Source organism: Pan paniscus, chromosome 2 (genome assembly GCF_029289425.2).
Source record: "Pan paniscus chromosome 2, NHGRI_mPanPan1-v2.0_pri, whole genome shotgun sequence".
NCBI lineage: Eukaryota > Metazoa > Chordata > Mammalia > Primates > Hominidae > Pan > Pan paniscus.
The window spans coordinates 106,510,261-106,790,225 of NC_085926.1; the positions used below are offsets into that span (position 1 = coordinate 106,510,261).

The 279,965-nt window shown below is 36.9% G+C and overlaps 3 protein-coding genes and 1 non-coding gene across 14 annotated transcripts; 2 read left to right on the forward strand and 2 right to left on the reverse strand.

Moving 5' to 3' along the window:
• Nucleotides 1-239: 239 nt before the first annotated feature.
• On the reverse strand, nt 240-55,013 carry CIP2A (cellular inhibitor of PP2A). 5 transcript variants are annotated; one of them, XR_004670659.2, is made up of 24 exons: nt 54,564-55,013; nt 50,357-50,504; nt 48,268-48,374; nt 47,402-47,496; nt 46,707-46,803; nt 44,865-44,987; nt 44,580-44,725; nt 41,571-41,646; nt 34,932-35,150; nt 33,682-33,841; nt 32,092-32,233; nt 30,955-31,054; nt 28,711-28,829; nt 26,242-26,437; nt 25,553-25,627; nt 25,356-25,466; nt 22,837-23,033; nt 19,996-20,109; nt 19,274-19,356; nt 17,900-18,039; nt 16,814-17,006; nt 16,079-16,103; nt 15,102-15,131; nt 4,874-9,850 (listed from the first exon to the last, which is right to left on the reverse strand). XR_004670659.2 is itself a non-coding variant. In XM_063602888.1 (23 exons), the coding sequence occupies exons 1-21, from the start codon at nt 55,011-55,013 to the stop codon at nt 16,836-16,838; spliced, it is 3,069 nt and encodes a 1,022-aa protein (XP_063458958.1). In that variant the 3' UTR covers nt 4,874-15,131; nt 16,079-16,103; nt 16,814-16,835. The 5 variants fall into 5 exon arrangements, 2 of the variants coding, with proteins under 2 accessions (XP_063458958.1, XP_003825110.2); XR_010111636.1 differs by lacking the exon at nt 4,874-9,850 and adding an exon at nt 240-430 and having other exon boundaries at nt 16,079-17,006; XR_008624817.1 differs by having other exon boundaries at nt 16,079-17,006.
• LOC112439449 (small nucleolar RNA SNORA70) lies at nt 40,099-40,232 on the forward strand. Its single transcript, XR_003027726.1, has one exon. It is a non-coding gene; the product is annotated as a small nucleolar RNA SNORA70 (small nucleolar RNA).
• On the forward strand, nt 54,575-159,629 carry DZIP3 (DAZ interacting zinc finger protein 3). Of its 7 annotated transcripts, none has more exons than XM_003825061.7 (33): nt 54,575-55,129; nt 70,648-70,751; nt 73,399-73,468; nt 76,483-76,638; nt 81,835-81,951; nt 89,774-89,854; nt 91,171-91,295; nt 94,406-94,520; nt 98,282-98,401; nt 100,481-100,582; nt 102,198-102,290; nt 103,080-103,132; nt 108,028-108,104; nt 109,751-110,368; nt 112,198-112,230; nt 113,517-113,686; nt 114,492-114,533; nt 116,713-116,738; nt 119,713-119,878; nt 127,443-127,538; nt 127,696-127,823; nt 135,265-135,333; nt 138,145-138,241; nt 139,670-139,773; nt 141,393-141,480; nt 143,104-143,205; nt 149,827-149,952; nt 152,043-152,182; nt 153,570-153,690; nt 154,187-154,330; nt 154,417-154,518; nt 156,381-156,497; nt 158,956-159,629. In XM_003825061.7, the coding sequence occupies exons 2-32, from the start codon at nt 70,720-70,722 to the stop codon at nt 156,489-156,491; spliced, it is 3,624 nt and encodes a 1,207-aa protein (XP_003825109.1). In that variant the 5' UTR covers nt 54,575-55,129; nt 70,648-70,719; the 3' UTR covers nt 156,492-156,497; nt 158,956-159,629. The 7 variants fall into 7 exon arrangements, 5 of the variants coding, with proteins under 5 accessions (XP_003825109.1, XP_034812949.1, XP_008977019.1 ...); XM_034957058.3 differs by having other exon boundaries at nt 54,807-55,346; XM_008978771.4 differs by having other exon boundaries at nt 54,807-55,129; nt 154,247-154,330.
• A 62,489-nt stretch (nt 159,630-222,118) lies between these two features.
• Nucleotides 222,119-223,877, reverse strand: RETNLB (resistin like beta). Its single transcript, XM_003825063.5, has 3 exons — nt 223,526-223,877; nt 222,983-223,063; nt 222,119-222,386 (listed from the first exon to the last, which is right to left on the reverse strand). The coding sequence occupies exons 1-3, from the start codon at nt 223,650-223,652 to the stop codon at nt 222,259-222,261; spliced, it is 336 nt and encodes a 111-aa protein (XP_003825111.3). The 5' UTR covers nt 223,653-223,877; the 3' UTR covers nt 222,119-222,258.
• Nucleotides 223,878-279,965: the final 56,088 nt, after the last annotated feature.

Sequence of the window (279,965 nt, forward strand, 5' to 3'; positions counted from 1 at the left end):
TGTCAGCCATATTATTTATCTTGAAAATAGAAAATTAGACCAGCCTATTTGATAGTATATTTTCTTCTAATATTTTTATCCCTAGAAGGATGTCTCACGAATGCTCTATCAAACCAATGACATTTAAAGCTAAATTAAAACTATTTGGTCTTTCATAAGTCAAAAAAGTGAAGTATTCAATTATCATTAAGCCAGAAACTGGTTTAATTTTGTCTCAATTTTTTATCATAAAGTAATATGGTAAAAATAGTCTCATAATTGTCTTCTTTACAAGTTGTTTCTGAAGCTTAAGAAAAATGATACAAGAAATCATTAGGTCAGATTCAGTGGTTTATGCCTGTAATCTCAGCACTTTCGGAGATCAAGGCAGGAGGAGCACTTGAGGCCAGGAGTTCAAGACCAGTCTGGGTAACATAGCGGGATCACATCTCTAAAAAAAAAAAAAAAATTTTTTTTTTTTAGATTCGCTGGGCGTGGTGGGATGCACCTGTAGTCCTAGCTACTTGCAAGGCTGAGGCAGGAGGATCACTTGAGCCCAGGAGGTTGAGGCTGCAGTGAGCCATGATCAAACCATTGCATTCTAGCCAGGGTGAGAGTGAAACATTGTCTCTTAAAAAAATCATTAAACCAACATGAAAATAAAACTTCACTGTTTCTTTCTGAGAAGGCAACTTTTGATGATGTGCTTGGTATTTCAGTTCTTCTGTATTCCCACCTGGTGGAAATTTAACATAACACACAGCTCCTCACAACATCCAACACCAACTGGGGTCTATTATCTCAAAATAGGTGTAGAAGACAACGCAGCATTGGTATTGTAGGACAGCAAATTTCAAAACATGGTTCCCAGATCAGTGCCATTAACATTGCCTGGGAACTTGTTAGAAATGCAAATTCTTGAGCTGTCCCAGACCTACTAAATTAGAAACTCTGAGTATGGGTGTCTTAGTTCCATCTGGGCTGCTATAGTAAAATACCATGAACTGGGTGGCTCACAAACAGCAGAAATTTATTTCTCACAGCTTTGGATGCTGAGAAGTCCAAGATCAAGGCACCAGCAGATTTGGTGTCTGATGAGGGCTTGCTTTCTGCTGCATAGATGGCATTTTCTCACTGTGTCCTCATGTGGTGGGGGGGGCATAGGTCTCTCTTGAGCCTCTTTTGTAAGGGCACTAATCCCATTTACGAGGGCTCCATTCTCATGACCTAGTTACCTCCCAAAGGCCCGACATCCAAATATCATCATATTGGGAGTTAGGATTCAACATATGAATCTTATGGGAATGCAAACATTCAGTCTATAGCAGTGTGTCTGGTGGGTCCCAGTAATCTGTAGTTTAACAAGACCTCCAAGATTTTAATATACACCCAAATTTGAGAACCACTAAGGAGATTCTAACAATGTGAGAGCCTAGTAAAAGCTATAGAGTGTTTTTTGGGGGTTTTGTACACTAAGGTAAGTGTATTGAGAAATAATATTAACTGTTTCGACTTATTATTTGATCTTCTTATAGTTAATATAACAGGCCACCTCCCAAAAAACAAAACAAACAAAAACCACACACACATCCAACTCTGGCATGAGTATTCGCTAACCAAGATGTCCCCTAACTTGCAACTCAGAATAGTTGGTAAGGGTTATTTATATGCATATTGACATTCCCTTTGTTGTTTTTGTTGCTGAACAAATTGCATTAGAAAAACAGTTGCATGTTTAGGCAGGGCGAGGTGGCTCATGTCTGTAATCCCAGCACTTTGGGAGGCCGAGGTGGGCGGATCTTCTGAGGCCAGAAGTTCGAGACCAACCTGGCCAACATGGCAAAACCCCATTTCTAAAAATGCAAAAACTAGCTGGGGGTGGTGGCACACACCTGTCATCCCAGCTATTTGTGAGGCTGAGGCAGCAGAATCACTTGAACCTGGGAAGCGGAGGTTGCAGCCAGCCAAGATTGTGCTACTGAACTCCATCCTAGGTGACAGAGTGAGACTTTACCTCAAAAAAAAAAGAAAAATCAAAACAAAACAATTGCATGTTTAAGACAGAAAGGAGGAGGAAAAGGGGGTTGATGACATTTGTATCTATTTTCTTTTATTAGAAAAACAGTTGTTCAAGAACGTCACTCCACTCAGCAGATTTCTACAGCTCATTGGCCAAAACCATGTCTTGGGACAATGCCTAGCATCAAGGGATGTTGGAAAAGCAAATGCAGAATCTTATTTCTCACACTGTAAAGTTTATAGTTCTTTAAGAAAGAACTCATACAGGTAAGGAGGGGAGAAAGGTGCTAACACTGATAATGGGTCAATCTACAGAATTACAAATAGGGGATGCCACTCAGGGTTCTACCAAGGGGGAATGGCCCAGGTGGCCATAATGAAAGTAAGTATACAAGCAGCATCTTTGAGCTTCAGTGACAAAAGAGTAAGTGGGGTATGCCAAGTAGAATCTAAGCCCCCAAGTTTCCAGTAAGGGGCCTTCCCATACACCTTCAAAGAACCATATTAGAATGTACACTTACGGGATACCTCAGCATTTATCACTTGCCCCTCCTGGAAGTAATAACTTATTGGCCTGGCAAAACTTGGGAGACTCTCCTATCAAAGAACACAGCATCCTGGTGACAAGGTTACTGTTTGAAAACAGATAGTGCAGATCTCTCTTTTGAAGCTATTTCTAAGTGAAACATATTCTCCTTCCTCAGCTACTTCTCCCACGTGGCAAATACACTGGATAGTTCTCTTCAGAGTAGGAATGTATTTAGTGCTCTCTCCCTGCAATTGGATGGGGAAATTCAAATTGAGTCAGGAGAGAGGCAGGCTTGCCAATTTGAGAAATCCACCCTATTATAAAGCTAAATCTATATTTTGACTTTTGTTTTTTTAATTGATTATAACTCACAGAGATGGGAGCATGTGTGATCATTCCTCTAAATCTCTAACAAAGAAAGAGTAAAGTCATAGGGAGGCCTGTACAACCAAAACAGCCACACACTCTCCTGAGAGGACACACAGTCCCATATATCACCTCATTCAAGGGTGATGTCTATTCCTCTTTAGGCTGAATCATTCTACCCCTCAGAAATCTTGTGCTATGGTCTAAATATGTCCCCCAAAATTCATCTGCTGAAATTTAATTGCCAATGTATTAATAATAGTATTAAGAGGGAGGGCCTTCAGGGTGATGATTAAGACATGAGAGCAAAGTCCTCACAAATGGGATACATGAAATATTTTATCCATATAAGAGGCTAGAGGGAACTAGCTAGATCTTTTGCCCTTCCACTTTCTGCCATGTGAGGACACAGCAACAAGGCAGCATCCTAGAAGAGAGCAGCCCTCATCAGACACTGAACCTGTTGGCACTTTGATCATGGACTTCCCAGATTCCAGAACATAGTTTACAAATTACCTAGTCTGTTTTGCTGTAGCAGCACACGTGGACTAAGATATTCTGTAACCTAAATACTGGGCTACAAAGTTAACCACTATTAATATAGCTTACCTTAGACAGCAGATAAATGGGAGACAGGGAAAAACAAAGAAAATAATTAAAATGGGAAGAAAATAATACATAGCCCACTTCAAGGTTGGGATAAAATACGCATAATTACTACAGTCTTGTTTCTCAAAGTGGGCATGTGATCATCGCTGATATTTCTGTCTTCTTGTACTATTCATTCTGTCCCTTTCCCCTTGGCAAACACTTCAGTTGGTCAGTTTGTTCCTTGTGGGATGATCCAAACTGTCATTTCTGAAAGGCCTGGGTCCATTAGCAGTTAATGTAGTTTTCCACTGATTTTTATCCCAGATCTAGGAATACTAAGAGGTGCTCCAGATGTTCTCCTGTGTTTCAGGCATTCTTCTTACTGCTTCCGTTGTGTATTGTGTGGGATCATTCATCCTAGCTAGTTGACAAACTCCTCCTTTCCTGATGGTTTAATATCAGAAGCTCCAAGTTATTAGATGCCAGACTGAGCTTCCAGTTTAAGGAAATCTTTATTGTATCTCTTGGCAAAAGAATTTCCTACTTGGGTAACCGGAAACTCTAATCCAGCAGAACCTAACGTCAAGAACAGGAAGCTGAAATCCTGCCTGATCAATGAGACTAGAGGAGCTCATCCTCCTTGCAGATAAAGCATTTGATAAATATTTTAAATTCTTTCAAACTAAGAAGAAAACCTCTTTAATTTCATAAGGCACTTCTAGGAAAAACTTACATCAATTATACTTAATTGTGAAATGTTAACAGCATACACTTCAAGATTGGGAAGAAGATAAAAAATGTCTATTCAAAGCAAAATTTTATTGCAGGTCCTAGCTGCTGTAATGAAGTGACAGAGAGCAATGAAAGTCATAGAAATTTGAAATAAAGAAATAAAACTATCACTGTTTTGTGGACAATGAGATGTGTATATAAAAGTTCCCTTTAATTTCATAATTTATGAGATTGAGTTTATCAAGTTGGCTGGTTGAGGTGTCTTAGTCTGTTTTGTGTTGCTATAACAGAATACCAGGGACTGGGTAATTTATAAAGAAAAGACATTTCTTACAGTTCTAGAGACTAGGAAATCCAAGGTCAAGGAAACCACATCTGGTGAGGGTCTTCTTGCTGCACATCACCCCATGGCAGAGAGTGGAAGGGCAATGGAAGGTGAGAGAAAGAAGGCAAGAGGGAACTGTTCTCACTTTTGTAACAAGCCCACTCTTGCAATACTTGCAAGCCCACTTTCTTGGTAACACTAATCCATTCATGAAGGCAGAGCCCTTATGTCCTAGTCACTTTTTATTAGGCCCCACCTCCCAACACTGTTGCATTGTGTAGTAAGTTTCCTACACATGAACTTTGGGGAAACATTCAAACCATAACACAAAGTTAATATACAAAAGTCAACTGTGTTTCGATTTAATAAATTTAGAAAATAAAAATTTAAAACAGCTCTCATATTATTGAGCGAAAGAAGACACAAATACATACTAATGAGTTCATACATATAAAGCTCAAAAGCAGGTGAAACAATACCGTAGTGTTAACACTACCATACTTAAGTTTGAGGAGGAGGGAATGATAGAGGTTTAGCAGGGACATGAGGTGGACTTTTGACTTGGGTAGCTGTTCAATGTTATATATATGGGAAAACATGTGTTGTGCACTTTTCTACATGTGTATATTCTTCACAATATTTTAAATAAATAAAGCAAGCAACTATGTATTAGCAGATAGAAAAATGATAAAGTAATAGATCTAATACCTGGTTATTTAAAATAAATAAATAGATAAACTTCTGGCTGATTTAAAGCAGAATAAAAAGTGAAAAAGTCAATTATATAAAATAGGAAAATATAATTTATGGGTAACTAAAGAACCAAGGACAGTAAAAGCTTATCAGTATACTTATTTGTTCAAATATATGCAAAACAAATACCTGGAATTAAATAAAATTCTAAAAATATAAATGAACACAATTTAGAGTAGAGATAATATTATCTGAACAAACCAATTAGCACAGAAGAAATATAGACAGTTTCCTGGCTGTACCCTTTCCTACCCCCAGAAAGCCCATTCCTAGATTGTTTCACAGGTCAGTTCTACTGAATCTTTAAAGAACATAAGCCTCCAACTCTGCTTACATTTTATACAGGAGCATAAAAAGTAAGTTAAATACTCTTCTTTTTAAAGCTAGAATAATACCAAGCCCTGACAAAGACTGCCCACATGAGCACACACAAAATAAAATGTATCTCACTTATATCCATGTGAAATTCCTAAATATTGCCAAACAGAACCTAAAAGCACACTAAAAAAAATCCATGATACATTCATTTCAGAAATTTAAGATTCATTCAAATCAAGAAATGTATTAATATATTTAGTTATATATTGACCAAACACTTCCACTTCTTTTCCAGGTTACATGGTAGAATTATTTGACCTCTTCGGTTCCCTGTGGCCATGTGATTTGCACTGGTGAATAAAATGTTAGCTAAAGTCATGTGTATTATTTCCAAGTGGAAAGTTTAAAAGTCAGTGGCTGACCTACCATGTTCCCTTTCTCTCCACCACAGACAGCATCTCTCAAAATGCCAGATGATGGCTGCTCTATGAGCGTGGCTCTGGGAGGAAGGAAAGTATGGAATTCCACTGACATGGAGTATGAGCCAGAAATAAACCATGTTGTTTAAAGCTACTGAGATTTTAAGGTTATTAGTTACTGAAGCACAAACTAGCCTATAACGACTGATATGATACTAAAAAAAAGAGAAAAAAGTGACATTATATTTATAGATATCAAAAAGATCTGATAAAATTCCATTTCCATTTTGGTACAATCATTCCCAGTCTTAATAAAAATTTTTAGTAAAATAGAAATAGATGCATACTTAACATGTTAAAACATATATATCTTAATCCAAAAGTGAGCATTGTGCTTAATGGGAAAACACTAAAATTGCTTCCATTAACACCAAGAGCAAATTCCTTTTTCATCATATTAAAAAAATGATCTGGATAAGAGAAATGTTATTTAAAACTTGGATATGAAAATGTAAATTTTTTTACAGATGACAGAACGGGTTTATTATTTATAGTAGTTTTAGTGATTCTCTTGGATTCTTCAGGTAAATTCACTATTGGTTTGGGTACAAAATATGTATATTCATATATTTTATGAATACCATGAACATAATGAACATAATGAACAATGACAAAAAGCTAAAACTTAACAAGGTATAAAAACTATATTCAAATAAAGCATTATTGAGGGTCATAAAGTACTACTGAAGATCATGAACACATGAAAAGATACACTATGTTTTAGAAAAGATAATTTAACATCATAGAGATGTCAATTCTTCCTAATCTAAAAACCTATAAACCTAACATTATTCAAACAAGTATCAACACTATTTTTTAACTAGACAAGATGAGTCTAAAATAAATAATATAGAAAAATAAATGAGCAAGTGTACAGGAAAATTCTCAAATAAATATGAGAGATTGCTCCTATAAAATACTAAAACATTATCAAGTCACAATAATAAAAATGATGAAAAAATTACAAATAAAAATTCTTCACAGAAAAGCTAAACCATAAACAAAGTCAAATGACAGCTAATTGAAAAAAAATTTGCAATTTTTATCAAGGACAAGTGAAAAATTTACTTACTGAAGATCATCAGGAACCCAGTTAAAAAAAAAAGATGAATAACCCACAGGAGAAATTGGAAAGGGATTAAACACTTTACAGAAAAAGAAACAAATAGTTTTTACATATATGGTAGCCATGAAAAAGTTTGTTAACACCATAATGGTTGAAAAACTTGGATTACAATGGAATGAGGATGTGGGGAAACAAATATTGCTAGTGGGTTATTTGTAAATGTACATACACTTCAACTAAGTAATATTTTGAATGACATCTGTATAATAACTGCAATGTCTTCATTATAGCCAAAGATGAAAAACAATGTGTTCATTAATATGACTTAAACTATATTGATCAATGAAATATTATGAAACTGTCAAAAATGATCAAGAAGCCCTATACATATTGATATCATGAAATGATTTCCTAAACATCACATAGTGAAAAAGGTACAAAACAATATGTATAAAATACTTGCATTTCTGTAGCCCACCAATATATAAATATAGGTATACACATTTATGTATTGCATTATCTCTTTAAGAATACATAAGAAATCTGGTCAAAAAAATCAGTGATTCTGTGGAGGGTAACTAGATTGCTGAGAGAGGGATGAAAGGGAAATAACTGTCATGTATCATCCTTTTTCTGTATTAAAAATTAAGACTTACAAATTTTAGTAAAGTTTTAGATTTTGAGAATTGGGAAGATAGTTCCGTGTGTCCATTGAGTCCCCTGGCACCCCTATTATTTACATCTTGGATTACTGACAAATTTATTATAATTAACGAACCAGTATTAATACATTAACCATAGTCTACAGTGTAAAGTTCATTTTGTATTACACAGTTCTATATGAATTTTGACAAAATGAATGTCATGTACCCACCATTATAGCATTATACAGAATAGTTTCACTGCCCTAAAATGCTCCATTTATTTTTTGCTCCGCTCTTTCATTCTTTCAAGGGTTCTATAGTTTTGACTTTTCCAGAATGTCATATAGTTGTAATAATGTGTGCAGCCTTTTCAGACTGGCTTTTCATTTAGCAATATGCATTTAAGTTTCCTCCATGTCTTCATAGCTCATTTATTTTTAGCATTGAATATTCTTTTCTCCTAAAGTTCCGGATACATGTGCAGGTTTCTTACAAAGGTAAGCATGTCACATGGTGGTGTGCTGCACAGATCAACCCATCACATTGGTATTAGGCCCAGCACCTATTAGCTATTCTTCCTGATGCTCTCTTGCCCCCCACTCCTCCCCACAACAGGCTCCAGTGTGTGTTGTTCCCCACATGTCCATGTGTTATAATTCAGCTCCCACTTATAACTGAGAACATGCAGCGTTTGGTTTTCTATTCCCGTTAGCTTGCTGAGAATAATGGCTTCCAACTCTATCTATGTCCCTGCAAATGACATGATCTCGTTCCTTTTTTTTTTTTTTTGAGATGGAGTCTTGCTCTGTTGCCCAGGCTGGAGTGCAGTGGCACGATCTCAGCTCACTGTAACCTCTGCCTCACGGGCTCAAGTGATTCTCCTGCCTCAGCCTCCTGAGTAGCTGGGACTACAGGCAAACACCATCATGTCCGGCTAATTTTTGTATTTTTAGTAGAGATGAGGTTTCACCATGTTGTCCAGGATGGTCTCGATCTCCTGACCTTGTGATCCGCCCGCCTTGGCCTCCCAAAGTGCTGGGATTACAGGCGTGAGCCACCGCACCAGGTCAATCTCATTCCTTTTTATGGCTGAATAGTATTCCATGGTGTATATGTACCACATTTTGTTTATCCAGTCTATTATTGATGAGCATTTGAGTTGATTCCATGTCTTTGCTACTGTGAATAGTGCTGCAATGAACATACATGTGCATGTATTTTTTATAACAGAATGATTTATATTCCTTTGGTACATACTAAAGAGCTTCTCCTTGGTGATGACTCTGGCTTTCTCCTTGAAGACACTGATATGCACATTACTGGTCCTGTCAGCTGGGTTGCCAATTTGAGTTCAGCAGAGCTGTCTTCCTTCGTGGGGTCCAAGGGCTTCCTGGGGAAGTGGATGAGCTTGTAGCAGTACTCCTTCAACTGGAGTTGCTGGCATTTCAGGACTCACTCGACTTGTTCTAATGTCTCCTTGGATCCACAGATACCAAAGGTCTGGGTCACCGTGTGGATGCTGGCCACCTTAACTCTTCTAAGCTGAAGCTTCTGCTAGCTTATACTTTGGTGTGATATCTCCCTGTGGGACATCCTCCTATGGGCTAGATGGGTCCAGATGCAGGATGATAGGCAATGGTGGTGTGCTTTTGCCTGCTGGGTCTTGCATCTGTGGATCTTTTGGGTCAGCTGGCTGAACCAAACTGCTACTGCCACTCCTTGTGGAAGTGAGGCATCAGGAGCATGCCATTCTGGCAGGGTGCCATAGCTGCATATGGTTCTCCTCCGAAGGAGAACGGTTGGCTGGAAAGGCTCTCAACAGGTTTAAATTCCCAAGCTAGTTCACACAGCATCTAGTAATTCGACAAAATTACAATTTAAGTGTTCCTACCAGAGCTTCAGATAAGTTGATCCATACTTCAACTGTATTCTCTACAGTTTTCAGAACGATGATTTGTCCTGTGACCTCAATTCTCTGGTGGATCTAAAAGAAGCCACTGATTTTTCAGTTTGTTCAGCTTTTTTTCTTGAGAGAGTGAGAGACAAGTTCTTTGCATGTTAAAACAGAAAGTGCATGTATCTTTTAATTTTTGAATTTTGTACCACGTGCTCATATTCTATCTCTTACTCTCCTCTGGCCCCCTACTTTCCTAAATAGAGAATCACACTTACAGTTGGTAAAATTAAGGTGATACTATCGTTTGTAGAATGGGAAAGATTTAAAAGAGGCATAAAGAAATAAATTTGATTAGTATGTAATGACCACAGAACTAACCTTACAAAGAAACATAGCCTCTGAAAATATTAGCAGTATGATCATAAGTTGGGTGGATCATATCCACCCAGGCAACATGGCAAACAAAATATGCTCCTTGGATCGACCTACAACATCAATAATCCAAGTCTCTTATTCAGTAGCTCAGGGATAGCAGCAATTCAAGTCATGGCTTCAGTCAGTCTAATCTGAAGGGTATTTGCATGAAATGTCATTCAGACTAAATGGCTCAGGGTGACCTTGCTTATTGTTCTCTCAAAGTGTTTTTACACAGCCAGCTTCAAACATTTATTATTGAGTTCTCTCTCCTCTGGATTCTGTACAAATTCCCAAGATTCTTGTAACCCTTCCTTGATATTATAATTAAAGGTTTGTATTTTCATTATCTCTGTAAACACAACACATACATCTCTACTTTAAGGTAGATAACACTAAATGTCTTTGGACTTTTAAAAAAGAGCTTACTACAAAAATAGTATTTCTAAATATAAATACTAACATAGATTAGGAAAACTTTTAAATCTGTCAGAAGAGCTGGGAACATAATGGGATCCAAGTCCTAGACATATTGTTTTACCACTAAAATTTGGCAAACTTTTCTCAACTACATCTTTTCCTCATAATCTCCTCCAGGAAATTAAAGAAGTAACAATGTACAACCTCACAATGAATTTTGTAGGTACAGTCATTAATTAGAAAATACTATGATACCTAAGGCTAATCTGAAGTATGAAAAATGCTTCTTTCAAAAAGAGATGTTAATTTACCACTGCTTATAATTTATATCTAATATAAATAAGTTAGTCTGAGCAACCCAGACTAGTCTAGTCAATAAAAGTGTTACTCCTGGGGTGTAGACAATAATTTAAAGATTTAACCCCTAATCTCTCCATCCTCTACTACTCTCGAAAATAACAGAGAATCTTTACTGTTCATTTTACTTTCTCAATTGGCCAAAGGTTTGATGAAGAGAAAGAGGAAACCAAGGACAAAGGACATAAAACTTTTTACTTCGTTCCGTCTCCAAAAGGGAGATAAACCATTATTGAAAATCTACTAAAAGCCATGAGCTTTATTTGTATTTTTTCTAACAAGTATGTGTTATTCTCATTTTACAGAAGAATAAAACATTAAATAAAAACTTTCCTTAGGTAGAGCCAGAACTCAAATCTAGATGTGGTTACCAAACCAATGTTTTAAAACATGGTTTTAAAAAGTTAAAGTAACATTGTACTTCTAGAAACCAAAAAAGTCAATTATAATTTCATTATGCGGAGGTTACCACTGTTCACTGTTTCTAATATACATATACATACACACACACAAACAAATCTTAAAGATATTCAGGTATCTGAATCATTGTTTACAAATAGTTTGGTTTACTTTTTTTCACTTAACACACCAAAAATCTCTTCCCAATACCTATTATATATTTCAGTAAATTTTCAAAAAGGATGCATGATATTTTACTCCATGACTGTACCTTATACTGATTAACCAATCTCCTATTACTGTATAAATTGTTTCCAATTTTGTGTCATAATATTACTGTACATAAATCTTAGTGCACAACCTTATTTCTTTCAGATAAATTGCTAGAAGTGAAGCTTCTGTGTGTTCCATAACAACACATACTAATTTAAAAGTCATATCAGTTTGTGTTTGAATCATGGGACTTCTTTTCTGAGAATGCATCTTTTTTCACATCGTTTTTACACACAAAGGGGTTGGGATCACTGTTCTTTCAGAATTCTCTCAGCTCTAAAATGCTGATTAACTGTGGGTATTACACAAATTAGTATGGAGTAGTTGATAGTAGCCTTTACTTTCAGTTAAAATGAAAACCCTGCCTAATTGAAGATGAACAGTGTTGTCTTTTGCTAGGGCTAATCATAAGCCTTTTTATTTGAAGTTTGAGAAAAGCATAACACTACTCTAATACATTATATCTTTTGGCTCTTTGAGATAAGTGAGATGAAATATGATACTTAGAATAACAGTGAAGATAATGTAATGGAGAGGCAAAATCATGTTCATTACTAAATCCCTGCCAAATGCTCAGCTACTTACTGGAAAATTAGTTTTTAATAACATAATGAAAGTGAAAGCCAATCCACTCTGTTGACTTTGAAAATGTCACTCTCTAATGTAGTAGTGGAAAGAATGTAAAAAGTTCTTTGCTATGTATCCTGGGATTATCCATCATATTTTGAGATATCGAGAGAATATAGATACTGGGTCCTTAGGAAATAGACAACTAAAATGTTATATTTAGTTGGAAGGAAAGAAGCTTACTCCTTCTTGCATTTATGAAGGGATACTTGTAGCTCAATGTGCAAAAAAAGGTGAGTTTTAAGAGTTATACCTCTTATTCATGGTTATATGATAATAAAGTTTTTTCTGGGGTAGTTTTGAAATATTTAAATGAACACAAGCATAAACCAAACGGGACTCACAGAGGTCTTTGATGACAGGAAGAAAGTCAGTTCGCTGCAAAATGCTTAACTCAGTGAGACTGTATAAGGTTTCAAAGTGATTTGCATGTTGAAAATAAACCATGATTTTTTGAGTTCACAATGTTCCCTCTCAATTTATGGAGTACAGAGGCATATAATTTCAAGGACTTATCATGCTCATTATTCACAATATAAAAAATCAATGAAACATCTGCCTTTAAAAAAATAGGCCATATATATATATATATATATATATATAAAAGTCTGGGGTGTAGCGGTGCAATCACAGCTCACTACACTGCAGCCCGAGGGACATGTCACCACACCTAACTAATTTTTTTTTATTTTTTGTGGAGACGTGTGTCACTTTGTTGCCCAGGCTGGTCTGGAACCCCTGCCTCAAATGATCTGCCTGCCTAGGCTTCCAAAATTATGGGACTACAGGCATGAGCAGTGACCAAGTTTTAATTTTTAAAAGTTAATTATCTAGAATGTAAACTTAGTGAAGGCTGGAAATGTACAATTATTTTCTTAATCCAAAATACTTTATTATGGGTGATACTCATTTAATATTTATTGGTAATCACTGAGAGCCAAGGTAAAGTGATGACCCAAATGAATTGAATGTCATGATTTAAATAGGCAATTCTCAAATTAGGGGGTTTGGGTAGAAAAATAATATCAAAAAGTTCTTGTAGTTAAAAAAAAATCAATATGCTTAACATGCCTATTTTCTTAAACTACAGAAAGCAAATCTCACATGCTTTGCTTGTAAGAATATGGAAAAAAAGTAAATGCTGTATTAACTGAAAAACTCTAAGTACTATATTTTAATTTCGTGAATGATATGGGTGATGTCATATAGACTGCTATTTTCAGTACATTATAAAATTACCAAAATGTTCAATTTTCTACCTTTAAAAAGTAGGAAAATATCCACTTGGCAACCAACCATCAAATTAATAACTGATTCAAGTAAGAATTATCAACAATACTAAAAGTAGCAGATGCAAGTTGGAAGAGAAACAGCCTATATGCAGTATCTGCCCACAAATTACTTATTATTTCCAAAAGGAAAAACAGGAGTGTTACACTGAAGAAACTACTTTGTATTGATGCATGCAAAGAGGTGAACATACTGATGTTGACAGCCAGAGTCTTTCCATGTAATTGCTTAAAGCAAAAATTATCACATGGTTCTGAAGGTTAGCTACATAAGCAGAGGTAATGCACATGTCAACTATAGCATGAAGGATGAGAAGAGGACAGATGGACCTATATAGTTGCAAGGTTTCTATATTTTATGTTAAGTGGTACAATATTAACTCTAAGTGGATTGTTAAAGGACTTATTTTGTCAAAATTGATAAAAAAGCAAGACCCAATTCTATTTGTTTACAAGTCATGAATTTTACATATAAACATAACAGGTTAAAAGTAAACTGATAGAAAAAGATATATCAGGCCAACAGAAAACATAATAAGGACTAAGTGGCTATGTTATTATCAAATAAAATAGACCTCAAGATAAAGATTACCAAACATAAAAAGACATTTCTTAATAAGTAAATGTAACATCTAATAGCAAAGTTTTGACTAGTTTTGTTACTAAAGTTTGAATGGAACACAGCCATGACTAATCATTTATGTATTGTCTATGGCTGCTTCTGTGCTGCAATAGCAGGGTTGAGTTGTTGTGACAGAAACTATGTTCCAGAAAGCCTAAAATATTTACTATCTGCCCCTTTACAGAAAATGTTTGCTAAATCTTGCAAAGGATTAAGTCACAAACAGGACACATGGCTGGTACGATGGTATATATGCCAAAAGCAAAGTTGTAAATATAGTTCATAACTATTCGAAGGGAGGAAAAGAATCAAATTACAGTAAGACTTTGAGTTTTAGGAAATATAACTTGGTAAGTACCTGTAACATATGAATGAATGACCGAAGGTAGAAGTAGAAATTCAAACATATTTTCATTTAACTGACAGTGCTAACTCATGACAGAATCTCTTTTTATTCTTAAGTGACTAGTCCTTATAATATATAAGTAAATAGACCCAAATGAACACTGACCTGATAATTTCCTAAGACACAGCATACAGTTTCATTCTTTTTTTCCTGACATTAAATTAATGAACAATTTAATATAAACTTTAACCAACCAAATTTTATGAGATGTGTCTATTTGTTCAAGTGGCAAGTGTAAATAGTAAAGGAACTGTGTTAATGTATACTTTGGAGACAAACTCTCCCCAGCAAAATTTTAAGAGGATGCGAGTAATCCTAATATAATGATGCACTTCCTAAGTTTTGTTTTTTCCATTAGGAAATGGACATGCATACACACATACAAAACCCTGACTATGGTGGTGGTTCAAATTTGATTAAATTTTTTTTTTAGAAAAAAAATATTTACACACACTTTTGCTTTTTTAATGAGGTACACAGTCCAACAAGAAAAAAAAAGTAACTGATATAGTAAAGGCACTCAGAAAAACAACAGAAACAATATGAAAGGTGTTACAAGAGACAGAAAGAGATGAAGGATGATGATTAGTACTCACCTTCTTCAATGCTGCAGTACGGACTTTCCTCTTTAGGGAGAGAAGATTAGAAATAAACAGGTTAAAATTACATTAAAAAAGGGCTACTACATATATATAATGGGGTAATTATTTATATAGATATTTAAGAAAAGGCAAATTGAGTTCTTTAAACACATACTTGTGAGAATGGGATAGATCTGCATTATCTAATAGGATGGTTATCAAAATTAAATTTAATAAAATCAAAAATTTAGTTTTTTCAGTTGCAAAGGCCAAATTTCAAGTGCTCAATGGCCACTTTTAGCCACTGGCTATGGGACTGGACATCATAGAACACTGTCATTATCACAGAAAACTGTATAGGGTAGCACTAGGCTAGGCTGTCTCAAGATGTCTAAATTGGAAAGATAAATTGATTTTCCCTAGAGTTTTTGGTTCATTCATTCATTTCTTTAACGTTTTGTCTCTTTTATTTTATAGACCCTTTTATTCTTCAGTCTTATCTATCCACTTAAACTTTTTCATATTTGGTTGAAAATGCATGCAATTTCAAAAGAGAAACAGAATGTATCTCCTCTATAGAATAAATAGTAATTTAAAATGTTTTACTCTGCATAATATTTTTTAAAAAATTTCCAGAACTGTACAAATCTAAATTCACTTAAATCAAAGAGACATATGGTGAAGAAAACACCAAGTAAAATTAATGACTGTATTGGTATAGCAATAAAATCAATCAAAATATTGATGTAAAAACGCTTCTTACAGAGTAGTTAGAGGATATGATTCAAATGAAAAGTACAGAAGGACCCTTGTATTTTAAAAAACCATAAAGATATTTAACCTATGCTTTAAAATTAAATGAACCAATTAAAAACTATTAGGACAACACATTAAATACAATTCATATCAGAATTAACAGTAAATAATATTTTTCTGAATATGCAGCAAGAGTAGAATCCAAATTATCCTTACGTAAATCATAAGAAACTTACAATTAATTATAGATGATCTGGACCACTATGCAACATTTGAAAAAAGAGAAAAAAACACTAAATATACCTTACAAATAATTCTACAAGTTCTTAGATTTTTTATGAGACAGCTATTGTGTTAAATGTAATCATTTAAATGTAATAGTTTAACACAATAACAGTTTTCTAATTTTTATACATTTTATTACCATTGCATTTTTTCAAATTTAGAAATTATGCTACAGCAGTATAAAAATTATTTTAAATTCACTAATATTTTCTTTTGTGCTTCTTCAGAGACAAACTTCTCTAGCAGTAAAATCATACCTTCTCTCTTTTTACTTTACTTTTTACTTTTACTCTCTCTATATTTTTATTTTGTAATCTTTAGGACTGTTATACCAAGAAAGTTTGGTCTTAAGATCTAAATAATCACGAATGAGAATAAATAAGACAGGCAAAACAGAATAGAAAGCAACTAAGAAAAAGGAAAGAACCTTAGAAAAATGATAATGGAGGTTAAAAATGACTTTCTAATGTAAGAACCAAAGAAAGCCTTAAGCAATAAAAGCCAGAAACAAAAAGTAAAACTTAGAAAATTAAATTTCTATTCAAACTATCAAATAAAAAACATGCATCAGATCAGGGTCTTTACTAAATTAGATAATAACTTCTTATTGTTACGAAGTCACAAATTAACTCCCCTACCCACCCCCCCTCCAATAGATAAATACATCAAAAATATCATGAGATTACAAATTCCAAAATGCCATAATGTCTATATACTGAGATTCACAGTTTCTGGATTTATTTTTCCACCACTTAAACTGTGGATCATTGCTATCATGTGGGAGTGTTTGTTCAATTCCTCTTGCTGAAGTTTCACCAAGGACTCTTTCTCTTCCAAACGACCTTCTAATTGTGCCTTTTGAACCTCTAGGGAGGAAGCCTAAGGAATTGGGGTTGGGGGAGGAGGAAGAATTGAGAAGAAAAATAACTTTAATGTTTTCTCTATACATATATTTTAAGATGCTTTTATTTTTTATTGTACAACAACCATTATACTTCAGTTAATTCAATTACATGGTAAGTTTAAAATGAATAATCATTAAACAATATAATACAAATTGAGAATACACTTTCAACTTGTCTTAAGTTAATGCCAGCAGCTGAAATTTTGCAGAAAATACTACACACTACATATTAAAATTACTAATAAGATAATCACATTAAAGCAGAACCAGAAAAACTGTAAATGTGGTACTAAATTTTATGCCTCTTCTGTTACTCAGTAGTAGTAGTAGATCAGTCTTTAATCCTAGTCTGTTCTCATCTTCCTGGTAGTAAACGGGCCAGAAAGTACAATTCATAGCTACCACTCAAGCTATGCAACCATGGTAATATAGAAAGAACCCTGGACTCAGATTCAGAATATATATCTATTGATTCACTTATTAGCTGTGTGACTTTAGTAAGTAACCTCAGACTCAGTTTCTTCAGTTGTAAGTTGAAAATATTTATTAACACATTATATAATATTTGTTAAAGTGAAAATTATACAGCTACCTATATATGACATCAAGTACTGGTAACCCCTTTCTGTATTCTTTGCACACTTGAAAATACCAGGTGCTGACACAAAGTATCTGTTTAATAACTGCTTAACTATTTTAGAAAATACATTATGAAAACCTCATAACAAATGATACTCAAGCTGCTTTGAGATCCTAATATCTTCTAAAAAATTTGCTGAAGAAACAGTACATTCCTTTATCCATATTCACCCTTTTCACAACAGACTTTTTTATTTTACTGCAAATGAGAAATGGAACAGATTCTTACCTTAATGCTCAACTCTTTTCTTATCTGTTCTGTTCTGCTTAATTCTTTTCTAAGGATATCAATGGTTTCTTCCTTATCTTCTCTTTCCTTTTGTAAGGTTTTAATCTTTTCTTCTTGTACTTTTGTTTTTTGATGCAAATCTTAAAAGAAAAAAAGTCAAGTATATACTCAGAGGTCTTACACTGACTACTCTGAAATGGTCTAGTAGCTACTGCAAGAGCAAAAGAGAAATAACTAGAACAAGGAAGAGAAACTTCTCTTATGACAGTATTCTACAGAAAATACCAAATCTCCATGTCTTTCTTCCATCCTGTGTTCTAAATATAATATGCTATATAGGTAAAGGACAATTCTCAAAGTGTAAGGGTTAGAAAAGTGAGAGCTACAACTATGAAAAATTATATAGGTAGGTGCCTGCGCTCTAAGGCAAGTGAGAACAAAAATGTTTTTCAGGATCATTTCAAATATACCATTAAGAAGCTAGTAACTAAAAGTTACCTAATACTGCCACCTGCTGTTACGTTCCTTAAACATTTTTTTATTTTGAAAAGGGCAATCCATAATCCTATGTGATTTAACGAAGGAACAGAAAACCAAATACTCCAAGTTTTCACTTCTAAGTGGGAACTAAACATTGAGTACACATAGACTTAAAGATGGAACCAATAGACACTGCAGACTAGAGTTGGCAGGAGGTTGAAAATTACCTATTGCTACCTATTTGGTACTATGCTTACTACCTGGGTGATGAGATCCATACCCCAAACATCCGTGTCATGCAGTATACCCAGTGTAACAGACCTGCACACATGCCCCCTGATTCTAAAAGTTGAAATTATAAAAAAATTAAATTAAATTAAATGGTCAATCATCTCTTTCCTTTTGTTTTTTGTTTTTTTTTTTTGAGACAGTCTTGCTTTGTCACCCAGGTTGGAGTGCAGTGGCGTGAACATAGCTCACTGCAGCCTTGACATCCAGGTTCAAGAGATTCTCCCACTTTAGCCTCCTGAGTAGCTGGAACTACAGGTGCACACTAACACACCTGGCTAAATTTTTGTATTTTTTGTAGAGATGGGGTTTCACCATGTTGCTCAGGCTGGTCTCAAACTCCTGAGCTCAAGCAATCTACCCATCTCCAACTCCCAAAGTGCCTGGCCAATTTCTTATAGCTCCTAAATTTAAAAAAAGTACCACTTTTTCAACTTGATTAAACCGAACTGCTTTTGTGAAACATGTCAAGAAAAGGGAAGCCATTTCAAATATGATTTAAAGTTTAAAACAATAAGTAGAAAATAAAAAAGCAAACAAAACCACTCATGCTTCCAAAATAAATACATTAAAAATAGAAAATGTATTAAATAAGAAGCCACTTACTTGCTAGCTTATGTTCTCTGTCTACTAGGTGATTCTGTACTTCTTTTCTCTGTTCTTCTTTCTCTATTAATTGGGCAATACTTCTGAAGTTATAAAAAAAAATAGAAGAAAACATTAATGAACCATATACCATTTGTAACTTTTTCTCCCTACCAAGCACTTTGGGAGGCCAAGGCGGGCAGATCACAAGGTCAGGAGATCGAGACCATCCTGGCTAACATGGTGAAACCCCGTCTCTACTAAAAATACAAAAAAAAAAAAAAGAAGGTCTCGTTCTGTCACCCAGGCTGGAGTGCAGTGGCATGATCTTGTGCTCACTGCAACCTCTGCCTCCCGGGCTCAAGTGATTCTCCTGCCTCAGCCTTCTGGGTAGCGGAGATTACAGGCACCCGCCACAACACCCAGCTAATTTTTGTATTTTCAGTATTTACAGAGTTTCGCCATGTTGGCCACGCTGGTCTCAAACTCCTGACCTCATGTGCTCCACCCACCTCAGCCTCCCAAAGTGCTGGGATTACAGGCGTGAGCTACCATGCCCAGCCTTTAAAACAAAATTTCTAAGAACAGCAATTGCCTGTAACTTCCACCAAATACATATCTTATATCTAAAATAAGTGACAATTCTATTAATTTTATCAATAAAAAACAATGTTCTATATAAAGGGAATCATTTTGTTTTTGAAAAATCCCACATATTCAGAATACAGAACTAGAGATTTTACTTTTCATTTTGTTCCTTGAGTGACTCATTCAACTTTTTCACTGTCTCAATTTGTTTATTCAGAGAATCACATGTGATCTGTAAATCTTTATTCTTCTTTTCAGTACTTTCATTTCTGAAAAGACAAGAAAATGAGTTGGCATCATTATGGAGGAAAACATATGAAGGAGAAAAGAAGCTCACAGTGTTTTCTTTACTATCTCTTCTAACCAAATTGCATATGCTGGAAGAGAAGGAATGTTATGAACAAGCAGGACATAAACAGAATTTCATCTACTCTAAAAGGCAGTAAATACATGTTTTGGTTGACTGATGTGGTAAAAATTACTATGAAATAGAAATGTGTGGGGCATTAATCTCATATTTATGGATATAAAGCCTTATTTTACAGATGATATTGCATTACATAATTTGCTATAAATAAGTTTAGGGTTCTACATTTGTCTCTTTAAAACTGTGCATCTAATAGTCCTAAGTATTTTACCTGCAAAGTAAACACAGAAAAAAATCCTTTCTAAAGTAATACTTTGATACTCAACTACCATAAGCATAAAATGTCTTTTTTATTTCACTAAGCACAAAGATTTTTAAAAAGCAACCCAAAAACCAAACCAAAACAAACAAAAAAAACCAGTAGCCAAACTTGGCCAGCAGTTTTTGTATCTAATCCATACAGGAATTTTAACAATCTGAGTTTGAGTACCTTTAGACAGTCCTGACCATTACAAATGACCTTTTCCCCAGCCAGCTTCATTTACATGTTATCCACTTGTCCATTCAAGGAATTTCACCTTCTAGCCCCTAAATCACTAGCTGGAACATAAGCAGGTCTTAGAAACCATGTATTTTTCTTGGACCCTGCCTATCTCTTAGGTTCTCTATGTGAGACAAAGCAGGGATCCCCTTTTTAGGAGGTCTGAGGACCTCAAGCTGGAAAATAAAGGAAAATCCTGAGTTCACTCAAGGGAAATTCCAGGGACCTAGATAGCCCTAGAAGTAAATAAGTAACTTGTTAAACAGGAAGGTAATAGTAGCCTAAATCAAAGTTAACAAACTTAAGAGTACCAGTGATACTTGATTCTTTATAGAACTTAAAGAAAACAACTTAACACATGTCCCTGAGTTGTATTTCAGAGACCCGGACCCTCATTGAGGAAGCCCACTGACCAGATCCATTGACAAGTAGAGCTCAGGTAAGGGGAAAATGAAGGCTGAATTTTAACCACTGTTCTTTGTTCTAAGTTTCTTTCTCAGGGTCTTGAACAAAGTCACTCTCTCTAGCTAGTTAATATTTTTCTACTGACCCCAAATGTTTAAACAAAGCTGCTCTTCCTTAACCAACTGCAAATCGAAAAATCTTTGGGTCTACCCATGACCTGTAAGCCCCTGCTTCACAATATCCTGTCCTTTAAACTTAAACCAATGTATAACCTTTAACTATTTATTTATGATTTTTGTCTGTAACTTCCACTTTCCTGAAATTTACCCGCCTTTAAAAATCCTTGCTTGCAAGCTATTGGGGAGGTCAGTATTTGAGCATTTGGCTGCCTGCTCCTCCTTACTTGGCACCCTGCAGTAAAAGCCTTTTTTTTCTATCACTGCAAACCTTGGTGCAGATACCTGGTTTTACTGTATTGAGCAAATGGACCCCATTTCAGTTCTATAACGTATTTTCTTCACTGCTGACGTTCTCAACTTGGCTTATCACTAATACCACACTTTATCAGTGGTGCCTCAAACAATCAGACTTTGTAAAAAGTTGCTGGGGTAAATATCCTGTTAAAAAATCACTTTGTCATCATTTTCTAGATACTATTCATTTCTCACCCTTCATTATTATTGATGGGAAATACGCATATGTACCATGCCAAGCTAAAAATTTCTATATCTCTGTATTAACAACATAGAACAATCTTAAAATATAAAGCAATAAACAAGTTCCCCCAGAGTGTATTTACTTTTATGGGTTGGTAGAAAATACATAATTGTTCCTGGTCTTCCCTGTAATTCAAAAGTTTTACAACTGGCCTAAAAAGATAAAAGAGTTTATAAGGGAGGAAAAACCAATCAAACTTTGCTAGTAGGCACACAAATTGGTACAGGTTGAGCAACACTAATTTGAAAATCCAAAATCAGTCTAAAATCAAAAGTGCTCCAAAATATTAAACTTTTTGAGTGCTACCATTGTGTTCAAAAAGGATACTCAATCTGTATCACATTTTGGAGGAAAATTTAGAAATATCTATCAAAATATTAAATATACATACCCTTTAACTTAGCAATTCACCTATGTGAACTTATTCTACAGATGTAATCACACATGTAAGTAAACTATAATCAAGGATATTAAGAGATGAGTTAAACACTTACACCTAAATTTCCATTCTATTAGGCGGAATGATATGAAATTGCCAATATTCAACTACTTTTGATCTGCAGAAATGACCATTCAACCTAATACTAATTTGACAACTAAGTTTATTTAAAAATTATTAATGAAGTGCCTAACTACGCAGCAAGCACTCCTACAGGCCCTAGGGATCTGTCAGTGATCAAAACAGACAAACTTGTCCTTGTGGAGCTTATCTCCCAAATGACTGCTGACTGTTATGAATACATAAAAGAAGTCAACTGGAAAGACCTGTATTTTGTTTCCAATATTGATACTGAGTTTGAGGAAGCAACACTTCATTTCACAATGACTTAAGTTTCTTGCTAATTACTTACCTCGTGTTATCAGAATATATGAAATGCTTACAAAAGGATTTTCGGGTCTCAGAAAAGAAATGCTGCATGTTCATTCTAGGTTCTAACCTTACACAGAAGATGTTACTTTATTTACCTCTGAAGAAGTTCCATGTAGGATTTTGTCAGTATTTCATGTTCTTCAGCCACAGACTCTAACTTCCTATTATGTTGAAAGAGATGCTCAATATCACTCTGCGCTCTTTCTGATTCAACTTGCTGCGCCTTCAGCAACACACTAAGCTCTTCATTTTTTCTCTCAACTTCTCTCAACATACTAGCAAGTGTCCGTGCCTCAAAAAAAAAAAAGAAGATAGACTTTACCACTATCATCTATATCATATGCTCAACACATACCTACAATTTAAAAGTTTACTAAGTATCTAATAAGCGGGTAACTGTTGGGTCATGCAAAGCTGTATTAGTCACATATACTTAGGACTTTACTTCTAATAAGTTGGATACTGTTATATTTTTTTAATTTAATACATTATCTGATAAAAACAATCTCACTATGATCAAATTAATGGAAATGGATACAACTGCAGCAACATGAAGGTAGCGCTACATACAGTATTCAATTAAAAAGGTATGGTCCTCAGAGGTAGCCATTAACACTAAACTGCTAAGTGTGCACACCATCAGCATTCTCATTTCAGGTGAGAATTAAGAACAAAATCTTAACGACATCACAGATGCTTAATCAAACACTTAAAATTAAGCTAGTATAATCAAATAATGTAACCTATACCATAACCTGCATGTATTTATTATGTGATATGAAACACTAAAAAAGCAGAAAAGTCGCTAGAATAAAAAGTTGGTTCCCCCCAGCCCTTTGGATTTTATTTTACAATGCTAGACAAAACCCTAAGCCTTTCTCTGTTTTTACGACTTTGTGAAGAACCTGTATCCAGTTATTTAGTGCTATTTTTATAAGAACTTTTCCAGTAACATGAATAAAATATTAAACTCTCTAATAAAATACAAGACATGTCCAACAGACAGAAAATATAAGAATGTGCTATGGGGAGAGGGAAAAATTATTTTAATATCACTAATGTTCTTTCTTGTAATTTGTGACAAATTCAACATACCAGTTAAGACAAATGAAACCATGTTAAAATAAGCAAAAAAGAAAGAAATATGGAGGAAAAAAAAGAATACCATTATTCTGAAGAGACTTAAGAGGCATTTTACTAGTCACTTATTTTGATGCATCTTTCAAAAGCCAGGAACACTTTATTATAATTCATTCATTATAAATAATATCAAGTTGTATAGATTCCATTTTATCTGCTGGGAATTTCATATTACTGCAGTAAGTTCACTCTTAAGGTATACATTATATATGTACATAATACAATGCTAAATTTACTGAGCACCTATTATGTGCCAAGTGCTATGCTAGGGCCTGGAGCTATAGAAGCAGTCTTTGATACCATGAGTGAGGGAAAAAAGAATTTCCACGTGGTTTGAAAAATGTTATTAAGAGATAAGCGTAGGTTTGATACACAGAGGAAGGATCGTCAAACACATGTGTGGGAAGGAGACCAGAGTAGGCTTCTGGGTAATGGGGGTATTTTAACTGAAATCTGAAGGATTATGAGTTAGGCAGAAGAGAGGAAATGGTGTTCCAGACATGGAAAGTCAAGTGCCATGACAAGGAAATACGAGAATATGTCAAGTTTCAGAAAAAGCAAAGTGGCCTAACATGGTTGACTGCAAAGAATGCGCAGAAATGAAAGATGTGGATTGAGGCCTATGTAGTTAGAATCCTTATATGCCAAACTAAAGAATTTTAATGATATTTGAAAGCAATAGCAGCTACTGTGAAAGATACTCAGCACGAGAGGGACAGGATCATTTTACTGCCTTAGAGATCCCTGGGGGAGGGGCTAGGTGAAGGGGGTAGAACCAAGGAAAGATGACTGGCTGTAGAGTATCTGAGAAGAGGGTAGAAGACTACAGGTAGGAAGACAAAAAATGAAAAGGATCCAGCCTATAACAAATAGTGGTAGAAGCAGAGATAGGGCAGAAAAGAGTAATATTTAGAAGGTAGAATCAACTGGACTTGGTGAATAATTATAGGAGGTAAAAACTGTGATTTCCAGGGTTCTTATTTGTAGAACACTAAAAACAGAAGAGGGAATACATAAGGATAATTTTAAAAAGGGAAGGGTGATTAGTTCATTATTGGTTATGCTGAGTTTGTGGTATTTGCTGTATATTTAAATGGAGCAACATAGGCACCTAGTGCTCAGGAAAATGATCTGTGCTTGACATATAAAATTAGGAACATTACTATTTTGGTAACCATTGAAACCACAGAACACATAACTAAAGGAAAAAGGTTTAGAATATAAGCCCCAGAGTCCCCAACACTTAAAGGTACAAAATAAATAACACAGGAAAATAATACTAGGTAGCAAAAAAAAAATCAGGTAACGATGTAACCAAAATTAAAGAGGACAGAATTTCAGGAAGAAGGAAGGAGGCATGTCAAATGCTAAGGAGAATTTACTTCAATTAGAGTAACAAATACATAACTAATATTTTGCATGTTTTACTTATTAATTTTTCTACAAATCAGATGTGTCTTTATATTCTACACACCTCTGTTTCAGCTTGAGTTCTTTGACAGCGATGCTGAGCAATCAGTCTATCAGCCTGTGCAAGGGCTAGAGCTTTTGTTTCCAAAAGATCTTGTAGCCTGCTTTCTTTGGACTACAAGAAAACATATCATTAATTTTCATTTTAGGAATACATCTATTAAAGCTTATTACACATTGTTAAAATAAGCTTATACTCACAGCTAATGTGGATAGTTTCATTTCATATACATCCATTATGTCAGATATTCTCACATCACAAATCTGATCCTTTACCTACATTTTAAGAGTAAAAAAAATTAAAATTTTAATAAAATATTTTGACACAATGACAAAATAAATGCCTACTTCAAAACTAAATCATTAAAACTTAATGATAACAAAATAAAAACAAATGCTACATCAGATAAGTCACAAATATTTCTTTTTTTTTTGAGATGGGTCTCACTGTCACCCAGGTTGGAGTGAAGTGGTATGATCTTGGCTCACTGCAACCTCTGCCTCCTGGGTTCAAGCAATTCTCCTGCCTCAGCCTTCAGAGTAGCTGAGACAACAGGCATGAGCCAACACGTCCAGCTAATTTTTTGTATTTTTAATAGAGACAGGGTTTCGCCATATTGCCCAAGCTGGTCTTGAACTCCTCAGCTCTGGCAATCTACCCTCCTTGGCCTCCCAAAATGCTGGGATTACAGGCGTAAGCCACCGCACCCGGCAAAATGTTGAAATTTTGACTGATTTTTCTTATTTCCAAATTTTCCAGAATATTGTTATTTCTTATATTAAGGTTTCAATAGTGAAATCTGTACCTGACAGTGTTTAGATACACGTTATAATCGGGACTGACATATAGCTAATATGTACCAGGTTATAATTGCTATTTTTTCACTCACCACCATTCCAGACTGAAGTTTCTCTATTAATTCTTCAATATTCAATCCAGGAACACCATCTTTCAAATGAGGAGGAGTTAAACACTTTATTGATGTTGGAAAACTGTGATTTGATGATTGCCAGGGCATTTTTCTGGGTATATGTTCTGTTTCCTGTTGTCTATAGGCATTGTTTGCTGCTATACTTTCTCCAAGTCTGAATGGGAGTCAAAGAAAGGAAAAAAAAATTATACGAAAATAGAAGAAAAGGCAGACTTAGGGAATTTTTAAGAATGGGTCATTTTTTTGAATAGAAGTCTTCAAATAATCTTGGAGACCATGATGAAATGAAGTCTTGGGAAATATTCTGAATTTTCCAGAGCACCCACTTTTCTGTTTCTAACCTTTTATAATGACAGCTTCACCTCTGGTTTGGAGGCATTGTAAGACTAGTTTATGAGTGTGGATTATCTGTAATAAGTACAAAGTTATTGGTACTGGTCAGAATAATGTTCTTATCAGGGATGATATCACCTGGCCTTTACGTCCTTAGTCCTTTTCCTTTCTCACTCAGTACATACTTTTCACCAACCTGACTTCCATTCTAACCCTTTAAAATCCTCTCTTTCTCCTACCTCAGGCCTTCATATGAGCTGTTCCTTTATCTGGAACACGCTTTCTACCACAAAACAAAATATTTTTTTCACTTATCTCTTAACTAAAGTGCAAACTGCAAGATGGCAGGCACTCAGCCTAATTTATTATAGGCTGGGCATGGTGGCTCACACCTGTAACCGCAGCACTTTGGGAGGATCACTTGAGTCCAAGAGTTCGAGACAAGCCTGGGCAACCTGGTGAGACCCCTCTATAAAAAAATAAATTAATTAAGCAGGTGTGGTGGCACAAGCCTGTGGTCCCCGCTACTCAGGGGGTTGAGTTGGGAATATCACTTGAGCCCCAGAGGTCGAAGCTGCAGTGAGTCATGATCACACCACTGCACCCCAGTCTGGGTGATAGAGTGAGACCCTGTCTCGAAAACAAACAAGTAAATACACACACACAAAAACCCTACCTACCAATGCATCCATAATATACATTCAGTTTATTAAACGCCCAAGATAATGTCAAATAAGGGCATTAAATAGTAAGCATAAAATGGACATCTGAGATAATGCCCAAAGAGAAAATTATTTACAACACAAATAAGACAGGGAATGCCAAGACACAGTCAAAATGGTGGGAAGGCCTCACACACAGAGGCAGAGGATAAGACTCCCATGTTCAGTGAGGCTGCAGATTCCCCTTTGAAGCTTTTAAGGTTTTGTTTCATGTCAGATTACCAGTTTATGCAAGCAGGCCACCACAAAATAGAGCAGCTTTACAGACCACTTTTAACTTGTAACTTGAAAAGCTTCCTGTGTATTTTTGTTGTTGCTGTTAAAAAAATATTTATTATAAAATTAAGGGAATTTTGGTTATATGTTCTCTAGGTCTTACATCCCATACTTTAACTCTTAAGGTATGATGACCTAAATTGCTAATTCTGAAAAGTGGAATTGCTAAATCAGTGAATAGCATATAGCATGGACCAGCACTTCTTCTTATAGGTCAAGATAGTAAGTATTTTAGACTCAAGGGCCTATCTGGTCTGTGTCACAATTACTCAATTCTGCTTTTATAGAGTGAAAGCAACATAGACAGAGTATAAAAATGAGTGGGTGTGGCCATATTCCAATAAAACTATTTACAAAAACAGATGCCTGTCCACTGGCCAGTTTGCTGATCCCGGTATACAGGGAATATCTTACCTGTTTATCAACTACTACAAATTATTCAAACCATTTTTACAAATTCATACATATAAATGACTTAAAAAAATTTTAAACCAGACTCCTAATAGACATTTAGTTCAGAGAGCCCTGAAATCTGAATTTTTTTTCAAACATAATTGCAAATATTCTTATTGCTTGAAAGTAACGAGTATAGTAGAAAATTTTGCCTGGTTGTCATTTTTCCACTTTCTGATAAAAGTTCAGATTTTTTTCTTTAGGAACTCTCCGATTCTCCTATCCCAACTAACTTTTAGTCCACATCGTTCTCATGGATAACCCAGGCCTGGTCAATGACTAATGCTTAGACCTTTTCCTTAAACAGTCAGGAAGGAAAAGCTCTTTCTATGGAGGAACTCAACTGGGAGGATGTAAGCTTAAGAGTGTCCAGAAGTTATCATTAAAAAGAAATGGCTAGAGACATAGAGGGATAGTACCTGAAGAACATTTAACTGCCTGGATCTAGCTTTTCCCTGAGTGAGTATACATCTGAACTTTTCATTTATAAGAATCAAACATTTTTAGAAATCACTTGAAAAATTACTATTACAATGAAGTCTTCAATTCACTAATTTGCTTGTGTATCTATACTGAGGACTAAAGAGACATAGCAGGGTATTCCAACACCACAAGAGATACACTGCAAATGATTACAACTCACACTAAAGCAGGAAAATCTGGCAGTGGAGCAGCCTCCAATAATATTCTCAGTCCAGACTGTACTTGTTCTCTATTATCTGACGTTAAAGCAAAAGCCAAAGGAGTAATCAAACGTGGGTCCTAAATAAATCAGAAACCAAAAAAGAAGAAGCAGAAAGAATAAACAATGTCAGCTCTTTTAGATAGGAGGTGAGTAAATATATGTAAATCTTAATTCTAGGCAAATTCTAAAATGTTTCTAATGTTTGAATATATTATAGTCTATATAGTTTGAATATATTATACCTTGTTATAGCTGTTTACACTGCCATGCAATCAATGTGAACAGGAGTTTAAAAAAAATCTGGCAAAGGTTTTGAATGCTTTCAAATGTGCCTATAAAAATTATGCCTTATATATTTTCGTGGATTAAAAAACCCACAACTGACTGATGTGGAGAATTAATGTTTTTTTCCAAGCTATCATTTAAAAGAAAAAAATGGCCAATCACTTCCAAATTAAGGCTATAAAATAAAAAGTAAAATTCAAATTAAATTAGAACATTTAAATTTAAAGATCGAAAAAATACAGTTACTTCAATCATTCATGTCAGTAAATATTTTACATTAGTATTGTAAGCCCCAAGTCATCAACATATATCTAAAATGTCTGGGACCAGAAGTGTTTCAAATTTCTGATTTTTTTCAGATTTTAGAATATTTACATGTACTTACTGGTTGGGCATCCCTAATCCAAAAACCCAAAATGCTTCAGTGAGCACTTCCTTTGAGTATCACCTTTGAGCCTCATTTTGGTACTTAAAACGTTTTGTTTTTTGGAGCGTTTCAGATTTCAGATTTTCAAATTAGGGATGCTCAACCTGTATTATGAAAAACATCTTAAATAATGGACATAACATCAGTTTGACTCCTTTAAAAATACATTGAGATATTAGTGAAGAAAATATTAAAATATAAATCCCTTATAATTAAAATATTGAGTACCTTGTAGGTACTTGAGTATAATCCAATGTCACAGAACTGTGATAAGAGCAGAGCTTTATCTCCAAAACCCTCAATGGTAAGCCTCATTATTTCCAGTTTGTAGTCGAGGAAATTGAAGTCGAGAGAGGTGAAATAACTTACTCAAGCCTGTACTAAGAACCAGTAGAGTCAACATTTGAACTCAGTCCCTTAAACATGCTCTCAAAACATACCAGTGGTCCCTGCCTAAGGTTTCAGTTTTGGCTTCTACACTGTCTATACAGTCACTAGAGATGTCTCTGTTAAGCTACTGCAGTAATTTAATTCACTCATTTTTGTTAAACATCTGTTGTAAAGGTAGGTGTTGTAGATATTATTACACAAAGTTTTTAAGAGGCTAATATTTTGGAGTAGTCTCCTCCACTATGCTTTAGCAGACCAGATCAAACCAGAAAGGAGTCACTTGGATGAGTGCCATGTAATCAAACTGCACTTTGAAATGGGCCAGTTTTCCAAAAAACCAGGAGATTTCAGTCAACCTGAGTTAGTATAATAAGGAAGCCCCCTTTATTATAATTCTATAAGAAAAGTAACTTTGAAATGACCAATCTGCTTTTAGTTCCCTATTTGTGCTTTCTTCAGCCCTTTTCTGGTCTATAAAGTCAACCTTCTCTGCTTAGCCCAGGGGAATGATTCATTCTATTTTATAGAATGAGGCTGCCAAATTCTAGAATCATAAATAAAAGCCAGTTAGAACTTTGAACTAAATTTGTTGTACTTTGCCTTTTGATAACAGCTAGAGATCATATTCAGCTACTATTATCATTGAAATTTGTGAGTTAGCTATTTTCTGCACAGCCCTTCTAATTATCACAGTCCTTTTCTTCCAGCTGTCTCCCTATCCCCTTAATACCCTACATCAACCCTAACCAAAAACAAAAACCCTAAAACAAATATCACTCTTCCTCAGAAACAGAAACAGCCAACAGAAACAAATGAATATACAAATACAACACAAGAAAGGAAAAGGCTGAGGAAGCAGCACTATTGTGAACATTCTCTACATTAGTGTCATGAGCACTTATGTTCAATTCCTGTGAAAGTATATAAAATAACTGTGCAGTGAGACTATTATAACTGCTTAAGACAACAACTTTAAACTTTCTTCTCATTGCCAATTCTGAGAGAATTATCTTCTAAAGATTAAGAATATTAAAACAGAAACTTATATTAGGACCATTTATGTATGAATAAACTTCAATGTTTGAAGAGTTTAAACTCACCTGAAGTATTTTGTAGAAGCTTACTTCCATACCAGGAACCAATGGTTTAAGTTTGTTAATCAAATCAAGAGTTTTCAAAATTACATCAGCAGCAAGTTTGCTTTAAAGATAAATCACATTTAAATTAGATAACTGAAAAATTTCTTAGAGCTTGTTTCTGTCCAAAATTCTAAAGAAAATGAAAAAAACCAACACTTGTGTTTTTAAAATTCAAGATGATAAAGTCCTGTTTTTATTGAGAAGTAAAAATCTCAATCAACATTCTTATAACTCAAGATCCAAAGAGAACAAACTGGCATTAATAGCCTTAGTTTAGACAGTGTTTCTTTTACTACCAACCTGCTTCAACTTTCTGTTTCAAGTAAGTAGTAGTTTCGAAACACAGTTCATTTAATTCTTAGCTTTGTCACTAGAATATCAACAACAGATGGTAACCTTAGGCAATATAGAATATCTAATACGTAATGAATGAATTACACTAGGTCATGTTCTGAGTTTTGTACCTGAAAGTAGTATACAAATATAAAAACAGATAATTCTTACTCTAAAGGTGCACAATTACTGACAATTGTGACATTTGTGGAAACAGAAACAAATCATACTGTCTACCACTCAGCAGGTCCTCAGTAAAGATTAGATGGACTTAATTCATGAGGAGGGAAGGGGTATAAAGTAATATCTTATTACCATCAGTGAAAATCCACCTTTAACCATAATTCCTGACCTGCCAAGGAGAGTTGTCTGTTATTAAAAAGCCTTTAGCAGTGACTGATTTCCTTGTAATAAAACTACTCTTCTGTTTTTTCATGCTTTTCATTTAAAAAAGTAAAATTAATTACTGAGGCAATGTCAAAAAGGAGCACCAGAAATGTTCAGAACCCTTAGATAATTATAGTAAGTTAAAACAAGACAAAACAAACCTAAACAATAAAAAACAACAAATGTTAATACCTTTCTTCAAAAAGCACACAATCTACAAATTGAATGAATTTACAAAAAATTCATTATGAAAATATGTTTGTTAATCTGTTATATCTTAAGTTATAACCAAAGGATGGTCCTCCAAAAGGATGAGAATCACCACATCTTTTATTTTTCACTGCCTTGCCATTTTGTCATTAGAGTTTATATACTCACCATAATTCAGAATCTGCAACCTTTGTTCCAAATCCCAGGTCAATCTTGCCATATGTAAATTGTTGTTCTATAAGAGTGGTACACTTGACAGTTGTCAAGATTTTTGCAATATGCATTTTTAGTGTATCATCTCCACAGAGAGGTTAAGTTTTGTTAAGATATACAACAAAAAAATTCTCACTTTATGTGTAAAAGATAACATTCAGGATGATTTCATACAAATTATATCATCACTGTCATCCAGTATAATTATTGTTAAATTACCTCAATGACAGACAAGGAAACTGAAACTCACACAATTTAAATGACTAGCAAGTGGTAAGAGATGGACTGGCACCAAAGGTTTCTGACTCAATGGTTAAAACAGCGAGGATATCTCTCCATTGGATGTCTGTTTTTTGTTAGCAAGAATCTCAATGGTTCAATAAATATTTATTGAATAAGGGTAAGTTGTTTTGTCATATTTGTATATTATAAATTAATGTAAATAGCTATTATTTTAAAAGTTGTTGTCCAATTCAATGAGAAGGCCCCACTTTATTAATTATAAATATCTCCAAGGTCAAGCAATCATGTATCCCTACTGCAGTGGTTCTCAACTTTAGCTGCATGTTAGATTCAACCGGGTAGTTTAAACAATCACAAACAAAAAAGCCAACATGCAAACACACACCACCTAATGATTTCAGGGTTTCACATCACTCCAATTAAATTAGAAACTCTTGAAGTAAGGTTCTAGCATCGATTTTTTTTTTTTTTTTACATGTTCTCCAGGTGATTTTAGGTAGGAAATCAGGGTTGAGAGTCACTGCTTTAAAGGAAGAAAATTAAGGAGCAGTACCTTAGAAGAGGATATTAAACAGGGGTGGAGTTTGCTCTAGGACAGAGTAGAACGTATTCTTGTTGCTCTGAGATACAAGGAAACCTGACTAGATTTAAAATTGGGACTTCCAGCAACTCAGAATTAGTTGGTCTATGAAAAAGTAAACACAAGGAAGACCTAGAAAATCAGTATATAGAAGTTAAGCAGTGAAACTAAAAGGTTTCTTTTTAAATGAATGAATTTGTGTTGATATACTTGTCTTTTCTTATAACCATTATTAAAGCAATTATGAAAGCTTTATTTTTAAAACATAAGGTAAAACAACTGAGCTAAAATCATGACAACTCTATCAGCATTTCTTTATCCACGAATACACATCACCAAAAAATGGCACTACTGATCGTCCGTCCAGGGGAAATAATTAGCATCAAGCAGAAAACAGTAACATGGAGTAACAGAATAGTCATTTTAGAATTTACCACCAAATGTCAAATTGTGATACAAGTGTTAAAATCAAGCTTAAACAGCATTTTTAAAAATGTACCTTAACTTAAAAGTTTCACACAGAAAAATAAGGAAAAAAAATCATGGATCTTTTTCACTCATTGAGAATTTTTTCTACAGTTCAAATTTTAGTTCAATAATTCTAGATAAATATGAGCATAAAGTGACAAATTACAAATAAAGACAAAATGCAGTGAATGCAATACTAGAAAAAAAAGAATGGTTAGTTATACAGTTTTCACGTTAATGACAGTAAAGGATATTTAACAAAACTTCAATGGCCTTGGCAATCCTTTCACATTTTTTTCTTATTAAAGCCTCATCTAGATTTTGTTCTGTGAACTGAAGTTGATCAAGGATTGTAGGCAGCAGAAGGGTCACAAAACGATCAGCCAAGGAACAGTTAGCAGCATCTATGACATCCTGGAGAATTATCCATCACAAATGATTAAAAGCAAAGATGGAATATACAATACAGAAAAAGTCATCACTGAATTGTAACACTCTCTTTAAATTTTTTATATTTCCTTCAATATGCCATTGACCTAAGTCTCCTGTGAATATTTAAATTTTTATTTAAAATTTATGCTTCTATCCAGTTTTGAGGGCTATGGCTTTTTTCTCAAATTAGACAGTAAGGTTTTACAAATAAGACTTTTTTAAACAGACTTTGTGATTTAAAAATTATTCTAAACTAAAAGTATTTACTGAAAACAAATAACCTGAATCTGCTAAAAGTAATAACAATAATTAAATAATAGACATTGGTCTTAATAGTTTATGACCACAAATAATTTCCCTCAAGACCCTCAAAGGGCTTTTTAAATGTTAAAACTGATTGTTAAATAATCAAGACCAAGATAAAATAGAAAATTTTTTGCATAACTCTTAATGAACATATTTAATCACTTCATACACATATTTGTTTGTGTGTAAGACCCAGTTATGTGAAGGGAAATACTTTCAGGAGATATTGGGTTAGACAGAATGGATTTATAAACAGGGAGAATAGTAGAGAATATTAAATTGCCCAGATAGTAAGATCTACCAGAATGTGGAGTTTTGTCTGTATCTTAAGTGCCTAGCACATTATCTGGCATGCTCTACTCCATTTTACTGACTGAATCCAATATGCCTCTATTGTCCATTCAATGGCCTACTAAACTTGGTAGATGGCATCTATTGCAATGGAGAGACAATGTAACTATCCCCAGTAGTCAGGCAACAAATTATATAAATCTTTTTAATATCTTTACTTATTACACTGAAATGAGCACTATATATATATATATATATATATATATATATATACACACTACTCAGTGAAAAAAAAAGGAAAACACTAATATATATGACTGGCAGAAAAAACCTAGCGAGTCTAGTATGACTGTTAGTAATTGAGATGTTTTCCTCAAGTGTATGAACTGGAAGTTTACAAAGAATGTTTTTGAAGACAAATTGTTAACTGAGAGTCACAAAAGTAGAAAAGTCAATCTGTCAGTCATCCTATTACCTCAAATATTTCCTTGAACAACTCCAATGCTAAAACAGAACAGTTTTCTGATCCGTCCAAAGGTTGGCTTAACCAGCGCAGTAGAGCCACAGTAGGTTCTAAACATTTAGTATGGCTTCCCAGAGTGGCGCTGCCAGGTGGAGACTGTTCAAACATCATCTGAGTGAGCATATGGCGCAGCTGAGTCACTGAACAGAAGGCAAGAAGTAATTCTAAAACCTGTGCAATATAAAGTGTTCATTAAACATCAATTTCACAGAACTTTAATATACAAAGCAAGTGAATGATGAAGCTGAAAATGTTACATATTTTAAAGAAAATATTCTAAAACAAAACTTAAGTTTTTTCTTTCAATATTATTTTTCAAATGTGTGAATAGGTTCTAGAAGATTATAAAATAAACTTATTAATGGTGGTTACTCCTGATAAGCAGGACTGTGAGAACCTCAGAGGGAAGGTCAACTTCAGCTAACGTTAAACTCCTCCCACTCCTTCCATAGTACTTAAATTATTTTTAAACAGAAACCTGTTTTGTTTATAAATGACCAAAAAAACCCTAAAAAATAAAATTAGAATTAGTAATACTTGTTATAATCCTAAAATTCAATAACCGCTATAAAGGATACTGTAGCATAGAATATAAAACCTTCAGGATGGTTATTTCCACACTGTTTGCATACGGTTGGCATTATGACCCTTAGCTCTCCTACTGTACCCCATTTTTCCTCTACTTTATAAACTGGGCCTTATACCATAACATCCCCCACCAACCAGTTTATTAGATGTTAAGATAAACTCCACCTCATTTCACATACTACCAACTTATCACTAAAAAAAAAAAAATTTTCTTAAGATCTCATCTATTTCCAACTTTTTAAAAGTCTGTTTCTTACAAATGATATATAATTGGGATTTGTGTTTTAATCAACTTGATAGTATCTGAATTTAAAAGAATCCAGTCCATTAGCATTTACTATAACAAATGATAATCTTTAATAAACTGTAGTACAGTCATGTGTCACTTAGTGATGCATATGTTGCTTAATGCATCATTAATTCTGTTGTGTGAACATCGTAAGAGTGTACTTACACAAACCTAGATGGTAGAGCCTACTACGTCCCTTTATTGCCCGTGGGCTACAAAAGTGTACAGAATATTACTGTACTAAATACTGTAGGCAACTATAACACAATTGTAAGTACTTGTGTATCTAAACATAGAAAAATACAGTATAAAAGATCAAAAACGGTACACCCGTATAGGACACTTACCATAAACAAAACATGCAGGACTGGAAGTTGCTCTGGGTGAGTTAATGACTGAGTAGTGAGTGAATGTAAAGGCCTAGGACATTACTGTATATTGCTGTATATTTCATAAAGACTGTATGCTTAAGCTACACTATTTTTTAAAATTTCTCTAATAAATTAACCTTAGCTTAGCAGAACTTTTTAACTTTATAAACCTGTCCATTTTTAAAGTTTTTGACTCTTTTGTAGTAAGAGAAACACACTGTACAGCTATACAAAAATACTTTATTTACATCTGTAGTCTATCAGTTTTTTCTATTTTTAAAATGTGGGCTTTTTCTTTTTAAACTTTTTTTGTTAAAAACAAAGACACAAACACAGACATTAGCCCAGGTCTACACAGGGCCAGGTTAATCAACACCACTTCCACCTCCACATGTTGTCCCACTGGAAGGTTTTCAGGGGCAGTAACACACAGGGAGCTGTCATCTCTAATAACAACAATACCTTCTTCTGGAATACCTCCTGAAAGACCTGCCTGGCTGTTTTACAGTTAACTTTTTTATAAGTAGAAGTACACTCAAAATAACAAAGAATAAGTGGTAACACGTTTATCAAAATACTATGTACTGTATACAATCTTAATATGTGTTATAGTTTTATACAGCTGGCAGCTCAGTAGGTTTGTTTACACCAGCATCACCACAAACACATGTGATGCATTGCACCACCATGTTAGAATGGCCATAATGTCATAGGCAATAAGAAGTCTGTGTCTGTCATTGACTAAAATGTCATTATGTAATGCATGACTATATTTATTTTTGAATAGGTAATACATTCACATGGTTCAAAAGACAAACCCTGTAGGCAAGCAACGTTACCAATTGTTTGTGTATCTTACCATATGTCCGTTATAAACATAGAAGCAGATAGCTTTCCATGTACATTAGTTTTCTTTTAATGTACACATATAAAAGTAAAAAAACTAATTACTAGTGCAGAGCTAGATGACTTTCCCAAAATGAACATATTCCACTGTTAATGGCATTTGGGTTATCATTGTTAGCTATTAGGAGCAGTACTACATTTTGTACACATGTAAACAATTCTTTGGGATAAATACCTATAAGTGAGATTTCTGGGTCGTAGTTTATACATATGCCCAGTATTAATAGATACCAGTTTTCATAATTGGTTGTTCTGTAAGTACTAAATGAGAGTTAAAGTATGTTTGCTATTTTCCTTATTTTTCACTTTAATCAACTGGTGGGTGTCAGATGGTATGATACTACCATTTAAATCTGCATTTCCCTTAAGATTGATAAAGTGGTAAATCACTTCATGTTTATTGACCAATTCAACTTTTTTGCTCAAGTATCTGTTCGGCTCTGTGTTTTTTCTGATATATACATACAATGTAGAAAAACAATATATTTTGGATAAGAGTCCTTTGTTAGATATATGCATTGTAAATATCTATTCCCATTCTTTGACTTTTCATTCTTTTATTAGTGGTCTTTTCATAAATAGAAACTTAATTTTAATGTAGCCCAACTTATCGACTTTCTTACTGTATAGTTAGTGCTTTTGTTTCCTGTTTAAGAAAATCATTGTCTACCCCAAGGCCATGAAGATACTCTTTAGGTGTTTTTTCTAAAACGTTCCTTATTTTTACTCTTCACATTTAAATCTACAACCTGTCTTATACTGATTTTTGCATTTGGTATGAGGAAGGGGGTCAAATTTCAGTTTTTCCCCATATGTATATTCAATTGACCCAGTGTCATTTATTGAAATGACCATACTTTTAAGACTCTACTGTTGTCAATCTGGAGACCATATGCTGTGGGTTTGTTTCTGCTCCATTCTGTTCCACTGGGCTGTCTATCATTATGACAAAATACTGCACTGTCTTTAGACTAATCCCCTAAGCACCTGACATTTTAAAAAATCAGTTAATAGCATCGTTTAAAAACTTCATGTTCTATTTGTCACGAGAATATAAATAAAATATATATTTACTGATCTTGTATCCAGCCAACTTGTTAAATAGATTCACTTAATTTTAATAATAGATTTTAGATTTTCTATACTCTCATGTCATCTGAATAGTGAGTTTTATTTCTTCCTTTCCAATCTCTATACCTTTTTAATTTATCTTGCCTTATTAGGTTGGTTGGGACCACCAATACTAAGCTGAACATCACTGGTGATAATGAACATTCTTTTCTTATTCCTAATCTTGAGGAAAGCTTTCAACAATTTGCCATTTAAAAAGATAATGCAGTAGATTTTTGGTAATTACTCTATCAGGGAAAGGAAGTTACTGTTTATTCCTAGTGTGCTAATCTTTATCTTGAATAGGTATTAAATTTTATCAAATGCTATTCCACCTTTAATGAGATAATGTAATTTTTCTGCTTTTTGGTTAATGTGGGAAATTATATTAATTTCTAAATGTTAAACCATCTTTGCATTCCTGGAATAAACCTCATTTGGTAATAAGACATGATCCTTTTTATGTGTCACTGATTTTGATTTGCTAATGTTTTTAGAATTTTTGCAATATGTTCATGAAAGATATTGAGCTATAATTTTCATTTGTTGTAGTATCCTTGTCAGGTTTTGCTATCAAGGTTATACTGGTCTTATAATCAAAGACACTATACACTATTACATATTTAAAAAAAGACACTCAGCTATATCTTCCCCACCAAGATGTATTTTGCTTTCACTTCTCCCCACTTCTATCATAACGCGAATTATTTTTTACTTTAAAAAATTAAGTTTTAAATTTTTATTTATTTTTATTTTTTTACTTTTCCATTCTCTTTCAGGTTTTGATACCCATAGAATGCTTCTACTCCCCTATGCTACCTGACCTCCTAAATTCCCTGAGACGGTTTAATACCTTTAGATTCGAATACTAGATTTTTCCCTTGCTGTGTGTTTCTATTCCAAGAATCCTTATTTAGCACTTATATTACAGATTCCTAGTCACTTTATTAAGATCCATTTAGATACTAATTAGAAATAGTTCTCATATTGCACATGAGAAAGGAATTTAGAAATTCTAGGGTTCGAAATAAAAAACAAAATATTGTTAAGTAACAAACTTTGTACTGTTTCAACCTTTCTACCATCTTTTAGATCATTGTTGCAAATGATTAGTTCAAAGTCATTCTAATTTTTTTCTTCTGTAAAAACTTGTAAGGTAAAGGCTGACCTGGAAAAGTCGTACTTCACAACAGACACAAAAGTCACTTGTAGGAAGATTACAGATCTATATGTGAAAGTTAAAAAAAACTAGGAAGCTTTTAGAAAAGAAACAATGGAGTCCATCTTTGTGACTTTGTAATAGGCCAAGAGTTCCTAAATGGAACACAATAAACACTAAATTGATCTATGTTAAAATCAAGGCACCATTAGGTGAGTAAAAAGGCAACTCACAGAATGGAAGAAAATATTTGCATGTTATATACCCATCAAAAGACTCCAGAATAACTCCTCCTACTTATAAGAGAAAGACAACGCATTAAACAAATGAGCAAGAGACATAAACAGACACGTCAAAGAACATACAAATGGCCAATGAATATGTAAAATGATATTTTTACTAATAAAATATTAATTTAAATTATAATGCAATACTACTGTATAGACATTAGAATTGCTAAAATGAAAAAGTGAAAAATATCAACTGCTGGCAAGAATGCAGACTGACCAAATATTCATAAACTGGTCCAACTGACTTTTTTTGTAAACTGTTTCATAGTGACTACTGAACTTACGTATATCCTATGACACAGTGATTCCACTCCTAGATATAAAGCTAAAACAAGCATGTCCATAAGCTCACCAAAAGACATGCAGAAAATGGTAAATGCAGGTTTCTTTATAATAGCTGATGTTCATAAACAAAAGAACACCAATTGTGCTCCTTTCCTCCTGGGGCCCAGTGTGCAATGGCTGCAAACAGCTGCCTCCTTGGTAGTATACACGGCCTGTTGCTTGTATGGGTTGGCCTAAGAAACCTTAGAGACAGCCCTTTCCAATGTACATTCATGTCTCTGACCTCCTGCTGTCCCCCATCTAGGCTTCTGAAAGCTATTATGCAAGGTGTCTTTGGAAAGCCCCCAGGGCACAGTGACCAGGGTTCACAGTGGCCAAGTCATCATGTCCATCCACACAAATCTGCAAAATAAGGAGCATGCAACTAAGGCCCCATGCAGCGCCAAGTTCAAGGTCCCTGGCTGCCCAAAGACCCACATCTCAAAGTGGGGCTTTACCAAATTTAATGTGGATAAATCTGAAGACATGGCGGCTGAGAAGTGGCTCATCCCAGATGGTTGTGAGGTCAAAAACATCCACAAATGTGGCCCCCGGACAAGTGGTGAGCACTACATTCGTGAGGGTGTTCACTGTAATGTCCCCTTATTCATGCTCACCAATAAATCATACTCCCTTGTCCAAAAAAAGAATCAATCTAACAATCTACAACTATATGAAATATGAGTGAATCTCATCACATTATGTTGAACCAAAGAAAGTCTAGATAGAAAACGTATTATATGCTTTTATTTATATAAAGTTCCAAAATATATATGTACATGTGTATATATACACATATATACACACGCATGTACACACACGTACACACACACGTACACACACGTGTATATACACACACATATACACACGTGTATATATACACATATACACATACACATATATACACATATACATGTATACGTTTATATATGTTCACATGTGTATGTATACATATACATGTATACATACACACACATATATACATATACACATGTGAGTATATATACACATATATGCACACATATATGTATATATGTATATATACTCATACATATGTGTATATACGTATATATACTCATACATATGCGTATATACGTATATATACGCATACATATGTGTATATACGTATATATACGCATATACATATATGCGTATATATACGTATATATACGCATATATGCGTATATATACGTATATATACATATATATGCGTATATATACGTATATATACATATATGTGTATATATATGTGTACATATATATGTATGCTGTTAGAAGTCAGTATAGTGGTTATAGCAGTTTACCAAGCAGTCACCCTTGGTAAAGGTAAGGAATAGGAAGGGGTAGGTACTGACTAAAAGGGAGCACAAGAAGAGTTCTAGAATACTGGTAACATTCTACATCCTGATCTAGACACTGGCTACATAATTGTGTCCCTATTATAAAAATACAGAGAGCTGTGCATTTGGATTTTTCTGTATTTTGCAGTTTTTTAAAAGTTTCGGCATTTTGCAGTTTTTAAAAGTTTAAATGAAAAGTCATGTTTTTACATACCTTTGAAGAGGAATCAGGATCTTTTCCATTAAGAAGACCTAATACTTGGTGAAGACATGAAGAAAAGTGCTCATATCTAGGTTTAGAATAAAAATATACATCAAATGATAAATATAAAATTGATACATCAAAAGGGATTTATCTACAAGATAAATATAAAATTTATGTGTATTTTCTTTCATCTATTTATTTGGGCTTCTAATATAGAACACACTCCTGTAAAGTTTATACTTAAAACATATGTCTTACAATTATGATATACATAAATTGGCTGTGTCATTTATTAAAACATAGTGATTCATGTGGCAATAAATAAATCATTAAATTTCTTTATCCACGAATACACATCACTATTAAAATTTTCAGTCTCAATTGCTCTATTTTTTTTAAGATTGTGTTCACTTTGTAAAAATTCAAAGGACAGAAGAATATCCTAATAAATTATACAGCTGCTTATTTATAAAGCACCTAAAATTACCAGGCATTAAATTTGTCTCTGCAAATAAAGAAGTAAGGGGCAGCAACCCGCGTTACACAACTCCAAGAGGTATTGTGGGACCCCTAGCATTATATTCTATGTGACTGATGTATCCTAGATTTGGGAGATGGTGCCCTGACAGGGAGTTCACAGTCTGAAGATGACAGAAAGAGATAATACAAGGTAATATAAAATACAATGCTATAATGGAGGAATGTAGGAGACACTATGGAACAAAGAATATTGTCTCAGTATTAAACCCAGACTCGAGTCTTAAAAACAAAAACAGAAGTTAGGCATATAAGAGAGAAAGTATTCTAGTCTTCCAGAGGGAACACTCTAGAGGAAATAGCACATGGATACATAAAAGGGCATTTCTAGTGAGCTGGAAGTTCTATTTATTGTCTGATATGATTAGACAAAAAAACAAAATGTGTGAAGAAATAAGGTTGAGAGGTTGTTAGGGATCAGATTTTGAAGGGCTATACTGAGAATCTGGATATTCACCTTGAATGCAATGGTAGGTCAAAGATTTTAAAAGGGATATCTGGTTGAAGAAAAAGTTTTGAGCATATTTATAAGTTAAAGGGGAAGGGTCAACTGAATAGGAGGCCCCGAAGAGAGAGGAGCAACTGCTTCAGAAAAGACAAAATGAGGCAATACATAGAGTAATGGTACATATTTATGAGTGAAACTGGATGAAACTAAGTAAGAATTTGGTATAAACATAGGTAAGTTTGTCCAGGGGCAAGGATTTCAGGGAGCTCCAATCAAATGGGGCTCCATTTAGATATTTATTTTCTGTGAAACAAAGATAAGGTCATCTTCTGCATAAAAGGTAGCAAGAGAAAAACAAAAAATTTCAAAGACCGGCCAGGCCAGCAGCTCATGCCTGTAATCCCAGCACTTTGGGAGGCTGAAGCGGGTGGATCGCTTGAGGTCAGGAGTTCAAGACCAGCCTGGCCAACACGGTGAAACCCCTTTTCTACTAAAAATACAAAAATTAGCTGGGCGTGGTGACGTGTGCCTGTAATCCCAGCTACTTGGGAGGCTGAGGCATGAGAATCACTTGAACCCAGGAGGCGGAGGTTGCAGTGAGCCAGGATCGCACCACTGCACTCCAGCCTGGGCAACAGAGCGAGACTCTGTCTCTAAATAAATAAATAAATAAATATGAAAGATCCACTGTAGGAAATGAGAAAGCTAACAAGTAAATATAAGAGGTCTGGCCCAGGTAAAGTTGTGTGATTTTCTAAAGCTGTAATTAGTAACCATGCAGTTAAGTTAGACTTTGGAAGAGATTCAGGATTGGGTTATTGTTCAATGGCATACCAGAAAAACAAGAGGAATTGCCAGAGGTGATTCTGGGATTGTACGATAGAGTATAAAATAGATAATAGAACTGAGAGATTTACAGAATGATTAAGCTACCTCTTATTAATGCTAAACTGGATTATCTTTTAGTCTTCCAGACGAGGTTTATTCAAAGGAATTTTTCTGTTTACTATGAAGATGCTGAATAAGCACTATCTGGTGGGTAGAATAGATATACATGGATATTGGGAGAATCTCACAACAGATGAAGAGAAGGCAGGTCATGGGAAGGCACTCTGGAAGAAAAAGCTCACCTATCTAGAGATTCTTAAGAGAAGAAAAAGTGAAATGCTAAAGTGAATACTTCTTGGTTTTGCAAAGTATCAGCTGAGCCATATGAACAATGGTCAAGTTTGCCCTAGTGCTTAGCTTTCATTAAAATAAAACTTATAGATTCTATGTTTCTTAAACATCAGGGACTGTGTCTTCAAATCCTATTGCTGCTAAGTGCCTGATCATAGGTGGGGTTCAGTAAATGTTTTCTTGTGTGTGAAACTCTTTGAAACAATTTCAATTATTTCCTAATTAAGGATGACAAAGCAGCATAGGCCCCAGCAAAATTTAAGTTAGAATGCACAAAGGCCACAAGCTTGTTGGAAAACAATTACTACCTGATCTCAAAACATAAATGATCATATGAAATACACTGAGATAGAAAGGACATATGTTCCTATTTTACCTATGAAAAGAGGCACACACCAAAGGAAACATTATCCATTTTTATACAAAAAATAAAGACACAAACATAATGACATCAATGTTTCAACACTGTTTCATTTATTTATAATTTATGTAGAAATATTTATTTTTATTGTTCCTATAATAAAAATACTCTTTCAAATAATCGTAATGCTACTTACGTTTTAAAACTGGTTTTAAAATAAATTAGCCAAGATGTCTATATTTTGGAGAATGGCACAACCCTATTGATCTAAAGCAAAGACTGAAATACACACATAGACAATGACCTTGTTATACTTTCCATTTCAGTTCAGGAAAGAAAAAAGAGTGTGAGTAAAGCACATCAAAACATTTTAGTCTACTGTGAATCAGTAGAATCCAAGTTTATTATATTTTAAGAAGACAATTCTGTTTATAACCAACACATCTTGGTTTAAAAATAAAAAAGTTCTAAAATTGACTGAAGTGAGTCATACCTGGTGAGATAATCAGCAATTTTAGGATTCTTAAGGAGATCCATCAGTAGGTCAACTGAATACTTTCTAGTTAGAGTGCCATCACCGTTTATGAGAATATTAAATATTAGTTGAAAAGTCTGATGAATGTTTCGAGCATGGAATAGCTTAAGGACAAATTAGAAAAAGCATATTAGACAAAAAATTAAGTTGACACCATCCTAAAAGGTAAAAATAAAAAAGTCTCAATGACTTTTAAAATATCAGACTATAAACTTCAGAATAAATTTGAAAAATTGTATTTACCTTTTCCCCCACCTCTTCATTTAATGTCAAACTGGATAATATTGAAAGTGCAAACACAACCACAGTTAAACTACTATGGGCCAACAAGGTGATAAGAGTTCGATAAAAAGATTTCACATTACTCTGAGGAAAAAAAAGTTAAAAAATAAATTAGAATTATAAATTTTATGTTTTGGTTTAAAAAGTATATCTTGCACAGAGTGGGCAAACTTTTATTAAACATCATTATCAACTCTATTAAATGATTGTTGCATTTAAAAGATAAATGTTCTACAGGAGAAATTTAGATCAGAGATAAATTTAAATTCAAAAATTGTTATAAAGAGAGTACCTACGGAAAAAAATAATTTGGTAAATGCGTGCAAACGAGTTGGAGATAAATATTTCCAAAGTTTTGTCACCTTAGAATAAATAATTCAATGATGGTAAATCAGGGTGTCAATTCTAATAAAGGGACACATGCAGAGTGGAAACAAAAGAGCTACCTTAAATACTGCAGGATTTGTGTTAACAAAAGAACTGTAGCATTTGTTAGCATTTGTGTTAACAAAAGAACTGTAATGAGGAACTCTCATAATTGTGGTGGAAGCAAAAAAAATTCAGCAAATTTAAGAATTTGTTTTACGTTACACACCATGGAGCAGCAATTAACTTTGCCATATTTGCTGATTAGCATTTAGATTTAAGAGATCACTGCAGGTGTGAGCAAGATGGGTAGTTTCGTATATTGCTGACAGTCATATAGATAGCCACAATCTTGGTGAAGAGCAGTTTCTACACATGAAACTATGAGCAAATGTTTATTCTTCCTTATATTTGTTTCCTAAATATGAACATATGAACTTTTTTTTCAATTCAGAAATTGAAACACACACACACACACACACACACACACACACACAGTTACTCCACCTCCAAAGTAAGACCAGGGCAGAAAAATGTAGCACTTGAACAAGTGAGATATTAAATTTAAAATCGAACGGGTAATGCTGAATAGCACAGCAGGGAAATTGTTCACCAAGCACCTTAAAGAATCAGTGACTTGCTTGATTTAATATACTTTTTTTTTTTTTTTAGGATGGAGTCTTACTCTGTTGCCAGGCTGGAGGGCAGTGGCGCGATCTCAGCTCACTCCAACCTCCACCTCCCGGGTTCAAGCAATTCCCCTGCCTCAGCTTCCCAAGTAGCTGGGACTACAGGCGTGTGCCACCACGCCTGGCTAATTTTTTGTATTTTGGTAGAGACAGGGTTCACCATGTTGGCCGAGATGGTCTCCATCTCCTGACCTTGTGATCTGCCTGCCTTGGCCTCCAAAGTGCTGGGATTACAGGTGTGAGCCACCATGCCCGGCTGATTTAATATACTTCTAAAAGTGATTCAATTAAATTCATTTGTGTGTCTTCATTTATCACAAGTACTGTTGGTTCATACTGAGCACTTAACTCATGAATCTTTCTGGTGGGGTTGCCATTGATTTTGTGGAAACACAAGACTGAGATAAATGGGACTGCCAGTGATGTGCCTCCCTTCTAAGAGCACAAAATAATTTAGTAATTCTTGTACTACTCAATGTAATAAATAATGGGATGCCATGCTAAGGAAAACTTTTAGAAATAAGTGTTTGCATTAACCCTTAACACACAGTCTTCAATACAACATACACGAAGGCTGAAGTGCTTCAAGTTATTTGTATGTCAATCTGACTCTTAATTTTGATGGGTCATCCGATAAGACACAGAATCCTTGTTCAAATTTGTTTTAAAGAAAAAGATAAATACAATTTTCTTTAAGCAGAGAATCTACCATAAAACAAGAAACATTAAAAAGAAATAAACTTCTTACCAATGTCTTTATGTGTGTTTGAACAGAAAGATTGTGCCGACAAAGATTTGCCAATAATCCTAGACAAGGCATTTTTAATTCATCTTCAGAAGATTGACTGTTGTTTTACATTGGTGTTTTGTTTAAAGAAAAAATAGTAAAAGAAAATAAGCATTAACATTATTCTAAGTCAAAATGATATAGTTAAGTTTATACATTTCAATTCCCTTTTACACGCAAAAAAAAAAAAAAAACTAATTAACATAAGAAGCCAGGGAAGCTTTGAATAGTATTGATCATTTATCTCGTTTTAAAACCAAATTACCCTATTCAATTCCATCATGAAAACATGGAAGCTAACTGTCAGCGTGGACCATGTGCTGTTTCATCAGTATATTTTTCTACAAGAATAACTACACAATTTTCAGTTTCAGTAATTTTTTTCTGGCCAAATCAATTCAGTCCATAAATTTTTCTTATGAAAATTAAAGTTGCTTTACAATTTTTTTTTCCTTTTTACATTTTTTCACCAATGAGGTCACATACTTTTACAACTTTTGATCCTTAAAATCATCTGGGCAGAACAAATAAGAATCGGAGTCTCACTCAGTTTATATGTTAGAAAATGTTATCTAAGAAAAATTAATCTACCACATGGTTGTAATTTAAAAATAAACAAATAGACTATTTGGTTTTATGTTTGATTGCATACTCACATGTGATCTATCAGGAACGTAATTAATTCATCTATATTGGCACCAGAATAGAAAATTTTGACATTATATGTTAACTTCTGTAGAAGTTGAATGCACTGAGAATAAGAAAATAGTTATAAATATAAAGATATAAAAACATTGCCTGCTTAAAATAATGGACTATCAGGCACATTCTGAGCATGTCCTTTTCCATTTCCTAAAACAATTTTTTTAAAAAACACATGTAAAGTAATGTAAGAACCTTAGGGCTCTTCTCTCAATTCACACATTTCTACGTATTCTGTCTCAGAGCATGGTTATCAACCTTGTTCACTTAGTCATCTTAAACTTGAATGCAGGTTGAAACACATATGTAGTCCATCAATTAGAAGATACCCTTCTTCACATTTTATCATCTCTAAAACTGCATGTCATTTGTGATGTTTTTCTTTCTTACAACTGATGACATTTTAGAGTCAATGAAATATGAAGAGCTTTGAATCTATATTAAATAGACTCTATCTACAGCTTTAATTTTTGTAGAACGTTTCCTCCACAGATTGAGACTAGATGCCAACTCACATTACAATTTTAATATAAATAGCTTATGTCTCAAAACACAGACATCTGTGTTTATAAGTCAAAGCAGTTATAATGTAGATTTGTTTTTCTTCAATAATGGTGATAGAAATGGATAAGCTTCTCTTCTCTAGAAACATTTAAATTGTAGTATGTGTGCAACCAGCTTTTAATGAGATGAACTGTGCCTAATCATGTAGTATTTATTATATAGCATATATACACTGTAAGTCAGCAGTTTATGACAGAAACTATCAATTTTGATCTGACAGTAAGGAAAGGGGAATACACTGTGTGGGTCTGTATACCTGCAAAAACACCGAATCAGTGTGGCTGCTCCGACAAACCACTCCCGCCAGCACACTATTCAGATTATATGTATTCTGAAGACAATCTCTGGTTTCAATGTCTACTGCTATAAGTTAAAATAAAAGCACAAAATGTATCATTTTCTTACAAGGTTTTCGCAGATAATTCATACAGAATTTATTTCATATGAATTTATTATTAAAAAAGGTATGATATGGCTATTTTCTTATTTTCTTTATGATAACCCTCCAATTCAGAAATTCAAATGATTTCTCTATGTAAAATAAACTAGTATCAAAGAAAAAACTTGTTTACACATTTGTAGCAAGCTTTTTCTTTGATACTAATTATTTTAGTATCAAATTAAAATCATTTACTTTGAATATTAAAAGATTATCACTTTATGGTATATTTACACAATGGAATACTATTTGGCCATATAAAAGAATGCATGCCATTTGCAGCAACATGGATGGAACTGAAGGCCATTAGGTTAAGTGAAATAAGCCAGACACAGAAAGAAAAATATTGCATGTATTCATTCATGTATAGGAGCTAAAAAAGTTGATCTCATGGAAGTGGAGAATGACAGTTACCAGAGGCTGGGAAGAATATGGGTGAGTGCGTGGTGATGGGAGGTGTGAGGGGGAGCCGTTAGTGGGGGAGATGAAGACAGATTGATTAATGGATATAAACACACAATCAGATGGAATAAGTTCTAATGTTTGATAGTAGAGTAAGGTGCCTATAGTTAACAATGTATTGTATATTTCAAAATATGACTTGAAATGTTCTAAATACATAGAAATGATAAATCCTCATTTGTGATGGATATCCTAAATACCCTCAATTGATCATCACATACTTTATGCAGGTAACAAAATATCATATGTACCCCATAAGTTTGTATAAATATTATGTATCTGTGAAAAAATTAATTTAAAAAGATTATCATTTCAATTTTTCTGGAAACCTCAAATGCTTCTAAAGTATAAACATTAGAAGTGACTGGCATATTCATTCAAACTGTTGGTGGATGTTAGAAGTGGAAGAATCTTTTCAGAAAGCAATTTACTAACGGTTATCAAATTTTAGAATGATCTAGAAATTCTAATGGAATTTATCTAATAGAAACACACTAATATTTGAGCAAAATTACATAGAATGTTCACTGCACTATTGATTCCAATAGCAAAAACTTAAAGAAAGTTGACTGTCCACTATTAGGGGAATAGTTGAATAAATTACAGTACCCTGTAATTAAGGCACTAGGCAGCTATTAAAGATACTGATATGGAAAGAAACATCTGGTGCTCCACAACACCATTTGTGCTGAAAACAACCAATTAAAGATCCAAAAGTATTGTTTTGTTACAGCACAGAAAAATATCTGCAAAGAAACATATCAAACCATTAAATGAGATTATATCCCCAAAGCTGAAAAGATGAGGGCTGGTGGTAATGGGTACAGGCTCACCCCATTTTACTCTATGTCTGGGCTGTCTAATTTGGTAGCCACTAGCCTTCATGTGGCTATTTAAATTTAGATTAATTAAAATTAAAGATTCAGTTCCTTAGTCTATTACCCACACTTCGAATGCTTAATAGCTCCATGTGGCTAGTGGCTGCTACATTGGATAACACAGTTTTAAAACCATTCTGTCACTGAAGAAAGTTTTATTGGACAATGCTGCTCTGTGTTAATACTTCTGGATCACTAGAATTTTTTAAACTATGCATATATTACTATTATACTCACACAAAGAAATATCCCCACCGCCCTGCCCCAAATGGGAGTAGTGACCACTAAATGAACATTTAAAAACTAAAGAAATGGGGGAAAAGATAGAAAAAGCAACATCAGTACTTTTACCCTTTAGTTCTAAATTCAGTGTAATCTATTACAGAAGGATCATTCTTTGATCGGTAGCTATGACTTCCTCAGTGTCAAAAGATTCACAATGCACATTAGACTGAGAAGTCTTTGAAGGTGAATCATTCTTTAAGAGATTCTATAACTAAGCCTGCGCTTTAAAATATTGTTCATACATCTTCCAAAAACTAAAAAGGAGAAATTAAATGCATTACCTAGTTGAGACAGCAAACTGATAATACTTAAGATCAGTGAAGCACTTATGTTGGGGTCTTCAAGTAGCTCTACAAGGCAACTCAAGCATTCACTTGTTAATATCTGATTTGATGTAAATAATCGTGTGAGTTTCTGTCCAGAAATTACCTATAAAATAGTAATCAAAATGTGTTGGTTAAGCGATGGCAATTTTCATCTCTTCTCCATTTCAAATAAAAAACTCAGTTCCCTCAAAGTGCCACTGCTACCTTCCCAATTTAAAAAATTCACACATGCTGTGAAAAATTCACCCCTGCCTAGATTACCCATCAATTACCTAATCCCTCCCTCCCTAGCTAAAGTAATCATTTGGATCTCAGTTTAAAATAATTTCCACCAGGAAGCTTTTCTTAGTTTCTTATACCATCTCAGTTCGGTCGGCCTATTATGCTATCCTATAGTACATTATATTTCTATTTCCTAAGTTAGCAAACTTTTGAGTTCCTAGCAATATTTCTCCTTCACACTACATTGAACATGCAATGAAGGCATAGCCTACAAATCTGCACTCTAGTACCAATATATTTACTATGCAAATAAATTCTAATACATTCTACTTACTTTGAGGGAGGAGAATGAAAAATGAAGCCCAGAGGGTAGCTATGGGATTATTCCTTCTGCTTCTTCCCAAAGACAATAGGTGAGCTCAGAAGTTAAGGGATTAAAGAAGGAAGTGAAAAGTGAATCTTTTTTTAAGTAGCCAGGCAAGGCATTGAAAAATTTTATTTCTGATTATTCCACTGTTTTTTTTTACTTTCTTGTAATCTATAAGCCACATACACGCATGCACAGACACATACACACACACACACACAGAGTGAGAGAGAGAAGAGAGGAGGTAAAGCTGGAACTAAAGGCCAAAAGCAGTTGTCTCAAAGCATGAATTTTCAACATACTTTATAGATGTATTTATTACAAAGCATATCTTTTCTACAAAGATGGCAAAACCATTAGTTACCTTAGAATAAGACTAACTCTGTCCTGAATACTTATTTTAATAAGATCAAGCCTAAGCAGGCTGCTTTAGCATCCCTCTAATCTTTCCTTTCTGTATCCTCCCTTTATTCTCTCACTCACATCAGTTTTTCTTCTAAGGCTTTGCTGATAAGAGTTTCACATTGTCTGTTCCCAAGGAGTGTTTTAACATTACTAAAGTAAAAGTCTATACGAGAAAAAATAAGTCTAAATATGAAAGTGCAGACACCAGTAACAGATATTCTGGGGTAGGAAATACTGTGGGCATTACCCTGTTGCTTATTTATAAATCTAGCTCTCCAGAATAAGACACTTGCTGTTTTAAAAATGATTCTCTATAGGATTGGTCCTGTATCTCAATAACATAAATTGTCTAACATGTAATAATTATATGCACTAGGTAAAATAAAAATTGCTTTACAAGTTTTCCCTTTACTTATACTGAATGTCTTAATACAAAGATAATTTATTTTAATAATAACTAATACTTATATAGCACTTACTCTGGCCTAGGCATCGATCTAGGCACTTTACATATGTGAACTCTTTTCATCTTCATAATAACTCTATAAGGTAGGTACCACTATTTTGTTTTGCAGATGAGTAAACTGAGGTACACACTGATAGTAAAGAAGCACAACTGGAATTCATATCTAGGCAGCTTGGTTCCTGAATTCATGCTTTTAATCACTACACAAAATTAGTGTTATGAAACTGCATCATTAAAAATCAGATTAGCTCAGCTGTGCCAGTCATCAAACATTCAAAGCCTACACTCTGCATGGGGCTATAAAAGTGTGGGAGAAGTACAGAAGAATGAATAATCTCCTTTCACATGATACCTATCTCTCTTTGCATACTCAGATCTCGCTCTCATGAAGTCTGCACAAAGACATTCACCATTAAAAATACAAATACTGTCAACCAAAATGGTTAAAATTAAGAAATATGAAAACATCAAGGGTTGGTGTGGATGAGTGATGGCAAATTTCACATATTGCTAGTGGGAAGATAAAATGGCATATTTCAGAAAATTGTTTGGCAGTTTCAACTAAAACGGAACATATGCCTACCCAATGCTCTAACAATTCTACTCCTAAGTATATAAATGTGTGCATATATCCACAAAAAATGTATGTCTACAACAGCTTTATTCTTAATTCCACCCAGAAATGTAAACAACCCAAATGCCTATCAACAGGAAAGTGTATGTAAACTGTGGTACACTTATACAATAGAATTCTACACATCAATAATAAAAAAAAAAAATGAAGTAGCGGTACATGTGCAACATGAATTTCACAGATTATATTGAGTGGAAAAGGCCAGACACAAGAGTACGTATTGTATGAGTCTACTTACCCAAACCTTATGTGAAGGGGCAATGAAGAAACCCTATGGGGCTAGAAATGTTCTGTATCATGATACAGGTGGTAGCTACTCTACCTATATGTTAGCTACCAATATGGTAGCTACGGTACCTATATATTAAAAACTATCAAACTCTTCACTTAAGATTAATGTACTTTATACTCTGTATGTATTTTATCTCTTAATTACAAAAAGTCCTTTGTAGTAGTAACCTGAAGCCAGTGCTCTTCATACCTTTGCAACAACGGTAGAAGAGTTTTCTGTAAACCCCTTGAAAGTTTAGGAATACAGTAAAGGCCCCATCCCATATTTTGTTTAAGTCTCTCTTTTTTTTTTGTTTTGTTTTTGAGACGGAGTCTCACTCTGTCACCCATGTTGGAGTGCAGTGGTGCGATCTCTACTTATGCAACCTCAGCCTCCCGAGTTCAAGCGATTCTCCAGCCTCAGCCTCCCGAGTAGCTGGGACAACAGAGAGACGCCACGCCCAGGTAATTTTTGTATTTTTAGTAGAGACGGGGTTTCGCCATGTTGGTCAGGCTGGTCTCAAACTCCCGACCTCAGGTGATCCGCTCGCCTCGGCCTCCCAAAGTGCTGGGATTACAGGTGTAAGCCACTGTGCCTTAAATCTCTTTCAGTGCACAACCTACCTGTTTATTCAAAGAAAGGTAATGCTTCAGAATAGCATACAAAATGCTTAACTCCCGATTTTTAAATTAAACTGACTGCCCTGCTTATTCTGCGGCTTCTGGAGCCTATGCTAATTCAGAAGCAAAGCCTTAAGCATTTAACAGCTAACACCTTAATTATTAGGTTTGCAGGCACTTCTTAAAATAAAGAATGAAAAAGAGAAAACAAATGTACTTAGGAGATGGGCACTTGAAGTAGGGAAAAGAGGAGCACCAGTGAAGCTCAAGATAAGACAGACACATTTAATACAACAGCAGCTTCACTAACAGCTGCTGTTGCTCTACTACTGGAAATCATTTTTTTCCTGTAATATTTTACAAATTTTTGGCACATTAGTCTTTTATCATAGGGTTAATATAATACAATATATTTTAAAATTATGTTCAATTCTACCTTAACAGAGGAAAGCTGTGACACAGAGAGTTAAAATAAGCCTTAATTGAGCTTTAAAAAAGTTAAACTGAGGTCAATGTTAGTTTGAATTCCGTAAATGCAAAACAAATGAAAGCAGAAGATTAAGATCCTAAAACAAACGGAATCGTCTGGACACATATCACTAGAATAGAAAAAAAGGCAATTCAGCATTCTAAGATTAAAAAACTGTAAGCAATGTATTTTGGTAAAGAAAAAGGATTAGGCTTACTAGGAAGGGGAAGTGCTTCTTAATGTTGAAATAATGTTTTTCAAGTTTGAGTTCAACCCGAGTTCAAGTAAGAGCAGTAAGCAACAAATTCAATTATAGATTACCGAAGGGCAAAACCAAGTTTTAATCATGACTTTCCGTCACTGAGAATAGTTGTGTATTGAGGGCTTGGTTTCGTAGAAAAACCAAAACTAGAAGCAAAGGAAAAGATAAAGTTCCGAGCTTTTTCCGTTACCTACTCGAAACAACCTGAACTTCCCAACCTTTTGCCCCACTCCCGCTTTTCCTAGAGCCTTCAGTGAGCGCTCTTGCCTCTCGCTGCGGCCAGCGGAACCCCGACACTCACTCGCCTTTACCAGTACGAAAAGACAACAGAGGGATCGAAGGACTGTCCTTTCTTTCCCAGGCTGGGGCCGCCACTCCTCGGCCTCACTGTGAAATAAGAATTGCTAGGGGGAGCCCCATCTGTCCTCTACCCCAGAGCCTCTCACCTCCAAGTGCCGCAAAAGCTGAGTGGCGTTCGCCTCTGACTTCACGGCTTTGTACTGACTGACAGTCAGGAGCAAGGACTTCAAGCAGGCAGTGGAGTCCATCGCACCGGCCGCGGCCCGGCTTAGGGACCACCACCGCCCAGCGTGCGCCGGCCTTAGCTTTCGCCGCGCTTTTTTTGATTTTTCGGCCCCACCCCCTCGCTCCCAGAAGCTTCCGGATCCGGTCGGGCTCCGGAAGTCCCTAGGCACCCTAGGGGACCGTTCTCGGTGACGGCCGGGGTGGGCCAGGGGTCGAGGTGTTTTGTGGGTCCGGGACGGGGGTTGGGAGCTGCCCCTGCTAACCCACCCTCGTCTGAGAGGCCGCGAGGTTTCGGCTTGAGATCCCGTGAAGGCGAGAAATCTCGCGATTTCTCGGGAGAGGAATCGGTTAGGAGAAGGGGGATTCCTCATTCAGCTGTGCGCTCTGATTTCGTGCGCTTCCTCGTCCTTCATGTTGGATGGCCAGTTTTTCGTTTGTGCGTCATCCTCTACCTGAGAAATGGTCGCTTGCCCCTAGTCTAGACACGGTGAGGAGCTCTGAGGAGAAGAATCTTGGGCCCTAGATTCTGAGGCGGCCTGGGAGGGGCCTCGTTTTTAAATCTCTCCTACACCCGCCCCTTCTGCCCGGGGATGGTAGTTTCTCAGAGTCAACCTATTGGCATTATGTGGCAAATTAGTCATGCCCTGACCAAAGTATTTGTCACATTTATTCGAGAAGACTACCTCCTGCTGACCCTGGGCCAGGTATTGCTCCGGAGGGTGTTACTCGTTAGCGTCAGTTTTTGTAAGTGAAGGTGTCTGTTTCTCTCTGGCATGATTGATTGTTTTATAATTCTCGATGTCTACGAAAATGGCACTATTATTTGCGTTTTTTAAATCGGAGATAGCTTAATATTATTGCATGTGTATGTAATGAAGCTAGTCAGTTACTGGTTTTGGAGCTTTTTGCTTAATATTTCCTAACGTCGAATAAAGCTTTAAAAACCAGGATGTAGAAATTGTAAGAATAGGGTACATTTCCATTTAATTAAATCGTTTATCAGAAATCATGTTTTTTCACTTCAAAAAAATTTTTTGAATTACTAGATTTTTGAAGACAGGTTTGGTGTTTTGGTTTTGTTTTTTATAAAAGTTTAAAACTAAATCTGAAAGATAAAAATGATTTAGCCAGTTGGGACATTCATGTAAAAATCTTTGGGTAGCTTGTGTGTTCATTTATGCTTTCGTTCATTCCGTAAACAATTATAGAGCGTGTAACATGGGTTAGAAACTGCCAGTCAGGGAACAGAGATGAAGATAGTATCCCCTGCTGCGAGGGAACTGTCTAGTAAGGGAAACATACAAAATAGTACTTTTGAAATTCACCACATAAATAAGAGGCACCATGCAGTAACATGCAGCAGTGGTAAAGAGTAGAGAGCCAGGTTGCTTACAGATTCTAGCTCCACCTTTGACGATGTGACTCTAGGCAAGTTCTCACTGCTGCAGAATCTTCATTAGGTAAAATCTGGCCAAGGGAGATACCTGGTTCATAGGACTGTTCATTCATTAAGTAATTCATTGAGAATCTACCATGTGCTAAGCACTTTTCTAGACGCAATAGACTCAGTGAAAAAAACAAAAATACTACTGGCATGCAACTTACATTTTGGTAGGGAACCAAATAATAAACACAATAAATAAGTAAGGAAAATGATATAAAGAGAAAAATAGACGTTATTACTCTAGAATAATGTTGGTAATTGATAAGGGAAATGGGAAGGTGACCTCATTAAGAAAGCAACATTTGGGGAAATGCTTCAAGGAGTTGAGAAAGGGAGCCATATTCTATGGGAAAAGGTTTTTAGATAGAGGAAATGGCAAAGAAAGACCCTAAAGTGGGATACTGTATGCCAGAAACAAGGATGCCATGTGGCTAGTGTAGAAAGAACGAGGAGGAGAGGAGTAGAGATGAGGTCCTATACGGTCTTGGAGATGGTTAAAAAATGAATTAATGTAAAGTGTCAGCTGTCATCTGGCATAATTAAGTTCTCAGTGTTACAGTCAGTGCTTCATTGGCAAATGAAGTGATCAGAGTTTGATAGTGTTGGACTTTTCATCTGTGATGATGTGTCAGCATCGTCCCCATTCAGAGGCCCAGGGTAATGCGCAAAGCTGCGTGCTATCAGTGCCATCTTTGTTGGATTTTTACTTAAGCAGTCATACAAATTTTGTATTCTCTTCTGTAATTAATATCAAATGTCTTTCTCAAAAAATCTTCACCAAAATTGATGTTGTAAGTTTAGTAAGATGGATCATTTCTAGCTGTGATAAGTCTTGACATTTTTAATCAGAGATACTTGCATATCCTAATTTGAGAAACACCAATCCATACTTTTAGGCCTCAAAAAGGGAAGAAAAGGAGCAGGAGGCCAGGAGCAGTGGCTCACGCCTTTAATTTCCAGTTTTTTGGGAGACTAAGGCAGGAGGACCTTGAACCCAGGAGTTGGAGCCAGCCTAGGCAACATAGTGAAACGCCATCTCTACAAAAAATGAAAAAATTAGCCGGGCATGGGTGTGCTCACTTGTAGTCCTAGCTACTCTGGAGGCTGAGTTGGGGGGATCACTTGAGGCTGCAGTGAGTGTGATTGTGCCACTGCACTGTAGCCTGGGTGGCAGAGTGAGACCCTGTCAAAAAAAAAAAAAAAAAAAAAAAAAGATGAGTCTGGGTTCCAATGACCAAAGGCCTTATTAGCCTTAAACTTGGACTCCATCTTGAAGTCCGTGGCAATCTCTGGTTTTAAACTGGCACCTGGTCTACTCAGGTTTGTTTTTAGATTGATTACTCTGGTAGCTGAATGAACTATGATTTTGGGGAGGATAAGACTGGAAAGAGGGACACTAATTTTCTGGAACCTTCTAAAGGATAACCAGGATAATTGAGGTGGAGATAGAAAAGAGGTGACAAATTCGAGAAGTATAAATGAAGTAAAATAGGTAGGATTTGGTGACTGATAGTGGATGTGAGGCGTGAAGAGAGGGATGAGTCTAGCAGATACTAAGTTTTTAGGTTGGATGAATGAGAAGATACAGATACTGCTGAGTTAATTAATAGAAAGTATTAAGGGTGTGCCAGGCGTAGTGGCTCATGCCTTTTATTCCAGCACTTTGGGAGCCTGAGGCAGGAGGACCTCTTGAGCCCAGGAGTTCAAGACCAGCTTGGGCAATATGGTGAAACCCCACCTCTACTAAAAATACAGAAAATTAGATGGGTGTGGGTGGTGCATGCCTGTAGTCCCAGCTACTCAGGAGGCTGTCATGGGAGGAACACCTGAACCTGGGAAGTCAAGGCTGCAGTAAGCCATGTTTGCCCCACTGCACTCCAGCCTGGGCAATGTGGGCAACAGGAGGGAGACCCTGTCTCAAAAAAAAAAAAAAAAAAGTATTCAGGTTATGTTTTATATTCAGTGAGATTTTATATAGTTTGTCATACTGTCTTGTTCCATTCTTATTATGTTTATTTATCATTACGTTTATTCTAATAGAGATTGGTTTACTTAGACTTTCTACCTATATATCATCTGCAAATAATTACCTCACCTCTTCCAGTATTTGTTGTCTTACATTATTGCATTAGTGTAAGCTCCAAAATATGGAAAATCATGTTAACTTTGAACAGCTTTTTTACATTACTTAATTTAATGAGAATGAACAGTGTTTTAACACTTAGTATAATTTGTGCTATTGGCTTTTGATACTCATCATGTTTAAGAGATTGGCTTTTATATCCGTTTCATTCTAAAAAATGTCTGCCAAAAATTATCCAGTTTTCACATTTATATATTTTATTTTTCACTTTAAAATTATAACACAGTGGATTATGTTGCCTTTTTGTTCTTGGGATAATAATAGTTTACACTTATTGAGCATTTGCCATGTGCCAAGCACTGTCCTAAGGACTTTCTACTTAACTATCTAATCTTTATAACAACCCCATGCTGTAGGAACTATTATGATTTCCATTCTAGAGATGAAAAAACTAAGATAGGAAGGGGAAGTAATTTGCCCAAGGTCACGTAGACAGTAGTAACAATCCTATGTTTTTCTTTGCTTCAGGTTTTGATTTGCTGGTATTTTATTCAGGATTTTATTATATACCTGTTCATAAGTGAGCATTTTCAGTAATATTTTTCTTTATTCTCACATCAAATTTGAATTATATGTTAACCATTGAAAAAGAAATTGGAAGTGTTTCATCTTTTTTTATGCTATGGGATAATAAGAATCATAGAAATTATCTGATCCTTGTAGACTGTACACAGCTGTCCTGTAAAATCATTAAGCTTGATAGCTTATTTAGTGGTAGATGATAGAAATTTAGCAAATATTTGAATTTCTTTCTTTTTTTCTTTCTTTTTTTTTTTTTAATATGGTTTCACTCTGTTGCCCAGGCTGGAGTGCAGTGGCATGATCACGGCTCATTGCAGCCTTGACCTCCCTGGGCTTATCTTCCCACCTCATCCTCCCTGGGAACACAGGCATGCCCCGCTATGCCAGGATAATTTTTCTATTTTTTGTAGAGATGGGGTTTCACCATGTTGCGCACGCTGGTCTCGAACTCCTGGTCTCAAGTGATCCGCTCACCTCAGCTTCCTAAAGTCCTGGGATTATAGGCATGAGCTAACATGCCTCACCTTGAATTTCTAGTATAGTTACGGATCTGATCATTTATTCTGCCTTTCCTTAATTGTAGATATAGAGCTTTTTAGCATAATAATTGTTTCTCTATATTAAAAATTTACCGATAAAAAGTTGCATTCAGTATTCCAGTAATTCTCTTAATCTCTTAGTAGTTTTAAATTTCCATTTTCATTCTAATGTTATCTATATTTTTTTCTTAGTTGGGCTTTCCAAGGGTTTGTCCATTTTATTCAGCTTTTCAAGAACCAACTTTCATTTTATTCTCATTTTTCTTTGATTTCAGAATCACCACTGTTGTCTTTATTAATTTCATCCATATACATTCATCTTTTATTTACTTTGTTGTTTTTCTAGGTTTTTAAAAGTTGAAGTCTTGGTACACCTAGGTTTTTAAAAGTTGAAGTCTTAGGACATCTCTCTCTCTCTCTCTCCCCCCTCCCCTCCCCCCTCCCTCCCTGCCCCCCCCATATATATATAACTTTTAAGTTTGGGGTACATGTGCAGGTTTGTTACATAGGTAAACTTGTGTCATGGGAGTTTGTTGTACAGATGACTTCATCACCCAGGTTTTAAGCCTAGTACCCGTTAGTTATTTTTCCTAATCCTCTTCCTCCTCCCACCGTCTGCCCTCCGATAGTGCCCAATGTGTGTTGTTCCCCTGTATGTGTCTATGTGTTCTTTCCATTTAGCTCCCATTTATGAGTAAGAATATGCGGTATTTGATTTTCTTGCATTAATTTGCTAAGGATAATGGCCTTCAGATCCATGCATGTTCCTGAAAAGGACATGATCTCGTTCTTTTTTATGGCTGCATTCCTTAGTATATTTTTAAATAAAAATCATTTATTTTATGCCATGTATTTTATATTTTGGTTTTGTTTTGTGTTTTTTTCTTCACAGCAGAAAGTAAAGGCTAATAGACCAAAAACTTTTAAAAAGACAGTAGCTAAAGTAAACATCTCCATTTCACTTAAAAAATGTATAATAGTTTTAACCAGTCAGGTAAATACATTTTTAAATGCTAATAGTCATTTATTCATCAAATGTTTATTGAATGCCAGTTCTTTTTCAAAGAGGTTAGATTTTGTTGGTGAAATAGACAAACCAGAATAAGTACTGTTAAGAGAAATAGACTACTGTGGAAACACATGGTATTTTTTAGGGTAAAATATTAAGTATCCACTTCCTTCATTCTTCAAAGATTAGCATAAAATTTCTCTTCGTGATTTTGTTGTTGTTGTTGTTGTTGTTTTGTAGGGGAGGCAGCATCTCACTTGGTTGCCCAGACTGGAGTGCAGTGGCATGATTAATAGCTTATTGCAGCCTCTAGCTCCTGGGCTCAAGTAATCCTCCTACTTTAGCCTCTGAGTAGCTGGGACTACAGGCATGCACCACCACACCTGCCTAATTTTTAAATTTTTTTTAGAGACAGGGTCTTGCTATGTTGCCTAGGCTGGACTCAATCTGCTGGCCTCAAGCAATCCTGCCTCAGCCTTCCAAAGTGCTGGGATTACAGACATGAGCCACCACACCCACCTGTAAAGTTTTATTACTGTCTGTACTTTAGATTTTGCATAGATATTTTCCGTAATTTATAGTTTCAGAAATACACCTGATGGAAGTAAATAACACTTGCTCGGCATCTTGTAACTCAAATTTAGGGCTGTCTAGCTCCTTTATTTCTTCTGGAAAAATCTAGAAAGAACATACTGCCTTCTATCCTGAATATATAATCTCTAGTAACCAGGGTTTAAGTAATAGTAGATGAATTAGACTGAATGAAGACTTGAATTATAGTTTTGACAGAACTGCAGAGTTTGCAGAATACTAAGTTTTGTAATATGGGAATTATACCGGGGTGTGAACACAGGGCTAATTGTTCATTCATTCATCTCCTGTATATTTAATGAACACTTGATGCTAGGTCCATTTCTAGGTTCTGGGGATACAGCAATGAATCAAATAGACAAAAATTTCTGCCCAAGTTGTTTTCTTATAATGGAGGATATAGACAATAAGGCATATAAGTAAAATTACATGAATGATAGCGGTAAGTATTAGGGAGTGAAAAAAGGGAGGAGGAATAGGAAGTATCAAAGTCAGGATAAGGTGTTACAATTTTAGATAGGATGGAGTGCTAACTGATGTATGCCAAATAACAAATCACCTCAAAACACAGTGGTTGAGACCATGAGCGTTTATTTCTTGCGCACAGATTTGTGGTTGACTGCAGTTTGTCTGCTCCAGGCCTGATTTGACTGGGTGGCTGTGCTTCAGCCTTTTCGTGGAGAGGGGCAGATACCTGGATTTCTATTTAGGTTATGTTGTGATGTTAGACATCCAGGAGAGATTGAGTAGGCTATCAAATTACTGGTAGTTAAAGGAGCGGTCAGGGTTGGAGATAGAAATTGAAAGCCTTGAGACTAAATGATATAGGACCAAGTATGGATAGAAAAGACATTTTAGGACTGAACTCCCAGATATTTAAGTATTTAGAGGTTGGAGAAGTGTGGAGGAACTGGCAAAGGAGACAGAAGTTAACTGCAAGAAGACACAGGTTCTGTCTTGACGCCATGGTTGTCTACAGGTACCAGTTTTATTTGTAGCATATGAGCTGCCTCTTGACTTCTAAAGGAGAATTTTAGGTTGGCCAAGAAGGCTGTTACAATCTACACACGGGCTCCCTCTTTACATCTGCCTTCAGAGGCCTTGAGGTGTGCAGAAGGGTGGGTGAGTTCATTTTTTAAAGCAATATTGAGTGCTTAACGTGTGCCAGGTGCTATTCTAGGCACCAAGGAATGAAAACAAAGTTTTCCTAACTTCATGGGGCTTATATTCTAGTGGGGACATGAAGCCAAATCTAAAACTGAGGGATTATTCAGTAGACATAAACGGCTGGTAGAACAAAAGTTTCACTGGCCCAGTTTGTAAAGCATGAAATCAGAAATCCTGTAGTAGAAAATTGGCAGAGGTCTAGGCATGGGGTCATTTAGATAACCATGTGCCCAATATAGCTAAAATAATTCAAATGCTAATATTAATCTGATTCTACCCCTTATGCAGAGTCAGGAAACTAAGTGTATGATTAGTGTCAACTCATATTTTTCAGAAATGTTACCTTTGTCACAAAGCCAGAAAATCTAAAAAAAATTAATTCTCCTTTTACAATTATTTTTCCTGTTTTCTTTCACAAGTATCAAGTATTACAGTTCAGCTAAACTCTAAATGATTTGCCCAACCATGAAGTTAACTTTCACTTTTCAAACAGTTTCTGCTTTTTCTTTTTATACATTTCACAGCATTCAACTTTAGGTTAAGAGTACAAGGTTTGAATATTTTGGATATATATTCCCCCATTTTCATATCTTATACCACATCTCAAATCTAATCACATCTATCCCAGAATAAGAATGTTACCTTGCCTTTTTTTTTTAATGCAAGTACTATCCATTGTTTCTGAATCCAGTGTTAAGTATAAGTAGAGTGTAAGTAAAGATGAAAATGATATACTTTTAAGTTAAGGAACAGTAATCCTGGTAATTACTATTTCTTGAAGACCTATCTTCAAGATAGGTGCAGAGCATGGGTCTTTGCTTATCTCACTTTTAAATTTCTGGTCTTTCAGAAAATAAATACTATCAGGCTTATGAAATGAGTGGATATCTATTTCCTGAATTAAAATGTGAAGCTGTTTTCGAAGACAGTAGTGTCCAAAGTACAGTATGCACACCTCAGGGGATATGTGAAACTGTCTATTGAGGTGTGGGAACAAATACTAAAACGTTTTTTACTTGCTTTTATCTTATTCTTTTTTTATGTTATAATAATTATGCCTGCATATAATTTATAAGTGAATTGATATTCTTATATTTTCAGCATATTCTCAGATCTTTTACTGTTTTAGGGGGCTATGTGATCAAAAAAGTTTGGAGATTTCATTTTAAAAAATTTTTAACTTTGAGAGATCATTTATCCAGGTGTGAACTATTGTCCATTTCATTGTTTATTTCAGTACCATGTATAGTATCTGAATTGTTTTGTTGAATAGAAAAACTCTTAGCAAAAACTAGTGTGACTAGTGACTATGAAATATTAGGCTGGCATGATTAATAACTTTTATAGTATTACTAAGAATGTGTAAATAGTTTCATTTCTGAGTATGCATATGTGCATATTATCTAGTCCAGCTCATAATTATACACTAAGCTTATATAAAATTAAATATGTTACTAGAAGTAATGGGACATGGAAGAAAATAGAATTGCAGTTGGTAAAATTTGGGCATGAATTTCTGCTCTTACGGATTTATTAGCTATGAGACTCTATAAGCCTCAGTTTCTTAATTTTTAAAACTTATTACAATAATGTTTATCTTCCATAGTTGTGTAAAGATCAGATGTTTATTCAAGGTGCATAGCTTAGAGCGTGGCACATAGGAGCTGATGAAAATTAAGCTTATTTTCAATGCAACCCAAGGTAATACACTCAGTTAATATTATATGAAAAGAAACTCTTTATAACCAAAAGCTCGCTCTGCCTTCTTACCTACACCCTTCTTACAAATGTTTGCTTTTCTGAGATAACAATGAGCTGCCAATTTTCTTACATGGGGTGGAGCAAGCTGGAGGTGGATAGGGCAAGCTTTCATTGGTGGTGGTAGAGGCAAGTACATGAAAGAAGTATTCCCATTCCCTATTTGATTACCATCTCTGCATGCATTATGTCTCAGGATTCTCCCTTCTTTTCTCATTATTATCTAACAACTATAATGACAACATAATATTTTTAAATTGCTGAAAATATTCCACCTTTGGAGTATGTGCTTAGGGGTAGCATATGCTTCTTCCAGTGGTTTCTAGCTACGTTTCTGAAGAGTGTGGTTTTAGCAGTGCTATCTGTAAATGTTTGAAACTGATGGCTTGTTTAGTATCTGGATAGTTTTTCAGGTAAATCCTAACTTGTGCATATTCATTGTAGGCACATTCCAACTATTCAAAACAAATTAATATGTATACTATAGGTTTACCTGTGTAAGTCCAAAAGTAACTAATTGAATAGATCTGAACAGAATTTAAAACCTGCTTAAGACAAGATGTTAATTTTGCTTTAGGAAAGGATGTTTCCCATGTTGGCAGATTTGTAACAAGGGGTGATGAGTATACATTATAAGGCGCTTATTTCCTGGTTTAAGCAGATATATTGCTAACAGTGATCTTTGCAAAGTGGCAAGAGCTAATATAAACAGTGATCTTTTGGGATAGAAAATATCTTCCAGTTTCTGATAACTTTTGCAAAGATTTTTCCACCATCATCCATAAGTTCTGGAGTTTGAATAAGCAAACTGTATGTTCTTTGGGAGCAAATAATATTTTAGCTACTGGTGTCTAGGTGTATTTATTTTGTAGCTTTACCAGGAAGTTAAACAAATTAAAAAATGGAGAAATTAACAGTAAATTATAAAACCAAGTAATCAGTATATTTTGTTCATACTAATTATTTCTAATACAAAATAATGGTGCAACTTGTTAACTTGTTATTCTTTGAGTCTAACCTAATGGCCTTAGCCATTTTTGTCTACACAGAGCTCACTAACATACGAGAAATAAAGACTTTCATAGTGCTGTAACCACAGAACAATTGCACAGTGGACCAAATGTTTGTGTCCCCCCTCATTCAGTGTTGAAATCCTAACCCCCAATGTGATAGTATTAGGAGGTTGGGCCTTTGGGAGATAAATTAGGTCATGAAGGTGGAGCCTTCATGAGCAGGATTGTAAAAGGCCAGAGAGCTCTCTCACCCTCTTTCTACCATGTGAGGATACAACCAGAAGTTAGAAGTCTGCAGCCCAGAAGAGCTCCCTTATCAGAACCAACTTTGCTGACACATTGATCTCAGACTTCTAGCCTCCGGAACTGTGAGAAATAAATTTCTGTTGTTTCTATAGTACTTTACTATAGCAGCCCCAATGACTAAGACAGTCATTTCAAAAGCCACAAAGAATGGCTAGTTATTGCTGCTAATCTAGCAGATGTACTCAGATCAACAATAGTTAAAATTCTGATTCCAAGGAACTCCTACCACAAAATGTCCTGCCATGTTCTTTGAAAGTGTTTTCTTCAGTGTTTTTAAGGGTTGAAGTGACCATAGCATCTTAATGTGTCAACTTTGAGGAGTTTTTTGGAATTCTTTTGGTAAAATTTAGCAGAAATGATAACTAGCAGTGTCAGAGTCTGCTTGTTAACAGACCCATGATCTTCTGGAGTACATTTAATTCAATGTTGAGTTAGGAAATCCAGCTTTTCAAAATAGCTATCAAAATTTTAACCAAGTTGCATGTTCAAGCTGGTGGTATTGCAGCATTGTTTGTAATAGCAACTTTTTTTTAAAAGTGAAACCTAGAGACAGCTGAAGTTTTTAATCAAAGGTCTGGTAAAATGATACATGCATACATTGGTATATCATGCAGTTTAAAGACTAAAGTAGATGTATATGTGCTGGTGTGAAAAATGCAAGGTGCTGAACAGTGTGCACACATTATGTTGTCTTTTGTGTCATGTGATGTATTTGAAAAATAATTTTTTATCCCACTTCTTAAATCTCATTAACATTCCTTTCCAAACAATAGCATTTCTCCTTCACAGTAGGGAATTAGAAGAAAAGTTAATTAATTTTGCTGCAAACCTAAACAGTTAAATGATGATGATTATGATTATGAAAATGGTGATGATAGGAACACTTATATAGTGCTTACTACGTGCCAGGTACTATTCTGTCTTTTAAGCATTTAATCTTTACAACCCTATGAAGGAGGTACTGTTGTACCTCCTATGGATCCCTATGTTTTAGATAAGGAATACCCTTACAGTAGTTTAAGAGCACTGTAATCACTCTGTAAGGGTATGCTTTGACACACACGCTGCTTTGACACTCACTAGCTAGCTGTGTGATTTTATGTGAAATTAATAAACTTTCTCTGTGCTTCAGCTTCCTTATCTAACGAAGAAACTCAAATAATTTTGACATTAATGGATATCTACATACTTTATGTCATTTTGCTTTCTTGTAGACGTAAGTTTGTTTGTGTCTGTACATGTTGTATAATATCAGGATGGTCTTATTTTTCTTCCCCAGAACAATCTCTAGGTCCACTTAATTAAGCTTGTTAATCTTAACTCATTCATTTAGCTGAATGTTTCTCAATGGAGAGTAATTTTATGCCCCAAGGGATACTTGGCAATATCTGGAGATATCGTTGATTGCCACAATGGGGCGGAGGTGTGTGGATGTGTGGGTGTGGGTGTGTGTTGGTGGGGAGCTGCCTCTGGCATCTGGTGGACGGAGGCTAGGGATGCTGTGAAACATCTTAAAAATGCATAGGAAAACTTCCCGTAACAGGGTTATCCAGGCTGGAATGTCAGTAGTTCCAAAATTGAGAGACCCTGATATACTGGGCATAGGAAAAGTTCTTAAAAACTGAATTCCTTTCCTGAAAAAGACAAAATATATTACTTTGTTTTAAGCTAGTAGCGTGGAGAAAAGTATGAGCTTTATTTTTATTGTTTTCCACACTGATACTCACTTTTTCCTCCTGGCATTGTATAATCTGTAAGTGCTAGAGTTGACAAGGGAGGGAAATTCATGGGACATCCACCCACACTTTGAAATGTAAACTTGTTGGCATATTAGAGTCTCTATCTTGGCCAGGTATTTTTGAAATCAACCCAATAGTGCCATAGATAGTTGTTTTTGGATAAACATAGAGATTGACCCTTCTGGTGTTAAAGCTTGAAACTTGTATTTATTTGAGTTTCTTCCTCAGGAAACGACCTTTAGGCCTCTCAAAAAAAAAGTATCCAAGAACTGAAAATTACCAGATCACTTCACCAGATGCCTCTTTGCCCCTCCCTAGTTATTGTTTTTTTGCACATTATTACATTTCTTCCCTGCTATATAAACCCCTAGTTTTAGTCAGTCAGGGAGATAGATTTGAGATTGAGCTTCATCTCCCCAGCTGTAGCACCCAATTAAAGCCTTCTTCCTAGGCAAAACTTGTTTCAGTGATTATCTTTCCAGGCGGCCAGCAGTAGGACCTAGACTGAACCCTTGGTATTTTGGTAACATTTTAGTCAAGATGAATATTTGAGTGGATTTTTATAAAAATGTGCCTATATACAGTTTAGGAAGGTGATAGTAACACAAGTTAAATGTTTAAGTGGATTATTAAAAAATTATGCATAAGAGCTGTGCCTGCTTTGACGTGAATAAACACAGCTTTAAAAATGGAAACAAAATACCTTTACAACTAAAAAAAATTGTTAAAATTTCAGTAAGTAAGAGGGAAAGTAGGAACTGAGAGTTCAGGTAGAAGGAACAGTAAGAAAGGCATGTACACTGTTTATTAAGATATGGATGGTATTACCTTATTTTTCAACCAGTAAAACACAGCCTACAGATAAGATCATCTTGGTTAGCGGATAAAGGTGTGCTGTAAATTGACACTGAACTTTAGCTTGCCCTCAGATCAACCAACAAGGACCTAAATAGATTTCTGGAGAAGAGCAGTCTCTTAATCCCAGGAAGTCAGAGTAAATTTAGTTTACTGCCGACAGGGAAAGTCTATTGAAATGAATACGCTAGGGGAAACTAGATTTACCTTTCTTTTTTTTCCTTCATGTTAACCCTTTCTTAAAAGGTTTCCTCTTCTAGAATGGTAAAAACCTTTGGGTTATTTTAGCAGCTCAGTGGTGACATTTCAGGCTGACTACTTCCTTTTGGTTGCTAGGCACTTCGCCTTTCTCGCAACAGAGGCTGTAAAGTGCTACTGCTGTTGCTATTGCTGGTAGTGTTTGCCACACATACCTGTTTAGCTCCTGGGAAATGATGAGATTGATGATTCTTTCTCCTGGAAAACCTTTCATCACAGAGATTCATCTCAGGTTGTATTTTGAGCAAGCTGAAAAAGCCCTAGCCTTTCTTAACTCTGTTAATTCGGGATCCGAGTATCTTTTTGATTTGTTGATTAATTTTCCACCCATTTCTTTTTCAAGCTGAACACTGAACAGCTTAGCAGAGGCCTTCTGTCCTCTCTTATCTCATCACCAGAGGATTTTCCTCCCTTCTTTTCATCCTTGCTGTGATCTATGCAAACAGCTACTGGCCAAAGAAGAGCTTAGCAGAGGGGGAGGACTCCAAGTCTGAGCTTTGATAAATTCTGGAAATGAGGGGATTGTTGTCTGGAAAAGGCGTACATTTGTATTCTCTAGCTATGAAATAATGCCTTAACTGTTGTTACTTTTTATTAAAATAACACGGAGAATTATAGAAACCATAAAAGTAGTTTGATCACAGTTCTAAAATCCTCACAGTTATGTCTTTTTCTATACAGCTTTATTAAAGAGATGAAGCAGATCTGATCTAGTGTGAATGACAAGGTTTATTCAACCTCTCTGCTTCGTTATTAGCTGTAGTTTGTATCTTTCATCAGTATTTGAACAGAGAATACAAATTAAAATATGACTTGGCTTACTGAATTTTTGAAATGAGTAAAACTATAAAATAACAATTATCTAGGAAAACTGTATTCATTCTATGTAGGCAAGATGTAATACAGCAACGAAGTGTTTTTGTTGGGGATGAGCAAGAAATTAAGAGATATTAGAAGAAAGCTCTTTTAAATGAAATTTAGAAGGAAATCTCTCTCTCTGTGTATATATGTGTAATTTTGTGTTTTAAGATATCAGTAGCAAATTGTTGCAGAATTATTCTTGTCTCTTAATACTTTCTGTGTTACTTAGAGTTGGTGTGAGTCAGATGTAGAATATCGGTATGTGGTATCATAATTAGGAATACTTGTTTTACAGATGATTTCCACAGGACTTCTTTTAGTCCTTATACCAGGCCTGAGTTGCCCCCTCCCTTGATCTAAGCTTACTGAAAAGATACACAGACCTCAGGGTTTTTTAGATGGGTTCAGGTTCTGCGTTTACTTCTTCCTGTCTGTGGTAAATTGCTTTTTTTGGTGGGGAAGGGGCAGGATATCATTAAAACAATGTTTCTTTGAGTAAACACAATCTGAATTCTTAATAAGTGACTTACAGTTGATCTTGTGGAATATATTTTATTGATTTGGGAATTACCCTATGCTGAATTACCTTGCAGTAATGGGCCTAGCTAGAAAGGCTGTACCAATCTAATTTATGGAATTGTATTAAATATGCTGTTACAGAAATGGCTACCCAATTACTGGATAAATAAGCAGTTCAGAGACAACAAATGAGAAACTTCATCCAGTCTTGTGCTTGGCAGCAAGGCAGCCTACGTCCATTTTATTTATGCAGTTGCTGCCACTTTCTTTTCTATTTCTTCTTTTGCCCCAGAGCATATAACAATAGTTTTACATATAATTTAACACTTTCTGGGCTTAGGGTAGGATCAGAAAAGGAAGCCAGCCTAGCACAAAGCACTGGAGTCTAGAGGCTTGAACTTTCAGTAAGAAGATTAAATGGGACCTGTTTTAGAAGAGTTGTTCTTGGAATAAATAGCTATGTAAATAAATATATATACTTATGATACTCTAGTCTCTTTGTTTTCATTTGTGTTGCCTCAGTGTTATTTTTCTTTCAGGAAGTATCCACAACATCCATTGATATTTGAACCACAGATTGTGCGAGTGTTCTTTACATCCTGTGTCTTCTATTTTATGGAGATGTAGAATCATGATTTGGGGAAAAAGTAGCTACATGTTATTTGTAGACTAAAATAAAACAAAACAGTGCTGTCAAGATTGTATTAAGCAGGAACTCATATATACCTCATGGGAAATAAATTAGTATAAACCTTTTGGGAAGCCATTGAACAATGAAATATTTGTGTCTTTTGATCTATTAATTTTACTTTTGAGAATGTATTGTAAAGAAATAATCACAAATATGGAAAAAGCTGTATGGATAATTGAGTTTATCATGGAACTATTTATAATAGAAAAAAATGGGAAATTAAATGACCAACTATAAGGAAATGGCCAAGGAAATCCCAATCAACCAGCTGTTGTATAGCCATTAAGAATGTTTACTAGGAGGATAAAATAACATGAAAGATTCTTTTGATATAACATTCAGTGGTGAAAAATGTGGGGTAGAACATCTTTTATTTAATATGATTACAAATTGGTAAAATATACCTATGCTTGGTAAAAAATAAGCATATTAATGGATGGGTAGTGATTATGTTTGGGTGGCGAAACTATGATTCATTTTCTTCTTTTAGAGCAGTTTCAGATTTTCTTCAAATGATCACGTTCTGTTTTCATAGTGGGGAGAAAGAGTGTAACTTTCCTACCTTCATAAAAATATTATTTTCCTTACAGCATTGAAGGGCAGTATTTAAAGTCAGTTTGCAAGCAGTGGAATAAGATTTTTGTAAAGAAACCTTGTGCAGCATGGATTCTCTACCAGATGAATTTTTTGTGAGGTAAGGCCACAGTCCCCAACCTTTTTGGCACCACGGACTGGTTTCATGGAAAACAATTTTTCCACGGATGGTGGGGGTGCGGGGAATGGTTTTGGGGTGAAACTATTTGACTTCAGATCATCAGGCATTAGATTCTCACAAGGAGTGGGCAACTTAGATCCTTCACATGGGCAGATCACAATAGAGTTTGCACTCCTATGAGAATCTAATGCTGCTGCTGATCTGACAGAAGGTGGAGCTCAGGTGGTAATGCTTGCCCACTGCTCACTTCCTGCTTGCTGTGCAGCCCAGTTCTTAACAGGCCATGTACCTGTACTTGTCTGTGGCCTAGGGGCTGGGGACCCCAGAGGTAAAGGATAGGTTGACAAAAAACAGCTGCATTTGTTGTATTCCTAAAGACATAATGTTTGTTTTTTCCACGTAACCTTGGGAAGCCAGTATGAACAGGAAACCCTTATGCTTCAAGACATTTCAGCAAGTTTGGTTAGTGGGTGATGTAGACTGGGTGAAATCTAATTTTACAAAAGTTCACTAGGGATTACATCCTCACTGAGGAGCTAAGAATTGAAAAATGTGCCATACCTTATTGTTCAGTCATTCTCACCAAAATGTTTTATGATTTAACAAGTGCTTACATAGACTTACTATGTCAGCATTGTTTTTAGTGTTTTTACATTATGTTTTACTCATAAACCTCATAACAACTCTATGAAGCGAGTGCTGTTATCCCTATTTTCTAAAGGGTAATTTAAGCATGATGCAGAAGACCCTGCTGAGTGGTTCAGTGGGCCAAGGCCAAATGACATTCTCTTTTCTCCAAGCAGGGCAAGTTCAGCCCACCTCTACCTCATATAATACTAAACAGGGTTGTATTGGAGATCTCCCTCCAGGCTTGAACTGTCTCATATGATAAGCAGTGTGACTTATTAATTTATTTTACAAAAGCATTTACTGATTCCTTGGTGCTTAGGGAATAAAGACTAAGACAATATTTGTGTACCTAGAGATAGCTTATTATATAGTGGGAAGATATATAAAAAGTAATTATATCTTTAGGCAAATTGCATAACTATTAGAGATTCTGTGGCTGTCTATAGGAAGAAAAAATAATTATTCCACAAAGTAACATTTGAACTGATCTTTAAAGAATGAGAAGCATTGTGATGGGTTTACAAGCAAGGGAGGATAAAAGGTCATTTGGCTGAGCTGAGGAAATAGCAAGAAAAAATACTTAAGAAAAATTTTTGGGGTGTATTTTGACTATGTTGCTAAGAGGTTTTGGCTTTATTTGTACAGAGGAGGAGGTGAGGGTAAGTTGGAGTTACACATCAAAATTTGTAATGGAGCCTATAGAAAATATAGCAGCCCACATGGCACTTTTGATTCAGAAGACATGAAGTAGGTTTTGGGCATCTGGATGTTTCAAAAGCTTCACAGTTGATTTTAATATGTATCTGGGATTGAGAAGTATTGGGTTAAAGAGGGAATGATCATGAAATGGAGTTTGCTGGTAGAGTATACACTTGAGAACATTTTATACTCTTTCTCAAACCTTGAAAGACTTCAGAATACTGCTGCAGTATTTTTCATTCCTTGATAGCACAAAGATATAACTTGTGTTTTGCTTTATTTTTTGTAGGGCAAGTGGGGCTTGGAAGTGGAGGAAAAGACAGGTTTCTTTTTACCGTGGTACCTTAAAGAGCACTGAGAATCATATTGTGAAATGTTGGCATGTGTATATCATCTTTTTTAGAAACTTTCACTAGAAGTTTGAAAATGGATAATACCATTTTATTTATCTGTCCCAATTTACCCCAACAAAATCAATTAGCATATAGTAGATGATAAATGGTTGTCTGTCAAATGAATGCATAAATGTAAAGTCAAATAAGAGAATATTTATAAAGTACAATTCTGAATAAATCAGTCAATATAAATTTCTCACCTCAGTGTTATCTCTGCTGGTGTCCAGAATTAACATAGAATAAATCACATATGACCCTATATTATGGTGCCTTTATTATGGTTCCTATACAATGGTTCTGTATGCAGGCAAAAGCAACATTACAAATAAAATTTTCAGTTCAGTATATAATACTGCAGTATGTTCACATTTTGAGCTAAGGTTAAAAGCAAAACCTGTCAAGTGATCCCTTATTACTCAAATAGTTTCTAAATATGATACTTTTCCTCAGTTAAAAATATTTTGGAAAACTGGACAATTGTAAGTTTAGGAACCCCAAACAGAAAATAAAATGATCTATTTAAGATAGATCTCTCCCTAACCTGTAATATCTTCATAAACACACAAAACATCAACCTTTTTAAGACCTCTTTTCCCTTTACCTTGGAACAGTGCTATAAGGTTTTTTTCCCATTAGTTTGGTCTACTGCATATCTATTAAGGATGCAGTGTTTTTCATAATTGGCTTGCTGTTTTCTCTACCACCATCCAGTAAGGGCATGGCCGATTCGTCTTCTTTAACATGAGTCTCTAAAGAGATATGGCACCTACCACCATTACCAGTCTTTGATACACTTTGGTTACACTTTCAGACAATAATTCAATTGTTAGATTCTTTACTACTACAATTTGTGTTCTTTGTGAGAAGATGCTCTTAATATACCTCATTTTCATTTAAAATAGGCATCCTGCTGTGGAGGATCAGAGGAAGGAAGAAACTGAGAATAAGCTAGAAAAATCATCTGGTCAACTGGTAAGAGAAAGTTTAATTTTCATTAACTTTTAGTTAATTGATAATAACTAATTATATATGCAAATGCAGTAATACATCTAGTCAGTTTAATTACATGTTAAAATTTTTTGAGTGAGTCTACTTTCCCACCTTCATAAGTAAAATGGTCACAGTTAAATCTTGCTTTGATGATTGATACTGTATCTCAAGGTTGTCATTCTAAATACCATTCCTCACCATAACTAAAAATTAGTAAAACAAAATTGAATGGAATCATCCAGAAATAGCCCAACAATCATTTTTAAGAAATCCCTCATTTGTTTTTTGAAGGGAAAATTAAAGCAAAACAAAACCTATATACATATAAAGAAAACACACATACAGAATTTTATTTAGTAAGACATTTGAGTCATTTCTGAAGTTAAACTTATTCTTTATTTTTATTATCTTTATGGTTAGAACTTCTAGGTCTAAACGAAAGAGAATAACTCTGAATTATACATAAAAGGCTTTTATTACCAGTGATATGCTTTTATGGTAGTTAAAACTAGTTGTATGAACATCATATGTTCATATATTTTGTGAAAGACTGATGAAGAGATATTTGTTTGTTAGGTTCTCATTAGTATAATTTTACCTTCCACATAGTTTTATATAATGATTGATGTCCACTTGTTAATAAGTGTATTAGTCTGTTCTCATACTGCTGTAAAGAACTACCTGAGACTGGGTAATTTATAAAGAAAAGAGGTTTAATTGAATCACAGTTTCTTAGGATGGACAGGAGGGGGCATGGCTGGGTAGTCCTCAAGAAACTTAGAGTCATGGGGGAAGGCAAAGGGGAAGCAAGCACGCCTTCACGTGGCGGCAGGAGAGAAAGAGACCAAAGGGGAAGGTGCCACACACTTTTAAACAACCAGATCTTGTGGGAACTCTTATCATGCGACAGCACTAGGGAGATGATGCTAAACTATTAGAAACCACCCCCATGATCCAATCACCTCCTACCAGGTCCCTCCTCTAACACTAGGAATTACAATTCAGCATGAGACCTGGGTAGGCACATGTTTGCAGGAACATGGGTAGGAAAGTTTGCAGAGGTTATCCTGTAACTTAGGAGGGGAAAATATATAAACATAAAATAAGCACGGTATTCACCTGCATGAGGTTATCGCTGTAAAAAATGCTGCAGAGGAAGTACGCTATATGCACATGTATGTAGGGTTGTACAGTTGAGCAAAGGCAAGAACCAGGGGACTAGATCCAGAAAAGACATTTCTAGATGCAGAATCAGGAATACAAAAAGCAAGGAAGGTGGACACTTTGACCTGAATTTTGTTTAGATATTTAATCAATTTTGCCAAAATGGATTAAGCATCAAATATTTTTTGACAACTAACTTAAATTAAAAGTGTGGACCAGGCATGGTGGCTCATGCCTGTAATCCCAGCACTTTGGGAGGCTAATGTGGGCGGATTGATTGCTTAAGCTCAAGAGTTTGAGACCAGCCTTTACAATATGGCAAAACATTGTCTCTGCTAAAAATACCAAAATTAGCTGGGTGTGGTGGTGCATGCCTGTATTTCCAGCTACTTGAGGGGCTAAGGTGGGAGAATCACTTGTGCTTGGGAGGTCAAGGCTGCAGTGAGCCGTGTTCATGCCACTGCACTCCAGCCTAGGTGACAAAGCAAGACCCTGTAGGCATGACACTTATAATATTTCCTGTTGAAAAATTTTTATTCATGCTATAATCTTGCCCATGTATAAATTTGTTAATTAGTATCCGATGATTCTACAAGTACTTTTGAGTAGAATTGACCTTTAGTTTGAATTATATGCACTACTGATATTGGTCATTCTTTATAAGGGGTTTTCCTAGTTACTTTGTAGAATTTTGTTTTAACTTTTTGAAAAATTTCAAACCTATAGAAAGATTGCAAGATAGTAAAATGAATAGTAGTACAATGAACATCCTTCATAGAGAGTTAGTAAACTGTTAACATTTTTCTACATAAATAATCTTATGAAATGCTATAAAATCTAAGGTATATTTGTGGAATATAGATGGGGATGGAGGAATCTTAATTTAGTACTCAAACCCATTTTTTACAATGATAACCTCCTACAGGTGGATACCGAATACCATGGTTATTTTATGTTTATATATTTTCCCCTCCTAAGTTACTGGATAATCTCTGCAAACTCTTTTCCTTGTGGCAATTACCTAGGGGAGAGAAGGGCAAAACACCATAGTTGAGATTAGACAGATAGTCCTGCAATGGACTTTATTGGTTTCTACTTACTTTCCTGTGTAGCTCCAGGTCTGTTAGAGAACTGAAAGTGAGTTAGCCCATACAAGGGCATTTCAGCATCTCAAGCTCTATGGGGCTTCTGCAATAAGAAGTTCTTATTTTCAGAGATCAACAGCAACATAATCATATTCCTAGAATTCCCACAGAGTATAAGAACTCTGGTTTCTTGTTAAGGTTTGAAGGAAGGCCATCATCCATCTGTTCTAGGCCATTTATCCATCTCTGTTGTCCACTAGTTCTTCACAACTAATGTTAGTAGATATTCCAGCAGGACTTGATTTTGTAGTTATCAGTTAACAATTACTGATGCCTTATTAATTCTGTAAGAATAAATTCCTGAAGATTATTACTATTTATACAGCTCTGACTGAATTGAGATGTTGAGTCATTCTACTTTACTACTTTGTTTACAATTTGAACTATTACAACTATTCATTTTCAAGTTGCTGTGTGTTTAATAGCTGACGCATCAGTCATATAATGTAAAAAGCACATTTAGATATAATTTTCATGTTACAGAAAATAATATATGTAATATTTTAAGTTCCTAGAGAGCAGAGAACATATTATTCTTCCTTAGATTTTTTGTAGTTCTGTCATAGAAGCTAGGAGAACAAGGGAAAATGAGCTTTGTTCCTTTTTTAATGCTTTGGCTGATCTTAGAATTAAGAGTGAATGAGAATATGCAAACTGTGTAAATTTTTAATCAATAATGTCTTCTAGAACAAACAGGAAAATGACATACCTACTGATCTTGTCCCTGTTAACCTACTATTAGAAGTGAAGAAGTTATTAAATGCAATTAATACTCTACCAAAAGGTGTGGTTCCTCACATTAAGAAGTTCTTACAAGAAGATTTTTCCTTCCAAACTATGCAGGTAACATCATAAGTTGTTATTTGGGGCAGAAGTGCAGCTGTCTGTATATGACTTTTTTAATTAAAATTCTTTTTAAACCACACAGTGTAGCCAAGGTCTTGAAAAAATCTCCATCTTACTTCTTGTAAAGGGCTTTGTTGTCAACCTTGACTGTAGACTTCTAAAAAATTGAACAAATAGAGTCATTTGGTGCTAGCCTTTTAAGAATAATGGTAGGAATGTGGGTTGGTAGCTTGTAAGCTGTTGACTACAAGGTCTAGTGTTTATTCCAGTCCTACTAATAACCTGTAACATGCCAGTCTGGGACAGGGGACTGCTTTTGTTCTCCTAACTCATAAAATGTTAACACATTTGGCCAGGCACAGTGGCTCACGTCTCTAATCCTAGCACTTTGGGAGACCGAGGTGAGTGGATCACTGAGGTCAGGAGTTTGAGACCAGCCTGGCCAACATGGTGAAACTTGGTCTCTACTAAAAATACAAAAATTAGCTGGGCATGGTGGCACATGCCTGTGGTCCCAGCTACTTGGGAGGCTGAGGCAGGAGAATCGGTTGAACTCAGGAGGTGGAGGTACAGTGAGCCGAGATCATGCCACTGCACTCCTGCCTGGGAGACAGAGCAACACTCTGTCTCAAAAAAAAAAAAAAGTTAACACATTTGTCAAAAATGCATTTTTAAAAATCATATCCAAATATTTGGAATTATTTGTATAATAAATGTTCTGGAAGCTATATTGTAGATTTCCATCTTGAAAGTAGTTTTTCTGTATAATTTGTGGTAACTTTCAGCATAAGAAGGATACCATTTCTTAATGGAGTTTTCTGAAGTTAAAGAAAATTATATACTCTTTTCTTTGTGGCAATTAACTAGAGAAGAGAAGGGTAAAGCACCATAGTTGTCTTGAGAAGGCTACATTTGTCTTTCTATGAAAGAATATATGGTTATTTCCATGAAACACATTAATACTATTATGATTAAAAATTCCAACAAACTGAAGATATTCATAAGACTTTATGCACAATTATAACCTTAACCGAGATAATTTACCACAGTATAAGTGAATTCTGGCTAGAAATTGATAGAATAATGCCACCATTTCCCTCTTATCTTTTGGAAATCACTTAGAAACAACAAGACAGAAATCAATGGCCTTCAGATATGCAAAAAATAGCAACTAGAAGGTAAAAATAGAAGAATAGTACAGTCATCTTTTGGTATCTGTGGGAGGTTAATTCCAGGACACCCCCGGTACAAAAATCCAAGGATGCCCAAGTCTCTTATGTAAAATGACATAGTATTTGCATACAACCTGTACACATTCTCCCGTATGTGTTACATCATCTCTAGATTACATCTAGGTATTACATATCTAATACAATGTAAATGCTATGTAAATAGTTGTTATACTGTATTGTCTTTTCAATTTTTTTAAATTATTGTATTCTTGCTATTTATTTATTTATTTATCAAATATTTTCAATCCATGGTGGGTTGAATCCATGGAGGCAAAACCTGTGGATATGGAGGGCAAACTGTACTTATTTATAATGATAACAAAAGTAAAATACTGAGTAAAATACTTAAGAAATGTACAAGATAAACTAGTATTTCTTTAAGCTTGTTCTAAACCACTTACATGAGAATATCTGAGCCCTGTACCAGTTCTAAAGAATCAGAATCTCTGGGGATAGGTCTTTGAATTTGTGTTTTAGTAAGTACCTAAGCACTGATTGTACTCACATTAAATTTAGAAATCAATACTGCATATTAAAACAATAAGTAAAACTTTCTAAAACTCTATTAAAGGTAAGAAATGAGGACCTGAATGGAATAGTACATGTAGGAAGATGCAGTATGTTAAAGCAGTCAATTTTCTATAAATTAAAATCCACAAATATCGCATGATTCCACTAAAATAATGGGATTTTTTTGGTTAGTGTCGCTAAATGTTAAGTCTAAAGTTCACATGGGAAATAAGAGGAAAAATAGCCAAGAAAATTATTTAAGTATGAAGGAGTAGGGCTGGGAATTTGCCCACTTAAACATTAAAAGTTGTTATGAAGCTCTAATAACTAAAAGATTGTGTTACTTGTTCTTTATACCTCAGACATATCTAGAAAATAGAAGATAAGTTCCAGAAGTAGGACCAAATATATACAGAACCTTTATGAATGATAAGATGATAAAAATAGATAATACTAAAGGAAAAAGACAAATCAATCCCAGTGGGATATTTTAACATACTTCTCTTATAACTGATATAACATGGACACAGAATTAGTAGACCTACAGCAGACTTGCTCTAATTGAGACACACATGTATGAACACTGCACCCAACAGTGGCAGATTATGCATTCTTTTAAGTGCACACAGAACATTTACAAAAATTGGCCATATGCTAGGTCACAAAGCAAGCCCCATCAGATTTCAAAGTATCAAAATATACAGAGTATGTTCTCTAACTACTCTTCAGTTAATCTAGAAATCAATAAAAGAGATAATCTAGAAAACCGTATGTTCATAAGGTAAGATATATACCTCTAATCTAGGTAACCAATTGGCCAAAGAAGAAATCACAATAGAAGTTAGATACATTTTTGAACTGAATAAAAATATATATCAAATCTTGTGTTATTAGATAAAGCTGTGCTTCAAGGAGAATTTATAGCTTGAGATGTAAAAGAAAAAGAAGCAAGGTTGAACATCAGTTATCTAAGCATAACATTCAAGAAGTTAATGGAAGAACAGCAAATTAAAAGCACTTGAAAAGGAAGTAATAAGGATAGTTAAAACTAATGAAATCTATTTAAAACATAAAATAGAAAGGATCAATAAATCCAAAACTTGCTTTTTTGGAAAGACCAATCAAATTGACAAATGCGTAATAAGTATGTCCAAAAACGAAAGCAAAAATATCCAAAATCATGAATGAACATGAAAACATAAATACAAATACTGTAGTCATTGAAGATAATAGAGATAATTCTGCTACTTGGAGTAACTACCTGGTTTGTCTCATAGCAACCTGCCTCTGTGAAGAACTTGAAAAACTGGACACATTTTTTTCTAGTAATTCTTATTTTTGCTTTTCTAGTAAATTATTTAATTCAACCTGGGATAGAAATGATTCCAACCTTTACTTAGTTCTTTGAGGAAGGGTCAGTTTCTCTACCTTTTGTAGCAGATTCTGTCATTGCCCCCCCATACCAATTGGACCCTACCTATATTTTCAGTATGCTCTGGACAATTCTAGTTTTCCATGTCTATATCTCTATGCCTCAGGGCCTTTTTTTCTAGAACAGGAGAAAGCTACTTCTCATGGCAGCTCAGAAGACCCAAGGAATTAATATTCCCCCATCACCCCAGAAAGCACTCAATCAGTAGGTCTTGGGAGTTATTATATGAATATCCCAGTTGCCTCTTCCCTTGAGTCAGGTTAATACTGAGGTTTGTATTTTTGAGTTTTCCAAAATTTCCCCGTTGTGATAACCGCAGTGGCCCACCATGGGTAACTAACATAATAACACATCCTTTAATTAAAACCTACTTTTCCTTCACTTTATTACTTCTCCACTTTCCTACCATTGTCTCTGTACCTCCCAAATAAACTATTTCCATTGAAATCCTTTAATTATGGTCTGCTTCCAGTGGAACAAAAACAGGGCCTCAATGAAAAGAATGGACTGTTTACCAGGGCTGCTCCTCCTTATAGACCATACACTCCAATTTTCCCCCAAGCCTTGCAAATCTGCTGAAGGCTGTGCCACAACTGAATATGGCAATTACTTTAATGAGAAAAGTAGCTCCAAAAGTCAGTCAAAAGTCAGCTCTCCAGAGATTGCCTTTCAGAGGTTTTTATTTTCATTGTGTTAGTAGTTTTCCATTGCTTTCAGATAATTAGTTTTTATATCTTGTCCCGTTGTTTTAGTTATTCTCATTGGGAGACTGATCTGAAACCACCTAGGCTGTTTGACAGAGGTGGAACTTCAGTATTATGTTTTATATTTCTATTCAAATTCAAGAGATATTGTTTGAGCTTGGAATGTAGGTGAAGTTCTTGGCTAGAAATGTAAATTTGGAAACTCAGTATGTAGACACTATTTAAAATTATGATAGTGGGTTACTTTACCTAGAGAACATGTATTGATAGAGAAGAGGCTCATTAAATTGATTGCTAGGGAGACTGAAATAAAGTATCTAGTCAGCTAGGAAAAAAACAGGAAAATGTTATATATGGAAACCAAGTTATGGAAGTGTAGATTAAATTTTCCATGCAGATTATACATTATTAAACAGATTATGTAATATAAACCAAGCCATTGTGGGTAGAAAACATTGGGGAATGGACACAAAGACATAGTCCTACCTTTCATTTCAACCATGTAAATAAACTATAGTACATAATAAAGCATGCATTAGCTCAGTTGCAATCAGATTGCAGCATAAATCTTGTATTGGTATTAATGCCAGCATTCCTGTTTACCACAGGTTCAGGGCTGGAATATTTTAGCTATGTCACACAATAGAAGGTATGAGAATGAACTGGGATTACCATTTTCCTCTGAAGTAGGTGTGGATGTTGCCAACCCTTTGGCAGGTATAGGAATGCCTTTTTAAAAAATGTTTTAAAGAGGCTGGGCGCAGTGGCTCATGCCTGTAATCCCAGCACTTTAGGAGGCCAAGGCAGGTGGATCACGAGGTCGGGAGACCAAGACCCTCCTAGCTAAAATGGTGAAACCCCATCTCTACTAAAAATACAAAAAATTAGCCAGGTGTGGTGGTGGGCGTCTGTAGTCCCAGATACTCAGGAGGCTGAGGCAGGAGAATGGTGTGAACCCGGGAGGCGGAGCTTGCAGTGAGCTGAGATTGCGCCAGTGAACTCCAGCCAGGGCGACAGAGCGAGACTCCATCTCAAAAATAAATAAATAAATAAATAAATAAATAAATAAATAAATAAATAAATAAAATTTAAAATTGTTTTAAGGAAATAGTTACAAACGACATTCATCGGACTACTTAAAAGCAAACATATGAGAACAGTGTATCTGGTTGGTATGGATTTTTTTTTTTTTTAAACCATCTTCATCTCTATTTTTAAAATTTTCTCCAATGAGCATGAATTATTTGTATAATGTAAACATATGTAGATGTTTGTTCAGACTTATAGACATTTTTAACTGAATAATTTTCCACAGAGAGAAGTTGCAGCTAACAGCCAGAATGGTGAGGAAATTGTTCCTGCTTTGACTTTACGTTTCTTGATTACACAGCTAGAAGCAGCACTTAGGAACATTCAAGCTGGCAATTACACTGTAAGTGTTTTCTTTTTGAAAATTTGATATAATGGACTTGGTCAACATTTCTCAGTGAGAAAACAGCCAATGCATGCTTATTTTAAGGTGTGGGCCAATTTTTATTTTTTTCTTTTACCTCTAGAAAAGGGTATGTATAAATTGATTGCCTTCCTGTGTCTTGTACTTTCTTATATGACTGGTAGATGACTTATGTATGTCTTGTACTTTCTCATGTGACTGGCTCTGTAATAAGCCTATTCTAGTCTCCTTCCCTACCACAAAATTGTTCATCTTAAGAGAAACTTGAACTAATAGAAATGGGCTTTCCCAATCAGAAATGGAGAATCATAAAGTTAAAAAAAATAAGCCAAGTATAGAAGGACAAATACTGCATGATGTCATTTGAATGTGGAATCTAGGAGCTGAACTCACAGAAGCAGAGAGTACGATGGTGGCTAGGGGTAAAGGGTCAGGAGTACAGACTGAAGAGATGTTGGTCAAAAGATACAAAATTTCAGTTAGATGTGAAGAATAAGTTCAAGAGATCTATTGTACAACATAGTGACTATAGTTAATAACAATGTATTATAATCCTGAAAATTGCCTAGAGTAGATTTTAAGTATTTTCACCACAAAAATGATAAATATGTGAGGTTATACATATGTTAATTAGCTTGAGTTAGTCATTTCACAATGTATACATATTTTATAATGTCGTATATGATAAATATATACAATTTTTATTTATCAATTTAAAAAAAATATTCTGTCTTTTTAAACCATAATTAGTCAGCTTCTCTTCTGAGATTTCTATATTTGTAAAAGTTGGAATTTCTCTTATAGGTAAAATTAACAAAATGTATTTATGTGTTTAAGATCAAATGATACTTTAGAAATAAATAGGGTTATCTTCAAAAAAGAACTACCCAGACACCAAAAAAGGGAGCCTAAGACATTAAATCCCATATTATAATGATGTACAAAGAGATGGAAAAATAATACTTATTTAGGATTCTGGGGATTAGGGTTCTTACACGGTGAGTTACACCATTCAGAAGGAGATTCTAGTTGGATTCCAATGAGGAAACAAAGAAAATGGGGGATTTGCATCTTGTAATCCTGAGAACTTGGGGGATATGGCAGACCTGCTATTTCTCCCACTGACCAGATTGCCAGTCAGTGAAACAAATCAATGTGAAATCAGCCTTAACAGGTACCCATTGCTTAGCCTTCTTTACTTAGACATTACTTCAAAGATGAGTCTTAGACTAGGAAATGGAAGAGTTTCTCCCTTGGTAGCTCTAGGTAGTACTTGTGAGCAGAAGTGGCATTGTGATGATCAAAGCAGTCTATTGCTGTATCTAAATTACTCTATCTGTCCTTCAAGGCCACCAAAAAGGGAAAAGACAACCTTGTAGGAGACAACAGTGGATTATGTATTATGGGGGTGCAGTTGCGAATAGCATCTCTATATTAATTTTATTCTAGTTCTTGGAATAATCTTTGCTGATGGGGAGAAGGTAGGAGAAAAGGACAGGGGCTTTAGGTTAGAAATGTACAACTTGCATCTTTAAATTCCAGAGTTTTTCCTCCTCTAATTATAGCATTACCACAATTCTGCATCTTATCTTGTTCTTAGAAATGTTTTATTTAGAATTATATTAGCTAGTCTCTGTTGTGTTATTCATGAAGCTGTTTTCTTTTAATTACAAAATAATAGCTCACACTTATTCAGTGTTTGCTGTATGACAGCCACTATTCTAAGCGCTTTGTAAAAATTAGCCCTTTTACTGTTCATAAGTACCCCATCTTAGGGCACAGAGGTTAAATAACTTGCTAACTTGACCAGGTAGTAAGTAGTGGAGTCAGGATGAAGTCCTTGGCTCTAGATTCTATGGTCTGAACTACAACATTTTACTGCCTCTTCAGGGATGAGAATTTTAAGGTGGGAACCACTTAGATGTTATGAGGAGTTTATATTTAATAGACTCACTTAGTCCATCAAGAACAAACACACGTCTATCTCCACTGAGATCAGTTTGAAGCCAAATTTATAATCCCAGTCAGTTATCTCCTCATTGAATACTGTTGGTCATTAGAAGCATGCAAGGTGAGAGTATACAGTTAGATCAGTATAAACAGAAAGCTTATGGGCCGGGCGCGGTGGCTCACACCTGTAATCCCAGCACTTTGGGAGGCCGAGGCGGGCAGATCACGAGGTCAGGAGTTTGAGACCAGCCTGACCAACATGGTGAAACCCCGTGTCTACCAAAAATATAAAAATTAGCCAGGTGTGGTGGCATGCGCCTGTAATCCCAACTACTCAGGAGGCTGAGGCAGGAGAATCAATTGAACCCAGGAGGCAGAGGTTGCAGGGAGCCAAGATTATGCCACTGCACTCCAGCCTAGGTGACAGATTGAGACTCCATCTCAAAAAAAAAAAAAAAAAGAAAGAAAGCTTATATCCTATGGATATTTATCATTCTATGTACCTAGAAAAATCTTGTTTATGGTATGGGGAAATCTTGATGAAAAAGGGTAATGTGACAAAAGATAGGGTTATAATCTTCAGTCAATATAGAGCTTATGAGCAGAGGAGTCCAGGGTTCTCCAGAGAAACCAGACTGGTTTTTGCTGTGTGTGTGTATGTGTGTGGGTATATGTATATGTGTGTGTGTGTGTGTGTGTGTGTGTGTGTGTGTTTTGTTTTATATACATAAAACATACAAATACTTATATACACATATACATATACATGATTATAAGGAATGTATATGTGATTTATTATGAGGAATTGCCTCATGTGATTATAGAGGCTCAGCAAGTCCCATGATCTGCTCTCTGTAATCTGGAGACCCAGGAACGCTTGTGATATAACTCATCCCAGTTCTGAAGGCAAAGAACCAGGTATAAATCCAAGGATGAAGGCAGAAGTTGAGATGAGATGTCCAAGCTCCAGCAAGCAGGCAGGAAGCAAAAAGGGATGAATTCTTGCTTCCTCTACTTTTTGTTCTATGCAGGCTTTAATGGATTGGATGATGCCCACTTACATTGGAGAGGGCAACCTGTTATACCCAGTCTACCATTTCAAAGGCAAATTTCATCTGGAAACATGCTCAGAGACACACCCAGAAACAATATTTAATCTGGGCACCCTGTGACCAGTCAAGTTGACACATGAACTTAACCATCACAAATACAATGGACAGGGAGGTCTTGGTGTACCCCTCACACAGTTTCCCTAAATAGTTACATAATTACATTACTCCAGAACATATTAAAAAAAAAACAAAACAGGAAATTGATGTTGGTCCATGGGGCTTTGTGTCTGGGGTCTCCAAGACCACCCTCATGTTCAGAGATTTGCTAGAAGGACTGGACTCAGCATATGGTTATACTAACATCTAAGATTTATTATGGTGATGTGATAAGGATACATAGTAGATCATATGGGGAAAAGACACAGGTGAAGTCTGAGGAAAGCCATCTGCAGGTTCCTCCATATTTTCTCCCTTCCATGAGAAGCTACACAGCATATACGGCCACCTCCAGCAATGAAAATGTAGCAACATCCACAGTGTTTCTGCCCAGGGAAGCCTATAAGAGACTCAGTGATCAATATTTTTATTGGGCGTTGGTCATCTAGGTACCTGCTGCCTGGCATGTATCAAAATTCCACACTTCCGGAAGAAAATCCCAGGTGCTCAGCATAAATCATAGTGTTTGCACAAATAGTCTAGACATAGTAAGGCACCTTTATCAGTTAGGGAACACTGCCAAAATTCAAGTTCCCAGACATCAGCCAAAGATCAACTTTGCAAGCAGGACTTAATAAGGATAACAGCCTCAGGCCAGCTAGGTTAGCTTTTTAATGCCCAGGCTTGTATAGTTCTGTGCCATTTTATCAAATGTGTACATTTATGTAACTACTACTGCAATCAAGATAAAAGAACTATTCCACCACCACAAAAATCTCTCTTATGACTTTTATGGTCACACCCACCTCTCTCCCTCTACAATTCACTGATCCCTAATCTATCTCATCTCAGTAATTTTGCATAGACCATTTTTATACGAAGGAAAGATCCACATGGTTTAATTTTTCATTGAAGAAGTGATAAGCTTTATGTTCATACTATTTTGCAGAATCCATGTGGGAGAGTAAAGGATTTTGATTTAAAAGATCATTGTTTTTGTTTTGTTTTGTTTTGTTTTGTTTTTGTTTTGAGATGGAGTCTCACTCTGTCACCCAGGCTGGAATGCAGTGGCATGATCTCGGCTCACTGCAACCTCCACCTCCTGGGTTCAAGTGATTCTCCTGCCTCAGCCTCCCGAGTAGCTGGGACTACAGGCGCGTGCCACCACGCCTGGCTAATTTTTTGTATTTTTAGTAGAGACAGGGTTTCACCATGTTGGCCAGGATGGTCTCGATGTCCTGACCTTGTAATCTGCCTGCCTCGGCCTCCCAAAGTGCTGGGATTACAGGCATGAGCCACTGCACCCAGCCAGATCATTGTATTTTTAAAGGTGGATGGTAGATACTTCAGTGTTCGTTATATTATTATTTAATGTGTTCTTGATACCTAAAATATTACATAATAAAAGAGACAGAGTGAATGAGAGTTTTTGAAAGGTTTAATGTAACAAATTTTTATACTTCTTTTTTACCAGTTTTTAAAAATTTTTATTTTTAATTTTTGTGGGTATATAGGTGTACATTTTATGGGGTACGTGAGATACTTTGATGCAGGCATACAATACATAATAATCACATCAGGGTAAATGGGCTATCCATCACCTCAAGCATTTATCCTTTGTATTACAACAATCCATTTATACTGTTTCTTATTTTAAAATGTACAATGAATTATTGTTGACTGTATACTCATTTCAACAGATGCTGAGAAAGTAGGGTTGGTATTTTTGTAGAGATGGTGTCTCACACTATTGCCCACTTAGGTTAAAATGGCTTATGTACAAAATACAGGCAATAACAAATGCTGGTGAGGATGTGGAGAAAAGAGAACCCTCTTACACTGTTAGTGGGAATGTAAATTAGTAAAACCACTATGGCAAGCAGTTTGGAGGTTCCTCAAAAAACTGAAAATAGATCTACCATAGGATCCAGCAATCCCACTGCTGGGATATACCCAAAAGAAAGAAAATCAGTGTATCAAAGAAATATTTGCATTCTCATGTTTATTGCAGCACTATTCACAATAGCCAAGATTTGAAAGCAACCTAAATGTCCATCCAGATGAATAAATAACGAAAATATGGTACATATACACAGGGGAGTACTATTCAGCCATAAAAAAGCACAAGATTCCCCCCAGCACTTTGAGAGGCTGAGATGGGAGGATCACTTGAACTCAGGAGTTCAAGATCAGCCTGGGTAATAGTGTGAGACCCCATCTCTAAAAAAAAAAAAAATTAAAATAATGAGATCCTGTCACTTGAAACAACATGGATGGAACTGGAGGTCATTATGTGAAGTGAAATAAACCAGATAGAGAAAGACAAACTTTGCATGTTCTCACTCATTTTTGGGAGCCAAAAATTAAAACAAGTGAACTCAAAAAAATAGATAGTAGAATGATGGTTACCAGAGGCTGGGAAGGGTAGGTGGGGGTTGGGGAGACAGTGGTGAATTCTTTAGCATGTCAATTGCTTTTTTAAGCTCCAGAATTTCTACTTGATTTTTAAAAATTATTTTCAATTTCTTTGTTCAATTTATCTGATAGGATTCTGAATTCCTTCTCTGTGTTATCTTGAATTTCATTGAACTTCCTCAAAACAGCTGTTTGGAAGTCTGTGTCTGAAAGGTCACATGTTTGTCTCTCTGGGATTGGCAACTGGTGCCTTTTTCGGTTTGGTAAAGTCATGTTTTCCTGGATGGGCTTGATGCTAATGGATGTCCATCGATGTCTGGGCATTGGAGAGTTAGGTATTCATTATAGGCTTCACTGTATGGCCTTGTTTTGTACCTGTCCTTCTTGGGAAGTCTTTCCAGGTATTCAAAGGGACTTGCATATTGTGATTTAAGTCTTTGGTCACTGCTGCTATATCTGCATTAGGGGACACTCTAAGCCCAGTAACCCTGTGTCTCTTGCAGATTCATAGAGATACCATCTTGGTAGTCTTTGGTAAGATCTGGAAGAACTCCTTGGATTACCAGGCAGAGACTCTTGTTCTCTTCTTCCTTTACCCCAAACAAACAGAGTCTCTCTCTCTCTCTCTCTCTCTCTCTCTCTCTCTCTCTGTGTGTGTGTGTGTGTGTGTGTGTGTGTGTGTATGGAGCTGCCTGGAGCTGGGGGAGGGGTGACACAAGCATTCTTGTGGCCACGACCACTGAGACTCCTCTAGTTCAGATCCGAAGCCAGCCCAGTACTGGTTCTTGCTCAAACCCTATGGTGACGACTGCCTTGCTACCATCTATACTGAGTCTCTTCTTTCTGAGCAGTGCGTTTCTCTCTGGCCCAGGGCGAGTGCAGAAGTGCCAGACAGGACTTGAAGTCTGGAAGTGGGAACCCTGGAAGCCCACTTGGTGTTCTATCCCACTGTGGCTGAGCTGATACTCAAGCTGCAAGACAAAGTCCCCTTTACTTTTCCCTCTGCCTTTCTCAAGCAGAAAGGCATCTCTCACCATAGCCACCACAGCTGGGAATGTGTTGGGTCACATCTGAAGCCAGCATAGCTCTGAGTCTCACCCAAGGCCCATGGCGAGTACTGCTACTACTGTTGATTATTCAGGGCCCAAGGGCTCTTTAGTCAGCAGGTAATGAACCCTGCCAGGACTGGGTTCTTACCTTCAAGGCAGTGGATTCATTTCTGCCCCAGGATGTGTCTAGAAATATTGTCTTGGAGCTAGAGCCTCAGGATTCTACTGTGACTGAGCCGATATTCAAGTGGCAAGGCAAAATCGTCTTTATTCTTCTCTCTCCTCTGCTCAAGCAGAGGGAAGGTGTCTCTCCCAGACGTGTGAGTTGTTATCCCTGGAGTTGGAGGGGTGACATAAGCACTCCCTTGCCTGCCCCATCTGGTATCTTACTAGGTTGTATACACCACAAATCCACTGGCTCCAAGCCCAGCACAGCACCAGGACATGGCCAGGAACTGCAGTCCTTGTGGCCTAGACTGCCTTTTATTTAGGACCCCAGAGCACTTTGGCCCACACTGGCAGGGCTTGCTGGAACTCAGGCTCTGACTGCTGGGATGGACAATTTACCTATGGCTAACACTTGTCTAAATGCTACCTCCGTGATCACTGACTGAGTTCTGCTCAGTGTGGCTTTCTGATGTGACGGGGCAGCACTGAGTTCCAGTGCAAAGTCCTTCCCCCAAGCGCAGATTCTCTCTCCATGTCACATAGCTGTAGTCAGGGGATGGAGGAAGGGATGGTATAGGCAACTTAAGACTGTCTTTCCTACCCTCTTCAGTGCCTCTTTCCTTAATATGATGTTCAAACCAGGTAATGTGATCACTCACCTGATTTTTGTTTCTATGAAGGGGCTTTTCTATGGGGTATTTGTTCAGTGTGGTGTTCCTGTGTTGGTGACGATTGTTGGAGCTTCTATTTGGCCATCTTTCTTCCATATCCTTTCCTTTGATTAAATTTTAATGTTTTATTTTGAGATTATTGACTATCCTCTTTCTTCCTGGGTCAAATTATCAAATATATCTAAAATACATTATCGTTATTATTAGATGACTGATAATGTTTTGATAATTTTTACTTGTTTTAATAATTATTAATTAAGCTTAGGATATTTAATTAAGCTTGTTGTACTGAAAAGTAGCTTAGTCTAAATAACCAATTAACATATTTTTTTCTTTGTAGGCACACCAGATTAATATTGGTTATTATTTGACATTACTGTTTTTATATGGAGTAGCACTCACTGAAAGAGGAAAGAAAGAGGTATGTAACATGTTATTTGCCCTTTATAAATCTTTTTACATCTTGGAATAATCAGGCCAAAGATTATAATATGAAACTAAAAATATTAAAAAAGGAAACTTAATATTAGCTTATAACTTCATTTCTTTTATTTATCTTTTGAATGCTTACCATTCATGTAAAATAAAAAATTATTTAGCTTCTTTCACTTACATAATACATTTTAATCCATTTTCTAGTATAGCTTAATCCCTCTGGTTTTAATCGTATCCCTTTTGTAAAATATGAATTGTACCTCAAATTATTTGTCAAACAAGTGCAAATAAGTACAAATCTGGGAATTAACTAGATAATTTCTAAGGGTTCTGTTGAATTTAACATTTCCTTTTTTTTCTGATTTTTAATGATTTCTCATATTTTCTTCATAGCTTTGATATTTCTCTTATTTTTTCTTCCCAAATCTGTATTTCTGACTTCATAAATTAAATATATAAATATGACTTGTTAATTAGAATTAACAAGTGAAGTAGAATTGATAAGCAGCAAAACTGAAAACATTCTATTTTAAATACTTTAATGTAGTACTAATTGTTTAGTGTGATGTACTAGAGAATATTTTAAAGTAAGGCCAGGCAGCATTTTTCCAGCTTTTTTTTTCTAGAGAGACTGAGGCCATTATGCCTTTTTCACTGAAGCATCTATTATAACAGATCCTGATATTTACTTCCAGACCTATGTTGTTTATGATTAAGGTGGTGATTCCCCAAAAGAGTTTATATCTATGGGCAACAAATCACTTACTTTCTATCTGAAATACTGTGAAGAATTGTGCTCCCATTAGGAAGAATGATAAAGAATTGTGCTCTAACAGTTATCAGAAAAGCCCTTATTTTGGCTAGTAGTACTTGCCAGTTAGATATGTATATGTATGTATTTAAAAGATGGCGTCTCACTATGTTGCCCAAGCTGGACTTAACTCCTGGGTTCAAGCAATCCTCCTGCTTCAGCCTGCTAAGGAGCTGACACTATCAGTGTGCACCACCATGCCTAATTGCCAGTTTTAGATACACAAATTTTTGTTACCATCTTAATATTCACTTTGAAATATTGGTTAAAGAAGGTCTTAAGTTTATTTATAAATAAATATTTTAAACACTGACTACATGATCTTTGTAATCACATACAGAGATGCCAGGATTCAGAATGTGAATAAAAGACCAGATGATTGGATTATTTTTAAAGCTGCCCTAATTTCTCCAGTTTGAGAAGTAATTGTTTATTGTAAAAAAAAAAAATTCACTTTTACAGCAGCCAAACCTAGTTTTATGTTACTACAGGATTATACAGAAGCTGAGAATAAATTTCTGGTGATGAAGATGATGATCCAAGAAAATGAAATTTGTGAAAACTTTATGTCTTTAGTTTATTTTGGACGTGGTTTACTGCGATGTGCTCAAAAGAGGTAAGGATTTTAATTAACGGGTAGATGTTGCCTGTGAAGTCTCAGCATTGTGAAATGGAAGTAAGTGTGCACAGTATATCAGGCATTGTGACATTTGTGCTCTACTGTTTTATCCTTTTCTTCTTTGCCTATTTGTATAATTTCTTTAATGTAGTTGAGAATATTAAATAGCAAACTTAACAGGCCATAGCAATAAGAAGCAGTCTAGCATTAACATTAGGAGCATAGGCTTTAGAGTCTGATAGACCCGGGTTCAGCTACATTTTTTATCACTTATGCTAAGAAACTTAATGTTGTTAAGCCTCATATTTTTTTCTTATCTCTAAAATAGAACTAATAATAGTGTAGGGTTCACTTCATGAGGCTTTTGCAGGTGATTAACATTGCCTAGGACACAAAAATGCTGTACTTAATAAATAAATTATGGTTGGAGTTATTAGTATTATCACCACTAACTTGGAATAGTTTTTAAAAGTATAAAATGAGCTTATAAAGAGTTGAAAAGGGTCCAAATGCTGAGTTTTTGGAGTATTGGCTACTACTTATTTTAAGAAAGTGAAATTGTATGGAGGAAACTATACAGATTATCTGTTTACTTCCTATATGGAGATCCATAACCATTTGTAACATCATTCATTCATTTTATTTACTAAGTATCCATTATATTCCAGAAACTGTTAGGTGTTGAGGTTACAGTGGTTTACAAAATACAGTTCCTGTCTTCATGTAACTGAAAGTACAGTGAAAGATATAGATCTTAATCAACTAATCAGTCATAAAATATTTATGAGATAGGATAAAGAGCTATGAAGGAAACTAGAGTGAATAACTGAAGTGTTTCCTGGAGGCTGGTTCTGGGAATCAGAAGTCTCCCTGAGAAAACAATGTTTGACTAAGATCTGAGGGATGAATTTGGAAAAGTTTGCTTGGGCAAACTCTTATGAAGGATTACTGCTGGGCCAAACCACTGGATCCCTAAAAGTGTCACCTATGTGGTAGTTCCCTGATTCTTTGTAAGGTTGATGTCCTATTCTCTGGCTTGCCTGTTTTTTTACTAGGGTATCCACAAGACATCTCACTTCTTGTTCACTGGGTCTGAGCAGCATGTGCCATCAATATAGTGGGGCTAGTGTGATGCTTTGTAGAATGTCAAAATGATCCAAATTCCTTCAGTCTATACTGTGACAAAGTAAGAGAATTAACATAGCCTGAGACAAGAACAAAGAATATATCCTGCTGTCCTTCCTCAGATGTGAAAACTGTTTTTTATTCTCTTTACTGATGAGCATTGGAGAGAATTCATTTTCCAGATCATTGACACTAGAAAGTCCAGTTGTATGGCAGTATCATTACTTTCATCCCTGGCCTATAGAGGACAACCACCACTGAGCTCCTCAAAGACACTGGTGCCCTGCTTACTCTGTAGTTCTTATTGTATTAATGAATGGGGTGTCCTCTGAGCCTTTCTAGGAACACTGAATTAGTGGTGGGTTCTGTGTTTTTATGTAGTAAGTCAATTCTAACCTTCTCACTTCCTTGACTCCTTTAATATTCCTCAAAAAATTTTCAGCATTTCTTCTTAATTTACTATAGACCATTATTGTGTCCAAGTTTCAAGGAGTCTTCTCAGCACCATATTAGGACTGGATTCAGGTGTCCTTTCTAGGAAAGTAAATCTTGAATTACGGAAGAGTTTTTCCTTATCAGTGTACACTTCCCCATTCAGCCTTGTGTTTACCCTTGGTTCAGCACTTTAAAGATCCACTCCCACTCATGTTTCTGCCAGTACATTCTAGTAGGGTTCTGCAATTCTTATGATTAACAAGCTTTTTCGTCCTGGGCAAGGGCTCTGTTTTCTCACTTGGGCTCTCCACCTGACCTTAGATTTATTGTCTGAAGGCAATGAGGTAAGGGAAGTTTTTTTTTTTTTGAGACGGAGTCTCGCTCTGTCGCCAGGCTAGAGTGCTGTGGTGCAGTCTCGGCTCACTGCAACCTCGGCTCACTGCAACCTCCAACTCCCTGGTTCAAGGGATTCTCCTGCCTCTGCCTCCCAGGTAGCTGGGATTACAGGCATGCGCCACCATGCCTGGCTCATTTTTGTATTTTTAGTAGAGATGGAGTTTCACTGTGTTGGTCAGGATGGTCTCGATCTCCTGATCTCGTGATCCACCCACCTCAGCCTCCCAGAGTGCTGGGATTACAGGCATGAGCCACCGCACCCAGCCAGTAGGGGAAGATCTTAAGAAGGAAGGGCATCACCTTTTGAGACATACATCTCAGCTGATATTTTTGCATGGTCTCTAAATAAAGGTAGGCTGCTCTCCTGTGGCAAGGAAGAGGTCTTTGCCAGTCAAGAGGGTTCATGGGGGAAATTTAAGGATTCAATATTTCTAAGCACATTCACCTAAATACCCCCATTTTAGATCCTAGGGTCTACTCATTGCATATCAAAGCCCTAATTTTAGTGTAGTTCTGTTGAGGCTGTGTTTTGGGTCTCTTTTGCAGCTGTTCTACCCTTATGGTTAAATCCTGAGCTTCATTTTCAGCATAGTCTGCCTTATGTCTAGAGGAGGTTCTTTTGATGTTGCCATAGAGGCCTTCTAGTTTTCAGTGTCCTGAGTTGATGGTATTAGTCTTGTTGAGGCTGTGCATTCAATATCAGTTTGTTTCACTTTATGATTAAATTTGGGCCTTATTTTCAGCACAGATTATGGCCATAGGGGATGAGAGTCTCTTTCAATTGCCCCCATAGAGGCCTTCTGGCTTTCACAGTGTATCCTGAGTTAATAGTTGGCTGACCTGTGCCTGTCATTCTCTTTCTTCAAGGCCTCCAAGACAGTTTAAAGCCAACCAACTCTACAGTCCCTTTAATTACCATGGCCCCCATACTATTCAAGCTTGAGCTACTACATAATCTTGTGCCTCCCCTTCCACCTGTATTTCATGCCAATCTGCCACAGGTGAGAGTGCTAGTATTTGTATTTCTATGGCATGCCAGAGGTTATCACCACCCTATTTACCATAAAAAATGGGTTATTTGTTGTCTCATTGGTAAACCATGCATCTACACAGTCCCGTTCAAACTAACCTTATTTTAAAATGCCTTTCAGATATAATGGAGGACTGCTAGAATTTCATAAAAGCTTACAAGAAATTGGAGACAAAAATGACCATTGGTTTGACATAGATCCTACAGAAGATGAAGATTTACCTACAACTTTTAAAGTAAGAAATTATTTAAGAGTAACATTTTATTTGTAACTAATCAGAATAACCAACTATATCATATTCTTACAGCAAGCATGTTCTTTTATTGGCACATAACTTTTTATACAAGAAACAACCTTTATTGCATTACCTAGTGCAGAATGTATGATTCAACAAGGAGAGAGAAGTGAGGTGGCAGTGTTAACATTTTCAAATAATGAGAAAATTAATAATGATACTAGGCCAGTACCCTGCATGGTTAGAGTCAAATGTAGCTGTTAACTTTTTTTCCTAATTATCTTTACCATTATTTTGCTGTTGATTTAAATTACAAAGTACTAAATGCTTAGTTCAGAAAACATGGAAAATATAAAAATGCCTAAAGATAAAGATGAAATTCATCTATATTTCTTCTTCAAATGGAAAAACCATTGTTAGCATTTTTATTTATATCTGTCCAGACACACACACACACACACACATATAAACACCAATAGCTTTTATTTTGTGATTTTAAGTTGTGATGTTGTGCACACTTATTTGTACTCTGGAAATATATAGTATTTTTTATTTCTCAGTCATTAGACTATTATACAATGCGATTTTGCCATATTATACAATGCGATTTTGGCATAATGCGATTTGGCATAATATATATATATAAATATATAGTATTTTTTATTTCTCAGTCATTAGACTATTATACAATGCGATTTTGGCATAATAATGTATTATATAGCTTTGTTTTAATTTGCTCAACTAGTTCCCTGCTAAGTTTATTCTAAATATTTCCAGTTTTTCCTTCTTATATAAAGTGATCTTTGCATATTTCTCACGTCGTTTCATTAGAATAAATTTCTAAAGGTGGAATTGTGGAGCAAGTGTTCACACAATTATAAAGTTGTTATATGTCTCTGTATTTTCTCTCAGAAAATTGTACCACTTTATATTCTTCAAATAGTGTGAGACTTTTCATTTTCCCACACCTTCTGGGTGTTCTTTACCTTTTGGGTAATTTTTAACCCATCTGATAAACCATTTGCGTCTTTTTAATTTGTTTAATATGAACATAGCTAAACCAGGTTTCTCTTGGTTAATGTTTGAATGACATATCTTTTTCAAAACTTTAAAAAACTTTAAATCTTTCTTGATCTTTATGTTTTACCTGACTTTAAGGCCAAAAGCATTACTCAAAATAAAGAGAGACGTTTTATTAAAATATAAAATTCAATTATCCAGGAAGATATAATAACTCAAATTTGTATATACCTAGTAATATAGCTTCAAAATATATGGGACAAAAACTGACAGAATTGAAAGGAGAAATATTTTTAAAGCCCCAATCACAATAGAATATTTTAATATACTTCTTTCAGTAATCAATAGAACATGCAGACAGCTTTTGGCATTGTCAAGGTAATCATATGACTTTTAATTTTGACTTGCTAAAGTAATAATTTTATGCATTTTAAAAATACTAAATTTTCATCCCTACTTTACAAAGCAGTCCCTTACTTGATCTTGGTTGTTTTACTCTTTTTCTTCCTCTTTTTAAAATATTTTGCTTTCTTTATTATCTAACTTTTTTACTGAATTTTTATTTTATGCACAATAATATATATATATTCAGTTTGTCAAATAATCTTTAAAGACTTAAAGTAAGAGTTTCTGTTTTGTTATCTCTAACTGAAATTCTGCTTCCTAGAGTCATTCTTCCAACTTTCTAGACATTTTTCTTTGATGTTTACCTATTTTTCAAAAGAAATACTGCTATTTAAAACATATCTCCAGGTTTTTCTCTTTTGACTTCTCACTGTGAAAAATGAGAGTTTAGCTTGCTTATACATCCCCTACACACACACACACACACACACACACTCTCTCTCTCTCTCTCTCTCTCTCTCACTCTCTCTCTCTCTCTCTCTCTCTCCCCTATCCTACTGGTAGTTATGTTTTTGTTAAGCTGGCCTCAGGGTTTCCCTTCACTCTCATCCTGGGAATTTTCCTCACCTTTCTTGTATGTGGAATCCTCTGTTTCTCAGAACTCAAGTTTTCCTTCCTAGGGTTGCTTCCTTGTTTTGGTGGTGCAACTCCTCTATTCTCTAGCAGCTTCCCGTAAAAGAGAGCTTGCATGGGAGGTAAATTTTTTGAGACCTTTTAAGTATCAAAATAATTTATCCTTTGTATACTCTGTTCATATCTTGCCTGAGGATAGAATAATTTTTCTTTTCGGAGACAGGTTCTTGCTCTGTCACCCTGGGTGGAGTGCAGTGGCATGATCATAGTTCACTGCAGCCTCAACCTCCTGTGCTCAAGCAATTCTTTTCCTTCAGCCTCCCAAGTAGCTGGGACTACAGGCACATGCCACTGCACTTGGCTAATTTTTAAAAAAATATTATTATTATTATTATTTCCTTTTTTTTTTTTTTTTTTTTTGTAAAGACAGTCTCAGTATGTTGCCCAGGCTGCTCTCAAACTCCTGGGCTCAAGTGATCCTCCCACCTTGGCCTCCAATTTTTTAAAAGCATTTTTCTGTTATCTTTTAACTTCTAATATTACTTTTAAGAAACTTGATTTCATTCTGATTTTTAAACTTTTGTATTTGACCTGTTTTATTTTCTTCTTTCTGGGAATTGTTAAGGATATTTTCTGTATCACCAGTTTTCTGAACTTGTGTTTTTTGCTTCTGGGACATTTTCTTGTTTTATATATTTCATAATATTTTCTTAATTTTCTCTTTTTCTTTGTGAAATACTTATTATTCAGATGCCTTGTAGACTAGACTGAGTCTCTAATTTTCTTATTTCTCAAGATATTTTTTTCTACTGTCTGGGAAATTTTCTCAACTTTGTCCTCCTACATTGAGCTGATATTTGTGAAATAATTTCTAGAGGCTTATTTATCATATATACCTTCAATACATTAGCAGTAATACTATTTGAAATTTTGTAACACTATCCCTCTAAAGGATAAGTATGAAGGACCTTATCTAATCATTTTAGACCTGATTACATGATTCACTTGTATTTAATCAGCATTTCATTTATTTGTTATGTGTTTTATTCTATTTTATTTTATTTTTTAGAGATAGAGTCTCATTCTGTCACCCAGGCTGCAGTGAAATGGTGCTACCATAGCTCACTGCAGCTTTGAACTCCTGGGCTCAAGCAGTCTTCCTGCCTTGACCTCCCAAAGCACCATGATTACAGGCATGAGCCACCACTTCTGGCCATTTAATCAGTATTTTAAAATGAGAAATTATATTCTGATTTGTAACTAAAGACATTGAAAACATATTTCTCTACTGTAGTTTTGCCCATTATAGCAGTGAATAGCATATTGCACTACCACAGTGGTTCCACTGCCAATGCAGTGACCTACAGGTTGCTTCCAGCCAAGATTCTCTTGGACACCAGTGATTTATTTTCTCTCTGTGTGTATATATTAGAGCAAATAATTCTTGATAGGAATATGCCAGGTGTTATGCTATGAGTTAGATGATAAAGAGATGTATGGCTTCAAACATACACTTCTCTCCATTCTCCATGTTTATATCATTCATTAAGAAATCCAGTACTTCTAATTTAGGACCTTCCTATACATTGTTTACTTTGAATTAGGGAAATGTTTTATTACTATTAAAAAAATACATATATACAAGTACTTCGAAAAGGGGTATGATATGGACATATTACCAAGGTAAAACATGGGTAGTCTTAATTGTGGTGTTAATTTATTATTAGTAATTCATGAGAATTCTTTCTGTTTTTAAAATCTAGGATCTTCTTAATAATTTTATCAAGAAAACTGAAAGCAATATAATGAAGCAGACGATTTGTAGTTACCTAGATTGTGAACGATCTTGTGAAGCTGACATTTTGAAGAACACCAGTTATAAGGTACTGTAATTGTCAATTAACAGTATTTTTAAAAAGTAATTGAAAAATTATATATAACTATATAAAATAATAAAAATTATATTATGTATAAAATATTTTAAAAGAGCATTTAGTTTAATTACAATGGTAAAGCAGTTGAAAAGTTATTTTACTATGAGAACTTAGATTCAGAGTGATCAGGAATTATTTATATTCTGTGAGTCAATAAAAGAATAAATTGGTTTCACTAAGGTTTTTGTAACATTCACATGCATCTGAAGTTATAAGTATTATTCCTGCAGTCAGTCATACAGTGAAAATGATCTAAAAATGCTTTACTTTATAGTTAGAATTGTTAGAGGTTAAGAATGGTAGCGTTTTACTAAGGAGAAAGGCTGTCACTCTGCAGGAATGATACTACTAAATAAGTGATCGTTTTCTCTTCTATGGGCCTTGGCAGGGGGAAAAAGTAACCAGCCTTGATTTGAAGAAATTTAGCTATCAGAATACTTCTGATAGATCTCTCTCTCTGGATCTATCAGAATACTTCTGATAGATCTCTCTCTCTGGATCTATCAGAATACTTCTGATAGATCTCTCTCTCTGGATCTATCAGAATACTTCTGATAGATCTCTCTCTCTCTGGATCTATCAGAATACTTCTGATAGATCTCTCTCTCTCTGGATCTATCAGAATACTTCTGATAGATCTCTCTCTCTCTGGATCTATCAGAATACTTCTGATAGATCTCTCTCTCTCTGGATCTATCAGAATACTTCTGATAGATCTCTCTCTCTCTGGATCTATCAGAATACTTCTGATAGATCTCTCTCTCTCTGGATCTATCAGAATACTTCTGATAGATCTCTCTCTCTCTGGATCTATCAGAATACTTCTGATAGATCTCTCTCTCTCTGGATCTATCAGAATACTTCTGATAGATCTCTCTCTCTCTGGATCTATCAGAATACTTCTGATAGATCTCTCTCTCTCTGGATCTATCAGAATACTTCTGATAGATCTCTCTCTCTCTGGATCTATCAGAATACTTCTGATAGATCTCTCTCTCTCTGGATCTATCAGAATACTTCTGATAGATCTCTCTCTCTCTGGATCTATCAGAATACTTCTGATAGATCTCTCTCTCTGGATCTATCAGAATACTTCTGATAGATCTCTCTCTCTGGATCTATCAGAATACTTCTGATAGATCTCTCTCTCTGGATCTATCAGAATAAGACTTTGTGAAATCACAAGATAGGATGAGATGATGTGCAAATCAGACAATACTTCTAAAAAAATAACTGATATCTTAATTGCGAGGCATGATGTGTACAGCCAATCCGATAGGTGGGAAGAAGGAGAAGACCAAGATCTATTCAATAGAATAAGACAGAGATTGAAAAGTGAGCCTGGTGAGATGTAGTGCTCAGGGTCAGGCTTGTTCAGTATTGGTTTAGATGACATGGTGATATGGTCCTAAGGTTTCTCAAGAATGCTTTAGGGTTCTAATCAAATGAACAACAGCATGCAGCAGCAGGAATACCTGGGCACACAATTTAATTTTTGTCATCAAAGCAAAAATTTTAAAAAGCAAGGTTGTAGTTTCCAGGCAGGGTACAGTGGGAAAGACAAACAATCTATACCCTCGGATTATGCAGTAGCTCAGGAGCTGTCAGCAAGGCAGCAAATCTGAGTTCTCATGATTGGTAACAGAGGGAATTCAGGCAGTAATGGTATGGAGCTGGGGATGGAGGAAAAGAGAAATGTAAAAATGGAGATGAAGATGGGTAGGTAGCATGTTCCTCTGTAGACATCACTCACTGGGTTTCTGATATTTTGTTGTACGTAGAACATGGAAAATATATTAACTTTTTCAAATTATTGACTTTTTTTTACTGTTCTAATTTTCCTATCTTTAGTGATGTAAAAATGACTTGTAAAGTTATTTGGTGATCTCTGATTTCTGTTGATAAATTTTGAATGCCATGTAAAATCTATCTAATTATAGAATAATTTTTAAAGTGACAATATAATTTTTTTTATCTATACAAGAATCACCATGTCCTTATTGATAACTTACTTTTATCTTTTTCCAGGGATTTTTTCAGTTAATGTGCAGTAAAAGTTGCTGTGTTTATTTCCATAAAATTTGCTGGAAAAAGTTCAAGAATTTAAAGTATCCAGGTGAAAATGATCAGGTATTATATTCGTTCTTAAAACCACAACAGCATTTCTTCCTCTACCCTTTCCTCTTTTGTTGTCTTCCGCATCGTTTCTTCCTGTTCATAACTTCCCTCCTGCTTTTTACTTCCTCCTTTTTTTCTTTTACTTCCTTCTTTGTTCTTTCCCAATTCTCTCTGATGCTTATCTCCCTACCACTTTTCATTCATTATCATCATTTATTAAACAGCTCTTTGTAGGTGATACACTACTAGTTAGTTGGTTTGCTTAGTGGTTTCTATCAATTTGTTCCCTTCCTTTTAGAAATGTATACTCTTAAGAATAGAAATATTGTTGCATATATGCACATAGGATCATAGAATAGAATTTCTTAGTAAAAACACAGAAAGGATAATTATACAGTTTTAAGGATTTCCATTTTAGAGGTGAAGAACAAGGACAAATTTCATAGTCTTCAAAAATATATATGGAACTTTTAATATTTATATTTAGTTATAATAGTTACATATCATATGTAGTTATAGATAATATATAATATAACATGGTTATACATTATATATAATAGTTATAATTATATAAGTTATAATTATATATAACTATATAACTACATAATTATATATAACTATATAACATATAATTATATAATTATAATTATATAAGTTATAATTATAAATATTATATAATATATAACATAACTGTTATAATTATTAACTATTATAATATATAACATATAATAGAGTTGTTTGCCACTAATATTAAAGTGGAAATACAAAGCCCAGTTCTGAATTAATTACTCTTTAGTGAGCTGATGACTGTAAGTTGGGTCTATAATGTGTGGTTCTATAGTGTTTACATTCTACAAACAACAGAAAACCCGTTTAAAGCAATTGTGGTGTAGTAGAAAGTGTATTGAATATGGAGTTGGGAGATCTGGGTTCAAGTCCAGACTGAGCCACTTACTAGTTTTATTATATTAGACTGGTAACTTAATTGCTCAGAGACTAATTTTTTTAAGCTCTGAAGTAAGGATAAGATAAACCTATTTCATAGAGTTTTTGTAAGAATTAACAGATAAAACAGATGAACTCACATTGTAAACTGTAAAAACAATTGTATAAAGATTTACTTATTCATTTTTAAGTGGTATATACTTTACAATTTCCTTGATTGTAGGGGCAATTAATATTACTGAATTTTAGAAAGAGAAGTAAAAGAAAAATAAGTAATTTAACCAAAAGAAATAGCAAGCCAGAACTAGAGAAAGGATGTAACATTTTTATTCTTTCCTTTTCCCTAGAATCCTCACATATCTGATAGAAATTCAGTAATCCTCTTTACACATACTTAATTAGTACATTTTACTTGAAGTTGCTTTCTCTGAAGCAGCAAATGCATTTTAGTCTGTAATACAGCTACTTGAAGATTTTGAAGTAGAGTGAAATCATACATTTTAAATAGGATATCCATTGATACATGAAATGGACCATCTTTTAACAGCTACATGTCAAATATTCACATCTTCCAGTTTACTGTCTAGCAACATTTGCTTCTAACTACATTTATTTAAATATAATCAGATTTGCACATCAGTGATTTTTTCTATTTTTATTTTTTTTCTATTAATAAATTTAGAGTTTTAGTGGGAAAAAATGTTTGAAGGAAGGATGTACAGGTGACATGGTAAGGATGCTGCAATGTGATGTACCTGGAATTGTTAAAATTTTGGTGAGTATCTTGTTTTGTCCTTTTTTTTTTTTTTTTCTTGCTTTCCTTCCTTGGAAAAATATTTTTGACTTGAAACAGACCTGGGGATCATCATAATTAGATTCCAGCCATATTGCCTTTGATGGTGACTGAGCTCTTGAACCTTTTTATTACCATGATTTATACAAAGTAATGTTTAAGTGGTCCTTAAGAACAGTAAAAAATTAAGAATAAAGAGAAAGACACAAAAAGAGAAACAAAGACAAAATATGCCATAAGTATACCAATGAGGAAAATATCGTGAACTAAGGATAATTAATCCTTTGACACCTAAGGTTAAAAATAATTTTAGACTTTCTGAACCTCTTTTAGTCTGTAAATATCCTCCTATGAAGGTATCTACAGAACATCACATATAGTACCTGTTACATAAAATGCACTCACATGATATCCATTTTATGTTTTAATTAATGAAATATCTTGTTGAATTTTTGGTTCATAACTAAATAGACCAAATTATGACTAGAAATGTATCTTATTTCTTTATTGTAAAATGTGCTATTTTTGTATTTCAGATTTGGCATTTAAATCCTATAGTGATATAAAGTAGAACTGCTTTTTTAAGGTCAACTCTAGTTCGTTTTTTTGATCAGGATTATTTATTACTTACCTTGTTATTCATGTTTTGTTTGTTTTATATTCACTGTGGCTTCACTCTCATTGTATGTTTCAAATGTTAAGCTAAGAAATAACATTAAACATTTTGAAAATTGAACTACTTTAGGGCTATTTTTTCCCCATTACTTGCAGTTTGAAGTTGTGAGAAAGGATGAATATATCACCATTGAAAATTTAGGAGCAAGGTAAGCTTAAAATAAAATACTCTGTTACCTTTTTTGGAATATGCATATATTTTTTGGTTGCTTAATTCTTCTGTGTTTCTGTCACCTAATGGAGCTGCATTAAATTTTAAGGTAGTATTAAGGTATGTGAAAAAATCATATTTAATTGCCATTTGTTTCCCTATCACCACTTATTGTAGACATTTACATTCTAAAGCGGAGATGGAGAAATTATGTGAATACTTTCCCATTAAATATGAAAATAATCCTTTTCTTTAAACAAACATATTTTTCTTAAAGTTAGTTTGTTATGAAATACTTTTCTATCTTTCAAAACTTATCCAAACCACTAAGCTTGTCTTACAATTAGAATCTTCCTGTTTCTTACATGAGAAAACTGTATTGCAGAGTAATATATTTGATAAAGCTAGAATTAATAGCGGTATTATAGAGTGTTGCTACTGAAGTTAGAAGTTTCAATATAAAAGTTTTCCCAATCAATTGATTCTCTTTTTCTTCTGTTTAACGTGTAAATGCCATTTTTCAATCTAGTAGGGACATTGCATTGACATCTAAAGCATCAGTTTTCCCTTATTAGTTAATGAAGCCCAAATCTTTATATCTAGCACAAATCTCTCTCCTAAAAGCTTGACCTTATATACCTACCTGCATACTGAATATCTCCATTTTTATTTTTCAAAAATATTTATAATTCAGCATGTCCAAAACTGGACTCATGATCTTTCTTTCTAACACTGCTTTGTAACTTTTTAAAAAGTCCTATCAATTTAGGTTTTGTTTGTTTGTTTGTTTGTTTGTTTGTTTTGAGATGGAGTCTTGCTCTGTTGCCCAGGCTGGAGTGCAGTGGCACAATCTCGGCTCACTGCAAGCTCTGCCTCCCGGGTTCACACCATTCTCCTGCCTCAACCTCCCGAGTAGCTGGGACTACAGGTACCTGCCACCATGCCCGGCTAATTTTTTTTGTATTTTTAGTAGAGATAGGGTTTCACCATATTAGCCAGGATGGTCTTGATCTCCTGACCTCATTATCTGCCTGCCTCGGCCTCCCAAAGTGCTGGGATTACAGGCGTGAGCCACTGTGCCCGGCCAATTTAGTTTTTAAAATATAAATTTCTTCCTATTTCTACCCTGTCTCTACCACTTCACTAAACTAAATGAGGATATCATTATTTCTCGTTTGAAATTCTCAAACAGCTTCTTAAAACTGTCTTTAGCCTTTACTTTATCCAGTCTGTTGTTTTCTTAACCATCAATAGGACTTTTCTAACAAAAATTGGAATATATAACTTCTGTTCATGAAGATCTTTCAGAAGCTTCTCATTGCTCTTAAAGTTCAGATTCTTTAGCTTGGCTCTTCACTTAACCTTGTACACAGCTGAACTCATTCGTGCCATCTCTTGTCACTGTACTCTTAACCATATATGTACCAACTATACGGAGCTTCTTTTGATTTCTTCAGTGTGCCATCTCAAGAAACCTCCCAAGTTATCGCATTGAAGTATATCTAGTTTACTATTTGACCTTCAAGCTTTGCTTGGAATACTCTGCTCCTTTGTCTAGTTAAAGCTTTCGAAAAGCCTTACTTAAATTACAGTAGATGTTCTATCATGTATTTCCTCTATTTCTATCAAAACATTTACTAACGTTTATTACACTTTCTTGGCTGTCTTCTCCATTTGAGTGTAACCTCCATGAGGGCAAGAACTTTATCTTGTTTTCTAGTATGTTCCTAGCACATAGCATAATATCTGGCACATAGCTAGGCCACAATAAATACAAAGTAGAGATTCTGGATTCCATTATTCCCCAATGGGCAATGTTACTTTTATTTTGACAGGCCACTAATTTGGCTGGATATGAACTTTGAACACTTTCTTGGGTGGTGGATCCAGTCTCAGTCCAGATCTTTTGGCCTTAGTTGAGCTGCTTTTAGTCTGTTCTACACATGTGGTTCAGTGTTCAGTCAGAGACGTTGTGGGAAAGAATTTGGGGATCTCTTTTCTGATTACTTCCCCTTATAGGATTCCCCCATTCTCTTAGTAGTCATGGTTCCATTTCAGTTTTCTGGTTTCTTCAGCCAAAGAGACCTTTTCTCTGTAGCGATGTCACCTTTCTCATTCCTAATGTTGGCAATTTGTGTCTTTTTTTTTTGATCATTCTGGATAGAAGTCTATCAATTTTGTTGATCTTTTCAAAGAATCAGCTTTTAATTTTATTGATTTTTCTATAATATTTTTGTTTTAAATTTCATTGATGTTTATTCTTTGTAATTTCCTTACTTTTGTTTGCTTTAGGTTTAATTTGCTTTGATTTTTTTTAAGGTGAAAGTTTTGATCATTGATTCGAGACCTTTGTTCTTTGTAAACTGATTTTACATTAAGCATTGCTTTAGCTGCCCCATATGTTTTGATGTGTAGAAATTTATTATTAATATTTTCAGTGTATTTTAAATGTTTTCTAGTTTTGTGTGTGTGTGTATGTTTTAACCATGGGCTCTTTAGGAGTATTTGTTTAATTGCCAAATATTTGGGAATATTTCAGCTATCTTTCCAGATATTCACTTTTAGTTTAATTCCTTTGCAGTAATTTATTTTATGATCATACTACTGTATATCTTGGTGAATGTTCTACTTGGATTTGTAAATAATGTGTCTTCTGATCTTGAATGAAATAGTCTGTACATTAGATGAAATTAGTTTACAGCTCTGTTTCAGCATTCTATGTCATTTTTGATTATTTACTTTTTCTATCAGTTACTCAGGGAATGTTGAAGTATACTATTCATTTTTTTTTGTCTACTGTCTAATTATATATCTAGAAACTCTTATTAAATGCTACACACACATCTAGGATTGTTACTTTTTTTTTTTTTTTTTGACAATTTGACTCCTTTATTCTTATTTAACATCCTTTTTTTTTTTTGAGACGGAGTCTCGCCCTGTCACCCAGGTTGGAGTGCAGTGGCACGATCTCGGCTCACTGCAACCTCCACCTCCCAGGTTCAAGCGATTCTCCTGCCTCAGCCTCCTGAGTAGCTGAGACTACAGGTGCACACCACCACACCCAGCTAATTTTTGTATTTTTAGTAGAGACAGGGTTTCACCACATTGGCTAGGATGGTCTTCATCTTCTGACCTCGTGATCCACCCGCTTCGGCCTCCCAAAGTGCTGGGATTACAGGCATGAGCCACCATGCCCGGCCTTAACATCTCTTTTTAACCCTGATAATATTCTTGCCTTAAGTGTTTTTTGTCTGATATTAATATAGCTACTCCAGCTTTCTTTTGATTAGTGTTTGCATGGTATATCCTTTTGCATCCATTTACTTCAACCTATGTATTTCTTTGTAGGTGGCATAGGTCTTTGTTGTTTTATATATACAACATGACAATCTCTGCTTTTAAATTGTTTTTTTTTATTCCATTTGTATTTTCTTTACTAATTTATATGGTTGGAAATCTACTGTCTTCCTTGTTGTTTTTAGTTTTCCCTATCTGTCTTTATTGTTTATTTTCTGGTTTGGTTTATTAGTTTTACCCTTTTTTAGTGGTTGCTTGAGGACTTACAATACATATTTTTAACTTGTCAAAGTTTATTTTAAAATAATTATACCACAGCATGTATAGTGTAAGAACCTTGCAATAATAGATTTCCATTTCTTCCCTCTTTTGTGCTATTGTTTTCATATGTTTTACTTCTACTTACTTTATAAATTACATAATATATTGTTACTTATAAGTGTAGTTTAATTTTTTCTGTTTTGAACATTATATATGGAAACATTTGTTTTATGCATTTTAAAATCATGTTTAGTGTGATTCCATTCTTACTATTATAGTTGTAGTGTTTTCATTTTTATTGCTCTAATTTTATATTATTGCTTCACTAATTTAATTATTCTACCATTAACAGATGTTTATTTCTAGGTCCTGGCTATAACAATAGTTTTGCAGTGAACACTCTTGTACATGTCGCTAGGTCAATATGAGCAGAAAATTTTCCAGAATATATACCTAAAAGTAGAATTGCTAGGCCACCTGTGTATATCTATAACTTTACTAGCTTTTGCCAAATTGTTTTCCAGAGTGGTTTTACAAATGTACACTCCCCACCAACAGTATGGGAGATACCTTTTACTCAGTATCTTCCCCAATAACTTCATATTGTCAGAGTTTTACATTTTTTCAATGTAATGTGCAACTAACAGTGTTATAGTGGTACTGGAGATAGAATCAGTTAACAATAACAACCACCACCAAAATCCCTTTCCTCATTAAGCTTACATTGTAGCGTTGTTGTCCAATATTTTTTTGTTTTGTTTTCCGTGGTTCATTTCAAAGCCAAGCCATCTGTTTAACAGCAGCATTTACCTAGTGCTTAGTCTAGTTAATACATTTTGCTACTTTATTTTTTATTTTTCTAATTATTTGTATTGATGTTCTACTAGCATCTTTATTGTTTTTAATCAGTAGGTGTTAAATGAGTTGGGGTTTCTTGGAATAGTTATTGCCAAAAATATTATATGGTGAAGAGAGGGCCAGGGAGGACTTCCAGGTTTGCTATTTTTTTGTTTGCTTGCTTGCTTTTTTTGTCTTACAATGCAAAGCTTTCTTTCCTTTTTTTTCTGCTACCACACAGCCTTTTTGCAAGGAAGTTTGTAATGTGATAGTTTTTGTATGAAATCTGGCAATACTGCTTACTTGATAATTCCAATGAAAGTGACAGTGTAGGGTTTTCATTGTTGGTGAGCTCTATTTGTTCATTATTTTTTCTCCTTCTTGAATTATTTCTAGGAGAAGATGAAAATACTCACTTAGCCATGCTCATACTAGAAATCTTGACTGACTTTGGTATTATTTTATTTCCACTATAACTTAATTTTTTTCCTTTTGCAGTTATAAAAAGTTGATATCTCTGAAAATAACTGATACTGATATAAGACCGAAGATCAGTTTAAAATTTAATACAAAAGGTATTATTTTATTTTTATATGCCTTCTGTTGAAAAGTATGTTAAAATTTTTGACTTCTCTGTCAACTTTCATGCCATTAACAACCACGTCTTTACTGTGTTTGTCATTCACTGAGCTTGGGTTTATACCAGCAAGCAGCGCTTGGTGTAGGCTGGAAATCACAGACAGGAAGATCAGCAGATGTATGGATCTCACATTACCTTGACATCCTATAGAGAGGCATGCTAGGTCTGGTGCATAGCTGTGACTATACCGTGGGATTGTGTTCCAGCAGAGGTTTTCTACCAACTGTTCCTTCCCTTGCTGCATTCCTTCTTAATAGAGCAAGCATTAGAGTACCCTTACATGAAAGGAATGAACATTTTGAGTTTGAGGCCAAGTTTTGAGGCTAAGTAATCTAAACTAAGCTGCCAGCTTCTTAGGAGTGTGCTAGGAAATGTCCTGCCCAGAACCTGGAGGCCTTAATTAAGGGACCGTGGGCCCATAGAAGAATAGTTTGGTGGCAGTCCAGCCAACTTTTTATTTGGTAACCCAAAGAAAGCTCCCTGTGTCATTAGCTTTTTAACTTGCCTCCACAATGTATGTCAAGTATTTCAAGCAAAAACGTTAATTTAATAAATCTCTCAAAACATAGAATCTTGAAGGATAAAATAATAAGGCTGCATTTTGTGACAAACACATATTTTGATATCCATATAACACCAAATGCCATCATATACTAAATTATTAGTACTTTCTAATCCACTTCAGCCGACTTTTCTCCTTTGAAAGCACTGTTAAAACAGGAAAATACCAAATAGTTCAGTTTCATGCCTTATTCCATGTTATTGATGAAATACCTACTTATCTTTTTTTGAGGGGGTGAGAAGATGAGGTTTATTAGATCACAGTTTCTCAAGCATTATACATATATTTGAAATATCCGGCAATTTTGTTAAAAGGCAGATTTCAGTAGGTCTAGAGTGGGGCCTGAGACTGTGCTTTTCTAACAGGCTTTCAGGTGGATGCTTGATGCTCCTGGTCTCTGGGCTACCCTTTGAGTAGCAAGGAGCTAGATCTTTTGGCATTTCTTGATATAGATCTGAGCTATCTAGTATAGCAGTCCCTAGCTGTATGTGGCTACTTAAATTTAAATTAATTAAAATTAAATTTAAAATTCAGTTCCTTAGTCACCCAAACCACATTTCCAATGCTCAGTGAGTATTAGTGCAAATATAAAACATTTTATCACATGACGTTCCGTTGGGCAGTGCTGATTAGGATAAAGTATAATTGTTTAAGTAAAGTATAGTTAGACATTAACAATTAGCATTCTTGGCAAATTTCAGAATTTTTAAAGACCTAATACTGTGATGCCATGTTGTTGCTAAAGGTCATTTACTTGAGCAAAACCTTGGATGACTGAAAGACTTCTGTGGTGATTAGTCTTTGTTATTACTTTTGCTTGGGAACATGTTTTTGTTTAGGTTTTTTGACAGGCAGAAAGCAGCATGCTAATTGAGCACTGGCTGTGGCAAAGCACTGTACTATCCTTCATTCTTTTGGAATAGTTTTTATCCTACAGGAGCTTAGGATACAATGTGAGAGACCAAATAGAAAATAAGCATTAATGTGGAATGTCTTGACTTCTCAAAATTTATTTTCAGATGAAATGCCTATCTTCAAGCTTGATTATAATTATTTCTATCATCTGCTTCATATAATTATTATTTCTGGTACTGACATTGTTCGACAAATATTTGATGAGGCTATGCCACCCCCTCTTTTGAAAAAAGAGCTTCTTATACACAAGAATGTGCTGGAATCCTACTACAACCATCTTTGGACCAATCATCCTTTGGGTGGATCATGGCATCTGCTTTATCCTCCTAACAAGGAGTTACCGCAATCCAAACAGTTTGACTTATGCCTCCTGTTAGCTCTTATAAAACATTTAAATGTGTTCCCTGCACCCAAAAAAGGATGGAATATGGAACCGCCATCTTCTGACATCTCTAAATCTGCAGACATCCTGAGACTGTGCAAATACAGGGATATCCTCCTTAGTGAGATTTTGATGAATGGTCTCACTGAGTCACAGTTCAATTCAATTTGGAAAAAAGTTTCAGATATTCTTCTGCGCCTTGGGATGATGCAAGAGGATATTGACAAAGTGAAGGAGAATCCCATTGAGAATATCTCCCTTGATTACCATCAGCTATCTGTCTACCTAGGCATACCAGTACCAGAAATCATACAGAGGATGTTATCCTGCTATCAACAAGGTACTAAATGATTATTTACTTCAGCCAATAAACTTCCATTGATTGAATGTCTGCTCTGTGCCAGGCACAGTGCAAAGGGCAAGAGATTCAGTGAGCTCACGGTTTTGGGAAAATGGACTCATCAGGAAGGTAAAAGAAATTATAGTGCTAGAGATGTTTCCAGAATACCATGGGAAATCCTAGGCTAAAGAAGTCCAAAAAAGCTTTCTGGAGAGTATCATAGTTAAAGAACTATTAATGGTGTGCAGAAGTTAGCCAGGTGAAGCAGACTGAGAAGGATGTTTCAGAGGGAAACAAAAATAAAGGTATAGAAACATAAAAATATACTGCAGGCAACTAAAAAATGTTGGCTTCATTGAGATTAAAGTAGGGGAGAGTTCATAGAGTACATTCAAGAGGATTTTTTTGTCACATTAAGGAGTCCGCATTTTTCAGAAAGAAATTGTTGAAGACTTTTGAGTACAGTTTTATCACTTTAAGTGGAGTTTTATTCTCCAAAATTAATAAAGTTTAAAACCATGACATGTAAGTACTGTGTGGTTTCAAAGATGTTCGTTTAGACACAGTGTGGATGTATGTTTCTTCTACTTTCTAGCAGAACCTTGTTTAGTTTACAATTTTAGCAGCTATTCATTGGCTGTAGATAATTTTAAAAATCAGGTAACATTCATGCAAGTGTTTGTATTGGCCACTCCCAAACTTGTCTATTGATACGGAAAAGACTTCAGACCTCCTTTCCCACATCTCAGGATACCTTCTCAGCTATTCTTTTGGAAAGCAGAGTTCAAGGCATGACAACATCTCTGAAACCCTGCTGTGCTATTCAGGATGACTTCCTGGTCTCAAGTTATTTACAGCCTAATGAACAACTGATGACCACACTGATGCTATATAAACATACAACTGTAAAAGTTTCTAGTGAACTGGTCCAGATTTTCTTCAGAGATAATTGATGTGCCCAATTTCAGTCCTGGTATTTACTAAGGCTCTGGAATACCTTTGTTTTCTTGCATAATCTAAGAATGAAAGAGGAGGACACTGAGTTTGATATATAAGAAAGTCAGGCAAGAATTTTTGACTTATAAATTAGGGTTTTAAAAAATACATTTACTCTTAGGATTTTAAATAATTCATGAGAATAGAGTATTTGAGAAAGAGTTTTGAGCACCCATTCAATTCAAAGCATTTTAAGCAGTTCTTACTCAAGTAGACTGAAGAGCTTATTGGTCAAGTCCCTTTACTAGAGGCTTTCTTACCATCTTATATTTCTTTCCTCAGCTATTCTAGTTGCTTTTTATTTGGATATCTGATAATTTGATTAACATCCATCATCCCACTAAATCTCCATGAAGATTGTCTTTTTTTCTTCACCATTCAATCTCTAGAGCTTAACACAGCCTGATATACATTGTAGGTGCTCAATAAATATTAATGGGCAAGGAGAGCAAGTGATGATCGGATAAATCAGATTGCTAAAAAGGTCCCAACTTTCAGTGGAGGTTTGCTGTGTAATTAACTATTATTTCATGGCCTTAGACGGTAAAGATAAGTATTCGTTGCTTGGTTTAAAGTGCTTGTGTTCTAGGCTTTATCTGTGATACCACATTTTTGTTTACTTTTTTTTCTCTAATCATGGGTTTATAACCTTTATGTGATAATCTAAAGATTGTGCCTTGTCTAAACTGGATTGATGAACAAAGCTGGTTATTTTTCCAGTTACTTACAGAATAAATTGGTGCAATATAAAAATATTCTGCCTTAATCCTAGCCAGACATTCATTTGTTGCATTTGCAATTGTACATCTAAAATTTTTCTTTATGTATTATAGGAATTGCTCTACAGTCAATAACAGGCAGTCAGCGTAAGTATATTTAGAAATAAAATGTGTAAATGACTTTTTAACAAGGGATACCTATGAAATTTTTATTTGATCAGATAAACTAAATGATAAACTATAATTGTGAAGAACTTGGGCCAGGCGCAGTGGCTCACGCCTATAATCCCTGCACTTTGGGAGGCTGAGGCAGGTGGATCACAAGGTCAGGAGATCGAGACCATCTTGGCCAACATGGTGAAACCCCGTCTCTACTAAAAATACAAAAATTAGCCAGGTGTGGTGGCGGGTGCCTGTAGTCCCAGCTACTCAAGAGGCTGAGGCAGGAAAATTGCTTGAACACGGAAGGCAGAGGTTGCAGTGAGCCAAGATCACGCCACTGCATTCCAGCCTGGGCGACAGAGCGAGATTCAGTCTCAAAAAAAAAGAACTTGGAAAATGATGTGATCAAATCACCACTGGTCTGGCTGAATCGAGAATGAGCTTTATTCTGCCTTTGGCTTAGTGCCTGTGCTTCAGGGTTTTCCCAAGGATGATGTTCTAACGTTTTACTCACAGAAACTTCAGCAGGCAAAAATACCTTCCTGCTTTCTCTGTTTGGTGTTTAGCGTGTATAACTTTATTTAGTCCATCTATTGTTTATAGCTATATACTTTTTTGCCAGGTGATAAGTTGTAATTGTTTAATTTCCATTTTTGTGCTATTTTTTTAAGTGTAATTAATATTATTCAATTAAAATTATACTTAAAAAAACACCACCACAGATTTGTTTGGGATAAAATGCTGGACTCTCTGGAGACCAGTCAGACAAAGTCCACAAGTTTTGAGACTGAGTCTCTGGGGCAATATCAAGGAGCAAAGTCTCAAAGAAAAGGTCACATAATAGGGGGCTCACACCCCTCTTATGAAAAAGAAAACAGAAAAAATAGATCTTTTGTCTTCTTTTTCTTTATATTTCAGATATATGTGCTAAAATAATACTAGTTGCATTATTAATAGGATCAAGGTCAGGACATGCAAAAAGTATTTAGAGTCTACTTAAGTTCTAGAGTATCTAATATCTAGAGTCTACCTAAGATTCCAGTAGGTAACATAGCACTCAGGTTCACACTGATTAGTTCCAGGCTGGTGTTTGTACATATTATTTGGTAATTGATAAATGAACATCACATTTTCATCGAGTAATTGAAAAGAGTAAGATATATTTTATTTCTGTTTTGTGAATGTTGCTTTTTTGGGCAAACATTATAACATTGATAAGAAGCTGAAATTGCTTTCATCTAGATTTTGAGAATTTTGTCTTTAATGTTTAGGTATTGAAATAGAAGAGTTACAGAATGAGGAAGAAGAACTAAGTCCACCTCTCATGGAGTACAATATAAATGTGAAATCACACCCTGAGATACAGTTTGCAGAAATTAATAAAGATGGGGCCTCAATACCCAGTGAATCTTCAACAGAATCTCTTAAAGATCTCCAGGAAGTATAAGCTCTCATTAATATTTGAGTTAGAAGAACTTATTCTGGGCCTTTAATTTGTTGCATGTGCTGTACTTAAAGCATCCCAGATAATTTTAGCTTATATTTTCATAGTGTTTATACAGAGCTCGAATTGGAATGGTCCTTTCCTTCCTTGCCTCAGTACTTCCTTCCATAATCTTTCCTGCCATAACCATTTATTTTGCCACCATTTCTTAAACACTTATGTGGCAGGCATTATGCTAGATTGTAATATGTTTTTTTAATCCCAGTTGAAGTGGATGTGGGAAGGTATTAGAAAGTAGAAGAAAGTATAGTCTAAAATAGAGAGGAAAGAAAGGAAGAGAAAAGTGGGATATTTCAAAACCATTTGCGCAGAGGTAGAATGAAATTCATCCAGAATGGAATCTCCGTATTTCTTTACAAATAAGTGGTAACAGTTATTATATAGTCACTAAATTATCCTTAGATCTTTCATCTTATAGGCATGAATATGTTGCTTTTTAAAAAGTGTCTTCCTCCTTTGTTACATCCATGTGTGTAAGTGAGCATCTGTGAACTTTTATCAGTAACCTACTTATTGACATTACGTGTTGTTCCTTTATTCATCAGTGATTATTTAAGGACAGAAGACTAGGATTAAAATAAAAATAATAAAAACAAAAATAATTGTTTCCATAGAATCTAGAAAGAAATATCTATAATATTAGAAAACAAAAGATCTCAGTGGTGAGAGGAAATATATTTTGCAAAATAACCCATTGGGCAATTTGAATTGCGTATTTAATAAATAATTTTTTACCTACTAGGTTAAGAGTAAACAAAGGAAAAAGAAGACTAAGAATAAAAAGGTAAGAGACTATAATAGCATTATAATACTGATTATGAACACTTGAGTTAAATACATGAATTCATTGTTAGAACTTAAATTAGTTCAAGTAGACATATAGCACAAATGATTCAATAGCTTACTGAGTATATGATTATAGAGAAGTCTACATATGTTATATCCTGAATGATTTTGAAGTACGAAATACAATTTCATACTTCACGTCCTTAAATTGTAATTTATACATTTGCATATATAAATATAGACTGAATTAGTCACATGGAAATTTCATTAATTTCTACATACCACTTATTTTTAAAATGCGTACTCATTGTTTTAAGAACAGCTTTTTGTCATGTCTTTATTGATATGTTTAGAAGCAGCTTTCAAAACTTTAAGAAATCTTGATTTTTTTCTTTATGTCTGAGACTATGCCAAAAATGCAATAATGTGCACAAAAAGGTACAAATACAAACTTCTTGCGTTGCTGCTTCTTTGATTTTGTCAGTTGCAAAATGAACAAGTCAGTATCTAGCACAGTTTTACCAGTGAGTCTCTTAATTGCTAGGAAAACTATAAGGGAAAGCCACATGTCTTTTTTTAATCAAGCATATAGCTAACCACCATGTTATGCAACTTTGTGGTGAAAAAAATTGTTTTCTAACCTGAAAAATATATTTAAAATCTTGATATATTCTGTATATTATAAATTGAGTGAGAATATTTGCCCAACCACAATCTGGTGAGCCCATGTTGTTAGTCATTTGAAAGTGTAAACAAATTGTAATCATTAATGAAACTTAAGACAATGAAGATAAATTTGTAAAACACTTACGAAGTCAAGATTTAAAAAAGAATTCATATTCGAATCTGATAAGTAAAATATCACTATCATTGTTATATTTAACAATCATTTATTATAACATTTTACTTAAAAGTTATGAAAGTTAAATTTTATTTTTTAAAGACATGAGTATGGAGATTTTTCCTGACTTTTAGACAGTTCTTATCTGATAAAACAAACTAATTTGTTATTTTGATGATATTTTTAATTTTTGCCAAAGTATTGGTAAGTCATGGGTCTAATACTACATAAAACTGGCCAAGTAAATTCACAGCTGTCAAACCACCAAAGTAAGTTGCAAAGGCATATAGTGTGTCTTGCCTTTACTGCCATAAAATTAAAATATGGTAATGCTCAAGCTCTCAAATTTTTGGATATAAAAAAGCCTCGTATGGCTGATATATTCATTGGCATAAAGTTGTCATGGGAGGAGCCAAAAGGGAATTTGAGAAATAATCCATTATGCTAGATGTGTTTATTGTGAACAACCAAAAGTCTTTTCAACTCAGGTATTCAAGTACACTAGAGCAAAGGCAGGAGTCAAGAATTCTAAATCATAGAATCAAATTGGTACTGGATATTAAGCATAAGGACAGACACTGAAACACAAAAATCTTAGTATACAGACAAGAAAGCTAAATGAATTCGTATATACAGCATTGTATCTGTAGAGAAGGAGACCCTGAAGTTTCTTGTATGCAAGAGATGGTAGAAAGTAATACTGTAATACTCTTAGTTTAATATGTTAAATGCCATTGATACTACCTTTATTTGGTATGTTGCCTTTATAGTTTTATTTTAATGAACATAAAATTTAGGGCTTTTAAGATTTTTTTCAAATTGTGATCTTCTTAACACTTCTTTTTCTGTGAGATTCTTAATGTATCAGTCTGACTTCTCCTTATATATAGGTTTTCAAGAACGCTTGTAGTTAGTGTAGAAATAAATTGGAATTATATACATTGTGTCTAAAGGTATATTAATACGTACAGACACAGCCCCAATACTCACCTCTATCATCTGAATCAGTGATTTTCAAGTCATGTTTCAAGACTCAGTAGTAGATAATAAGACCAATTTAGTAGATCACAACTGCCGTTTTAAAAAAAGGAAATAGGAATAAAAAAAATACTAGAGTTCATCACATACAATATGAGTAAGTTTTATTTCATGGAACTTATATTTCAGTTTTATACTTAGGTATAAAAGTATATGCATAAGTGCATATGACATCATGATATTTCTTTAGTTATGATCAAAAATTTTTTGAGAAACACTGACCTAAATGTAATTATATTACTAGTATGTTGTTTTGATATAGTTGATATAGATTACTAATTCTTATGTTATTTTTCAGAATAAAGACTCAAAAGAAGACCAAGTGTAAGTATTAGTTTATTTAATTTTTAAATTTTTCTTAGTATTTTTAAGGCATACTTTCCTAATATGACACAGGCTTCCTTCCTTTGGGAAGTTTTCTCACTAAGAGAAGAAGGATAGTTCCTTGTCTTAATAATTAACAAGTTGCTGCTTTTTTATAGAAAGTAACAAAAAGTTAAATGATCGTTTAACATTTAATTATCATTTGCTTTGGAGGAATAGAACCCCGTACCATTTTTCTGTAAGGCTACTTGAGTCATTTTAAAATATAGTCTACATTGTAGTTACACTGTATTTTAGTCTAGACATTGTAGTCTAGACCAAACCTCAACTAAGACCTAATTTTAAAGGATGCATCACTCCTAGGTTTGTAGCCTAGGAGCAATAGGTTATGCCATATAGCCTAGGTGTGTAGTAGGCTATACCGTCTAGTTTTGTTATGTCCCAGTGACCCCTTTTACCAAAAAGTTTGGCTTTGTTGTTTTTAAGACTTAACCTGCATTTTTTTAATCCAGTTATTCACAGTGAATTTTGAACCTTTAATGGAAACATTTTAATGGCAAAATAATCACTGTATTTTGCATGCATTGTGCATGATTAATAACAGTGTAGTAGATGAAGGAAGGGGTGGAGACAGTCTAATGAAGAGATCATTATTCTTACCAAAAAGTTTGTTAATTGAATAGTAGTAACTTTGGAGAATTCTGAGGATATAAAGTAAGATATCTTTAAAACAGCAGTAAGAACATATTTTGTTAACTTTAAAGCTATCACTTGTAGTTGATATTTTCAATTGATGTGATCCACTTGGTATATAAAATAGTTCATCATTTAAGTTGTGTTTTCACTTTCTTTGGCAACAAGTTGAGCCACTGGAGCAATAGTTTTGTTTTGTTTTGTTTTTAGGCTGTGTCTATATGCCATAAATATAGCGTAATAAAAATGAAACAATGTCATCAATCACTTTGCTCATTTTGCTTACACAGTGGATCCAAATCTGGATGATGATCAGATCATCCAGGAAGCTTTGTCTTTAAATGAGAATTTTCAAATATACACAGAAGTAAAGAGAATAGTATATATACAATAACATATATACTTATAACTCTGATTCAACAATTATTTATGTTTTTCACATTTGTTTCATACTTCCTTTGACATTTTGTTCTTTATTGAAGTGTTTTCAATCCCAAACATCCTTGTAATTTCATCCCTTCATTCTTCAGTTTACATCTTAGAAATATGAACATCTTCCTATATTATCTCAATGCTGTTACTGTATAGTCTTGTACTGCCTAACAACATTTTGATCAAGGACAGACCTCAGATATGATGGTGGTCCCATAAAATTACAATGAAGCTAAAAAATTCCTATTGCCTAGTAGTGGTGTAGCTGTCATAACATTGTAGTGCTATTACTTTACTTTTTATAAATTTAGTGTAGCCTGAGTTTGTGGTGTTTATTATAAAGTCTACAGTAGTATACAATACTCACCTCTCATTCACTGACTCACCCAGAGCACCGTCCAGTCCTACAAGCTGCATTCATGGTAAATGCCCTATACAGGTGTACAATATGTTGTGTTTTATATTGTATTTTTACTGTAATTTTTCTATGTTTAGATACGTTTAAATACAGACATACTTACGTGTTACAACTGCCTATCATATTCAGTACAGTAATATGCTGTAACAGGTTTGTAGCCTAGGAGCAATATGTGTAGTAGGCTATACCATCTAGTTTTGTGTAGTAACACTCTATGATATGTTATGACAAAAGCGCTTAATGACACATTTCTCAGAAAGTATCCTTGTTGTTAAGCAATGCCTGAGTGTACTTTAAAAAATTTAGGAATAATCTTGGTGAGCTTTTCAAAAATACAAATTCATCTATACTTTTACAGTTGCAGGGGTGCCTAGAAACATTTAATTTTTAAAAGCTCTTCAGGTAGTGTAGAAAAGTAATTGAGTTTGAGAATCAGTGGTCTACACAAGCAATTGATTTCATCGAACTTTTCAGAATGTTTGGGTCACTCTAGAATACCTCAGTAATACCTAATTACTGCTTATATAGTGTTTTATGAATTATTCCACAAGCATTAATTTCATTTTTTTCTAGATCTCAAAGTGTTCTAAAAAAGTAATAATGTATCTTAGAGTTTCTATTCACTAGTTAAATAGAGTCATATCACACTCTAAGTAAAAATACTCCTATTCTTGTTGCCATTCAAGGAGATTAGGAAGGAAATTTAGAGCTACTAAGTAGTAGGCCAAGTGAAAGGACAGTAGCATGCAATTAAATTTTAGAAAAAAAGTGTAGAAATTGGTTAATTGCCATTGTGTGTGTGTATATATATATATATATATATATATATGTAGTATTTTCATTTTTTTAAAGTGGTCTCTGTTAGTAGTGTAGTTACTGAAATCCATGTTGTTACTGTAGTTCTTTTTAAAAGTTCTGTTACAAAAGAAACCTCCATTTTACAGTCTATTTTATGATGCTGTTTTCAACTCTCCATTTAAACGTACATTGGACCTAATCACTGAAGTTGCTTAAACCAACCTACTTGTCAAGAAAATTAAGGGGGAACAAAGAATGTTATGATGGTAAAATAATATAGCAGATGTGGAAATGCTTGCCAATATTTCTGAAAGTACTGTTTTCCAAAGCAACTGATGTAACTAGTTATAATTTGTAAAGTGAACTCTGTAGTGTCATAATTCTTGAAAACAGTGGCATGAACAGAATTAAATAGGTACCTTGATTGAGTGCTACTTTAAATATGCTAATATTCATTATGAATCTTCAAAAGAAAGACTCAGTATGAGCAATATCCAAACTTCCTTTGATCATGAACCCTTCTAATGCTGAGCATCTTATGAAACCAGTACAATACTAACTTTGGAAGCAATAGCTTAGATGAAAATTAGTGTACAATTGTAAAAGCTCACATTGATTATGTCACGACTACAGCCCATATATGGTAGAAAAGGAAGAGCAGTTGAGGAAAGAACAAGCAAATCCACACTCAGTCAGTAGACTTATAAAAGATGATGCAAGTGATGTTCAAGAGGATTCTGCAACGGAAGACAAGTTCTATAGCCTGGATGAATTGCATATTCTGGACATGATAGAGCAGGTAAGCATGATTAGAGAGGGTGCCTGCCTTCTCTTATTGTTATCTGGTTTTTCCTGTGACTCTTTAAACAGCATGACCCTTTGAAAAGCCCAGTGGTTTATACTGTTTGTGAGGAGAAAGAGAAAAGCATAAAAGGTAAGGAGGGATATATGAAGGAAAATAGAATAAGGAAAAAAAAAGAACGCCTAGGAGCTGGAAACTTCACTTTAGCCCTCAAACCATTTCCTGGCTTTAATTATAGGGCAAAGTTGATTACAAATGCATTTCTTGCAAACGTTTTTCGAATACCACAAAGGAAAAAAAAAGACTAGCATAATCCTACTAGATTACATGTCATGAGAAAAATAGTTTTGTAATATAAAGCTGCTTTCATTTTTAAAAATTAAATATGATTGTTACCATAAAATGTCTACAGAAAATATTGATGTATAATCATTTTTTTTTCTGGCTCCATTCCTGGTAGTTGTCACTGCTTGGAATGATGTACCTATATGTGAAGAGGCATGTGAACATGATTTAAGTGCTCAACAGCAAATGAAATAATTTTTTAAAAAACAATTTTTTTACCTACTAATGAGAATTCAGTGATAACCTGCTCTGCTGTTTAAATATAGTGGTATGTAATATGTAGGAATACTCATTGTCTAAGGGTACAGTTAGTGCAAATGATTCCCTGGCTGATAGTACAACATTCATATAATTGTCATACCTTTTTTCTCCTAATTAGAATATGTACATTTTAACTGAAATGACATATTCTTAGCTTTGGATGTCACACTACAGTTTAAATATGGGATCTCTGGTTTTCATTCTATAGCCATGAGACTATGGGAACTCAAAGATAGAATTAAAATGTCACATACCTTTAAAAAAAGTTTATTCATTTATTCAAAACCCATTTATCACCTGCATATTGTGTCAAGAGCTATGCTAAGACAAAGTTTCTACAATCTATGGATAATGTTTACAATCTAGTGGATAAGTTGAACATTAAACTCAGATGATACAGTGTAATTAAGTGTTTGGGCAATTAAGACTGCCTTAGAATGCAGGCTTCTCCACTTACTGTCTATGTGATTTGGGGCAAGTTACTCAATATTTTATCATCTCTAAAATGGAAATAATGACTGCCTATGTCATTTGGTTCTTACAACAATAAAAGCGTTACCCTTACAAAGAAAATGCTAAAGAAATGGTAAGTGGGGGGTGGAGCCAAGATGGCCGAATAGGAACAGCTCCAGTCTACAGCTCCCAGCGTGAGCGATGCAGAAGATGAATGATTCCTGCATTTCCAACTAAGGTACTGGGTTCATCTCACTGGGGATTGTTGGACAGTGGGTTCAGGACAGTGGGTGCGGCACACCGAGTGTGAGCCGAAGCAGGGCAAGGCATCACCTCACCTGGGAAGCGCAAGGGGTCAGGGAATTCCCTTTCCTAGCCAAGGAAAGGGTGACAGACGGCACCTGGAAAATCGGGTCACTCCCACCCTAATGCTGTGCTTTTCTGACAGTCTCAGCAAACGGCACACCAGGATATTATATCCCATGCCTGGCTTGGAGGGTCCCACGCCCACGGAGCCTCACTCATTGCTAGCACAGCAGTCTGAGCAAACTGCATGGTGGCAGCGAGGCTAGGGGAGGGGCGTCTGCCATTGCCAAGGCTTGAGTAGGTAAACAAAGCGGCCGGGAAGCTCAAACTGGGTGGAGCCCACCACAGCTCAAGGAGGCCTCCCTGCCTCTGTAGACTCCACCTCTAGGGGCAGGGCATAGGCAAACAAAAGGCAGCAGAAACCTCTGCAGACTTAAATGTCCCTGTCTGACAACTTTGAAGAGAGTAGTGGTTCTCCCAGCACATAGCTTGAGATCTGAGAATGGACAGACTGCCTCCTCAAGTGGATCCCTGAACCCTGAGTAGCCTAACTGGGTGGCATCCCCCAGTAGGGGCAGACTGACACCTCACACGGCTGGGTACCCCTCTGAGGCAAAACTTCCAGAGGAACGATCAGGCAGCAACATTTGCTGTTTACCAATATCTGCTGTTCTGCAGCCTCCACTGCTGATACCCAGGCAAACAGGGTCTGGAGTGGACCTCCAGCAAACTCCAACAGACCTGCAGCTGAGGGTCCTGACTGTTAGAAGGAAAGCTAACAAACAGAAAGGGCATCCACACCAAAACCCCATCTGTACGTCATCATCATCAAAGACCAAAGGCAGATAAAACCACAAAGATGGGGAAAAAACAGAGCAGAAAAACTGAAAATTCTAAAAATCAGAGTGCTTCTCCTCCTCCAAAGGAACACAGCTCCTCACCAGCAACAGAACAAACCTGGACGGAGAATGACTTTGACGAGTTGAGAGAAGGCTTCAGACGATCAAACTACTCCGAGCTAAAGGAGGAAGTTCGAACCCATGGCAAAGAAATTAAAAACCTTGAAAAAAATTAGATGAATGGCTAACCAGAATAACCAATACAGAGAAGTCCTTAAAGGACCTGATGGAGCTGAAAACCACAGCACAAGAACTATGTGACAAATGCACAAGCCTCAGTAGCCGATTCACTCAACTGGAAGAAAGGGTATCAGTGACGGAAGATCAAATGAATGAAATGAAGTGAGAAGTTTAGAGAAAAAAGAATAAAAAGAAACGAACAAACCTCCAAGAAATATGGGACTATGTGAAAAGACCAAATCTACGTCTGATTGGTGTACCTGAAAGTGATGGGGAGAATGCAACCAAGTTGGAAAACACTCTGCAGGATATTATCCAGGAGAACTTCCCCAATCTAGCAAGGCAGGCTAGATTGTATTCAAACTTAGGAAATACAGAGAACGCCACAAAGATACTCCTCGAGAAGAGCAACTCCAAGACACATAATTGTCAGATTCACCAAAGTTGAAATGAAGGAAAAAATGATAAGGGCAGCCAGAGAGAAAGGTCGGGTTACCCACAAAGGGAAGCCCATCAGACTAACAGCTGATCTCTTGGCAGAAACTCTACAAGCCAGAAGAGAGTGGGGGCCAATATTCAACATTCTTAAAGAAAAGAATTTTCAACCCAGAATTTCATATCCAGCCAAACTAAGCTTCATAAGTAAAGGAGAAATAAAATCCTTTACAGACAAGCAAATGCTGAGAGATTTTTGTCACCACCAGGCCTGCCCTAAAAGAGCTCCTGAAGGAAGCACTAAACGTGGAAAGGAACAACCAGTACCAGCAACTGCAAAAACATGCCAAATTGTAAAGACCATCGAGGCTAGGAAGAAACTGCATCAACTAACGAGCAAAATAACCAGCTAACATCATAATGACAGGATCAAATTCACACATAACAATATTAACCTTAAATGTAAATGGGCTAAATGCTCCAATTAAAAGACACAGACTGGCAAATTGGATAAAGAGTCAAGATCCATCAGTGTGCTGTATTCAGGAAACTCATCTCACGTGCAGAGACACACATAGGCTCAAAATAAAGAGATGGAGGAAGATCTACCAAGCAAATGGAAAACAAAAAAACACAGGGGTTGCAATCCTAGTCTCTGATAAAACAGACTTTAAACCAACAAAGATCAAAAGAGACGAAGAAGGTCTTTACATAATGGTAAAGGGATCAATTCAACAAGAAGAGCTAACTATCCTAAATATATATGCACCCAATATAGGAGCACCCAGATTCATAAAGCAAGTCGTTAAAGACCTACAAAGAGACTTAGACTCCCACACAATAATAATGGGAGACTTTAACACCCCACTTCAACATTAGATCAATGAGACAGAAAGTTAACAAGGATATCCAGGAATTGAACTCAGCTCTGCACCAAGCGGACCTAATAGACATCTATAGAACTCTCCACCCCAAATCAACAGAATATACATTTTTCTCAGCACCACACCACACCTATTCCAAAATTGACCACATAGTTAGAAGTAAAGCACTCCTCAGCAAATGTAAAAGAACAGAAATTATAATAAACTGTCTCTCAGACCACAGTGCAATCAAAGTAGAACTCAAGATTAAGAAACTCACTCAAAACCGCTCAACTACATGGAAACTGAACAACCTGCTCCTGAATGACTACTGGGTACATAACGAAATGAAGGCAGAAATAAAGATGTTCTTTGAAACCAACGAGAACAAAGACACAACATACCAGAATCTCTGGGACACATTTAAAGCAGTGTGTAGAGGGAAATTTATAGCACTAAATGCCCACAAGAGAAAGCAGGAAAGATCTAAAATTGACACCCTAACATTACAATTAAAAGAACTAGAGAAGCAAGAGCAAACACATTCAAAAGCTAGCAGAAGGCAAGAAATAGTCTAACTAAGATCAGAGCAGAACTGAAGGGGATAGAGACAAAAAACCCTTCAAAAAATCAATGAATCCAGGAGCTGGTTTTTTGAAAAGATCAACAAAATTGATAGACCGCTAGCAAGACTAATAAAGAAGAAAAGAGAGAAGAATCAAATAGACACATTAAAAAATGATAAAGGGGATATCACCACCGATCCCACAGAAATACAAACTACCATCAGAGAATACTATAAACACCTCTACGCAAATAAACTGGAAAATCTAGAAGAAATGGATAAATTCCTCGACACATACACCCTCCCAAGACTAAACCAGGAAGAAGTTGAATCTCTGAATAGACCAATAACAGGCTCTGAAATTGAGGCAGTAATTAATAGCTTACCAACCAAAAAAACGTCCAGGACCAGATGGATTCACAGCCGAATTCTACCAGAGGTACAAGGAGGAGCTGGTACCATTCCTTCTGAAACTATTCCAATCAATAGAAAAAGAGGGAATCCTCCCTAACTCGTTTTATGAGGCCAGCATCATCCTGATACCAAAACCTGGCAGAGACATAACAAAAAAAGAGAATTTTAGACCAATATCCCTGATGAACATCGATGCAAAAATCCTCAATAAAATACTGGCAAACTGAATCCAGGAGCACATCAAAAAGCTTATCCACCATGATCAAGTGGGCTTCATCACTGGGATGCAAGGCTGGTTCAACATACGCAAATCAATAAATCCAGCATATAAACAGAACCAAAGACAAAAACCACATGATATCTCAATAGATGCAGAAAAGGCCTTTGACAAAATTCAACAACACCTTCATGCTAAAAACTCTCAATAAATTAGGTATTGATGGGACGTATCTCAAAATAATAAGAGCTATCTATGACAAACCCACAGCCAATATCATACTGAATGGGCAAAAACTGGAAGCATTCCTTTTGAAAACTGGCACAAGACAGGGATGCCCTCTCTCACCACTCCTATTCATAGTGTTGGAAGTTCTGGCCAGGGCAATCAGGCAGGAGAAGGAAATAAAGGGTATTCAATTAGGAAAAGAGGAAGTCAAATTGTCCCTGTTTGCAGATGACATGATTGTATGTCTAGAAAACTCCATCGTCTCAGCCCAAAATCTCCTTAAGCTGATAAGCAACTTCAGCAAAGTCTCAGGATATAAAATCAATGTGCAAAAATCACAAGCATTCTTATACACCAATAACAGACAGACAAACAGAGAGCCAAGTCATGAGTGAACTCCCATTCACAATTGCTTCAAAGAGAATAAAATACCTAGGAATCCAACTTACAAGGGATGTGAAGGACCTCTTCAAGGAGAACTACAAACCACTGCTCAACAAAATAAAAGAGGATACAAAGAAATGGAAGAACATTCCATGCTCATGGGTAGGAAGAATCAATATTGTGAAAATGGCCATACTGCCCAAGGTAATTTATAGATTGAATTCCATCCCCATCAAGCTACCAATGACTTTTTTCACAGAATTGGAAAAAAACCACTTTAAAGTTCATATGGAGCCAAAAAAGAGCCTGCATTGCCAAGTCAATCCTAAGGCACAAGAACAAAGCTGGAGGCATCACGCTACCTGACTTCAAAGTATACTACAAGGCTACAGTAACTAAAACAGCATGGTACTGGTACCAAAACAGAGATATAGACCAATGGAACAGAACGGAGCCCTCAGAAATAATGCCACATATCTACAACTATCTGATCTTTGACAAACCTGACAAAAACAGAAATGGGGAAAGGATTCCCTATTTAATAAATGATGCTGGGAAAACTGGCTAGCCATATGTAGAAAGCTGAAACTGGATCCCTTCCTTACACCTTGTACAAAAATGAATTCAAGATGGATTAAAGACTTAAATGTTAGACCTAAAACCATAAAAACCCTAGAAGAAAACCTAGGCAATACCATTCAGGACATAGGCATGGGCAAGGACTTCATGTCTAAAACACCAAAAGCAATGGCAACAAAAGCCAAAATTGATAAATGGGATCTAATTAAACTAAAGAGCTTCTGCACAGCAAAAGAAACTACCATCAGAGTGAACAGGCAACCTACAGAATGGGAGAAAATTTTTGCAACCTACTCATCTGACAAAGGGCTAATATCCAGAATCTGCAATGAACTCAAACAAATTTACAAGAAAAAAACAACCCCATCAACAGGTGGGCAAAGGATATGAACAGACACTTCTCAAAAGAACACATATATGCAGCCAAAAGACAGATGAAAAAATACTCATCATCACTGGCCATCAGAGAAATGCAAATCCAAACCACAATGAGATACCATCTCACACCAGTTAGAATGGCAATCATTAAAAAGTCAGGAAACAACAGGTGCTGGAGAGGATGTGGAGAAATGGGAACACTTTTACACTGTTGGTGGGACTGTAAACTAGGTCAACCATTGTGGAAGTCCATGTGGCGATTCCTCAGGGATCTAGAACTAGAGATACCATTTGACCCAGCCATCCCATTACTGGGTATATACCCAAAGGATTATAAATCATGCTGCTATAAAGATACATGCACACGTATGTTTATTGCAGCACTATTCACAATAGCAAAGACTTGGAACCAACCGAAATGTCCAACAATGATAGACTGGATTAAGGAAATGTGGCACATATACACCATGGAATACTATGCAGCCATAAAAAATGATGAGTTCATGTCCTTTTTAGGGACATGGAAGAAGCTGGAAACCATCATTCTCAGCAAACTATCGCAAGGACAAAAAACGAAACACCGCACGTTCTCACTCATAGGTGGGAATTGAACAATGAGAACACATGGACACAGGAAGGGGAACATCACACATCGGGGACTGTTGTGAGGTGGGGGGAGGGGGAAGAGATAGCATTATGAGATATACCTAATGTTAAATGACGAGTTAATGGGTGCAGCACACCAACATGGCACATGTATACATATGTAACAAACCTGCACATTGTGCACAAGTACCCTAAAACTTAAAGTATAATAAAAAAAAAAGAAATGGTAAGCATGCAGGTAGTGGTATCCAGCAGTAGCAGCAACAGGCAAGTAACTGGTACTGTTTATTAAATGCTGTAATTGAGGGGAGGTGGGTTATCTAAATTGAGTGTTTGACTTGAGACAAAAAACATGAAAGGAGTTAGATGGCAACTTTAAATCCCTTTCAAATAACTAAAATTTTTTTTTTGAGGAAAATAATACATGCATATTTCCTGTGCTCAATAGGGCTCAGCTGGCAAAGTAACTACAGACTGTGGAGAAACTGAAAAGGAAAGGCTTGCTCGTCAAAGGCAGCTTTATAAATTGCACTATCAGTGTGAAGTAAGTATTTTTGCCATTAGATCTGATGGAAGTGAGAAGCATTTCAAATATTAAACTTACTGGTGCTTTCTGTTTGAAAAGAACTTAGTTTGCTTTTTTCTTTCAATTTCTGGTGACTTGAACATAATTATCTGAAATAATATTTTTTATTGATCAGGATTTCAAAAGACAGTTGAGAACAGTGACTTTTCGGTGGCAAGAAAACCAAATGCAGATTAAAAAGAAAGACAAAATTATCGCATCTCTTAATCAACAAGTTGCTTTTGGAATCAATAAGGTTTCCAAGTAAGTGTAAATCTTTTGATAAAGGGAAATTCTGCGCCGTAATAAACAGTATCTTTAATAGTTAATCCCTGCATAACCACTAGGTGGCACTGTGACTACACATTAGGAACTCCAACCACACGACTGCACTTGTTTAAAAACCAACCATATTTTTGTCTTGCCAACTGGATTGAGAAATAAGCAGCTGCTCACACTATATATCAAGCTTTTCATGTATTGGCTGAACAAGTGTGAAAATAATAGAATTACATGAGAAAGATAATTAACTTTCAGGTCATGACTCTAATTTGTAAAAATGTGACCAATGATTGGCTGTTTCTATATAGTATATGAGTACATTCCTTAAAGACACCAAGGAATCAGTTGAGTGTATTTTTATGTTGGTCTTTCATTTGTGTTCTAAGCCTGCGAGATTGAAAACAAATCTTTTTGTTTGTTTGTTTGACTGGGAGAGACTCTTTCCCCCCTTACCCCAATCTCTTTTCTCCTAAACCTGAAGTATTAAATGCCTTCAGACCAAAAATTCTGACTGACTTAGGGAAAAATTAGTAACCTTCTTTGTTCTTTTTGTACTAATCACTGCTTCCAACCTGTATTTGTTTAAATAGTAGCATAGTTTGTAGCACATTATTTTAATAAACAGTAATACCATAAGACACCAGCCATCCAAGAAGTCTAGTTTAAAATCCATTGCAGTTTCTAGAATGCTGATAGGGAGAATAGAAAAGTGCTTCGAATGTCTTTGAGTGGGGAGTCCAAGATATTTCTTATAAATTGGGGAAATATTTGCCAGAGATTTAGGTCTTAATTTTTCTCTCATATATTGTATCTACTACATGAAGGGGTTATCAGGAAGAACTAGGTACCATAGTTCTGACAACATAATTTCACTCACAAACATTGTCAGACTTACCCTGACTAGAGTTAGAGAGATCCTTCAAGTTCAGAAGGCTATGAGGACTTAAGAAAACTTAGACAAACGAAGCTGGCTGCAATCACTTAAGAAACTTTACTTTAGGCCGGATGCGGTGGCTCATGCCTGTAATCCCAGCACTTTGGGAGGTTGAGGCGGGTGGATCACTTGAGGTTGGGAGTTCGAAACCAGCCTGACCAACATGGAGAAACTCCATCTCTACTAAAAATACAAAATTAGCCAGGCATGGTGGCGCATGCCTGTAGTACCAGCTACTCGGGAGGCTGAGGCAGGAGAATCGCTTGAACCCAGGAGGCGGAGGTTGCGGTGAGCCGAGATCGTGCCATTGCACTCCAGTCTGGGGAACAAGAGCAAAACTCTGTCTCAAAAAAAAAAAAAAAAAAGAAACTGTACTTCAGCATTCAAAACTTCATCTTTTAGCCTAAAGGGGATGACCAGTCCAGAAATATGTCATATAATATCAAAGATTAGAAAAGCATTGCCATCAATGCAGATGAGCTACCTCTCTTCCATCTGAAGATATCCCTCCGCAACTCTTTACCGCTGACCCATGCACTCTTACATGCTTCAGGCTATAAGCAGTCCACTTTTGCTGATGCATATGTCTTCACAAAATGAACATTTCGTGTTGGGCATTCACCAAACATTTATCAAGGGCCTACTATACTAGAAAACTTATGGAAGGCACATGTAGAAGATACCAAGATGTGTGAGACATTCATTATGATCTAATGGAGAGTGTAGATTAACATGTAAGGATAAAATTACATAAAACAGAGACTTCCAGGTCCACCAAAATGTATAGTCCTATTCCTCACAGCTGTTTCTTCTTGAAACTTAAACACCCTGGATATAGCACAACAGACAAGCATAGGAACACTCTAGAAGACGGAATAAGAAAGCATGCTGTCTAAAGACATTGAGACTTGAGGAATGAGCTGGCAGTAAATTTTCTCTTTTGCCTCCCATATATCTCGGGACACTGCAGAAGCCTTCAACCTGGAATTGCTAATAAGCACAGGGGGAGAAAAACTCTAGAAAAGCCTGTCCCTTCTAGCCAAAGGATCAGTAAAAGGAAATTATAACAATAGAAAGGCTTTTTGACAATACCCACCCTACTGCAGCCACACACCAGTGGCCCCACACCACCCCTTGGAAGTAGGCAGTACATGCTGATTCTCCTACCTAACATAAGTAAGTAGCAGCAATCTTATTTTCCTGCTGGGGTAGTGTTGGCAGTACTAAGCAAGCAGCTGACTTCCAAGTTCCACTGGGGAGAAGGAGACAGTGCTTTAATTCCTCTGCCAGGATGTGTCAGTGTGGTCCAGCTGAAAGCTGAACCTCTGCTGCTACCCAGCACCAATGTTACTTAAGCCAGTCTGAGACAAAACTAATCAATACTAGGCTTCATCCTTACTCCCTCTCACTAGGAATTAAGTCTTCACCCATGGGGCTAGTTGGCATTCCCTTTTCCCCCCTTCCCTCAGCTGGTGCCAGAAGGGCACAACAGGGAGCTGAACTTCTGCCTCCACCCTGCAGCAACAAAGTATTGTCAGTCTTTTGCTTTCTCCTTTCCTAATGTCAGCAGGGCCCAGCAAGGAGCTGATCTTATATTCCACTTGGAGGCAAAAAGGCAGTGTGAGCTGGTGCTCCACTTTCATGGGAAGGTGTCAGTTGGACTGGGAGGGGAGCTGAACTTGTACATCTCTCGTCTGCATTGAGGCAGTGTGAGTCAGTGCCCACTTTTCCTGGGGTGCTTTTGGTAGAGCTCAGTGCAAAGCCATGCATACACACCTCCTTGGCTTTTACATTATACCTCAACAGGAGACTGCCTGCTAAAAATAGGAAGATTAAATAGAACCCAGAGTCTCATAATCAAAATATCTAGGCTACATTAGAAAACATAGATCATACCAAGAACCAGGAAATTCAGACAAGAAAGGCAAAAGACCAACAAATGACAATATTAATATTATTCAGATATTGGAATTATCTGACAAAGATTTTAAAGCAACCATCATAAAAATGCTTCAACAAAATTGAATAATCTTGAGACAAATGAAAACCTAGAATATCTCAGTAAGGAAATAAGTTATAATAAAGAATGAAAATTATATACTAGAAAATACAGTGATTGAAATTAAAACTTGCTGGATATAATCACTAGTAAAGTGGAGATGACAGAGGATTGAATCAGTGAACTTGGGGACAGATGAATAGAATGAACTCAATCTGAAGAACAAAGAGAAAATAGACTGGGAGAAAAAAATTAAAAAGAGTCTAAAGGACCTTTGAGCCAATAACAAAAGAGCTAAAGTACTTGTCACTGGAATTTCAAAAAGAGAGCAGAATGAGAGAGAGACTGAAAAAGTATTCAAAGAAATACTGAAATTTCCCCAAATTTGATGAAATGTATAAATTTACAAATTCAGAAACTAAGTGAACCCCGAATAGCAAAAACTCAGATCCATGCTAAGACACATCATAACTTAACTTCTGAAAACAAAAGACAAAGAAAAGGCTTGAAAACAGGCGGAGAAAAACATTACTTATGAGAACAGTAATTTGAATGACAACAGATTTTTCATTTGAAACCATGAAGGCCAGAATGAAGTGGCAGTTTATTCAATTACCGAAAGAAAAGAGCAGAACCATGAATCCTGTATTTAGCAAAAAATATTCTGTAGGAATAGAAGGAAATAAAGACAGTCTCAGACAATGGAAAATTATAAGAATTTATTGCTAGCAAATTCATATATCTTACCGTTAAAGTATGGCTATAGGAAGGTCTCTAAACTTTAAAAATATATATATAGTAGAAGCTTGAGACTTGAGAAAGGAAAGAAGACCATCAGAATGAGTAAAGAGTAAGATAAATAATAAGAAGTTGTCCTAATTAATTTCTTAAATCATATTTGATGGTTGAAGCAAAAATTTTAACACCATCTCGTGGAATTCAATGTATGTAGAAGAAACACAGTATATTTGAAAAGTGAGGAGGGTAAAGGCACCTAAATGAGAATAAAGCTAGGGATATATCATGCAGATGTTTATTAAAAAAAGTAAGAATGGCTATATTAAAATCAGATTAAATGGACTTCAGAAGAAAGAAGACTGTTGGACACAAAGAGGGACATTACATAATGATGAAAGGATCAATCCACAAGAACCTCAAGGTATATGTACCAAAAACAGCCTCAAAACACATGAAGTAAAACCTGATAGAGCTGAAAGGAGAAATGGAAAAGTTTACCATTATAATTGAACACTTCAAACTCCACTCTCAATTTATAGTACTACTAAACAGAAAATCAGCAAGGATATAGAAGACCTCAGTAAACACCATCAACCAGCAGGACCTAACTGATATTTATAGAACACTCCACCCGACAACAGTAGAATACACATGCTTTCAAGTGACCACAGGATGTATCTACCAAGATAGACAATATCCTGGGCCATAAAACAAACCTCAACAACAAATTTAAGAGTTGAAATCATACAAAGCATGTTCTCAGGTCACAATGGAGTCAAATTAAACATCAGTAACGGAGAGATACCAAGAAACCTCCAAAGGCCTGGAAACTACGCAACCCATGTCTAAATAATCCATGGGTCAAAGAAGAGCTCTCAAGAGAAAATACATAGAATTTACATGAAAATACAATATGTCAAATTTGTGCCACACAGCTGAGGCAGTGCTGAGATTATAACACTAAATACACCCATTAGAAAAAGAGAAAAGTCTTCAGTGGATAATCCAAGCTCTCACTTCAAGATCCCAGAAAAAGAAAACCAAAATAGACTCAAAGCAAGCAGGAGGAAATAAGTTATAAAGATTAGAAATAATGGGAGCAGGATGCAGTGGTGCACACCTGTAGTCCCAGCTACTTGAGAGGCTGAGATGGGAGGATTGCTTGAACCCAGGAGTTACAGTTCAGCATGGGCAACATAGCAAGGCTCCATTTCAAAAAAAAAAAAAAAAGAAACTGAGAAAGAATGAGTTGGAAAAAGAAAAATAGTAGAGAAAATCCATGAAACAAAAAGCTGTGTCTTTGAAAAGGTCAATAAAATTGACAAACCTCTAGCAAGACTGACAATATAAAAGACATAAATTACTACCATCTGGAATGAAACAGTGATATGTATCACTGCAAATACTACAAACACTGCAGACATCAGAAGATTATGCTGATTGAAAAAAGCCAGTTCCAAAAGCTTATATATGTTTCCATTTGCTGAACATTCTTGAAATGACAAAATTATAAAAATGGAAAACAGATTAGTGGTTCCAAGGTTATAAGAAGGGGATGAGAGTGGAAGGGAAGTGGTTGTGGCTTTAAAAGGGCAAAATGAAGGATCCCTGTGGTGATAGAACAGTTCAGTATCTTGACTGTATTACCATCAATATTCTGGTTATGGTATTATACAGTAGTTTTGCAAGATGTTACCATGGGGAGAAATTGGGGAAAGGATACATGGGTTCTTTGTGTATTATTTCTTATACATGCATATGAATTTACAATTATCTCAAAATAAAAAGTTTAACTATTTTAAAAAGTACATAATGAAAAACTGTCAAACAAGAGTATACTTAGTGGAAATTTTGTAGGGTAGAGAGAATACTTTTTTGATTGTTGTGATAAGGAACTTCCTTCAATGAAGAACTTTGTTAAAGACATAGTACTGAACCTAGGCACTGAAAGTTAGGTGGGATGAGATGGAAGAAAAGACAGGGCATCAAGGCAGAATGGACATAATGACTACTCTGTGTTCTCATATAAGCTTTTGAACATTTTCTTCGTTTAATTCATCTGGACATTGCCCAAGAGTATGTGATAAAATATAAATATTCTTTAATTGTAAATGTTGGTTTCTTTCATCTTAGAATATGGAGACTAGAAAGCAAAAATGGCGTGGTTTTTTTGGCCTAATTCAATTTGGTATGTGCAGTAAATGTTTGGCAAATATTTGTTGATGACAGTTGAAGTGTTAACAAAGAAGATTTTATGGAAGTGACTTAACTTTGGATAAACTACAATAAGCAGTTAGTAATATGTCAAGAAACTGCTGTCAACAGTCTATAATAAAACTTGATAGTCAGCTAGAGTTAACTTGAGAACTTTAGATTTTTTAGAAAGAAAATCTAGTAATTTCATTCTGTTATATTAAACATGAGAAAAAGACTGAGAAGTTAAGACTGCCTGAACATACGTAACTGGCTCTTATCTGAGCTGGATAATAAGAACTATGCCTACCTTATCCTCTGTTGTTTAAGAGTCTAGGTGTTCTGAATTCCCCACTAGTTATGTCTACTCTTATTGCCCACTCTAAACTAGAGCTGGGTAAAATATTGAAGTAATGGAAGTATACAAAGGAAAACAAGATGGCAGTCTTACAAATTTTACTGCTTTTCAACTCTGTCAACATATTCCTATATATTACAGTAATGAAGCTTGTATTTCTTAATATTTCACTTGAGAACATGACCTCTTTTGTACAGAAAGAGACCTGGTTTCTTTTCACTGTATTCTCAGACCAACAAAACATTAACTATAAGTCTCTAAGTCTTCTAAGAAGCTTAGAATAAAGGTGAATGGGTAGTCTCTGAAATCTGGTAGTGAGCAATCAATCCATCCAACATTAAAGTCGTCATTTCAAAGATGTATTATTCCAACCAAAACTCTTCCATTTATCCCAAGAGTTTCAACATATTAGAGACTTAAAGAGAAATGTGCTTTTATTATAAATCTTTTCATATTGAAGTTAATTACTAGGTTTATGTAAAAGCTTGGTTGTGAAAAGAAATACAGCAGCATAAGGGAGGAACATCAGAAATCTGGTATGTGAATATATGTCAACCAAAAAGTATATGCGTTTCTCTTAGTTTCTTACATATTAATTTTGAAGCTGATCACAGGCTATAGATTCTGATTTATACAAAATTTTTACCCATTCTTTCCATGATAAGATCATGTGAGTGACCCCCAGGTGATAATTCATAGTTTTAATTAAAATTTGCATTTGTACACAGCCTCATCACTTCAATATTTAAGGTTTGATTTCCTTTAGACCTTAAATCTTTCATAATTTGCATGACTTGATATAATACCACTTTAAGGAACTTAAAGTTCACAATCTCACAACAGGCTTAGAAAATCAGAAGATACCATCTCTGTTTTCTAGTAGGTAAGCTGAAGCATGAAGAGCTAGAGACATTTTTCCAAGTCATTGCGCGGAGGATGCAAGATAACACTTCTCTTTTGCTTTCTAATTTACTGAATTAGAACTTAGTTCCCCTTTCTTTGGGAAGTCAGTAAATCAGACATCAGAAACAAGATACATTTCAAAAGGACCAGGTATAGGAGTTCAGTTGTATTCAGGCTCAAGATTTGTGGCCCCAAATGACATACTTTATCTCCTCCACAGCTGTAGTTAGAGCTCTTCTGACTGTGTTAATGAGAAATAATTTCTAACATCTTTTGACTTTCTTGCTTCTTTGCTTAGATTACAGCGTCAAATCCATGCTAAAGATAATGAAATCAAGAACCTTAAAGAGCAACTTTCTATGAAAAGGTACAAACTTAGCTTTTTCTTTGGGTGCACTCTCTCTGGAACTGTATTTCACTCAACACTTTCTGGCTGGCATATTGATGTAATTTATCATTCAAAGTGGGGTACTTTTGAGGCTGATATTGAACAGTATTAATAATACACTGGGACAAAAGGTGTAAACTGGGAGTATCTTAGGCAAATAGGGAGGTATGGTCACTTTAGCTCTGACTCTAGAAAACTGCTAGAAGAATCTGTATCAGCAAAGTTACAGTCCCAGAGCAAACTACTGCCAGAGATTAGACCTTAAGAGTTACCCCAATCAGTACTATTAGATGTGACTGCTTTATGAAACTGGCCAAGTTTTATTCTTATTCATCTGTTTTGCCTGTGGGAAATTTTTTTAATAACACCTTTTTGAAATCCATTTCATACAGCATAAAATTATCTCTGTTAAAATATACAATTTATTGATTTAGAATATTCACAGAGGTTTACAGTCATCACCACTATCTATTTCCGGAACATTTTTATCACTCCAAAAAAGAAACCCATTAGATGTCATTCCCTATTCTCCTCTCCTCTAGCTTCTGGCAACTGGTAATTTATTTTCTGTCTGTATGGATTTGCCTCTTCTGGACATTTCATATAAATTGGATCATATAATATGTAGCCTCTTGTGAGTAACATTTTTCACTTAACATAGTTTCAAAATTCATCCATGTTGTAGCATGTATCATTACTCATACCTTTTTATGGATAAATAATATTCCATTCCTTGGCTATACCTTATTTTATTTTTCATCAGTTGATGGACATTTGGCTTGTTTCCATTGTTTGGCTATTATGAATACTGTTATCAATATTTATATACAGATTTGTGGACATGTTTTTGTATTTCTTGGGTATGTACCAAGGAGTAGAATTGCTTGGTGATCAGTCAACTTTATGTTTAACTTTTTGAGGAATTGCCAAACTGTTTTCCAAGTAGCTGCACCATTTTATAATCCTATAAACAGTGTATGAGGGTTTCAATTTCTCCACATTCTGATCAACATTTGTTACACTTGTTAGATTACGTCTTTATTTTACCCATTGTATTATGTGTGAAGTAGTATATAAATGTGGTTTTGATTTGCATTTTCCCACTGATTAATTATGTTGAGCATCTTTTCATGTGCTTATTGGCCAGTTATTTATCTTCTTGGAGAAATGTCTATTCAAATCCTTTGCCCATTTTAAAAATTAGATTGTCTTTTTATTGTTGAGTTTTAAGAGTTCTTGTCCCTTATCAGATACAAGTCCCTTATCGGATACATGATTTTCAAATACTCTCATTCTGTGGGTTGCCTTTTCATTTTCTTAATGTCATTTAAAGCACAAAACTTAATTTGATGAAGTCCGATTTGTAATTTTTTTCTTTTAGGCAAATTTTACATAATATTTAATGGTATAATAATTAATTCCTTTTGTGTTAATATATCTGCTTGAAGATTTTATTTTTTTCTCCTCAAAAAAGTCTAGCCTTAATGATATTTATAATGTACTGTTATCAAGTTTCTCATCAATGTTTGTTAGGTCCTCAAGTATCCAAGTGTTTCTGATAATAAAACATCGAGGACTGCCTTTGTGACAGTCTCTATTATAATGCTGTATTTTCAATTAATTGTTTTCATTAAATTTAGAATTTGGTTTGTATGCTTATAGAATTCTGGGACTCAAGTGTAGGAAGCTGAGATGGGATAGATTAAAAAAGGAACCTCATAGGTAACCATTTACCTAATGTCCTTCATAAACAATGTCTTTACCATCATCTTCCTCCTTCCCTCTCAAACTGTAGGGTTTGCTTTCATTCAAAAATGTTGAATGTAAGCACTGAAATAACCAGTCAAATATTTTAATGCAGTGACTTCACGTAATGACGGGGATAATAAAAACCTATGTGGTTGCTATCATTGGGATACAAAAAAGCTTATAGAAATTTTATGTAGAACTTATTAATCATGATACTAGCTAACATTTATTTATTAGTGCTTATTATGTGCCAAACACAAAGTGCTTTATATTATCTGAATTAATTTTCACAGCAGCTCTTTGAGGTAAGTAGTACCGTTTTTTCCATTTTCCTCATTTTTACATGTGAGGAAACTGAGGTATAGAGAAATTAAATAGCTTGCTGTCTTAGGTTGAACTGCTCTGTCAAAATACCATTGATTGGGTGGCTTATAAAAATAGAATTGTATCTCTCACAGTTCTGGAAGCTGGGAAGTCCAAGATCAAGGTAGCAGCCTATTTGGTATCTGGTGAGGATCCTCTTCCTCATAGACAGCCGTCTTCCCACTATAACTTCACATAGCAGAAGGCAGGCAAGGAAGCTCTCTCAGGCCTTTTTTAAATGGGCATTAATTCCAGTCATTGGAGTTCCGCCCTTATGACTGATCATCTTCCAAAGGCACCACCTCCTAATACCATCACTTTGGGGGTTAAGATTTCAACATATGAGTTTTGGGGGAACACAAACATTCAGTTCATTGCACTTGCCCAGGGGTTTTACAGTTAATAAGTTGTGGAGCTAAGATTCATCCTCAGACAACTTGATTTCACAGCCAAGTTTTAAATCATAGCCTACACCCTGATAAAACTTCTATACTCTTGATAGTAAAGGATAACAGTAGGGATTGAACAATATATCTTCTCTTGTTTCTATGTGCTCTATACTTTTCCAAGAAATAATTTCCTACTGATTGTATAACTTATCTTTCTTCCTCCTGAATTAGATGAAAAAGGCTTTGCTTGATGTAATTTTGCAGAGTCTTTAATGATCATGTATTTCAGATCTCAGTGGGAAGTGGAAAAACATAATCTGGAAAGCACAATGAAAACATACGTAAGCAAACTGAATGCAGAAACTAGCAGAGCTTTAACAGCCGAGGTAACAACAACATGGGGACAGGGGTATGGGGTGAGGGGAAAAGTTTTACTTGTATACCATCATACTAAAGAATTTGTAAAAGATTGTTTTTTGTATAAACAGAAATAAGACATCTTAGGATCAGCCAGGAAAATACAGTTGAAAGTCTTGTGCTTTTTTGACTCATTGGCAAATCACGTGTGAATACTTCAGTTTTGATGTTCTTATGTTGTTTTCTGCCAATGACTTGAAGAAATTGGTCTGTTACAGTATGTATAGCAAATACAGACATCTTGGGGAAATTCTCATGAAGCCAAGTCACTAAGCCAAACTTCTAATAATAGCATTTTACTGCTGCCACAATATCTTCTTTGTCTGCTACTTCCAATTATATCTTACAAAAATACTTACACATCATACACCTGAATGTAAATAACCAACTTTTCAGACTGCCAACTTTTTCTAAGTTAGAACACCACAGCTAGGGTCTCTCAAAAGAAATATGATTGTATGTGTGTATGTAATTTTTATTTATACATAACAAAACTTGATATACAGTAAGATTCACATTTTTGGAGAGATCACTGACATTAAAAGCACTACAAACCTTACACCTCTGTCATGGGTAAGCTCTGTTCTCTAGCAGAGTACTTGGGATCCTGGAAGTCAGCAACCAAGAAGTAGTATCTGAACCAAAAATTCGTGAAGAATACTGTTGGGGTACTAGCTTTAACAAAAGAAACAGTTCAGATTACTTTAAAAGCTCGTTTGTATAGAGTGTTTTTTATTGTTTTTAATCAGTAAATTTCTTTGTGCTTCTATTATTAATTTTAGAAAGAAAGAACTGTTTAATACTTAATGCTGTCCAACAGTGTATTTTAGTGAATACTGAGTGTTTAGTAGTAAAAAACAGAGGCTAAATTACTGCAAGTAGTGATATGGAAAGGATTCCTGCTGCGAGAGAGACACGGAACTACGTAATCTCCCAAGCCCGTTTCTGTCTTTCTGTATGGTCTTATTATTACCTCTTCATCAATGACAAAAGAATAGATAGCAGGAGTGTTCTCAAACTTTACTGCATGTTAGAATTACCAGAGAGCTTTTAAAAATGCCAATGCCCAAGCTATACTCAGTATCAATCAAATTAGAATATCTGGGACCAAGGCACCATTTTTGAAAGTTTCTGAGACGATTCCAGTATGATTGCAAATTTGAAAAGACATGAACTGGAATGTTTACCAACCTAGTAACCATTAAATAAGGAAATTAGAATTGCAGAGGTGGCATTGATTTAAAAGCTTTTGTAATGTATCTTGAATGGTCAAGGAACCTAGATGCTATTGGAAGAAATTGAGAAATAGCTTTAAATTTACTTGAGATGATTGAGAAGAGAATGTTCCTTTACAAGCACACCTTCAACTTCTTTCTCTTTCTCTCAAAAACCTGTAGGTGTATTTCTTACAGTGTCGTAGGGATTTTGGTTTGCTTCATCTAGAGCAGACTGAAAAGGAATGTCTCAATCAGCTTGCCAGGGTGACTCACATGGCAGCAAGGTAACCTTTCCCTCTTCCTTAATGCATCTTAATTTTAGAGATGTTAGCAAGTGTCTCCACGGTTGAATATAATCTGTGATGTGTTTTACATATGTGACATCAGAGTTCTTAAAGAAGCTCTTGTGGGTTTTTTGTTTTTTTTTTTTTCATTTTTTTCCCCCTGAAATTCCTTTTACCAGAAGCTCTTGTTGTTGTTGTTTTTGTTGTTGTTGTTGTTGTTGTTGTTTAAACCTCAAAAGTCATTTAGTTACTTTGATGCTTGTACTTGGCTGCTTCTGCTGAAGCACTGAGAAGTCTAATGAGTACTATATACAATAATAGCTGCTGAAAGATTTTTTCCCTTCCTCTGTAGTGAAGTAGATCAAAAGTCTCAGAGACATACGTGAACACCAGATACTTATGAAACAAGGTGGATTCTAATTGGAGGACTTTTTTTCTAATTGTTTTCCTTTGTAATGATTTTAAACACCTACGGAATATGTTGAGGGAAACATCAGTATTAACACCTAAATCGTATGTTAAAGGTAGTTTTCTGCTGTGCTTTTATAGTAATTATAGAGTAATTTTCAAATACTGAACAGGCTGCATGAAATTCTCCTTAAATTTATAATCTCATGGGGTACACCAAACTTAAAGAATTAATTAAATTAGAATCTCTGGGACCCAGGCATCATTATTTTTAAATGATTATTATTTTAATAATCAGCATTGTTCTTTCATTCTAAAGAATCAGAGTCTTTGATGTTTAGCTAGATTATCAGGATATACTGATGTGCACTCAAGTCAGGGAAGTACTGTTGTAAATGATCAGTCTATTTTTGCTTGCTAGAAGAAGAAAAAGTGCTCTATACATTAGGATATTATGGAACTTCTTTGTATGAGATTATGTTAGTGATAACTTGTTCAGCTATTATAAAATTGTTGGGCTGGGTGATACTGGTGTGGGATGTTATAATGGATAGAACCTTTTAAAAGGCCATATGAAATCTCTTTTCTAGAGATAATAGACCCTAACAACTTCAAAGTTGTTCCTACTTTTGTTAAGTCATTTGGTAGGCATGAGTTGATAAAACTATTGTTTGTGCAATTTATGTACTATATAAAGGCAGCAACCTCATTCGTACTCAAATAGAAGGTATTTCTAATTTATCCTCCTAGAGACAGTATCTTTTTCTAATTTGCAAAGGAGCCATATAGGCCAACCATGGCTTTTTGATGTCAGAGTTAATGTGAAGATAGTCCAAAACTTGCTTCCAACATGGGTCAACATTTTAGAGAACACTGCTGTATTAGATTACTAAGGCTTTCCTGCTCCATTGGAAAGATTCCTTACAAAGGTTTTATATACTAAAAATACATCATCAAGATAGAAAAAAACTTGTTCTGGAAGCATCAATTTTATTTGCTCGTGAAAAATGAATTTTTTATTACTGTTTTTGTTATTATTTTTAGTAACAAACCTGTCCATACCTCTTTATGTCCATTTGAAGTAATTGTTGGTGATGGGGGTAATTTTGTTTTTTGTTGACATATATGCTAGAAAGCATGATAGACATGTTTGGAAACCTAAGTGTTATAAAAAGAAAGAGTTTTCTTTTGTGTCTCCTTTTCTACAACAGCAACCTAGAATCACTTCAATTAAAGGCTGCGGTAGACAGTTGGAATGCCATTGTGGCAGATGTTAGAAACAAGATTGCATTCCTCAGGGTAAGTCCTGAAGTATATTTGGAGAAAATTGGCTTAATGTTATAGGTGGTGTAAAGTTAGAAGACATATTAGTAGAAAAATTTAAGGAAGAACATATTTTCCATTTTAGTTATAAAAGTTTATGCCTTCACTTTGAGATTACTTCCATGTGGTTGGTTGTAGATAACATCCTAGACTCACACGTGTAGTCTTTTATATCCTTAGTCAAGAATATAAACTCAAAAATTGTGCCCTCACACCTAGCTTTCCTAGAATTTCAAAGCTAACAGTGCCCCAATCAAAACTAAATGTTTTGGCCAGGCACAGTGGCTCATGCCTATAATCCCAGCATTTTGGGAGCCAAGGCGAGAGGATCACTTGAGCCAGGTGCTCATGGTTATGGTGAGTTATGATCATGCCACTGTACTACAGCCTGGACAATAGAGTGAGACTCTGTCTCTAAAACAAAAATTGGAATAAAAACTAAATGTTTTAATGCGGTCTGAGTAATAATGTGTTTACAGAATAAAAAAGAAAATCAAGTAGGCCTGTATTTGTTTTCAATCTAACTTTTTATGTAATTATTCCATAATGCAAAATAGTAAATTCCTAATTACTGGTGTAGGACCATGCTACAGGTAATCTAAAGACATAATCCACTGAATATTTATTAATTGATTTTGTTTTAGAATCTTTTTATATTTATATACTAAGGTTGATAGATAATGTTGATTTTTTTGTGATTTCACAACACTATCAGCAAAAAAAAAAGCATTGTCATTCAGTTGTGAAATGCCAAAAGCAACTGGATATTTGTCCAACTCCCTTGGGGGTTTTCACTGTTTCTCTCCAAACTCTTTCTTACTCAGTCTTTAGTGATGCTTAGCGTTTCTGTTGGGTTTATTCAAAATTTTTGCCTCAAAAGACCTGCCCCATGTTTTCTTCCAAGCACATGTCCTCCATGCAGAAGTTTCTAAATGTTTTGTTTTATAAGACTTTCCTTCCCAGTTCCTACGCGTTCTTTACAAAATAATATGGTAAGCAAAAGTGGGGACAATGCCAAAAAATGTTGAAAATGTGTTGTTAAACTTCCAGGTTGGAGTTTTTGTCAGAATCCAAGAGAATAAAATGTATATGGAGCTAGAACAAGCTAGAGTTACAGATTGTGAGATAAACACAATGTAGAATTTCATAAGTAATCTCTAAAATTTTTCCTTCAGTTTTTAAAATGAACATTTGCAAGTAGTTTAACTGCTTGTTACAAATATATTTTTTCCTGTTTTTTAGCCAGTATAATATTTATAGCTTCTTGAATCTTTAGTCTCTTTTTTTATTTGTATCAGTGGTTCCTATTTTAGAGCTGAAAATTTTGGAAGCACTGAGGAATTATCACAAGAATCTGTGAATTATCTGTGTCTCTGTTTCTTATTAACCAATAACGACTCCTAAAAATACAACTGTTTACATGTGGGGATGGTCTATAGAATTTTTTTTTTTTTGGTCAGAACCTGTTTTTATATTATTTCTGACAGGTTGGCAACCACTCTTTTATGTTGTATTATTCAAAACTACATCAGATATTCCCATATGCTGTCTCTTTAAAGTTGGTTGTTCTCTAAAGTATTTTTAGTCTTCTTCTACCAGACACAGTACAATGAACAAATAAACAAAGTCAAGCAAGGATTTGCCTTGAGTACCTTGCCTCCAGTCCAGCTTCCTCCTCCACCACCCAGTCCTGAGATACTGGTAAGAAATACAACATTTTGAATAATTGCCCTTTTCATTTTGACAAAATGGTAAGGGCTGTGAAACACTGAATATGCAGTATGTTTAACGTGTGTTCAAAATGGAATAGGCACATACATATTGTGAGTATCACTTGTAATTATGACCATACCTTCGAGTCACCAGATGATATAATTAGATGGGTGAGGCCTATACAATAGGTTGTATCACTGGATTTTAGTGAAGCATTTGATATACATAGAGTACCATTTTCTCATTCACCCTATTTCACCTACCTTGTGGGAGCTAAATAATGAATACTCAGACTTCCCAGTGTCCTCATGTTACCACTAGATCAGAGGTCCCCAACCTCTGGGCCACGGACCAGTGCACAGCAGGAGGTGAGCAGTGGGTGAACAAGCAAAACTTTATCTGTATGTACAGCTGCTCCCCATTGCTCACATTACCACCTGAGCTCTGCATCCTGTCAAATCAGCTGCAGCACTAGATTCTCACAGGAGTGTGAACCATATTGTGAACTGTGCATGTGAAGGATCTAGGTTATGTGCTCCTTGTGAGAATCTAATGCCTGGTGATCTGTCACTGTCTCCCATCACCCCCAGATGGGACTATCTAGTTGCAGAAAAACAAGCTTGGGGCTCCCACTAATTCTACATTATAGTGAGTTATATAATTATTTTATTATATATTACAATGTAATAATACTAGAAATAAAGTGCACAATAAATGTAATGTGCTTGAATTCTCCCAAAACCATCTCCACTCCCCAGTTCTTGAAAAAATTATCTTCCATGAAACCAGTCCCTGGTGCCGAAAAGATTGGGGACCGCTGCACGAGATGACTGAAACATCTCAATGTAATACCCTGCATGGCTGGACCTCACCTCTGCATTTCTACTTTAGACTTTCTTTTTGTGAAGTTTTATATTCTATTCTACCTCCAACAGCAAGGACAGCTTCCACTTCTGCCCCTTCTCTGCTTGTTGTTAGGGGCCAGTGGATCTTAATCAGATAAACTAATCCCTGTCCTGTATGTCTGGGAAACATAGCACCCTAACCCAGTAAATTCACACAGCTTTCCAAAAGACCTTTTAAGAGGGTGTCATTGGATGACAATTTTTATTATCTTAAGAGATCTGGCAGTAGGAAGAGAGGAAAAGTGTAAGATATGTGTGGACAGATGACTTTGATATCACCACTCCTGCTTATAATAGAAACCTGAAAATGTTATTTCTCCTCATGGTTGAGTATAACAAAGAATTTTAAAATTATATAATTTGTATGGAGTTACACTGTTTCAAAAGCAGGATCTATAGCTAAAAGAATTATGGGATATACACCATGGGCTTTAGTTTAGAATGATAGTATTGCCTTTTATATTTTTGGTCAATTCAGTTTCTATAGGAACACTGGATTATGAGCATTATTATTCTAGGCTTGGATCATCATCATACCCAACTACTCTGATAAGGAATGTGTTCCAGAGAAATTCCAAAGATTCCCTGCAGTAACACATATTTTTTTGTGGGATGTCTAAAAACACTGTACCTTCTGCCCACGTTCAAAATACTGTCCTTAGATTGTAGTTAAATTCTTCAATGGCTCTTAACTATAAAATGGGTCCAGAGACTGTGAAGCTATTGTTTGGAGTTTCCTGGAACCAGACCAGTATAAGCCTTGGCTGTCTCATACAAGTGATATTCTTTAGCTGACAAACATAGTCAAACCTTGACCTCCAGACCCTCCAGATCCTTTTATCCCTTTGGAGACTTTCTTATGTCTGACGTTTCTTACCCGGGTTTAGTTAAGTACAAAAACCTACTGGCAGTTAGGCTGTGTGGTAATTTATAAGCATCCTTTGCTGACATTCTGAGGGGTTCACCTGTATCTTTTGTGCTTCCTAATTAGGGTCACTGCTGTGCTTGATTAAGCTAACAGTTGTGTTAAAGTACAAGCATTGGTGACCACTGAGCATCAGAGGAGAGAGTTTGGGAGAAGAGCACCTAGAAACGTTACAGTGCTATTTGCTGTAAATTGAGATGGTACATACAATGGAAGTACACTAATGAGGTCTGGGTTCAGATCCTAACTTTGTGAAGAGCTATGTTGATCTTGGGAAAAATCAGCTCTTCTGGACTTTTGCTTTCCCATTAGTGAATTAGGAAATTGTACTGGATGATCTGATCACTCAAGTCCCATCTATTTCTGGGATACTAGTGTTCTAAGGAGTGGTCACCAGACTTCCATAGTAGAGAATTCTATGAAAGTGTGGATTGTTCCCAGTTTAACCCAGTAATTCTATGTGTTTCATTGTATCTTGATTTTTGTAGCTTGGCTATTTAATCCTCAGAGAAGTGTTAGTACCATTAAAAAGATCATGCAATGGTTATTTAAAATACACAAATCAGTAAATATGATACATCATATCAACAGAAAGAAGGACAAAAACCATATGATCATTTCAATAGATGCAGAAAAAGCATTTGACAAAATTCAACGTCAGTTTATGTTAAAAATTCTCAAAAAATTAGGTATAGGAGGTACATACCTCAACACAATAAAGGCCATATATGACAAACCCACAGCTAACATTATACTAAATGGGAAAAAGTTAGAAGTGTTTCCTCTGAGATCTGAAACAAGACAAGGACGCCCACTTTCACTATTTCTATTAAAAATAGTACTAGAGGTCCTAGCCAGAGCAGTTAGGCAAGAGAAGGGAATAAAAGACATCCAAATTGGAAAGAAGGGAGTCAGACTGTCCCTTTTTGTAGACAAATGATCTTATATATAGAAAATCGCAAAGACTCCACTTAAAAACTCCTAAAACTAACAAATTTGGTAAAGATTCAGGATGCAAAATCAACATACAAGAATCAATAGCATTTCTGTTTACTAATAGTGAACAGTCTGAAAAAGAAATTAAGAAAATCCCATTTACAATAGCTACAAAAAACAAAGATACCTGGGAATAAATTTAACCAAGGAGGAGAAAGATCACTACACTGAAAACTATCAAACATTGGTGAAAGAAATTGAGGACACAAAGAAATGGAAAAATACATCATATTCATGAATAAGAAGAATTCAAGGAAATGCAAACCACAATTACAAGGTATCACCTCTCTTTAGTTAGAATAGCTACTGGTACCAAAACAGATATATAGACCAATGGAACAGAACAGAAGCCTCAGAAATAACGCCACACATTTACAACCATCTGATCTTTGACAAACCTGACAACAACAAGCAATGGGGAAAAGATTCCCTATTTAATGAATGGTGTTGGGAAAACTGGCTAGCCATTTGCAGCAAAAACTGGACCCCTTCCTTACACCTTATACAAAAATCAACTCAAGATGAATTAAAGACTTAAATGTAAGACCTAAAACCCTAAAACCCCTAGAAGAAAACCTAGGCAACACCATTCAGGACATAGGCATGGGCAAAGATTTCATGACTAAAACACCAAAAGCAATGGCAACAAAAGCCAAAACTGACAAATGGGATCTACTTAAAGAGCTTCTGCACAGCATCAGAGTGAACAGGCAACCTACAGAATAGGAGAAAATTTTTGCAATCTTATCCGTCTGACAAAGGGCTTATATCTAGAATCTACAAAGAACTTAAACAAATTTACAGGAAAAAAACAACCCCATCAAAAAGTGGGCAAAGGATATGAACAGACACTTCTCAAAAGAAGACATTTATGTGGCCAACAAACATATGAAAAAAAGCTCATCATCACTGGTTATTAGAGAAATGCAAATCAGAACCACAATGAGATACCATCTCACGCCAGTTAGAATGGCAATCATTAAAAAGTCAGGAAACAACAGATACTAGAGAGGATATGGAGAAATAGGAACACTTTTACACTGTTGGTGGGAGTGTAAATTAGTTCAACCATTGTGGAAGACAGTGTGACGATTCCTCAAGGGTCTAGAACCAGAAATACCATTTGACTCAGCAATCCCATTACTAGATATATACCCAAAGGATTGTAAATCATTCTGCTCTAAAGACACATGCACACATATGTTTATTGCAGCCCTGTTCACAATAGCAAAGACTTGAAACCAACCCAAATGCCCATCAGTGATAAACTGGATAAAGAAAATGTGGCAAATATACACCATGGAATACTCTGCTGCCATAAAAAAGGATGTGTTCATATCCTTTGCAGGGACATGGATGAAGTTAGAAATCATCACTCTCAGCAAACTAACACAGGAACAGAAAACCAAACACTTCATGTTCTCACTCATAAGTGGGAGTTGAACAATGAGAACACATGGACACAGGGAGGGGAACATCACACACTGGGGCCTGTCGGGGGGTGGGGGCTGGGGAGGGATAGCATTAGGAGAAATACCTAATGTAGATGACGGGTTGATGGGTGCAGCAAACCACCCTGGCACATGTATACCTATGAAACAAACCTGTACATTCTGCACATGTATCCCAGAACTTAAAGTATAATAATTAGAAAAAAAAAGAATAGCTATCATCAAAAAACAAATGATATCAAATGTTGGCGATGATGTGGAGAAAAGGGAACCCTTACACACTGTTGGTGGGGATGTAAATTAGCACAGCTATTATGGAATACAGTATCGAGGTTCCTCAAAAAATTAAAAATACAACTACCATATGCTCCAACAATCCTACTACTGGGTATAGTGGGAAAGGACATGAAGTCAAGTATCCTGAAGAGACACCTGCACTCCCATGTTCACTGCAGTATTATTTACCATTGCTAAGATATGGCATCTACATAAGTGTCCATAAAGGTTGGATAAAGAAAATGTATATATACACAATGAAATACTACTTAGTCATAAAAAAGAATGAAATCCTGTCATTTGTGACAACATGGATGACCCTAGAGGACGTTATGTTAAGTTAAATAAGCCAGACACAGAAAGACAAATACTACCTGATCCCACGCATGTGGAATCTAAAACAGTTGGTCTCATAAAATTAATGAAAAAACAGTGGTTACCAGAGACTAGGGAGGATAGATGGAAGGCGAGCACAGGGAGAGGTTGGTTGGTCAATGGGTACAATTAGAAAGGAAGGATAAGTTCTGGCGTTCTATTAGTAAGATGATTATAGTTAACAGTAAGGTATTGTATATCTCAAAATGGCTAGAAGAGAGGATTTTGAATATTAACACCACAAAGAAATGACAAATGAAGTGATGAATATGCCAATTACCCTTCGATCGTTACACCATACATGTATACATGTATGAAAACATCACATTGTACCCCATAAAAATGTACAATTATGTGTCCATTGAAAATAAAAATAAAGTGTTAGGTAATAGTGGTTCTCAAACAGAGCAGGACTGTTGACTCAGTACCCACCATTCATTCATTTTTTTAAGACTTTACATGTAAAAAATTTGACACATATGTAAAAAATAGTATAATCAACCTCTTCAAACCCAGGAGCCAGCCTCAGCATTATCAACATATTGTCAGCCTTGTTTTATGTCATTCCCTTTTTCCTCTCCACTGGAATATTTTAAAGCAAACCCCAGATATCATCCAATTTATCCATTTATGCTTTAGGATATATCCTAAAAGATGAGGAACTCTTACTGGATATAATCATAACACCATTGTCTTACCTAAGAAAATTATAATTTTTAATATCCAGTTAGAATTTTTGTTTCCCAGTTGTTTAAAAAATCTCTTTTTCTTACCTAGCAATCACATAATGTTCTTTTAAGATGTTAAAACTCAAATGCCAGTCCAGTCTATCCATTGTAAAGTTCCCCATTAATTTTTCACATGATATTTTTAGGATCATTACTTAGAGCTATGTTGCTGTTCCTCATTTTTTAAGTTCAGTAACAAATTGTTATTGAACTCCTGCTTTATGCTTAATGCCAGTAGTAGGGCTGGCATGTACTACATATCCAATAAATCTGCCCCCTTCTCTGCTCCAGCCAGCAAGGTATCTTTTCCACAGATAGCTGCTAAGAAGGTCTAGATTTCCATAACCCCCTGGGAAGTACGGTAATACCCACAAGCATATCTGCAAATCACTATAGCAGAGTTTATCTCCCAGGCCCATCCCACTTCCTCCTCCAGCTCTCCTTGGAGCTAAACATTAAGTCAAAATTTCATCAAGTATTACCTCCAATATAAAATATTTTCTATGGATAACTTTGGGTTGTTGTGTGAAATTTCTGAGTATCAGTATTGCCCACCAACATGGATAACACTTCCTGAGAATCCCCTTTGCATAGTTCTATGTGATTACAGTTGGGAGGGAACCTTAATGATTACCTTATCCAACCCTCTCATTTTATAGATTAGGAAATTGGTTTCCAAGGTTATTCAGCTACGTAGAGAGAAATGTGACTAGAAGCTATTTCTTTTCTGTCTTTGTCAATGCTGTTTTCAATATATCTCATTGCCCTTTGTTTTTCCAATATTCATATGTTTCATTTTCTGACATACATTGTTTCTAATGTGCCTTGTATCTTGAGTTCAAATGAGTGTTCCCCCCGCCATATTGCTGTATGAATTTAGATGATTGCCTAAATAAATATATAAATATGTGGGGGGGGGTGTTGTTTATTATTGTTTATATTTTCTATTTTAGATGCAGCAGTTCTTAGGAAGACCCCTTGTGAAAGAATCTTTCTTTAGACCCATACTTACTGTTCCTCAAATGCCTGCAGTTTGCCCGGGAGTCGTCTCTGCAACTGGCCAACCTAGAGCCCCCCTGGTAAAAGCTTTCTTGGTGGAATAGATGTTAATTAGTTTTTTTATTACTCTAGTGGGCTTCCTGAATGAGTATCTTCATTTTGTTCATTCATTTGATATGATAATGATGGGGGTGGTGGTGATAATTGAATGAATACTTCCTGTGAAGCACTGTGCTCAGGGTGTTACATATATTATTTAACTGATACTAGCTTAGTTTTGGGATACAAAGATAAATATGTTTTTATACTAGAGAATCCTTAAAATTATAGTATTGCTTCTGAAATAGGCATTTTTAATAGATTTTTTTGGCATGGTTGTTGGGAAGATTGAAAAGCAAAGAAGCCAAGTCACAACAAACTATATTATGGCACAAAGCTAAAGAAAAATTTTATTTCCACACACGTACACACACATAGTAAGACAGTATTTCAAGTGTATCTATAAACAGACTATAAATAGCATCACCTTGGAACATAAACTGTAAAGTTATAAATCTTCCCAGCTACAAATAGCCAGATAAACTTTATCCAAACCTGAAGAAGGAACATATAAATTTGAAATTACCAGAATTATCAGTTGTAATCTTGGTGAAGGTAAACTTTTTTTTATTAAAGGAAAATCTTCCAAAAGAATGATGTTAGATGTAATTAATGAAAATTCTGTAATCTTGATTTTCCTGTAAGTATAATTAGGTGCAATTAATTGTTTCTTTTCTTTTCTGCTCCCCATATATTGCTAACAGTTTCCTTTTGAAATACATGGTCAGATGGACTCTGCTTATTATTGTCGAGGCTACCTGTCTATAAACAAATCTGTATATAGTCCTTAATATGTTAAATAAGTAACACATCTTTTTACTACCATGATATTACAGTGTTAACTCTTGCAATTTGCTTGCCCACCATTCTATAAGAAACTATGATAACATTTTATTAAAAACATTAAAATACCTTAATCTCCTAATAAGATTACTTTCTGATTCCTGGGGTAAAGCTTGACATAGAAGCAAATTCAGATTTCTGGGAAATATTCTGCTTCCCCTCACTTCTTAGGCTCTGTACAAATTATTACAGTGACTGTTAGTAGTTGCTAGTTTTTCATGAATAATAACCTAATATTTGAAAATAACCCATTAGAGCCTTACGTAAAAGGTGCAAGTGGTCATAATTATCTTAGTAATCAGATGAGCACTCCAAAAATACTCTGTTATTATTATTATTTAATTAGAATCTTAAGAAGGAACTACCATGAAATATGGAGAAAACTGATGGTTTCATGGCTGCATGTCACTACAACTTCTGCACCACTTTTGTCTACAACATTGATGAGACATTGGGCAGAGCAGTTCTAGTAGTATTCCCATCTTTATTTGGTTGTTTGAAAAATGTAACTTTACTTTCTCGTTATAAAGGTATATATGCTAATCACAAAATGCGAATAATATAGAAATGTAAGCACATTAGAAAACAAAGTTACTGTGCAATTGATTCCTAAGAAATAATCACTTCTCATGCATTGTAATTTACAGACCTTTCTCCGTGTATACATATGCATTTAAAATTTTTTAATGTAAAAGGAAGTCGTATCATAAATACTGTGCCACAGACTTTTTAAAAAATCATATTTCATGCATATCTCTTATGCCCAGACATACAGTTCTATTTTTTAAAACTTGATTAGATGTGCCATAATTTATTCATTTCTCTATAGATGTAAGGTTTTTTCAGTTTTCACTGTTAAAAGAGAAACAGCAGTAAACAGCTTTCATGTTTTTCTGTACATGTATGTAATTACTGAAGCAAGCATGTCCTATTTTAAAAATAAGTTTAAATATTTATAAACAGTTAGAAATATTGTTTGTATTAGTTAAGAGAAAAACCCTAAAAGGGATTGTGTATGCCAATATTCTTCTTCATTCTACCCTTTTCTTTGTCCTATTTTTAAAATAAGTTTAAAATAGTTACAAACAATTAGAAATATTAAGAGAAAAACTCTAAAAATTGAATGTGTATGCCAGTACTCTTCTTCATTGTACCCATTTTCTGAGGTATAGGAATGTCACTTCTTAATAATTAAACCTGATGGGCTATAGCTCTCTGCCTCTTACAGATGACTGGCATAGCCTGGGCTCTGCCAGCGCCTGTGGGAGACGCTGTGCCTCCCAGTGCAGGTCTGGGGAGTGATCCCTCCATCATGAATTGGGAGAGAATTACAGACAGGCTGAAAACTGCCTTTCCACAGCAAACCAGGTACCTTAGTTTTTATTTATTGGTGGGTACAGATCATATTCTCCAGTTTTCATAGCCATAATTGTGGCAATGAAACATTTCAGAGAAACATAACAAACACAAAAAAAGTACAGATGTTTCCTTACCTTGACCTTGATAAGGAAAAAGAAATTTACCAAGAAGAGACAGTGTTCAATGGTGAACCTCTTCATTAAAAAGTTACTTGTCTTAAATCATGAGAGAATAACTTTAAATTTAGGTATGCTCATTTACTGAAAGTACAACTAGATGTAAACTTACCCAATTTTAATGGCACTAACTGCCATTATTATCTTAACCTATCTCCAAAGTGAATTTTAAGTTGATTGTATGCTATATAAGCCCAAACATCTTTAGGATTTAATTTCCTAATTTCCTTAATTTTGAGGGTCCTTATAGTTTCTTTGTTGGAGAACACACTAAAAATGCAAGAAATCATAACTTTACTGTGCTTTTCACAGTCTACCTTTAGTAGAAAGATATTTAATTATATTCCTACACAAATGAAGTTTCTTTTATCTCAACTCATATCTAAGGAAATAATTCTACTTTTCACAAGTATTTTTATTTCAATACAAACATTTAATATATACACTGGCACACTTCATTATTAAATTATAATTTTATAAATTTCATAATAGTGAATAGATAATAAAATAGAACTCTAGTACAGTTGTTATAAATATGTATAAAAACATTATAAATCAAAGGTAGTTGCATAAGGCTGATGACATGACACTTCATTTGGGAAACAAAAATATTTCATTCTACTTTGTCCCATCAAAACTGTAGATACAGGCTTTGGATCAATGGATCTTGGGAATTAAAAAGGAACATATCAATTAAAATAATTGTGGGTTCTTTCATTATATAATTAATGTGATTTTTAACCCTTGCTTTCCTGTTCTGTTTAATCTTTGTTTTCTGAGTTTTACGAAAGTACAACTATTAACACTGATAAGAGAGAAACCAATAGCAACATAGTTAAAAATAAATATGTTATCCTGAGCAAGAAACCACTTGAGAGATGGTATAAAGAACCCAATGCATAAATAAGTGGATAAACTTAATTTTCACCTAGTGAGCTCTCAAAAACGAAGTCTCTTTTTGGAAAGAAAATAAGTGCTAAACTTTATCACTCATGAAAACATTAAGTATCATTAATGAACACAATTAGGAGTTTTCCTTTTGGTTTAAGATAAATGCAGATGGACCTGTGATCACTTTTTTAGATCAAAGACCTAAAGAGTCCTGTCTGTATGCTACATATCAATTATGCGATAGGACTTTATATCTCCTTTGGTGGGTACATCCTCAAAGGTACTAAGGAAAATCATTACTGCCCTTTCCTTTCCTTGATCTCTTCCAGAAAGGAGCTTACAGATTTCTTACGGAAATTGAAGGATGCTCATGGAAAATCCTTGTCTGAACTGACATTTGATGAAATTGTTTGCAAGATTTCCCAGTTTATTGACCCCAAAAAGTCTCAGGTAAAATGCAAAAACAACCAAAAAACCTGTATCTCTCTGCCCTTAACTCTAGTAGTTAACTGTTTTAAATATCTCCATAACCTGTTCAGAAAATCAGTAACTTGTAATCATATTAAATCATCTATTAACAGTAAATAACAACTTCAACTTAACAAATGATATCAGAAGTCTTTTTGAAATACCTGTTACCTAATCATTCTAGAATAAAACTGACCTCCTTGAAATTTGCTCTAGTTTCTTTGAATGAGTCTAAAGAGGGAGATATTTTCTAATTTTCTTGAAAGATTTATTTTAATTAAAAGAATGTATAGAGTTATTTTTGTTTTTACCTAGCTCTGAGTATATAAGTATTACCACCATTTTGTTCAAGATTTCTCACAAATCTGATTATTTACCCTTTTGCTAGTTCTTACTATACCCCGTTCTGTACTAATGTTTCAGCTCTTACTGTTTTAGGACAATTCTGAAAAAATAAACATTATGTTCTTATTTTCAGAGTCAAGGAAAATCAGTGTCAAATGTTAATTGTGTTTCACCTAGTCATTCTCCATCACAGCCTGATGCTGCCCAGCCCCCAAAACCAGCCTGGAGGCCACTCACTTCACAGGGTCCTGCCACATGGGAAGGAGCCAATAATCCGGTGAGACTGAAATTTTTGATTCTGAACACATTTAGATTTGGGAGAAAACAATGAGCTAAATTTAACATTTTCTGTATTTTCCCTAGGATGAGGAAGAGGAAGAAGAAGAGCCTTGTGTGATCTGTCATGAGAATCTGTCTCCAGAAAATCTTTCAGTTTTGCCTTGCGCTCACAAATTCCATGCTCAGGTAACACTTTAAATTTTCCCATTAATCAGCTAAATGAGATTCATACTGCCTTACTTATTATCATATACATGTATCATTATCCATTGTTGTCTCACAAGTTCCATTGGATATAACTCTGAACTTTTGGGTACCACACAGAAACATTTATGTTTTTCCCATACATAGCCATGGATTGCATTGTGCTCTCTCAGATCTCCATCCACCCTACAGAAGAAGGGGACAATGTTGAGAGTCAGATGGTACACAGTAGGCAGTTCCTTCGAATAGAACTGGGACAAATGTCGATTGACGTGGTAGTTTAGTGGCAGAACTAGCAACAGCACCACTTGAAATTGACATGCTATAAATACCACATAGTGTCCTTTGTCCATAATTAATGACAGCCCCCTTTCATAAAGCATAAGATTTATCAGTCTCTTCAGGCTTCTATATTTGCTTTTGAAAGATACTCAGGCTTGAGTTTTGATGTTAGAAAAATGTGAGGCATGGTGGCTCACACCTGTAATCCCAGCACTTTAGGAGGCTGAGGCGGGTGGATCATGAGGTCAGGAGATCGAGACCATCCTGGCTAACACTGTGAAACCCCATCTCTACTAAAAATACAGGAACAAAATTAGCCGGGCGTGGTGGCGGGCACCTGTAGTCCCAGCTACTCAGGAGGCTGAGGCAGGAGAATGGTGTGAACCCAGGAGGTGGTGCTTGCAGTGAGCCGAGATCGGGCCCCTGCACTCCAGCCTGGGTGATAGAGTGAGACTCCATCTCAAAAAAAGAAAAAGAAAAATGTGAGGTTGGCATGTCTTTTGTTGATTCTTGGCATTTATATAGATTAAATTCTGGTGTTACTGCCACACAGTTGCTATTGGTATATAATTAATGATCCAAGTCCTCTGTTGCAGAGATGTAATTTGACACAGGAAAAGGTAGTCATAGTAAAGAAAGGCTTTTCAGGGAAGTAAATAATAGCCAGTTCAGTCAAGCCATGTTTGTAAGACATCATTTCAAAGATATGATATGTGGTACCTGGTACAGAATTATATTTTGTATTTGCTCTAATATGAAGATACATCCACAAAATGCCTAATCCCAAAAGTTTTCTAGGAAAGATCCTTAGCCATTGACTTTCCCCTTTGAAGTTTATAAGGTTCTGACAATTTAGGAAATACATGTTTAACAAAACTTACCCTACTCTTTGCCATTGCCCACAAGTAGAAAGCATATAATTCATTCAGGTTATTTTTTATGACTATAGTTAGTGGGCCTATTATATGTAGTGCTTATTATTAATCCTCTCTCATCTGACCTGGCCCTCCATTATTTATATACATAAAAATGATTTGTTTTTGGAGAGTCAGCATTCAAGCAAGTGACTTAACAGATAGTTCATAGCCGAAAATTACTGTCATTATCGCCAAAGAAAACAATCTGAGAAGTGTATTCATGATCTAGGGATTTTAACTGCAAACACCATAAGCATTTCATACCAGGTACTAGTGACTTTTGTATCATTAGTTATGGCTTTTTCTGGATTATAAATGAGAACAGTATATAGTAAACCAAAGAATATAGCAAGTTTCTCCAATTTCCTTGTCAGGAAGGATTGCTAGTCATCTTGCAAATTGAGGTTGAAGGAAGCATTTCTAGTAGAATAAACTGGCTAAAAGGTATTGTGCAGTTACCACCTATTTTGTTCAGCAAACCACAGGGAAGGTGCCATGGTTGCAGCAATTGGTTTGACAATCCACAGGGTAAGGCTTTAAAGATCCACCAGAAGACATGTTGGTTGGTAACCCTGATGCATAGAGTGACAACTGCCTCTGCTAGGCTACATCTGAGAGACTGACATAAATCTTTTTGCTCCTTAGTGCATTAGACCATGGTTGATGCAACAGGGGACATGTCCAACGTGCAGACTCCACGTTTTGCTACCAGAAGAATTCCCTGGTCACCCCAGCCGGCAGTTGCCCAAGATCTGATACAAGGTCAGGATGTCTATGCAAAGGAAGCTCAGTTTTCTTTTATTATGAGCTGCTTGTTTGAGTGGTGTAAAACTATGTGCTCTTCAATATAGTGCTAAAGAAGCCAGCTAATTTTATCAAAGCAGCAGCCAAAGAAGTCAGGACAAATCTTCAGGACTTGTGAAATGAACTGAAAGAGCTTGAAGCAGATGGAATTTTAATAGTTACACTATATATGCTCTTATCTTAGTAGGTTTTTTTCTTGTAATGGAAACATAATGGTTAGCATATTTCTTAGGATGTTTTTTCTTGTCTTTTTAAATTCTTATTTCACTCATCCTTTACTCTCCCCTCAAGTATTCTACACTTTAATTTCCTGAAATAAATTTAAGGAAAAGGGAAATAGTAAAGAAGTAGGAATGGGTGCAGCACACCAGCATGGCACATGTATACACATGTAACTAACCTGCACATTGTGCACATGTACCCTAAAACTTAAAGTATAATAATAATAATAAAAGAAAAAAAAAGAAAGTAAAAAAAAAAAAAAGAAGTGGATATTCACGGAGAGCTATGAGGGGATAAAAGGGTATGATCTAATGGTAAGAAACTGGAAGAAACATAGCAAGTCATTTGTTCAGATTCTTCTCTGTGTCCCTCTGTCTCCAGAGATAAGGATGTCCTTTTCCTCCAGGTATACAGTGGGTACCTCTAGAATGAGGGTCTTATGACCTGCTTCCAGGGAAGGTCAGAGAATCCTTCCTAGGTTTTATGACCTGTTTCTGGGAGGAAGTGCAGGAGGAAAGTGAGTGAGACTTCCCTGCTTCTGCTGTTTTCTCAAACATCAAGATGCCATATTTTTGAGTAGCATGTCTTAAATCTCATCACCCATCTCAGGTGCAGTTTCATGGCCATGAAGAAGACAGAAAGACCACTCATACCTGCATAAGTATTATCACAAACTTTCTTATCTTCTGTTTGTTCTCCTGAAAACCCATTTGTCTTTCCTAAATGAACCAATTTGTCCTTCCCATAGATGTCTTTCTCCCCCATTCCTTTCCCCTACTAAGTTAGGTATATAAGCCCCAAATTCTAACCACACTTTTCAGTTACTCATCACGGAACACTCCCACATGTGCGAACATTGTCCGTATAAATAAGCTCTTTTCTCTTACTAATGTCTTTTTTTCAGTTTAATTTGCAGGCTCCTATTGAAATAACAAAAGTTGGTAGAGGAAAAAGTTTTTTCTCCCCTACAAAGGCCAAGAACATTTTGGCTTTATATTTATATTATAATGTGAATTGATTATAATGTGAATTGATAGAAATATATATTTATATATATTTTTTTCTGCCCCTGCTTGGCACATGAGAGAACATGGGCATAGACAGACTGGCTATTGGTAATCCAGTCCTGGGAGATGATCAGGAGGCAGTACTCAATCCTACTTTCTTCTCTACAGCTTCCCATGTGCTAAAGAATTTACATGTCTGCCCACAGCAAATGTACTCAGGCTTCTACACTAACATAAGCCCACGGAAATGAAACAGAAAGGGACAGTTCATATGTTTCTGAATAGATCCAGTTGAATAGTCTCATTCAATTTGAGACTGTTGAACAACTGTTGTTGTTCTACATACATTTAAAGTCAGAGCACATGCGTCACTGCTTATTTTTCTTACTTGACATATTCCCTGCATTTCCATGTCTGCCTGTCCTTTAGATAAACAGTAAAAGTTTCCCATGTGCCAGTATTTCTCAAATGGTTTACATCAGAATCACCTGGAGGACTTTTAAGCTAGATTGTTTGGTCCCATCCCAGGGATTCTGAATCAACAGGTTTGCGATGGGTCCAGATAGTTTACTTTTCCAAGTTTACTAACAAGTTTGCCAAGTTCCCCCAGTTTATTACCATTAGACCATACCTTTTTGTCCAATCATTTAAAACAAATTTTTATATAATAAGTTTTATTTGTATGTAATAAATTTTATTATATAAAAATAAGTTTTAATATATATTATATTAAAAGTTTTAATAAATACCTAATATATTATTTAATATGATAAAACTTATATTAAATGAAATTTTATGCTGTTCTCTTGTCAGTCTGTCTTTTGTTATCTTGCTGGTGTGCCTGTCATGTGAGGGACTGCAATCTGATATGCCTATTTTCCACAGTCAAAGCAATTACAAGAGAATTGTTACAATTACCCAGTTATGTCAAGAGATTTTTTTTTAATTCACTAAGGTAGAGATAAGGAGAATGTATTAAAATAGGATATTTTAATTATAAATGCATGACTGGGGAGGGGGTATTGTTTTTTAATAAAATATGAGGTTATTTGCCATGACAAAAAAAAAAGAAGTAGGAAAATCCCATGGAAATTTATGTTCCTTCTAACTTTTAAAACTACCTAAAATATATAATTGATTTAAATTATATCTCAATATTCCCCATTCTTTTATATCCCCTTAAATAGGTACCCATGAAGAGATTATGAACTACTTGAAGGTGGAGACCGTACGGTGGTGTGTTGGAGCTGGCTTGTAATGTCTTATGAGTGACAATCGTTAGTTTGAGGAATTTTGTGAGACAGTTGTCAAATTGTTGCTAGCTTGAAATCTGCGGCAATTGGAGTATTTACACCATAGAAATGCTATAAGTGAAGACCTACCTTTCCCTTAAGAGCTAGTTGTTAAACCTTTACCAGCATACCACTGGACCTTGTCTAAAATTTCTTTGTGTTCCCAGTGTCTTGCCCAGTAGATACAAGATAAATATTGCCAGAATCAGATATCAGGAAGTAGTAAGAAAAGGAGTTAATATGCAAACTAAATCACTCGCTCAATTGAATAATTGAGATCTTCTGTTCATTTGTTCCTTGGACCTTAATCATTTGCATTTTGGAGAAAATTTTTTCTGCTTTAAAAGTCTCTAATTTCAGTTTTTGTGTCGGGGAGAGGGAAAAACTATTTGTCTGTAGTTGCTTTTTGTGACAAAGTGAATACCCACTGGGCTAAGTTGCATATCTAAAGCTTGTCACTAAGAATTTTCATTTTTAGGGGTCAAAAACCTATTTTGAAAATAGTGTTGTGTGAATGCTGTAAGTGTTGTACATGTCTCTGGTTTCAGAATTAAAAGAATTCAGAGTTACCTTGTGAGATAAATGTTCTTTGCTTCATATTCACAGTTTCACCTCCATTTAAATTTATGGGGAAGAATAAATGTTTCCTGACTCAGAAACAATTTTGCCTCCATATTTCAGTGCAAATATATTTTGAAGTTACTTTTAAATATTTATTTAAAACCTCTGTTTCTGTAACTGTATGTTAAACGTATTCTTCTGTAATGAGAATAGACTGGAACATATGAGGGAAAAATATAAAAAAAAGATGGCAGTCATCTAGACATGTAAAATGCCAAGAATGTCTTAGAATTGCACAATTTAGCATTTATAGAGCCTTTAATCACCTTGTCTAGCACCTTGTATTAGTCCATTTTCATGCTGCTGATAAAGACATACCTGAGATTGGGCAATTTATAAAAGAAAGAGGTTTAATGGACTTACAGTTCCACATGACTAAGGAGGCCTCACAATCATGGTGGAAGGCAAAGAGGAGCAAGTCACATCTTACATGGATGGCAGCAGACAAGGAGAGAGAGCTTGTGCAGGGAAACTCCCATTTTTAAAACCATCAGATCTCATGAGGCTTACTATCATGAGAACAGCATGGGAAAGACCTGCCCCCGTGATTAAATTATTTCCCACCAGGCCCCTCCCACAACATGGAATAATGGGAGATACAAGATATTTGGGTGGAGACACAGAGCCAAACCATATCACACCTTAAGGTCATGGTCATATAGCTAGTTATCTTGTAAAACCAATGTTTCTCAGTTCATACTTACAACTGCAATTTCACTTTCATTTAGAAAAGAATAAATGTTTCTTAATTGAACAACTATTTTATCTGTGTATTTCATTATAAGCATATTCTGAAACTACTTGAAATCTTTACTTCAAATGTACCTTTCTGTTTAATTGGGCTTAAACTTTTTCTACTGTTTTGAGAAACGTTAGGAAAATGGGAAGGAAAATATCCAAGAAGACAGTTATATAGACTTATAAAATGCCACGATTGTTTTAAAATAACAGAATGCCAAAGTTCATTGGGTCCTTAGTGACATATAATTCATTCTCTTATTTTACAGGTATGTTGTACCCAATGTCACATGGCCAGATAGTGGCTAGGCCAGTCTCAGTACTTGAGGGTCCCTGATGCCCCATCACATGCTTTCTCCACAAACTCATGCTGTAATAGGGTATTGGTGTTGACTTGCCATGCTTAGCTCCAAGGATGGGGCCAGAGAACTTAATACAATAGTTGGTATATAGGGAGAATGTAGTAGGACAGTGCTCCAGGAAGTTATATTTAATTCTTTAGGTGCTGAAGGTAATGGGATTATAGTTTTTGATGTATACTTTAACAGTAAAGACAATTGCAGGGGTCATTCTACCACACACAGTGATCACTGTCATGCCTGTGCCTACTGAGGGATGATCCAGAACACTCCACCCTGCTGAGAAATCCAGTGAGGACCAGAAAGCTCTTAAAGTGGAAATATTTCCATCAAAAACAATCTGAAAGTATCCAGTAATATCACTGCAGCTGCTGTTAGATGATATGTCATAGATTTTCCTTCATATTTATTGTCCATGTGTGTAACATTTTATAGCTTCTATGGGACACCTTCAAATGTGATTAGTACCTCATTTGATCCATGAATAACTCTGAGGTGAATGTTGTTATGCTTATTTTACAAATGATGAACCTGAGACTCAAGTAAGAGGGAAATAATTTGTCCAAAGTCATAGGTACAAAGTGGCATTCTGAGATTTGATTGGAGTCCCTTAGCTGGTATTCTCTTCATAGTTGCAGCCTCACTTTGGGTTGACTTCGTGCACACAAGAAATACAGTATTTTCTTCCTTTTAAAAAATTTTATGATAAATTTTATTTTATGATTAATTCAGGGAAGGTAGGCTTATATTTTACCAGATTCAAAGTTAGCAAGAACCACCTGCATTTATAAAATACTCCTAGAATACCTTATCTGTGAGCCTCGTAGATAAGAATTCTAGGATCACAGTAATGTACTATTCTGGTTTATACCCAGATAAGAACAACAAATGAATACTAATTTATTATAAAGATACATAGTTTGATTTTCTTGAGTTGGCAGTTTTCAGTAACTAGTGCAGATTTGAACATGCTACTTAACAGAACTAATGGGCTCTTGTTCTTAATTATCCTGGACCACCATCACATTACATGATGTATTTATAACAATGCATATTCCAATAAGCTGTCTGGGAATCTCCATTTGGAGTAAGTACCACAGGTGTTCTGATGCACATTATATTTTGAAAACAACTGCTATAGTAGAAAGCAGATTTCTCACTCAGATCTGGGTTTAGATTTTTGAATTCCATATCTAGCATATTGTATGATCATGAAGACATTACTTTTCTCAACCAGTTTCTTTTCTGGAAAATGGATAAAATGCTACTTGCCTGTTTCATTTTAAATGAACATTTATTAGTTTTCTTTCCCAAAGTAGCAAATGAAATTTCCGTTAGTCATTCAATCTGTTTACACTTACTCCTTGATCATAAAGTTATTAAAGGTTTTTTATCTTCAACTATCCTTACTAAAGCAAAGAGGGGAAAATATAACCAGTAGTCCAACTTCTATTTTCACATGGCCCCAAAAATGTTTGAGTGTTAAGTTTATTGCATAAAAAATATCACACTCTCATAACATTTGCTTGATCCATTTAAACTACATGCACTTTAATAATTCCTAATACTGCCTAGCAAGGTTGAACAAACTGATAATGATCTAGGAGACTGAAAGTTTTGAAGATATGTAGGAAAGATATCTCCATTTGAGAGGCAAGGACATTAAAGAAGTGATTTGCTCAAGGTCATGCAATGTTTGAGTAAGGTGATTCTAGACTCCTCACATCAAAATCAGTGTACTCTCCATGTGTTTATTGCAGCACTATTTACAATAGCAAAGACTTGGCAAACCCAAATGCCCATCAATGGCAGACTGCATAAAGAAAATGTGGCACATATACGTCATGGAATACCATGCAGCCATAAAAAAATGAGTTCATGTCCTTTGCAGGGACATGGATGAAGCTGGAAACCATCATTCTCAGCAAACTAACATAGGAACAGAAAATCAAACACCGCCTTTTCTCACTCATAAATGGGAGTTGAACAGTGAGAACACAAGGACACAGGGAGGGGAACATCACACACTGTGGCCTGTTGGAGGGTGGAGGGCAAGGGAAGGGAGAGCATTAGGACAAATACCTAATGCATGTGGGGCTTCAAAACTTAGATGACGGGTTGATAGGTGTAGCAAACCACCATGGCACATGAATACCTATGAAACAAACCTACACGTTCTGCACACGCATCCCAGAACTTAAAGTAAAATAAAATAATCAGTGTACTCCCCACAACACCATTTTGCCTTAAAAAAAAAAAAAATGAAACTATTTGAAAACCACTAAATTATTTCTCTGGGTAAATATGGAAGCAAAATAAGATTAAAATAGTCATCACAAGGAGACATTGTTCTAGCTCAGAGTAAAGCTGAATTTACAGTATTGTTACATCAAGGTTGATAGTATTTGATTAATACTTCAAAAGAGCAAAGACCAGATTCTTCATCTTTTCAATTTCAAACATTATGGTGGTGTTTAGAGCATATCTCCAGGATTGTATCATTTTTTTTAACCGTGAAATGTAACAACCACAATAAGGATTCTAACATCACAAGAACACACCTCCGCAATATGAATAATCTCTGTCAGTGCACTAACTCGACTCAGAGAAAATAGCAATGGTATAGGAAACTGTCACCATGGACCTTTGACATCTCCCTTGAAAATACTATGTGCCAAAAGGAAGGGCTAATTACAAGAAATAGTTGTAAAGTTTTGCATTATTCTAATATAAGGAAAACTAAGTCCGAAGGCCTATGACAAGAGCCATTCCTCAGCAACTAAAGGTGAAATATTTCAAGTAAGAAAAGTAGATTGTTTTAATAAATTATGAACATATTCACAACATTATCAGATCATTACAAAATAAACCTAAACAGACATTCAAACCAATATTTATTTATTGGATATGTTTTTTAAAAGCCAGAAACTTTTAATTGTTAATTTTTGCATACATAATAGGTACATATATTTATGGGGTACATGAGATACTAAACATAGTCCTTTGTTTAAGCATGCAATGCATAATAATTTCATCATGGTAAATGGGTTATCCATCCTCTCAAGCATCTATCCTTTCTGTTACAAACAATCCAAATATACTCTTTTAGTTATATTAAAATGTAGTTATTATTGACTATAGTTGCCCTGTTTTGTTATCAAATACTAGGTCTTATTCATTCTATTTTTTGTACCTATTAACCATCCCCACTTTTTCCCCCACCAGATACCACATTACCCTTCCCAGCCTCTGGTAACCATCCTGCTACTCTCTATCTCTATGAATTCAATTGTTTTAATTTTTAGCCCCCACAAATAAGTGAGATCATGCAATGTTTGTTTTTCTATGCCTGGCTTATTTCACTTAACATAATGACCTCCAGTTCCACTCATGTTGTTGCAAATGACAGGATCTCATTCTTTTTTATAGTTGAACAGTACTCCATTGTGTATATGCCACATTTTCTTTCTGCATTCATCTGTCGAACACTTAGGTTGCTTTCAAATCTTGGCTTTTGTGAACAGTGCTGCAACAAATATGGAAATGCAGATATCTCTTTAATATACTGATTTCTTTTTTTGTGGTATATACTCAGCAGTGAGATTGCTGGATCATATGGTAGCTCAATGTTTAATTTTTTGAGGAACCTGCAAACTGCTTTCCAAGTGGTTGTACTAATTTAAATTGCCACCAACAGTATATGAGGGTTCCCTTTTCTCCACATCCTCTCCAGCATTTATTATTGCCTGTCTTTTGGAGAAAAGCCATTTTAACTGTGGTGAGATAGCATCTCATTGTAGTTTTGATTTACATATTTTCTGATTATCTGTTTGCCATTTGTACATCTTCTTTTGAGAAATATCTATTCAGATGTTTTGCCCATTTTTAAATTGGATTATTAGATTTGTTCTTGTAGAGTTGTTGACCTCCTTATACATTCTGATTATTAATCTCTTGTCAAATAGGTAGTTTGCAAATATTTTCTCCCATCCTATGGGTTGCCTCTTCACTTTGTTGATTGTGTCTATTGTTGTGCAGAAGCTTTTTAACTTGATGTGATCCTATTTGTCCATTTTTGCTTTGGCTGCCTGTGCTGTGGAGTATTCCTTAAGAAATCTTTGCCCACACCAGTGTCCTGGAGCGTTTCCCCAATTTTTTTTTTGGTAGTAGTTTCATAGTTTGAGGTCTTAGATTTAACTATTTAATCCATTTTGATTTGATTTTTATATATGGTGAGAGATAATGGTTGAGAGATAATGGTCTATTTTCATTCTTCTGCATATGGATATCCAGTTTTCCCAGCACCATTTATTGAAAAGACTGTTCTTTTCCCAGTGTATATTCTTGGAGCCTTCATCGAAAATGAGGTCACTGTAGGTATATGGATTTGTTTCGGGGTTCTGTATTCTGTTCCATCGGTTTATGTGTCTGTTTTTTATGCCAGTATTATGTTGTTTTCATTACTATAGCTCTGTAGTACAATTAGAAGTCGCATACTGTGATTCCTTCAGTTTTGTACTTTTTTTTTTTTTTTTTTTTTTTTTTTTTTGAGACGGAGTCTCGCTCTGTCGCCCAGGCTGGAGTGCAGTGGCACAATCTCAGCTCACTGCAAGCTCTGCCTCCCAGGCTCACACCATTCTCCTGCCTCAGCCTCTCTAGTAGGTGGGACTACAGGCACCCGCCAATTTTTTGTATTTTTAGTAGAGACGGAGTTTCACCGTGTTAGCCAGGATGGTGTCGATGTCCTGACCTCATGATCTGCCCACCTCGGCCTCCCAAAGTGCTGGGATTACAGGCGTGAGCCACCACGCCCAGCCAGTTTTGTACATTTTTTTGAAGATAGGTGTGACTATTCTGGGTCTTTTATGGTTTCACACAAATCCTAGGATTGTTTTTTCTTATTTCTCTGAAAATGTCATTGGTATTTCAATAGGGGTTGCATTGAATCTGTAGATTGTTTTGGGTAGTGTGGACATTTTAACAATTGATTCTTCCAATCCATGAACATGGAATATCTTTCCATTTTTTGGTGTCCTCTTCAATTTCCTTTACTGGTGTTTTATAGTTGTCATTGTAGAGATCTTTCACTTCTTTGCTTAATTTCTAGGTATTTAATTCGATTTGTGGCAGTTGTAAATGGGATTACTTTCTTGATTTCTTTTCCACATTGTTTACTATTGGCAAATAGAAATGCTACTCACTGATTTTTGCATGTTGATTTTGTGTCCTGCAACCTTACAAATTTGTTTATCAGGTCTAATAGTTTTTAGGTTTTTCCAAATATAAGATTATATCATTTGCAAACAAGGATGATTTGACTTCTTCCTTTCCAATTTGCCCTTTAGTTCTTTCTGTTGTCTGATTGCTCTAGGTAGGACTTCCAGTACTATGTTGAATAACAGTGATGAAAGTGGGCATCCTTGTCTTGTTCCAGATCTTAGAGGAAAGGCTTTCAGTTTTTCTCCATTCCATATAAGACTAACTGTGGGTTTGTCATATATGGCTTTTATTATGTCAAGATATTAATATGTTTCTTCTATACCCAGGTTCTTAAAGGTTTTTTTTAAAATCATGAAATGATGTTGAATTTCATCAAATATTTTTTCAACATTAATTGAAATGATCATGGCTTTTGACCTTCATTCTGTTGATATGATGCGTTATCATTGATTGATTTGTGTATGTTGAGCCATGCTTGCATCCCTGGGATAAATCCCACTTGATCATGATGAATGATCCTTTTAATGTATTGTTGCATTCGGTTTGCTAGTATTATGTTGAGGATTTTTGCATAAGTATTCATCAGGGATATTGGCTGTAGTTTTCTTCTTCCTTTTATTGATATGTCTTTCTCTGGTTTTGGTATCAGGGTAATACTGGCCTTGTTGAATACTGGCAAATATGTCTTTGTCTGGTTTTGGTATCAGGGTAATACTGGCCTTGTTGAATGAATATGGAAGTATTCCCTCGTCCTCTATTTTTTGAAATAGTTTGAGTAGGGTTGGTGTTAGTTTTTTAAATGTTTGGTAGAATTCAGCAATGAAGCCATCAAGTCCTGGGCTTTTCTTTATTGGGAGCTTTTTATTACAGCTTTGATCTGTTACTTAGTGTGTTCACGTTTTGGATTTCTTCATTGTTTAATCTTGGGAGGTTATATGTGTCTAGGAATTTATCCATTTCCTCTAGATTTTCTAATGTGTTGGCATATAATTGCTCATCGTAGCCACTAATAATCCTTTGAATTTCTGTAGTATCAGTTGTAATGTCTCTTTTTTCATCTTCGATTTTATTTATTTGGGTCTTCTCTCTCATTTTCTTTAGTCTGGCTAAAGGTTTGTCAGTTTTGTTTATCTTTTCAAAGAACCGACTTTTCCCTTTGATCATTTGTATTAACTTCTTCAATTTCATTTATTTCTGCTCTGATCTTTATTATTTTTTACTACTAATTTTGGGTTTGGTTTGCTCTTGCTTTTCTAGTTCTTTAAGATGCAGCATTAGATTATTTACTTGAAGTTTTTTTTTTCTTTTCTTTTTTGAGGTAGGCATTTACAGGTATAAATTTCCCACTTAGTACTGATTTTGCTGTATCTCATAGGTTTTGGTATGTTGTGTTTCCATTTTCATTTGTTTCAAGAAACATTTTAATTTCCTTCTAAATTTTTTAATTGACCCACTCATCAGTCAGGAGCATATTGTTTAATTTTCATGTGTTTGTATAGTTTCTAAATTTTCTCTTGTTACTTATTTCTATTTTATTTCATTGTGGTCAGATATTATTTGATATTATTTTAATTTTTTAAATGTTTTAAGACTTGCTTTGTAACCTAACATATGGTCTATGCTTGAGAATTATTCATGTGCTGAGGAGAAGAATGTGTACTCTGCAGCCTTTAGATGAAATGTTCTGTAAATATCTATTAGGTCCATTTGTTCCATAGTCCAGATTAAGTCCAATGTTTCTTTGTTGATTTTCTGTCTGGAAGACCTGTCCAATGTTGAAAGGAGTGTTGAAGTTTCAAGCTATTATTGTATTGAAGTCTATCTCTCTCTTTAGCTCTTTTAATATTAGCTTTATATATCTGGGTGCTCCAGTATTGGGTGCATATATATTTACAATTGTTATGTCCTCTTGCTGAACTGACCCCTTTATTATTACATAATGACCTTCTTTGTCCTTTCTTACAGTTTTTGCCTTAAAATCTGTTACCTGATATAAGTATAGCTACTCCTGCTCTTTTTTTAAAAATTTCCATTGGCATGGGATATCTTTTTCCATCCCAATATTTTCAGTCTGTGTATATCTTTATAGGTGAAGCATGTTGCTTGTAACCAACAGATCATTGGGTCTTTTTTTTTTTTTTTCAAATCCATTGAGCCACTCTATGTCTTTTGATTGGAGAGTTTAGTCCACTTACATTCAATGTTATTATTGATAGGGACTTACTCCTGCCATTTTGTTGTTTTCTGATTGTTTTGTGGTTTTCTTTTCTTTTCCTTTTTTCCTTCCTGTATTTCCTTTTAGTGAAGGTGATTTTCTCCGGTGGTATGTTTCTTGCTTTTTATTTTTTTGTGTATTCATCATGTTTTTAGATTTGAGATTGCCATGAGGCTTGAAAAGAATATCTTATAACCCATTATTTTAAACTGATGACAACTTAACACTGATTGCATAAACAGACAAACAACCAAGAGAAAACTAACAAAAACTCTACACTTTGTCCCCCTATGTTTTACTTTTTTATTATTTCTCTTTATATCTTATTGTATTGACTATGTCTTGAAAAGTTGTTGTAGTTATTATTTTTTATTGGTTCATCATTTAGTCTTTTTACTTGAGTAGTTTACACACCACAATTACAGTGTTATAATATTCTGTGTTTTTCTGTGTGCTTACCATTATCAGTGAGTTTTGTACCTTCGGATGATTTCTTATTGGTCATTAATGCCTGTTTCTTTCAGATTGAAGAACTCTGATTCGCATTTCTTGTAGGACAGGTCTGGTGTTTAGCATTTCTTATAGGACAGGTCTCAGCTTTTGTTTCTCTGGGAAAGTACTTATTGCTTCTTCATGCTTGAGAGATATTTTTACTGGGTATACTATTCTAGGGTAAAAGTCTTTTTCCTTCAGCACTTTAGATATGTCATGTCCTTCTTTCCTGGCCTGTAATGTTTGCACTGAAAAGTCTGCTGCCAGATATATTGTAGTTTGATTGTATGTTACTTATTTCTTTTCTCTTGCTGCCTTAGGATCCTTTCTTTATCCTTAACTTTTGGGAGTTTATTAAATGACTTAAGGTAACCTTTTTGAGTTAAATATGCTTGGTGTTCTATAACCTTCTTGTACTTTAATATTGATATCATTCTCTAGGTTTGGGACATTCTCTAATATTATCCCTTTGAATAAACTTTCTATGTCTATCTCTGTCTCTGCCTCCTCTTTAAGGCCAATAACTCCTAGATTTGCTTTTTTGAGGCTATCTTGCAGGCATGCTTCATTGTTTTCTTTTGTCTCCTCTGACTGTATTTTCAAATGGCCTGTCTTTAAGCTCATCAATTCTTTCTTTTGCATGATCACTACTCCTATTAAGAGACTCTGGTGCATTCTTCAGTCATTCCTCAGTATGTCAGTTGCATTTTTAAACTGAATTTCTGCTTGATTCTTTTTAATTATTTCAATCTCTTTGTTAAATTTATTGAGTAGAATTCTGAAATATTCTCTGTGTCATCTTGAATTTCATTGAGTTTCCTCAAAACAGCTATTTTGAATTCTCTGTCTGAAAGGTCACATATCTCTGTTTCTCCAGGATTGGTCCCTGGTGCCTTAGTTTTTTGTTGTTGTTTTGTTTTTTGTTTTTTTGTGTGAGGTCATGTTTTCCTGGATAGCCTTGATGCTTGTGGATTTTCATCATTGTCTACTCTTTGGGCATTGAAGAGTTAGGTATTTATTGCAGTATTTGTAGTTTGGGCGTGTTGTGCCCATCCTTCTTGGGAAGGCTTTTCAGGTGTATTAGTCCATTCTCTCATTGCAATAAAGAACTACCTGAGACTGGAGGTGGAGCTTGCAGTGAGCCAAGATCACACCACTGCACTCCAGCCTGGGTGACAGAGTGAGACTCCATCTCAAAAAAAAAAAAAAAAAACAATCTATACTGTAGGTTGCTTTTTCTCCTCAATGCATTTTCATATTCAAGGCTCAGGGCACAGATGCTGAAAAGAAAGCAACTACATATTACTTGAGGAAGAACTGGATTAGGGAGGAAAAAAAATGGAGTTCATGGTGAATAAGATATTCAGAACCTAAGGTGCTAATGTTCCAGAGACAAAAGAACCATAGAGAAGTGAGAGTGACACTCTTCATGCATTTCCCCCTTGAAGCATTGCCAATTCCTAAGCTGAACCTATGCCAGCCAAGCAGCCAGAAAACAGTTGCTAAGAGGTGAAAAGTCAAAGCTGAGATTTAGGCTTCATTGTCACCCTGGAGAGAAAATTGGAGCTCAGGTTCATAAATGCCAGACATTCCATTGAGACCCTGAAAGTTTCATGGGTATGGACAAACCAGAGAAAGGCCAGGCTTGATTGGATCAAGGTGATTTGCTCATGTTCTACCTGCTTGCTAAAGAAGAACAAATATCTTTAGAGGAAGATAGTCATAATCCAGAATTTCCTCAGTTTTTTACTAGGTGATGACTGGCATTCAACAACAAAAAATTACTAAGTGTGTTAAGAAAAAGAACTAAACGACTGAAAACTAAGAGAAACAACAGATAATAAGACCCAGAGATATTCCAAAAGTTATGAGAAAAAAAACTCTAAAATAACTATGACTAATATATTTAAGAAGACAGATGAAAAGATTGAAGTTTTTAAAAATAATGAAATTTAAATCAAAAACTAAAAAGTATAATGTTTAAGAGGTGGGTTTAGACACAGTAGAAGAGATGATTAGTGAATGGGAAGATATGGCAGTAGAAAATATCCAGGCTAAAGCTTAGAGAACAAAAAAAAACAATGCAAAAAATGAGTAACAGTGAAAGTGTTAACCTAAATGTAACTGGATCCACAGACATAAAGGCGAGAGAATGGGTCAGTAATCTCATTTGAAGATATATTAACTACGACTTTTCCCAACTGACCAAAAACAATCAAGTCATAGACTGGATAAATGATTCAAATGACAAGTAGCATTTGAGGAAGAAGCCACTGTCTACACCACCATACTCAGCAACATCATAGATAAACCTCTGGAAAAATAAGACCTCTTGAAGTATTTCAGATTCTAAAGGAACAACAATTAAATTGACAGCTAACTTTCCACAAGAAAAAAGATAGTGCAATGGTGTCTTTAAATGCTGAAAGATAATAACTGCCAATTTAGAATTCTATTTCCAGTAAATATATCCCTCAAAAATGAGGATGGATCAATGCCTCTTAGACAAACATATAAACTAAATTTATTGCCCACAGAACCACATTAAAAATACACCTAGAGAACTATTCAGGTAGGAAAAAAATGTGCTCAAATGGAAGCATATGAATGTAGGAAGGAATGAAGAGCACCTGAAGGGGAAAACAAAGAATTGAACCTACATTAACATAGAATGCTTAAAGCAACAGCAAAAATACCTTACAAGGTTTAAAATAAACATTAATTAAAATCCGTGAATACAATAAAAAAATAGGGGTCATAAATGATTTTAAATGTTCTAGATTCTTAACATTACTCAGGACATGGTAAAAGTACTAACTCAATATAGACCAAATAAGTCAGTATGCATGTTATCTTCAGGGTAACTGCCTAAAATTATAAAAAGAGACTATATTACTATCAGGTTAATAGAAAGAAAAATATAATAATAAAATAATTACACCAGAAGAAGTCGAGAAAGAACAACAAAAAAAAGAACAACACAAAAGACAAATATAATATACATAATAATATAGTAGATTTAAATGCAAATACACTCATGTGTCACTAAATGATGGAGAAACATATTCTGAGAAATGTGTGATTAGGCGATTTTATTGTGTAAATGTTATAGAGTCTACTTATACAAACTTAGATGGTATAGCCTACTACATACCTAAGCTATATAGTGTAGCTTATTGCTCCTAAGCTACAAACTTGTATGGCGTGTTATTGTGCTGAATACTAAAGGCAATTATAACACGATGATAAGTATTTGTCTATTAAAACACTTGTAAACATAGAAAAGGTACAGTAAAAATACGATATTATAATCTTATGAATATACTGTTGTATATGCAGTCCATCGTTGACTGAAACATCATTATGTGGCACATGACTACATATTAGTAGTTAAATTAAATAACAGTGGCCTAAAATTTCCAATTGAAAGATAAGAATTGTCAGCTCAGATTATAAAAATAAAAACAAGCAAAAACAATTTTTATTGTGAAGAGAGATCTTTAATATAAAAACATGGAAATGTTGAAATTAAAAGTATGGAAAAAGTTACATGTAAACACTAGTCTAAATAAGCTTGAGATAGCTACACAGGAGATAGACCTATCTTCAATTTGGGAACGTGTAATAACAAAGTATCATTAAAAGTGACATAATTTAAAGGAGAAATAGATGAATTCATAATTATCGTGAGATATTTCACATACCACTTATCCCCATGTGACATGATTTCAATCAAGTCTTTTAACCATCCTGGTTCTCTAGTTGGTCAATAAACTCATAAGATGTGACACTGCCTCATCTGCCTTCTACTTGTTCTCATTGATAACCAAATCGAAGTGGTTCGCTCTTATTCACCAGTCAAATAGCCTCTTCCATTAAGATTTGTAGAGCCTATATTATTTTGAAATTTTGAAGTTATTTAATCCTGATACTCCAATTCTTAGGATATGTTTCCTTCTTCTAAGTGTATTCTAATTGAGTCATTGTTTCCATCATCTTCTCCATCAGTTGTCTACTCACACCCAAAGAGATAAATTCAGTCATTGGGTTCATGAATGAAGAGTGGATAATCACCTGTGACTAGTGTACCATTCACATATAAAGCACTGTCTACTGAGTATAACATGCAATAATTGTGATAGGCTAATTCTCAGAGCTTTTTCAGTCTGTGACAAAACGGGCCAGTCAAGAAGATGACAAAAGATAGGACTAGCCAGAGCTAGGATTGGGTACACTGACCTCACTATGAGGCTATCTCTAGGCTTAAAGAGGTTTACATTTTTGTACCCAGTATTTACACAGCTAAGATTTTTTAATGAGGAAATAAGAGTATACAGAAGAAATTTATATAGGATAACTAGTCTTATTAGTAAAAAAGAGAAAACTTTCTCAATAGCTAGCTAGAGTGAAATTTTGCTTCCAGGGAAGATAGAGTAACAGGACTGAATTTGCCCTCCTGCCCAATAAAACAAAACAAACAAATAGACAAAAATATATTAAACAGTGGGATATCTCTAGAATATTGAACTGTAAGCAATGTAGGACAATGATCCCTGACAGATGAGAAACAAATAGGGTAAACTCTCTAATTTCCCCATCTTTCTGCATAATTTCCAAGCTGTGCTGTGTGGGAAGAGGAAGCCTAGACAGGGCCTGTTAAACTCCCTGCTTGAGTGAATGGAGCTTGTAGTTCATTGCAGCCTGAGGTCCTGTATATCTTTTTTGATGAGGTGTCTGTTCAGGTCTTTTGTCTGTTTTCAAATTGGGGTTTTTATTGTTGACTTTTAAGGGTTCTTTATATATTTCTGATAACAGTCCTTTATCAGATCAGTTGTTTGCAAATATTTTTTCCCAGTCCATGACCTTGTTTTCTCATTCCCTTGACAGTGACTTTCACAGAGCAGAGGTTTTTAATTTCAATAAAGTCCAGCTTATCAATTATTTCTTTCATGGAACATGCCTTTGGTGACATATCTAAAAAGTCATCACCACACCCAAGGTCATCCAGATTTTCTCCTATGTTATCTCCTAGGAGTTTTATACTTCTGCATTTTACATTTAGATCTATGATGTATTTTGGGTTAATTTTTTTTTTTTTTTTTGGATAGAGTCTCGCTCTTGTTGCCCAGTCTGGAGTGCAATGGCATGATCTTAGCTCACTGCAACCTCCGCCTCCTAGGTTCAAGCTATTCTCCTGCCTCAGCCTCCTGAGCAGCTAGGATAACAGGTGCCAGCCACTACACTCAGCTAATTTTTGTATTTTTAGTAGAAATGGGGTTTCACCATGTTCGCCAGGCTGGTCTCAAACTCCTGACCTCAGTTGATCCACCTGCCTCGGCCTCCCAAACTGCTAGGATTACAGACGTGTGCTACTGCACCCAGCCTTTGGGTTAATTTTTATGAAGGGCATAAGGTATGTGTCTAGAATCCTTTTTTTCAAGTGATGTCCAGTTCTCCAAGTACCATTTGTTGAAAAGACCATAACAACATTTTAACAAGTTGAGTGTAACAGCATATAAAAAGGATAATGCATCATGATCAAATCAGGTTTACCCCAGAAATAGAAAGCTGAGTTAGCATTTTAAAATCAATCAAAGGGGCCCGGCACAGTGGCTCATGCCTGTAATCCCAGCGCTTTGGGAGGCAGAGGCAGGTGGATCACTTGAGGCAGGAGTTCGAGATCAGCTTGGCCAACATGGTAAAAACCTGTCTCTACTAAAAACACAACAACAACAAAATTATCTGGGCATGGTGGCGTGTGTGCCTGTAATCCCAGCTACTTGGGAGGCTGAGGCATGAGAATCACTTGAACCTGGGAGGCAGAGGTTGCAGTGAGCTGAGATTGCACCACTGCACTCCAGCCTGGGTAACAGAGTGAGACTCTGTCTTTAAATAAATAAATAAATAATCAATCAGGACAATTCATCATATTAACAGACTAAAGAAGAAAAGCTATATGATCATCTTAGCAAATGCAGAAAAAGCATGTGCTAAAAGCCTAACTCGGTTTCTGATAAAAACAACACTCAGCACACTAGAAATACAAGGGAATTTACTCAGTCTCATAAAGGCTATGAGTATTAGAAATGCAAAATCTCAGACCTCACCCCAGACCCACCGAATCAGAATCTGAGTTCTAACAAGATCCCTGGTGAGTTGATGCACATTAAAACTCGAGCAGCATTAGAACAGTGTTTCACAGCCTTGGGCCCATTTTAGCATCTCTTGGGAAGGTTTTGAATATCCTTCCTAATACTTAGTAGTAAAAAACTGAAAGCTCTCCCACTGTGATCTGGAACAAGCCAAGGATGCCCACTCTTTCCAGTGCTATTTCATGTTGTATTGGATAGTCTAACCAGTGAAATAAGGTAAGAAAAAATAAATGAAAGGCATCCAGTTTGGGAAGGTAGAAGTAAAATCCTCTTTATCCACAGATGACATTATCTTCTTTGTAGGAAATCTTATATGGTCTACAAATTAACTGTGTGCTTAGCAAGTTTGAGGATACAAGATCACTACATGAAAATCTATTTCTATATAGTAGCAAAGAAAAATTAGAAATTAAAATTTAAAAACAGTATGTTTACAAGAACATCAAACATATATGAAATACTTGGGAATAAATCCAACAAAAGATATGCAAGACCTCTACATTAAAAACTACAAACATTGCTGAAAGAAATTAAGAAGACCTAAACATATGAAGAGAAATGCTATGTTCATGGATTGGAACACTCAATGTTACTAAAATATCAATTCTCCCCAAATTGATCTCTAAATTTAACACAATCTCAATTAAAATTTCAGCAGATTTTCTTTTTGTAGAAATTAAACAAGCTGATTCTAAAGTTCATTTGGAAATTCAAAGAACCTAGACTAACCAAAATAAAATTGAAAATGAGGAACAGGCCGCATGCGGTGGCTCACACCTTTAATCCCAGCACTTTGGGAGGCCAAGGCGGGTGGATCACAAGGTCAGGAGATCAAGACCATCCTGGCTAACATGGTGAAACCCTGTCTCTACTAAAAATACAAACAAATTAGCTGGGTGTGGTGGTGGGTGCCTGTAGTCCCAGCTACTCGGGAGGCTGAGGCAGGAGAATGGCATGAACCCGGGTGGCAGAGCTTGCAGTGAGCCGAGATCATGCCACTGCACTCCAGCCTGGGCGACAGAGCGAGACTCCATCTCAAAAACAAAACAAAACAAAACAAAAATGAAGAACAAGGCTGGAGAACTCCCACTACCTCATTTCTATGCTAAATTTAAAGCTGTAGTAACCAAGCCAGTGAAGTAGTGTGTCTAGATAGGAAAACATGAAAAGCAACAGAACAGAAAGTCCATAAATAAACCTATACAGAGGTAAATAGCTGATTTTTGACAAAATTTCAAGAGAATTCAGTGGAGAATGGATTGGCTTTCCAACAACTACTGAAACAGTTGAATGTCCATATGAAAATAAACTTTGACCATACCTTGCACATGATGATAGATCTTAATGTAAAATTTAAAACTATCATAATTTTAGAAGTAAACATAGAAGAAAATTACTGTGAACTTGGGTTAGGCAAAGGGTTTTTAGATACAATATCAAAAGTACAATCCACAAAAGGAGAAATTGATATATTGGACTTCATCCAAAGTAAGAACTTGTTTCTCTTCAAAAGGCAACATTAAGAGAATTAAAAGACACACCATAGACTGAGAGAAAATATTTGAAAGTCAAATTACATTTATCCAGTATGTCCAGAGAACTTTCAAAATGTAATAATAGGAAAACAACTCAATGAAAAATGGACAAAACATTAGAACAGACACTTAGACAGAGATTCCAAATAAGTACATGAAAAGACCCTCAACATTATTAGGAAAATGCGACTTAAAACCACAATGAGATACCACTATACATTTATTGGAATGTCTAAAATTAAAAAAGACTGAACATAACAAGTGTTGATGCATATGTGGAGCATAAGGAACTCTCCTATACTGCTTTTGGAAATATAAAATGCCACTTTGGAAAATAATTGAGGGTTTTCTTAAAAACTTTAACATACATCTTGCATATGACCCAGACATTACACTCCGAGGTATTCATCCCAGAGAAATGAAATTCATAAAAGGCTTGTATATGAGTATTCATAAAAGCATTATTTGCATGACCCCTAAACTGGAAATAACCTAAATATCCCTCACCAGGTGAGTGCAAGAACAATAAAGAGAATGAACATTTGACACGTGAAACAATTTGGATAAATTTCAAGATAATTGTGTTGATTGAAAGACGCCAGACCAAAAAAAAGTATATACTGTATGACTTCATTTGTATAAAATTCTAGAAAATGCAAACTTACCTATAATGAGAGAAAGCAGACTGATAGTTACCTGGGAACAGGGAGGGCACAGGGAGGGACAGGACAGAGTTATTATGAAAAAGCACAAAGAAAAATTGGGGAGGAGGTGACAGATATGTTTATTATCTTGGTTGTGATGGTTTCATGAGTATATACATATGCCAACACTTATCAAATTATACACTTTAAATATGTGCAGTTTACTGTATGTCAATTATACCTTAAGTTACCAAGAAAAGCGAGCACTGAATTTCGCATAGCAGCATGATCATTACATCCTAAGGTGGTATTATTCAAATGGAGCAGATGCTAGTACAAATTCCCATCCAGAACTACCACCCAGCTTGTTGGATCTGGGCCCCTCTAGTTTTCTACTGATCCTGTCCCCCAAAGAAGCTTTGAGTTTGGGTCTTTCACCACATTCTGTTCTGCTGATATTCATAGATTGACCCCAGAAGTGGCAATCACCCTATTTCTATCATTGCTGAAACTGTGCTCCCACTGAAAAAAATATAATATTAACTCCCTGGAGGCACAAATTGAGAGGGACAGTTGTTCACATGGAGGGGAGGATAATGTCACAGAACATTGGCTTTGGAGTTGATGAACACCACTTGCTAGCTACATAATCTTGGGTAAGTCTCTATACCTCTCCAAGCCTCGGTTTTCTCGTTTTAAAAGTATTTAACAATTCCTACCTGACAGGATTGTCTTCAAGGTACATATGAAAGACTGAAGCAGAATATCAGGCATGAGGGAGGAACACAGTAGGAATGACTGTCTCCTTTGCGCTGTTGTTCAAAGTGCTCCCCTTAAGCCACTGATTGTACAAACTCCCGTTATCATGCTGTCGGGACTCCAGCTGAAGCCTCCGATGTAAACTGTAAATGAGGTTCTAAGCGAGTGGGTCTCAAGCTTGGCTACACATTAGAATCACCTGGGGAGATTTAAAAACCACATAACAACCCAAAAAACCTGATGTTTGCATTCCACCATCAGAGATTTTGATGAGTTGATGGCACAGTTTGACATTGGGATGTTCAAAAGCTTCCCGGGAGATGTTAAAATAGGGCCAAGGCTGTGAAACACTTCTAATGCTGCTCGAGTTTTATCGTGCATCAACTCATTGGGGGTCTTGTTAAAACTCAGATTCTGATTCAGTAGGTCTGGAGTGAAGTCTGAGATCCTGCGTTTTTAATAGGCTACCAGCTGATGCTGATGCTGTTGATCCTGGGATGACATTTTGGGTGGAAAAACTAACCCATGGGGAGCATTAGAATCACCTGGGAATCTTTTCAAAGCTGAGGATTCCTAGATCTTCCCCTGAGATGGGGCCCCAGCACTGGCACGTCTTTTATAGGCCAGCCAGATAAGCCTGATGTATTTCTCTTAGGAAGAACCATGGATCTAGTCTGACCTTTTACGTGTGAGAACACTATCCCCAAGAGGGTGTACGACCCTTGTCCTGATGTAACTTTCTCCCAAGAAAGTTTGTTAGTGAATGAAGTGTATTTTCAATGGGAACATATTCCCGTGTGTGGGTCCCCAGTGCTGACTGGGGACTACAATTTGCAGTGTGAGTCGAGCACGAAGGTTTCATTAACACATAGCTCAGAACCTAGCTGTGGAGCAGCCTGTGTGATGAATGGGGTCTCAGGTTCTACTTGAAGCATTATCACATAATATATCAGTTTTATGTCAAACGAACTGATGGTTTTATGGCCTTTCCATTCAATTTGATAGGGCCCTTGTCACAGGCTCTTTCTAATAATGCTAGAGGGCATTTTTTGGTGGCGATGACATAGTGATTTATAAAACCCACTTCATGCATCAGCCACATATATGTAAATCAGAAAAATTTCCTTCTGGGAAAAGGTGTCATTGCCATTCTGTGATAAATAGATGCATAGTCAATGAGCAGACATTCATCAAGACACAGATTTGAATTCACGTTTCTATGTACCAAGTAATTAGCATCGTGTCTAGGAAGCAGTTTTGTAAGGCAGGACCCTCCCAAATGGAAGACTTGCAGCATGTGAGTTGAGTTTGCTGCCAACTTGACCTTCAAGGTGCTGGAGCAAGATGGCTGGAAACTCAGCTGGAGGTATGGGAGCATCAGCCTTGAGGGTGAAGGAGGGGAAGGGGTGCTTAAAGGAAGCACCACAGACAGAAGAAGAAAAGACATACTTTTAATGTGTGTGTTTCAGGGTTGCTATAGAACTTAATATTATTTTCCTTATTTAGTCCTCAAATCATGGTGCAAGGTAGGAGTTATCTACATCTTAAAGAAAGAAAACTAAAGTGAGAACTCATCTAAGACTTCAACCTAGGTCAGTGTGACTCCAAAGCCCATGCTCTTTCTGCTACAAGACAATGTTTTCGCAAAAGCACCTGCACGTCAGCATAAGTGAATTATGTCCCTGTGATACCAGTTTTGCTGAGACCAGATTGCAACTCTCAGCAATTGTACCTGCCATCTGCTTCCTGTGCCCAGCCTTGAATCTGTAAAGACATGACATCAGAAGTGTTAATGCTATATATAGCTTAAAAGGCTTTAAAAAAATTAAAGAAAAATTCTCTTTAACTGATGAAATCAAAGTGTAAAATATTCCTCATTCTTAGCTACTTGTATGAAATAAAATCATGGGTAAATGTTAAAACTTGAAACAATTGGCCACAGAAATAAAATAAATCTGATAGAAATATTTTTATTACCTAAATACTTGTGAAGTGAGTTGGAGGGAGATCCACAACATTTTCTTCATGGGCTAACTGAGATATTATACCTAAGAAAGAGCAATAACATTTTTTTAAAAAAGAGCAATTAACTCTTACAAAGCTTTCAACATTTGCACATCACTTTCACTAATACCGTGTGATCCTCACATCACTTCTGTGATGTTGGTAGGTATGATTTGATCCATTATTAGATAAGGAAATCAAGGCTTAGAGACTCAGAAATTGGGATTCCACTCTCAGAAATGCTCACACTGCCAGTGATCAGAAGACTAGTCTTCACACTCTAAATCCCACGTTTTTCACTGCTCAAGAGAATATATTATTTAAAAACTACTTTTCTACTTTTCCAAGTCTCTGTATAGAAGCAAGAACATATTTACTCCAATAATTACAGTAGCAGAGTATATTCTTCTTTGCAGAAAGAGATTTGTTGACTCAAATATTTGATTGGGGACATCCTATATAATTTGGGGCCCAGAATGTTATCCTGAATTGGATATTACATATCTCTGTTTTCTCTATTTTTCTCTCTAAATATAAAACTAAAGGTGAACATTTGGTACACAGAAAAAAAAAATCCCAGCGGCATCTGACCTCTAAATTTAGTCAGAGAAAATAAAGTCCCCACAAAATAAAGCAATACAAAAATGGGGAAGAGAGATTATGGGTCTCTCTTCAGCTGGCAGAAGAGAGGGCAGTAACTGAAAGCAATCAAATCAATAGATTTTTGGCAAAAAAATTTTTTTAATTTGAATTTTTTTAATTTAAAAAATATGTAGTCTGTCCCCAATCAAATATCTGAGTCAACAAGTCTCTCTCTACATAAAAGAATATACTCTGCTGTAATTATTGGAGTAAATATGTTCTTGCTTCTATATGGAGACTTGGAAAAGCAGAAAAGTAGTTTTTTGTTTTGTTTTGTTTTTTGTTTTTGTTTTGTTTTGTTTTTGTTTTTGAGAAGGAGTCTCTGTCTCTTGCCCAGGCTGAAGTGCAGTGGCACGATCTCAGCTTAATGCAAGATCCACCTCCCGGGTTCAGGCCATTCTCCTGACTCAGCCTCCTGAGCAGCAGGGACTACAGGCGCCTGCCACCACACCCGGCTAATTTTTTTTATTTTTAGTAGAGACAGGGGTTTCACCGTGTTAGCCAGGATGGTCTTGATATCCTGACCTTGTAATCCACCCACCTCGGCCTTCCAAAGTGCTGAGATTACAGGCGTGAGCCACTGCGCCCAGCCAAAAAGTAGTGTTTAAAGACTGTATTTTCTTGAGCAGTGAGAAACGTGGGGTTTAGAATGTGAAGACTAGTCTTTTGATCACTGGCAGTGTGAGCATTTCTGAGAGTGGAATCCCAATTTCTGAGTCTCTGCGCCTTGACTTCCTTATCTAATAATGGATTAAATCATACCTACCAACATCACAGAAGTGAGCAAAGAAGAAGTATAGCTCAAAGGACTGGTTTGGGGAAGGAATTCTGAGTCTTCCTTGATGTCAAGAATATTTGCTGCTTTTATCCTGAGGTGTCTGGCTGGGGTGGAATAAAAGTGTCTCTTATCAGGATATTTATTGAGAAGACTGAGTTCAAACTTTGCAGACAGGAGAGGCAGTAGTCTGATTGGGGACACCCTATATAAATTTAAAGTCAATAAATCTATTACCAGATATTTAGGATTGCTTTCTACATTAACCAAGGGCAGCAACTGAAAATAATCAAGACCAAGTTCAGATAAAAGCAATCATTGGGGTTTAAATATGAGGCAACATAGATTACAGGTGATAGTGATGGAATGACAAGAAGAGAGAAGATCTGAGTTCTAGTCTTGCCTCTCCCGCTAATTCCTTTTTGGCTTTGAACAAGTTACTGAAACTCCCTGGGCTCAGGTCTCTGTTGTGGAGGGGTGCAGACTGGGAAAGGAGTGTGAGCAAAACCTAGGGAAGCAAAGTAGCTCTGTGATGTGCCAGGCAAGCCCCCTCCAAAGTAGTCTGAAGCAGTGGTTATCCAGAGCAGAGCAGAAAGCTGGGAAGCCCTTCGGGCAGTGGAGTGGTCTGCAACCTGGCTGGGTAGGTAGCATGTGTAGATGGTGGCGGAGACACCCACATTCCAGAGATGCTCCAAACAATCTGGAAGCCACCTTGGTGATAGAAACCACTGATCACATAGGAATATAGAGAAGTTGTATGAGACACCAAGTTTCTACTCCTCTCTTTTGCCACTATTTTCAGCTAAATGGATGACTAAGTAATAATAATGCTATGTTTAAGCCAGTCATCACATGCATTTTCTTCCCCCCATTATTTATTTATTGATTATTTTTGTGTATTTATTTATTTTTATTTATAGAGATAAGGTCTTGCTGTGTCACCCAAGCTGGAGTGCAGTGGCGGGATCACAGTTCACTGAAGCCTCAACCTCCCAGGTTCAGGCCATCCTTCTGCCTCAGCCTCCTACATGCTGAGACTACAGGCACATGCTGCCACCACATCTGGCTAATCAAAAAAAAAAAAAATTCGCAGAGATAGATTTTCACTGTGTCACCCAAGCTGGTCTCAAACTCCTGGGCTCAAGCAGTCCTCCTGCCTCATCCTCCCAAAGTATTGGGATTACAGGCATGAGCCACTGCACCTGGCCTCCTGCATGCATTTTTAAATTTGATCCTTATATTCATGAAGTGGGATAATCAGTTCCATTTTACAGATGAGGACAGGAGCTTAGAGAGGTTAAGATATTTTCCCCAGTATCTCTTTAGAATGGGCGTTTGAACCCAGGGGCAGTCTGCCTGCAGTTAAATCAATGATTGATCATAATCAACATTGTAGCAAATTTCAGAAAGCATATAAAGAAAAAAATAAATAATCATCCCAAATTTTATCACCCACAGACACCCAGCTTGGTTTGTAAAAAAACTTTAAGTCAAAATTTATTTTTAATGGCTGTGTGGTATTTCATTTTACGTATGTTTTAAGTTTATCCAATAAATCTGTTACCATATATTTAGGATTGCTTTCTACATTTTTTTTTGAGCCTCTTACCCAAGGCTGGAGTGCAGAGATGCAATCATAGCTCACTGCAATGCAATGTCTGCCTCCCAGGCTCAAGTGATGCTCCCACCTCAGCCTCCCAAGGAGCTGGGACCATGCCCTGCTAATTTTTTGTATTTTTGGTGGAGACGGGGTTTCACCATGTTGCCCAGGCTGGTCTCAAATTCCTGAGCTCAAGTGATCTGCCCACCTCAGCCTTCCAAAGTGCTGGGATTATAGGCGTGAGCCACCACGCCCAGCCTATTTTTTACAATTTTAAACAGTGCCATAGGAACAATGTTGCATATACTTTGGGGCTCTTATTCTATTGTCTCCTCAGGAGCAATTGCTAGAAATGAGGTTGCTGTTTTGAAAAATATGCTTTTTTAAAAGAAATGTAAAAGATTGTGTTGTCAGATTGTCTTTTTGGAAAAAGCAGAATCAGTTCCCCTCTTAATAGCAGTAGGTGAGTGCCCATTTCCTTACACATCCACAATAAGTCTAGATAATACTATTCTTTAAATCCTTGCCAATCTGATAAATGAAAAATGTTATCTCATTTTAATTTGCACTTAATTACCAGTGAGGCTGAATGCCTAATATCGAGGCAGTGATTTTTTTTCATTTTATATTCACAGATATAGCATCCTTGTATGGGCTTCAAAGATAACAGAAATCATGGTGACTGAACTAGCACGAATCACAAGAGAACGTGCAATTCAACATTATCATTCACCTTCTGTGTACTTAAGTGTTGAAAGTGCTTCTTCTCTACAAGACAGTGACATCTTAGAAAGGAGAGATTTCACTTTGTTCATCTTCTCCAGAAAGTCCTACTTTCCTCGGGCTCTTAAGGCATACAGAGTCATCTATGAAACTCTTCCAACTTATCAAAAGAGGAGGGGGCTTGCCTGGTACATCACAGAGCTACTTTGCTTCCCTAGGTTTTGCTTACGCTCCTTTCCCAGTCTGCACCCCTCCACAACAGAGAACTGAGCCCAGGGAGTTTCAGTAACTTGTCCAAAGCCAAAAACTAATTAGTGGGAGAGGCAAGACTAGAACTCAAATCTTCTCTGTTTTTGTCATTCCATTGCTATTGCCTGTAATCTGTGTTTCCTCAAATTTAAACCTCAGTGATTGCTTTATATCTGAACTTGGTCTTGATTATTTTCACTTACTGCCCTAGGTTGATTATAGCTCTCCAAGTAGACTTTTAGCATTTCCAGAAAAGAAAATTTTACTCTGTTGATCTTTCCATCCATAGTACCTTCAAGCTGCCAGGGCTAGCCAATCTTCAATAAATATTTGCTCGGGGGAGGCCAGGTCTATGTCAGTTGCTCTGCTACAGTTCTTATCCTTTCCAGAGTGAAACTCCTCAAAAATCTCCTAGCCGGTTGCTTTTTAAAATATCAAAAGTCAGGCACATTTCCAGTTCTCTTGCTTCAGAATTTTTGTACCCTCATTGGCTGTGTAGCACTCTTTTAAATCAAAACATTGGGAAGTTGTTATGTGCTCTTATTTTATCTTGCATTTTAAAGGAAATGATTTTTTCTCTCTGCTGAGGCATTTCTTTAATAGTCACATGGTGATTTGACATGCATTCAATTTGGTCTGAGCTACATTTGGTGATTTTCTTTTGTTTTTTACTTTTAACATTATTAGAATCTGTAGTATTTCTCTTTAGATGAACAAGTGATTAAAAAAACAATACGAACAACACCTCTTTCCTTTACAGTCACTAACTTGACAGTTTAAAATGAAAAATAAATTTCAATTATAACCAACACTAACATTTAATTCCAATTTCCATGTAACATTATAGAACCTGCATTTAAACAACCATGGAATGCTTAATTCTTGTAGGAGGAAAGACAAAGCTAAAAAACGCCAATGAGGAGTTAAAAAAAATTATGCTAATCACAGTTGCTTTTCCTGATGGGGAGGAGGAAAGAAAAAATACCATTTTCATTAAACCACCCAGAGCCAGTAAAATCAACTATGACCAGAGAATTTCCTGTGGATGGCCCTCTCATTTCCTGTCTGAATTATACTACAGAGATGGTTACCAGATAAAATACCTAGAATTGATTTAGAGTGGGCAGTGCTTCTTCAGCAGTCTTCATTATAAATGTTAATTCTGGGATCTTTGCCATCCGTGCGGCTTTAGCAGATAAATAACACCATTTTTCTTCAGTGTTCATGCTCAGGTGTAAGGTTCACTCAAGGGGAGCTGAGATTTATAGGTGATGTAATTTAGAATTCTAAGCCCATAAGTTAATGCTTTAGAAATGTCTTCTTTATCTTTTCTGGGATTACAAATGGACAGATCCCTGGCACAGCTCCTCATCTTACTTGGTCTCTCTTCTTCTGCTGAAGACCTTATTCTGCCAGATTCATCACTGTTTGCAGTAGAAAAAGCAATGATTTGGTGTAGACAAGAATGAGAAGATTAATGTCAATGACAGAGCAGTGTTTTTGAAATGTCACCTCCAGTGAGATAAATAATGCTATAGAGCACTTACTAGGTACTAGGTCTTGTACTGGTACTTCGGAAAATGGTACGTAAAACATGTTTAAATTACATAAGCAGTTAAAGCTAATATTCATGTGATGTTTTATATATATTAATCCATTAATTCATTTAATTCTTTCAACAGCCCTATGAGGTATGCACTCCTATTTTATAGATCAGGAAACTGAGGCATAGTAGAGACATTATGCAACAATCTCAAGTTTACACAAAAAGTAAGCGGCAAAAGCAGAATTGGAAGTCAGCTCTCCTGTTTCCAGAGGCCATGATTTAACCGCTACCATTTATAAAAGAGTTGAGCTCTTACAGAGAGAGGAAATCCCACTTGATTACACCGCAAATCTGAGCTCCTCCCATCATGTTTTTCTATGCATTTATGTGCATACATTCACATGTGAATACATTATATGTTTTGTTGCTTTTTGGTTACTGTTGATTTCTTTAATATAAATATTTACTTGTTATACACACTTTATTATTTTAGAATAAAACCCCTTGAATCATCTGTTTTATCAGGGCTCTTTTTGATCATTTATTTAGCTGGTTCTCCCTTTTTCCTATGTGTAGATTCTTTGCTGTCTGTTTTTGTTGAAGAGTGGGCAGCCGGACAGTTCTGTAGATGCTGAGTGTGTGTGGGCACAGCAGCTACCCACTGGTGGCTTCACTGGAGGGGACCGGCCATGAGACAGCCCTTGTGCCATCAGGTAGGCACGCTGGCAATGACCACCTTCTTTTGGATTGTAGCTTACCAGTGCAGGTCCCCAAATGTTAGTAGGGTCATGGCTTCTGTTTTCAAACAAACAAACTACAATAAAAAAACAAAAAAACCTTGAAATAGAAAATTTTCCTACACAGGCTAAAAATTGCTTCACCTTTTTCATCCTAATCCCTAAATTCAAATAATTGCAAACAGAACTTTTAGTGACCTTGGGAATGTTATTTAACTTTTATAAATTATGTTAATCTGATTTAAAAAATGGGAAATGTCCTCACAAAGCTGACATAAAAACATAACTTCAGAATAATAATAAGAAAGGTAGCATTTTGTTGTCTTCACATGTATACATCATTTAAATCTTACAATAACTCCGTTGATTAGTGTATTATATATCCATTTTCAAATACAAGGAAACTGAAGTTTAAGGTGTTAAATAACTTGCCTCAGATAACTCAACAGTTAGTGTAGCCTGACTAATTCCAGGACCATGGTGCTTAGGGCATAGTAGAGGCTCAATAAATGTTAGCTCTCTTGCAGTGATAAAAACGTAAGCCGTAGACCGGGAGCGGTGGCTCACGCCTCTAATCCCAGCACTTTGGGAGGCAGAGGCGGGCAGATCACAAGGTCAGGAGTTCGAGATCAGCCTGGCCAAGATGGTGAAACCCCATCTCTACTAAAAATGCAAAAATTAGCCGGGCATGGTGGCGGGCACTTGTAATCCCAGCTACTTGGGAGGCTGAGGCAGGAGAATCACTTGAACCCAGGAGGTGGAGGTTGCAGTGAGCCAAGATCGTGCCACTGCACCCTAGCCTGGGTGACAGAGCAAGAGCCCGTAAAAAAAAAAAAAAAAAAACCTAAGTTGTGTTTGAGGTGATGGGAATGAAAAAGAAGGAATGATATGGTAAACAAGTAGTGGAGATTTTTAAAATGCATAGTACAGACAGACACGTTTTATAAAGTGGCTAGTGGAGCCTATGTAGTAGTAGGTCTGAAAGGGTTAAACAGAGATGCTCTGAAGCTGCCGTAGGCAAGGAATCCATTTCACAGGAGCATTCGGTATCTGATGCTAAACACTGTTGAGTTTCCTTCCAAAGTGGGATCCATTTCAGCTTCTACCCTGGAATGTGGTAGTAACTTACTGCTCCACCCCTTGCGTCTTGCATCTCCACGTATATCTTCTTTCAACTGCCCATGAGATCTGTCCAAAGGACAAATCTGAATTGCTTTCTTAAAACATACATAAACAAAACATATATAAATAAGAGAGGTTTAACTGACTCACAGTTCTCTATGACCGGGGAGGCCTCAGGACACTTATAATCATGGCAGAAGGTGAAGGGGAATCACTTGAGTCCAGGAGGCCACTACACTCCAGCCTGGGTGACAGAGTGAGAACCTGTCTCTTAAAAGAATTTAAAAATGATAATAAGTCAATTTTTCACAAAAGCCAGGCATGTGGGGGGTAATATTACACCAGGGCATGAATATTGAGATGTGGGAATAATTGGAGACTGTCTTGGAGGCTGCCTACCACCCAGATATATTTAAAGCTTTTTATTCAAAGCCTGATTTATAAAATCTAGTACCATCCCTACCATCACCCAATTACTGGTCTATCTACCATAATCTATCTTACCACTTTCTCACTCCTTTAAGTTCCAATAATACAAAACTGCTGGTGGCCATTCTCCTAATCTCCTTGTATTAGTCCATTCTCACACTGCTATAGAGAAATACCTGAGACTGGGTAATGTATAAAGAAAAGAAGTTTAATTGACTCACAGTTCCATATGGCTGGGGAGGCCTCAGGAAATGTACAATCATGGCAGAAGGGGAAGCAGGCCCCTTCTTCACAAGGCAGCAGGAGAGAGAAGTGATGGAGAAACTTCCAAACCCTTATAAAACCATCAGATCTCGTGAGAACTCACTCACTATCATGAGAACAGCTTGGGGGAAACTGCCCCCATGATCCAATCACCTCCCTCTCTCAACAGATGAAATTACAGGTCCCTCCCTCAACAGGGGGAGATTACAAGATGAGATTTGGGTGGGGACACAGAGCCAAATCATATCACCCCCCTCCACCCACAATCACTGGGCTGCCTGAGCTTCCTGTCTGGTACCCTCATTTCCTCATCCTCCTATGGCTAATGCTGCTTCATTTTTTTAAGGCAAGTTCTGGTGTCACCTCCTCTAGGTACCCTCCCTGACCTTCAACCTGAGTTAGATATTGCTCACTTGTGTCATTGAACCTGGGACACCCCTTCAACCTAGCATTTACTGCACTGTTTTGAAATTATATCAGTCTGATTATTCTATGAACAGCTGAGTGTGGGTGCAATATCCTCATCACTGAGATCTGCCAAATGTCTAGCACCTACCAAAATGTCTAGTGCACCGTAGGTGCTTAAGAAACATTTGCTAGAAATATTTTTAACCAACCACATTTGCAACAGTTCATGAGGGCTTCCTGGTTTGAACTCCAGTTATTGCCCACAAAGAAAAAAGTAAACTTGAGAAAATAATCTGTGTTTTGGGTCAAGCTTTTCTTTGTCTAAGATATAAAAATTCTACCAATCATCCTGTGGGTGTCCCCTCATTGTTTCTGTTCCTTCTAGGCATGGGCTGGGATGTCACTTTCTTATCCTAAGATCTCTAAGGCTGAGACAGCTATGTCCGTATGGCTTGCTTAGCTGTGTGTTGTTTGCACTCCCAAATCCTCACCATATGAGAAAGATGGGCTTTCCAAGTGTCTATGTGAGCTGGTGACGGTTAATGACTTGCCGTGAAGGGTATGAGCCAGCCTGTGGCCCCAAGGTCTCTGTCTGAAGAGGAGAACTATCCTACATGCCCTAGGTGATGGTGAAGCAGCAGATGTGGCCAGAAAGAAACAAAAATATGAGGGTGTGACTTGTGCTAAAACCACCCATGGGCCCTGATAGGCTCACAAGCCTCATAGGCAAAGGATGGTTTATATTCCACTTCATGCCTCTGAAACCTAAGTAGTACTCAGAACAATGTTCAATTAAAGTTTTGTGAATAGTGAGGGGACTGGGATTACTAGGTATTCATCTTGGTTCTCACAGCACAAATCCCCTTGAGATGAGATGAGAACAATTAGGGTTTAGATATGGCTGGGGACATCCTATATGTCCTCATTCTTCCAGGCTTTTAGGAAATTTAACTCACTGGTTTTGGGGCTATCCACTTCAGGGTGGATTACATCTCTTATATAAAGCTAAGGAATGGAAAAAAAATCCTTATTTATCATCAATCATTTACAAGAGACTCCTGTTGTCCCAACTTCATGGCACCTTTGGAGACACTAGTTGAGGTTACAGAATTATCTGGATGCTAGAATCTAGTCTCCCTGGTAAACATGGGGTACTTATCCTCTAAGGTGTTTTTACTTCATCTAAGTAAAGTAAGGAAGGAAACTGCTGTGAAGCAGTTTCACTGTGCCCTTGTTATCACTTCAGCTCTAATATGGTTTTGTTCTGTGTCTCCACCCAAATCTCTTGTGGAATTGTCTTCTCCAGTGTTGGAGGAGCGGCCTGGTAGGAGGTGATTGAATCATGGGGGCGGACTTCCCCCTTGCTGTTCTCCTGATGGTTAGTGAGTTCTCAAGAGATCTGGTTGTTTAAAAGTGTGTGGCACTTCCCCCTTCTCTCTCTCTCTCCTGATCTGCCATGTAAAGATGTGCCTCTTTCCCTTTCAGTTCCCGCCATGATTATATGTTTCCTGAGGCCTTCTCAGCCATGCTTCCTGTACAGCCTGTGGGACTGTGAATCAATTAAACCTCTTTTCTTCATAAATTACCCAGTCTAAGGTAGTTCCTGATAGCAATATGAGAACAAATGAATATAAGCCCGCTGCATCTTGGGCTGCAATTTCCATTTACTTGATAAGTCCAGTGAGACAGAACACTCACATAACAGTAAAGTGAAACAACTTTATTACTCACCGATAGGCATCAAGGAGAGTAGAAGCCTAGGATTTAGGGTAAGATGGTCCCCCAAGGTTCAGGAAAACTTGCCAGGGTGCATGGAATCTTGTCTGTGCATGCCCCACATGCACTGCAGCTAAGGAGCCCCGGAAGCAGACCATCCTGCAATTTATACCCTGGGAATGGCATGACTCAATGGGCTAAAGTGTTGAAGAACAACCTCTTTCTAGGAGAGACTGGAACAGAGCTTGAGCGGATCCGTCCAGTTCCACCTTACCTCAGAATGTTGCATTCTCAGCACGTTCTACGATTATTCTTGAGATCTACAAGTGAGAAAGGAGGGAGACCTGGGCTGGTCCAAGGCCACCTGGAGAACTGTCCTGCACCTGCTACTAGGAGTGCCTTCAGGCTTCTCTCCAACTGCCAGCCCAGGGAACTCTCTCCACCTGTCTTTACTAACACAAAATGTCTTTCAATCACTACCCACTCAGTGAAACCTTGCTACTTCAGTGGGCTCACATTGGAAGAGTCATGTGCTTGGCACTATTTTGGTCCAGCCAAAGTCCTTGAAGCAAGAGTTGGCAAAACTTGGCCACCAGCTTGAAATGAGGGGTAGGGGGAAAATGGGGAGAATAAGCAGAAGGTGCTATTTTAATTCTTATCCACTATTTCTTAGGAAAATGATAGATTCAAACGAAGAGAAATTCAAAGACCATCTTTATTACCTGGGCATAGATGTCACAGGCAGAGGGGATAGGAGTTGAGAAGCCATAACTCATGTTCCTTAGTGAGGGTTTTCTGATTGGGGTTGGAGTTTCTTTAGGCATCACAACGTCATGGTCTTAGCTCTCATTTCTCAGAGCAGGCAGTGACCCCATCCAAAACAACACACTGGCAGTGACAGATGGATTCCCGTAGGACATCCCAGGAGCCACAGCATAGCCACAAGCACGACCAGTGACAGGGTACCCTGCATGGGGCATGGAGCAGAGACGTTGGAGCCCTTGGATTTGGAGACAGGAGTCCTTACTTCTGCCTGCCCCACCTCATCCCTGCTCACAACTCCTCTCCCTGTCACTACCCTTTCTCCACCTTAGTAGTGCCATTTAAGAAGGGGGTGAGAAGTCAGAGGACAGAAGAGATGAACTTGAAGATAGACAAATGACAAAATGTCTTTAAGAAAGAACAAAAGAGATTCTAATAGGACAGATACTAATCACTAAATGCCTGATACCAGGATTGACACATAGAAAATACTCAGTAAGTGGCATTACACTTACTTCAATGTGTTTAAGAAAGAACAAAAGAGATACTAGTAGAAGGAGAGGAAAGGAACAGAAACCAGGGATCTCTCAGCTTCATCCTCCAGGGGAAATAGGGATCAGAGAAGATGAGTTGGGGACAGTGACTCAGACCCACTGGCCTGGCACAATGAGGTGGTGGGTAGAAGCAGGAGCATGGGAATAGGAAAGTAGCCTGAGCTGGAGGGACAGGGGAGTGTTCAGGCGATGTATTCCTCACTTAGTGAGGAATAATCTGCTAGGACTTCTGATGCTAAGATAGAAAACACATCGCTTAGAGTCACACACCCAGGCCAGGTGCGGTGGCTTAGGCCTATAATCCCAGCTACTTTGGGATGCCAGGATGGGTGGATCACCTGAGATCAGGAGTTTGAGACCAGTCTGACCAATATGATGAACTCCCATCTCTACTAAAAATACAAAAGTTAGCCAGGTGTGGTGGCATATGCCTGTAGTCCCAGCTACTCAGGAGGCTGAGGCAGGAGAATTGCTTAAACCCAGGGGGCAGAGGTTGCAGTGAGACGAGATTGTGCCACTGCACTCCAGTCTGAGTGACAGAGCAAGACTCAGTCTCAAAAAATAAACAAATAAAAAATAGAATCACACACCCTCTATGGGAGAGAATGAGGGATAGATCAGAGGCCTTCATCAGCCACTTGTAATCTTCACCTACTCAAGTACCTGCAAGAAGTCACTATTTCCAAGCTGAGATTATTCCAGCAACATCTGGGCCAGGAATTCCATGAAGAGGAAAAACAAACTCTGCCATAATTGTTAGCTTCTGGGATTTAGGATGGACTGGGATGGATTTGGGGAAGGAGCTGGGGATGGATTGGATAGAGGCAGAAGTCCAGGGAGCTGAGCATGGGTGGGGAAATCCCAGGTCTCTTACTATGGGAATCCTTTGTTGCCTCTATCTTCTCATCCACAGCTGATCCTGAGATGTGCTGGGCCTCCCCTGGAACCACCAGCTCAAGGGGGTGAAAATGAATAACAGTAGAAACAGCTTTACTTTTTATGTTCTGAGACAGAACAGGAAAAGACTAAGAAAATTGGGAAGATGGATGCTTCTGGAAAAGTAAGGGCTGAAAAGCCTTTTAGCCAGGTTATAGGAGGCTGAGGTTTCAGTAGACAGCTTGGAGAAGAAAAGATCGTAGGAGGAACGTTGTACAGTCACTGATCAGATCTCAGTAAAGAGAGGCAAAGGCTGAGCTGAAACATTTCAGTCCAAGAAATGAGGACTCTTTGCTTCTGTACTCCCTGACCAGTGCAATAGTACCTGCAAAGAGTATTCCAAGAGGAGAGTACCACAAAGAATGCAGGGAGTATTATGAAGTGGCCTCTTGGAGGAGCCTCATTCTGTCAGGGTGGAACTTACCTCTTCAGGCAGCCTAGTCTTCTTCTCTTCTGAGTTCATTTCTGATATTTCCAGAAGTTGCTACTCCAAGCCAACCTTGTCTTGCCAAACAGCTTGCACAAACCCTCAAGTCTCTTTTATAATTCAGTGCAAGAACAGCTTGGCCATGATACTCTGTTTGTGGTCTGGGTCATTAACATGTACTGCAAAGAGCCCAGGCATAAGCAGATGCTCCAGGTGGAGTAAAGTTATCTTCTATAGTCACTACCCAGATGTTATGTGAGTTGCTTGTATGCCATGGGCAGCTCACTGTCCTCTATCTTGGCTTGCTCCTTTTTCCTGACTTATCACATCCATGTGTGGCCTAAATCATTAGGGGGTTGCTACTGCTTAGCCTGTTCTAACTTACATACCAAAGAGCTACGGCCGGGTGCGGTGGCTCACGCCTGTAACCCCAGAACTTTGGGAGGCCGAGGTGGGTGGATCACCTGAGGTCAAGAGTTCAAGACCAGCCTGGCCAACATGGTGAAACCCCGTCTTTACTAAAAATACAAAAATTAGCTATGCATGGTGGTGCACACCTGTAATCTCAGCTACTTGGGAGACTGAACCAGGAGAATCGCTTGAACTCGGGAGGCGGAGGTTGCACCAGCCTGGGCGACAAAAGCGCAACTCTGTCTCAAAAAAAAAAAAAAAAAAAGAGCTTGGCACATCTGAGTATGAAGTACAGAGCATTTTCTGTACCTAGGACCATAATGTATGCCATATGTGTTACAGTTCATTTTGGTCATCTCCCATATCTTTCTTTTCAAGGTTGTTTGTAATCTCCCAATTATTTCTGGCTTATTTTTTTCATATTTTTAGATTAGCCAATGAGAAATGATCCCTGATCATTCTGCAGGAAAACCTCAGCTATGATATAGCAATAGAATTATTTCAAAAGCCTGAGGCCAATGACCTTGTGACATCACAAACAATTAAATAATATGGATTCATAATATGCATAATAAAGATAAGTATTTACAACAAAACACAAAGCAAAAGCCATATATCCAAGCCAGTGTGCCACACAGCACTTTACAAAGGTTTCACCTAAGCCTGGTAATTTTTGTTCTTTGACATTTTTTGTTATTCCCAGATGGTTCCAATTTTGTCTTATGATCCCTAAGATTGCTCTGATTGAAACCATGGTCTTCTCACCGAACTCAGAGTGCCTCAGGGGAAAGAGGTTTAATACCCACTTTCATGGTGGTAATGTTCCTGTTGGTTACAGACATTTTTAGGTATGAGATGTATCTCAAACTGACAAATTTTCATACCAGAGCCCATTTTTATTTGAAGGGCTAGACATGGCTGTGATTCATAACCAGGTGGTGATTTCAGCTGCCCTTGTACTTGGGAGCATTGCAGAAGTTGATGCTCATCAATTACCTCTCATCCAACCATTCTTCTGAGGCTATTGGGCGGGAATTCAGTCAAAAATTCACCTGTCATGGAACAAGTTCACAGTTGAGAAACAGACCTCAATACTGTTAGTCCCTTATTGACTGGGTTGGTACAATTTTTATGCTCCATGGAATTCATTCCTCCCATACATAAAAAGAACATTATATTAATGCTATCATACCCTTAAAGATGAGCATTCAGCCAATCAGATAATAGGTAGTTTCTTACATTTTTCCCCAGTTTTTCAAGTCTCATAGCAACCTATCCAGTCCAATTCCTGATAAGTTGGGATATTTAAGACATTAAATCAATACCCAGTAAACATAGACATTTACAAGCTCAAGAACATAGTTTAAATATATCTGAGCCCAGGTGACTTTTCAAGCTCACTCATTCGAAGGGGCTTTCCTTTGCTGTGTCTGAAAGATGTTATCTTCCCAGCTCTACTCAGACATCCAGCACTCATCTCAATCACCCCTCGTCTGAGATGGAAGGGCTTATGAATATGATTAACAGTGGTGCATGTCATAAAGAAGTCCTTTAGTAGATAGTCCACTAGATATTGCTGTGCCCTGAAAAGTTCTGTCAGTTTTTAGGATTGGGTAACTGATTATGCTCATTCTAATTAGGGACAATCCACTTTACGCTCTAGCAGTCTGTATCTCTTTCAGTCAGAATTACATGGTACTTGTTGTGATCCAAACCACAAATTCATTTAGAAGGCACTTGTAACCATCATGGTGACATCTTTGGTGTTTATCAGCCTGCTGTTGGTGGTTGGTGAAGAGCGGCAGGGCAGGCTGAGACTGGATGACTGTTGGGGTGCTTGTAGGTATAGGATTTTCTGATTCCATGATAATAGCTCACCTGCTTCTGATGGCTCCAGTGTAATCCACTTACTGAGTATTTTCTATGTGTCAATCATGGTGTCAGGCATTTAGTGTAAAAACCCCATCTAATCATTATAAAAATTCTATCAAGAAGGTAATATTATCCCCATTTTACAGAAAAGTCAACTGAAATTTCTAAAGGTTAAGTAAATCAACCAACTTTATGAAAGATCATGAATAGAGATGAGATTTGAAGGTCCATCTGTCTAATTGCAAAGCCAATGCTCTGCACACAGCATGTATGTCTTACCTCTGAAATAAATACACAATACTAAGATTGTGTAATTAGCTCCCAGATCTCAGTTGTACTTCATTTAAGTTTCAGAGCATGATGTAGTTTATAAGAAAATATTGAACCCTCTACTATGTAAAACTTTCTGTCCTAAGCACTCTGGAGGATGAATGTGATATCATTTCTGCTATACACAGAACTTGATATCTGGCAGGAGAAATGAGACATGACACATAAAGAGATAACGAGAGAAGCAACCCAAAAGTACAAACTGAGAGTACAGACAGATATTGGAGGCAAGAAGAAGTTATGGTCTCTGGCACTGAGATTATTCAGAGAGAGCTTCAGTGGGGGATGGGATGTCTGCTCCTGGCCTTCAAGAACAGGGGGCTTTCTATAGGCAGGGATAAGGGATTGGGGATGGATAGTGGTGCCAGGAGGGCATTTTGGGTAGAGGAAATGGGTTGAACAAATACATAGGGAAAAAAGAACTGCATAGTGGATTAGAGCTCCAGGGAAAAGGCACATTTCAATGGAATGGAGATTCTCTAGAGAAAGGTTAGGAAATACGGTTGGAAGGGTCGATTGAAATTGATTGTGGAGGGCACCAGTGCAAAGCTGAAGGTGGTAAGCTTAGTCTGGCAGGCAGACTAAGGGGTGGGGGGCATGAAAGTTTTTGAGTAGGAGAACAATTTGTCAAGACAAGATTTCAGGAAAGAGAACCTTAACACCAATGGGCACAGTGGGTTGCAACACCCAAGGCAGGGTCAGAAAGAGCAGTCAAGAGCCTAAAATGGAGCTCCACACTGGAGAGCATCCTGGCCAAGGGAAAACGTGACATTAGAAACACAAAAAGCAAGGCTAGGGTCTCTCAGCTCAGGCTCTTCCCAGCTGTGTCACCTCAGGCAAATTTCTCAATGGCCCTCAGCTGCTTCTGCAAGAGGTAAGTAACATCTACACCACAGCATTGTTTATTGGTTCATTCAAAGCATTCATCGAGTGTCCGCTATGTGCCAGGTATAAGGAAGAAAAGACGGGTCAAGGGTGTCTCCAAAATATTTGACCTGTGCAACAAGAAGAGGGGATTTGCCTTTCCTGTGACACTTAAATGATAAACTGTGTGCAAAACTCCTGGCATAGTGCTGGGCATACAGTGGCTGCTCAGTAAGTGTAATTCTTTTTGAAGCACTAAGGACCAAATTTTGTTTGTAGCAATGTGATAGAAATGAAGACATTAATAAGAGCTTTTGTGAACAGAGGGAGCAGGCAGGTCTAAAATACATGATTGTCTAGAATATATAAGTTCTATAAAGTTTCTAAAGTAACCTATATAATACCAGGTAATAAATGGTTTAAAAGAACCCTTTCTACCCCCCTGAAATACAAAGGAAGGAGCCTGTTGCATGTCGGGGGACTTGTTAATGGCATCTATGTGTGTCAGGATCTTAGCAGGAGAGAGATGGGACACACTGGCTGGCTGAGTGGCTGGAAAACCTAATAAAGGGTCAGCGGGGAGGAGTAGATCCTGGAACCAGGAGATGGACTCATGGCAGGAGAAATGTAGACTTGGCAGGAGCTCTGGCCTTGGTAGAAGAACACAGTGACCAGCAGAGACTGGAAGGAGCCTGGGTTGAAATACTCCTCTCCACTGAAAACTAAACCCTAAAGCATTACCCATCGCTCAGTGTTTCCCATAGAAGTTAATGGGGAGAAATCAGGAAGAAAAACCATTGATTAATATAAAACACAGCTTCTAATGTCTCTGCTTCTGCAGCTCATCATGAGGCCTTGGTTGATAGTTGTAGCGTCTTTTCCACCACACATTTTGTGTTCCCTACCCTCTCTGCCAGACTTCAGCTGAAGAGAGTTCTTTACCTGCTGGGGAAAATTGTTTTGCTGCTTCATTTCTGTAGGATGTGACTTTTTAGTGGCTCTTTCTTTAGTTGCCAAGGTTTTCAGGACTACTGGGCAAAAGTACTAAGAAGTGCACGAATGACTCCCCGGTGGTCCTCTTTGGCCTCATTTTGCAGCAGCAACCAAATTTTTCTTTATAATTGGAGTCAATACAATACACTAGGTAATATAGAAACCCTCTTATTTGCTTATTGGCTCAGTGGCATGAGAATCAATAGTTCTTGGAAGCGGTCTTATCTTCCAGTTGATCAAGCAGCAGTCTTAGCTTCCAATTCACAGAAACCATGTCTTCTATTCCTTATCAAAAGCATTTTTCTTTTGGATACTAGGACTCTTTGGAGCTCAGGGTTGTAGGTGAGACAAAAACATCCTCCAATGTGTTGATGTAATAGTAGAGGTGGGAACCGCTCCTACCTCTACTCTGTAGTTCCCAGACATGTGCATTCTGGCTATGGGGCCGGCTTAAGGCATTTACCTCATTCTGCAGGAATGCCCCCCAATTTTGAAGGATGGCAACAGAATTGAGCCTTCAGCAGAATATATCATTAATTCCTCAAACCAGGTACTTCTGTGTTATGGGATACATGGTACAGCTAGTGAATTCTATGGCCATGAGCCCATCACCATAATTCCCACACATAAAATGTGATCTCTAGACAGAAGTGATGTATAGGATACTATGGTGATGATAAGGCATTATCATTTGTAGACTTAAGTAAAGTGCTGCATCCTCCATCATGAAAGGTGTCCGATATAAACAACCTGCTACTAGGTCAGCTGGTACCTTATGGGGACTGGTGTTGTACTGGAGGCCTAGCACTAACTTCTAACATTGGGAAGTTGAATACTCAGCAACGGTGTTAAACAGACCAGCCTTGGTAAGGGAAATTCCATGCTGTTAGGGTGCTCTTCATTTCTGCTTCCATCGCCACTTTGTGCATGGTCCCACTGAGCAAGCACTGGAGTTGGTGGGGAGAGAGGAAACTGGGGGGTTTACAGGATGTCTCATCTTATTCTGATTATTAAAATCTCCCTCCCTTTCCTGTAGTCTCCCTCGTCACCATTTTTCTGTCATTGGCCAATTCATTAGGCTGTGGGGTGTTTACAAATGTGTGTATGGTCATAATTCCGGCTGCTTTTTCTTCCAAATGTGGTGGGCAGCCCAACGTTCCAGCCAAACTTCTGCCCTCTGGGAGGATTTTCCTTCACTGCTGTCAGTCAGGGCCAGCCCTGAGTGAGACTATAGTACAGTAGCTTTCCTGCACTGCCAGCATAATACACAGATTTTTTTCCTTCTTCATTAACTGGTTATAGGGAACTCCTTTTGAGTGAGAAGTGAAAGAGAATGCATAGGCTGAGGAGATGAAGAACTTTGAAGAGTGAGCTCATCAAATACAATTCAGGCATGAACAGAGATCACAAAGAGTGTCACCAACCTGCACAGGTATGGGTATGCTTTACTTAATTCTAGTCTTACACGGACATAATTCTCTTTAGAGGAATCTTAGTCATTTTTCAGTATATTGGGCTTAAGAATGATACATTGTTACACAAATGACACGTTTTACTTTATTTTCGATAGTCTTGCCAATTAAAAAAAAAACTTAGCTGCTTCTAATAAAAACAATAACTTTTAGATAAATAATCAGTCACTTCTGAAGTTCTAATTTCCAATCATGGCTCTTCTATCTCAAGAAGTTCTCTGCTCCCTTTTTTCTTCTAAAAATGGTTTGCGTACAGGGAGAATTTCCTGGCGTCAGAGGGAGGGGATCCCTGATCCAGAATCTTATTTATGAACTTCTCATATTCTGTGTCCTCCTGGTCTAGACTCCAGGAACTTTTCGTTTGCCTGTCCTCCTAGCGTTTCCATTTGCCATCACTGATATTTTTGGATTTTCTCTACTCTATTTGCAGACCCTCCCCAACCATCTCAGGATTATCTATTATTATCTATTACCCCTCCCTAACTATTCTACAATTCCCAGGCAATTTTGGGAGCAGAACACTAGTCTGGACATTATTCAATTCACTCTGAGCTTATTTAGGATTTTTATCAAAATGTCTATCATCCTTCCTTGGCTCTGAAGAGCCACGGCTCAGAATAGGGCAGGAGTATGAGTGTATGTGAAGACCCCTTGAAGATGACTTGAGGTCCCTTCTTGAAGTTTCTCTATGTAGTTCTATGCCCTCTGAATCTCTCCAAGCATATTCTAGCAGAAAAGGGCTTTTATAAATAAAAAATAATAAGAATAAGGTAAAGGACTTCTTTATTTATTTATTTATTTATTTATTTATTTATTTATTTATTTTTTGAGACGGAGTCTCGCTCTGTCGCCCAGGCTGGAGTGCAGTGGCGCGATCTCGGCTCACTGCAAGCTCCGCCTCCCGGGTTCACGCCATTCTCCTGCCTCAGCCTCCCGAGTAGCTTTAAATAAGGTAAAGGACTTCCCCAAGAGTGTAACCTTCATCTTATCTGCCTGATGGTTTAAAGTAAATCTCTATACTCTTTGTCCTTATTATGTAAAGCCAAGGCTTTAGAATGTAGAACATCCCTTATCTTTTCCAGGAAATTCTTGCCGTCAAGAATATTGCCTCACTGTGGATTCAAAGATGCCAGTTTTGAAACCCAAAGCTGAGAGTTGACTACTTTTTCCCCAGGCTCCCTGTTCCCCACACTTGGATTGACAGATTGTCAGGCACAAACATTGGTTGTATGATTTGTTAAATAATGTAGCTGATCATTTTCCACTGTAGTGTTGCATTTTCTCATGCCTCTCAGTTTTTATTACTTACTTTAAACCTTTGCTCTGTCTTCTTCAGGTGAGCATAAACTTAGCTTCTTTAAGTCCCTCTGTCAGAGGCATTTGAACCAGAGCAACTCCAACTTGAATAGGGACTGGGTAAAATGAGGCTGAGACCTATTATGCTGCGTTCCCAGGATGTTAAGCATTATTAGCCACAGGATGAGATAGGAGGTTGGCACAAGGTACAGGGTACAAAGACCTTGCTGATAAAAGGATGTAGTAAAGAAGCGAGCCCAAACCCACTAAAACCAAGATGGTGGTGACAGTGACCTCCATTGGTCCTCATTGCTCATTTTATGCTAATTATAAGGCATTAGCATGCTAAAAGACACTCCCACTTGTGCCATGACAGTTTACAAATACCATGGCAACATCAGAAAGTTACCCTATATGGTCTGAAAGGAGGAGGAACCCTCAGTTCTGGGAATTGCCCACCCCTTTCCTGGAAAACTCATGAATAATCCACTCCTTGTTTAGCATAGAATCAAGAAATAACCATAAAATAGCCAACCAGCAGCCCTCTGGGCCACTCTGCCTATGGAGTAGCCACTCTTTTGGTTCTTTGCTTCTCTATTAAACTTGCTTTTATTTACTCTATAGACTCATCCCAAATTCATTCTTGTGTGAAATCTAAAAACCCAATCTTGGGGCCTGAATCAGGACCCGTATTATTCCGTTTTCATGCTGCTATAAAGAACTGCCTGAGACTGGGTAATTTATAAAGGAGAAAGTTTTAATTGACTCACAGTTCAGCGTGGCTTGGGAGGTCTCAGGGAACTTACAATGATGGCAGAAGGCACCTTCTTCACAAGGTGGCAGGAAAGAGAAGTGCTGAGTGAAGGGGGAAGAGCCCCTTAAAATACCATCACATCTCACGAGAACTCACTCACTATCATGAGAACAGCATGGGGGAAACGACCCCCATGATTCAATTACCTCCACCTGGTCTCTCCCTCAATACATGGGGATTATGAGGATTACAATTCAAGATGAGATTTGGGTGAGGACCCAAAGCCTAACCATATCAGGACCCCTTTCTGGTAACACCTCCCCTCACTGTGATTCCTATTTCTGGTCTGTCCCAGTGCTGCCTAGGGACCTTGACCTCTTTAAATAAACATTTTCCGTGCTTTCCGTATCCCCACTTAAATCTTGCTTATCAGAGCATTTCCCACAGATAATTCCTCAGCCTATATTTGGAAGAAACGTAGCCCTTTCATTTAGGTCCTTTCATGTAAGCACACTCTGTCTCAAGCAGCCTTCAGAGCACTAAGTGCACCCCATCTACTCATGTCTTCTCCTGAAGCACATCCTCACTTTCACACACTTTCTATCATCTTCTCCTCAGAGTTCCCTCTCTCAGGAAGCTCTTGGTAGTAGACATATTCTTACTCCTTTCTCCCTTCTTCCCTTCAGGGCTTAGCTCCATGAGAACCACAAAGTAAATGGTGTCACAAATATAATTTACCTTTGTGATTTTTTTCCACTTTAGTTTCCACAGCCCTTCCCATTATGTGTACAACACTGTTTGATAAGGCTCCAAATTAGTTACTTTTATTTATTAGGGCACTCAGAGATTTCTAAACCTATCCAAATTAAACTGATGGTAGAATTTGAGCCAGAAAACACAAGGAATATTTGAAGAAAGGATTTTCTCAGCATCAAATGCCACCTTGGTCCTGCAACTGATCTTTGTTGTTCAGAGAAGGGCTGTCCCTGCAGAGGTGTCCAGGTGTCTTTCCTGTGGCTTCTTTAATTGAGGATCTTAAAGGAGAGCCTAGTCCTAAGAAATGACTCCTCTTCAGTTTCTTTCCCAGCCCCTAAGGGATTGTGCCCTGGTCGTAGGAATTTACACATACTCCTACCCCTGCGGATCTATAGGGTTGCTTGCTGCTGGTTTTGCCTAAGAGGAAAGAGAAAGTTTCCCCGGGTTGGGCCATTTGGTGCCTATCAATGTGGGAAGAGAGCTTTCTGGGCTGGCTGCTTGTTGTGGCAGGATCCCTTCTGCTAGTGTTGCTTTTCCTCCTGATGTCTCTTGATGGGTTTGGGCGGGGGGTCTCAGGGGAAAAGGTGTTATTCTCCTGGTTGTCAATTGTCAGTGGGGCTTCCAAATGCCCCACTGCTAGTACTGCTGAGCTTACCTAGTATTTCAGTGAGACAACTATTTATTCCAGGAAAACCGAGAGCCTACCTATGTCACCTTCCATTGCTAGGCTGAAGTCAGAAAATGCTAGACCCGGATGACCTTCATCTGTTGGGTGGGGGTTTGTGATAACCACTACCAACATGTTATTCTTCCAGCCCCGGGGTCCAGAATCAGTTTGCCTTCCCTTCCACTGTTCAGAATTTGCCTTTGGTTGCCTCCTGCATTATTGCCAGGGTTGATCATTTACTTAGCAGGATGTAGCAGGGTGAAACATGTTACGTCATATTATCCAGACCAGTAATGCCATCTTTATTTTATTCCCTTCCTAGAGCATTCTATCGTCCTTTTACATTCTCTTATTTAATCTTTCTCCTTTATCTTCATTCCATGATTTTTTAGCAAAGATTAGTCCATTATGTGTGGATTCATATTGCAGTTCTTTAACTTATGCTTGTAATCATTAAAGTATATCGTAAAGTGATGGGATTTAAAGAAAAAGTAGGTTAGATGTCACCTAATTTATCAAGTTTTTTTTGTTTGTTTGTTTTTGTTTTTTTCTTTGGAGAATGTAAGGAAAATGAATATGCTGCAGTCGATAGTAGGCTGAGGCAGGCATCTGGACCAGCGTAACTCGGTGAGTTTGGAGCACAGACACATAACTCCAGTTGTTACATAACCTGTTTGTGTAAGCTCATACTTGCTTCTGAGTCACTATTGTCTGTAACAGGTATAACTGCCTTGTTGATGCTGTACATACAGCTTGCTTCCACAGAGAGAAAGAGTTAAGCTGCTGACTCTGTAAGGGAGAGTCACCTCCTTGCAGGCCAGGGAGTGCAGCTGTAAGTGTGCAGGTGGCAGCAGCCAGAGCAGGCAGCCGAGACAAAGGCTGACGGAGACAGAAAACATAACAAAGCCATATATTTCACCTGCTTATGGCCCCTGAGTGTTCTTTCAGCTATCTGCCACCCATCCACCCACTCCCCTCGGACCTCAGCATGTGCTGAAACCTGAAATATGGTGTAACAGAGAAAATTCTCATAATTTTTTTCATATAAAAAAGAAGCAAATGTTTGTTTCCAAAACTGAGTATATTTTGCCCCCAAAATGTACTATGAATCTGATAACATTGCATTAGTCATTATGTCCAAGGCAGAGAATGTTTTGATTCATTTAGTGACATGGAGTACGTAAGCAATAGCAACCAGTCCTCACTATCCTATCTGAGTCTTTCAAGAAAATGAGCCAATGATGGCTAAATTTCCTGTCACAGGTAGTTAAACAGGTATGAATGGGGCAGGAGAGGGCTCTCCCCCACCCACTAGGATTGTTGGGTGATGGCTTGGCAATTATCATCACATTTCCTCTCTAAAGGTGATAAATTGGCAAAGGGCACTGGGGGAGACACAATCTCCTAATGGTCCACACCTGTTAACAGTAAAGTGTGAATTGAATGCAGGTGCCAGGGAGAAGCAAAAAGGGGATTCCAATAAAATCTCAGGTATTGGGCAAGTAAGCAAGGGCAAGAGCATTAAGAGGCAAGATGGTAAAGTATCACCAGAAAAGGGAAGGAAACCTCCAAGGGGTATGTGTACAACTTCCTTGTGTGTACTCACTTCTCAAGCATAAGGAGGGCACTGTGCATGCGGGCAGCCCACCCTAAGGGATGAATTATGGGAAAGAGATGCAAGTCACAGGAAGTGGGCCAGCCTATAAAGTCCTGGGATCAAAGTTAAACATCGCACTTGACCTTCACGTGCCTGCTTGGGTCTCTTCCAGGCATACCTTCCTTTCTTTTCTATTCTAAAACCTTTTAAATAAACTTCCTGCTGTGAAGCTTGCCTTGGTCTCCTTTTCTGCCTTATGCCCCTCAGTCAAATTCCTTCTTCCGAGGAGGCAAGAATTGATGTTGCTGCAGACCCATATGAATTCATTGCCAGTAACTCAGATACCTTCCACTGGTAACATCCCTATTTCTAATATAACAGCCTTAGAAGTAAGGAATCTGTGAGGAGCCGACATTGAACTGAAGTCCAGGAACATACATGGTGGAAGAGGGGAGGAAGGAAAGCTCTATAAAAGATCTGAGAACAGATCAAAGACAAACACCACCATACAATTTCCCACCCCAATAACAGTGCTCCTGCGGATGATATCCTCAGAGTGAAATCTGTAGTTCTTCTCAGTGTAAGAGAGACAGGTACTTGAGCAGTGGAAACTTCATCTAAGAGGTGGCAACTCTGATGCCTGAATCACACTACTGGAGGAAGAATGGCACAAACAATATGAATAATATGTTTGGCTTTTCCATGGCAGAATTGAGATATGGGACATTGTTTTTTTGTAAGATTACAAGATCAGACTTTGAATTATTTTTAGTTAAAAAAAGATTTATGAATTCAGTTCAAAGTTTCTCTTTCAGAAAATCTGGATTTTTAAACACTATTTTCAATCTGGAGATTCAAAGAAGTCAACGTTCAGAATCAAATCTAAGAAATGACTCCATGATTCAGTGGGTGAGGAAACTGGGAAAACTAGGAAGCAGCTGTTAGTGGGAGCAAAAATGTATTGGTTATACTTCAAAAAATCTGCTACATCAGTAAGTCTTTTTAATGTCTTCATAAATTATATGTGGGTACTTTATACAATTTAAGCAGCTATTATTATGATTATTAAGACTGATGGTTTCTTTCTTTTCTTTTCTTTTTTGCGGGGGGGGATGGAGTCTCACTCTGTCATCCATGTTGGAGTGCAGTGGAGCAATCTTGGCTCACTGAAACCTCTGCCTCCTGGGTTCAAGCAATTCTCTGCCTCAGCCTCCCAAGTAGCTGGGATTACAGGCGCCCGCCACCATGCCTCAGCCTCCCAAGTAGCTGGGACTACAGGTGCCCACCACCATGCCTGGCTAATTTTTGTATTTTTGCTAGAGATGGGGTTTCACCATCTTGGCCAGGCTGGTCTTGAATTCCTGACTTCGTGATCCACCCGCCTTGGCCTCCCAAAGTGCTGGAATTACAGGTGTGAGCCACCATGCCCAGCCCTATTTTTCTTTTAAGTGTAATAATTCTAGTTAGAGGAGACCACACCCAATATAGTTTACCAATGTGTATTTTTCTCTGGGAGTGTACAATTTTACACAATGATTTACAGTCAGGGGGTTATTAACCACTGAATTGACTCACCATCTGTGCTTATCCTACTTATGCCTCTGGTGTTTGTTGCTTATATGAGATAAACAGGCCATTAAGTGTTGCATCAAGTTCCTCCCCTATGAAACCTCCTGCTTGTCCATCTTAATCCTGCCAACCAATCATAGGCTAATAAGAGTTCACAAACTTCTTCTTTTAGGATTTGTCATAATTAGTGAAGCCCCTAAGCCATATGTATAATAACTTTTCTTGATGAAACTCTTAGTCTGTGGAGGGAGGCAACTTACTTTTTGCACCTAAGCACACTCAATCTCAGGTGGTGCTCAGCCTCCTCTTCCCTCTCCCTCAGCCCTTCACTCTTGGCCTCCCACAAGCACATACTCACATCCCTACCATTTCTAGCACTTTCTCCTCAGCTGTGGTGCCCTCTCCCAGATAGATTTGACCATTAGAGAATGACTCTCCCTCTCTACCCTTTTCTTCTTCCTTTAAGGCTGAGCTTCAGGGCTGACCCAAGCGAATACTGTAAACTTTGCCTTGGTAGATTTTCTACCTTAATTTCGATCGTTCCTTCCATTATACAAACAACACCATCTGGTAAGCCTCAAAGTGAGACCCTTTCTATGCATGTGTGTATTTAACTAGAAGAATCAGAGATTTCTGGTCACCTTCACTTTACAAATGAATCTAATGGTAGCATTTGAGGCAGAAAAGACAGGGACATTTTTTAAAACGAGAACTTTCTTAGATTCCCTCAAATTTTATCGTGGGTCATGCAAATAGTCTTCAAGGCTTAGGCAAGTAGCTCCTGTGGCCTTATAGAACTGTCTTCCTGATGCCTTTTCAGTCTACTTAGGGCCTTACAGGAGTTTCTATTCATAATCAAGGGCCTTCTTTTCTACCTCCAGGCCATATACCCAGGGCTTAGGTCCAAGCCTTAGCACTAACATATTCCTTCCCAGATCAATCATGTGCTTCAGCATTTCCTCTTTATGGGATTTGCCAGAGGGAAAAATAAAAATCCCTCTCACCTAAGAGGGGATTTATTTAGCTAAAACTAACACTTAATATCTCAAAAGTAGGATATGCGACAGCTAAAAATAAGGGCTGAATGATGGCTTACTACATTATCAATGTCTTACCAAATGGTACCCATTATGTTTCTGCTGCACAAATGTGCAGAAGCTGGCTTCTAACATTCAGAGAGCACACAAGTGAATAAAAGCAGTTGGCATACAGCCCTATAAAACACAATTCACTGGTGGCTCAAATCTCTTCCTGTTGGGGCCAGTTTTATGGTTTCTGCAGAATTGGAAATCTGCCCCTCAAAATAGCTTTCGGATACTTATTCACTGGCCAATTTAAGCATGTGTAAGAAATATGCTTCTGATTGTTAGTATGTAATGCAGAAGTGTTAACATCAGCTATTGGGGAAATGTTGGGATTCTCTATTACCATTGTGCCTTGATTTAGGTTACAAGCAACCTTTGTGAGAATTAGGGAGTGTAGACACTTATATGTTAGCTTCAGAATGGAGGTCTCTAGAAGGATAGTATTCCTTTTGAGTGAGATGTCTGATGATAGAAGCACACATTCTAGGGCAGGATTTCTTAACCCTTGGCCCTATTGACATTTCATGCAAGGCAATTCTTTGTTGGCAGTGGGGGTTTTACCTGTGCATTGCATGAAGTTTCTTGACATTTGTGGTCTATTCCCAACTAGATGCCAATATCACTTTGCCTCTGCCAGGTGTGACAACCAAAAATGTTTCCAGATATTTCTAAGTTTTCTGGTTGAGAACCACTATTCTAGTGTAAAGAGAGGACAGCCTATGCTATTTTAGGTATCTAAAGGGCAGCATCCAAAGCTTATGGGGGGTGTACTCAACATTTGAATACAAATTAAGGAGAACTAAATACACACACATACACATACACATACACATACACATACACACATTTTGGCCTTACTTTAATTTTTTTTCTGTTTCCTTTCTGGAATGCACAACCTCCCCAACCTTTATCCATGAATAACAAATTAGCAAAGATTGCTAAACAGTGTATAGATTTCTTAAAAATTTCCTTTGTTCTAGGCCAGGCACGGTGGCTCCCGCCTGTAATCCCAGCACTTTGGGAGGCTGAGGCGGGCGGATCACAAGGTCAGGAGATCGAGACCATTCTGGCTAACATGGTGAAACCCTGTCTCTACTAAAAATACAAAAAAAAATTAGCTGGGCGCGGTGGCGGGCGCCTGTAGTCCCAGCTACTCGCGAGGCTGAGGCAGGAGAATGGCGTGAACCCGGGAGGTGGAGCTTGCGGTGAGCCGAGATCGGGCCACTGCACTCCAGCCTGGGCGACAGCGTGAGACTTCGTCTCAAGAAAAAAAAAATTTCCTTTGTTGTCTTTCTGGTCATGGTATTTTAGGGACTTGTGTAATAAAAATGAAGTCGTGGTCTGCCTGTGTTTGGAGACTTTTTTCCCCATATTCCAAGGGCAAAAGTTCAGAACGATGAAAGTATGTTTTGACTTAACCAGTATCATGAATAAAATATAACTTTTTTACACTACGTGATAAGGCCAATGGTAAAGCACATTTGCGATATTTGTCATTAGATATCTGTTTTTTGCTTGAGTCTCAAAAGTAAATAAGGGAACACTTATCTTAAAAAGTAAAAACCTGCCGGGCACGGTGGCTCAAGCCTGTAATCCCAGCACTTTGGGAGGCCGAGGCGGGCGGATCACGAGGTCAGGAGCTCGAGACCACCCTGGCTAACACGGTGAAACCCCGTCTCTACTTAAAAATACAAAAAATTAGCCGGGCGTGTTGGCGGGCGCCTGTAGTCCCAGCTGCTCGGGAGGCTGAGGCAGGAGAATGGCGTGAACCCAGGAGGCGGAGCTTGCAGTGAGCCGAGATGGCACCACTGCACTCCAGCCTGGGCGACAGAGCGAGACTCTGTCTCAAAAAAAAAAAAAAAAAAGTAAAAACCTTTTGGGTTTTTGGGAGGATTGCTTGGGGTCAGGAGTTTGAGACCAGCCTGGGCAACATAGTGATACTTCTTCTCTATAAAAATAAAAATAGCCAAGTGTATTAGTGAGCGTCCTCTAGAGGGACAAAATTAACAGGATAGATGTATATATAAAGGGGAGTCTATAAAGGAGTATTGACTCACATGATCACAAGGCGAAGTCCCACAACAGACCATCTGCAAGCTGAGGAGCAAGGAAGCTAGTCCGAGTCCCAAAACCTGAAAAGTAGGGAAGCCGTCAGTGCAGCCTTCAGTCTGTGGTTGAAGGTCCAAGAGTCCCAAAGCTGAAGAACTTGAGGTCCGATGTTCCAGGGCAGGAAGTGTCCGGCATGGGAGAAAGATGGAGGCCAGAAGACTCAGCCAGTCTAGTTTTTCCACGTTCTTCTGCCTGCTTTTATTCTGGCTGTGCTGGCAGCTGATTAGATGGTGCCCACCCAGATTGAGGGTGGTTCTGCTTTTCCCAGCCCACTGACTCAAATGTTAATCTCCCTCGGCAACACCCTCACAGACACACCCAGGAACAATACTTTGCATCCTTCAGTCCAATGAAGCTGGCAGTCAATATTAACCATCACACAAGTGTGGGAGCATGCATCTGTAGTCCCAGCTACTTGGGAAGCTGAGGCAGGAGGATTGCTTGAGCTCAGGAGTTTGAGGCTACATTGATCTATAATCATTCCACTGCATTCCAGCCTGGGAAACAGAGCAAGATTCTGTCTGTTAATTAAAAAAATAAATAAATAAGATAAAAACCTTCAGAGAAATGAAGTTTTGAGAAGCAAGAGCTTTGCTGCAATGGGTAATGGTTGTACTGAGGCTGGAGATGGTGAGGAGAGGAGGCAACAGCACTATAAAATCTAATTTCTGATCCCACCAGAGTTGTTGCATTGGTGTTACCACCTTCCTGTTAGGATGAGAATCTGAAAATCAATCATACTTTTATAGTTGTTCCAAGGAGAGAAATTATGACACCCTACTTCATGGAACCACAAGCTGAACCACTATGTGCTAACTGATATAAGCATTCCCATTTGGAGGAGAAGCATACCCAAATTTGTGAGAGTGTTTCATACTGGACCCATGGGGAAGAGAATATCAGCATTGGATATTGGTTCTGTTTTAACCTTTCTCTTTTTGCCAATACATCCAGTAAGTAGGAATCTTTATTGTTAAGTTTCTGGTGTAGAATTGAAGTAGAATGTCTATGAATCATGGGTGATAGGCTATGTGATTCTATAACAGTGGATGATTTATGCCCTCTTTCTTACCAGAGATGTTGAGAACCAGTCAGCCTGGGATAAATGATTGCAGATTACAAAGGGTAGGGGATGAGTTGTCATTGCATGTTTAGTGTCTGAAGCAGGTGATGGTTCATTTGTGCTGCATGCCAGAGTCAGCAGAGTGAAGATTTCTCCCAGTGGTTTGGGATCCTGGGTCATGATTCCCTAGAGGGGCCATGCATTCAGGGATTGGCCTTGGAGACATCAGAAAGCAATAGGAAGAGTCACCACCTGCCTTTGATACCTGCCACCTTCTCTTTAATTTGCCCTCTTCAAGGACAAAGACTCATCTGTGCTTTCTTGAGTATTCTACAACATGATGCCTAGGTGAATACAACTCAGGTCTTATGACATCATTAGAGGATCTGGTTCCAGATTCTTGGGGAAAAAAAACCACTTAAATCCCATGTAAGGGGGAATGAACAGTTAGGTATAGTGAGACAGCTTGACTCTAAGAGTGAGTCTTAAGCACTCAGCTCTGCTAGAAGAATCTGTGGTCAGGTGGTACTTACATTTCACTCAGAGGCCTACAACTTAAGCCTCAAAAATACCTCATATTATGCCAAATGTATCCTTGCACTTGTGACATAGAGACTCTACATACTGGGAAGGATCTGAGGCAACTGTGTAGGAATTCCCACATGGAGGGAGCATCATAGCAGTCTAAAGGGGAATTACATGCCAGGCTTCTTCAGTGAAGGATGTGGTGAGAAAACTGACCACCTGTAAAAAGTGCATGAATGAACCATGCCTTTTTTCCCTGATGCCTTGACACCTTGAGGCCTTGCTGACCCTGACCCTGGAAGGACTGCCCTCGCCTAGGTTGGCTAATTCCTAGAGGTAGCAAACAACTCACCTTCCCTTCTTTTTATATGCAAAACAACCAATCCAGGGCCATAACTTCACCCACCTCCTTTACTGGGGTCTCACTCTCTAGGCCACTCTCTACCTGTGCTACTCACCATAGGGCCAGGTGTCAGACAACTAAGGGCAGCCCCTAGGTCTCAGAGCCTGCTGAAATTATTGAAGCTAGCCAATCCTAATCCTTCTTACCCTGTCTTGTGTGTCCTTTCCCATGGAAATCAAAATAAAGTCCTTGCCGCGTTTTCCCCTTTCTCCCTCTGCCTCCCAACCCACCCCAGTGCTTCTCCGTGTGGCTCCCCATCACCTGGCATGCCGCCTTCTCTTGGAATCTGTGAGTATAATCATCTTTTCCATGGCAGTCATTTCCTGATCTGTTGGCCTTGCCACACCTAAATAATCATGGAACCTATATTTTAAAGTAGTGACTGGTGATCAGAGAAGTGATGACTAGATCATCCAGGTTGCTCCCAAGCCAAGACAAAGCATATGTGCCTTAATGTTTAGGGAATGCTATAGATGGTGACCATGCACCGAGCATGTGTACAGTTTTACTTTTCTGTACCTCTAGTGCTGAGAACAAACAGATCCTGGAACACTGTGGCCCTATATTTGTTGAAGAATGAGATGATGGTGGTGAGGGTGGAAAGCCGATTTCAGTTCTTATGGTTCTCCCTAAGGCCTCCCCTTCAAGCAGAAGTTGGAACACGTGACGTGGAGGTAACATCCTATGAATAGAGAAGACCCAGGTCAGAGGCTACTAGCACCGAGGACACAGCACTGAGAGATGCCACAGGCAGAGAGACTTGAGTTAAAAAGTTATGGTTTGGAGGGAGGAGCCAAGATGGCCGAATAGGAAAAGCTCCGGTCTACAGCTCCCAGCGTGAGCGACGCAGAAGACGGGTGATTTCTGCATTTCCATCTGAGGTACCAGGTTCATCTCACTAGAGAGTGCCAGACAGTGGGTGCAGGTCAGTGGGTGCATGCACCGTGCGCGAGCCGAAGCAGGGTGAGGCATTGCCTCACTTGGGAAGCGCAAGGGGTCAGGGAGTTCCCTTTCTGAGTCAAAGAAAGGGGTGATGGACGGCACCTGGAAAATTGGGTCACTCCCACCCGAATACTGCGCTTTTCCGACGGGCTTAAAAAACGGCGCACCACGAGATTATATCCCGCACCTGGCTCAGAGGGTACTACGCCCATGCAGTCTCGCTGATTGCTAGCACAGCAGTCTGAGATCAAACTGCAAGGCGGCAGCGAGGCTGGGGGAGGGGCACCCGCCATTGCCCAGGCTTGATTAGGTAAACAAAGCAGCCAGGGAAGCTGGAACTGGGTGGAGCCCACCACAGCTCAAGGAGGCCTGCCTGCCTCTGTAGGCTCCACCTCTGGGGGCAGGGCACAGACAAACAAAAAGACAGCAGTAACCTCTGCAGACTTAAATGTCCCTGTCTGACAGCTTTGAAGAGAGCAGTGGTTCTCCCAGCACACAGCTGGAGATCTGAGAACGGGCAGACTGCCTCCTCAAGTGAGTCCCTGACCCCTGACCCCCGAGCAGCCTAATTGGGAGGCACCCCCCAGCAGGGGCACACTGACACCTCACACGGCAGGGTACTCCAACAGACCTGCAGCTGAGGGTCCTCTCTGGTAGAAGGAAAACTAACAAACAGAAAGGACATCCACACCAAAAACCCATCTGTACATCACCATCATCAAAGACCAAAAGTAGATAAAACCACAAAGATGGGGAAAAAACAGAACAGAAAAACTGGAAACTCTAAAAAGCAGAGCGCCTCTCCTCCTCCAAAGGAACACAGTTCCTCACCAACAATGGAACAAAGCTGGATGGAGAATGACTTTGACGAGCTGAGAGAAGAAGGCTTCAGACGATCAAATTACTCTGAGCTACGGGAGGACATTCAAACCAAAGGCAAAGAAGTTGAAAACTTTGAAAAAAATTTAGAAGAATGTATAACTAGAATAACCAATACAGAGAAGTGCTTAAAGGAGCTGAAGGAGCTGAAAACCAAGGCTCGAGAACTACGTGAAGAATGCAGAAGCCTCAGGAGCCAATGCGATCAACTGGAAGAAAGGGTATCAGCGATGGAAGATGAAATGAATGAAATGAAGTGAGAAGGGAAGTTTAGAGAAAAAAGAATAAAAAGAAATGAGCAAAGCCTCCAAGAAATATGGGACTATGTGAAAAGACCAAATCTACGTCTGATTGGTGTACCTGAAAGTGATGGGGAGAATGGAACCAAGTTGGAAAACACTCTGCAGGATATTATCCAGGAGAACTTCCCCAATCTAGCAAGGCAGGCCAACGTTCAGATTCAGGAAATACAGAGAACGCCACAAAGATACTCCTCGAGAAGAGCACCTCCAAGACACATAATTGTCAGATTCACCAAAGTTGAAATGAAGGAAAAAATGTTAAGGGCAGCCAGAGAGAAAGGTCGGGTTGCCCTCAAAGGGAAGCCCATCAGACTAACAGCGGATCTCTCAGCAGAAACCCTACAAGCCAGAAGAGAGTGGGGGCCAATATTCAACATTCTTAAAGAAAAGAATTTTCAACCCAGAATTTCATATCCAGCCAAACTAAGCTTCATAAGTGAAGGAGAAATAAAATCCTTTACAGAGAAGCAAATGCTGAGAGATTTCGTCACCACCAGGCCTGCCTTACAAGAGCTCCTGAAGGAAGCACTAAACATGGAAAGGAACAACCGGTACCAGCCACTGCAAAATCATGCCAAAATGTAAAGACCATCGAGACTAGGAAGAAACTGCATCAACTAACGAGCAAATTAACCAGCTAACACCATAATGACAGGATCAAATTCACACATAACAATATTAACTTTAAATTAAATGGACTAAATGCTCCAATTAAAAGACACAGACTGGCAAATTGGATAAAGAGTCAAGACCCATCAGTGTGCTGTATTCAGGAAACCCATCTCACATGCAGAGACACACATAGGCTCAAAATAAAAGGATGGAGGAAGATCTACCAAGCAAATGGAAAACAAAAAAAGGCAGGGGTTGCAATCCTAGTCTCTGATAAAACAGACTTTAAACCAACAAAGATCAAAAGAGACAAAGAAGGCCATTACATAATGGTAAAGGAATCAATTCAACAAGAAGAGCTAACTATCCTAAATATATATGCACCCAATACAGGAGCACCAAGATTCATAAAGCAAGTCCTGAGTGACCTACAAAGAGACTTAGACTCCCACACATTAATAATGGGAGACTTTAACACCCCACTGTCAACATTAGACAGACCAACGAGACAGAAAGTCAACAAGGATACCCAGGAATTGAACTCAGCTCTGCACCAAGCGGACCTAATTGACATCTACAGAAGTCTCCACCCCAAATCAACAGAATATACATTTTTTTCAGCACCACACCACACCTATTCCAAAATTGACCACATACTGGGAAGTAAGCTCTCCGCAGCAAATGTAAAAGAACAGAAATTATAACAAACTATCTCTCAGAACACAGTGCAATCAAACTAGAACTCAGGATTAAGAATCTCACTCAAAACCACTCAACTACATGGAAACTGAACAACCTGCTCCTGAATGACTACTGGGTACATAACGAAATGAAGGCAGAAATAAAGATGTTCTTTGAAACCAACGAGAACAAAGACACAACATACCAGAATCTCTGGGACGCATTCAAAGCAGTGTGTAGAGGGAAATTTATAGCACTAAATGCCCACAAGAGAAAGCAGGAAAGATCCAAAATTGACACCCTAACATCACAATTAAAAGAACTAGAGAAGCAAGAGCAAACACATTCAAAAGCTAGCAGAAGGCAAGAAATAACTAAAATCAGAGCAGAACTGAAGGAAATAGAGATACAAAAAACCCTTCAAAAAATTAATGAATCCAGGAGCTGGTTTTTTGAAAGGATCAACAAAATTGATAGACCATTAGCAAGACTAATAAAGAAAAAAAGAGAGAAGAATCAAATAGATGCAATAAAAAATGATAAAGGGGATATCACCACCGATCCCACAGAAATACAAACTACCATCAGGGAATACTACAAACACCTCTACGCAAATAAACTAGAAAATCTAGAAGAAATGGATACATTCCTCAACACATACACTCTCCCAAGACTAAACCAGGAAGAAGTTGAATCTCTGAATAGACCAATAACAGGAGCTGAAATTGTGGCAATAATCAATAGCTTACCAACCAAAAAGAGTCCAGGACCAGATGGATTCACAGCCAAATTCTACCAGAGGTACAAGGAGGAACTGGTACCATTCCTTCTGAAACTATTCCAATCAATAGAAAAAGAGGGAATCCTCCCTAACTCATTTTATGAGGCCAGCATCATTCTGATACCAAAGCCAGGCAGAGACACAACAAAAAAAGAGAATTTTAAACCAATATCTTTGATGAACATTGATGCAAAAATCCTCAATAAAATACTGGCAAAATGAATCCAGCAGCACATCAAAAAGCTTATACACCATGATCAAGTGGGCTTCATCACTGGGATGCAAGGCTGGTTCAATATATGCAAATCAATAAATGTAATCCAGCATATAAACAGAGCCAAAGACAAAAACGACATGATTATCTCAATAGTTGCAGAAAAAGCCTTTGACAAAATTCAACAACCCTTCATGCTAAAAACTCTCAATAAATTAGTTATTGATGGGACGTATTTCAAAATAATAAGAGCTATCTGTGACAAACCCACAGCCAATATCATACTGAATGGGCAAAAACTGGAAGCATTCCCTTTGAAAACTGGCACAAGACAGGGATGCCCTCTCTCACCACTCCTATTCAACATAGTGTTGGAAGTTCTGGCCAGGGCAATTAGGCCGGAGAAGGAAATAAAGGGTATTCAATTAGGAAAAGAGGAAGTCAAATTGTCCCTGTTTGCAGACGACATGATTGTATATCTAGAAAACCCCATCGTCTCAGCCCAAAATCTCCTTAAGCTGATAAGCAACTTCAGCAAAGTCTCAGGATACAAAATCAATGTACAAAAATCACAAGCATTCTTATACACCAACAACAGACAAACAGAGAGCCAAATCATGAGTGAACTCCCATTCACAATTGCTTCAAAGAGAATAAAATACCTAGAAATCCAACTTACAAGGGATGTGAAGGACCTCTTCAAGGAGAACTACAAACCACTGCTCAAGGAAATAAAAGAGGATACAAACAAATGGAAGAACATTCCACGCTCATGGGTAGGAAGAATCAATATCGTGAAAATGGCCATACTGCCCAAGGTAATTTACAGATTCAATGCCATCCCCATCAAGCTACCAATGACTTTCTTCACAGAATTTGAAAAAACTACTTTAAAGTTCATATGGAACCAAAAAAGACCCCGCATCGCCAAGTCAATCCTAAGCCAAAAGAACAAAGCCAGAGGCATCACACTACCTGACTTCAAACTATACTACAAGACTGCAGTAACCAAAACAGCATGGTACTGGTACGAAAACAGAGATATAGATCAATGGAACAGAACGGAGCCCTCAGAAATAACGCCGCATATCTACAACTATCTGATCTTTGACAAACCTGAGAAAAACAAGCAATGGGGAAAGGATTCCCTATTTAATAAATGGTGCTGGGAAAACTGGCTAGCCATATGTAGAAAGCTGAAACTGGATCCCTTCCTTACACCTTATACAAAAATCAATTCAAGATGGATTAAAGACTTAAACGTTAGACCTAAAACCATAAAAACCCTGGAAGAAAACCTAGGCATTACCATTCAGGACATAGGCATGGGCAAGGACTTCATGTCTAAAACACCAAAAGCAATGGCAACAAAAGGCAAAATTGACAAATGGGATCTAATTAAACTAAAGAGCTTCTGCACAGCAAAAGAAACTACCATCAGAGTGAACAGGCAACCTACAAAATGGGAGAAAATTTTCGCAACCTACTCATCTGACAAAGGGCTAATATCCAGAATCTACAATGAACTCAAACAAATTTACAAGAAAAAAACAAACAACCCCATCAAAAAGTGGGCAAAGGACATGAACAGACACTTCTCAAAAAAAGACATTTATGCAGCCAAAAAACACATGAAAAAATGCTCATCATCACTGGCCATCAGAGAAATGCAAATCAAAACCACAATGAGATACCATCTCACACCAGTTAGAATGGCAATCATTAAAAAGTCAGGAAACAACAGGTGCTGGAGAGGATGTGGAGAAATAGGAACACTTTTACACTGTTGGTGGGACTGTAAACTAGTTCAACCATTGTGGAAGTCAGTGTGGCGATTCCTCAGGGATCTAGAACTGGAAATACCATTTGACCCAGCCATCCCATTACTGGATATATACCCAAAGGACTATAAATCATGCTGCTATAAAGACACATGCACACGTATGTTTATTGCCGCATTATTCACAATAGCAAAGACTTGGAACCAAGCCAAATGTCCAACAATGATAGACTGGATTAAGAAAATGTGGCACATATACACCATGGAATACTATGCAGCCATAAAAAATGATGAGTTCATGTCCTTTGTAGGGACATGGATGAAATTGGAAATGATCATTCTCAGTAAACTATCGCAAGAACAAAAAACCAAACACCGCATATTCTCACTCATAGGTGGGAACTGAACAATGAGATCACATGGACACAGGAAGGGGAATATCACACTCTGGGGACTGTTGTGGGGTGGGGGGAGGGGGGAGGGATAGCATCGGGAGATATACCTAATGCTAGATGACTAGTTAGTGGGTGCAGCGCACCAGCATGGCACATGTACACATATGTAACTAACCTGCACAATGTGCACATGTACCCTAAAATTTAAAGTATAATAATAAAAAAAGAGTGAATTTGAGTAAATATAAGCCAAGAATAAATACCTGACATTCATTATAAAAAAAAAAAAGTTATGGTTTGGATGAGTGGGGGTGGAGCTTTCCTGGTTGTGATCATGATTTTATTGCCTTCATGGCCTCCAGACTGAGCTGTCAGCCCTCTTTTCTTAGATGAGGTGGCAGCAGTGGGCAGCGGTTGACTCTAGGGGATTGTAATGGCCTTGGCTCGTGGTTTCCCCCAGACATCCCGTGAGTCACAGGCATGGCCAGAGGAACATCTGGTGATGATGTGCCCTGCATGGCCTGGATGGTGGCGGAAGGGGCAAGGACATCAGAGATCCTGAGAGAAGACCTCCTGCAATTTTCTTTTGTCCTATAAAGTACTTTCGCTTCTGATGGGGTCGAAACAGCATGGGATTAGATTGGGAAAGTGAGATGGAAGACAATGGGGAACAGAAACATTTGGGATGTGGGAGATTTAGGAAGAAAGGAGAGCATGAGAATAAACATGAGATCCCTAAGTAGCCCCTTGGGATGAAAAGATGGAAAGGGAAATTATGGGTATTGGGGTTGTGACTCAATCCAGCAACATTACAATCCTGAGATTGGGGACAGCCTGCTATACAGCGATGGGTTGGCAGCCTAAGCTCAGCACACAGGAATGAGCATGGGGGAGGCAATCCCCTTTAACTTCATACAGTGACTTACCTGAGGGGCAGGAGGACAGGTTGCTTTCATTAGTGATGTTGGTTCAGGAGAGATGTTTTGGGCAGCCTGAGGGATTGCATTCTGTGGGAAGAGATAAAGAGCAAACACAGGGGCTTTCACTGGCCAATCCCATATCACCCTTCTGCTCATGCAAATAAGTAACTGTGTCCATTATCAAGTCACATCAATAGTTGAGTGCTGTGAAGCAAATTATGTAACTTTTCTAAGCCTCAGTTTCCTCTTCTGTGAAATGCAAAATATAACAGTGCTTACCTCACAGAATTTTGTAAGGAGTTAATAACGTAGTAATAGAATATCTAAAGGTACCTAACACATAGTAAATGCTCAAGAATGCTAGGTATAGTCCTTACCAATGCCATTGCCATTGGTTCTAAGAGTCCCAAAAGGCATAGAGAGGGCAGCAAGTTGAGGATGCGTCTTCCAGTTACAGGTTGGAATCTGGGGATGGGTTAGGAAATGGCTTGTGGTCTAATAACAGGATTGAGAATCAGGGATATAACTTCCACCCTCATCCCCATATCAATTACTCAGTTTGCTGAGAGCAACTCTTATCCTTTTGTTCACAGCTAACTGTAAGGAGCACTGGGCATCCCCTGCAGGCATAGTTGGAGAAGGAAGATGAGAAGGAGGTGGAAAGAGGTCTTCATTTTGTAAAAAGGCAGCATCCTGAGCTGAAGGGAAAATGAAGAGAAGATGAAAAGCAGCTCCTGGGTTCATAGGGGAGGGGAGGGAAAGGAGCAGGAAAGGTAGGAACAGGTACTGTAGGGAGCAGGGAAGAGGCAGCTGTCATGCTTGGGAGGCCTGGGTCCCCTTCCAGCACTCCTACGAAGCAGAGATGTCAAGAAGGTAGCCTTGCTCAGATTCACCTGCCAGACTGAGGAAGGAGCTGCTGAAGATGGGAGGACAGGGACTTTTTATATCTGGCGGTGTGTCTGGTGTGGCATTGTCTCCCCTCCACCAACACACACTCTGGCAGTAACTAGGAACTAAGGTAGCCTGAGAGGGTCAAACTTTTAGAATGAGCCTGGGACAAGCTCCAGTTTGTGTCCTGAGAGGTCCCAGCTGCTGTTGCTCTCGTTCTCTGCCTAAGGAATTCTTCCTGCTTTTCTTTCTCCTCTCTTTTCTTCTTGGCAGCCCCACAAGCTCGGCAACTACTTTGCCAGAAATCGCCAAATTGGATGATATATCTCATTATAGGCCTTTTGTTCATTCCTTCACTGGGAAAAGGTACAGAGTGTATGATCTAAGGGCCCTTATTGTGATCTCTTCAGATAACATGATATTGCCCTTGACTAATTCTCTCCATAGACCAGTAACAAAAAATTTCAGCTAGGGGAGACATAGAATTAGAATGGAGGCTCTATGAAGGCAGTAATCTTTTCCTGTTTTGGCAACCACTGCAGCCCAATGCCTTTGTATAAAGAATTTAATAAATATTTGTTAAATGAGTGAATAAGAATACTTTTTATTTAGTTAAGAAGAAAAATAGTTTAAATGATTTCAGAGTTTGTTTAGTGGTAGAATAATGTGATTACAGCCCCAGGTTCTTTTTCCTCTTTCTGCTTCACCATGCTTACAGTTTTCGCTCAAAAGTCACAGGATGATTGAACAAACTCCATGGACACAAGATAGCTGCCACAGCTCCAGACATCACATCCTCACACCAACAGCCCAAGCAAGAAGTGACATGGACAATTTTGAGTCTCTGTTTTTAATTCAAGAAGTGAATTCTTTCTCGGGAGGCCCAAGAAGAACCCTCCCATGTATGTCTTCTTGGTCTGATTTGGGTCACCTGCCACCCCATGCAACTCCACTCCATGCAAAGGTGGCTAGAAAAAGAAATACTTGGCCAAGAGAAGTGAAAGTTCTATTATTGGTTTAACCAATATTTTATCCTTCAGGACCGGACACATCAATACCCTGAATGACATCAAGATTCTGTTAACAGTGAGAAAGGGGAAATGGGCCACCAAGTGGGCAGCTAATTATATTGGACAAAGCTACAATATCTACTTTTGCTTCTGCTATAGCTAACCTCTCTGACCTCCATCTTCGCTCTCTGGCTTTTCTTTCTCAGAGTGCGCTCTAATGAACAGCTATTTCTCCTACTGACACTTTGAGAATGAAACCCAGGGATCTCCATTAAAACAACATTTGTTCCTCAATGACCAGGATTGAGGTAAAAGAAGAGGAATAGAAAGCAAAAGAGGGAGCTGACTCAGACTCAGAGCTGGACCCAGTAGCAGGCGCATTGTTCATTATAGCTCCTCCATGGGCCAGGCACTGTGCTATGCACTGGGGAGTCAATGGTGTGCAAGTTAGGCAAAGTTTCCTCTTTCCTGGACTACATGTTCCAATGCAAGAGATAGTTAATACACTCATAAATAGAATATGAAGTCAACACTGAGAAGCATCATGAAAAAAAAACAGGGCAAGAGGTAGAGGTGATGGGAAAGGTTTTCTGAAAAAAAAATTGAGCACTGACCTTTTGTGTGAGAACTGTGTAACTATCTGGGAGACAGGACGTAGGAAGGCCTCAAGGTGAGAGGGTGGCTATGACAGAGAATACCTAGAATGCAGATATGGCCAGGGTGAACAAGGGTTACAAATGAAGTTAGAGATATAGCCAGTGACCAGGGGATGTAGGATTTAGTTGGCCTTGAGATTTTATTTTTTCATGTAGTGGAAGTCACTAGACTTGAACAGGAAAGTGACATTATCTGCTTTCTATTCTAAAAGACTCACTGCAACTGCTATAAATGGGAGTATAGCTATTATTATAATAATTAACAGTGCATATTTGAACAGAACAGTTATAACAAATTTTTATAAGTAATTAATAAACCCAAACAATATTTCATAACTATATTTTTTTAATGAGAAAGATAGAGCTTCTCCTCCCACCCAAGTAGTTTATATACTCATGGACAAATAACTTTATTTCGCTAGAGTGACATACAGTCTAGAACCATTATATTCCTAGTATTTTTTTTTTTTTGAGACAGAGTCTTGCTCTGTTGCCCAGGCTGGAGGCTGGAGTGCAGTGGCAGGATCACAGCTCACTGCAACCTCCGCCTCCCAGGTTCAAGCAATTTTCCTGCATCAGGCTCCCGAGTAGCTGGGATTACAGGCATGAGCCACCACGCCCGGCTAATTTTTTTGTATTTTTAGTAGAGACAGGGTTTCACCATGTTGGCCAGACTGGTCTCGAACTCCTGACCTCAAGTGATCCACCCGCCTCGGCCTCCCAAAGTGCTGGGATCACAGGCATAAGCCACCGCACCCAACCATTCTTACTATTTCTTTTCATAATTGTCAGCTTTGACATGTCTACGTTTTATAATTAAGTAGATAGAAAGAAAAAGTGTTTATTGTAGTAATGCCGTTCAATTTGTCTGAATTCCTTTTGAATGACTTGTCAACAATCTCACACACCAACTTATTATTAAAAATTATTTTTGGTGATTCATCAATTGACAATTGCATTATATCCTCCTTCAATCCTATAAAGACCAAACCATGGAAGCCTCCCGAGCCATGAAAGGACTTGTTACACCGTCACTGGATCATTCATACACTCATTGTGGATGCCCATATTTTTAATCATTTCTTGTTTGGCATTCTGCAGATTTTTATACCCCAGGATAATAAGATTCAGTGACAGGTGAGGGCTGTGGTTTTCTTTTGTTATGTGGGAGAAAGGCAATGGTGAAAGAAGTCACCTTGATCAAAGCACATCTCAGGCACTTGAATTTAGTAAAGAGTACATATGCACACTGAAAATCTAGAAATAGATTCCCTTAAAGCTACCCCTGCTTGCCCATCCCTTGAAAAGTCTTCTCACACATAGCTCGGAGCCTGTTATTCTAGTTGGTGAGCTCTGTAAGGGTGTGTTATTTTATTTCTCTTTACCCCATGCCAAGCAGCATGCCTGGCACAGCCATCTTTTTGTTTGAAAATGAGGGAAGTGGGGGTTTGGAGTGTCAGCTTGTTTTTCCCATTCTTCCCATATCTTTCCTAACTTCTCATCCCACTTCCCAAACTGAGATGTCACCACTGGGACACTGACAACATTTTCTGGATAGGGGAGTCCCAAGCTGGGGACAATAACAGAGATGACATAAGCACAGAGAGGTACAAAGTTTGTCTTTATTACCCAAGAATCAGGAATGGAACAAATGAAGTGGGACGTTTGAGTTAGATTTATTGGTTGGGACCCTGGTTTCATTACTGTCATGGTCACAAAACTGAGTTCTCAGCCTCCTCCCTCTCAGGTCAGGTGGCAGCAGTGGGCAGTGGTCCAGTCCACCACACTGCACTGGCAGTGGCAGGTGGTTTCCAGCTGAACATCCCACGAACCACAGCCATAGCCACAAGCACAGCCAGTGACAGCCATCCCTGCATGAGCACATGAAGCACAGACATCAGAGCTCTTGGAATTTAAGAGGAGGAAGGGCTACCCACAACCATCTTTCAACCCTGTGTAGTCAGGGGTAGAGCTAGGTTTCATGGGGCCTCAAGCTCATTCAATTTTGAGAGCTCATTTCAAGAAAAGAAATACAGAAATCACAAAAACAAATATTTGGTGCCATGAAAGAGACTCATGCAAGTGAGAGACTTGGAACTTGGGAGTTTCAGTTTTCTTCGATTTGTGATAAATTCACCTCTCTGTTGGCCCCTACCCATCAAAACAGAGGAATAGATTGGAAAGAGAAATGAAGGATGTGATCATTATGGGACAATGGAGGAGAGGAAGGGCTGAGAAACAGGGGCATGAAGTGAAGGGGTGAAAGGAAGAGGCAGAAGCCCAAGATCCCCCAGTAGCATCCTTCAGGGAAACAAGAATGGGCAAGGGGTCTCTGGGAACCAAGAGTCATGACTCAGGGTGTCAGGGTGATACAGACCTGACGTGGGGGAAGATGTAGGTGCAGGGAGATGGACAGGGGAGGATACAGGGCATCGTAGTCGCCATTCCCTCTCAGGGAGTTACTCACCAGCAGGGCAGGAGGACAGTCTGCCTTGGCTTTTGACACTAGCACACGAGAGCTTCTTGCTTATAGGAGAGGGACTGTACTCTGAGTAGGAAAGAAGAAAGGGTACATCCCATGAGCTATCCTCCCCATAATCCCCTTCCAAATTGTCTTCTACCTCGGAGGTGACACTGTGTCCAGAATCAGCCTACTCATCAGCTTTTAAGGTTAGTTTCCTCATTTTTAAAGCAGAAGTAATAGTTGTCCTTACCTCCTAAAATGGTTGTGGGAATTAAATGAAATAATCTACATAAAACTTGGATTATACCTGGTTCATAATGAGTGTTCATAAATTACAGCTACCATTCTCCTCCACTTCTTCCTCCTCATCAGGAAAACCTCAGCTTTTAGCCAAGACTTCAAACACGGGTAGGGTAGTGTAGAAAGCCCTCATCAGGGGTTGGGCTTTGTTGGGATCTTGGGATGGGATAGAGACAAAGCTAGAGTTTAAGAACAGGAGAAATGAGCAAGGGCCAACCCCCCGCTTCCCCTACCCCAGTCAGTTACCTAGACTGTTGAGAACATCCTTGATCTTCTTATCCATGACAGAGTCTAAGGAACACTGAGTACTCCCTGGGTTGATCAGCTGGAGAAGGGGGATCAGGATGAGAAGAAGGCAAGAGGACGGCCCCATCCTGTACAGAGTCAGTGTCCTGGGGCTGGGAGAAAAGATGGAAAGCAGCTTAGATCTCTGAGCTCCTGGGTGGTGGTGAAGGAAAGAAGACAACGTGGTTAGTTTCCAGGGAGTAAAGATGGAAGAACAGCATCATCAGTACTGGATCTCTTTAGGCAGTTTGGAGAAGCAGGTAGGGTTGCTGAAGAACAGATTTATTCACCAAAACATTCAGAGAAGGTCTACAAGGACTAGCCAGGCAAGGGTGTTTTAATACACCTGGTATTAACCTGGGCACCTTTAACATACAAGCACACACAAACATGTAAACACACTCCCAGCACACTTTCAAAGACCTGTGCCAGCTAGGGTAACAGGTGACTGTGATAAACTTTGGAGTGTTCATGAGAAGCAACAGCTGCCTTTGCTCTGGATCTCTGCCGAGGGAGTCCTCCTGCCTTTTTGTTCTCCTTCTCCTTTCTTCTTGGCAACCCGATAAGGCTAGCACCTGGGCCTTCTGTGGCCTGCCGGTATTATAGGCTTCTTGTTTGATCCTTCATCAGGAAGAGGTTACTTTGCAGTTAACAAACAAATTAATCCACCCATCATCTATCACAAACCCAAGTGTATGCTCTTTCTTCTCTCTGTTGGCTGAGGGAGGGCCCTACTTGTCACCTGTTCAGACACCATTTTATTGTCCCTGGCCAATCTCATTTGGAGGAAAGTCACAGAAGGACTAATTAATCCTGGATTAAAAATAAGGAGGTTCAGTATTTACTTAACTAGAAGCACGGTTTATGATTCCAGAGTTCTTTTGGGGGCTCATAAAGTTTCCCTTTTTCCCCCACCATTCTCAGCTAATCTTTCGATCTTGTCTCCTCATGGTCACAAGGTAGAAGGTGCCACATCCTCAGCCCAGACCCTGAGCAGGAAGGAAGGAGTGGGGCAAGGCCACTTTCTGTAGGGGCTTTACCTTTTTATTTTAAGAGCAGGATCTTTCCCTAGAAGCTCAAGAAGATTTCCCCTTACATTCCACCCTTTGGTTCTGGGTCACACAACCTCCCTTTCTGTCAGCTATGGCTGAAAAAGAGAGCTGGGCTTCACAATTCCTTATCCAAGACCTGGGGCCCAGGTATGTTTCAGAACTCAGAATGTTTCAGATTATGGAAGGTGCAAATTCTGTATATTCTGTTAAACCACCAAGGAGGTTGGGGGCAGCACTCTGCAGTCTAATGCATAAATAGCCTGATGCAAAATGTATGAATATTAATGTGGGATAAATAAAAGACCATAAAGAGCCTCACACCAGGCCATGCCAAGTTTTTCTGCCAAATGAGTTAGCCTCAAATTTAGGACAGAACATTTTCATCTTTAGAGCCTTTTAGATTTTAGAATAATGGATAAGGGATTGAGGACTTTGAGGATTCACATATGGCCAAGAGGAATGAGGATGCCATGATTCCTCATCTAGGATGGGGCATGTGGCCACCATGAATAAATAAAATTTAAAGAAGCGCAGATGAAGAAGCAGAGAAAGGGGCGATGTGTTGTGGCTCATGCCCATAATTCCAATACTTTGAGAGGCTGAGGCAGGAGGGTCTCTTGAGCACAAGAGTTCAAGACCAGCCTGGGCAACATAGTGAGACTCTATCTCTTAAAAAAAAAAAATTTACTGGGAGTGGTACCATGCATCTGTGGTCCCGGCTACTTAGGAGACTGAGGCAGGAGGATCGCTTGAGCCTCCAGGTTGCAGTGAGCTGAGATTGTTTCACTGCACTCCAGCCTGGATGACAAAGCAAGACCTTGCCTCAAAAATAAATAAAATAAAATAAAATGAGAAGCAGAAAAAGGCAGTTAGGTGACTATTCCTTGAGGCAGTCAGAGCTGGAAAAGCTGGGCTCTACCTCTGTGACCAGCCTTTCTGCCCACTTTCCTGGAGATGCCCTCTAATGAACAGCTATTACTTATACATATCTCTCTCAGGCAACTTTGAGAAATGAGGCCTAGAGATGCCAGCAAAAAGGCAAGGATGCTTCCTCAATTACCAGACAGGAGTTGAAGAGAAGAAAAATGAGACTGGAGAATAAGAAAGAGCATACACTTGGATTTGGGATACATGATGGGTTGATTAATTTGTTTGCTAATTCAATGAAAATTTGTAGAGCTTCTCTTTACCAGCTCTAGCTCTGGTGACTCAGTGGTGGACAACGTAGACAAGCTCTTTGCCCTTTTGTTATAGGGGAGATAAATACAGTGTATATATACATATATATATGTATATATACACACACATATATGTATATACACTGTATTTATATATATGTATGTATGTGTATACATATATATGTATGTATGTGTATACATATATATGTATGTATGTGTATACATATATAGTATGTATGTGTATACATATATATGTATGTATGTGTATACATATATATGTATGTATGTGTATACATATATATGTATGTATGTGTATACATATATATGTATGTGTATACATATATATGTATGTGTATACATATATATGTATGTGTATACATATATGTATGTGTATACATATATATGTATGTGTATACATATATATGTATGTGTATACATATATATGTATGTGTATACATATATGTATGTGTATACATATATGTATGTGTATACATATATGTATGTGTATACATATATGTATGTGTATACATATATATGTATGTGTATACATATATATGTGTATACATATATGTATGTGTATACATATATGTATGTGTATACATATATGTATGTGTATACATATATGTATGTGTATACATATATGTATGTGTATACATATATATGTATGTGTATACATATATATGTATGTGTATACATATATGTATGTGTATACATATATATGTATGTGTATACATATATGTATGTGTATACATATATATGTATGTGTATACATATATATGTATGTATGTGTATACAAATATATGTATGTATGTGTATACAAATATATGTATGTATGTGTATACATATATATGTATGTATGTGTATACAAATATATGTATGTGTATACAAATATATGTATGTATGTGTATACATATATGTATGTATGTGTATACATATATGTATGTATGTGTATACATATATATGTATGTATGTGTATACATATATATGTATGTATGTGTATACATATATATGTATGTATGTGTATACATATATATGTATGTATGTGTATACATATATATGTATGTATGTGTATACAAATATATGTATGTATGTGTATGCATATATATGTATGTATGTGTATGCATATATATGTATGTATGTGTATGCATATATATGTATGTATGTGTATGCATATATATGTATGTATGTGTATGCATATATATGTATGTATGTGTATGCATATATATGTATGTATGTGTATACATATATATGTATGTATGTGTATACATATATATGTATGTATGTGTATACATATATATGTATGTATGTGTATACATATATGTATGTGTATGCATATATATGTATGTATGTGTATACATATGTATGTATGTATGTGTATACATATGTATGTACGTATGTGTATACATATATATGTACGTATGTGTATACATATATATGTATGTATATATAGTCAAGTATTGAGAAATGCTCTAAAGAAAAATAAGTCAAGACAAGGCAATAGAGTGTGCCACTGTGCTATTGCCCATAATGCAGTATGTTCAGGAAAGGTGTCTCAGAAAAGGTAACAATGACCTGAAGAAGTGAGGGGGTGAGTCATAGGAAAATCTGGGACAAATGTTCTAGCCTGTGGAACAAGTATAAAGAGCCCACGGCAGAGAGTTGGTTAGTGTGTTGAAGGAATGACAACAATGGCAATATGGCCAGAATGAAGTATAGGGGGAAGGCCAGAGAAGAAGTCAGAGAGCTGACCAGGGCCAGATTATATAGAGCTTGTAAGCCAATGTAAGGGCTTTGGGTTTTATTATAAATTTGACAGCAAATTATTGTAGTGTTTTGTTCAGGGGAGTGACATAAAATGATTTATGGTTTTCTGATGTTTAATTTTTCTTTTTTTTTTGGAGATAGGGTCTAGTTCTGTCGCCCAAGCTGGAGTGCAGTGGTGTGATCATGGCATGGCAGCCTCAAACTCCTGGGCTCAAGTGATCCTTGTGCCTAAGCCTTCCAAGTAGCTGGGACTATAATAGTGTGCCATCATACCCAGCTATTTAAAAAAAAAATTTTTTTTGTAGAGACAAGGCCTTATTATGTTGCCTAAGCTAGTCTTGAATGCCTGAGCTCAAGTGATCCCCCCATCTCGCTTCCCAAAGGTGAAATTACTGGTGTGACCCACTGTGCCTGGCCCTGATTAATGTTTTATGAAGCTTACTATGGCCACTGTGGAAGAGATACCGTGGAGGGAAAACAGGTAAGACGTAAGCAGGGAAAGCAGGCAGCAGCAGGCTTCTACAGAGTTCTAGGTCTTGGAGAGTAATCAAGGAAGGAGTGCGAACCGAGCCTCCATAGGGTTTGCTGATGTATGCAAGGTGTAGAAGAAATAGAGAAGTACAGATCTAGAGTTTTGTTTTGAATAACTTATTGAAGAGTGCTGCTACTTACTGAAATGGGGTTCCCTGGGAGAACAGTAGATATGGTGGGAACATAAAATCATATTTGATCATAGTAAATTTAATGTACCTATTAGAAATGTAGGGGGAGCTGTGGCATACAGAGTTAGGTATACAAATCTGGGGTTCAGGGAAACAGTAAGAGTTGGAGATATAAATTTGTGAGTAATCAGTACACAGGTGGATCTATGTGCAGAGATACTCTCATAGGAAAAAAGAAATCTATTTGTTTTTAGTGAAGCACATAAAGAAAGCAGAAGACTGGGCAGTGGATGAGCAGAAACATGTAAGTTTAGAAACATGAATTAAGCTGCATTGACTAATCAATATGTTGGGAATAGCAAGGAAAGAGAAGAGGACAGGCACACTCAAGAGTGCTCCTGGGTTACAATGAGCTTGGACAGCAGGGATAGTGGCCACCTCCGGGGAACACTTGTAGTCAGTGGCATGTTTAGCATACTTGACACCCAGAGGGGATCACTTTTTAATACTTCTGTCCTTTATATAAAAAAATCATTTTCAGTAATAATTATGTAGTGATTACTAATAGAGCTAATTATTATTTTTGATTCCTTCTCTGGTATTAAAACAAAAAAATTAACTATCAGAAAGGATAAATTTTAACTTTAAATATATCATTTAAATTCAGTACAATATTTTACATATGAACTAAAATTTGCACTTACCAAACAAAAATATACCTCACAGTTTGCACTGTTTCAATATAAATTTTAAACACAATTAAACTTCACATAATCATATAGAATGATCAAATGGCTCTGTAATTCAAGTTGGTTTAATTTGTCTTTACAATCACTGGGCTACATTATTTCTTTAGAATCTACTGTTTAAAGGCAGGAATATGTAATAGCACAGGGATTGGAGACAAACCTTTAGAAACAAACTTGGGTATTGAATTGTTATGCTCTTACTTTAGAAATGAAGGTGTGTAGCTGAGGCCAAGTATGTTGGGGCCAACTGTATAACTGGAAGTTCTCTGAATTAATTTTCATGTAGAACACAATGTTTATTAAAATATAAATAATAAAAATGTACTAAGTTGAAGTTTACATATATATTGTTAAAACTCAACAGTAATCACAGCAATTGTTTAGAACTTCAATTCACAATGTTTTGGGGGAGGAATATTTTACCATTGATATTACTTAGAATTGCCATGCATGGTGATAATGAAAAGCAGATTAACTTTTATAGGCTTTATTATTGCTTTTGAATTCTCTATGGATAATGCACCCTGCTTCTAGCCAGCGTCCCCACCCTTGGTAGTCGCTGCTGATGGTATAAGGACATTGCCTGGGATTAGTCATTCTCTCATAGAGCTTCTACCTCAGCATTCTTGGGAAATGTTCAGAAAAACCCTATACAGGGAGAAGAAAGAAAGGTTTTTTTACTTCCAAAATTTGTAGATAAACCCAGTGGAGACTTTTAAACATTCTCCTTTCCCTTAGAGCTACCTTCTTCCTAAGACTGCACTCCTCTCCCAACGACCTAACTGTGGAGGTAACTGTAATTGTCCATAATGCAGGACGTTCAGGGAAGGTGTCTCAGAAAAGGTAACAATGACCTTTTAAATCTTATTTCCTTTCCCCCATTCGATTCTCCACTGATTATTTTGTATTTCATTTAATTTTATATACATAAAGTTTGAAAAGTTGTTAGCATAGGGCTCCAGCTGAAAAAGAAAAAAAAAAAAAAAAGAGGGACCATAAACCCGGGTATGGGCAACTGGGAAAGGTAAAGTCAGAGAAGCTGGAGATGAAGCTAACAGGCTCATCTGTTTCAGGCTAAGCTAAGGCACAGCTGTGACCATGTCCTATGACTAAGTCCTGTGACTTCTCATACATGGGAGCAGAGGGCTTCAGCGTAGAATGTGGAATTCTGAAGGTGCATAAGACAATCCATTGGCTTAGAAGTTAATATCAAAGCTTCTATTTTTATTTAGTTTTTCATTAAACATTTTCTATTTTTGTATGTTTTATCATGAACATAATGTGTCATTATATATCTCTAGTTCATTAATTACATTTGAATATAGGTTGAATTTTTTTAACTCATGATGTATCTGGAAAAAAAGGAGACCAAAAAATAAATTTCCAGAATGTTTTTGGCTAGAATTGAGGAACTCTCTGATGTGGCATTGAAGGGCTGATCATTTTTTATATTCTACAGAAATGAATCTTGTTGATTCCTATACTTTAGATACTACACAATAAATTAGTCAAATTGATATAAGACATAAAAATTGAGAATCCAGATTTGTTTTCTCATTCAGAGAGAAAGCTGACCTACCCCTGAATGGAGATTAGCCATAGGTTCTCTTGGTGACAGAATAAAATGTCCCCAAGAAATGATGTTGGAATCTGGGCAAGGGTTGTATAAAACCTGATTAAGATCCAGAGTTCTGCATCATCAAGCAGAGAAAAAAAAAATGGGTTTGTAAAACTTGACGAGCTGATGCTTTCAATTAGCTGTGAAACCATAAAGGATCCTTACCCATCAAGATTTCAATCAGGTACAAGTCTGTTAAAGAAGAAGATTGCATTCCAGTCACAAAAGGAGTGCCCTAGGGTGGCTGAGTGGATTGATGCGTCCAGTATTATTGCTTCTTAGATTGCTGGAAAATGTCTAATAAAGGCAACAGTTTTGTTCCTGGCAGTATTCATTGTAAAGTTACTTATGGTAATACTTGGCTAACTGGTTCAGCTGTTAGATGTGCACAAAAGCAGAGGTGAGAGATAGAGATACTCGGTGGAGAATGATTACAAGAAGGAACACTGGGGAAGGGATAATGAGAGAGGAGAGTTGGGAGAAGGAGAGAATGGAGAAAGGAGGTAAAAAGAAAGAGAAAAGTGTGGTGGAGGCTAGAGAAGCCACAGGCCCTTGCACTTTCCTTGAAGAGCAGTGTTTCAGGCTGGGTGCGGTGGCTCACGCCTGTAATCCCTACAATTTGAGAGGCCAAGGTGGGTGGGTAGCCTGAGGTCAGGAGTTCAAGACCAGCCTGGCCAACATGATGAAACCCCGTCTCTACTAAAAATACAAAAAAATTAGCTGAGCATGGTGGTGCATGCCTGTAATCCCAACTACTCAGGAGGCTGAGGCAGGAGAATCACTTGAACCCTGGAGGCGGAGGTTGCAGTGAGCCGAGATCGCACCACTGCACTCCAGCCTGGGAAACAAGAGCAAAACTCCATCTCAAAAAAAAAACAAAAAAAGAGTAGTGTTTCAGTAAACTGGTTTAAGGGCAACATAGACAATCCCTGCATTAGTAGATTCACCTGGGGATCACCTGTCAGGGAAGTCATCCTAGCTCAGTGCGCTTTTCCCCACTTGGCATCTGTGTGTAGGCTAAAAAGAAGCCACAGAGGATCCCAGGGTTCTGATTCAGGAAGGAGATGGGTCTGGATGGAGATTGCCAGGAATCCCTATGAAAGAGTACAGACCCGCAGAAACTGCTAGAGGAGGGAATAAAAGGTAATGGGCTATCAAAATGCCTTTTGGTAGTATCACTCCTGCCATATTTTTATGAGCAGACACTCAATTGTTTGACTCTCCAATCAGTGCTTTTTGAAAGAGACTTCCTTTGTCTGCCAGTGAAATGCTCCATGGGTCATAACTCAGTTTAGGAGCCATGTGCCCTTTAATTCTCTAATGTTTTAAGAGGATAGCTGAACTGATTAGGGACATTTTATATATTTATATATACATAATTTTATTTTATATATATAAGTTGTATTTATATATAAGTATATACATGTAAATTTTATTTATATATAAATATAAATATATTTAAATATATAAATATAAATTTTTTATATATATATATATATACACACACACAAATTACAATCATGCATTGCTTCATGGTGGGGATGCATTCTGAGAAATGTAAGTTAGGCAGTTTCATCATTGTGCAAACATCACAAACTTACCCAAACCTAGATGGCGTGGCTCACTGCATACCTGGGCTATATGATGTAGCCTATTGTTCCTGGCTACAAACCTGTATAGCATGTTACTCATACTGAATCCTGGAGGCAACTGTAACACAATGGTAAGTATCTGTGTATCTAAACATAGGAAAGGTACAGTAACAATACAGTAGAAAAGATTTAAAAAATGGTACACCTGTAGAGGGCACTTACCATGAATGAAGCTTGCGAAACTGAAAGTTGTTCTAGGAGAGTAAATAGAAAGTGAATATGGGCCGGGCGCGGTGGCTCAAGCCTGTAATCCCAGCACTTTGGGAGGCCGAGGCGGGCGGATAACAAGGTAAGGAGATCGAGACCATCCTGGCTAACACGGTGAAACCCCGTCTCTACTAAAAATACAAAAAAGTAGCCGGGCGTGGTGGCGGGCGCCTGTAGTCCCAGCTACTCGGGAGGCTGAGGCAGGAGAATGGCGTGAACCCAGGAGGCGGAGCTTGCAGTGAGCCGAGATCATGCCACTGGACTCTAGCCTGGGTGAAAGAGCGAGACTCTGTCTCACAAAATAAAAAATAAAAAAAAAAAGAAAGTGAATATGAAAGCATGAAAGCCTAGGACATTACTATACACTACTGTAGACTTTATAAACACTGGAAACTTGTTATACTAAATTTATTTTTTAAATTCTTCAATAATAAATTTTAGCCTCCTATGACTTTTTTACTTTACAAACTTTTATATTCTTTTAAACTTTTTGACTCTTTTGTAATAGCACTTAGCTTAAAATAAAATCACATTGTACAGCTGTACACAAATATTTTCTTTCTGTATATCCTTACTATATATGCTTTTTCTATTTTTCAAATTTTTAATTTCTTTTTTACTTTTTAAACTTTTTTGGTTAAAAACAAAGACACCAATACACACATTAGCCTATGCCTACACAGGGAGCAGATAGTCAGTATCATGTATTTCACCTCCACATCCTATCCCACTGGAAGGTCTTCAGGGACAGTAACATGCATTGAGCTGTCATTTCCTATGATAACAATGTCTTCTGGAATTCTTCCTGAAGGACCTGCCTGAGGCTGCTTTACAGCTAACTTAAAAAAAAAATTAAGTAGAAGAAATACACTCTAAAATAGTGATGAAAGTATAGTAGAGAAAATATATAAACCAGTGACATGGTCATTTATTATCATTATCAAGTATTATGTACTGCACTTCATTGTATGTGTTCTATATAGCTGGCAGCACAGTAGGTTTCTTTACACCAGCATCACCATAAACACGTGAGCAATGTGTTGTACATGGGCGGAGGAGAGAGAGACAGAGAGAGAGAGAGAGAAGAAGGAGAGTGAGAGAGGAAGAAAGAGCGAGTGAGGGAGAGAAATTCCATAACAAAATTGACTTACATACATTGTAATGACGTTGTTGTTTGGCAGGGTAATTGGGTATACGTGGTAAGCAATTAACATAATTAATAAATATGACTTTCCAGAGTAATATTTATTAATTTTTGGTTTTGGGTTGTTGCTTTCTATGTATGGACACTTATGAAGTGTCCATGTTGATAGTATTTTCTGATACCAGGTGTTATCTCATTTTCATTATAATCACTGAATCAGATGTAACTGATATATCATCTTCCCATGTAACTAGGAATAGAAAATGGAATTGGGGGACTACCTGAATACTCTTTTGATTTGCTGTACTGTTATGATTTCTGCATACTGACCTGTTCACTCAGGGGAGGGTTTGTAAAGTGGTCAAAGAGATTTCTGGAAGAAAAGGGATAGAGACTCCAACACATTTCACTTTGAAGTTCATATTTTTTAGAATCTTATGTTTAGAATAAGACTTTATAGCATTGAGATACTTAACACTCAAAGTCTGAGGATTGAGATGGTACTGTTTGAGTTCTGTTAACACAAATGGACACCAAGATCTCAAACTGGGGACACATAACAAAGGATGAGGGAGTCTAGACTGGGAGACCTGGGCTCATCACCAGGAATTAGTCTCACTATGGAAGACTGGTTCTGGCAAATCCTGTGACCAAGCCTAAAATCCTCATTGGTATTGATCATGATTTGATAGCCAATATAACTTAGGCAGTTCTGTAATAGAGGGTGCTTGTTAAACTACGCATTGGAAAAAAGGCACAATTCTAACTTGTTCATTCTTAGTAGTGAGACAAACTTAACGCCATACATGACTTAAAGTTTAAGGATTATTGGAGTCTCGCTGCAGCACATCATAGGGTCATAGCTCTCATGGTTAGATACCATAAGTTTTCTCTTCCATGCCTAGTTGTTTGTTTATTTTCCCTAATGCTTTACTAAATTTTAAGTTACCTGAGAGCAAGAATTATTTCTCAATTATTTTCTATATCTCCAGCACCCACCAATAGCTAGCACATGGCAGGTGCCAATAGTTGTTGGTTGGTTGAATAAGTGAATACATGAATGTTGGCTTAAAATCTTTTATCTTTTTGGTCCTACCCCTGCTTTAACTTGAGGATAAGGTAGAGTCTCTCATGCTGCCAAAGTGCACAATAAGGAATGAGGACCTTTTGTCAGTTTTTCAGGGACAGTCTCTGAGCTTGTGTTAAAAAGTTTCCACCCTGGAAACTTCAGATACAGTAATAATGAGTTGCCAAAGACTCCCTCCCTCAGTGCCAATAACGCAAGAGCTTTGCTGAGAGCCAGATAAGGGTCTCTTTGAAGCCATCTGCAGATACACTGGGGAAGTTGTGCTCTTCCTATGAAGAAAAGCCACATACATACAAAAGCATACTTGCTATCTATTCACCGATCCATTGCTGAACCACTGCAGCCTCTAGTCACAAGTCTTTCTTACAAAACACACTATACCACCATGACAGCCAGAGAGGTTCCATTTAAACCTCTGAAGTAATAATTTCAAGCTCCTTGGTAAATCAAGCGTCAAGCCAGATTTGAGGTAGGAGGTGGAACTCAACTCTGAAGATGGGGCTTGAACTCCGACGAGATTGAAGACTAGCTGAAACAGGGAAGAGGCAAAAGCACCTCTCCCTAAGACACGCCTGCCAGTGCCATGGCTGTTTACCATTGCCACGCACACCAAAAACTTACCACCCCTTTCCATGGCAATGACCTGAAAGTACCACCCTTTTCTGGAAAATTCTGAGTAACTTATCCCTTAATTTGCATCCTATTGGCACTGAGGGAGGGAATCTTTGGCAACATTCTCAAGTCTCAGAGTTTTCTTACCCAGTGGGATCTCCAGAGGTAGAGGAGAGGAAGGGCTCCCTACTGTTTTGGAAAATATTCTCAAAACCTTTGTTTATTGCCCAGAGAACTGAGAAAGTACTCAGGAATACTACACAGAAATGTTACAAAGTTCTCTGTTAACTCTCTCCTCTGAAGTCTGTATGGGGAAATTTCCAAGAAATCTTCCCAAAGCTTTTTCTTCTAGTGATCCACATATCATTACAGGAATGAAAACTTGAAGATGAGGTCCATGAGCCTGTATCTCAGGCATCAACCTAAATTCCGTATCAGAGTGTTAGAATTCCCAGGGCCCTTGGAGATAATCTAATTCTACCCTATCACTTAAAAGACAACCAATCCAAGACTGAGATGGACGTTATAAATTACCTAAGGTCAAAAATGAGCAATCTTGTAGACATAGAACGGGGAGTAGAGCCCAGGTCTCTCAGCTGCATTGCATTGTACTTTGTACAATGTAGTCTTGCTTCTCTAAGACCAAATGAAATCTAAGAGAAAAGATGATACATTGTCTTGGCTAATTTTAAGTACATTTCACATTTCAGAGGGTCATTGACCATAAAAGAATAAAGTCAAGTAAGCTATGCAGCCAAAAATTGTGATGCAATAATATAAATGCAAAAATAAAATGAAATAGCAAAGTTATTCCTTTTTCTGGATGCAAGACTTCCTGAGACCACTGGAGAATGAAGGCAGCACAGATTTAGTTTCACAGGTTGTGTTCAAAGCTGTTTTCAAAGCCAGATGTCTGGTGATGGATGTCGACTCTCTTTTCTCCTACTGGGTAATTGATATTTATTATAAAACTAAACAGGAACATGCAGGGCTTGGGGAAAATAATTCTGGCAACTGCTAGTTTCAATATTCAGTTTTTGCAGTTCATCTCCCCCAAGCATGTTCCTCATAGATGTCATACTCACTGACATATCCCTCTGCAATCAGTCTCTATTATTATTATTTTGTCTCTTCCATGTTGAGCCCTGGCCAAGAGCCCTGAGCAGGGCATGAAAATTCAAGGATGTGTTAGCAAATAGAAGGACCATGATCTATTGCCACATGCAGAAACCTGGGGGCTGTATTCACAGGTCAATCTAGGAGTTGGGCCCCTCTCTTTTCCTGCTTGAGTTAAGAATTCCTGGCACAGAATTAAAGAAAGAATTTAAACCACTGGCTCTTGGGGAAGCTTCCTGATGCCAACCAAGACATCTGAGGTGTGACCTCAGTACTTCCTATTGGCATCAAGTTTGGCACAGGCTTCATGATATTTGAACTTTCCTTAGTCTTGACAGCGTTGGAATTTTGTCGGTCCTCTGAGTTCTCATTCACCTCACTCTACTGTCAGGAAATCATAGGTTATACTTACACAAATCTGGCAACACCTCAGGATATTTTGGGAACTGTCACTCTTTGTTGGCATGGAACCTGTACCAACTGCTCTTTGTGGAGTCTGGCCTGGGCATCTGGTGCTAGGATTGGAGATCTGGGCAAAATTTAAGAGCTGGAAAAATCAGAGTGACTACAACCCTTGCTCTCAAACTTCTCTTGGAGAAGTTTTTCATTAAGGTCAAGTTCCAAGCATGGCACTTGGACCAGGACTCAGAACCCAAGAAGTCAAGAGTTGAGCAGACCTTGGTACAAAGTAAGTATCAGAGCAAGATAGGAAGCAAAGGAAGAAGGTCTAACCATACAAAGCTGCAAATTTTGCCTAAAGAGTTTGGCCTGCATAATATTTTGAGGAAAGTTAAGTTAATTGCCCATATTTAACTCATAATGTGAGAATAGGATATCTCACATTCAAGTCCAGACTTCCATCTCCTCTTGCTGCACCTCGTAGGTCCTCAGCCCAGGCAAGAGAAGACTATCCTATCTGGAGCTTTCTCTTCAACCACTTAACTCATTCCAGAGGAAAATGCTCATTCTAGGTTTGCATTTTTTGGTACTCATATGCCATTTCTTTTTCGTTTTCCTAAATAGAATACAAGGAACACACACTATCCTTTCCTCTGTGTTTTCTTCCTGAGAAACTATTATTTAAACCAAATATTGGTACTTGAGAAACAGAGAATTCCACCTGACATTTTGGATGTTGCCTCTATTCATGTTATGAATTTTTTTCTTACTAAATCCTTCCTTCAAATAACATGCTTAGGCTTGTTCTTGGGGGAGAAATAACATTTGAAGGCTCACATTTGGTTTTAGTGTTGCTATTTTAAGAAACTAAAACAGGTTTTTCTAACAGTTTTTTAAACAAAAGCTTCCCTTTTTAGCATCAGCTTTTGTGATAGTTGTCATACTTTTTAGTATCCATTAAGAAAACATTTTTCCTATTCATGTATCGTATCAAATATTTATTGAGTGACCATTATGGGGCCAGGCATTAGGATACCAACAAAACAAATATATTCTCTGTCCTCGTGGAGATTATAGTATAATGAGAGAGAAAAACACTAAATATTAAACAATGATTCACAAAATTATTACATGATTACCATTGGGTAAGGGTTAGGATGAAGAAGTAGGAGGGGGTCTTCCCTGTGGAAAGTGACATCTTCATGACGTAAAGATGAGCAGAACTTAGTCCGGCATCTTACTCCATCTAGTCTGCTGTAAGAAAATACCTTAGACTGTGTAGTTCATAAATGAAACTCACAGTTCTGAAGGCTGGGAAGTTCAGGACCAAAGCACTGGCAGATTCAGTGTCTGGTGAGGACCTGTGTCTCATAGATAGCACCTTCTATGTGTCCTTATGTGGCAGAAGCGGAAACAGGCTTCCTCAAGCCTCTTCTATAAGGGCACTAATGCCATTCATGAAGGCTGGCCTCATAACCCAGTCACCTCTCAAAGGCCCCCCTGCTTCACAACATCACCTTGGGCCTTAGGTTTCAACATAAGAGTTTTGTGGGGGGGCACAAACATTCAGTCCCCAGCCCCTGGTATGGGGAAGTGCAAAGGCCCAGGGAAAGAAGCATGACCTCCCACAGTGAGGCTTCTGAATGGAAACAGCACAAGCTGGGGTGGGAGAGACGCATTCCGCTTAGATGGAACTCGACTGCCTAAGAAACTATTGGACAGAACCAGATTTTTACATGCCAAACAAAAGGGCCTATGTGATTATTTCTAGAGTACTCAGAAAATCAATACGACATGCCTGAGAGTTCATCCAGGAACGGAGAAAAGAGTAAGTCCAAAAATGTAGGTTCAAAGGTCCATGGGAGAAGGAATTAAATTGCTTAATATTTTCACACTATCAGGTCTTGCTTATTTGGTATGAGTTAGTAGGATTTTTTTGTGTGTTAAAAATTTGCATTTAGAAGGCATTACCTGGCTACCATGTGGAGAATGGATTGGAAGGGAGCAAGAATACATTAAGGGAGACCCTGAGGAGTGATCAGTAATCTTTGTGAAAGATGATGGAAGTCTGGAGGAGAGTGATAGCAGGAGAATTGAAAGGAGTGCAGGCCCTTGAGATATAAATATAAATATGTAACAACAAACTGCTTATGAATTCAGTAACACTTTTACATGTTTGTGTTTATTGTATCAGCATTCATATACCTTTGAAAAATATTAAAATACTTTGTGGTAGTTTGGGTCCTTGGAGTTGCAGCTACCAAGATGGGATTAAACACAAGGATTTTATTAGGGGCAATAGCCCCCAAGGAAAGGAAATAGGGAGAGGGTGGGGCAGCCTGGGAGAGCCATGACATCCCAATTCAAGTTTGACCTGTAGTGAGGGGTTGAGGGAGATTGGGTGGCAGCATCCTAGCATGCAGTGTAGGCATTGAGGGGTCCTTGAACCAAAGGTCCACAAAGGAAGCCTATCTCCCAGGAATGAGCCTGCCCTAGTACCCCCACTGTGCTCAGCTCCATGCACAGATGGTGTATTAGTCCGTTCTCACACTGCTGTAAAGAACTACCTGACACTGGGTAATTTGTGAAGAAAATAGGTTTAATTGACTCACAGTTCCACAGGTTTAACAGAAAGCATGAATGCAAAACCTCAGGAAACTTACAATCATGGTGGAAGGCAAGGGGGATGCAAGCACCTTCTTCACATGGCAGCAGGAGAGAGAAAGCGTGCAAAGAGGGATGTGCCACACATGTTTAAACTATCAAATCTCATGAGAACTCACTCACTATCATGAGAATAGCAAGGGGGAAATCTGTCCTCATGATCCAGTCACTATCCATCAGGCCCCTCCTCTGACACGTGGGGATTACAATTCGACAAGAGATTTGGGTGGGGACACAGAGCCAAACCGTATCAGATGGGTTTCAAAGAACCGTAACTGGGGCCCTCGGTATATTACACTCCTTGTAGGAGTCAGTCTTGCATTCTCAAGGCCACCATACCTTTTTTTTTTTTTTTTTTTTTGAGACAGGGTCTCACTCTGTCACCCAGGCTGGAGTGCAGTGGCATGGTCTCGGCTCACTGCAACCTCTGCCTTCTGGGTTCAAGCGATTCTCCTGCCTCAGTCTCCATAGTACCTGGGACCACAGGCACCCGCCACTGTGCCTGGCTAATTTTTGTATTTTTAGTAGAGACGGGTTTCACCATGTTGGCCAGGCTGGTCTCGAACTCCTGACCTCACGTGATCCACCCACCTCAGCCTCCCAAAGTGCTGGGATTACAGGCGTGAGCCACTGCGCCCAGCCCACTGCACACTTCTATATTTGCATTTTATTTACTCAGGCTACAGCTTGACCCTGAGGATTTCCTGCAATAGCTCTGAGGTCTCTCATCACTTGCAACAACTCAGAGACTCACAAAGAGCTGGGAGATTCTGAAGCAGAGTGGGTATATCCCATTGTCTCTCACATCTGTCTTTTCCTGCTTTTTATTTACCTGATATTTCTACACATTCTTCTCTCCTACAAATCTTCTCACATCCAGCATATCAAATTCACAATTCACAGACAATTCCTCTTTGTGTGAAAACGGAAACCATTTTTCTGATTTTCCATTCCCTGACTTCTTTTCTCTTCCCCCTCACCCTGTCCTAACTCCCCTTTTCTGCCTTGCCAGTTTCCAGCCTGTTATAACCCCTCATGAATGAACTTTTTCCTCTCCTCTCAGCTCTTTTCCTTTCCTCTCCCCCTTTCTCTGGCTCTAGATTTTTGGATAAAGTTAAACTTTTCCACAAAACATTAAAGCTGTGTAGCTTCTGCTGGCCTTCCTGGTGCTCTGTAATCACTTCTTGTTGATAACTTACGGCACGCTCCTCAACAACAGCCTGCATTCCCTGCACTGTCCTTAGAAAACTCAAAAAAAAAACCCTTTGAGTCTGTCTCAGAAGATGGTGTCATTTCCTACTGTCTAGCCATAGAACAAGAGGTACTCATCTTCTCAGGATCTCAGTTTCCTCATCCTTAAAATGGGCAAATTCAAGTTCAAGGATAGTGATGGCTCTGGGTGCACAATTATCATGACAGCCCATGCATATCATTTAGGAAATGTTAATCATTATTACATCTATTAATAGATTATATTACAGTATTATTATCCTCTTCCAAATCAAACGTCAATAAGCCAAGCATTGTTTAACAGGCTTTTGGGTTAACATGGCATATTTTGATGATAAAGAAACAAATCTCTTTGTCAAGGTGGCTAGTTTGCTTTGAAAGATGAAGCCTCAAAATGTTATCTCATTCTATTATGTCTCTAAGGCTGAGATAGTTAATAAATCACACCCAAACTCAGAAGCAAATAATAACCTCATACACATTTTTTCTTTTCAAAAATTATTGCTAAAATGCAATGTTCCTGGTCTTTACATTCATGTGGTATGAATAGCAGGAGAGTCTAGTCAGATATTTTGCTCTAAGTTCTTTATTTTATGCTTGCATATTACTTATTTTATTTTTATTATTTATTTATTTATTTTGGAGACGCAGTCTCACTCTGTTGCCGAGGCTGGAGTGCAGCAGCATGACCTTAGCTCACTGGAACCTCTGTCTCCTGGGTTCAAGTGATTCTCGTGCCTCAGCCTCCTGAGTAGCTGGAATTACAGGCACCCACCATTATGCTTGGCTAATTTTTGTGTTCTTAGCAGAGATGGGGTTTCGCCATGTTGGCCAGGCTGGTCTTGAACTCCTGACCTCAGGTGATCCACCTGCCTCGGCCTCCCAAAGTGCTGGGATTACAGGCATGAGCCACCATGCCCAGCCATATTACTTATTTTAGTTTTGTAAAAAAACAAACTTCCTTATTCAGTGTTGGAAATCACAACCATTAAGCAGATTACCGCATCAGTTTTTCTAGTACTGCACTAATCCTACCATAAAAATTAGCTTTTTGTCTTATTCCTCAGGACCCCTTGTTAAAACCAGACTTTTCTTATTTAGTTTTATGCACCTCTACTTCTCTCAGGCAAGTTTTTTCTACACTTACAGATTTCCCATTGTCACAAAGAAACAGCGAACATCTACAGAAGGGAAAATGTTGATAAAGTCATTTGATAAAGCATTGATCCTTCTCAACTGCTTCCATGTTTTGAGTTTGCGCTTTGTATTTGGGTCCACAAGGTCAGTTCCATTCTGGGTCTTGACTCTGAGTCAGAAGTGACATATGCTTCCATTTATTGACACCTCTATTCTACCCATTAGTATTAGTTTCCCAGGGCTGCCATGGCAAAGTATCACAGACACTGGGTGGCTCGAATAACAGAAATTCACCTCACAGTTTTGAAGGCCAGAAGACAGATCAAGGTGCTGCAGGGTGGATGTCTTTTAAGAGCCTTCTCTTTGGCTTGTAGATGGCTGTTTTCTCCCTCTGTCTTCCCATAATTTTCCTTCTGTGTGGTGTTTGTGCCCTAACCTCATCTTCTTGTAAGGACACAAGCCATATTGCATTAGGGCTACCCTAATAACCCCATTTTTAAAAGGCCCCTTCTCCAGAGACAGTCACATTCTGAGGTACTGGGAGTTAAGGCTTTTACAGATAAAAACTGGGGGGCACAATTCAGCCCATAACATAATTTTGGAGAAAACCTGGAGGAAATGTTCTTCTGTTAAAAACTGGTAGTTGCTGTCTATCAGACAGGGCGTCCAGGCAAGTCACTCAAAGTGTATATTTGAATGGAGAATCTTTTTTCACAATGAATTGTGACAAAAGTTTAATGAGACACTTTCATAAAAGTATATAAAGGTTTGTTTTGAATGCAGCAGGACAGTAAAAATAACAGACAATTTGGATCTCAAAAGGAGTGCAACAATGCCTGGGATGGAAAAATAAACTAAATGAATGTTTTATTGGCTAACATAAACATCTTTTCTCTGCTATTTCAATGCTTAGAAAATAAGATAATGAACTGTTTGTGCTGAAGAGATAATATAGTCTAAATTTCAACCAGGGAAGGACTTGGGCAGAAATGCAGGTACTGACAAACAGATGGTAAGGGGAGCTCTGTTCTGCAATCTGTGTCCTCATGAACTGAAGAAGAGTCCAGATTAGTTTCAAATCTCCTCACGTCCTTTCAGCTGTGGGGCAGCCTTCTTCTGATTGCTTAAAAGGAATCAACCCTAACAAGACATCTGAATATGAAGTTTAATGTCTGCCTCTTCCAGAAAACTATTTTGGTATCTCTTTTTGACTGGCGTACTTTCATCTTTGCATCTCTCAGTTAGTTGAACATCACACAATTCTCCTGCAGATTGTTATTGAAACAAAAACCTAAAAGAAAAAAGAACCTTAAAGACTTAGGCCAATCCTCTCCTTGATTTAAAATTACATCCAAGTACAAGTTTTAGAAAATAGCTGGAACTCTTTCAACATACATTTACCAGGAGATTTGCACTACAATTCAACTCTTTCTAGATGATCTTGGTCATATTACCCTTTATAAACCTAGGAAGCCACTCTACCACTCACCATAAAATGAAGATTTATTGTTTGTTATGGAAAACAGGTAGGATTTGCATACTGCACAATGTATTCACATGGGTGTGCAGCATTCCCAGAAAATAATTATCATTTAAACAAATAGGGCATGGAATTCTTGCAATGTTTCTGTAAAAATACTTTCTTTGTTCAAAACTATGTTTGACTACTGTTTAACATTGCATCTAGAGCGGCACTATCCAACAGAACTTCCTGTGAGGATGGATATGTTCTATAAAATCTGTACTATCCATACATAATATAGAAATTCATAATATACAAATTCAGAGAAGTGGGCCAACCTTGAACGTCTGACTCATTCATTCATTCATTTGTCAAACATTTACTGAGAGCCTGATTTGGCTTAGGTAATGTGGCTAGGCCCTGGGAATACAATGGTGAATAAGATACAGCCCCTACCCTCAAGGAACATGTGAGCTAAGAGGAACATGTACAGACAATTAGAATACTAGAGGATGTCTGTAAGTTTTATGGTGGTGGTTACAGGGTCCTGAGGAAAAGTACAGAGACACCCAACCTAGCGAGGGGAGAAGGATCCAGGGTTCAAGAGTTGGAATATGCTATGTACTTTAATTAATTTTCCACAGTAAATGTGGCCTCATCCCCATTTTGCAAGTGAAAAAACTTAGTCTCAAAAGCTGCAGTGATTTACCCAAGTCCACATGAAATCTACTCAACTAGGTAACTTTGGTGGCCAAAAACCATGTGATTGCTACTGCTGTCCCAAAATATCAGTGGACATTTCTTTTAAGAAGCTTTTCAAAATTGCCCATCTTCTGCTTGTTGTTATAAAAATAAGGAAGAGATTTTCAAATAAGGTAAGAACAGTGAGGCGACTCCTGTAGTATTCTATGTTAACAAATGATTTGTTAGTTAATTGTATATGTAAAGACATCTTACTTAGAGTTTATTAGATTTTATGTTTGTCATTATTCCATCAAAAATAATAGATATTATTAACTTGGTTAGAAAGCAGTACTTCAACTTAGACAATTTCTATTCATAGAATACTTCCTGGAAAGTTGAAGGTACAAAGTTTTTCTATATTTCCTCATGAGAACACTTCCAATGACATTACATCTTTGTTTCTGGTCATAGTTCCTTAATCAGATGGCTTTTACAATTTTTCCATCTGTTGTCTAAATCTCCTCCTACATTTAGAGAAACTATAAACAACCCATCCATCGTATAACTCACTAAATGAGACTGAACACATTGTCAAGATGATTTTTTGAAGAAGTAAGGGAAATGTTCAATTTATCAAGACATTTTCCAGGAAAGCATATTTATTCATCAAGTTGGGCATGTGTGCTCTCTATTATAATATGTCACCAAAAATTATGTGAATGAACTGAATCCTTATCAAACATTTTTGACTGTGGATTGACCAGAAGTCTAATGCAGAATGGAAAATACCCTTGGAAACATTTGCTTAATGAAAAATGTTAATCATCCTCCATTCTCCCTTCCATCTCTCTCTTTTTTTTTCTTTTTTGTAAAAATCATGCTGAGATTCAATAGTAACTACGTATAAAAGAATTTGTTTTCTCTCATGTAGTACTTGCATAAATTCCTAATATTTGGGACATGACATTTGAGGACAAACGTGCTTTGATTCTACCAAACTGCTTTCCTTTATACTTGTACTGCTGAGAAGTAAGTGAGTTTTTGGGACTCCATTCTTGAGTTTTGCAAATCTATATGATGAAAGAATTGATCAAAACAGATTATTCTTCAATGAGTTCTTAGAAACACAGAGATATTTTGAAAGAATCTAAAGTTAAATAGAAGCCACAGATAGTGAAAACAGTCTCTGAATGGCAGAATTCAAGTTTCTAAGACAGGAAGGTGGGAAGAGAGGGGATGGAAAAAGAACAAACATTTTTATTTTTGGCACCTGTAACGTCAGAAAAGGAAGAGGAAAAGTAGATTAAGTTTGTGACAGTTTCATCATCAGCAGGGCCATAAACTCAGTATTATAGTTATGTAAGAATGCTAGCCATTTATGATTACCTCTCATGGTTCAGTATGGGGGGTTCAGCTAGAAAGGTCTCACCAGGGGTTGCTTATGCAGTTGTAGTCAAGTGTTGGCATCTGAAAACTCAACTGAGGTGGGTGCTCCAGAGGGATCCCTCACATTGTTGGCATTTGGCTGGCTTAGATGGGGCTATTAATTTGAGTACCACATGTCCTTTTTCATGAGCTTGGGCTTCCCTCAGCATGGTGGCTGCATTTACAAAAATAGTTTCACAAGAGCAAGTAAGAGACCCAAGTGGAAGCTGCAAAGGTTCCTGTCACTTAGCCCTGCAAATGCATCATATCACTTCCACCACCTTCTGTTAGTCAAGTAAGTCATTAAATTCAGATCAGATTCAGAGGGAAACTGATGGGGAATGGAAGAACACATTGCAGAGGAGCATGTGTGAAGGCTGATCTTATTACATCCATCTTTGGAAAATACCATTTGTTACAGTCTGGACACACATTTCACACATCTCTTACATGCAAAATACAATTACTTCCAAAGTCTTATCAGCTCCAAATCCAGATCTTGTCATGAGATCAAGTCCCAGTTGGTTAAGGATTCTTTGGTCTGGGTGTGGTTCTTCAAGCACAACTCCTTGGGGCCAGTTCTTTATCTCCTCCTCTGCTGTGGTTGCCCCACCAACCTCTCTGAGGGTGGCACAATGGATAGGGAGGAAGGTGAAGGGGGCCAGAATGTTACCTGTAGCACTGTCCTAAGAATATTGTGTATGCCCTGGGCCTGGTAGATGTTTGATCCTGTCCCTTTTTCTGTGGGCACTTTTGTGAAGTCCTTAGCCTCTCCTACTGAGCCCCTCTGACTGTGGTTCTTTTTCAGGGAGGTCCACCCTTCACTAACTCACTCTGTCGGTATCACACTGCCCTCCCAGCGAGTCTTTCTGAGTAAAAATAATAAGTTGTTTCTGGCTTAGTTTAATAAATGACACAGTTTATTTCATCTCTTCCTAGTTCACCCACATGATTTCATCAAAATGATAAAGAGGCTTATTTATTTATGGACAAAGAGAAGTGTAACCACCTATTTTCCTCCCCATTTTCCTACCTCTGGTCCTATGTGAAATGGTTTTCACTGTAGGAACATCTTTTTCTCTTTAGGGGAGCATGTAGTTTACTGGGCATCCAGGAAGTGGCTCAACCCTACAGGGCCTCACACTTCCTAACTCTCAAAGAGGTAAAAGAGTAAATTCTAGAAGAAGGGTTTCAAAGTGTTTTCCAAGAAGAAATAAATATCATGTTAGCTCTATTGGCTATGGTGCGTGAACTTTTATACATTTCCACTCTTCTACTGTTTTGCTAGTTCCCAGATACCAAAACTAAGTCTTCATTGAGCTCTACCCTCAACACTGTATTATTACTATAATGAGACTGGGCTCATTCCTCATTGTCTTATTTCTTCTCCAGGTCCAGGCAGCTGACTGAGGTCCAATTATTATAGACTCAACTACTTTATTTAATGAAAGTAATTTAATAAATCAGGCAAAGTGGAATTTTAAGCCAAAAACACTAAGTCAGATAAAGACAACTAATTTATATTAATAAAATATGCAATCTATCAAGAAGATAAAACAGGGATGAACATTTAAATACTGATTAACAGCATAAAATCCATAAAATTAAGAAATGAATAGAAGTAAAAGGAAAAATAGAAAAAAAATACCCACAGTGTAGTAAACACTCCTGTCAAAGGTTGACATTTCAAGTGATAAAATAATAATAGTCATGTAAGGCATTTTGAAAACAGTTAGTTCAATTGACTTAACAGCCATAAAAATAGAATTTGGATGCCTTGCTATTTGGCACCTCTCTGCTTTAAGTCATGCTGTTCCTTCGGTCTAGAAAGCCCTTTCCTGCTGTCTCTATTTATTTATTTTTAAGTCCATCTTCAAATGCTGGTTTCTCAAGGATGCCTTCTCCCCAGTAGGATTAAGCACAGCATCTTACATATCCCTGCATCCTGGACTTATTTTATTGTGCTTTCTAGTGTCTCTGGTTATTTCCTAGTCTGGTTTCTCATAGATCATGAGGGCAACAGTCATATTCCCATCTTTGCATCCCCAATATTCAGTACACTGCATGGTGGCTGTAGGTCTCTCTCTTTCATCAATGGAGGTGAGGCCTATTTTGGAAAAACTAGAGTATGCTCAGTAGCTAGACCATTGAGCCAATAGAAGGCCCATCTATATTAAGATGATTTAATTCCTTCTCAAAACGGCCAAATTACCTGAAGGGCTCTATTATTTCCCATAGAAAGAAATGGCATTAGAGAGAAAAATCAAAAGCCATCAAGTGTAGAAAGTAATGGGTTCAAGATATTTAAAGATTGGAATTGTCAAGGAAAAGATAAATATCAGCCCAACAAGAAAGCAAAGCGTTTTCCTCTTCCTGACTAAAACACAGCATCCAGACAAGCTACTCAGCCGGCCTCTGCCTCACATGCCAATGTGGTTCGAGGTGTGCCCACCCACACCCACTTCCCAGGAGCTGTGTTGTGGCAACTGAGAACCAGCTGAGCTCAGCCGCACTGCTGCACCTGAGGAAATGGAGCAGAGAGGCCTGGTGGTGCAGGTGTTGGGCTTATATCCTGCCCTTTCACAAGAGCAGCCTGAAGCCAAAATGTGGGTGGGGAGTGTCTTCTGAAGACTTGCTAATCTCATTTAGTACCTTGGTTTTGGAAGGGTTTCTGAGAGGCAACTTGTCACTGTGACTATGAGGGAAGATTTATCTGCTTAAGTTGGTCCATGTCTAATTCTGCCTCCTGATATAGGCACTCTCCGTTAACTCGATCTTATTTTATCATAGTGGTGACAGATGGGAATTTTTATGAAGAATTTTACCAAGAAACAGATATAAAATAAAAACAAACAAGGGAAGCATGATAGCGAGAAGCAACTGAATGTATTTTAATTCATCGGTTCATTTAAGAAATATTCTTGGAGGGCCTACTTGTGATAAACTCTTCTTAGGATTTTCTGTGAAAACTTTTCAGAAAGGTAACGTCAGAGGTGGGTAGTAGATGTTCACCAGCTGAAGGAGGAAGGGGGTCACATAGCAGGTTTTGCAGGCAGAGAGTACAGCATGTACAAGAATGCATGAAAGAGCATGGTGTGCTTCATGAAATGGTAAGGAATTTGGTGTTTTGGTGTAGTCAAAATGAAAGAAGTTGGTAAGGGAAGGGGATTAAGAATCAGGTCCCAACCAAATCCCAAATCCCATTTTTGGGATGAGTTCAGCTTTATCATTTTCTATTCTTCTTTAACTGAGATACAGACTCTCACGGGGAGCACAAAATGTTATATGCAAGCGATGAAATAATTGTGACTTCCCTGTAGAATTCTTGGGTACATTTGAGTAATTGGGGGATTTTTAACAGTTTGATCACATACATGCACAAGAAAAATAATCAGACTAGGATCTTCTCCATGTTAACCAACCTTTCTCAGAAAAGTCCAGATTAGGCTGGGCATGGTGGCTCACACCTGTAGTCTCAGCACTTTGGGAGGCCCAGGTGGGAAGATGATTTGAACTTAGGAGTTCGAGACCAGCCTGGGCCACCTGGCAAAACCTTCTCTCTACACAAAATACAATAATTAGCTGGGCATGGTGGTGCATATCTGTAGTTCCAGATACTCAAGAGGCTATGGTGAGAGGATCACTTGAGACCAGGAGGTAGAGGCTGCTGTGAGCCATGATTGAATTATGGCACTCCAGCATGGGTGACAGAGCAAGACCCTGTCTCAAAAGAAAAAAAATCTAGATTATATGCAGTAGTAATTTAAAAATTTGTTACGCTTGTGTTATTGGTGTGGAGGGGAATATGTCATAGAGTAATTTAAGTTAATACAAAAAGTTTACCCTAACTAGCAATGTTATGCAAACATTGCTAGTTTGTATGGCTGGAAATTGTCCAAGAAAAAAATGAGTAAGCTGGTATATTTGATTTTAGTGATTCTATACCTTTACTTTAAAAAACGTAGTTTTAAAATTTTTTATAAGCAATGATTTATTTTATAAGTAAGATTTTCACCTCACAAATCAATGTCTGTTTATTAGTTTGGGTCACAGTAAAAAGCATTGCCTTTAAAAATCCATTCATCTTCCTGCCACATTTTATTTTAAACCTAGACATAGATTAGTGGTTAAAAAGAGAAGTTTGAAACATTAGGTTGAAGCCAATGAAAATAAACATAATGAAAGAAATTCAGAACAATCTGAAATCATTAAGGGTTGTGACAGACATGGCACAGTCTCTGAGGTTGCCTCCGGTGAATCTGACCATGAAGTAAATGATAGGTCTCCCCTCAAACCCAAACAGTGAAGCGGAAGCAGTCCATCTAAAAGGAAGAAAAGAGATTTATATTCTTATCTTAAAACATGGATTTACTTCCTGGGAAATGCAATGAAACTAAAACGTGATTCCTGTGTGAGAAATCCCTGAGCAATAATTGCATGAACCAGTCACTCCTGAGGTGACATTTAAAAATCAGTCATGTATAAACCATTTCGATCCTGGAGCCACATAGTCTGATTTTGACAGCAAAAAAGGTAATTTTTTAATTACCTTCAATATACTTAAAAATAATATATTTAATATATTATATTTAATAATTTAATTGGTCACTCAATGGACTATCGAAGAGGAAGTCTATTCTTTTTTATGTTTTTACTTTTTATTAGGGTAAGAACATTTAACATGAGATCTGCCTTCTTAATGAATTTTTATTAAGCACAATACAGTATCATTTTTAACTTTAGGTAAAATATTGGATAGCAGATGTCTAGAATTCATTTGTTTTGTATAATTGAAACTCTGTAGCTGTTGAAAAGCAACTCCTTGTTTTTCCCTTCTCCAGCTCCTGGCAACCACCCTTCTACTTTCTGTTTCTATGAGTTTGACTATTTTAGATGTCTTAAGAAAGTGGAATCATGCAGTATTTGTTCTTCTGTGGCTAAGATATTTCACTTAACATAATGTCCTCCAGATTCATCCATCTTGTCACCTATGGCAAGATTTCCTTCTTTTTTAAGGCCAAATAAGATTTCATCACATATTCCACAATTGGTTTATCCATTCATCATTGATGGACATTTAGATTATTTTCACATGTTGGCTATTACGAATAATGCTACAATGAATGTGACGGTGCAGATATCTCTTTGAAATCCTGTTTTTATTTCCTTCGGATGTATACTCAGAAGTGAGATAGTTGGATCTTGTGGCAGTAATATTTTTCATTTTTTGAGGAACATTTTCCTTTGTGTTTTCCTTTGTGGCTGCACACTGTTTTCCTTAGTGTTGTACCATCAACAGTGTACAAGGGGCCGCCTATTTTACATTCTTACCAACACTTTTTATTTTTTTGCTTTTTGGATAATAGCCATTCTAACAGGTATGATGTGATATCTCACTGTAGTTTTGATTTTCATTTCCCTGAGGTTTAGTGATGTTGACTACCTTTTCAATAGGTATCTATTGGCCATCGATATGCCCTCTTTGAAGAGATAATTCAACCTTATTTGGGTCCTTTGCCCATTTTTAATTAGGTTATTATGGGTTATTGATTTGTAGGAGTTTCTTATAATATTTTGGATACTAGTCAATTATCAGATATATGATTTGCAAATATTTTCTCCCATTCTGTAGGTTGCCCTTCATTCTATTGGTTGTTTCCTTTGCTGTGCAGAAGCTTCTTAGTTTGATGTAGTTTCACTTGTCTAATTTTGATTTAGTTGCTTGTACTTTTGGTGTCACATTCAAGAAATCATTGTCAAGCCCAACGTCATGAAGATTTTGACCTATGTTTTCTTCTAGGAGTTTCACAGTTCCAGGTCCTATGTTTAAATCTATTTTGAGTTGATTTTTATGTATAGTGTAAGATAATGGTTCCATTTCATTCTTTTGCATGGGATATCTAGTTTTTGCAATACTATTTGTTGAAATGACTGTCCTTTCTCCATTGTGTATTTTTTCACCCTTGTCAAAGATCAATTGACCATTGATGCATGGGTCTATTTCTGGGCTCTATATTTTGTTCTATTTAGTCTACATGTCTGTTTTTATGCTGGTAACATACTGTTTTAATTACTATAACTTTGAAATAGCCACACAGGGTCAGGTGCAGTGGCTTATGCCTGTAACCCCAGCACTTTGGGAGGCTGAGGGGGGCGGATCATGAGGTCAGGAGATCGAAACTATCCTGGCCAACATGGTGAAACCCTGTCTCTACTAAAAATACAAAAATTAGCTGGGCAAGGTGGCAGGTGCCTGTAATCCCAGCTACTGGGGAGGCTGAGGCAGGAGAATCGCTTGAACCAGGTAGTCGGAGGTTGCAGTGAGCTGAGATCATGCCACTGCACTCCAGCCTGGGAACAGAGCGAGACTCTGTCTCAAAAATATGAAAAAGAGAAAAGAAATAGCCACACAGTAATAATGGGGGACTTCATTACCCCCACTGACAGTGTTAGACAGATCATCAAGGCAGAAAATTGACAAATTCTGAACTTAAATTCAATAGTTGAATAATAGGACCTAATAGACATCTACAGAACACTCCACCCATCAACCACAGAATACATTCTTCTTATCTGCACATGGAACATATTCCACGATCAACCACATGCTTGGCCATAAAGCAAGTCTCAATAAATTCAAAAAAATGGAAATTATACCAACCACACTCTCAGACTACAGTGGAATTAAAATAGCAATCACTACCAAGAAGACCTTCCAAACCATATAATGAAACCATGGAAATTCAACAATTCACTCCTGAATGACTTTTGGGTAAATAATGAAATTAAGGCAAACATAATAAAATTCTTTGAAATAAATAAAAACAGAGACATAACATAACAAAAAAACCTCCAGTACAGCAAAAGCAGTGTTCAGAGGAAAATTTATAGCACTTAACACCTACCTCAAAATGTTAGAAAGATATCAAATTAACAATGTAACATCACACCTGGAAGAATAAACTAACCCTAAAGCTAGCAGAAGAAAAGAAATAACTAAAATCAGAGCAGAACAGGACAAAATTGAGACCCAAAAATCCATACAAACAATCAATGAAACCAAAAGTTGGTTCTTTGAAAGGATAAATACATTCGATAGACTACTAGCTAGATTAACAAAGAAAAAGAGAGAAGATCTAAATAATCACAATCAGAAATGACAAAGGTGATACTAAACTGATCCCACAGAAATACAAAAGATCTTCAGAGGCCATTATGAATACCTCTATGCATACAAACTAGAAAATCTAGAAAACATGGATATATTCCTGAAAACTCACAACCTCCCAAGATTAAATCAGGAAGAAACTGAAACATGAAACAGACCAACAATGAATTCCAAAATTGAATCAGTAGAAAACAAAAACCCCTAGCAACCAAAAAAATCCCCAGACTAGATGCATTGAAAGCCAAATGCTACCAGATGTACAAAGAGCTGATACCAACTCTACTGAAACTATTCCAAAAAAACTGAGGAAGGACCCTTCCCTAACTCATTCTATGAAGGCAACATTCCCCTGATACCAAAGCCTGGCAAAGACACATGAAAAAAGAAAACTACAGGCCAATATTTCTGATGAACACAGACACAAAAATCACCAAAAAACACTAGCAAACCAAATCCAGCTGCACATCAGAAAGGTAATTCACCATGATCAAGTAAGCTTCATTCCTGGGATGCAAGGTTGGTTCAACATAAGAACATCAATAAATGTGATTCACCACATAAACACAATTAAAAACAAAAACTATATGATCATCTCAATAGATCCAGAAAAAGCTTTTGATAAAATCCAACATCCCTTCATGTTAAAAACCCTTAAGAAACTAGGCACTAAAGGAACATGCCTCAAAATATTAACAGCCATCTGTGACAAGCCCACAGCCAGCATCACACTGAATAGGCAAAAACTAGAAGCATGAACACAGGATATCTTTTATGTATTTGTGTCTTCTTCAATTTATTTCATTTACTGTTTTATTTCATTTTCAAGTTTTTGTATAAGACCTTTTACCTCATTTAAATGTATTCCTAAATATTTTATGTTTTTCTGATGCTATTATAAATGGGATTGTTTCCTTGATTTCCTTTTCAGCTATGTTGGTGTAAGAAATGGAGCTAATTTTTGTATGTTGACTTTGTATTCTGCAACTTTACTGAATTTGCTAATTAGTTCTAATAGTTGTTTTGTGTGTGGAGTCTTTAGAGCTTTCTATATATAAGATCATGTCATCTGCCAAGAGAGATAATTTTACTTTTTACTTTTTCCTACTTTACTTTTTCCAAATTTTACTTCTTCCTGATTTGCATGCCTTGTATTTCTTTTTCTTGTTTGATTGCTCTTGCTAGTACTTTCAGAACTATGTAGAATAGAAGTAATGATAGTAGGAATCCTTGCCGTGTACTCAGCAGGAATCCTTGACTTCTACCTGGTCTCAGAGGAAAAGCTTTCAGTTTTTCCTCACTGACTATAATGTTAGCTGTGGGCTTTTCATAAATGGCCTTTCTTGTGTTGACCAAATTTCTTTCTGTACCTATTCAGTTGAGCGTTTTTTTATTATAAATATATGCTGAACTTTTTCAAGTGATTTTTCTGCATCTATTGAGATGGTCATGTGGTATTTTTCATTCTTAACCTAATTTTACACCTCGAGGAATTAAAAAAACAAGAGCAAACTAAACCGAAAGTTTGTAGAAGGAAAAAATACATATTAGGGCAGAAATAAATGAAATAAAGAAGAAAAAACTATTTAAAAAGTCAACAAAACTAAGAATTGCTTTTTTGGAAAAAATACACAAAATCAACAAACTCTTAGCTAGATGAAGAAAAAAATATGGACAACTCAAATAAAATGAGAAATAAAAAAGGAGATATCACAATTGATATGTCAGAAATAAAAAAGATCATAAGGGACTATTATTAAAAATTATAAGCAAACAAATTAGATAACCTAGAAGAAATGGATACATTCCTGGAACCATATACCCTATCAAGACAGAATCAAGAAGAAATGAAAAGCCTGAACAGAACAAGAATAAATAGAAAGTTGAAGTAGTAATAAAAAAAAACCTTCCAACAAAGGAAAGCTCAGGGCCAGGTAGATTCATGGCTGAATTCTATCAAATATTCAAATAATAATTGGTGATACTTATTTTTTTAATTCTTCCAGAAAAATAGAAGTAGAGGTAATACTTTCAAACTGTTTTATGAGACTGCTTCACCCTCATACAAAAGCCAAATGAGGACACAAGAAAAAAAGAAAACTACAGACCAATATCCCCAATGAAGATAGATGTAAAAATCCCTAACAAAATACTAGAAAACTGAATCCAACAGCATATCAAAAAAAAATGTAGCACAATCAAGTGGAACTTATTCCAGGGATGTAAGGGTAGTTGACCATACACAAATCAATAAATGTGATTCACCTCGTAAGCAGAATTAAAAACAAAAACCATACTATCATCTCAATAGATGCAGAAAAATTTGATGCAATTCAGCATCCCTTTATGACAGAAACCCTCGAAATATAGTAAGCATAGAAGGAACCTACCTCAAAATAATAAAAGCCATATACAACAAATCCACAGCCAACATCATGCTGAACGGGGAAAAGCTGAAAGCATTCTCACTAAGATCTAAAACAAGACAAGGATGGCCACTTTCATTAATCTCATTCAGCATGGTACTGGAAATCCTGTCCCAAGCAATCAGGCAAGAGACAGAAATAGACAGAAATAAAAGTCATCCAAATTGGAAATAAGAAAGTCAAATTATCTCTGTTGATAATATGATCTTATATCTAGAAAGCCCTTAAGATTCCTCCAAAAGACTACTAGATTTGATAAATGAATTCAGTAAAGTCTCAGAATACAAAATTAACATGCAAAAGTTTGTAGTGTTTCTGTACATCAATAGTAATCAATCTGAGCCCCAAATCAAGAAGTCAATCCCATTTAAAATAGCTAGAGAAAAATATATTTCGAATATATTTAACCAAGGAGGTAAAAGATCTCTATAAGGAAAACTACAAAATACTGATGAAATAAATTGTAAATGACACAAATGGACAACCACTTCATGCTCATAGATTGGAAGAATAAATATTATTATAACATTATGATTAAGAATAAATATTATTGTAATATTATGATTAAGAATAAATATTATTAAAATATTATGATTATACTGACCAAAGCAATCTATAGATTTAATGTAATTCCTATCAAAATACCAATGCCATTTTTCACAGAATTAGAAACAACAAACCTAAAATTCATATGGAACTTAAAAAGAGCTCAAATAGCCACAGCAGTCCTAAGCAAGAAGAACAAAGCTGGAGGCATCATATTATCTGATTTCAAATTATACTACAAAGTTATAGTAACCAAAACAGCATGGTACTGGTATAAAAACAGACACATAGAACAATGGAATGGAATAGAGAACCAAGAAAAAAACCACATTCCTACAGCTAACTTATCCTTAACAAAGTCAACAAATCATACAATGGGGAAAGGATACACTATTCCATAAATAGTCCTGGGAAAATTTAATTGCCAGATGTAGAAGAATGAAACTGGACCCCTATCTCTCACCATATACAAAAATTAACTCAAGATGAATTAAAGACTTAAGTTTAAGACCTGAAGCTATAAAAATACTGGAAGAAAACCCAAGAAAAACTCTTCTGACTGGCTTAGGCAAAAATTCATGACTAAGATCCCTAAAGCAAATGCAACAAAAACAAAAAAAGGCAAGCAGACTTAATTAAACTAAATAGCTTCTGCTCAGCAAAAGAATCAACAGAGTGAACAGACAACATGCAGATTGGGAAAAATATTTGCAAACAATGCATCCAACAAAGGACTAATTCCAGAATTCACAAGGATCTCTAACAACTGAAATATAGAGAGAGGGAGAGAGAGAGAGAGAGAGATACCCCCATTAAAAGTGTGCAAAGGACATGAACAGACATTTTGCAAAAGAAGACATAAAATGACCAAGTATATGAAAAAATGCTCAATACCACTAATCATTAGAGAAATGGAAATTAAAACTGCAATGAGATACCATCTTACAGTAGCCAGAACAGCTATTATTAAAAAGTCAAGAAACAACTGATACTGGAGAGAATGTAGAGAAAAGGGAATACTTATACACTGTTGGTGGGAAAGCAAATTAGTAAAACCTCTATGGAAAACAGGATGAAGATTTCTCAAAGGACTAAAAACAGATCTACCATTCGATCCAGCAATTCTTCTTCTGGGTACATACCAAAATGAAAAGAAATTATTACATAAAAATGATAACTGCACCTATATGTTTATCTCAGCACTATTCACAAGAGCAAAGATACAGAATCAATCTATGTGTCCAGCAATGAATGTTGGGATAAAGAATATGTGATATGTGTGTGTGTGTGTGTGTATATATATATATGTATATGTGTGTATGTGTCTCTCTCTCTCTCTATATATATATCACATAAATACTACATGGCCATAACAAAGAATGAAATAAAGTGTTTTGCTGCAATAGGGATAGAACTAGAGGCCACTGTCTTAAGTGAAATAACTCAGAAAGTCAAATACCACATGTTCCTACTAATAAGTGGGAGGTAAATTATGTGCACACATTGACATAGAGAATAGAATAATAGATTTTGGCGACTCAGAAGGGTGGGAGGGAGAGGGACGAGAAATTACTTAATGGATACAATGTACACTATTCAGGTGATGTCTACACTAAAAGCCCAAACTTCACCATTATGCAATATATCCATGTAACAAAACAACATTCATACCCTCAGATTCATTTTAAAAATAAAAGAAATGATATGAGGGATTTACCATTGAAACAGAGTAAATTTTAAAAAGTAAAAAATACTGCTTTGCAGAATTCTACATAAACACATTTGAAAACGTACATGTGATGGATACACTCCTAGGATAATACAGTTCTCCAGAATTGATTCTTCTAAAAGGAGAAAGCTTGAACAAAACAACTTTCTCAGACAAAATACTAGATAAGTTATTTAAAAAAATAACCTACAAATATGCATCAGGGCCAGGTAGTTTCACAGAGGAAAGTGTGCCAACTTTTCAAAGACCAGATAATCTCAATCCTGTTGAAATTCTTGCTAGGCATAGAATAAAGGTGAAAAACTTCCCCACTTCTTTTTATAAAGCAAGTACAATTTTCATATCTATATTTTATACTTTATAAAGAATAGGCTGAGTGCAATGGCTCATGTCTATAATCCCAGCATTTTGGGAGGTCAAGGCAGGAGGATCACTTGAGCCCAGGAGTTTGAGACCAGCCTGGACAACATAGTGAGACCCTGTCTCTACCCTGGGCATGATTGCCCAGCTACTCAGCAAGCTAAGGTGGGAGGATCACTTGAGCCGGGTAATCAAGACTGCAGTGAGTTATGATCACACCTCTGCACTCAAGCCTAGGCAACAAGGTGGGACCCTGTCTCAAAAAAAAAAAGTTAACATACAAAAATGAACGCTATATGTCAATACCGTTCAAATGTTGATGCAAAACTAGAAAAATATTAGCAAGCTGAATTTATCAGCATGTTAATAAGTGGCATATCATGACTAAGAGGAATTTATTTCCCAAATACAAGGATCATTCAATATAAAGGAATTTATGAATTTAATTAACCATATTAATAGTCTAATGGAAAAATTATTTTAGTATTTCCACACAGGCAGAGAGATCTTTGAGAAAAACCTTAACATCCATTTCTGATGAAAACACTCAATAAAGTAGGAATTGAGATTACTTCCTTAACATGAGAACAACCATGTCCTCTAGTACTTAAAATAGCCACTTTATTTAATGGGTAAACTTTCTCAATAAAGCAAGAATAACAACTATTTCCATTACTTTTTAGCAGTGTATTGGAGGCCTCTAACTGGCAATATTGTATTTCTTAATGTGAGTGGTTACATGAATCATGATTTTATAATTATATCCTAAATTGTACATGTATGTTTTGTATATTTTTTGAATATGTATTTCAGAATAAAATGGTTAAAATATGCTACATAAAGAAACCATACATACATACATTTAAAAGAACTATTTGTTGTAATTTATGCTTATTTGTACATTTAAGATTTGTGGCTGGCTGATGGATATAAAACCAGACATTTTCAGCAAAATAAAGAAAGCAGCATAGATTCAAAACATGCATCGTGATATATAAAATGGTTTTGTGGCCTTTTTATTGCTAGTGATAAAATTTTAAATCAGTGGTAGTTGATGTATTATTGTCAAGAAGAAAAGCACGCACATTTTTGAGATTTAAGTGTAAAACTCATCTGCAAAAGACAACCAACAAAAGTTAAATGCGGGTTTCAGCTCTGACATTTAAAGAGCTGGAAGTTATCATTTCCATCCTTACAACAAAAAGTTGGACAAAATAAAAATCAACACCTTTTCTTGGACCCATCAGAAAACTGATTTGGGGGGCAAAACACCACCCTGAAACCTAGAGAGGCAGGCAACTCTAAAGAGCCACAGCAAAATTTGCTTTCCTGGAACAGAAGCTACTGAAGCCTTAAACAGATAGAAATACTTAAATGGCAATTTTGATGGATTTCTGAAGGCTGCCCATGGACTTGTGTGAGAATATTTCCTGGGAGCCTTAGTTTTAGGGCGCACTCCACAAACACTTTATGACTTTTCCCTCCAGGAAACCCAGCGAGTTCTCGTGAAGATCTGAGGAAGATTCCCCTTATGGCTCTGGCAGAGGGAAGGGAAGAGTAAGTATTGTGAAAAGTGCCTGCCTAGAGCCTTCCGTATAACAAAGGTCTACTTCTCATGGGGAAAGATTTTTCAGAGACTTCTTCCAGAGCTGTGGCAGAAATGCACTTCTCTCACTCTAGCCCCATCTAGTTTTCTTGCCTCATCTAAAAGGAGGAGGAAAAATTACACAAGAAGAATCATTTGTGAAAGTCACAGGTCAGACACAGGCCCATTGAAAGGCTGAGATTTAATTGGAAGATTAGAGTATGCTCACTCCCCACAACAATACACTTTACCTCCATACCAACAGGGTTCCAGTAAAATAGCAGTAAATTATAGCTGAAAGACCCATGAGACACAGATTTTTTTCTAAGGAGGATTACCTAGGGAAGCCCGAAGTGAAGATGGGAGACAAAAAATGAGGACATTAGAGATTCTTGAAGTTCTTTTACCTACGGCCACAAGGTGGATTAAAAATACCCAACTATGTGTTGTTTACAAGAAAATGTTTTAAATAAAAAGACACTGATAGGTTGAAAGGAAAAGAATAGAAAGATATAGCATGTTAATGCTAACCAAAAGAAAGCTGTAGTAACTACACTAGTTTTAGACAAAGCATTGCAGTGAGCCAAGATAGCACCACTGCACTCCAGCCTGGGTGACAGAGCGAGACTCTGTCTCAAAAAAAAAAAAAAAAAAAAAATTCATGGATAACATGGGCACCACATAATAATAAAACAGTCAATATTCTAAGAAAAATTAAAAAAAAAATCCTAAGCATGTATGCATCTAACAATAGGGCATTCAAATATGTGAGGCAAAAACTGATGGAACTGAAAGGATAAGTAGACAAATCTACTATTATAGTTGGAGTCTTCAACATCCTAATGTCAGTAATTGATAAATCGAGTGGACAGAAAATCAGTAAGAATTTAGTAGAAATGGAGAGCGCTATGAGTAAATTTGATCTAACATTTATAGCATTCTTCATTTAACATCAGCAGAATATACATTCTTCTCAAGTTCACATAAAATACCTCCAGAAATCCACCAAAAGGCATTTGTATTGACAAAAATAAAGCATGTTTTTACATATTTCGAGTGATAAAACATAGCATAGCAAATTTCAATCATGGAAAGTATTAATATGTTCTCAGTCAATAAAGGAGTTAAACTAAAAATCAATAACAAAAATATAGCTATACAATCTCCTAAACACTCGTAAATGAAACTACACACTTCTAAATAATGCATGGGTCAAAGAAGTATAAAAAGAAATTAAAAATTATCTTGAACTAAATAAAAATGAAAACTCACCTTATCAAAATATGTGGAATGCAGCAAAAGCAATGCTTAGAGGGAAATTTATAGCATTAAATACTTATACAGATGGTTCCTGGCTTATGATGTTACAACTTATAATTTTTCAACTTTATGATGATGCAAAAGTGATATGCATTCAGTAGAAATTGTACTTTGAGCCCCCATACAACCATTCTGTTTTTCACTTTCAGTGCAGTACTCAATAAATTACACAAGATATTCAACACTGTTATAAAATTAATTTTGTATTAGATGATTTTGCCCCAACTGTAGGCTAATGTAAGTATTCCAAGCATGTTTAAGGTCAACTAGGCTAAGCTATGATGTTTGCTAGGTTAGATATATTAAGTGGATTTTCTACTTCTGATATTTTCAACTTATGATGGGTTTATCAGGATGTAAGCTCATCACAAATTGAGGAGCATCTGTATTAGAAAAGAAGAAAGATCTAATATCAGCAAACAAAGTCAATTGCTTTTGTATATTACATACCTATATGCACCTATAAACATACAAAACAGCAATAAAAATTGGAATTTGGAATATAAAAAAGTAATATTATTATTATTGTTATTAGAGATGGAGCTTTGCTCTTGTTACCTAGGCTGGAGTGCAATGGCACGATCCCTGGTCACTGCAACCTCTACCTCCTGGGTTCAAGCGATTCTTCAGCCTCAGCCTCCCGAGTAGCTGGGATTGCAGGTGCCTGCCACCACGCCTGGCTAGTGTTTGTATTTTTAGTAGAGACAGGGTTTCACCATGTTGGCCAGGCTGGTCTCGAACTCCTGACCTCAGATGATCCACCTGCCTCGGCCTCCCAAAGTGCTGTGATTACAGGCATGAGCCACCATGCCCGGCCCTGAAAAGTAATATTATTAAAAATGGCGCCCGGCCTTGAAAAGTAATATTATGAAAAATGGCATCCTGGGGGCCATTCTGAATTAAATTTTGTGAAAAGTATAAGGTCTATGTCTAAGTTCAATTTTTCCTACAGACGTTTAATTGTTCTAGCAGCATTTGCTAAAAATATCATCCTTTTTCCACTGAATTTCCTTTGTTCTTTTGTAAAAGACCAGCTGACTATATTTATATGAATCTATTTCTGGCCTCTGTATTCTGTTTCATTGATCTATGTGTGTATTTTTTCATCAATACCACACTGTCTTGCAATTGGGTAATGTAAACACTCTAACTTTCTTCTTCTTCGGTATCATGTTGGATATTCCCAAGTCTTTTGCCTTTCCATATAAACTTTAGAATCAGTTTGTAACATCTACAAAACGGCTTGCTGGCATTTTTACTGGAATTGCATTGAACTCATAGATAAATTTGGAAAGGATTGGTATCTTAATAATACTAACTCTTGCCATCTATGAACATAGACTTGGCTCTACATTTATTCAGTTTTTTTATTTTTTCTGGCACTTTTGCAGTTTTTCTTATATAGATCCCATACATATTTGGTAGACTTACATTTATGTATTTAATTTTGAGGAATGCTACTTTTATTTTTTTGCCTTTTATTGATTTATTTTTTTTATTGATAAATGATAGATGTACATATTTTCATGGTACATGCAATAATTTGATACATTCATAAAATCAAATCAGGATAATTGAGGCATCCATTGCCTTAAATATTTATCTTTTCTTTACACTAGGAATATCTGCATTATACTCTTTTAGCTATATTGAATTTTACAATTCATTAAAGTTAATTATAGTCACCCCACTGATCTATCGAATGCCAGGTCAGGACGCCTTTTTTTTTTCTTTTTCTTTTCTTTTTTTTTTTTTTTTTTGAGATAGTTTCTCTCTTGTTGCCCAGGCTGCAATGCAGTGGCATGATCTCAGCTCACTGCAACCTCCATCTCCTGGGTTCAAAAGATTCTCCTGTTAAGGCACTGTTAAGAAAACAAAGACTAGGAAAATGCATTTGCAAAACAAATATCTGATAAAGAAATTATATCCAAAATATTTTAAAAACTATTTAAACTCAACAACAAGGAGCCAAATATCCCAATTTTTTTTAAAAAAAGGGCAAAAGGTCTGAACAGAATTCTCATCAAAGAATATATATGGAAAAAAATTAACATATGTAAAAGTATACAACATTATTTGTCATTAGGGAATTGTGAATTAAAATAACAATTAGATACCGCTACACACTCATTAGGCACACTTTTTAGAATAGCTAAAATCCAAAATATTGACATTACCATTTGCTGTCAAGGGTACAGAGCAGAAAGAACTCTCATTTACTGCTAGCAGGAGTGTAAAATGGTACAATCTCCTTTGGAAGATGACTTGGCAGTTTCTTACAAAGCTAATATTTCTTATCACACGATCTAACAATCATGTTCCTAGGTATTTACCTATTTGACTAGAAAATACTGTGCACAAAACTTGCACATGAATGTTTATGGCAGCTTTATTCATAATTGGTAAAAACTGGAAGCAATCAAGATATCCTTCAATGGATAAATGGCTAAAGAAAATGTGGTACACCCGTACAATAGGATATTATTTAGTAATGAAAAGAAATGACCTATCGAGCCACAAAAGACATAAATAACATAAATAACTCTTTTCAAAATTTGTTTTATTATCTTCTTTTTTTTGAGACGGAGTCTCACTCTGTCGCCCAGGCTGGAGTGCAATGGTGCGATCTTGGCTCACTGCAACCTCCGCCTCTCAGGTTCAAGCAATTCTCTGCCTCAGCCTCCCAAGTAGCTGGGATTAGAGGCACCTGCCACCATGCCCAGCTAATTTTTTGGTATTTTTAGTAGAGACTGGGTTTCACCATCTTGGCCAGGCTGGTCTTGAACTCCTGACGTTGGGATCTGCCCACCTCAGCCTTCTAAAGTGCTGGGATTACAGGCATGAGCCACTGCGCCCAGCCAATAAGTCTTTTTTTTTTTTTTTTTTTTTTTTTTTTAGAAGTAGAGTCTCACTCTGTTGGCCAGGCTGGAGTGCACTGGTATGATCATAACTAACTGCAGCCCCGGACTCCTGGGCTTAAGCGATCTTCCCATGTCAGCCGCCCAAGTAGCTGGGACAACAGGTTTACACCACTGTTCCTGGCTAATTTTTATTTGTTTGTTTATTTTTTTTGTACAGACGGGAGTCTCGCTGTTGCTCAGGCTGGTTTCAAACTCCTGGCCTCAAGCAATCCTCCTGCTTCGGCCTCCCAAATTACTGGGATTGCAGGCATGTACCACCACTCCCAGCAACATGAGCGTGTCTTAAATGCATATTGCTAAATGAAAGAAGCTGGTCTGGAAAAGTTTCATACTGTATGATTTTAAGTATATGACAATCTAGAAAAGTAAGACTATTGAGATGATAAACATATCAGTGGCTTTGGGGAGTTTGGAAGTGGAGACTGGGGAGGAGTTGAAGCAGAGGATTTTTTTAGCACACTAAAACTCTTCTGTATGATACTTTATGGTGAATACAAGATATTAAATATATGTCAAAACCATTGGAATTTCACAGCACAAAGAATAAGCCTTATGTATGCAATTTTTTTAAATTATTTATGAGATCTGAGCACCTCAATATAGAATACAGAATGTGACAAAAGAATTTAAATGTATTACAAATGTATGAAACAATTTTACTGAACAGAATGAGAGAATAAGATGCTGACTGAAGTAACTTTGGCAATAAGTGAAGTGTGATAAAACACTACATAAGAACTATACTCTGGTTGATAATGTTGTTTCCCTCAAGGATATGGACTAACAATTCTGAAACTACTATACAAGTATGCTGGAATTCAAAATCAAGTAATGGATGGTAAAAGGTAGAAGGCAGGTTTCTCAATGTGGGAGTGGGAGTTTATAGATAAACAGGGGAGGAGGAAGATAGAATCACCCATACAATAATAATGGAAGAGAGTTGGAGAAGTGAGTATGAACTAATGTTTAGCTTACTATAGGACACAGATGGACACATATAGAAATATTTACAGATGTGAGTATATACATGGATTAGTATACACACATATTTCTTTGCTCTGTCAGTTGTCAGAGCCTAGAAGCAACAACAGTCCAGTGGCAATGGGCACACTTGGCACCCAGATCTTGATTTCTAATACCATTCTCCAATAAAAGGAACCAGGGTTACTATAAAACATAACTAATTCTAGGACTGGAGCAGGAAATATACAAGATGAACTGGGAGCATCTTGTAGTACCAGGAAATAAGAAAGTTCTCAAAGAAAACCAATAAACAAACACCATACATGGAATGATGGTTGTATGTCAAAAAGACCCAAGAGCCGACTGAAAGAGCTTTAAATGGCCAAAGCTGAAACAATTTTAGCAACAAAATATGGTAGTATTCAATTAAAATGCAAAGTATAAAATAAGTATCTATTAGTCCACACTGATAAAAAATGATTAAATAAATACATGGGCCAGAATAGAAAAATATCTCGTGAAGAATTTCAAATAATTTATGTAAATACTCTGCCCTTAAGAATACAGATCATAACTCTCTGCTTCTTAAGGATGGACGGTGCATAATAACGTTCTTTCAAATAGTACAGTGTGGGAAAAGAGAAATAAAAAGAATAAATTTTAATACAGAAAATTGACAAAACTTACCCCAAGCCAGGTGATCCAGAATAATATCTACACTGATAAGTTATATGGATGGTATGGGCCTTTGGTATGATGTGATGAGAATGACCCTTTACCTCTGTGGTCTTCACCAAAACACACTACCCCAGTCTAGTCACGAGAAAAAAAAATCAGAAAAATTCTAATTGAAGCACATTTTTCAAAATGTTGGACTACTATTCTTCAAAACCTCCAAGGTTATCAAAAACAAAGAAAACCTGAGAAACTATCAAAACGAAGAGAAGCCCAAAGAGACATGATTCCTAAATGCAATGTGATATTCTGGACGTGAACACGGAATAGAAAAAAGGCATCAGGGGAAACCGGTGGAAGTAAATTGAGAGATAAAATTTTTAAAGTACACGACAAAATGAAGTATTTCACAATATTTAATGGTAAAATGTTGATAAGTAATGGTATAATTTAGGACTGTCTGGGTTTACCAATTTCACATAGCACTAACTCCATTCTGTTCCTAAATAAACATCGAGCACCTCTGACAATCATGGAACTCTTTCTGACACTATGGAGAATCGTAAAAATGCATAAGAAATCATCTGGGGTCAGGCGCGGTGGCTCACACCTGTAATCCCAGCACTTTGGGAGGCCAAAGTGGGTGGATCAACTGAGGTCAGGAGTTCGAGACCAGCCTGGCCAACTTGGTGAAACCCTGTCTCTACTAAAAATACCAAAAAAAAACACACAAAAAAACCAAATCAGCCAGCCATGGTGGCAGTCACCTGTAATCCCAGTTACTCGGGAGGCAGAGTCAGGGGAATTGCTTGAACTGAGCCGAGATGGTGCCATTCCACTCCGGCCTTGGCAACAACAGTGAAAACCCATCTCAAAAAAAAAAAAAAAAAAAAGAAAAGAAAAGGAAAAAAAGAAAAAGAAAAAGAAGAAAAGAAGTAATCTGCTCTAAGAGGCTTACATAATACAGTTTAAAGGCTTTTAAATACAATTTCTATGACATTTATACTTTCTTACAGATCCAGATATTTATGACCCTAATTGAGTCAGTAAATAAGTTGAATCTTTGCCTTGTGGGGTTTACTGTGAATCTGTGTATTTCACTTATAAGGGAGAAACTGCTGATTCCTCAAATACATGATAGCTCAGTGTCAACTGAGCTAATAGAAATATTTTGTTAAAAATTTAAAAAATTATCTGCATTTTCTTACCTGACTAAAACTAGTTTCACATTTTTCTTTTGGACATTAACTAATTCAGTGTTCAAATACATGGCAGCTCCTGAAAGAGCTGTGAAATTCCAATATTTATCCTTAGCCATAATTCTCAAAGTGATTTATTAGCCTTTGCTTTTGCCTGGAATGTATTCAGTGTCTCATCGTGACAGCTTTTTGGTATCAAATGAGAACCTGGATTACTGGGCAAAAGGATATCCCTCTGCTGTGAAATCTTCCACCCCAGTTTTGCTTTTATTAACAACAGAGCAATACTGAGATTTTTGTATAATCATCCATGGCTGGCAATTTGTTTCAACGTTTCTAATACAATGTCTTCACTGATAGAAGAGGGACAATGGCAAATAGGAGCAATATGTATAAATACTTATTAGGTTAATTTAGCAAGAAAGACACTGAAGTATGAAAATGAAAACAGGCAAAAGATCCTTTTAAAAAATTAATTCTCTCCATAGGGCAAACAGATTTAAATTGAAAGCGTTGGAACCAATGTATGCAAAATACTTCGACAAGAACTATATAAATACCAACTGTATACATAACACTTATATGTTCCTTCCTTTTTCTCCTTTTCTTTCCTAGAAATATAAATGCTTAAAAATGTGCTAACTCTGCAGGGCTTCCTTGGAAATGATGCCAGTTAAGACACACTGGTAGGAGAAAAAGGGTTAGAACTAGAGTGGTGGTTCCCCCCAGGAAATCCATTTTTCAGCTTATAGTGTCACTTCAAGGGCAGGTTAATGAGATTGCAGCTTGCAGAATATCCAGAAACTTATCATTTGCCATTTCCAAATAAGATGGCAATTATCAAGCAGCTTTATCTTGTAACACCAACAGCATTTAGGTCCATCTCTAAACACCACCATTCTAAATTGATCTATACATACAGTGAATAAAAAATTTCAGAAACTGATTCTATTAGCCTGCTGTGTGTTTAGCAGCATGGAACACCTGATTAGTAAAATCATACAAACAGTTTTGTTGCATTCACTGTAGATAAAATCATCAGGAAAATACCTTCTCTCAGGTTGCATATGCTATTCAATTCAACAAATATTTAAGACAATACCATGTGAAATCATCTGAACTGGGCAGTTTGAGTGCTACAAATAGAAATAGCTAAGACCCTGCAAGCTATGGCCCCAGATTTAAGAGAATCGATTAAATGGCTTTTAGTGAGATAAAAATTGTCTTACATGCAAAATAAGAAAATTGATGCCAGACACGGTGGCTTACACCTGTAATCTCAGCACTTTGGGAGGCTGAGGTGGGTGGATCACCTGAGGTCAGTTCAAGACCAGCCTGGCCATCATGACGAAACTCTGTCTCTACTAAAAATACAAAAATTAGCTGGGCATGGTGGCACACACCTGTAGTCCAGCTACTCCAGAGGCTGAGGCAGGAGAATCCCTTGAACCTGGGAGGCAGAGATTGCAGTGAGCCGAGGGCATGCACTTCAGCCTGGGCTACAGAGGGAGATTCCATCCCCCTCCCCTGACTCAGAGAAAAGAAAATTGAAATAATTTGAATGTTAGTACCCTCCAAATTTTATGTTGAAATGTAATCCCCACTGTTGGAGGTGGGGTCTGGTGGGAGGTGTTTGGGTCATAAAGGCAGATAACTTATGAATGGCTTGGTGCCCTCCCCATAGTAATGAGTTACTGTGAGAGCTGGTTGTTCAAAAAAGAATGGCACCTCCTCCCCTCTCTCTTGCTCCCTTTCTCGCCATGAGATGCCTGCTCTCCCTTCACCTTTTGCCATGATTGGAAGCTTCCTGGGGCCCTCACCCAGAGCAGATGCCAGTACTATTCTTCCTGTACAGCCTGCAGAACCATGAGCCAAAATAAACCTATTTTCTTTATAAATTACCCAGCTTCAGGTATTCCTTTATAGCAACACAAAACAGACTAACACAAAATCATGTCTTTGCTATTTCTTCACTATTTTATGAAACCCTCCCCTTAGCTCTCAGATGATATGTTGTCTAACTCCACAAAATACCCAGTGATTGTATTGTCTAAAGCCTTCCATTGCAGAGCTATATCCAAGGCCAACATCACCAAGCTCCAAAGCATCTTCTGTCCCACACTGCTCCTCCTTGCATAGCTGACCAGAGTCACAATCACTAGAAAAAGAACCAGCTACTTTTTCCCTCCTTCTAGAATACTTCGGTCAAATCTATCTAAACATGCTTAGCTGTTATACAGAGCAGTTTCCACTGGGCCTTGTAAGACCAGTGTTGACTGTTTTAGTCCAGGGGTTAATAGCAACATTCTTGCTTAGTCCTTGAGGTAGTGGTTTTGGATAAGCAGGTAGTAGGCTGAGGAAATCTCAGAATGAAGTCCCGTTATCTTTTGAAATCTCTTAGTCAGAGTGATGTCAGCAAGATGGCAGAATAAAAGATTGGCATCACTCTCCCCATAAAAATTTACCTAGAAACTTCAAAGACAACAATATTACCCTGAGTACACCAGAACTCAGGAGAGAAGTGGAGGAACCCCTTGGGCCCACAGAATCGAAAGATGTTGTGACTGGTAAGAGAAACGGTCATTTCAGACTGTCATTCTCTTCCCCAGCCAACATAACACTATTCGCAGAGAATTTTTCTAGGCCCACAAGTGCTGAGGTGAACGGACAGAACCAAGAAGCTGGATGGTGCTAAGTCATTCGTGAGAAACCGCCTCCATGATCCAATCACCTCCCACCAGGTCCTACCTGCAACATTAGAGATTACAATTCAACATTAATTTTGGGAGGGGACAGAGATTCAAAACGTATCAGACCAATAACAAGTGACATGATTGAAACAGCACTGAAAAGTCTTCCATCAAAGAAAAGCCCAGACACTGACAGCTTCAGTGTTAAATTCCACCAAACACTTAAAAAATAACTAATACCAATTCTACTCAAAATATTCCAAAAACCGAAGTAGGGATTACTTCCAAATTTATTCTACGAAGCAAGCATTATCCCGATACCAAGACCAGACAAAGACACACAAAAAGAGAAAACTACAAGCCAATATCCCTGACAAACATAGATGCAAGAATTCTCAACAAAATACTGGCAAACTGAATTCAACAACAAATTAAAAAGATCTTCACCATGATCAAATGGGATTCATCCCAGGGATGCAAGGATGGTTCAACATACGTATATCAATAAATATGATACATCACATTAACAGAAGCAAGAACAAAAAACATATGATCATTTCAGTAGATGCTGAAAAAGCATTCAATATATTTAATATCCCTTTATGATAAAAACCCTTAACCAACTGGTAGAGACAGAACAGAGCTCAAAATATAAAGGCCAGATATGTCTAACGCAAAGCTAATTTTGTGCTGAATGAGAAAAAATTGAAAGGCTTTCCTCTAAGATCTGGAACAAGACAAGGATGCCCACTTTTACCACTTTGATTCAACCTAATATTAAAAGTCCTAGTCAGAGCAATCACATAAGAGAAAGAAAGGGCACCCATATTGGAAAGGAAGAAAAATTATTTTTGTTGCAGATGCCATGATCTTATATTTAGAAAACGCTACAAACTCTGAAAGAGTTAGAATTGATCAATTCAGTAAAGTTTCAGAATACAAAATCAATATATAAAAATCAGTAGCATTTCTATACACTGACAGTGAACGGTCTGAAAAAAATCAATAAAGCAATTCCATTTACAATAGCTCCAAAAAATATAAAACATTTAAGAGTAATTTTAACTAAAGGAGTGAAGGCTCTCTACAATGAAAACGATAAAACTCCAAAGAAATTGAAGAGGACACAAAAAATGGAAAATATCCCATGCTCATGGACTGGAAGACTTACCATTGTTAAAATGTCCAAAGCAATCTACAGATTGATACAATCCTTATCAAAATACCAATAACATTCTTTGCAGAAATGGAAAAAAAAAATTATAAAATTTATGTGAAACCACAAAAGACCCAGAATACCCAAGGCAATTCTGAGCTAAAAGAACAAAGCTGGAGGAATCACACTATCTAACTTCCAAATATACTACAAAGCTATAGTATATTAGCATGATACTGGCATAAAAACAGAAACATAGACTAATGGAACAGAATATAGAACCTTGAAATAAACCCACACATTTATAGCCATATCATTTTTGATAAAGGCACCAAGAACATACAGTGGGGAAATGACAGTCTTGTCAATAAATGGCGCTGGCAAAAAGGGATATTCATATGCAGAGGAATGAAATTAAACTGCCATCTTTCACCACACAAAAAAATCAACTCAAAATGAATTAAAGACTTAAATGTAAGACCTGAATCTATAACACTTCTAAAATAAAACATTGGGGAAATTCTTCAGGACATTGATTTGGGCAAAGGTTTTTTGGCTAAGACCTCAAAAGCACAGACAACCAAAGCAAAAATAGACAAATAGGATAACATCAAGCTAAAAATCTTCTGCATAACAAGGAAAATCAACAGAGTGAACAGACAACCTATGAAATGAGAGAAAATATTTGTAAGCTATCCATTTGACAAGGGATTAATAGCCAGAATATATAAGGAACTCAAACATAAATAGCAAAATAATTTGATTAAAAATGGGCAAAAGATCTGAATAGATATTTCTCAAAAGAAGACTTACAAAGGCAAACAGGTATATTAAAAAATGATCAGCATCAGTAATCACAAGGGAAATGCAAATCAAAATCACAATGAAATATCATCTCATTCCATTTAGAATGGCTATTCTCAAAAAGGCAAAAATAGAACAGATTCTGGTGAGAATGTGGAGAAAGTGGAATGCCAGTATACCGTTGGGAATATAAGTTAGTATAGCCACTATAGAAAACAGTATGGAAGATTCTCAAAACACTAAAAATTGAACTGCTCTATGATCCATCAATCTCACTACTGGGTATATATCCAAAAGAAAGGAAATTAGTATACTGAAGAGATAGCTGCACTCATATGTTTATTGCAGCACTATTCACAGTAGCCAAGATATGAAATCAACCTAAGTGTCTATCAGCAGATGAATGGATACAGAAAATGTAGTGTATGTACACAATGGAATATTATTCAGCCGTAAAAAAGAATGAAGTCCTGTCACTTATAGCAACATGGATGGAATTGGAGGTCATTATGTTAAGTGAAATATACCAGGCACAGTAAGATATATATTACATGTTCTAACTCATATGTGGGAGCTAAAAAAGTTGATTTTATAGAGGTGGAGAGTAGAATGGCATTACCAGAGGCAGGGACAGGTAGGGAAAAGTGAGAGATGAAGAGAGGTTGGTTAATAGGTACAGAAATACAGTTGGAAGGTATAAATTTTAGTATTCAATAGCACAGTAGAATGATTATAACAATAATTTATTGTGTATTCCAAAATAACTAGAAGATTTGAAATGTTAACAACACAAAGAAATAATAAATGTTTAAGGTGATGGATATCCTAATTACCCTGATTCAATCATTACACATTGTATGCATGTATCAAAATATTACATGTACTCCATAAACATGTACAGTTACTATGCATTAGTTAAAAACTGGAAAAAAGAAATCTCTTAGTCATATTAAGATGCTAGTCACACTTCTGACAAATGGATAGTTCTTGCAAATCTTGTCTTGCTCCATACTTTCCAGAGTCGGCAGTCAAGAAATATTTGTTGAATGAATAGATGCATGCATGAATGAATACAACTAGCAACTTGACTACCTCTAGGAGCTGCAATAATAGAGTCTTTGTTGTTATCCTCTCATGCATTCTAGGCTGATTTGAAGAAAGAGCATTATATTTCCTATGGAAGTTTATACTGGAGATGAAGCTAAATGATTGAATGTCATTCAGGAAAGTGGGTTACAATTGTTACTACATTAAATCAACAAATATTTGATGAGTACTTACTACGCACAGCCACTTTCCAGGTATTGGGGAAGGAATGCTGAAGAAGATAGACAGGGGCCTGGCTTCCTGGAGCTTACATAGAGTCTTATGCAGGCAAAGTAGACAACAAACAAAAACTTAAGCAAGATATTTCTATTTTAATGTGTGCTATACTGTCAAAAGTGGGATATGATGGAATGGCATGTACCTGGGGAAAAAAGTGCCCTACTTTACTTGAGTTCTAAAGGGAAACCTTTCTGTATACTTGAGCTGAGTTTGAGCTGAGTCATTGAGGAAAAGATGGAAGAAGCTTCATAAAGAACAGAACCCTCACCAAGCAGAAGCTTCGGCAAGTGCAAAGGCCATAGGTAATAAAGAGTTTATCTTAAGGAGAGAAAAGGAGGCCAATGAGGCTCTAAAGGAGGGATTGGAAAACTTGTTCTAAAGGGCTTGATGGTAATATTTTAGGCTTTGCAGACAATATGTTCTCTGTTGGAACTATTCAAGTCTGTTACTGTAGTATAATAACAGGCATAGATGATACATAAAGGAATGAATGTCGGTATGTTCCAATGAAACTTCATCTGCAAAAAAAATGATAGGGTGGATTTGGCCCATGGGCTGTATGTAGTTTGCTAACATTTACTCTAGAGTAGAGAGCAGAAGAGAAAGCGTTAAATATTGAAATTGGAAAACAGGGCAGGGTCCAGACTCTGCAGGGTCTTAGGGGATGGGAAGGAGTTGAAATTTTAATCTCAGTGCAGTGTAAAGCCATTGAAAACTCCCATCAATTAAGGGAGTGACTTGATCTAAAATAGTTTTAAAAATATTATTCTGGAGGCTATGTGGGGAAGGGGTCATAAAACCCGTAAGTGTAGAAAGAGGTAGGGAGGCTAGGGATGATAATGCTTGGCCTGGAGGAGGCAGTAGAGGAATGGTGTGAATGAATTACCAGGTCTTCTGGCCAGGCATGTTGGCTCACGCCTGTAATTCTAGCACTTTGGGAGGCCAAGGCGGGAGGATCACTTGAGGTCAGGAGTTCAAGACCAGCCTGGACAACAGGGTAAAAACCTCATCTCTACTAAATGTACAAAAATTAACTGGACTTGGTGTTGGGCACCTGTCCAACACCAATTCCAGCTACTGGGGAGGCTAAGCCACGAGAATCATTTGAACCCGGGAGGCAGAGGTTGCAGTGAGCCAAGATTACACCATTGCACTCCAGCCTGGGCAACAGAGAGAGTATGCCAAGGTAGCAAGAATGAGTTCCAGATTTCTGGCTGGAACTAGATTTCTGGGTGATGATAGTGCTATTATCAAGATGTGGAAGACGGAGGAAGAAAAAAAGTTAGGTTTCAGCGAGTTTTAATTTCTTAATTAAATTAAGATCTATAAGGCATCCTGTGTCACTCTTCAGAATGCCTGAATGAATCACTGCAAATAAAAATAAAGCATTTTTAAAGAAGCAGGTGAAAGAGCAAAGCAAGCCTCATATCTAGTCATTCACACAAGAATGGCTGGGAGGGAGTGTACCTAAGCCCCTCTCAGCAGATCACGATATAATATATAGAGATACCAGGCCGTGAAGCTACACAATCAAATGCAACTCAGGACTTTTGTTAAGGTGGCCACAACTATCACTTCCTTTGTCAAAACAGAAGAACTCCTTCCGCATAGGAAGCTGCATACTCTACCTCTTATCTCTGTTTCTGCACTGTCAGTAAGCAAAATGGTAGAGCAGTGAAAGGGGACTGATTGCAGGCAGATAAATATAACTGGTGTAGAAAGACACAGGATGTTAGTTGTGACCAGCAAATGATGCTGCAAATGTGCTGCTACACATATTTCTCTGTTGGGCTTTGACCACATCCTAAAACACAGCTCAACATGTCAATATGTCAGAGCTAGTTTGCTTGGTGGAGTAATCTAATCATAGGTATAAGAAAAAAAGTAACTATATTTTACTGTTTTGACTTAATTCAACTTAAACCGGATGCTCCTAGGAACACTACTTCAGAAAGCAATCACAGAAATAGGGAATGAGTTAGTGGACTGTGAGTTAGAACACAAGCGAAATAATGTTTCCCAATCTATTCTGTATTAGTAGGTAAAGTTTTAATAGGTGATTTTTGGTCAAATATATTTAAGATAAAATTTAAGAAGCATATTTTTCTGAAGCATAAACTTGAAATAGTCATGTTTATGACAGAACATCTAAATGCTAATCTTTAACACCATTAAGGCTAATGTGCAATATGAAACCCCAGAAGGAGGGTATAGTATTTGATGTTTTCAAATTTATTAAAAATACACCACAATTTGGTAAACACATGCACCCATCATACATATCAACTATATATTTTAACAAAATCCTCAATAGAGTTACCATCCCATTTTATAATTCTAGGATCTGTTTGGATTATGCTTTGCTGCAAGTAACAGAATAATCCATTTTAGCTACTTAAACAATTATGGATTATTTTTCTTTAAAAAGCAAGAAACCCAGAGATAGATTTATGGCTTTTCAGCAGCTCAGCAACGTCAGAACACACTCAGAAGTTTTCCTGACCTCCTCCTCTTGGTTACAAGAAGGCTGCTGCTGCTAAAAGCACTGTAGCTGTGTTCAAGAAAGAGGAAGGTGTATTAGGAGAGGTCAGGGGATGTCAGCTTTATCTGTACCTTTTAACAATAAAACAAGGCCGGACACGGTGGCTCACTCCTGTAATCCCAGCACTTTGGGAGGCTGAGGTGCGCGGATCACGAGGTCAGGAGATCAAGACCATCCTGGCTAACATGGTGAAACCCCGTCTCTACTAAAAATACAAAAAATTAGCCGGGCGTGGTGGCGGGCGCCTGTAGTCCCAGCTACTCAGGAGGCTGAGGCAGGAGAATTGCTTTAACCCGGGAGGCAGAGGTTGCAGTGAGCTGAGATCGCACCACTGCACTCCAGCCTGGGCGACAGAGAGAGACTCAATCTCAAAAAAATAAATAAATTTTAAACAATGAATAAAACAAAATATTTTTCATAATCCCTATAGCAAACACTTCCTTGGGTCTTATTATCTGGAATCAGGCTACATGATCTACTACATCTAACAACTGTGAAGGATGGGAGGGCAGCGGGAGGTTCCAGAAAATCAGTGAATAGGCAGGGCGTTGTGGCTCATGCCTGTAATCCCAGCATTTTGGGAGGCCGAGGCGGGCGGATCATGAGGTCAGGAGAATGAGACCATCCTGGCCAACGTGGTGAAACCCCATCTCTACTAAAAATACAAAAATTAGCTGGTCGTGGTGGCACGCGCCTGTAATCCCCACTGCTTGGGAGGCTGAGGCAGGAGAATCGCTTGAACCAGGGAGTCAGAGGTTCCAGTGAGCCGAGATCGCGCCACTGCACTCCAGACAGGCAACAGAGTAAGACTCCATCTCAAAAAAAAATAAAAAGAAAGAAAAGAAAATCAGTGACTAGGCTTCTCATAATTGGTTTAGGTGCCCATGTTCCCCTACATGGGTTGGGCACATTCATTGTTTCAAACAAATGAGACCACAGGGAGAAGTTGAATTTTGACTAGGCAACTAATAGCATCTGCTACACAGGCTCTGTTGTAAGACAAATTTAGTGTACCTCATTCGTTATTTTCAAATTGTAATGAACACTGTAATGTACCACCCAGATCTCCCTTCAGGAATAAAGTGCTGATTACCCAGCTGCTGGGAGGGTTTCTTGAAGACTAGCCTCAAGCTATCAGCTCCCTTCAGGTATTGCCTCAACTGAAGAGAATCACCTTACCAAGGACATACCCTCATCCCTGGGCCACTTGCATCAACATGGGCCTACAGGAACCTGACCCCTCCCCTCCCTGAATCTGAATCCCTAATAACTATAGATAGCAGAGATAGGCATTTTTGTTACCACATAAATCATTCAGGACTACATACCGATTGTATTCAATAAAAGATTCAAATAACATAGAATTTTACAAAGTAAAATCTTTTTCACAGAAACCTTTCTTCTCTTGTTCTTAATTATGAATTAAATTACTTATTTTGATAGATCTATTACATTTTTCTATTACTTCTGAATCATTTTTGTAATTTGTGTTTTTCTAGGAATTTATCTATTTCATCTAATATTTCCTTATATTGTAGGAAGTTTGTAGGAAGAAAGTTGTTCATAATATTTCCTTATAATTCTTTTAATTCTTATTTGGTTTGTACTTAATGTTTATTAATGTTGTGGATCTTTACAAAAAAACAGCTTTGGGTTCCATCCATTTTTTTCTATTGTGTTTCTGTTCCTATTTCATTGTTTTTTGCTTTGATCTTTATTGAATTTTCTTCTGTCTACTTTGTGTTTTACTTTTTCCTTCTTGCTTCTCAAGGCAAAAGATATGATGGAGACTTTTCTTCCTTTATTATAGAAGCATTTCATGCGATGAATTTACCTCTAAACATTGCTTAGCTGCATACCATAAATTTTGATATGTTGTATTTTTATTTTCTTTTGAAGTGTTTTACAAGTTCTCTTTTGATTTCTTCCTTGACTAATCTGTTATTTAGACGTCTGTCATTTAATTGCAAAATATTTGGAGATTTTCCAATTATCTTTCTATTGTGGATTTCTAATTTAATTCTGTTATTATAAAAAGGGCTTATTTCAATGCTTTTAATTTTTTGAGACTTGCTTTATGGATTGTCATACAGTCTATGCTGAAGATTCTTTCATGTGTGCTTGAAAATAATTTGTATTTTGCTGTTACTATGTGGAATACTCTTCTATTTATTTATTTTTTTTTTGAGATGGAGTCTCACTCTGTCACTAGGCTGCAGGCTGGAGTGCAGTGGCTCAATCTTGGCTCACTGCAACCTCTACCTCCTGGGTTCAAGCGATTCCCCTGCCTCAGCCTCCTGAGTAGCTAGGACTACAGGCACATGCCACCATGCCCTGTTAATTTTTGTATTTTTAGTAGATGCGGGGTTTCACCATGTTGGCCAGGATGGTCTCGATCTCCTGACCTCAAGATCCGCCCACCTCAGCCTCCCAAAGTGCTGGGATTACAGGTGTGAGCCATCGCACCCAGCCAGAATACTCTTTAAATGTCAATTTGGTCTTATAAGTTAGTAGTGCTGTTCAAGTCTTCTATATCCTTACTGGTTTTCACTCTAGTTTTATCATCAGTTAATGTGAAAGGAATGGCTAAATCTCCAACTATAGTTTCTATTTCTTTTAAAATTCTGTCACATTTTGCTTTATTTGTTTTGGGGGCTCTGTTGTTATGAGCCTATATATTTATAATTGTTATATATTTCTGATGTATTGACCCTTTTATCATTAGAAAATGTTATTAACAAGATAATGTCTAGTAAAATTCTTCATCTTCAAGTCGATTTTATCTCATATTAATATAACCATTTCAACTCTGTTATTGTTATGGTATGCGTGCATCTCTTTCTTCATTTTTTACCCTTCCCTATTCATTCCTTTGAATTTAAAGTGCATCTTTTACAGACAAATAGGAAGATCTTGGTTTTTAATCCATTCTACCTATGCCTTTTGATTGGGTGTCCAGTCTATTCACATTTAATGTGTCATTAATTGTATTAGTCCATTATCACGCTGCTATAAAGATACGACATGAGACAGAGTAATTTGTAAACAAAAGAGGTTTCATTGATTCATAGTTTGGCATGGCTGGAGAGGGCTCAGGAAACTTAACAATCATAGTGGAAGGCAAAGGAGAAGCAGGTACCTTCTTCACAAGGCAGCAGGAGAGCAAGTGAAGAGGAAGTGTACACTTTTAAATCATCAGATCTCATGAGAACTCCCTCACCATCATGAGAATAGAATAGGGGAAACCGCCTCCATAATCCAATCATCTCCCACCAGGTCCTTCCCTCCACATGTGGGGATTACAATCTGAGATGAGATTTAGGTAGGGACACAGAGCCAAACTATATCATTAATATACAGTCATTTTCCATATAATGACATTCTGGTCAAGGACAGACTGCATATATGACAGTAGTCCTATAAGATAATAATACCATGTTTTTAATGTAACTCTACCGTGTTTAGATATGTTTAGATAAACAAAATACCATTGTGTTACATTTGCCTACAGTATTCAGTACAGTGACATGCTATATAGGTTTGTAGCCTAGGAGCAATAGGCTATATACAACATAGCCTAGGTGTGTAGTAGGCTGTACCATTGAGGTTTGTGTAAGTACACTATGATATTTGCACAACAAAATCACCTAATGACATATTTCTCAGATGTATCCCTGTCGTTAAGTGACATATGACTGTAGTTAAAATTATCTGCCCTTTTGCTATTTGTTTTCTATACATCTAATTTTTTGTTCCTCTATTCTTTCATTACTGTCTTCTTTGGTATCTTTGAATATCATTTTTAACTCCTCTGTTGATATTTTGGCTGTATTTTTTTGAGACAGGATCTCTTTCTGTCACCCAGCCCTGAGTGTAGTGGTGTGTTCCCAGCTCGCTGTAGCCTTGAACTCCTGGATTCAAGGGATCCTGCCCGCTCAGCCTCTGGAGTAGCTGGGGCTGCAGGTGTGTGCCACCATGCCTGACTTGACTGTCTTTCTTTTAATGATTTTTAAAAATTAGTTGCTCTAGAGATTGTAGTATTTATCTTTAACTTTCACAATTCATTTAAAATTAGTACTGACTTTAGTAAAATACAGCAAATTTGCACCAGTGAAGCTCCATTTTATCTTTCCCCATTCCTTTGTGTTATTAATGTCATACACATAAAATCATCACAAATAAACTGAACAAACTGTGTTACAATTATTACTTTAAACAATGTTCTGATTTTTAAAAAATTAAGAAAGGATAAGAAAAGGTATATGTACACACATACAATCTTTTCATCTACTCAAATATTTCTTGTGATCTACATTTCTTCCTATGGATCTGAGTTACTCTCTATGTCTTTTCTATCAGCCCAAAGAACTTTCCTTGTTCCCTGTAGGTAAAGTCAGCTAGCGGTAGATTCTCTCGATTTTTGTTGTGTCTAGGTATGTTTCCTTCTGTGAGTGTATTTGTTGGTGTTCATTGAGTTCCTTGGGTCTGGATGTAGATGTTTTTCATCAAAATGGAAAGTTTTCAGCCATTATATTTTCTGTCACTTTCTCTCCCCTCCTTTTATAATCCCCAATAAACGTGTGCTGGAATTCTTGAAACTGTCTGGTAGATCTCTGGGATTCTATTCCTTTTTTTCAATCCTTTTTTTCCTTGAGCTTTGGATTGCACAGTTTCTATTAATCTATCTTCTAAATTACTGAGTCTTCTGTGAACTGAATTCTGCTGTTGAGTTCACCTAATGAATTTTTAAAATCTTAATTATTATACTTTTCAATTCTAAAATTTCAATTTGGTGCTTATGTGTAGTTTCTATTTTTATGCCAAAATTTCCATGAATTAACTCTTTGATTGGTTATTTCCTTTCAATTCCTTGAATATATTTCATTTAATTCTTTCAACAAATTTGTAAATTTGCTTTGAAGTCTTTGCCTGCTAAATTCAACATTTGGGCTCCTCAGAGTCAGTTTCTATGGTCTGTTTTTTCCTTTTTTTTTTTTTTTTCCTGAGTATGGGTCATACTCTTCTATTTCTTTGCATATCTTGTAATGTATATGTGAAAATTAAAATTTTAAATAATAGATTGTTACACTTTTGCAATTTTATTTTTCAAAGGTGCACTGGTTTGTGTGTGTGTGTGTGCATATGTGTGTGT

Bases quoted from the DNA above. Each gene is read 5' to 3' on its own strand.
- CIP2A (XM_063602888.1), bottom strand. From the start codon at position 55,013: ATGAGGAATCCCCCTTCTCCTAACCGATTCCTCTCCCGAGAAATCGCG. The intron at 32,234-33,681 runs ATATCCTTTACT...ACAAAACTTAAC, and splicing joins GGCCATTGAAGTTTTGTTAA to CTCTCTGTGGAGATGATACA. The intron at 18,040-19,273 runs GTAAGTGGCTTC...TTTTCTTTTAAG, and splicing joins CAGAGAACATAAGCTAGCAA to ATTTGCATCAAAAAACAAAA.
- DZIP3 (XM_003825061.7), top strand. From the start codon at position 70,720: ATGGATTCTCTACCAGATGAATTTTTTGTGAG. The intron at 108,105-109,750 runs GTATTATTTTAT...ATTTATTTTCAG, and splicing joins TTTAAAATTTAATACAAAAG to ATGAAATGCCTATCTTCAAG. The intron at 153,691-154,186 runs GTAAAATGCAAA...TCTTATTTTCAG, and splicing joins TTGACCCCAAAAAGTCTCAG to AGTCAAGGAAAATCAGTGTC.
- RETNLB (XM_003825063.5), bottom strand. From the start codon at position 223,652: ATGGGGCCGTCCTCTTGCCTTCTTCTCATCCTGATCCCCCTTCTCCAG. The intron at 223,064-223,525 runs GTAACTGACTGG...TTTCCTACTCAG, and splicing joins GGATGTTCTCAACAGTCTAG to AGTACAGTCCCTCTCCTATA. The intron at 222,387-222,982 runs GTGAGTAACTCC...GTGCTCATGCAG, and splicing joins ACTGTCCTCCTGCCCTGCTG to GGATGGCTGTCACTGGCTGT.